Source organism: Callithrix jacchus, chromosome 3 (genome assembly GCF_049354715.1).
Source record: "Callithrix jacchus isolate 240 chromosome 3, calJac240_pri, whole genome shotgun sequence".
Taxonomy (NCBI): Eukaryota; Metazoa; Chordata; class Mammalia; order Primates; family Cebidae; genus Callithrix; species Callithrix jacchus.
In genome coordinates this window covers 170,805,872-171,062,606 of record NC_133504.1, presented here as the reverse complement: position 1 = coordinate 171,062,606, position 256,735 = coordinate 170,805,872, and the positions used below count along the sequence as shown (strand labels likewise).

The window sequence follows — 256,735 nt, the reverse complement described above, 5'->3', positions numbered from 1 at the left end:
TCTTGCTACATGCCCACCTTACTTTCTCATCCATTGCATTATTATAGAGCAATTGACTCCAGTGAAGGACATTCACTGGTAGCTCCATGAAAGCATCTTTTTCTTCTTGCAGTGTGGGCTTGTTCTTCCTTGGACTAGAGTTTCTCAAATCCTCTGCTACTTTTTCAGATCCACTCTGCCTAGAAGGTGGAGAGCTGCCTTACAGAAGAGTGGCCACCTCCCAAAGCTACTGTCTGTTGAGTGCTGATTTAAGAGCTATCCTGAATGAAGTATAATTCTGTAGTGGGCTCCATGTGCCTTTTGTGGGTTTGAGTTCCATGTCATGCAAAAGTGAAAATACTTTATTTAGCATTTGTATAGCAATGAAGATGACTCTAGCGAAATCACACTGTGTTCGTCCATTTCCTGCAAATGGCTTTCTCCCTTTTTTCCTCTCTGTAAGTGCAGTACACAGTTCTTATTACTTAAATAGACTGAGATATGATTTGGCTCTATGTACCCACACAAATCTAATCTTTAATTGTAATCTTAATTGTAATCCCCATGTGTTAGGGGAGGGACCTTGTGGGAAGTGGTTAGATCACGGGGGCAGTACCGCGTGCTGTTCTCTTGACAGTGCGTGAGTTTTCACAAGATCTGATGGTTTAATAAGGGGCTTTTTCCCCTTCTCTTTGCACTTGTCTCTCTTGCTGCCACGTGAAGAAGGACGTGTTTGCTTCCCATTCAACCATGATTGTAAGTTTCCTGAGGCCTCCCAGCCATGCCGAACTTTGAGTCAATTAAACCTCTTTCCTTTGTAAAGGACCCAGTCTTGGGTATTTCTTTATAGCAGTGTGAGAATGGAGTAATACAAACCGTGAACGGATTTGTGTGCAAGAGGAAACTAGTGAAAGGTTTGGCCGGGCATGAACATTATTTCCCCTCTGTGTTTCATTCTTTTTTTTTTAACAATAGAATGCATCCCTGAAAACCTTCCAGATTCTCTACTTCTGATCATACTGTCTATTATAATTCTGCCTGATGGCAAACTTCTTATTGACTCTAAATTACATTTAATCCTGTTAGGATCACTTCTTATTGAAAGGCATGCATTGTGATGGCATTGACGGGAATCCAGAAGCCGTGATGCCCAGCCAGAGGAAAATAAACTCTTGGAGCTTTCTAATGCTTGTCATTTTCATGCTGAGTCCAGCTGTGTAGCCTCTTGAAAAATGTAGAGGATTGGGGTGCTCAGTGCAGATAATAGTGGGCTCCCAGGCAGTGTGGAGAGCTCTCCACCACAAGGAAATAATCTTTTGAGCCCAGTGGACTAAGAACCAAAGGCCATTTTGAGCTTAGACAGTATAATTCTATTAGTGAAAAGCCCTTGCAGAGGGAAATTGCCTGTGTTAAAATCTGTGCACAAATTAAAATAACAGGGCTAAGGCGGGAAATATCTCTATAAAAGGCTTTATGACTCCAGTGGATAATAATAGCCTTGTCACATTAGGATCTGGGGACCTAAAGATATAGGAGGAGTTTTTTTTTGTTCATTGTAATTGTTGTTGTTTTCACAGCATATGAGCCTTCTTTTCTCTCCTTCAGCCTGTGAAATAAATCTATTCTTGGCTGCTTATTTTATGAATTTGGATGTTATGTCAAAGCATTGTGTTATTTCTTATCAAGAAAGTAGAAAATAAGGTCTGCATCATTGTCATTTATTGGCACCTTATAAGATTGATATTATCCAAAACTCCATTTTGGCTAATTTTTTTTCAAATGTGTTAGCTTCCTGTAATTTGTGTGGGATTTTGTAGGCACAAGTTAATATAGCTGTTTCAATATATTATATAAAATGCATTTAAATACATACCTAAGTTTAGAATAGATTCATTAGAAAGGACTGAGTAGGGGAAAAAAGCTGTCAGCACAAATGATGTTCATTATCTAGGGTGACAGAATTCAGAAGTCCCAAGGACTATAACTGTTGGGTAGCTAATGTCACATATCACAGCCCTACCCACAAAGCAGGCCTTACTCATTCACTGGATGGCAGCTGCAAGTTTGAGACTTAGGCTACATTTTCCTAATTCCATGAAAAAGACAACATGAGCAATGGGCTGTCATGTATTTGAAAATTACGCCATGTAAGTAAATAAAGATCCAGTTCACAATTCCACAAAAGGATGATGGCAACATTTATTCCAGAATTAAGCAATAACGAAACAGATGATTCTTTGAGCTCTAGCAATGAACCAGGGAGTTTAAGACCAACACATCTCTCTCCTAAACTATAGCAAAATTAAGATAGTAACCAATCTTTTTTTTTGAGACTGAATCTCACTCTATCACCCAGGCTGGGCTGGAGTGCAGTGGTGCAATCTCGGCTCACTGCTACCTCAATCTCCCGGGTTCAAGCAATTCTGCCTAGACCTCCCCAGTAGCTGGGATTACAGACACCTGCCACTGTGCCTGGCCAATTTTTGTATTTTTAGTAAAGAAGGGGTTTCCCAAGGTTGGCTGGGCTGGTCTCGAACTCCTGACATCAAGTGATCTGCCCACCTTGGCCTCCAAAGTGCTGGGATTACAGGTGTGAGCCACCGCACCCAGCCCCAACTAGTTTATTTTCTCCTGCCTTTCCTCTCTCCCTTCTTCTTTACCTTTATATCTCCTCTTTTTCTTCTCTTCTTCCTTTGTTCTCCATTACTTTATCTTTTTTACTCATTCTGTTTCTCTCCATCCACTCACCCACTCACTTAATCTTTAATCAACATTTATTTAAGAACCCATCTTGGTTCAGGCATTGTGCTGGCACTGAGAAAACATTGTGACTAAGACTGAAATAGTTGGCCAGAGGCAGTGGCTCATGACTGTAATCTCAGCACTTTGAGAGGCCAAGGTGGGCAAATCACCTGAGGTTGGGAGTTCAGAGCAGCCTGACCAACGTAGAGAAATCCTGTTTCTACTAAAAATACAAAATTAATCAGGCATTGTGACGCATACCTGTAATCCCAGTTACTCAGAAGGCTGAGGCAGGAAAATCACTTGAACCCAGGAAGCGGAGGTTGCGGCGAGCCAGGATCGCGCCATTGCACTCCAGCCTGGGCAACAAGAGTGAAACTCTGTCTCAAAAAGACTGAAATAGTTTTGGTCCTCATGAAACTTACAATTTATGTGAAAACATTGCTGTATTGTCCATTAGGAAGACCAAGCCTGTGCTTACAGTAATAGCAAAAAAGTATCCATCCTTCTCTCATATGTTAGAACTCAAGGTTAAAGATGTTAGCAAGAAGGTCCGCTAGAAGCTCCTAGAAGTGCTCTCCCTGCTCCCCTTCCCTCACTGTCAAACAAAACAACAAACGAAAACCAAAAAACTACATTTTGATCAAAATAACTTAAGGAGAGCACTGGAGAACAGCAAGGAGGTAGCACAATCCTGAAGACCACAGAAACCCAGGATGGCATGGAGAAGAGGAGGAAGCATCATGCCTCTACCACTTCTTTCCCCTAATCACAGCCAGCTCAGAACGAGGAGGAACTTCTCCCTGTAGAGAAAAGGTAAACAGGAAGACCCCAGCAGCCCCCATCACCACTGCGGACACCTGCAGTCTTTGCTGCTGGAGAACCCTACAGTCCTAAGAGACTTGGAGCCCATCTAAGAGATCTCTCTTGAGTCAACATGTAGAGCTACCCCCAGAGAAAGAGCTGAAGCTGTGCCCCACATGCTTGCAGCCCATGTTGCTGCTTCTCTACACCATCTTTCAATAGGAGCCACTGTTACAATGCATCCTGACTAAGGATGAGGACCCATTGCATCCATCCATCCACCACTGAGATGCAGCTGTTGCCTCACTACACCCACCCAAACACATCATTTCCAAGGAGAGCCACTGCTATCTCCTATCCCCTTCATTTTCCCAGGCTTCATTTTCCCATCCCAGTCACTAGTACACCCTCCTACTGGGGCCAAGCTGAAGTGGTGCCCTGCTCCCAGGGATCCAGAGCCTCAAATTATTGGAGCAGCCATGCCCCTGGTACCACAGCCAAAGTAACACCCTATTACCCCACCCCTTCAGGGCTCTGATATTCTGGCACACTGAAGCAGTTGCACCTCCTAACACCACAGCTTACATGATGCCCCCCTCCACCCCTGAAGGATCCAGAGGCTCTGCTGACCCATGTAGCTGCACTTTGTATGTCCAAACAGATGCAGTGCCTCACATCCTGGGAAATCAGAGATGGGTGAGCTGTGCCACCCTGGCCTCCAGGACAAACATTCATGTTCCTTTTCTACATGGCACCTAACTTGTCCCCTGTGGTCCAAGCCACTGAAGAAAGCCACCTGCCTGTCTGGGGATTTGAGGCATTGTTGCACTGCTTTCTGCCCCTTGGGATCCAAGCCACAGTGGGATCATGCTGTTTCAGGGTCATTGCAGCTGTTGCCCCTGACCTCACAGAACCTGGACTATTTCTGCATCCCATCATCCCAGAGCCTTGAGTCACCACTACATGGTTTATTATTCCCTGGAGCCTGAGCTGCTGCTGTGCCCTGTTGGTTTGGGGTCCTGAACTGTAGAGCTGCTGTGCTCTACTCCCTGTGGCTTGAGCCTCTGGAACACCGCTTACACCCAGGAGTCATGCCAATGATGTGTCCTGACCCCAGAGTTAGAACCACAGCTGCATTCTAGCCCCCTGGGTCTGAACTGCTGCAATGTGCCTTAGAGCAACAGACCCTAACTTAGTGGTTGAATTACACCCGTTTGTGCTTTGGAAAGCAAAACTATGCTTCAAGTCCCAGATATAACAATAGTTTCACAAGACTCTGAGCCCAGGAACCTGACTCTGCAGCTGCTCTGAGCACCTGTGCCCTGGATCCTGGTACTCATGTAGCTCCCTATGAACTTGTTTCCAGGTTCAGGGGTTAAGGGGTTCAGTGGAGCCCTTAGCTTTCGTGAGAGGATGTTTCTCCAAGGTTCTTGGTCTCCTGCTCTCTCAAGAATGAGAGAGGGGGCTATGGCAGGTGCACTCGTAAAGAAAATACCAGATTTAAAAAGTTTTTGCAGAAAAGTGATTTATTTAGGTAGAGAAAGAGAAAAGGGAGAGGAAGCGAGAAAGCTTCCACAAGAGAGAGAATGTGTGGAAGGGAACCCCAGATGGGAAATCCAGGAGAGACAAAGAAAGCTTCCAGGAAAGGAGGGTTCATGGAATGGGGTCCAAACATGGAGTCCCAAAGGGGTGTGGAAGAACAGGACTTTTAACCTGGGAGGAATTCCCTCCCTCTCCAAGTCCCTTGGCCAATGAAAGAAGTCCCTTAGAACTTCCACTGGAGTGATTGGCTTTTTGACGCATTCCTGGGCCAGCGAAAATTTAAACAAAGATAGTTAAATCTCCCGGATGGAGAGAGATGGGAGGGGGGCATGGCACTAGAAAGTTCTTGCCCTTAAAACTACGCACCCTTGTGGATCTGGAAAGAAAACACTTTCCCTCAAGCTGTGTCAGACTCAACACAAAGAGACATATATCATCAGCTAAGATGCTTCACTGTGAGGAAACAAAAACAAAAAGATACCTAAAGACCTTACCCTGATAACCTATGTAGCTACTGTCACTGCCACAGCTCCTACAGCCTAGACCACTGACACTCCCACAGTCATGACTAATGTTGATCCCAACTGAAGAAGCTGCATAGAGACTACACCACTATGCCCACATAGAACCAGAGCCACTGCACCCTGCCAGATTAGCACCCTGAGGCTCATCTTCAGGGGAGTCTTTCTCTATGAAAGCCACTTTGTAAAGTTTGAAAGAGGTGACCAGACCATCAGATGTACAGAGATTAATACAAGGACACAAGAAAAACAAAAATGTAAGGAAATATAATACCACCAAAAGAATAAAGTAATTCTCTAGTAACTAACCTCAAAAAAATGGAACTTTATGAATTGCCTGAAGAGAAATTCAAAATAATAATCTCAAAGAAACTCAGTGAGACAGAAGAGAGTATGAACAGACAATTCAGTAAAGTCAGGAAAACAATTCATGAACTGACTGAAATTCAACAAAGAAATTAATATCATAAAAAAGAAACAAGAACAAATGTTAGAGCTGAGGAATTCAATTAAATAAAAAGAGAACTTCAACACACAAGATCAAGCATATGAAAGGATCTGTGAACTTGAAGACAGGTCTTTAAAAATGATTCAGTTAGAAGATAAAAAAGAAAAAAGGAATAAAAAAGAATGAAGACACCCTACAGTACTTCTGAAACACCATTAATCAAACAAATTTTGCCTTATAATAATTTTATGAGGAAAAGTGAGAAAGTAAAAAATAGCTTATTTAGTAAAATAGTAATTGAAAACTTCTTAGGTTTGGAAACAGATATGAAGACCCAGATCCATGAAATTTGTAGGTCCACAAATAAATTCAACCCAAAGAGATCTTCTCTAAGGTACATTTTAATCAAATTGTCCAAAGTCAAAGGGAAAGAGAATTTTTAAAGAAGTAAAAGTATCAAGTTATGTATAAGGGAATCTTCATTACACTATCAGCAGATTTTTCAGTAGAAACCTTGCAGACCACTATAGAATGTGATAATATATTCAAAATACTGAAAGAAGAAAACTGCCAACCAAGAGTATTATATTCAGCAAAGCTGTGCTTCAAAAATTCAGGTGAAATAAAGTAAAAAACAACTTCAAAACAATCAATAAAATGGAATAGTAAGTCCTTATCTATCAATAATTAACCTTGAATGTAAATACATTAATTTATTTAATCAAAAGACACAGAGTGACCAAATGAACAAAGACACTAGATATAATTATATGCTGTCTACTAGAGATCCATTTAAGCTGTATGGGAACACACAGACTTAAAGTGAAGGAAAAGAAGAAGATATTCTGTGCAAATAGTAACCAAGAAAGAGTAGGACTGACTATACTTATTATCTCATGAGATAGACTTTATGTCAAAAACTTCACAAGAGACAAAGAGGGTTATTATTTGATAAGAAAGGGGTAGTGTTATCAAGAGAGAATAACCATTGTAAATATGTATGCACCCAACATTGGGGTACCAAATACATTAAGAAATACTAAGGGAATGAAGGGAGAAATAGAAAGCAATACAATAATAATAGGAGACTTAAATACTCCACTGTCAACAATGAATAGATCAACTAGATGAAATATTAATAAGAAAACACAGAACTTAAATTTCACTTTTGACCAAATGGACCTAATAGATATATAATAAATCTTTGCATTAAATAGCAGCTGAATGAATATTTTTCTCCAGTGTACATGGAATGTTCTTCAGAATATACCACATGCTAGTTCACAAAACAAGTTTTAACAAATTTAAGAAAACTGAAACCATACCTACTATTGTTTCAGACCACAATGTTATTGAAATCAATAACAGGAGAAATCATAAGTTTACAAATATGCAGAAATTAAACAACATGCTTCCAAACAATCAGTGGATTAAAAAATTAAAAGGGAAATTAAAAAATAACTTGAGACAAATAGCAATGAATAAAAACTTATATAATGCAGCAAAAAGAGTTCTAAAGGGACAGTTTATTGCAATTAATGCCTACATTAGAAAATAATAAAAATTCCAAATAAATAGTCCAACATTATGCCTCAAGAAAATATAAAAAGAAAAAAACTAAACCAAAAATTAGTTGAAGGAAGGAAATAATAAACATTAGAACAGAAACAAATCATATAATGGAAAAACCATAGAAAGAATTAATAAAATCGAGTTTTTTCTATAAAATAAATAAAACTGACAAACCTTCAGTTATCCTAAGAAAAAAAAGAGTGACCAAATAAATAAAGCAAAAATGAAAATGAAGATGTTACAGCAGACACCTGAGAAGTAAGTGGATTATTAGGGACTATTATAAATAAGTATATGCTAACAAATCAGCTAACTAAGAGAGAGTGGATAAATTCCTAGAAAAATACAGCCTACCAAGATTGAGTCAGGAATAAATAGAAAGCCTGAAGAGACCAATAACAAATAAAGAAGATTAGAGAATTAGTAAAAAATCTCCCAAAAATGAAAAGACCAGTATCAAATGGCTTCTCAGCTGAATTCTATAAAATTTTCAAAGAATTGACACCAATCCTCAAACTCTTTTGAAAAATGGAGTTCAAAGACTTTCAAACACATTTACAATGTCAGTATCACTTTGATGCCTGTATTAGTCCATTCTTGCATGGCTGTAAAGAAATACCTGAGATTGGGTAATTTGTAAACATCAGAGGTGAAAGTAGCTCATGGTTTAGTAGGCTGTACAAGAAGCATGGTGCTGGCATCTGCTCAATTTATGGTTAAGCCTTAGGGAGCTTTCAATCCTGGCAGAAGGCAAGGAGGAAACAGGCATGACTCATGGCAGAAGCAGGAGCAAGACAGAAAGAGTAGAGGGGAGGTGCCATACACTTTTAAATGACCAGATCCTGTGAGAATTCACTATCATGAAGACAGCACCAAGCCCCAAGCAATGTGCTCCCATGATACAAACACCTCCCACTAGGCCCCATGTCCAGCACTGGAGATTGTAATTCAACATGAGATTTGGGAGGGGACAAATATCTGAACTATATCAATGCTTAAGACAGACAAATATACCATTAGAAATGAAATGAAATAAGGAATGAAGTAAGAAATGAAAACTATAGGCCAATTTATTTAATGGATATTGATGCAAAATTCTCAATAAAATATTAGCAAACTGGGCTGGGTGTGGTGGCTCAAGCCTGTTATCCCAGCACTTTGGGAGGCTGAGGTGGGTGGATCACAAGGTCAAGAGATCGAGACCATCCTGGTTGACATGGTGAAACCCTGTCTCTACTAAAGATACAAAAAAATTAGCTGGGCATGGTGGCGCATGCCTGTAATCCCAGCTACTCAGGAGGCTGAGGCAGGAGAATTGCCTGAACCCAGGAGGCGGAGGTTGCGGTGAGCCAAGATTGTGCCATGGCACTCCAGCCTGGGTAACAAGAGCGAAACTCCATCTCAAAAAAAAAAAATTAGCAAACTGAATACAACAACACATTAAAAAGATTATACATCATGACCAAATGAGATTGATTCTGTTAATGTGATTCATCACATTAATAGAATTTTTAAAGTCACTTATCATTACACTCAATTCAGAAAAAGCATTAGACAAAGCCCATCACCCATTCTTGATAAAATTTCTCAACAGTTTAGGTATAGAAGAAAAGTTTCTCAATATAAGAAAGGTCATTTATGAAAAAATCCATAGCAAGTATTAAAATAAATGGGGAAAAAAATAGAAGCTTTCCACTAACATCTGGTAGAAGGGAAGTATACCCACTCTCACTATATCTAATCAACATAGTGCTGGAAGTAGACAGTTGACTTTTGAACAATGTCAAGGTTATGGGCACAAATTTCCATACAGTTGAAAATCCATGTGTAACTTTTGACTTCACACATACTTAACCAGTAATAGCTTACTGTTGACTGGAAGCTTTACAGATAATATAAATGGTTTATTAGCACGTATTTTGTATGTTTTATATATATATTATATACATAGCTAGAGAAAAGAATACATTATTGAGACAATGATAAGGAAGAAAAAGTATATTTGCTACATATTAAGTGAAATATATCACCATAAAAGTCTTTATACTTATCATCTTTCATAGAATAAGCTGAGGAGGAAGAGAAAGAGGAGAGGTTGATTTTGCTGTCTTGGGGTGGCAGAAGTGGGAAACACACATATAAGTGGATCTGTGCAGTTCAAACCTGTGTTGTTCAGGTGTCAACTATACTCACTAAAGCAATCAGACAAGAAAAAGAAATAAAAGGTATACAAATTGGAAAGGAAGAAGTGAAATTACCACTGTTTGTAGATGACAGAATTATATATGCAAAAACCCTAAATATTCCATGAAAAATTTTAGAACTGAAAAATAATTTTGTAAATAGTAGGATAAAAAATAAACATACAATAATCAATAGCATTTTAATACAGAAATACCTAACTAAAAAATAAATCATAAAAGTAATCCTATTTATGTTAGTATATAAATAAAACTCCTAGGAGTAAATTTAACCAAAGAAGTGAAAGATCTGTGCATTGAGCACAATAAAACATGGATGGAAAAAATTGAAGAAGAAACAGAAATGAAACAATATTCATGGCTTATGGATTAGAATTGGTATTTTTAAAATCTTTATACAGCCAAAGCAATATACAGATTCAATATGATCTCTATCAAAATCCAAGTAGCATTCTTCACAAAAATATAAAAAAAATTCTACATTTGTATGACTGCATAAAACACCATAAATAGCCAAAATAATCTGAGAAAGAAAAACAAAGTTGGAGTCATTACAGTTCTTAATTTAAAATCACATCACAAAGCTATAGTAATTAAAACAGAATGGTAGTGGCATAAAAACAGACACATGACTAATGGAACAGAATTGAGAACCCAAAAACAAAAATGTTAAGTAATTTTGACAAGGATACCAAATGGACACAATGGGAAAAAGATAGTGTCTCTTCAATGAGAGGTGCTGGGAAAACTGAATTTTTACAAGCAAAAAAATGAAATTGGACCTTATACCATACACAAAAATTAAATAAAAAATAAATAAAAGAGCTAAATATAAGACCAAAAACTATAACTCCTGCTCCTGGACATTGACCTTGGCAATGATATTTTGGAAGTCATTACAAAAAGCTCAGTCCACAAAAGCAAAAATAAATAAATGGGACTATATTGAACCAAAAAGCTTCTGCACAGAAAAATAAACAATTAATGAAATAAAAGATTAGCCTATGAATTGAAAAAATATATGTTTGCAAACCATGTATCTGATAAGGGGTTAACATCCAGAATTTATCAAAAACTCATAGAACCCAACCTAATAATCAATAAAGTGGATACAAAATGTGCAAAAGACCTGAACAGAATTTTCTACCAAGAAGACATGCAAATGACAAACATATATAAAAAGACGCTCCACGTCATTAATCATCAGGGAAATGGAAGTCAAAAAACACAATGAATTACAACCTCACACTAGAATGGCTATTAACAAAAAGTCAAAAGATAACAAATTTTGGTGAGAGCGTAAAGGGGAACACTTATATACTGTCCATAGGAATGTAGATTGTTATAGCCATTATGGAAAATAGCATGGACTAAAGAAATTAAAAATAGGACAACCATATGATCCAGCAATCTCTCTTCTGGGAATATACCCAAAGGAAATGAAATCACCCCTTCATAAAAATAACTCATATTTATTGTAGCGTTGTTCATAATAGCCGAGATATAGAAACAACCTACGTATCTGCCAATAGACAAATGGATAAAGAAACTGTAGTACAGGTATACATAATGGAATATCATTTAGGCCTTAAAAAATAAAATCTTGCTATTTGCCACAACATGGATAAACCTGGAGGACATTTTGCTGAGTGAACCAAGACCCGGCTGGGCGCCGTGGCTCAAGCCTGTAATCCCAGCACTTTGGAAGGCCGAGGCGGGTGGATCACGAGGTCAAGAGATCGAGACCATTCTGGTCAACATAGTGAAACCCCGTCTCTACTAAAAATACAAAAAATTAGCTGGGCACGGTAGCACGTGCCTGTAATCCCAGCTACTCAGGAGGTTGAGGCAGGAGAATTGCCTGAACCCAGGAGGCGGAGGTTGTGGTGAGCCGAGATCGCGCCATTGCACTCCAGCCTGGGTGAAAAGAGTGAAACTCCGTCTCAAAATAAATAAATAAATAAATAACCAAGATCCAGAAATAAAACTATTTCATGGTGGTCTCAAATTTATATGTGAAATCTAAAAAAAAAAAAAATACTAGGAGTTGGGGATGAGGAGAAGGGAAGAAATGGAGAGATGAAGGTCAGAGGATACAAAGCAGCTGGCACATGGCATGAAGAAGTCTAGAAATCAAATATGCAGCATGGGACCACAGGTAATAAAATTGTATCGCATATGGGATTCACACCAAATGAGTAGGTTTTAGCTGCTCTTTGCCATGAAATTTTTAAAAATGGGTAACTGTGAGATGATGGATATGTTAACCTCCTTCATGATAGTAACCTTTTTACTATCTATACATAGCTCATGACATAATATAATATGTCTTAATTATACACATTAAAATTTATTTTAAAAATTAAAATGAAGTTTAACATATGATATTTGGAGCAAAGCAGAGAAACCCTCACGATGGGTAAAACTGAAACCTTACTGGATTTCTTAAACTCATTCTAAAGTTTTGATTTTTAAAAAAATTTCAAAATCCATCTGGTGTTGGGAGAGACACACCATTATCTTGTCAGAGCTTAGGGCATCTAAAGTCTTAACAGAGAACACGTGGGGAACAAGCAATTAGACGGTGACATGAAACAAGTAATTGGAAGTGTGATGAGTACTGTAAAGGAGAAGTGCTATGGGACATATGACAAGGGGACCCTAACATTCCTTTCCTTTTCTGTATGAAGTCCAAGACCTACACATTTTCAGCTGTAGTGCAAGAAAGCTCTTGAAAGAGTTGGTGTTCAGAAGCCTGATATGTGTGGAGGGTTGGGGGTGGGAATCACCCCATCTGGCTGCCCATGAACTGAACAAAAAATGGAAAGACCTTGAAACAGGACTTGGATATGGTAAAGATGTTTTACTCTTTGAAAAATTGAAGACAAAATTGAAGAGTTGGACATCTTGATTTTAAGAAGGAAAAATTATTTCCTTTCCCTTCCATTGTTAGGAATATAGGGAAGAGAAGCTGCAAGCAATGGCCACTTCACATTGTATGGATAAGCTTGAAACGTTTTACTCCTCGTGACTTTGAGGTCTTGGGAGGCTTGATTATAGGAACTATTTCTATGATAGATTCATGGTACCAAAGCAGGAAGATATTAGAGGGTCCTCAAATTGTATGTCAATCATAGTCTGATCTAAGCTACTGCATTTAGCATGTGCCATGGTCTTCAGTTTCAGTGGGAATCAGTGTCGCTTGGAGGGCTTGTTAAAACACGAATCACTGTGCCCCACCTGGAGTTTTTGATTCATGAGGGCTGGAGTGGGGCCTGAGGATTTGCATTTCTAATCAGTTCTCAGGTGCTGCTGCTGCTGTTTCTGCCCACTTGAGAGTCCTTGGTGTATGCCAATGAGTCAAGTAACCCTAATCATGAGAGGTGAAGAGGATTGCCCTAAAAATCAGAAGACCTGAGTAGAGATTTAAGCTCCACTGTATAAATGTCTTGACAATCTTAATCTTAATCTTGTCATTAAATTTCTCCAAATGTCTTCCCTCAACTGTAGGATGCATGTTTTCTAAGAACTTGTCATTATACAAGTTACATATTTAAGGGCTAAATTATACAACATATCTGAAATCGTTTTATAAACTAAAAAAAAAAAACCTACGAGATTAAAACCTTTTTCTTAGCTTTCATCATGATCATATGTTTGGATAGTGTCTGTCATGAACAATTGTTCAAAAATTGGGGGTGTCTTAGAGGGCTGCAAAAGCAAATCTCTGATCTCCAACAGGCATGGTAGCAGGAAGATTGCAGTGACTGTTAATATGCTACGAATTAGACATTCCTGAAAAATTTACTTGTGACCAATTCTGTGGTGCTTCTGGAAGCTCTGTCATTGTTGCCTTTGGAAATACGTCAGTTTTTTTTTTTTTTCAGAAATCAGAGCTGTCTGATCCAATTTTAGGTGAATGGATAAAGCCTCCTGGCCAAGCCAAGTATGATTGAACATCCCACAAGCACGATAGGGTATTAACAAAGAATGGAATCGTTTAAGTGTTAAGTGATGTATAACAAAAACAAGAACAAAAACAAATAACAAGTTATTTTGGCTCTGTGAAACAACTCACTTTTATTGATGAGCTTTAAAAATCCCAGTTGCCATTCTTATTTTCCGGTCTATTTATCTACTGTGCAGTTACTTTTATCCAAATGTATTTGGGTTTTGTAAAACAATTAAACTGTACACCAAGAATCTTTCTATTATCATCAGCTCAAATCAAGGTCCCATATTTTATTGACTAACAACTATCTAAGGTGTTTTATCTCTAGTTTCAGCTGGGCCCTCGCGGACTTGAGCTGTGCTGGGAGAAATGGGCAACTCTGAACCTTGGTGAAAATGGAAACATCAATGTGTCCTCGAAGCAAATCTGTGAAATGTCCTGGGAGAACTGCAAAATTGAGAATCCCTCCCATGGAGTATCTTGAAATCCTTTATTTGGCCATTAAACTGCTCATAACACTTATCATTTCAAGTGGTGACAGAAAATCATTGAGAGAGGTTTCTGCCGTCCAGCAATGACAAGGAAAACATCCCTGCATATTGGTTATCTTGGTCATGTTTGTTCTGAGCCCTGGGTGCATGCCAAATGGCTTGCCAGGCAGTCCTCAAGGTTTGACTTGAAATATGGTTTTTCCCTTAAGCTTTGTGGGTACATGCTTTCTTGTGTTTTCATAATTATAGCTGGAAGATTTCCCGTAGGAGGCTGAATTGTTGTTCAATAGCAGATAGATGAAGGAAGAAAACATATTTAAAAGGGTACAGAACTGAAGGATTAACAGGAGATCCTTGAGAGCGGTCTCCAGGTCTTAGAAGAGAGACCCATCAGCAACTGTAAGATGCAAGTCTAAATCAATAGCTGGGACTCTAGAGTCAGACCGACGGGGCTGAATGCTTTGGTCTATCACTCTCTAGTTCTCTGACCATGAGTAAATAACCTTTCAGAGCCTAGTTTCCTCCTTTACTAAATTAGCTTAAAATATTTCCTTCCTCACATATGTATGATGAAGATTCTGTTAGTTTCAAATAGATTGTTCCTTTAAAGAAGAGAAGAAGGTCTTTGTCCATTTATTAATACATACTGTTTGAAAAAGTTACAATGTGCTGGAGACTAGAGCTATCTGCCTCCAACTACCTATGCCACCCCAGTATGAAGAGTTCCACGGTCAGCATGCAGGCAGTGCTTACATCTACTTGATTAATTAATTGCATAAACACTTCTGATTTAGCTTCTTTAAAATAAAGTGGTACAGTGTGGATCAACTCCTTTATTCACTTCTCATCCTCCCCTAAAATATATTATGCAACCTTTAATTTAGACTCCCTTGGATTTAAAAAATAAAATGGCAGAATTTCTTCACAGGCCTTCCACGTCTTAGTATTTCCTGGGGACATACTTGATTAAAAGTTGACTTGAGCAAAGTTTGTTATTTTATACAGGGTAAAATAAATGCAAAGGACCATGGCTATGTCACTATCATAGTTTATATTCTTGAAGTTTGGATCTAATTTTTTATTTAGGCAATTTGCCCCCAATGAAATATTATACATTATCATGTAGCTGTTAATAAGATCTGATACCGTGACTTTAAATTGAATTTCATTAAAAAATAAGAGCGTAAAATGTCTTCCTAATAGTCTTAATTAGGGAAAATAGAAAACCATAGTGTTTCTATATTAATACACTAAGATAATTGGGGTAATATGAAATACATAGAAAAATAGGAAGTCTGGAAGCCAAAGGAAAAATAACCCACTGTTTTCCAGTTCTTACTATTTTTGTTTCTGGACTGAGGAGGCTCAGCACATGTCAGGCATAACGTCTTTAAGGAATTATTCTCTTTCAGGTGTTCAAGTCAGTATTGTCTTGTTTTGCAGCCACTGTAGCCCTTGTTTTGTGGTGACTACTTTCCTGGGAAAGGCATTGTTCTGAATCTTATGGCTTCATAACAACTACCACTTGTCCTCCTGATTAGGGCATTGTATGAAAACAGTGCATTCATTGCTGGGTTCTCACTAATCTCTCTCCTTTCATCCAGTGCCTCCCAGTTTCTCAGAGAGCTCTGCCTTTGCATTTTTAATTGAATGCTCCTAAAAGTTTATATTCATGTATTCTGCTTGCCAGAAATCTCTGTTCATACCTCACTATGAAGGTCTTATCTTTCTCTTTTATATTTCAGTCTGGTCGGGGAGTGAAATTAAGCTTGATTCCCTAATTGGGAGCCACATGGGGCATCCGCGTGATGGTAACTGTACCAGAACTCAATAGCTACCCAGCACTCTGAAACAGAAGGTCGCCATTTTGTAAAACCAGAGAAAGTGCTACTGGGCATTTTGCAGAATTGTCAATCAGGACAGAATGGACACTAATTGCTTCTCCCACAGCTGTTAACATTTCTCTTCAGTAGCCAAGCAACCCTTAAAACAGAAAGAAACTCTCTAAGACATCTGAAAATTTTCTGCAGACCTAAGTATAGGCTTCCAAGGTGACATCTGTGGTAAGTTGTTCATTGATTAATGTAAATGAAGAGCTAACACTTCCAAACAAATAAAATATTTCAGATAAAGAGATCTGACTCTATTGGAAGGCTATAGTCATCAGATGAATAAGATTATCCTATGTTTACAATTTTTGTGAATGTTGATATTGTTATAATTTTATATGTTTCTCTGTCACAGTGTTCTCCATAGTAAAATGTGGTTACATCCGGGGATGGACAAAGCAATTTAGTGGGTATGAGAACAAGTTATGAAAACATCTCTCTATATTCATTTTTATCTAATAATTAAGAAAATAGTAAGTAACTTATGCAACTCAATAGCAGAAAAAAATCTAATTAAAATATGGGAAAATAACTTGAACAGACTTTTTAAAAATGAAGATATGCAAATGCCCAACAGGTATATGAAAAAGTGCTCAACATCACTAATCATGAGTGAATTGCAGTTGAAAACCACAATGAGACATCACCTCATACCTGTTAGAATGCCTGTTATCAAAAAGACAAGAGACAGCAAGTGTTGGTGAGGATGTGGAGAAAAAGGAACCCTTGTCCACTGCTGATGAGAATGCAAATTGGTACAGACATTATGTCTAAATGTATGGCAGTTCCTCAAAATATTAAACATATGACTGCCATATAATACAGCAATCCCACTTGTGGGTATATATATATATATATCTCCAAAGGAAACAAGACAGAAATCCTGCCATTTACAATGAGGATGAACCTTGAGGACATTATGCTAAGTGAAGTGACATAGACTGAGAAAGACAAATACTTCACAATAAATGATTACATGTGGAATATAAGAAAGTGAAACTCACAGAAACTACATAGAATGGTAGTTGCCAGGGGATGGGGGTTGGAGGAAATGGGTACAAATTTACAGTTACAAGACTGAAAGAGTTCTGAGGATCTAATGCACAGCATCAATAACTGTAGTCACAATACTCTATTATGTGCTTGAAATATGCTAAAAGAGTAGATCTGAAATGTTCTCAATGCACACAAACACAATGGTAATTAAATTAAGTAATATATGTGCTAATTTTATTGTAGCAATCTTTTCACAATATGTACATATATCTAATCATCGCATTGTACACTTTAAATCTATACAATTTTATTTTCCAAATGTACCTTAACAGAGCTGAACAAAACAAGAGTAAGAAAAGATGCAAGTTTTACTAATATTTAGTTTGCATATTTAGCACATATTTAATTCACAAACATATATATAAAGAGAGACAGAAAGAATGAAGGAGGGAGAATGAATGCTCCAAAAATTTTGACTGTTGGGAATATGTATCAGTTATCTATTGCTGTGTAACAATTACTGCCCCACCGCCCCCTGACTCCACATAGCAGCTTACAACAGCCCGTATTACCTCACAGTTTCTACTGCTCGGGACTCTGAATTCAGTTTAGTTGGCTGCCTCCAGCTCAGTGCTTCTCATAAAATCCTGGCCAGGGCTGTGGTCACACTGAAGGCTCAATCAGGGAAGATCTGTTTCAAGTTCAGCCACCTGGTTGTTGATGATAGACTGAGAACTTCGGTTCTTCACTGGTATTGGCTGGAGGCCTTCCTTCTTTCCTTGCCTTTTTATAGGGCAGCTCACAATATGGCAGCTGGCTTCCCTCAGAGTGGGTGAGTAAAAGAGAGAGAGAGAGAGAGAGAGAGAGAGAGAGAGAGAGAGAGAGAGAGAGAGAGAGAGAGAGAGAGAGAGAGAATGAGAGCATGCATCCAACTCATAAGCTGAAGTCTTTTAATAACTAATCTTAGAAGAGGCATACATCACTTTTGCCATATTCTATTCAGCAGAATCAAATAGAAGCAATTTGAATAGAAATAGGATAAGATGGGATGGGATGGGATGAGTTGGGATGGGATGGAATAGAATACATGTGTCACTAAACCCAGCCCATACTCAAAGGAAGTGGATTATATAAGGGTGTGAATAAAAGGATGGATTCATCTTTTTTTTTCGGTTTCACTCTGTCACCTAGCCTGGAGTGCAGTGGTACAATCTCAGCTTACTGCAACCTCCACCTCCTGGTTTCAAGTGATTCTCATGCCTCAGCCTCCTGAGTATCTTGGACCACAGGTGCTCACCACTATACCCAGCTAATTTTTGTATTTTTTGTAAACACATTTAGTATTTTTGCCATGTTGGCCAGGCTGGTCTCGAATTCCTGACCTCAAGTGATCTTCCCACCTCGGCTTCCCAAAGTGCTGGGATTATAGGAGTGAGTCACCACACCAGGCCTCATCTTTGTATTGATAAGTATTTCAGAGGCTGCTCACCACACAGCAAGTAATCAAAAAGTCTGGAAACGCCTTCCCTAGGGGATAAATTGGCCCCCTCTTTTCTGTAAAAGTCCACATTATAAATATTTAGGCTTTATGGGCCACATGTGGTCTCTGTCGAATATTTTTTAACAGCCTGTATAAACCATAAAATTATTCTAAGCTTGAAAGCCAAACAAAAATAGGGAACAGGCCAGATTTTATCCAGAGACCATAGTTTGGCAATACCTGTTCTAGTGGACTGTGAGGCAAATTTTAGCTCAGAATTCCAAAGAACTCTAACAATTAAGGCTATCCAATGATAGAACTAGTTTGCCCCCAAATGATTCACTTATCCATAGGATTATTGAAGCAGACTTATCTAGTTCTCTTACACTGGATGAAGGACAGTTGGAATTCAGAGATACAGGAAGAAAAAAGGTAGCAGTTGAGTTTTTCCCAGAAAATGAGTTTCAAAAGATAGGACTCAATAAAAGTACCTTCTCGATAAACAAAGCTGAAAATGTATTTACTGTATTTCATTTTGAGAGAAACACAAATGATTAGCGCATCAAAGTCTCTGAGAAGCAAGAAAATGTGTTTAATTTTGGTTTCTCCAAACTTATCTGACCAAGGAATCTCCCATTCCCTTTGGTTTTAGTAACACCCTTACTTCTATTCCATGGACCAAAGTTAGGAAACTACAGATTAACTGATACGTAAGATTTCTTCTGACTTTTAGGGTTAATGATTCTAGACATGTAAGATGGTATGTGGTTTCATTAACTAACGGTTAATATTTTCATGTATGTCTATTTCCCTACAATGTTTAGTTGATTTTAACAGACATTTACCAAGTACATGCATTAAGCTGTGCACTCTTGCTAGGCATGGAAAGGTAAAGGTGGTATAGCTCATGTCCTCAAAAAGCATATTGATTTATCCTCGTCTCTGCACTTTAGCACAGTGCTTCTCACACAGAAAGTATTCAGGAACCATTTATTGAATGAATGAAGGCCAAGTAAAACAGAGCTGTTTGAATCTTTTGAGCCATTTGGGATTGTAGACACAGAGGAGAATTATCTCTGTCTGTCTCTGACGCTCTCTCTCTTTTTCTCATGGGGAGAGAGAATTTCCCTCTGAGTTTATAATCCCAAATATATATGAAGAGAGAGAGTGACTCAATGAATTCTGGATGAAAAGCAACAATGCAATCAGTTTTCCCAATGTTGCCATAAATCTAGATACATGTTCCTGAGCAATCAAACTAAGTTTATCACCATTATAAATTAAGGAGATTAAACTAGAATTGTGCTTCTGAAATTCAGATTTATATTAGACTCTGCCACTTTAAAAATAACCCTTGTGGATTCAAGTTGACGTCTTTCCACTAGATGATTTGATATGACTGTGGCTTTCATCTTTGAATAATAGAGTATTATCTGGTTACAACACATAATTCAATTAACATTATCCTTTAAATTTCTCCATCCTTTGTTGAAATGCTTAAATTTATTCCTCTTTTATCCTCGCCTCTCCTTTTTCAATCTTGGAGACTACTGTCATTAATCTATATCTTTTGAGGTTATCATTTCACTTTAGCTAGGAAGCATTTCATTCTTATCAGCATCCACAGTGCTTCATCTGGGCTGTTCTTCTCTATATTGTGTATTGCCATCAATATTCCATTCTTATATATTTTTAATCTCAGCCAAGAATGTTGTATCATCTTCATTTCTGGTCAGATAAAATAAATGTTTCATTGGATATGTAAATGATCCTGTAAGCTAGATGAATTTAGAAGGTTTTGCTTTCAGTATTGAAATAAGATCTTTATCCTTAAATCAGACAGTATGGAAACAAATGAAATGTTACATGCTGATATATTTTTAAATGCTATTTTTTTAACCTTCCCATGAAGGAAAAAATGACATCTGCGACTTAGGATTTGCTTTGGAAAATGAAGTCTTTTCATTTATTTACAAAAAAAGGAGGATCAAGATCACTTAGGGAAGCTTTAATTCTTTGTCTATTGCTCCAGCTGTCAAGTCATAATAGCATTGGCCTCTGCTTGCCTGGGCTGGAAGCAAATGATGCCCGCAAAGCAACCTGGGAAATAAAATCCAGAATACTTCAACTGGAAGGAACCTAAAATGATATCTGGCCCGACTCTTCTGCTTTCATAGTTGAAGCTACTAGGACTTAAAGACATTAAATAAAATTAAAAGCTACATGGCTCTCAATACTTGTTAGAGGCTAGATTTCCTGACTCCCTACTGAGTGCTCTTTCCAACTCATCACATCATGGTACCTCTTCTTTCTTAAGTTTTCCTGAGTAGTTAAGTGAGAACTTTGTGAACGGATCACAGTTCTTAGTAATTGCCCATTAGGAACCCCAGTAGGAATATGAAAGCAAACAAGACCTTAAAATCACAAAATAAATATAATTTTGACCCACAACTTGTATGTAGGTCTGCATTAGTAAAGTCAGAGATATGAGCGTGGGAGTTAATGATGACTCAGTCCCCCATGGTGTTGACACGAGTGGTGGCATGAAGACACAAAAAGGTCCACAGAAAGGGAAAGCATGAATAAGAGGTGGGATGTTGAAAGGTTTTCAACCCTTGGATGCTCCTGTTCAGAAGTCTAATCTATAATTAGTTAATTAATTTAGAGATGGAGTCTCACTCTGTTGCCTAGGCTGGAGTGCCATGGCACTATCTTGGCTCACTGCAACCTCCACCTCCCAGGTTCAAGCAATTCTCCTGCCTCAGCCTCCTGAGTAGCTGGAAATACCAGCGCCTAACACCACACCCGACTAGTTTTTGTATGGAAATTTCACTTTTTCACAGTCTGGTTCCTATCAGGCTCACCTGTCTTCTCTCTTGTTCTTCTCCTAGATGTATGTACTATTTGCTTAGGAATTTGTACAGTTCTTTGACATTTTTTCTCCTTTCTTTTAAAATAGTTTTTTCTCTATGTTGAATACCTTCCTGCTTCCTTTCTGCTTGGCTAATTATTTCTTGTTTCAGCTTGGGAAATAGATGAAAAATTTGTATATCTCTTACCAATTTTCCAGTTTCCAGCAGTCCCCAAACCAATTGTATGCAGCACCATGAGCCTACAAAATTACCTTAAAGTACAGCAAATGATTGCATTAAAATATCACCTTTTAGCCCTAGGAGGAGACTGTGCAAATATTCAAAAGCAATGGTTTGCAGTTAGTAGGCAATATAGTGCAGGCCAGCTCTTGTTTTTCAATGTTATGCCCAGAAGAGATCTTTGAAATTTTATAAACAGATGGATTCTTTTTGCTTGATTCACTAATGTTTTACAATTAACTAATTAACAGGTTTATTGCCAAAATTAGCAATAAAAAGTGTTCAGGAGCTTCGACCAAAGCAGTCTTTTGCAATTACATAGTTACCAAAACAATCTGCATGATAGTTTGAGGCTAAACGTTGCTCAAATCAGAATTTCACCTGCTGTTTTCAAATAAAAGTTGACAAATACAAAAACGAACCCTGTAGATTTTCAGACTCCTTTCATATACACGAGCCTCTGCCTTAATTAATAATAATTACAGGTAACACAAACTATAGTTGGAAGGCTTAAATGTACCCAGATTGCTTTCAAGTGTGCAAAACTGCTTAGCAAACACAGTTCTGAAGGACAATCAGGAACCGTTTTTATGTAAAGTCCATCTGCTGTCCTCTAGCTAGCATGACCTTAAATGACCTATTCAACCTGATTTCCTACTGTTCCCTCATACAAGCCAGGTCAGTCCCCTGTCTTGGGAGATATCATTAGAATGCCCCTCTGATGTTACCCCTCATCCCTCTCCAACACATTCCAAGTTTCTGCTATAGGCAAATCCTTGCAGTTTCTTGAAGACACCACACTCTGGATCCTGCTTTGGCATAAGCTATTTTTCTGTCTGGAATACTTTCTAAGCTCCTTCAGGATTTAGCTTGGGCATTACATCTTTTGGGATGTATTCCCTGATCGACCCCTATTTCTGCCTCCAGAAGGTAGAATAAGACTTAAGAGGGGAAGGAAGGTTTCCCTTTGGTGTTCTTTCACTCAACTGCAAGCACTTCCAGGGAAGAAATTATGTTTCGATTTTTTAAAAAAATGTCTAAGCTCAGCGAATATCAATTGGAAGGAAAGAAGGAATAAAAGGAGGAGAAAAAGAGAAACCATGCTTTTGCTTGTGTCATTATCTTCAGTACAGACTGTTCTCTCTGCCCAAAACCCTTTGGCTTACCTTTCTAGGTTTGTTTCTCAGAACCCCATGGAAGTTTAAGTTCGTACCAACCCACCTATTCCTGCTGTTTTTGAGTCTTGCTTTAGTCCTTTATTTTTTTTCTGGCATGAAAAATCTGCTTCAACAATTAAGCTAAAAGCTTCTTGAGTTGGAAGGTATCAGCACTCAAAGGGGCTTAGAGATATATCACCCATTCTAACCATTTTCCCATTGTGGGAATTCCACCTGCCACAGTTCAGGCACTTCTGTCAATTCTCTTGAAGTTTCTTTGGTGTCCAGACCTTGATAAGCACTTTCTGTGCATGACTAACAATTAAGCATTTCTGTGTTTAACAAGATTAAATACTGTTCTTGTGATGTTAATGATGTATTAAATTAATTATTCTTGTATTTATACCCTGCTATATTCCAAAAAATACATGCAGTTGAATACAATTCAGTTATGATCTCTTAAACCCGTGATGTGGCTGGAGTATAAAGTCAAGTCCATCATATATGGCTTTATTTAAGTTCCAAGATGCAGTTTAGTTGACATTTTCTCCTGGAAGCCCTCTGCAACTTCTCCATTATAAGGTAGGTGTTCCTCCAATGCATGTTCTCACTCATAGGTGGGTGTGGAACAACGAGAACACATGGATACAAGGAGGGAAGCATCACACACTGGGGTCTGTTGCGGGAGGCTAGCGGAGGGACGGGAGGGGTGGGGAGGGATAAAGTGGGGAGAAATGCCAGGTATAGGTGATGGGGAGACGGAGGCAGCAAACCACCTTGCCATATATGTACCTACGCAACAATCCTGCATGATCTGCACATGTACCCCAGAACCTATAGTAAAAAAAATGATTTTAACAACAACAAAAAAGAAGAAGGTAGGTGTTTCTCATCTGTAGTTCCAAAGCACCACTGTGCATACCTTTATCATAACACTTGTTATACACAATTTTTTTTTGTCCTCTGATTTTACCTGCTTCTTCTACTACGCTGTAAGTACCTAGAAAGGCAATGACAGTGTCTTTTCCTTCTTGGTATGGCTACAAACACAGGGCCTAGGATGTGGTACCCTTCTCCCAATTTATCCTCCAGGCTGCCACATGAGCTCTCCTCCTGATAGAAACAAACCTGCAAAAAAAAAAAAAAAAAAAAAGAAAAAGAAACAAACCTGCATCAAGTACATCCCTGCAAAAAATCCCCTGAAGCATCAGGTTCTTCTGTTGAAGAAAATGCAAGCTCTTCATTCTGGAATAGATATCTTCCGTAATACGTCTCAATCTACCTCCACGTCTGATCTCCACCCTCATTGCAAGCACTCAGAACTTCTCAGGATTTACGTATCCATAACTCATGTGTTGGCTTAAATTTTCAGTGGAGAAAGCAATCTTTCTCTTCTTTCATCCCAGTTAGATAAATATTTCTCCACTTGGAAATGCCCTCATTTTTCCTTCAATATTTAGCTCAGATATTACCTACTCCTTGGTGTTTCAAAAAATACTTGGACCTATCAACCTCATAGTCATCATTCAACTAAAATTTCATTATGCAAGTAATATGAGACAGACTGAGAGACAAGGACTCACTGTATAAACATAGAACCTCTTTACTTACTTCCTTCACTCATCCAGCTGAGCAGGAATCCTGGTCATTTTGTTCTTGTATTTCTCATTGGCCCAGTAAAGTGTCTGGCAAGTTGTGATCATTTGCATGAATACGTTTTTGGACATCTCTTACTTGTTGATTTGTCATCAAGCTAAAGACAAAATTCCATTTTAAAAACTGGTCATTTTACATGTCACTCATGAAAATGCAAATGACCATAGGTAGAATTTCTGTGAATGAAAATTTTCAGATCTCTACAGTAGAGAACTCTGTATTAATTCCAGAAGCTGACAATATTTGATTGCTTGCTACTGTCTTTCAAATCTGTTCTTGTAGAATTCCATTCTTTCACTTTTTCAATTTCCTGTAGTTAATTTTTTTTATTAACACTGTCTTTGACATTGTATTACACATAATGCTTTAATTTTTTTCCATAATGTGTGAAGAATTAGGTATACAACTTCCCTACTGATAATGGTAATACTGATAATAGCAATTTTAATGTTTTAACTCCTTGCATATTTTATTAAACAGTATACCTTTTTTTTTAATCCTACTTTCTTCAGGGAGCTGAGCAGACACTATTCAGGAAACATTCAAATAAATGCAAGCCTTATTAACTATCATCTTTTTGTTAAAAAGTAACCTGTTGCTTTGCTTTTCATGGTGGAAAATGCTGTATGGGAAGAGATATAGCCCTTAAAGAATGAAATTTTGTGTGCCCACAAGTACTAAGGCAGTTAACACATACACTCTTAACAATGCAAGCATTGCTGTCAGACAAATCCGTATCCAAGATCCAGAGCAGCCTATAAGAACTCAAACCAGGAGCACTCAATTCTACGAGGTCTTCTCTTCTCTCCTCTCCTCCTCAGAGAGAACACATCCAGATAGATGCATATACTGTGAAAGGAAAATAAATCATGGGGCTCCCAAATCACTAAACTAAATGGAAAAGTCAAGCTAGGAACTGTTTATGGCCAACCTGCCTCCCGTTCTATTCAAAGTCACCCCTCTGCTCACTGAGATAAATGCATATCTGATTGCCTCCTTTGAAGAGGATTTGATTTCCAATTTCATTCCACTGTGGTCGGAGAGAGTACTTGATATAATTTTGATTTTCTTAAATTTGCTGAGACTTACTTTGTGGCCTATCATATGGTCTTTCTTCTTCTTCATCCTTCTTCCTCCCAGGGCCCAGTTCTCCTCTAGGTAGGCGGAGGCCTATGACAATATTTTTAAAAATACGATTTGTTCAAGAAAGATAGGATTACCTTCAAAGCACAATAAAAGGGAATATAGAGGTTCTAGAAACTCATAACCTTGCAGAATTGGGAAAGCCAAAGGATCTAAAAGGAGCAACGAGCAAAGCCTGCCAATAGATAAAATGACTCAGGATAAAAATCACATTAATGTGTGGCCACCACATTCATTGTTCCAGATAATATTAAAGTGTCTACCATTAAACTGAGAGAGAGAGACACGTGGGGGGCAAGAAAAAAAGAAGTAAATTATATCTAAAAGCAAAGTTTCTCAGAGTACTTATGATATCATTATTGGCACAAGTAAATGACTAGATGCAAATAAATAAGAAATTTATTAAATGTATAGGAAACTTTCATTGGCAAAGAAAATATGAATCTGGATTTAAAAAAATATATGCTTCTAGCGTTTAAAACAATGCTTGGATTTCAACTTTCTATAAGCTCTTTGAGGAAACCAGAATGGAAATTAATGCTGCATTACCAGTATTGTTTATGTAAGAGAGATGACAAGGAAGTCAACTTGAGAGACTTAATCTGAAGAGAAGACATGGATTCAAATCCAAAGATTTGTAGCTACTAATATCTTAGGTATGTATGCATCACTTTTATAATTACTCAATAAAACACATTTTTCAGTGAACTGGTCCTGACTGTGGAAAAAGAGATCTTCTAATCACCTTCAATCTATGTGTACCTTTTAGTTAACTTACAGTAGACTACATACATAGAATATTTTTTAAAGTTGTCAATTTTGTGGTAGTTTAGGAGAAAAAGGCAGGGTTATATCTCAGCATTGTCCAGCATATAACTTTTAAGTGGCCTTTTTACATGTTTCATTCTTGAAAAATTTGGGTAATTTCTCCTTAGTCGACCCTTTTTAATTCTGTTTCTACTTCTTACCTTCTTCATTGTTTGTGTCTTCTGCAGCCTTTCCCCCATTTTTTAGACTCTGGATTTAGGTCTATTTTCTTATACTAAATATGGCATTGATCTATTTTTTTATTATACTTTATGTTCTGGGATATTATATTTTAAGCTCATCCTCTCCAGCATCTGTTGTCTCCTGATGTGCAGAATGTTCAGGTTTGATATGTAGGTATATACGTGCCATAGTGGTTTGTTACATCCATCCCCTCATCATATACATTAGGTATTTCTCCTAATGTTAGCCCTCCCCAATCCCCCCACCCCCTAGTGGTGGTGGTATACATATACATTAGGTATTTCTCCTAATGCTGTCCCTCCCCTAGCCCCCAAACCTCCCATCAGCCCCAGTGTGTGATGTTCCCTTCCCTGTGTCCATGTGTTCTCGTTTTCAACACGCACTTATGAGTGAGAACATATGGTGTTTGATTTTCTGTTTCTGTGTCAGTTTGCTGAAAATGATGGTTTCCAGCTTCATCCATGTCCCTGCAAAGGACATGAAATCATCTTTTTTTTATGGATCATAGTATTCCCTGGTGTATATGTGCCACATTTTCTTTATCCAGTCTATCTTTGATGGGCATTTGGGTTGGTTCCAAGTCTTTGCTAATGTGAACAGTGCCGCAGTAAACATACATGTGCATGTGTTTGGTGTTGAATGTTTTATAATCCTTTGGGTATACACCCAGTAATGGGATTGCTGGGTCAAATGATATTTCTAGTTCTAGATCCTTGAGGAATCACCACACTGTCTTCCACAATGGTTGAACTAATTTACACTCCCACCAACAGTGTAAAAGTGTTCCTGGCTGGGCATGGTGGCTCAAGCCTGTAATCCCAGCACTTTGGGAGGCCGAGGCGGGTGGATCACGAGGTCAAGAGATCGAGACCATCCTGGTCAACATGGTGAAACCCCGTCTCTACTAAAAATATATAAAAAAAAATTAGCTGGTCATGGTGGTGTGTGCCTGTAATCCCAGCTACTCTGGAGACCGAGGCAGGAGAATTGCCTGAACCCAGGAGGCGGAGGTTGCCATGAGCCGAGGTCGTGCCATTGCACTCCAGCCTGGGTTACAAGAGCAAAACTCCGTCTCAAAAAAAAAAAGTGTTCCTATTTCTTGACCCATCCTCTCCAGTATCTATTGTCTCCTGGTTTTTTCAATGATCACCATTCTAACTGGCGTTAGATAATATCTCAATGTGGTTTTGATTTGCATTTCTCTAATGGCCAGTGATGATGGGCTTTTGTTCATAGGTTTGTTGGCTGCATAAATATCTTCTTTTGAGAAGTGTCTGTTCGTATCCTTTGCCCACTTTTTGATGGGTTTTTTTTTCTTGTAAATTTGTTTAAGTTCTTTTTAGATTCTAGATATTAGCCCTTTGTCAGATGGGCAGATTGGAAAAAATTTTTCCCATTCTGTTGGTTGTCAGTTCACTCTAATGATAGGGTTTTTTTTTTTTTCTGTTCAGAAGCTCTTAGTTTAATTAGATCTCATTTGTCTATTTTGGTTTTCGTTGCCATTGCTTTTGATATTTTAGTCATGAAATCCTTGCCTATGCCTATTTCCTGAATGGTATTGCCTAGGTTTTCTTCTAGGGTTTTCTATGGTGTTAGGTCTTATGTGTAAACCTTTAATCCATCTGGAGTTAATTTTTGTATACGGTGTAAGGAAGGGATCCAGTTTCAGCTTTCTGCATATGGCTAGCCAGTTTCCTGGCAGTCCATAATCTTAGGAGGAATATTTTGTCTTTGATTCAAAAAATTAACCGTTTTTCTTAATGGCTTTTATTCGTTATTTTGTGACATAATTTGCCAGTCTTTTCCACATACTATCTTATTTAAAGTCTCATAACAACCTTGGCAGGAAGGTATTATAATTTTCATTTCACAGATAAGAAAACTGGAGACTAGAGAAATTAACTTGCCCAAGGCCATAAGCTAGAAGTGGTTAAATTTCACCTTGAAACCAGAACTGCCTGACGCCTATGCTCATGCTTTCCTATTAAAATATCACATTGCCGTCTACCCTTTTTGTTATCACTGGAGCTTCAGTTATACCCAGCTCTAAACCACCAACATTATCTAATTTCTTCCAATGCTAAACTAAATGGAAACGGAAAATCCACTTTTTCTAATCAACTAGGATTGGGGGGCAGATTGTGGACTAGTTTTTCCCCTATCCAGTCAAACCAAATATAATGAAAGTTCCTCTGTAATTTTCCTCTAAAATGATTTCAATTCAGACATTCAGTTCTCTCTTCGGCATGATCATTAGACTATTAGCTTCAAAATGACAGTTTTGTGCATTTTTCATCTGTGGATCTCTAACATCTCCCAATATGCTCAGCATGTAGTAGGCATCCACATTTATTATTACATTGAAGAGCTCTTTTCTCATTTTTGTTGCAACCTACAACTTCCCTCAAATTTCCTCTCCAACCCTCAGTTACTCTGATGGTCATCTGTTAGGTGACATGGCTCAAGTCATAGAGTATATGTAAATCCAAGTCTCACAAATTTCTAAAAGTATTGTTTTTTGAGACGAGACAACAGAATTACTAAGTGAGAAATAATAGAAATAAAAACAATGAAAATTAAAATAAAGATTATTTCTATCTCCCACTTTATCAAAAATAAATTTGAGGCAATACTCGGTCCTGGCAAGGGTGCAATGAAAGAAACAGGCTTCTTTTTGCTACTGAGACCATAAAGTGGGACAGTCTTTGTTCAAAAGTAATTTGTCAATTTGATCAAAAGCTGAAAAAGCATTCTTACTGCTGACTTACTTTTCTAAATGAAGAAAAGTCTTTACATATGAAGATGATCATCACAGCTTTATTTTTAAGAAGGCATCAACCACCTACATGTCCAGAAATATTAAAATATGATTACACAGATTATAGTAATTGGTATTAGTAGAATACTATACATCCATCTAAATTATGCTTAGAATAACTTATCATAATATGTAAAATGCTGTTTTTCTTAGGCTGGTCCTTTTGGAAGGAGAATCTGAGATGAAGGCTTGTGTGCAGGTCTTTTTTTTAGGGTGAGATTCCATGGTGCAGGTATGGTGAACACAAGGGAATGACAGAGAAATAGCCAACAAAAGGATGTGTTTTTGTGTTGTTCATGGCTGACTGGAGTTCAAACCCAGCAGGACCTTCAGAGGGCTCTTATAAAACAGAGGTCACAAGTATCTTTCTCAGTAACAAAATGGGGAGATCCTGCCTCTCTTTGGTCAAGAGTGGCCTCTCGTGCACAACTTCAGGTTGTATATAGGGTCCCCATGAGTGCCCCTGTTTGTAGAATCAGAGAAGCCTTCAGGCTGGAAGCAAAAGTCTGCATGAGACCCTCTCCAACTATGCCTGCCTGAAGCCCATCGAAACCTGTATGCAACTGCCCACTCTTGCAGTGCTTGGAGTTAGTGGTGAGATTGATGGGATAGTGGACTGATGTAGATTCTCCGTTAATTCCAAGATGCACTCATTATATTGTTACAATGTTGTGAGGGAAAGCTAAGAGCTAAAGTTACATGCTCAATGGTATCTCAGTTAATTCTTACATTCAGTAATCTATTGAGTGCCAGATATGTTCCTGGTTCTGTGAAATCAAGGAATAGGACTAAACTCTTTTCCTCTTGGGAGTGTACATTCCAGTGAGGGAAGAGGGTTTTGGGACAGGGCTAGGTAACAGACAACCAACAAATAAATAAGCAAAGTAATTAATGGTTATTATTAGAGCTAGGCTAGAAATGAACAGCTGTAAAACAATTTAACAATGCAGCAACACTTAGGAAAGTGACCCGTTAAAGATAAATCAGAATGTGATTGGGGGAGTTTCTGGGTAGCAGAACTTACTTTATAATATTTCTGTATTTTCAAAATTTCCTATAGTCAGTGTAATAATCAGAAAAATTTCTTAATAATCAGAAAAATCACATTAAATTATTATTAAAAATTAGGCCAGGTGCAGTGGCTCACGCCTGTAATACCAGCACTTTGGGAGGCCAAGGCGGGTGGATCACGAGGTCAAGAGATCAAGACCATCCTGGTCAGCATGGTGAAACCCCGTCTCTACTAAAAATACAAAAATTAGCTGGGCATGGTGGCGCATGCCTGTAATCCCAGCTACTCAGGAGACTGAGGTAGGAGAATTGCTTGAACCCAGGAGGCAGAGGTTGTGGTGAGCCGAGATCGCACCATTGCACTCCAGCCTGGGTAACAAGAGCAAAACTCCGTCTCAAAAAAAAAAAAAAAAAAAAAAATTACTAAAAGAAAAAGAAGTCATTCCTTACTACATGGGTAGCCCCTGGAAATGATGCATCTATACCCCACTCTGTACTTGGTCTTTCTGTGTGGCTTTGAGCTTTTCACAGCCTTTCAGAAATTTCACACAGGGAAAACAGATGTATGGGTCGCGCGCGTGTGTATGAGTGTGTGTGTGTGTGTGAATAAAAAGGAAATCCCTGACTTAACACAGAACTTGGTAAGCCAGTGGTTCTGAAATATAACTTATCCCATTTTCTACTTGCTAACAAGGCCAGCGATCCATGAAGTTGATTCTTTTTTTGGGTTCTGGTGCCTGAGCATTTAAATTAATGGTTTGAGAGAGAGTAAAGTCTATTACTGTATACAGCATAGCTAGCAATTGTTTAAATTCAGAATAAACTATGGCTAAACTTACACTTTCAGTTTTCAAGGTGCCTAACAAGCATTGTGATTGGCATTGCTTTCCTGTTCCGCATTACAAGGTGTCGCCAGAAACACAAATCTATAAGGGACTCTGCCGCTTACCATCTGCTTGATACTCAGGGTCTCCAAATGGCCCCAAAAGGTGGTGGCTGTTTGCAGTGCTTGGACTTTTGAATTGCATTAAGTACCAATCTGAATTTTCTATTTGGCTGACCTCTAAAGAATGACAGAGGAGACCAATGCAGACATCAAGTGCCCAGCAAAGCAACCTTTCGGGACAATAGTTGCTCCCGTCCCGGATGCCAGTGTGACCAATTCAGCAATTGTGTCTTTCCCAGGGATAAAATGAAAATTGTGTCAGTGTAGCTAGAATCATAGAGTGACGATCTGAGAATCAGTGAGAAGGAAGACACTGACCTTGGAGAGGTTTAAGAATGCCTTACGAATAGCTATCCAGAACATAATTAAAGGCATTTTAACATCATAAGCCTTGAAGAATGCAAACCATCACTGCTGCACACTGGGGAGGAAAAGATATTGCTTTTATAGCTGCAGAGCTTATGGTCAGAAGTGATATGAAATATTAGAAATGTGACAGTTTTATAATAATTTTATTCTTGCTCATTGTGATAATTTTCATTTGCAGCTTTTTACCTTTGAATATCTTGAATTGCATTAAGCCTTTCTCACTCCATCTTTTTCCTGTAACGTTAGAGGCTGTTGTTTTAATCTGAGGAATTCCAGCAAACGGTACAGGCACAAGCAAACAGATAATGGTGTTTATGATGCTCTTATTATTTGAAGAATTAAAAGTTTTGAGTGAATTTGTCTCCCTGTTAATAAAAGTAATAGAGCCCTAAATGAAATATGGCCTCTTCTTTTTATATTGTCGCTAACTCTTCCTATATCCCATTCCCTCTCTTAGTTGCTGTGCATTTTGGCTGTGGAAAAGGAGGCAGGATCGTTTCTGTCAATTAATCTAATCTGCTCTGGATTTTTCTTACCTGTATTCTTCTCCCAAGTACCATACGTATTGTCTTTTTTGAACAACCCAAGTTAGAATTAGCAACAGAGTTCATCTAGTTTAAATATTTTCATTTCTAAGATGAGGTAAAATGCAGTCACAAGGCACCATATCAGCGGAACCAGGACTAGAGTCTAAACCCAACACCAAGAAAACAGTAGCTGACACTGAGCATTTGTTAGGTGACAGACAGAAGCTCTACACACTTCGAATGCACGGACACTCTTAAGCCTCAGAGTGTCTGTACGAGAGAGGTCTTGCTATTCTTGTCACCCCCATTTCATAGTAGAGTAAATTGAGGCACAGAAATTCACAGAAACGGAATAAACATAATAAACTGAGGCACAGAGAGTCTAGGGTACGTCGCTAGGTACCCAAAGCGATGTACTTCCTGGGTGCTTCTAGCTGAGTAAACCGGGTTGTTGGATCTGAACCTGCACATTCTGCTGCATTCAAGTGCCCGAGGATCTTCTCAAGGTTTGTTCCTTCCCTTTTTCCAAAATGCTTTCTCAGAAGTATTGGCCACTCAACATTGCTTTCCTGTTCCTTATGACAAGGTGTTTCTAGAAACACAGATTTGTAAGAGACTCTGCTGCTTACCTGATGCTCACGGTCTCCAAATGGCCCCAAAAGGTGGTGGCTATTTGCAGCACTCAGACTTGTGAATTGCATTAAGGATCAATCTGAATTTTCAGGACTATTGAAATGTGTTAAATACCAATCTGTTTGCATTCACATGTAGGGTCACACGCACATGCATGTGCTGTGGGCTTGTTTTGATGCTGATTTGTTAACTGATTTTCTGTCCAGGGCTGACAATGTTGTTTAACACAGGGCTTGGTCTTTTCAGGGGTTTATAAAAGAAACAGGGAATGTGATGCTTAGCATTGAAAATAATAAAATGTGGTTGTAGAGTCAAAGCAGTTAAAATCAAATTAAATGTACTGAGTAATTATTATATGGTGTTCAGGGTACTAAATATTCATTAACTTGTGATTCAATCAGGATTCAAAAGGCTAGTTATTAGTTTGTTTATTGAAAAGTCCTGAAATACTGAGGTCAGGGGTAGTGGCTCATGCCTGTAATCCCAACAGTTTGGGAGGCTGAGGTGGTGGGATCTCTTGAGGCGAGGAGGTCAAGATCAGCCTGGCCAACATGGCAAAACGTTGTCCCTATTAAAAATACAAAACGTAGTCAGGCATGGTGGCATGTGCCTGCAGCCCTAGCTACTTAGAAGGCTGTGGCCCCAGAATCACTTGAACCTGAGAGGCAGACGTTGCAGTGAAGTAGATTGCACTACTGTGCTCCAGCCTCGGGGCGGGGGGGGGGGTGGGTGACAAAGGGAGATGCTGTCTTAGAAATAAATAAATGAAAATTTAAGAAAATTAAATTAAAATGTTTTGGAATACTTTACAAGCAATCTTTATGAGCCAATTAATATAAAGATAAGTCTTGGAAAAGAACTGTGACTATTTGAAATTTCTGATTTTTAATCCTCTGAGACATTTTCTAAATATTCTTTCTTTTTCATTTTTTAAAATCACAAGGAAGTTGTAATGTGATACTTTAGATATGCTATTATTTAATAAGAGACTCGATTGTCACATCTCAGGAGTCCACACCCAAAGAGCTGTGGTTGGTTGGTGAATTCCTTCACTTTTCATAAGAACCTTTCTGACTATGAAAGTTTGTAAATTGAATGTTCATAAGAAAGGAAGTGTCTAAATTATACATTATGAGTGACACAAAGATGACCAAAATATTCAAAGGACAGTTGCCGTGTTTGAGAAACAGAGACTTCGGTTAAGAGACAAGACATAATAACATATCTAAGATCCTCTTCTGATTGTCCTGTGAATTCATACAAGAGTTAGATTACTTTGACAGAAGTGTAATGCTCAAAATCTGTCCCATGGTGAGCTGGCAAATGAGTGGCATAGATGTGTGCCACAAAATCAGGCTGGAAAAAAGTGTGTGAACATGTCAGGCAGGAGAAGGGGTTTGAACTGAACCTTAAAAGACGGATAAGCTTTAGAATGGTGAATAGAGGTAAAGAAAGAGATGGGACATTCCTTCTCAATGTCAAAACCAATTATCAAGAAAACCATAACAGGAACAAACTTGCACTTCTCTTCCACTTTCCAATTCTTTTGAACTTGCTGCCAATAAACAGGCGCTGATAAGACTGTTCAGATTCTAAAGTTCTCCTTGGGCCATACTGTTATAGGCATGGCTAATGTCCTTAAAGGTGGAAATGGCATCTGCCCCTCTCCCCTGTGACTTCTCTTTATATACTAAGTAGATTTATTATAGGAAGAGCCTACCATCCCAAATAATTAGGTTCCTTATTTTTCAATTTGCCCTAGACTATGGTGTGACTATTTCAGGTCAGGCCCTACTCTCCATTTTACCACTCACTCATTTTCTTTTTTCTCTTTTCTCTCTTCTCTGTATCCTCCTCTCTGTCTTCCATCTCTTCCTCCCTCCCTCCTTTTATGCATTTAGCAAATATAATTGTCTCAACATTTTGATTTACAGGAAGGGAGCTGAATGTCCAGTTTAGGTCTACAGACAAAAGCACACTTGTTCCAGTTCTGTCATGTAACAGAGTGAAATGGAATGAGGCTCTCATGCTGCCATTAACTTAGTGGTTCTTTTATTCCAAGCACCCTCCTCCTCTATTTTCCATGTATCTTTCTTGGAAATCTTGCAATATGTAAGCATTCTTAAGTCCTTGGCTATTCAACATTTACGCTAACATTAATATAAAATGTTCTGGAAGAGGGTACCTTCAGTTTATCTTTGCTACACCAGTAGGTAAAGAACTATTAGGGGGCTTGATTGTAGATGTTTGGGGTGGTATTAAGATAGGTATAATTTTCTTTAAACTATGTCTCTTCTACACTGGATAATTCATTTGCTAAGTGATGAAGCTGAAATTTTTCTTAAAGCCTGATATGGTTTGGCTGTGTCCCCACCCAAAACTCAACTTGAATTGTATCTCCCAGAACTCCCACATGTGGGAGGGATCCATGGGGAGGTAATTGAATGCTATTCTCATGATAGTGAATAAATCTCATGAGATCTGATGGGTTTATCAGTGGTTTCTACTTTTGCTTCTTCTTCATTTTCTCTTGCTGCCACCACAGAAGAAGTGCCTTTTGCCTCCCACCGTGATTCTGAGGGTTCCTCAGCCATGTGAAACTGTCACACCAATTAAACCTCTTTTTCTTCCCAGTCTCGGGTATGTCTTTAATTATCAATGTGCATATGGACAAATACAAAGCTTCTGCCTATGGTAGGTCACCTGGCTGGTGTGTGTGTATGTGTATATACAAACCTCATGCCGGTCAACATGGTAATGTCACCTTCATTTATCTGATTTTTAACTATTGCATAACTTAGCCTCTTTATCCTCAGTTTTAAAGGAGTCCTCTTTTAGGCCAAATTCATAATTACTTGCAAAGACAAAATTTTATAACTTAAAGTTGCAAAGCAAATGTCAAGCAAGCAGCATCTAGGCCAATGTTCCTCAAATTGTGGTTTGTGGTCTATCTACTTCAAAAGTACATGGAGATGGGTTAAAAATGTAGGTTTGTTTACTTTAACATGGATTGATTGAATAGACATTTTGAAAAAAATTACACTATATTTTTCACAGGCTCCTTATGTTATTTATTTGGCCACCCAAGTTCGATAACAAATGATGCTATAGTCTGTTGAGCCTATACATCTAGAAGCACAGATGTCGCCAAGAATTGAGAAATCCTGCACAATTGGTTAAAGAACAGACCTGACTCCATCTCTGCCATGTGTGTGATGTGGCATCTGTCTAGTTTCACTGGACAATTCTTTCAATAACTTTCTTTTTTTCTTTTATTTTTTGAGACGGAGTTTCGCTGTTGTTACCCAGACTCGAGTGCAATGGCGCGATCTTGGCTCACCACAACCCCTGCCTCCTGGGTTCAAGCAATTCTCCTGCCTCAGCCTCCTGAGTAGCTGGAACTACTGGCACTTGCCACCATGGCCAGCTAATTTTTGTATTTTTTAGTAGAGACGGGGTTTCACCATGTTGACCAGGATGGTCTCAATCTCTCGACCTCATGATCCACCCGCCTCGGCCTCCCAAATAGGATTATAGGCATGAGCCACCGCACGCCACCTCAATAACTTTCTTTACTACATCCACAGTAGCTTCTATTGTATCTGTAGTCTGGACACTTGCTTGAGGGTGGTGGCAGTTTTAGTAAAGTTTCCAAACATTAATTCCGTAAGCTCAGCAGATTTACAGGCAAGCCCACGTTCCAAAGTAGAAAGTACAGCAATTTAAGCATTGCAGATAACTGGCAGAGTGCACAACTTCTGCAGCAAATATGTAAGCAAATGAGAAGAAGTTGGAGAGATTTCGATAAGTCTTGGAATAGTCCTGGTGAATTTATCTAAATTCTTGACCAATGTTTCATTTCCCAAGGAGTGTTTGCTTCATTTGACAGGAAAATGCCAGATATGTTTTAGTTTTCCATTGTGTTTTCTGTCACCATTATCAGAATCGATCTGAAGACATAGCTAAAAGCTAAGCCAACACTTTATGTAGTTTGGCCAAGATAATAAGATGTCTGCTTTCTGTAATGTTGATTCTTGAGCATATTGAAAATTGATTCACAGTGGCTTCTATCATCCAGCTTTATTTTTATTCATACTAAAATGCAGTGCTTTGGAAGGTAACGAGACGATCATCAGCAATTTTCAGAAACAATGCTTTATTAAATAGTATAATGTATATCAAGTACTCAACACAGAACCTGACACTTGGTAGAATTTAAATAGCAGTTACAACTATGTTTTCTAAAAAAATAATTAACCTTATCCTACTACCTCTGTAATGCAAAGTGACAATTCAACAGGAAGTCAGGAGTTAAATACGTATGTTTGGAGAAGAATTTCAGCACTAACCTCACCACATGAAAGTACAGAAAGTGAAGGAGGGTTCCTGAAAAGACTGAAGCCTACCCAACAGCATCGCCAGCCTCCTTCCTGTCCTGTACGGCCGCCCTTCCAAAGCCTACAGAGGCTGAAATGCCAGTTCCTTGCTTGTCTGGCCTCCCTTGCTGCCACGGCGTTGGCTTGTATTAAAATCCTGACCGGTAGCACTTAAGACCAAACCAGTTGACAATGTTGGCAAAGACTTTCCATCATCATATAAAAGAAAGACAAACAGGAAACACAGCTTTTTCCATTTTCCCTGCTTTTTATATATTTTTGTGTGTGTAAGGGTGTATTAGGCTCTTCTCACATTGTAATAAAAAACTACCTGAGGGCCGGGCATGGTGGCTCATGCCTGTAATCCCAGCACTTTGGGTGGCTGAGGCAGGTGGATCACCTGAGGTCAGGAGTTCGAGACCAGCCTGACCAACATGGAGAAACCCCATGTCTATCTACTAACAATACATAATTAGTGGGGCATGGTGGCACATGCCTGTAATCCCAGCTACTCAGGAGACTGAGGCAGCAGAATCACTTGAACCAGGCAACAGAGGTTACGGTGAGCCGAGGCCATTCCATCGCACTCCAGCCTGGGCAACAAGAGTGAAACTCCATCTCAAAAAAAGAAAGAACTACCTGAGACTGAGTGATTTCTACCTGAGACTGGGTAATTTATGAAGAAATTTAATTGGCTCATGGTTCTGCCTACTGTACCAAAAGCATGGCTGGGGAGGCCTCAGGAAATCTACAATCATGGCAGAATGAGAGACATGGCATGGTGGTAAGCAAAGTATGTCTTTCATGGTGGCAGGAGAGAGAGTGAAGGGGAAACTGCCAGACACTTGTAAACCATCAGATCTCATGAGAACTCATTCACTACCGCAAGAACAGCATAAGGGAAATCCACCCTGTGATAGTTAATATTGAGTGTCAACATGATTGCATTGAAGGATGCAAAGTATTGTTCCTGGGTATGTCTGTGAGGGTGTTGCCAAAGAAGATTTTTTAAATTTTATTTTACTGTAAGTACCCAGGTACACGTGCAGATTTTGCAGGACTGTTGCAAAGGTACACACATGCCGTGATGGTTTGCTGTCTCCATCCCTGTCACCTACATCATGCATTTCTCCCAATGTTATCCCTCTCCAACCTCCCCACCCCCTGCAATTCCAGCCCTAGCCCCCCATCTCCCAACAGACCCCAGTGTATGATGTTCCCCTCCTTGTGCCCATGGGTTCTCATTGTTCAACACCTGCCTATGAGTGAGAACATGCAGTGTTTGGTTTTCTGTTCTTTTGTCAGTTTGCTGAGAATGATGGTTTCCAGATTCATCCATGTCCCTACAAAGGACATGAACTTATCCTTTTTTAATGGCTGCATAGTATTCCATGGTGTATATGTGCCACATTTTCTTTGTCCAGTCTATCATCAATGAGCATTTGTGTTGGTTCCAGGTCTTTGCTATTGTTAAGAGTGCCACAATGAACATACATGTGCATATGTCTTTATAATAGAAAAATTTATAATCCTTTGGGTATATACCCAGTAAGGGGTTTGCTGGGTCAAATGGAATTTCTATTTCTAGATCCCTGAGGAATCATCACACCATCTTCCACAATGGTTGAACTAATTTACACTCCCACCAACAGTGTAAAAGTGTTCCTATTTCTCCACATCCTCTCCAGCATCTGTTGTCTCCAGATTTTTTAATGATCACCATTCTAACTGGTGTGAGATGGTATCTCAATGTGGTTTTGATAATGACCAATGATGATGAGCATTTTTTCATATGCTTGTTGGCCTCATAAATGTCTTCTTTTGAAAAGTATCTTCACATCTTTCACCCACTTTTGAATGGGTTTGTTTGTTTTTTTCCTTGTAAATCTGTTTTAGTTCAGTGTACAATCTGGATATTAGGCCTTTATAAGATGGGTAGGTTGCAAAATTTTTTTCCCTTTCTTTTGGTTGCCAGTTCACTCTGCTGATTGTTTCTTTTTCTGTGCAGAAACTCTTAAGTTTAATTTGATCCCATTTGTCTATTTTGGCTTTTGTTGCCATTGCTTTTGGTGTTTTAGTCATGAAGTCCTTGCTATGTCCTGAATGGTTTTGCCAAGGTTTTCTTCTAGGGTTTTTATAGTGTTAGGTTTTATATTTAAATTTTTAATACATCTGGAGTCAATTTTAGTGTAAGGTGTCAGGAAAGGGTCCAGTTTCTGCTTTCTGCACATTACTAGCCAGTTTTTTCAACACGATTTATTAAACAGGGAATCCTTTCCCCATTGCTTGTTTTTGTCAGGTTTGTCAAAGATCAGATGATGGTTGTAGATGTGTGATGTTACTTCCAAGGTCTCTGTTCTGTTTCATTGGTCTGTATCTCTGTTTTGGTACAAGTACCATGCTGTTTTGATTACTGTAGCCTTGTAGTATAGTTTGAAGTCAGGTAGCTTGATGCCTCTAGCTTTGTTCTTTTTGCTTAGGATTGTCCTGGCTATCTGGGCTCTCTTTTGGTTCTACATGAAGTTTAAGGTGTTTTTTTCCAGTTCTGTGAAGAAGGTCAGTGGTAGCTTAATGGGGATAGTGTTGAATCTATAAATTACTTAGGACAGTATGGCCATTTTCATGATATTGATTCTTCCTAACCATGAGCATGGGATGTTTTTCCATCTGTTTGTGTCTTCTCTTATTTCCTTGAGCAGTGGTTTATAGTTCGCCTTGAAGAGGTCTTTCATATCCTTTGTTAGTTGTATTTCTAAGTATTTTATTCTCTTTGTAGCAATTGTGAATGGGAGTTTGCTCATGATTTGGCTCTCTTATGTAGTCTGGTATTGGTGTATAGGAATGCTTGTGGTATCTGCACATTGATTTTGTAGCTTGAGACTTTGTTGAAGTTGCTTATCAGTTTAAGGAGATTTTGGGCTGAGATGATGGGGACTTCTAAATACACTATCATGTCATCTGCAAATAGAAACAATTTGACTTGCTCTTTTCCTAATTGAATACCCTTTATTTGTTTTTCTTGCCTGATTGCTCTGGCTAGAACTTCCAATACTATATTGAATAGGAATGGTGAGAGAGGGCATCCTTGTCTAGTGCCAGATTTCAAAGGGAATGCTTCCAGTTTTTGCCCATTCAGTATGATATTGGCTGTGGGTTTGCCATAAAAAGCTTTAATTATTTTGAGATACATTCCATAGATACTTAGTTTATTGAGAGTTTTTAGCATAAAGGGCTGTTGAATTTTGTTGAAGGCCTTTTCTGTATCTATTGAGAGGATCATGTGATTTTTGTCTTTAGTTTTGTTTATGTGATGGATTATGTTTATAGATTTGTGTACCTTGAACCAGGCTTGTGTCCCCGGAATGAAGCCTACTTTGTCATGATGGATAAGCTTTTTGATGTGCTTTTGCATTCGGTTTGCCAGTATTTTGTTGAAGATTTTTGCAATGATGTTCATCATGGATATTGGCCTGAAGATTTCATTTTTAGTTGTGTCTCTGCCAGATTTTGGTATCAGGATGATGTCAGTTTCATAAAATCAGTTAGGGAGGATTCCCTCTTTTTATATTGTTTGGAATTGTTTCAGAAGAAATGGTACTAGCTCCTCTTTGTACATCTGGTAGAATTTAGCTGTAACCCATCTGGACCTGGACTTCTTTTGGTTGGTAGGCTATTAATTGCTGCCTCAACTTCAGCCCTTGTTACTGGACTATTCAGGGTTTCAATTTCTTCCTGGTTTAGTATTGAGAGGATGTAAGTGTCCAGGAGTTTATCCATTTCTTCCAGGTTTACTGGTTTATGTGCATAGAGTTGTTTGCAGTAATCTCTGATGGTAGTTCATAATTCTGTGGAATCGATGATGATATCCCCTTCATCACTTTTTCTTGCATATATCTGATTCTTCTCTTTTTTTATTAGTCTGGCTAGCATTCTGTCTATTTTGTTGATTTAAAAAAAAAAATCAGCTCCTGTATTTGTTGACTTTTTAAAGGGGTTTTTTTTGTGTCTCTATCACCTTCATTTCTGCTCTGATCTTAGTTATTTCTTGTCTTCTAGCTTTTGAGTTTGTTTGATTTTGCTCCTCTAGTTCTTTCAATTTTGATGATAGGCTATCAATTTTAGCTCTTTCCTCACTTCTCATGTGGGCATTTATTGCTATAAATTTCACTCTAGACACAGCTTTAAATGTGTCCCAGAGATTCTGATACATCGTATTTTCATTCTCATTGGTTTTGAAGAACTTCTTTATTTCTGCCTTCCTTTCATTGTTTATCCAGTCATCATTCAGGAGCCAGTTGTTCAGTTTCCATGTAGTTGTGCAGTTTTGGGTGAGTTTCTTAATCCTGAGTTCTAATTTGATTGCACTGTGATCTGAGAGACTGTTATGATTTCCATTCTTTTGCATTTGCTGAGGAGTGATTTACTTCCAGTTATGTGGTCAATTTTAGATTAAGTTTGATGTGGTGTTGAGAAAAGTGTATATATTTGGATTTGGGGTGGAGAGTTCTGTAGATGTCTATTAGGTCCATTGGTCCTGATCTGTATTCAAGTCCTGGATATCCTTGTTGACTTTCTGTCTTGTTGATCTGTCTAATATTGACAGTGGGGTGTTAAAGTCTCCCACTATTATTGTGTGGGAGTCTATGTCTCTTTGTAAATCATTAAGAACTTGCTTTATGTATCTGGGTGCTCTTGTATTGGATGCATATATGTTTAGGATCATTTGCTCTTCTTGTTGCATTGGTCCTTTTACCATTATGTAGTACCCTTCTTTGTTTCTTTTGATCTTTGTTAGTTTAAAGTCTATTTTATCAGAGACTAGGATTGGAAACTCTCCTTCTTTTTGCTCTCTATTTGCTTGGTAAATCTTCCGTTTCTTTATTTTGAGTCTATGTGTATCCTTGCATGTGAGATGGGTCTCCTGAATACAGCACACAGAGATAGGTTTTGACTTTTTATCTAATTTGCCAGTCTGTGTCTTATGATCGGGGCATTTAGGTCATTTACATTTAATGTTAATATTGTTATGTGTGAATTTGATCCTGCCATTTTGTTACTGGCTGGTTGTTTTGCCTGTTAGTTGACTCAGTTTCTTTACTGCATCATTGGTCTTTACCATTTGGTACATTTTTGCAGAGGCTGATATTGGTTGTTCCATTCCATGTTTAGTGTTTCCTTTTGAACCTCTTGTAAGGCAGACCTGGTGGTGGCAAAATCTCTCAGCAATTGCTTGTCCATAAAATAGTTTTATTTCTCCTTCACTTATGAAACTTAATTTGGCTGGATATGAAATTCTGTGTTGAAAGTCCTTTTCGTTAAGGATGTTGAATATTGGCCCCTACTCCCTTCTGACTTGTAGGGTTTCTGCCAAGAGATCCACTGTGAGTCTGATGGACTTCCCTTTGTGGGTGACCTGACCTTTCCCTCTGGCTGCCCTTAGCATTTTTTCATTCATTTCAACCCTGGTGAATCTGACTATCATGTGCCTTGGGGTTGCTCTTTTGAGGAGTATCTTTGTGGTGTTCTCTGTATTTCCCAGATTTGAATGTTTGCCTTCCTTGCTAGGTTGGGGAAGTTCTCCTGAATAATATCCTGAAGAGTGTTTTCCAGCTTGAATTCATTCTCCCCCTCATATTCAGGTACACCAATCAAGCGTAGATTAGGTCTTTTCACATAATCCTATATTTCTTGGAGTCTTTGTTCATTGCTTTTCACTATTTTTTCTCTAATCTTTCATTCTTATTTTATTTCATTGAGTTCGTCTTCAATCTCTGATAGCCTTTCTTCTGCTTGATGGATTAGGCTATTGAAACTTGTGTATGCTTCATGAAGTTCTCATGCTGTGTTTTTCAGCTCCATCAAGTCATTTATGTTCTTCTCTAAGCTGGTTATTCTAGTTAGCATTTTGTTTAACCTTTTTTCAAGGTTTTTAGTTTCTTTGCATTGGGTTAGAACATGTTTCTTTAGCTCAGAGAAGTTTGTTATTACCCACCTTCTGAAGTCTGCTTCTGTTAATTTGTCAAACTCATTCTCCATCCTGTTTTGTTTTCTTGCTGGTGAGAAGTTGTGATCCCTTGAAGGAGGAGAGGCATTCTGGCTTTTGACTGTTTCATACTTTTTGCACTGGTTTCTTTCCATCTTCATAGGATTTATCTACCATTGACCTTTGAAGGTGGCAATTTTGGATGGGGTCTCTGAGTGGACATCCTTTCTGTTGATGTTGAAGTGATTTCTTTTTGTTTTATAGTTCTCCTTCTGACAGTCAGGTTCCTCTGCTGTAGGACTGCTGGAGGTCCACTCTAGACTTTGCTTCCCTGGGAATCACCTGTGGGGGTTGCAGAACAGCAAATATTGCTGCCTGATCTTTCCTCTGGTAGCTTCATCCCAGTGACAATCAGAGATCTCCTGTATGAGGTGCCCTTTTGGCTATACAGGGATCAGGGAGCTGCTTGAGGAGGCAGTCTGTCCCTTGTCTGCCTGAATAGGTGCTGCTGGGCTGTCACAGACTCCGTCCAGCTGCTGTGTAAGCTTCCTCTGGCTTTTGTTTACACAGGTAAGATCAACTATGGAAGACGTTCTTCCCCCCATCGAGTTTGATTGTCCCTGGTCCAACTCGAATTGATGTGCTGGCTGTGAAACTCTCAAGCAAGAGGGCTTCAGCTTGCTGGTATTTGTAGGGTGGGACCCACTCAGCTGTATCACCTATCTTCCTGCTTTCAGCTCCCTCTCTTTCTGGGGAGCAGATAGCTCCATCCTGCAGGCGCTCTGGGTGCCAGTCAAAATGTTCGCCCTGATCTGTGCTGACAACCCATGGTGTCTTCGGGAGCTGCCACTCAAATCTGTGTTGGTAATTCATGGCACTTTTCAGCCTGGTGGAGATCTCCTGATCTCAGTTGAAAATGCAGAGATCATTCACCTTCTGCATCTCTCTCGCTGGGAGCTGCGTGCTGGGGCTGTTCCTATTTGGCTGTCTCTGCTGGTCTTCTTTTTAACTGTACCTAAATGTGGGATTTCATGTGGTAATTTTCCAGTCTCCGGATGTTCCCACATCCTCCCTAGGGATCTCCCAGTACCTGCAGGTCACAGGATAACAGGGGCTATGATAGAGTCACCTAGGAGCTTCTGCAGCAGAGGAGACAGAACAAAGGAGACAGAAACTGAACTCAGAGCCCCGTTGCCAAGGGACAAAACTCTTCCAGATTGCCAGAGATTAACATTTGAATCAGTGGACTGGGAGTGGCAAACCCACCTTCAATCGGGTGGGCACCTTCTAATCAGCAGCCAGCACAGCTAGAATAAAGCAGGCAGGAGAACGTGGAAGAACGAACTTACTATGTCTTCCGTTCTTCATCTTTGAACAGTGCTAGATGCTTCCTGCCCTTGAACATGAGACTTCAAGTTATTTAGCTTTTGGAGTCTTGAACTTACATGGATGGTTTACCAGAGGCTCTCGGGCCTTTGACCACAGACTGAAGGTTGCACTGTTGACTTCTTGACTTTTGAGATTTTGGGACTTAGACTGATCCACCGCTGATTTCTTGCTCCTCATCTTGCAGATGACCTACTGTGGGGCTTCACCTTTGTAATTGTGTGAGTCCACTGTTCTTGATAAATTACCTTTCAGCCAGGCATAGTGGCTCATGCAATTCCAGCATTTTCGGAGGCTGAGGTGGTTGGACCGCCTGAAGTGGGAGTTTGAGACCAGCCTGGCCAACATGGTGAAACCCTGTCGCTACTAAAAATACAAAAAATTAGCTGGGTGTGGTGATAAGTACCTGTAATCCCAGATACAAGGGAGGCTGAGGCAGGTGAATTGCTTAAAACTGGGAGGTGGAGGTAGCAGTGAGCTGAGAGCACACCGTTACACTCCAGCCTGGGCAACAGGAACAAAACTCTGTCTCAAAAAATAAAAAACTAAACTCCCTTTCATATATACATATATCCTATTAGTTCTGTCCCTCTAGAGAACCCTGACTAATATATGATCTAATCACCTCCCACCAGGTCCTTCCCCAGTATCGGGGATTACAACTCAGCATGCTATTGGTGTGGGGACATAGAGCAAAACCATGTCAGAGGATGTGATGCTTGGAGTTATGGCAACAGTCATTAGACCATGAGGATGAGGACACAAGAGCATCACAGAGAAGCGGACATACAGCCTTGGTACTACTGAGCTGTTGAATGAAGCCTGCATACACCCAGCCTTTTATTTTAAAGTGAGACAAGCAAACGTTTATCTCAAAGTCTCTTCGTTTTTTTGTTAAGGTGTTTCTTGAAATCCGAAACATTCTATTGGATATATGTTTCTAGAAATTACACTTTTTTTTTTTAGAATATAAACTCCATGAGGGCAGAGATCAAGTTTAGGTCACTCCAAATTACAGTGACTTCAACATGATGGAAATTTTTTTTCATTCTGACACACAGTCTGGGCTGCTGTGATGGTGCTGTGATCTTGTTATGTGAACAGATTTCTCTTATCACATTACTCTGCCATCCATGGAGTGCTGTCCTCATCCATAAAGTCCAAGATGGCTCCCCCCAGTGTCTGCATCCCAGCCAGCAGAAAAGAAGTGGGGGAAGCAGAGGAGGCAACTGCCTTTTAAAGGCACCACCCAGAAGTTCCACACATTACTTGGCTTAATATCTTATTGGTCACAACTTGGTCACCTGGCTACAAGGACAAGGATAGCTGGGAAATAAAGTACTTTGCAGCTGTATGCCCAGATAAAAGGTCCACTATTGTGCTTGAAAGAAAAAGCAGATACTGGGGAGCAAATAAGTTTCTGCCACAGCATCATTAATAAGTATAAATAATACATATAAACAGACTTGAAATGATTTTAAAAATTTAGTATTTGTTTTCTGCAGGCATTTCACTAAGCTCTTTTACAAAATTACCTCAATCACTCATCACAATAACCTTATGACATAGAGAACATTATAATTTCCACTTCGCAGATATGGACAATAAAGCCTGAAGAGTTCAAGCAAGTTGACCAGGTGTGGTGGCTCATGCCTGTAATCCCAGCAGTTGGGAGATGGAGGCAGGTGGATTACCTGAGGTCAGGAGTTCAAGACCATCCTGGCCAACATGGTGAAACTGCATCTCTACTAAATTTTTTTAAAAAATTAGCTGGATGTGATGACAGGCACCAGTAATCCCAGCTACTCAGGATGCCGAGGCAGGAAAATCGCTTGAATCCGGGAGGCAGAGGTTGCAATGAGCCGAGGTTGCATGACATTGCATTCAAGCCTGGGCAACAAGACCAAAACTCTGCCTCAAAATAAATAAATAAAAAGGGTTGAAGCAAGTTGCCCAAGGTCATACAGTGAGTCATTAGTGGAACTTGTATTTAAGTCAAAGTCTATGCTCTTAATGTTTTACCCTTTAAGATCTGGCTCACTACCACCTACCCCCAGCACCTCAACTGCCTCACCCTGATTTTGAGGTCCGTGTTATGTTTAATCATATTTCAAATTTTGCTTGTAAATTCCAAGGACTTTCAGTTTTTTTTAAAACTACTTACCTCTCATTTCAGTTTTCTGCTTCCCTCGAGTTTTATTCTCTACCTTTTATCTTTATAGCCCTAGCTCCAACATGGTACACACCTTTATCTCTCCTTGATGATACTCTCCACCCCATGTCAGTTATTAAGTAATTTTCTCTCCACTCCAAACTGACCCTTCTCTATTCCTTTCTGTGGTGCTGGGGCTGAACCTGGACTCAGCCACCACCTTTGGCTTTGCCTGCTGCTCCCTGAGTCCTGACAAGAGGAGGTGCTAGAAAGATACTGTGAGCTATGCTGGAGAGGAAAAGGAATTCGCTTCTTCCTATTTCTTTCCTCTTTGCTTATTCAACTTCCAGTTCATGTCAGCATCACTCAGGGGATGCTTCTTCACCCCAGCAGCTGAAGGCATGTTGAAGTTTTTTCAATACTTGCAAGACCACCCTTATTCTGTACCCTCAGCCAAGTAGCACCCCCTCCTCAAAAGTCTGAGTTTCAGCTTCCCTGTATCTTTCACTGTTTTGTTTTAATGATGTCTACTTTCCCTATTAATTTTCCCAGTCCTAGAGGTAGTAGCCCCTTGGTGCCACCACCAGTTGACACTTCCATGATACTTTACAGTTATTAAGTTACACTAATCCTCTCCCCACTCTCCACTCCTTTAGAAGGCAGAAGTGGCTGTGGTCAGTTTTATATTTTTTTTAAAAACTCAATTATATGTTGGCTTGCTTTTGTTTTCCTGAACAGTTTTGTGTTTTCATTGCGAGAGAAATCAAGAAACTGCAGAAGTAATCCTTGAGTGAGGGCATGAACCCATTCTGCATCTCTGCCTGCTTCACACAGAGGTGGGCACAGTTTGGAGGGCACGGTGGAGACTTCGCAAGCACTTGCATATTCATCATTGTCCAGTTGCATTGGTTCTCAGTTGATGGACTGGATTGAATCATGCTTAGAGTCTGGTAAGCTCAGAAGCATTGCAGATCTGCAAACACCTTTACTCTCAAATTTCTGTCTGGGGAAGGAAAAGGGAACTCATGACCCTGCCCACTCAACAGAAGAGAAGACCAAGGCAGAGCAAGGAGGTTGACTAAGCTTTCAAATTAGACTGCAGCAGAGACAAGAAACAATCAGGTTCTTGGACTGCATTCTCCTAAAGCCCCTGGACACGGGAGGACAAAATTAACCTTTAAGGGCTGGATTCCTTTTGCTTTCTGACCTCTCATTGGCAAGTAGGATTCCTTTTGCTCTCTGACCTCTCTCATTGGAAAGTACAACCTTTCCACAGGCCTAAAATTCACTGCAGAGAAGGAAAATAAGAGTGAGATCAAAGGCTCACATAGCTTCACTTCTCACAGGGAGAGAAAGCCTCTGTAAGTAGCCTGCTTTTCAGGAGTTATTCACATCACCCTGCCTCCACTGTCCACAATGAGTTAGAAGCAAGGAAGATGACTTGGTGTTGCTTCCTGCAGTTACTGATAATACCAGTGGTGGCTTAGGCAGCCAAGGTAGAAAACTACTTGGAGGCTGGGTGAGGTGGCTTATGCCTGTAATTCCAGCATGTTGGGAGGCCGAGGTGGGTGGATCACTAGGTCAGGAGACAGAGACCATCCTGGATAACATGGTGAAACCTGGTTTCTACTAAAAATACAAAAGAATTGGCTGGGCATGGTGACACACGCCTGTAGTCCCAGCTACTCGGGAGGCCAAGGCAGGAGAATCCCTTGAACTCGGGAAATGGAGGTTGCGGTGAGCCAAGCTCACACCACTGTACTCCAGCCTGGGTGACAGAGAGAGACTCCATCTCAAAGCAACAACAGAACGTGGAGGGACTGAGAGATGAGGTCACCAGAGGATGGGGTGGCACACTGACGTCCTTCAGGCCTGCAGAAAACGGAGCCCTACATTCACCTGGTTTTGAGGACTTGTTTGGTTGTTGCCCGACAAACAGCCATGCTGAGCCTTTCACTAGGTGATATTTCCTTCATAGTGTCTGGCACTGTGGATACTGTGGCTCAGAAATTGACTGATTGCATCTCCAAGCCTAGTATTTAAGTCAGGCTATTTTTATTTTATTTTATGTTGTGACAATGGCAAATCCTGCCACAGGAGGGGCGAGCTGATATGATAAGTTGCTTTGAAGATTGAGTGATATTTAATATTTTGAGTGACTGCATCTTGTCGAAGCAATTGAGCTCTTCAAGGACATGCTATCCATGTTTAAAATGGTATGTCTGGGGCTGCACAGCATAATCGACTGTGAAATAAGCCCCTTGGAAAGGACAATTACTCCTGGATCCTCAAATGCAAGTCAAGTCTCCCGTGGCAGTAAGAGGGTGGGTCCCGTTGGGTTTTAGTCAGGAGTGAAAATGACTGTTACTTTGCACGGCATCAGCTAGTGTGTGCAGTGCAACCTCAATACGGCATTACAGAGATGTGAGCACAGCCCAGATCATCATCCGGCAATAGATCATAGTAAGAGTGACATTATGAACAATGCACACATCCATCAATTCATCAACCCATCCTGGCATTCATTCATTATCCAAAAAAACAGTTACTGAGAACTTACTATGTGCCAGGTAAACACATAGGTATAAGGAACAAGAAGACATAAGGTATGCTTCTTAAACATACCCTTGGGTAGAAAATGTGAAAGAAAGAGAGGAGAGAGAGAGAGAGAGAGAGAGAGAGAGAGAGAGAGAGAGAGAGAGAGAAAAGTAACATCTATTAGGACTATACCATAGGCCAGAAATTATCTCTTTTTTAAATTATCATTATTGTTTTAGAGACAGGGTCTTGCTATGTTGCACAGGCTGGTCCTGAACTCCTGGGTTTAAGCCTTCCAACTGCCTCAGCCTTCCAAAGTGTTGGGATTACAGGTGTGAGCTACTGCGCCTCGAGCCAGAAATGATATATCTTATGAAGTTCTTCCACCACTTTATCAAGTGTCCATTTCACAGACAATGAAACTGAGATTTAGAGTTGTTAAATAACCAGCTCAAGGTCACACAGCTCATAAGGAACAGAACCTGGATTTGCCTCAGTTCGAATACATACGTCCTTGTTGCCTTAATGGTACATTAGAGAGAAGCTTAGTTAGTAGCCATAAAGTGATCAAGACTTTGTTTTCTCACAGTCACAAATCTCGACAGCCTTACTAATGGCCTAATGTGGCCATTTAATTAATTAATTAATTTAGTTTTTGAGATGGAGTCTCACTCTGTCACCCAAGCTGGAATGCAGTGGTGCGATCTCGGTTCACTGTAACCTCCACCTCCCAGGTTCAAGAGATTCTCCTGCCTCAGCTTCCTGAGTAGCTGGAATTACAGGTGCATGCCACTACACCTGGCTAATTTTTGTATTTTTTAGTAGAGACGGGTTTCACCATGTTGGTCAGGCTGGTCTCAATCTCCTGACCTCATGATCTGCCCGCCTCAGCCTCCCAAAGTGCTGGGATTACAGGCATGCTATTTCTTTCTTTTAATGGAGATTTTACCCCCTAAACTAATAAGGGATTCCGAAAGCTGCGTGGGTGGTTTTAGTGTAAGGCACATACTGAAATCACATCAAATTAGATGCACAATTACAGTGACATTTTGCCAATACCCAAACCTAAGACACCATGTTGAACCAACCCCACAGAAATATAAACCACTGCTTGACCTAAAACTGCAGCTAATGTTTAAAATGCCAAATTAATTCAAGAAATCCCATGGATGGCTCCAAGATTCAGCAAGGCACAGTGTAAGATGACAACTGTGGGTAGCCCTTCTGAGCTGAGAGATCCTTTTTCCTTATCAGTATTTCATTGTTCCCTACTGATAAATGCCCTTATCAGTCATAAAGCAGTTTTCTTAAAATACACACACACACACACCCCAAAGCAGGAAAAAATATTAAAACATTTTTGGTAACTAATAAAACATTTGTTTAATATTTATTTACAATATAAATTAAACTCTTTCATTTGTTTACATTGGTTTCTCTGTTTTCAGACTCTGCTTAATTCCTTGTGTATATGACAGTCAGGTGAAAATTCCCGAACCATCACATTTATCATCTTCACTTTCATTCTATAATACAGTTTTTGTGGATATTTTGGTTTGAATAATTTAAACCTCCGCCTCCTTTCTAGTTGGAGACATTAAAAAGATGAAAACTAGCTTAAATTGTGTTTCCCAGAATTCTTTTAGATTGGGCTCTGGATTTGAATTGGCTTCCACCAGTGAGTGGTTTTGTGCAATATCTGGGAGGTGCCAATGAAGTGGAGGGCAACTTTCTGTCCTTATTCTTGCACCAAGGGCATGGATAGGTAGGTGTTTGTGCAGCTGCATCCACTGTCCACTGTCAGCTTCCTGGACATCTGGAGGCCATTATTATGGGACATCAGACATGAGCGGCTTCTTGATCCTGGCGCAGCCCCATTGCTCTCCGATACAGTAGCTCTCCTGGTGGCTCAATTCTATGCTGATCCAGCTGTTCCTGGAGGATCAGCCTGGAACCATCTCTTCAGCAGCTCCTGAAATTCTCGAGGCTCCCAATTACCTATGTTAAATATCTTCCTGAGTGAATACCTAGTGTTATTTCTCTTTCTAGATTAAACCCTGACTGGCACTGAGTTCTGGAAAGGAGGGTTGAGATCATTCTCTTGGGGTTGCCATGTGGCTCCAGCTAACTTTTGAACTTACCATCTTCTAATTTTTTCTGAATGACTCCCTACTTTCATGCATTCATTTTCTCTGCTTCGAATGCCCTTCTATTCTTCTATCTAGCCTCTGCTCAAGTGTCACTCACCCAGAGAGTTCTTTTCCTCATAGATTTAAGGAAAAGTGAGCTATTTGTATCTTAGATACATATATTTTTGGGGCTATGATTACACAATGGTCCACAGATATGGACATGAAAAACAGTCCCTGATTTTGGGGGGCTTTCAGCCAAGTGTGGGTGCTAAATGAGCAAATATATAAACTCAGAGACACACAACTACATTAACATATTCATAAATCTCTAAGAGTGCAGCACAGGGTTGGTGCTAATACATGTCTGCTAAGGTGGTTTTATGTGAGGGAAATAGTATATAGTGAAATTCACATAGCAGTGCTTGATGCCATAAAAGAGGCACTATCAGTTCCACTTTATGGATTCAAAGTCCACATTTCATTTCACCAGCTCTAGGATATTGATTTGCCTTCTGCTTTGATCCCTGGAAGCCACTATGATTTCTTGTGGAAAGAGAATATTCTGATTATTTCCTTTCTACACAAAATTCAACATTCTTTGAATTAATTTCTTTTAGATGACATCCCAAAAAGCTCCATTGGAGTATTATTTTTTTAAGTGTACCTGATTAATCCCAGGATTAGAGTCCCTCCTCTAGCTGTGGAAGAAAACTCTTAAGAAGTTGGAATTATTACCTACTGTCTCTGTTTTGTAAAATTTACTATATATTAATGAAAGGTTTAAATTGAAGTTTTATTAAAACAAACAAAAAGGAAACCAACAAAAGAAGATACTTTTAATTCTTCCACTTGTCTGCCTGGGAACGTGGCTATCTGCTGGGCTGAGCCACTGTCAAACACACAAACGATTCAGTGATGTACAGCCTAATTTCTTTAGGGCTTCCACCTGTGCTCCATTAAGAACCTTCAGAACATGAAACCTACTTTCTTGGAATCATTTCCTTTGTTTCTTGTTGGGCAACCTACTCTTTGCTGGGCAAATGAAATGTCCAGGCAGTATCCACTGTGTGTGCCAATAGCACTACCACTGCCCCCACTACTCCTAGTAGTACCAGTTTAATTTCCAGTAGTACCAGTTTAATGCCTTATTTCCCAATGCCAATGATGACTTGTTCTCTGATCTCTGCTTTCCATAGTTCTTCCACCTTGAACCTCCCATCTTGGGGCCACCAGATGGCTGCAGCTGAATTACAGGTTTTGACATAATGCTTAGCCCATCTCATCCCATCTCCTTATGATTCTATCCTTTGGATTCTTGATTTTGCCCTCTTGCCAAGACATCTCTTGAAACTTAAAACTGGTTCTTGCTCTTCTCTTTAGAAACACACCAGGGCAGTACAGATCTGAGTATCTGAATACTCCTGCCCAAAGAGAAGTGGCAAAGTCCTAACTTTGTTTCGTTTGTTTGTTTTTTGAGACAGGGTCTCACTCCGCCACCCTGGCTGGAGTGTAGTGGCACAGTCTTGGCTCACTGCAACCTCCTCCTCTCAGGCTCAGGCTATCCTCCCACCCCAGCTTCCTATGTAGCTAGGACTACAGGTGCATGCCACCATTCCTGGCTAAATTTTGTATTTTTTGTAGAGACAGGTTTTGCCATGTTACCCAGGGTGACCTTGAACTCCTGGACTTAAGTGATCTGCCTGCCTCAGCCTCCCAAAGTGCTGGAATTATAAGTGTGAGCCACTGTGCCTGGCCAATGTCCTAACCTTTGGTATTTGGTACCCTTATTTAGAAATAGGCTCTTTTTAGATGTAATCAAGTGAAGATGAGATCATTCTCAATTAGGGTGGAACCTAATCCAATATAACTGATGTCCCTATAAGAAGAGAAACCAGAGAAATAGAAAGAGGAATGTCAGGTGAAGCTACAGAGACATACAGACACACAGGAAGGTGGCCTTGGGAAGACGGAGCCGAGGCTGACATCATGCTGCTAAAAGCCAGGGAATACCTGGAATAATGGAAACCCCAAGAGGCAAGGAGGGATTCTTCCCTAGAGGATTTGGAAGAAGCTCGGTTCTGTTCCCATCTCAATATTGGGATTGTAGCTTCCAGAACTGCAAGAGAATTGTGAAATTTGTTACCATGGCTATAGGAAACTGATTTAGAAACTCAAACAGGATGAATCCCAGTTGGCCCTTATGGTTGGGCTGGGGACATCAGGAACAGCAGAAGCATCTGTTCCAGCTCTCTGTTTGGAAATACGTTCCTATATTCCAACATAATGTTGAAGTTCACAGAAGAGTTTTCATGCGCATTATCTTCACCATTCTGTGAGTTTGGTAAGAACCCCTGTATTTTACAGATGAGGTAACTGAGGCTGGTTCTTGAGTCACCTCATCAAAGTGACACACCTGGTGGGAGGGAGAGCCCAGCTCATTCTGGTTCTTTTCACTAAAAGTTCAGGGAACTTTCCACCACTCCACCCTGCCAGCCTGGCAGAGTGAAAAGAAGTCCTTGGAAGAGAATTCATTTCGAGCCTGTGTGTTGCTGTACAGGTGAACTCTGGGTTTGAAACAAGAACTTACTCAGATCAGTGAAAGTAAGCATGAGCCAAGCTGACCTTCATAGCAAAAATGGTGTATGGCTTGAATGCTGCCCACCTCTCTCTATCTCCACTGCCACCATCCTAGTCAAAGTCACCATCTTCTTTCACTGAAGCCACTGTACCAGCTCCTTTGAATGCTTCTGCTCTTTCTCTGGCCAGTTTACAAAGCAGCCTGACTGAGCATTTAAACATGTAAATCACACGACAACAGTTCCTGTCAGAACCTACAATTGCACACAAAAGAATACATACCTTGAACCGGAAAGTCCTGCGAGCCCTCTGACTTCACCTCACGTCTCATTTACTCTTTGTCCACTGTGTTACAACCTCCCTGGTTTTCTTTTTTCTTTTTTCCCTTGAATATGGCAAGACCATGTCCATTACTGGGGCTGTGTACTAGTTTTTCCTATGCTTAAGCATTCAGATGGCAGCTCAGAAATATCCTCCTTAGAAAGGCCTTCCCTGGCCAGGCGCGGTGGCTCAAGCCTGTAATCCCAGCACTTTGGGAGGCCGAGGCGGGTGGATCACGAGGTCGAGAGATCGAGACCAACCTGGTCAACATGGTGAAACCCCGTCTCTACTAAAATACAAAAAATTAGCTGGGCATGGTGGCGCGTGCCTGTAATCCCAGCTACTCGGGAGGCTGAGGCAGGAGAATTGCCTGAACCCAGGAGGCGGAGGTTGCGGTGAGCCGAGATCGCGCCATTGCACTGCAGCCTGGGTAACAAGAGCGAAACTCCGTCTCAAAAAAAAAAAAAAAAAAGAAAGAAAGGCCTTCCCTGAATAACCTATCTAAAGTAGCAGCATCACCCCAGCCTCTCTCTACCCAATCTACTTGGTTGTATTTTCATCGGAGAAATTGTTACTATTTCAAAGTATCTGTTTACAATTTGTGTTTTCGTTTGTTTATTGTCTGTCTCCTTTATATGCCTCTAAGATTGTGAGGGCAAAACCTTGTCCATAATTTTCTTTGTGGTATTTCCAGCACATAATTCAGTGTTTACTAGATAGTAAATGCTCAGTGAAGTTCGTTGGATAAACACCAACTTCATAAGTGTTAACAGCCAAATTTTCCAGAGCTGACTATGTATCAGGTACTGATCTGATCCCTACATAAAGAATCTTATTTGCAGCAACCCTATGAATGGAAATGATTCTTCATCCGCATGTCTGAAAGGGATTGAAGGACGTGTTCAAGGTGACATAACTAATAAGTATCAGAGGTAGGACTCGAACCCAGCTATGTGAATGACAAGCTTGCTCTCTTGCTTCAGTGCTCTCAGCTCATAAATTGTGCACAAACTCTAGTGACTTCTTTCATAGCAAGCGATGACCATTTTAGAAGGCAAATGTCAGGTGTCGAGGCAATGCTCTTTTCCTATGTGTGGGGGTTGACTGGCTCAGTTCTCAGATCCAGAGCCATAGCTTAGTACACAGAGTCAGGAAAATGGTCGTACTCTTGACAGTTTCATTGGTTTTAGGGGTGCATCATTGAGTTTGGTGTTTTATGGGTCTGGGGGACATAATCCAGACAAATCAATGGATCCCCTGATAATAGAGGCTCCTTAGAAACAAAGAGGTCATGGCAGAGCATTGTCTGATGCTTCCCCTCCTTCTCATATGCCTCCTATTAATTTCCACTTTGCGTTAGCAGAACTGGCTGAGACGCAGGCTCCATTTAGCTAAACGGTGAAACACAAACGTTTATTGAGACTGTGCTTCGAATCAACAGGGTTTTCCTCAGATTGAGTTGCCGCCAATTATCCTCCATGCAATTATGGCGATCCCAGAAGCAAGCAGATGGGAAAGAGTTTTGTTTTCAAATGGAGGAGAAACCAATATGTAGGAAGAAAAGGCAGCTTGTTCATTTGAACAGGCTCCAGGTGGCTGGTCGCCAAAAGGCGAAGAGCTGGGGAGCTAGGTCTGGCCCTGCATCAGTCCGACTGCCCACAGACCAGAGACACCACGGAGACAACAGGGCTCTGCCTCCACTCATCTCTTCTGCTGTCGGCCTGATTGTCGCACCAGAGTGGAGGCCACGGGAGAGACAGACCACAGAGGCCCTCGCAGCTCAAGCTTTAGACCTTGATGGCAGTGGAACATTGAGTCCTGCTATTTTCTTGTTGTTCAACAAGGGAAGAAAATTCAGGAAAAAGCGTGCAAAGCCCAAACCATATGGCAGATCTCCTTGGACAGACTTGATTATTTGGCGTTTCACAAAACCTAAAAGCTATTTCCCTTTCCTTAAGGATTGTATTGTCCCGAACTTCTTGTTGGACCCTGATTCTTGAGGTTACCATTCACAAGAGAACAGAGGATGCTGTTGAATGATTACCATAACTATTTCTGTCTAAGTTCGTATATATAATTCTCAGTGCACCTAAGACTCCATAAAAAAAATAGTCACTAATGCCAGTTCTAGGGAATTCAGTGCTTACAGGGGATTTGTTCCCCTTTTGACAAGAAGGGAACATTATCAGATTTAAATAAATCCAAGGCACATGCAGTGTGGAAATGATATTTACATTTACTTGGTGAATTAATCGAGGTAAGAAAGGCATAATTAAACGAGGAAAATTGCCATGCAAAAATCAGCCTAACTCATAAGCTCAATGAAGGTGTTCGAATTTTAGTTCATCACCCACATAGCAAGTAATGATCTGCATTCTTCTCTCAAAAAGTGTAGCCATTTCCCCTAGCTAAACAGGTGAGAATATGTGTAGATGACCTCAGTTTTAGTCTCTGTCCAGTCACATATATCCACATCCTCTTGGTTCGATCACTCATACTCTCTGAGAGTTGATCTTTTTCTCTAGATTAAGGGAGCACACTCTCAAGTTCTGCAATAAATTTCACTAATGGATCCTGACCCGTGCAATTGGTCAGAGGGAAGATATAGCCTGATAGATTTTGGGCTTCTTAAGGGACTGATTCACTCTGTACATATCTAAATGAGATTGCTAGCATGTTGATGATTTCATAATGATTTCATTTTACAACTGTTGCACACCTCTTACCTGAGTGAGTATTGTGGGAATAAACCAGGAAATGCAAAACAGACCTTGGCCATTTAACAGCATCTAGGAGATGGATGGTGTCTATTTTGATGGTAAAGGAAAAAACCCCAGGAAACCTCTTAGAGACAGGAAACAATTTTGAAAGTGCTGCAAAAGACAATGATATTGTTCTTGGTTTAATAGGTGATCTGCCCCGTGAAAGAAAGCTGCAGGGCCACGTTTGTCTTGGTTAATAATGTCAGCAGAATGAGGATGTTTAGCTGTAATAACAGTAATAACTGTGTCAGTGTAACTGCTGGGGCAGAATTTCCATCTGCAGCCTCATAATATATAACCTTTGTTATGCCTTTACCTGTTGATTTTTTCAAGGGAAAATTGGCTTGTCTGTTCTGTTCAGGGGATAGAAGCTCAAACAGTCCATTTTTCCCTGGCTAAGTCAAGGTCTTGTGGGTGGTAATCTAATCTCCCATGTATCCTTTTAAACTTGATTAAAATCGCGGTGAAAGAAGTTGGACATTGTTCGTATATTTGATACTGAATTAGGTAGGTTTAAAGTAGGACAGGTTTTTACTTCTTATCTTTCCCTTCATTACCATACTTTTATTTTTTCCCCCATAAAACAAATACTGACATCTGCATTTTCTTCCTATGACACTTTCCCTGACCTCCCCTGCTAGAGTTAACCATCCTGTACTCCTGGAATGTGTTTTTCTTATTACACTTTTCATACTGTTTTTGCAGTGCATTTGTTAACACAGCTTGTCTCCACCAGTGGCCTGTGAAGTCACTGAAGTCAGAGGCAAGGCTATGCATACTTCTACTCTTTAAACCTAATAGGGATCTTGGTTGATGTTCAATGCTTTCTATAGTACAGTGAAATATTCTACTTGATGCATTTTTAATTCAAAACGTTTTCACATAGTATATGCTCATTTTCCTCTCCCAATCATTTAATGCAGTGATCAGGAGAGGTGATTTACCAGAATAAGAAACAGATAAAGTGGGAGGTCAATTGCAGTTGGTCAAATTGCTCAGGATTTCTTGACTAATTAGTATTGAACCCAGGGTAGAGCTCTTGTTTTCTAATAATTAAACTTGAGCTTGGGCCAACCCAAGTGAGAACGGTAACCTCGTGGGGCCTTTGGCATGATGCCGTTGGCATTACTGTTCCCCTTTACCATGCCCAGGCTCATACAACACCTCACTTCCTTTCTATCCCATCCTCCATCTACCCATTTTGCTTTTTCTATTCCAACCCTCTGCTAATTTTATTTTTTACTTTCTTCTATTTTGTTTTTCACCCTCTTTTTTTCTCTTTTCTCCCGTTGGAGGCCTTAAGCCTGTCAGGGACACAACCTAAAACCTATTGCTTAGCTTTAAAAACCATGTTGAGAGTTTTTCTGGCAGCCCTCATCTGCATGATTTATGCCTACCCCTGAGGAAGTTCTTGGGAGGACTAAAAATTGCACGTAAAGGGCTACCGGACAATCATATCTGGATGCATTGTAAACACTTGATAAATTTGCCAATTATATTGGGTTCTTATCTTCTTTTGACTTTTCTCTTTTTTAGTATCTGGTAAAACCCACTCTGTCCTTCAAGACCCAGCAGAAATTTCTCCTTCACAGCTTTACTCCAGAGTCCCTCTGGAGGTCTCAGTGTCCTCTAAAATTACAGCACTGGCTCTACATACCCCTGGCTAGTCATATGCTGCCTGATGAAATCTGTTACATGTCAATTTTCATTTTTATTTATTTTTGCGCAGTTTTCTCTGCTACACATACATAAAACACATTTGAATGTCCACGATGAGCAGTACTCTGTGTTATACTCTGTGGGACTGCTGACCTCAAAGAGCTCATAACCTTGGACTCATTTCTGATTATGTTCATATTTGCTTGGTGCTTTCTAATGACTTTTCTGTGCATCTTTGCCTCATTCCTTTTCCAATATTTGTAACTCTCCTAGGTGTGCAGAGAAATATTCAGTATTCCCATTTTATAGAAGAGCAGGCTGATGCTCAGTGAAGTGAAAGAAGTTGTAGATTCCATGACAACCCACATGTAGTGACGACGATGATGATAATGATAATGATGATGACAATATTGACACATTATTTGCAGAGATACACTTATTCATGCCCTGATGTTTTTGTGGATTCTTCTTTTTTTTTGAGAAGGAGTTTCGCTGTTGTTACCCAGACTGGAGTGCAATGGCACGATCTCGGCTCACTGCAACCTCCGCCTTCTGGGTTCAAGCAATTCTCCTGCCTCAGCCTCCCGAGTAGCTGGGACTACAGGTGCACACCACCATGCCCAGCTAATTTTTGTATTTTTAGTAGAGACGGGGTTTCACCTTGTTGACCAGGATGGTCTTGATCTCTTGACCTCGTGATCCACCCACCTCGGCCTCCCAAAGTGCTGGGATTATAGGCGTGAGCCACTGCGCCTGGTCAGATTCTTTTAACCAATGAATTTCCTGGGGAAAGGCTTTGAAGAGTTCTTCTATATTTCCAGTTAGCCACCAGCCAGTGTGTTTGTTCAAGTTTCTCATTACCACCCTGATATTGTGAAAACTCCAACAGGCAGATCTGCCAGAGATTCCAGCCAAAATCGAACAGTAGCTATTTGAAAATCCAATTCTGATGCTGATTTTAACCATAAAGCAACTACAACATCATGCCCATTGCAGAGACAGAAGCAAGAAGGCCGAAGAAAGAGAATGGACAGCAGGAAACAGGGTGCAAAATAGTCGTATCTGGTGCCTTTGGCCCTCCCTTTTAATGCTGATATTGGCAGAGTTGCCTCTGTCTCAGTGTTCAGAGCTTTATACTCTTCTAAATGTAAGACATTTAAACCTTTGTTCCAATTTAGGTCAAAATCACTCAAGCAGAACTTTGAGTTAATGTGTAAATTTTTCCCTAGGGTGTCCTTCATTTAGGAATGAAAGGCTTAGTCCCTTCTTCAGAGAATTTCAGGCATAAGTGAGCAGGCTTGGGAATCTTGGGAAGTGGGGTTAACAAGAAGAACTTTCCAAATATTATTCCAAGAAATTATCATGCATATCAGTAGAATATAATCTCTTTTGTCCTTTTTGAGATTTAATTTTTTAAAATTATCTGTTATTCAATCACCTGTCTCTTAGTCTGTTATTTGTAAAAGGGGAGAATAGAATTCTGTTCTTGTAGGTCTCTTTTGGCCCCTACGTTATAAGACTCTAGGATTCCCCATTTGCTCTGACCTCCTTAGTGCTCTTTCTAAACCCCCAGCACCTTTGTTTATGTTACTATTATTTAAAAATTATTACTGATAATGGTTTGCTGTGTCCCCACCCAAATCTCATCTTAAATTATAGCTCCCATAATTCCCACATGTTGTGGGAGGGACCTGGTGGGAGGTAACTGAATCATGGGGGGCAGTTTCCCCATACTGGTCTCATGATAGTGAGTAAGTCTCATGAGATCTGATGTTTTTTTTTAGGGTGTTTCCTCTTTTGCTAGATTCTCATTCTCTCTGATCTGCCACTGTGTAAGATGTGACTTTTGCCTTCCGCCGTGAGGCCTCTGCAGTGATGTGGAACTATGAGTCCATTAACCCTTTTCTTCTGTATAAATTACCCAGTATGTTTTTATCAGCAGCATAAAAATGGACTCATACAATTACATAGTGGAGTTAAAAATAAAAAGTATAAATTTCTCTCCTTTCTCACTTCCACTCCTTGCATCTGTGGTTGCCATGTTCCGAATCATCAGTCATAAGCAATGTCTATTGATGTCCCCCCGTACACACACCTCCAGAAAGGTATGAAAATAGTTTACTTTACACACCTTCTACATTCCTCTTCCCAATTTGCAAATTAATTAGGGAGTCATCTTTAATTTGTTTATTGGTTACCTTTGTGACTTTAAATATTATGCTTAAGCTTCCATTCCTTGGTCCTTCAACTCTAATAAGATGAGAACTCTTGTTTTTGTTTTCAATTCCATTGGTGGAAAATTGTCTGTGCTGGAGTCATCTCGGTAACAGGCCAGGCCTAGTTTTTGTACCGTAGATCAGCACATCCAGGAAAACAACCTGTCACCAGATGGCCGATTAAAACTTTAGGGGCAAAGACACATTGGAAGCCAACACTATAGAAGGTTTAGTAAAGTTAAAACTGATAAACGCAGGGCAAGAAAAAAATCAACATGATAAACAGCAATTGGGAAAATCACTCACTTAAAAAAGAAACACTATCCAACAATTAGCCGAATTAACACCTCTATTGATTCTTGGAAGTATTTCCTCCCGTTTAACCTACTCAGATCAATTAGCTTGGCATCTGCCTCCAACTTCATATATCAATATAACTGTTTTCTCCCCAGCTAACTGCTACTTAGGAGATAATGGGAGGGGTGGACCATTTTACCGGACAATAACATGGTTCCTGGGGATATAACTCTGGAGACTGAAGAAATCAGATTTATTTCCAAAGAAAATGGTACATCCCTCCCATGGTGCCTAATACACCAGTGGTTAAACAATTAAGTTTATTTTTGGGTACAAAGTTAATTACTTTGAAAAGTCAGTGATGTTGCCATTGACAAATACTACCCTTAAAACCTCAGAAATAACAAGGCAGTCACTCAGAGCAGCTAAAATGGCAACATTTGACATTTGTTATTGCAGGAATTACGGTCTTCCTGCAAAGTTACCTGATCTTTCTCATCTTAATGGAAGCTTATCAGGGCAGGCTTTAGAAGTTATCTGGAGGTGGAAGCTGAGAACCCCACAATTTTCCTGGTTAGGCCCAATGAATAGTCCCCAAATGATTGTTCACCTCGATTAGCTGTCAAGCACCTTTCTCTCAATTATTAAATCCCTTGACTCTAAATTCTATTTAGGAACTAGGCTGGCCCTAAATGTCAGAGAACACCATCATAATGGCCAAAGAGTGAACTGAAACTTGGTTTGCGTTCTACAAAATTTAGATGGCTGTTAGAAGCAGTAAATTATGAACAATAGGAAAGTAATCGAGCCCATGTGTTAGACAATGTAAGATTTATATGGCCATTAAAAATAATGCCCTGAAATAATATTTAATGACAACAAAAATGCTGGCAATATATATTTAGCTGGAAAAGGGCAGGATGCAAAACTACCCGGGGAATCTAATTTCATTTAAAATAGGTGCATATGAATCATCATTAAAGAAAAATAGATTTGAAAGAAATATGCTATGTTTATCACAAGATGGTGAGTTTATGGATGATTTTTACTTTTTCTTTATGCTTTTCTGCATTTTTCCAAATGTTCATTTAACACACATCTCTTGTATAGTCTGAAGAAATAAACTATTTTTAAATAATTAAAGGAACACTGAAGGTTTAAGGTTTTAGACCCTTTTACCTCTAACTATCATAGGCAAGGAGCAGAATATCTCCACATTTCTCTTCTTTTTGTGGTTACAAAATGGCTGATACCTACTTTTTTGCCTCAGTGGGACCTAACAGAAGATGTCAGGATTATGCCTGCCGTGGTTTGAATGTGTTGTCTCCAAAAGTCAGGTGTTGCCATTGTGATGCTCTTAAGAGGTGGGGCCTTCAAGAGATGATTAGTCCATGAGGGCTATTCTCTTGTTAATGGGATTAAGGTCTTTAGAAAAGAGGCTTCCCGTAGCAATCACTCTCTCTTGCCCTTCTGCATTCTACCATGTGAGGACACAGCAAGGAGGTCCTCACAAAATGCCAGTTCCTTGATTTTGGAATTCCCAGCCTCCTGAACTGTGAAGAAACAGTTTTGCTCTCTACAGATTTCCACAGTCTGTGATACTCCATTATAACAGCACCAAATGGACTCAGACAATGCCTATAAAAGCTTTCATTTCCTTAGAGAATAAAAAGTTTATATGCTCTTCTAATATTGTATTTCCTAAGTGAATGTGGGTTAGTTAAAGACTCAACAGAAGACAAGCATATCATAAAGAGTTCTATGAAGGTGCTATTTACAAAGGCGGTGTCACACTGAAGCGCAACCAACAAGCATGGTGGAACTGGGGGAAGTGCTAGTGACAGGAGAGGACCTAATGACCATAGCCACAGTTTTTGATGTGACAGGCCACATGGAATACTGCAAAGCAAGAAAATGTAACAAACGATTGATAGACTCAACAACATAGATAAATCTCAAAATAATTATGTTGAACCAAAGAGTTCATACCCTATGATTCCATTTAGATGAAATTCTAATGAAGGTAAAAGTTATCTATAATGACAAAAATCAGATCACCTGTTGCCTGGGGCTGGGGACGTAGGGACTTATTGCAAGAAAGAAGTAGGAAACATTTTATGGGAATAGAAAGCTTTCTTTCTTGATTGTGGCAGTGGATACACAGGCATACACTTTTGTCAAAAGTCATCAAATGATACAAGTAAAAGGGATTTTACCATATGCAAATAGATTAATAACAATTAAGAAGCTGCCTCTAAGAAGTAGTTCAGCAGAATAAAGTCCAGAGGTACAAGATTCCAGTGTCCTTCCCTCCCACTCTCTGTTCTATTGCTTCTATCTCTCATGGCTACCCGACCCAGAATGTTGGAGGCAGGTTTTTAAGGTCAGCCTTTCAGAACCCAAAGCAGAATAGAGAGTAGATCCCTAGGAGCAAGTGGAGAACGTCCGTCACCCGGTTTCCGCACAGTGTGAGTTCCTTAACAAACCACTGTGAGAAAATGACTAGGTAGGAAAGTACTTGGTTAACAGACTTGCAAATAGGACAATTGATAACATAGGGCAAGTTGAAGACCTTGTCTACACTAGGAAAGTACAGTGAGATACTGTAGAAAAATCATCCGTGGTGTTTTCCTGTCTTTCCTCTCAACACACCGAGAAAGACAAATCTGGATGCTGGCTGCTTGAAACTACTTTCTCAAGTGGTTATGTACCCAACTGCAGAACCTTCTGCCTGAGAGTCCCAAGGGACATGTTGAGCTCAGCCATGCCCATCTTTCTGGATGTCAGCATCAAAGTTTAGGGTCTGCTTTACATAGCCTAGTGCCCCACGGTGACTCATTAAGTGTCTGTAATCCCTTTATAGGCATTTATTTAATATTTTCTTTGTCTGGTGCCACCAAGTTAGAAGAATTGATATTTGAATTCAGTTGATGACTAAAATGTGACATCATATATATTTCTTAAGGCCAAATAAGAACATTTTTTAAAGTTATGGAACATTTCCAAGTTTAGGGAAATAAAATGCAAAACATAATTTTAGCATCTTTGGAAAAATTCAGTTTAATAAGAATACTTACACACGCCTATAAAATAGTGACGCATATATTGATGCTATTGGGAAATACTGGTCTTCCTTTCTCTTTATCAAATGGCCTGAGATTGCTACTTTTTAAGGCTTTATTCTAATTTGTTGTCAATTATGTTCTTTCTTAAACTATTTGCCTCTCTATACTTTCAACTTTCTGACTATGTGGCCGTTTGAGACACAGCAAGAGAGGACTAGAAAATTAAATTTCCATCGTTGTTAGAATTGAGTGCAAACTGAAGGTAAATGGGTACCAAAAGACTGAAACATACAAGTTTTGATGAATAAATGTTGTAACACTGATTTTGTCTTTTACTAGAGTTTTTTAAAAAAGGTTTTCAGCAAAATTTTTTTCCCATTCTGTTGGTTGCTGATTCACTCTAATGATAGTTTCTTTGCTGTACAGAAGCTCTGGAATTTAATTAGATCCCATTTATCTATCCTGGCTTTTATTGCCATTGCTTTTGGTGTTTTAGTCATGAAGTCCTTGCCTATGCCTATGTCCTTGATGGTTTTGCCTACGTCCTTGATGGTTTTGCCTACATTTTATTCTAGAGTTTTTATGGTGTTAGGTTTTATGTTTAAATCTTTGATCCATCTGGAGTTAATTTTAGTGTGAGTTGACAGGTAGGGGTCCAGTTTCTGCTTTCTGCACATTGCTAGCCAGTTTTCCCAACACCATTTATTAAACATGGAGTCCTTTCCCCATTGCTTGTTTTTGCTGGGTTTGTCAAAGATCAGATGGTTGTAGATGTGTGCATCTTGCACTAGCTAGTATGGTGATCATTAAAAAATCGTGAGACAACAGATGCTGGAGAGGATGTGGAGAAATAGGAACACTCTTACACAGTTGGTGGGAGTGTAAATTAGTTCATCCATTGTGGAAGACAGGGTGGCGATTTCTCAAGGATCTAGAAATAGAAATTCCATTTGACCCAGCAATCCCACTGTTGTGTATATACCCAAAGAACTATAAATTGTTCTGCTATAAAGACACATGCACAGTATGTTCATTGAGCCCTGTGTATAATAGCAAAGACATGGAACCAACCCAAATGCCCATCAATGATAGACTGGGTAAAGAAAATGTGGTACATATACACCATGGAATACTATGCAGCCATAAAAAACGATGAGAACATGTCCTTTGTAGGGACTTGGATGAATCTGGAAACCATCATTCTCAGCAAACTGACCCAAGAACAGAAAGCAAAGCACCGTATGTTCTTACTCACAGGTGGGTGTTGAACAACGAGAACATGTGGACTCAGGGACAGGAGCATCACACACAGGGGACAGTTGGGGGGGTAGGGGAGAGAGAGTGGGGAGTGGGGAGGGAGGAGAGGCTGGGGAGGGATAACATGGGGAGAAATGTCAGATATAGTATGTACCTAAGGTAAAATAAATAAATAAAATTAAAATTAAAATTAAAAAAAAGGTTTTCAGCTAAGCTCTGGATTTTTAAAGCCCCTTTAGTTATACATTTCTAAATTTTCATTTTATTCCATACCACTTCTCAGGTTTGCATGTTTCTTATGTTTATTTTATGAATTAGTGTTTTAAGTTTGCATTTCTCAACTCTAAATGATTCTTTCTTCCATATGTGTTTGGGATATATGGAGAAAAATTCTGTGACCTACACATATATTGCAATTCATTTTACAGGTTTGGTTATAGTCATGCTTAGCCAGGAATTCCTGCCTGTAGACTTCCATCCTTCTACCCCAAGTCATGTACTTTTCCGTGGGATTCTTATAGTTGACCTTATCTGTGTTTTCCTATTTGATGATTCAATTTTTGCAGGCATTGCAAACGAGACCATAAATATTACTCAGTTTCTTTGTATCAGTAATTTGCAAGCTGGGATAGAAATCCTTAACAAAGAGGTATCGTGATGCCTATTTTCCTGTTGAAGAAATTAAGGACTTGAAGAGATTTACCCACTTCCTCTGGTTTCTTTGTCTGTCAGTAGAAAGCCAGGACTTACATACGGTTTTTTTTCTGGCTTGATCGTCTTTTAAAAATAATTATCGGGCTGGGTGCGGTGGCTCACACCTGTAACCCTAGCACTTTGTGGGGACCGAGGCAGGTGGATCATGAGGTCAGGAGAGTGAGATCATCCTGGCCAACATGGTGAAACCCCATCTCTACCGAAAATACAAAAAGTTAGCTGGGTGTGGTGGCGTGTGCCTGTAGTTAGAGCCACTAGGGAGGTTGAGGCAGGGGAATCGCTTGAACCAGGAGGCAGAGGTTGAAGTGAGCCGAGATTGTGCCACTGCACTCCAGCCTCCAGACAGAGCAAGACTCTGTCTCAATAATAAAGTAATAATTATCAGGTTTGAATTGTTTTATTTTACTCTGAGTTTGAAACAGGCAACGAGTCATATGGAGACAACCATGAAAATAAGAAAATGAGTGAGTGTCCTCTAGAATAAAAGCTCCGTTTTGGAGTTGGACACAGTCACATTCATTTTTTGACACGGTATCATCACAAAAAGTTATTTGAGTAAAATATCACTGACTTCTATACTTATATTTCTATAGTTTTAGATTGTAAAATAAAATCAAAGAAGTCACTTTGCTAAGTTTCTAAATTTATATGTCTTAATTATGTATAAGGAGCCAGAAGATATTTATTTGGTCACTCAAAGAATATTGATTGAGCCACTACTCAATGCTGCTGTACATCAGTTATCTATAGCTATGTTAGAAATTATCTCCAAACTTAGGGGCTTGAGAGAAGTTCATTATCTCAGGGTCTAGGAATGTATTAACAAGGCACACATGGCTCAGTGTCTCTCACATGACTGCTATTAAGGTGTCCTTCAGAGCTGCCATCTTCTTAAGGTTCAAGTCAGGAAAAATCATGTTGTGTTAACGTGCCTAGCAGGATGTTCATTAGAGACCTCAGTCCCATGTCACGTGGGCCTCTCTTTAGGGCTGCCCAACATAGCAGCTTGCCTTCCTTAGTGGAAGGGTGGAGAGGGAGAATGCGGAAGACATGAGTCACAGGGTTTTGCTGTAAACTCATGCTGGAAATGACATAACACCACTTCCTTCGCATTCCGTTTTTTAGCAGCAAGTCACTAGGTTCAGCCCACATTCAATAGGAGAAGATAACAAAAATCAGAAATATCAGGCAGTGGGGATCATTGAAGCTATCTGAGAAGCTGCTGACCACAGTCAGTCCCACTCAGCTGACAAGTATTTTATGACTGAGGACCAATAGCGTACCTAGAATTGATAATGAGATTTTTGTGTGGCAGTGATGGGTTGGCTGTACAGCAGCTGAAAGATGGTTGAGAGTTATTTTCTCTGCAAGGAGATTGCAGTGGAGTTGAGGAGATGGTCGATAACCAAGAAAAATAGTTAATATAAAGCTGTATGTAATTCTTTATTAAAAAAAAAGTGGACCTTGCCCTCAAGGAGTTTCTTATTACAGATGGAGCATGTTTCAGAATACCTATGATTTAAACTAGAAAAATCGCAAGTCTTGCAAGAAAGAGATTGTGTAGCAGTGCAGAGAAAGGAGAGATGTCTGGGAAATTAAGACACTTGTTAAAACCAAACATTTACCTAGGAAGCCAGTCATAATTTTTAGCCTTCAAAAAAAAACTCTCCTTATTACTTTCATAAATTGTAATTCACTAATTACTTACTATGCCCTACCCGCTCTTGCCATGTGTGGGACACCATGCAAAATATTACAAACAGAATCTTCTTTTATTCACATAATAACTTTAAAGTTAGTTGTTATTCCCAAACGTGCATATAAATTAACTGAGATTCAGATACGCAAACTGGTTTGCTCAACGGTACTGTTGAGTTCTAAGTTTGCAATGCCATGTTGCAAATGCAGTATCACCCATTCTTTTTTTTTCTTTAATTTATTCAGTAAATATTTACTGGGGAATAACCATGTTCCAGGTCCTAATTAAGGTCTTGGAGACACAGAGATGAACAAGGCACAAAAGGGCCTTGATGTCTTCTGGTTTATATTCCAGTGGGAGAGGAATGGGCAGACAATTAAAAAGTGAAGAAGCCAGAAAAACAGAGGGAAAAGTGATTCATCTGTTTTCTCTTATTGGAATGTAAACTTGAGAACAAAGATGGTGATGGTGTTTGTCTTTTTGCCATTATATACCCAAGTGCCTGGAAGAGTTTTCAGCACAGAGCAGGAGCTCAATCAATACTTTCAATTGACCAAAAATAAAATAGCAAGTAGCAGAAAGTATCGAGTAGAAAGTAAAATGATGATGTTATACAGGGGCGATGAATTACTTCAGATTAGGTAATCAGGGAGAGCCTCAATGAGGAGATTGACATTTGAGCCGAGGTCTGAAAGACTAGAAGAAGCCAGCCCTGCAGATATCTGGATAAATAACACCCTGGATTCAAATGAACAGCTAGTGCAAAGGTCCTGAAGTGAGAATAGGCTTGGTGGTCTTTAGCCAAAAAAAAAAAAAAAAAAAAAAAAAAAAGAGTTAGAATCCTGAAGGATGGGAATTTAGGAGGAGAAGAGATGAAGCCAAAGAAATGAACAGGGCAATGTCATGTGTGGCCTAGCAGGCCATTAGGATGAAGATGGATTTTAAATGTGATGATGAAAACCACTGGAAGGCTTTAAACAGGAAGTCAGGAAACGCACACGTCTTTTATAGTAGCTCAGGAAAAAAGTAATAGAGGCTTAAACTAAGGGGACTAACGGGTAGGTTGGAAATGGAAGGGAGGAGCCCATTACTCATTGATGGGCTACTTATTGATGGCTTAGATATGAGGAGGGGTGTGTGTGTGTGTGTGTGTGCGTTTGTAAGGGAACTGGCAAGTCAAGGATGACTCTTAACTTTCTGACTTTGGTTTTTTTGGACATAGCGGTGACATTTCCTTAGATGAGGAAGACTAATACCAAAGTCCGTATTAGCTTTCTAGAGTGATCTTAAGTAGCAAAGTAGCAAAAACTATTGGCTTAAACAGCAGAATTTATTCTCATGATTCCGGAGGCTAGAAGTCTGAGATCAAGCTGTCCATTGCCAGGATTGATGCCTGCTGAGTGCTGTGAGAGAGAATCTGTTTCACGCCTGCTATGGTTTGAATGGAACCTTTCCAAAATTGAGGTGTTGCCAATGTGACAGTATTAAGAGGTGAGGCTTTTTAGAGGCGATGAGGAGGCCACAAGGGCTTCTCCTTTGTGAATGCAATTAAGCCCCTTACAGTAGAGGCTTCACGCAGCAGTCAGTCCCATGTAACTCCTGCACATGAGCACATAGCACTCTTCCTTTCTAGAGGAGCTGTCTTCAGCAGGTGATTGAACCTGCTGGTTCCTTGATCTTGGACTTCCCAGCCTCCAGAATGGTAAGAAATAGATTTCTGTTCTTCATAATTACTGAGACTCGTATTCTGCTATAGCAGCAGAGGTGAACTAAGATGCTGCCTTTCTCCTAGGTTCTGCTGGTTGCTGGAAATCCATGGCCTCCCTTGGCATGTAGATGCATCGCCCCATTCTGCCTTCATCTCTACCTGCTGCTCTTCCCATGTAGCAGGTTGAGAGGGGAGGGAACTCGTAGTTTCCCTTTTGGTCATTAAATGAGATTTGACTATTAGGCTCAAAGCAGTGGTATCAGTTACTGTACGAGAGCAGAGAAGAAAGAGGCAGATCACAGCTGAGAAGGTTTTATGAGAAGGGCCTAAGGATAGATAGAGCTTTGGCACTATCAAATGTCAGGCTCCTCTGGAACTCCCAAATCATTTGGATGGGTAAATGGATAAGCAAATGTGTTGTAACTACAGAAAAGCATTTATTGGTTTTCCCTCCACAGAAGGGAAGATTAGCAAGAAATTATTAAATTCGTTATTCTGATCAGTAACTTTCACCATTTCCAGACAGAGCTGACAGCTACCCAGTAAGGAATGCCAAGTTAGAAATATTCCTTGTTTCCGGTAAAAAGCATTTCTCTTTCTGTCTCTGCTAAGACAGCAGGTCTCGATGGCGGTTTGTTTAGTCTTGCCCGTGCCCTGAAATATGAAATGAAGATAATGGGGAAAACAAAATCACTTGATTGGAGATGACTCTTGCCTCTACCTTGGCATGATTAGATATGATTTTAGGAATCTGCAAAACATTCTGGTCTGGTCGTGTAACTTCCTTGATTAAAGACCTTTGCTTGCTTCCCACTGCTTTTAGGCATGAGACTCCGATCCTAAAGTTTGCTAAGAAGAGCCTGCATGTGCTGACCTGGCCTTATTCTCTCTTCTCTGCATTTCAGTCTCGGCGGCCTTCCTTTATTCCTCATCCGACTTCCTAACACAACTTGCTCCTTTTTGACTTAAGAATGTTGTATGTATGACAAGCACCTCCCCTGTAAGCTCTTCAATCTTGTTTTTTTTTTTTTAATTCAGCTTCCAGGTAACTGAAGTGCCTAAGCTTTTAGGGAGCATCAAAACCTATTTCATCTTTGGCACTTGGTATTCCCCACTCCTCTGCTCCTTCACTTAATGGTGACTCATTTGTAACCCTCTAAATTTTAGGATATTCTCTGCATCACCACTAGGGGGAAGGCTGCCCAAGTTTTAAGCTTCAGCGCTTTGGTTACAGCTTACTTGATGGAACCAAGTCCAAAAGAAGAAAGTTAAAGACAGCTGCCCAGCCACAGTGGAGAAGCCGGAAGGGAAGGCAGTATTAGTGCTGGAGCATTCAATACATAAAATAACACGGGACAAAAAATGAGAGGGATGGTCACTGGTGATTACAGGTGTTAGAAATGTAGCATTAGTTCTTTAAAAGTGGATAATGCACTTGAGAGAAGATATCTCTGCAAAGGGTACTACTGCTAGAAGCTTTGAGTGGGGGCTCTTTATTCACTATTTCTTGTTGCCTCTCTGCCCCAATAGAGGCAATTGCAGAGAATCAAGTAGAAAGTTCAACTGGAAATTATATAAGACTTTTAACATAATTGATTTTTGGAGAAGGTCGAGGGCGGAGAACATAACAGAGCCTGGACTAAGGTCAAGAGTTCGAGACCAGCCTGGCCAACATGGTGAAACCCCGTCTCTACTAAAAATACAAAAATTAGCTGGGCATGGTGGCACACACCTGTAATTCCAGCTACCCAGGATGCTGAAACAGGAGAGTCACTGGAACCCAGTAGGCAGAGGCTACAGTGAGCTGAGATTGTGCCACTGCACTCTGCGGTGACAGAGCAAGACTCTGTCTCAAAAAAAAAAAAAAAAAGCTTGTACTATAGTGCTGGAATCTGTGTATTTGACTCCCAGCTCTATTATCAATTAGTTGGGTTACCTTGGACAAGTTACATTACTTCTCTGTACCTTAGTTTTCTAATCTCTAAATTGAAAAATAATATTAGTCCTTAGAGGGTTATTGAGAGACATCATAACAGCTGAACACATTATGCTTATTATGAATGAGACATTATTCTAAGCACTTTATATCTGAATCCTTCAGTCCTCACAGCAACCGTATGAAACAGGGATTATTGTTGTTATTATTATTTCTATCTTACAGCTGAAGAAAAGGCAGCTACGATCACACAGCTAGATGTCCCAGAGCCAGGATTCGAGCCCATCAGGTGCTTAGTGCCTGATTTAACTTAGGTACTCAACACATATTAGACATTATTCTGCAATTTCCTGTGTAACCGCTGCCTAGCCATCATTGCTGGTTCAGCAGCCAGGCATCTATTTTTCATCATTTCATTCTGTGTAAGAGGAGGTAGGGAGGGATGAAGGCTGGCAGAGGAGAAACCACCCAGTGCTTGGTAGACGCAGCTTCATGGCTGCTTTGTCTTATTTGTGAGAGGATTCTGGAATGTTTGGGATGTGAGTGTTGCTAGTTCACTTGTATGGCCAGCCCGAGGAAAGTGAGGCTTCCTATTTTTGTGTAAAACATAACATTATTTTTCCACTTCCATGAGGTCTGAGGGGATCACAGTGCTGTCTTGACATCCCCAGCCCCTCAGCTCACAGTTTGGGGAGGATGGAAGTAGGTTCCACCTTTGGATATCTTTGTTCTCACTGAGAACTCTGGAGGCAACAATGTGCAGAAGCTGTTTAGAAGAATAGGATTTCAACCAGTATGCTGAAGGGAAACAAAAAAATCCTTTATGAGAACATGTTGCCCACCTTGGGGACCTCCAGAAATAGAGAACTTAGAGTTGGTTAACCGAGAGACTGTTAACGTGCAGGTGAGATCAACAGGCATCCAACAGTAATTGTCCTCAAAGGGAAAACATTCAAACAGGCTGTCAGGCCATGGGTAACAGGAGAAACATGGATCTATTTTCTTCTAATTAAACCATTCTCGCTATTTAATGGAAGGGATATGCTTGATATATTGTATAGCATTTATTTCCTGGGACGTCCACCCCATATCCCTCAGAAATCTGTCTCCTTGCACCAAAGTTTGATTGATGTGAGAGGTAGAAGCTATAGACAGATACCAAGTTATAATTCAAGTTGAATTTATGGCTCAATCTTTACAAATATAGTAGTCAACACAGGTTTTGAAAACATATTCTCTTAGGAGAGTTCCTGATGCTGTTCTATGGGATTTACTATATAAATAAAGCAAAACAATCAATGTTTTTAAAAACCAATATTTTAGTTATTTAACTGACTGATGTGTCCATTATATAGAAGCAGAAGCATATGCTTGGAACCTACATTTATCCTCAGTATGGGCATCTGTGTTACCTTCTAGAGTGAGGACAGGTCTGTATCTGCTTATCTGGTTTTATATAATGCCCAGAGTCCCACAGGTTGTAGATGGGTGCTCTGTTGATACTCTTTGAAGATAATGAGGCCAGTGATTTCTTCCAATCATTCACAAGAGGGTACATTTGGAAAATATGTTTAACTATCCCAAGAACAAATGACCCAATGAGATGGGAAAGATTGAGATTCCTCTGCTAAAGACAAGGATCAGAAGGACACATAACCAGCTTCAGAGGTTAGAAGGATGTCAACATGTATTGCAATTGTCACAAATTAATGTTATTTCTATCAAATTTATTTTAATGTGGTTCAGGTTAATAAATGTATGGTCAATGTTTAATTGGCATACTAAAGATGTAAACAATAATTTATGTAATTTGTGTCCCCTCTTTTATATGTATATATACATATTTTATATATATATACACATACATATATATATAAAACAGTTGGTTCTGAAATGTGACAAAGATGCATCAGGATTGTATGAAACATGGTAGGAGTTAGCTGCTACAAGGAAGGTTTGTGACTATTCTATCAGATTGAGAAAACTTTACCTGTGAAGTTGCTTCCAAATCTTCACCAGTCTCTGGTTCTATGCAATGGCTCACTGCTATTGAGGGTAGATAACTGAAAATGATGCTTCCAAGTTTGAAAAGCTTTTGGAGAATTGTTAGTATATGGAGAATTATTAGTAAAGTTAAATGAGAAATGCTTGTAGTTTCATTGAGCCTTCCCAGAGCAAACATTTCCCATAACAATTTTTAAAATGAAAAAACTTGAGGCCTTAAGTAGAAACGACAATACCTAACATGTACTTAGGGCTTACATCTGTGGAAGTAGACAAGTACATCTGAGAAGTCAGTCAAACAAGTTGGCATCTGCAATAGACTAAACGTTTGTGTCCCACTCAAATTCATTAACTCTTAACCCACAAGGTAATGGTGTTAGGGGATAGGGTCTTAGGAAGTAAGTAGGATTAGTGTTCTTCTTATAAAAGGGACTGCAGAGAGTTTCCTCCTCTCTTCTGCTGTGTGAAGACCAGTGAGAAGACAGCTGTCTATGAACCAGACAGCAGGCCCTCACCAGACACTGACTCTGCTGGCACCTTGATCTTGGACTTCCAGCCCCCAGAACTATGAGAAATAAACTTTTGTTGTTTATAACTAACCCAGTCTGTGAACTGTTATAGAGCAGCCCGAACAGACTGAGATAGTATCTCTGCTGTTTTAAGTTGTACAACATTAGCAGGGTTTGCAGCTCTGATACTAAGCATTTATTCTTGCATTGGCGGCTGAACATTCAAGCATGGGAAAGAAGGCAAGTTGTTTTCTTCTGTTCTAAAGTTCTGTTCCAATTAAGCTTGACTACAGCAACATAAGTACAGTTAATACGCAGTCAAGAGACTTAAATAAACAGATTGTAATAAAGTAATAATGGAATTTTACCATAACATTTTTAATATTGCTTTTCTTTTCTTGATTTTCTAAAATTGGGCTTTGTATTTAACATAGTTTGAGCAATTTATTAAAGATAAGCAAGTCTGGGGTCTAGAATAGTATGATAAAAGTTACATTTCATTGGATCTAGACTTTAAGAAACAGATAGCAGTGTGAAAAACAAAATCAAATCAAAATCTCTCTGGGAGAAAATATCCTTCTTTGTAAAATGTAGAGAGCTAGACTAGAAGACTAGACCATCGCCAAGGTGCTGTTTAGTACTGATTTCTACAGTTTATAATGTGGAATGTATATGTATATATATATGTTAGTTAGGAATTCAGCAGAAATGGTATTATGACTATTTTGCCTGGACATCTGACATTCCTCAAATGTGACTCACAAGAAGTATCTACACGGCAGTGCTGGTCCACTGATTAATATACTAGAAGAGCAGTACTAGAAAAGGAACACACCAGACCTTAATTCACAACTGAAAGTGCAAATACAACACCATAGGCAGAGACAATTATGGTTGAGATCCTTAGAAAAACAAACAACAGTTAAAAAACAGTCTGTTAACGCACCGAAGTAGATATTGCTGGGAGAAAAAAATCATATTAGCACATACACACTGGCATCTTAAAAGAGGCTGGAGAGAAGGGAGAATAAAAGAAAAGGACATACAATAGGAGAGAGAATAGGGTGAGAAGAAAATGGGAAAGAGCAAAACTATGAAGGCAAGGAGGGTGCAGATGGACTTTATTGTGACTAAGAGAGCAGCTTTTGAATCCATAAATTTGACTCTCAGTTCTGTCGTGATATATTGCTAATTGTGTAACTTCGAGCAGTTTCTTTGTACTCTGAGCCTCAGCTTTCTCATCCATAAAATGCGTCTAATAATACCTTGTATCTATTCCTTACCTCATTGCAATGTTATAGGATAACACAGGTAGGTACTTCACTAAGCACCTGGTCAAATCTCTACAGGCTTTAGCGATTATTAGTATTGCTGCTGTTGTTGTGATGATTAAATGGAAAATGTATCTGAAATTCTTAAGCAATTTCTAGCACCTGATAAGCAGAAAATGGTAGGAAAAGCATTGAGTGATAATGTATTAAAAATAACCTCTATTTATTAAGCACTACAACCTGGCAAGGTTGGATTATGACATACACTTTATGGGTGAAAAAAAACTGAGGCATAAAAGTTAACTGACCCACAAGAATAGTGCTGGGGAAGTATGTGTTCAAAGATGTTATTCTGCATAGCTAGACATGTGAATGTTCTCTTTCCTACAACACTGCCAGGTACCACCTTTGGCCCATCAATATTTAATAGTTTATTTATTTATAGCCTATAATAACCTTGTGAGGCAAATATTCTGCTTTTTATTTATAAAACGTCCCAGAAAGAAGATTGTATTAGTCTGTTCTCACGTTGCTATAAAGAAATACCTGAGACTGGGTAATTTATAAAGAAAAGAGGTTTAATGGACTCATGGTTGCACAGGCTGTACAGAAAGGATGATGGTGGCATCCACTTGGCCTCTGGGGAGGCCCCCGGAAACTTAAACTCATGGCAGAAGGTGAAGGGGAAGTAAGCATGTCTTACATGGCCAGAGCAGTAGCAAGAGGTACGGTCAGGGGAGGTGCTACACACTTTTTTTTTTTTTTGAGACAGAGTCTCACTTTGTCACCAGGCACCAGGCTGGAGTGACATGGCACAATCTCGGCTCACTGCAACCTCCGTCTCCCGCGTTCAAGTAATTCTCCTGCCTCAGCCTCCTGAGTAGCTGGGATTACAGGCACGCGCCACCATGCCCAGCTAATTTTTTTTGTATTTTTGGTAGAGACGGGGTTTCACCATGTTGGCCAGGATGGTCTCGATCTCTTAACCTCGTGATCCACCCGTCGTGGCCTCCCAAAGTGCTGGGATTACAGGCATGAGCCACTGGGCCTGGCCCTACACACTTTTAAACAACTAGCTCTCAAAGTACCAAGGAGGAAGGGAGCTCACCCCTATCATCTAGTCACCTCCCACCAGGCCCGACTTTTTACATTGGGGATTACAATGCCGTTTGAAATTTAGGCAGGGACACAGATCCAAACCATATTGATGATCTGTCCATAATTCTGAGATTTCAATGCCTCTTGTTCACATATGCATGAGTATTACATTAACTATTAAGTATATGACCCTCTGCAGACCAGTATTATTTAATAGAAATAGAATGTGAGCCAAAAATGAGCTGTGTATGTGATTTAAACTTTTCTAGTAGCCATACTAAAAAAGTAAAAAGAAACTAGGGAAATTACTTTTAATAATGTGTTTTACTTAACCCAGTATAGCCAGAGTATTTTCAGTTAAATGTATGTTCAATATTAAAATGACTCACGAGATACTTTACATTCCTTATTTCCTTGTACTAGGCCTTGACGTTGAGGATGTGCTTCACACTTGCAGCATGTGTCAGTCTGGACTAGCCACGTTTCAAGTGCTCACTATTCACACATGGACAGTGGCACCATACTGGATTGTGTAGCTGTAGACAACTGCTTTGTCAATTCCGATGATTCTCTAGACTATGGAAGGCATTGAAGCTGGAAGCCACAGCAAGATTGTCATAGTATAACAAAAAGAAAAAATGTGATCAAAGATTTCAGGAATTAATCCTGTCAATGAAATTTTGAACTGCACATTGCTGACTTATTTTGCCCTTAAAGGAAAAAAAAAGGGCTTTATTTACTCAGGACAGGATTTTGGTTCCCTTTTTATTTTTATAAGTAGATTTAAAAAAAATGCAGTTAGGATTCCATATGGAACAGAAGTAAATATTAAGAATTCATTTACCAGATATTTAAGGAATACAAAGTAGGGAGTTGGGAGAATGAGGATTGTGGGGATGTCACCAAAGCCTTTTATCAGCAAAGCTGCCACTTTGTAGAGACGTAATCTGACAGGCACTACGTGGAGTTTGCTTTGGTGGAGAGCCTCCACTTGTAAGGTGATTTTTATGAACTCTACTCAGAAATTCATGAGAAAAGGCAAGAGACTATATCATATGCTTCTTCCTCTTTTATTTGCTGGTCACTGGAACCAGATGTCAGAACTCTTAAATTCGGAGATTTTTAAGTCCTATGATGAACTAGATAATAGTTAAAGTTGACAGTAAGGACCAAAGAGTTTCAAGAAAGTGCTAAACGCCTGTCATTCAGAAGCCACAGTTACATAATACTTTACTGGAATGTTTAATAGTCCCAGAGAGCAGCAGTGGTTACCTAAGGGCGTCCTCCAAAATACCCAACAGTGATCAACTCCATTTTTATATTCTTAGCTCAAGCAACCAAAATACGTGTTTGTTCCCGATTTCTGTTTAATAATCTTATAATTCTGTATACACATGTAAAGGTTAGTTCCTTCTTTTATATCCCTTGCTTGCCTTTTTTTCGTCAACACCATTGCTTTATCAAATTCTCCTATTTTTATTATAATTCTAGAACAATTAGAAATAGTAGTAATTAAATTGCTGAAATCTGCCTGTGTAAAGTCAAGTAAGAACATTTCAATTCTATCAGTACGGGTGTTAATTATTTTAGGCAAGCTGTCATTTAGGCTTTCTAAAGTGGATTTTGTTCTTGCAGTCAAGAACATTGCTTAGTGCAGAATTAATTAATCATTATAAATATAAAACCTGCAGTATCAGCTCCTATGTTCAGAAAGGTTTCAAGAGGCAAGGTTGAAAGAGTCAACAGGCTGCTAAAGGGAATCTTATCATATGCCCCCACCCCCAATCTGATAAAAGGACAATTAAATGATGTACTCCATCTTTTCATAGGCCCTTACTTCAAGTATTAGTTCAAAAATTGGAAGTGAGCACTTTTTACAAAACAAAGGGCTTTTTTTTTTCTTTTTTGGGAATATCTTCTTTTAAAGAAAAATTTAAAAGCAGGATTACAAGGAAATGGCTGAAAATTGAAATTTCCTTTGGCTAAAGGGAGATCTCAAAATAAAACAACAAACCAATGTTGTTCTCATAGCACTATGATGAATAGAACGTATGTTCTCAGTGCTCTCTGAATTTTCCCAAATATCCCGTAGCTGCTTAAAAACTAGCCTGCACAATGGCCATAATAATTGTATTCCCCACAATAAGACTTACAGTCATTCTGCTGCAAGAGAAAATCTCCCTTTCTTTATCACGTCCTTACCGGTTTTTAAAATAATGGCCTATGATATTGTTTCATTTCTCTGCTCTACAGTGGGAACTAAATTCTACCAAATTAAACTGGAATACATTGACCAAAACATAGAGATCATAACTATACAGGTAAAGAAACACATTGGCATGGTGATCTAGATAGCAATAATACCAACTAACATTTAATTAACTGACTCTATGATAGCCACTCTGAATGCTTACATATTATTGCTTATGATAAGTGCTTTGTATGTGATTATCTCATTTTTCTTTACCACTCAGAGGCAAAGGGTGCCCCTCAATATAGAAACATTAGCATAATTTGCTTATTACATTGCTAATATTTCAAAATGTTAAAACTGTCTGTTCAGGCCTGACTCAGTGGCTCACACCTGTAACCCCAGCAGTTTTGGGAGTTGAGGTGAGAGGATTGCTTGAGTTCAAGAACTCTAGACAAGCCTGGGCAAGATAACAAGATGCTGTCTGTACAAAAATAAAATATGATCTGGGCATGGTGGAGCACATCTGTCATCCTAGCTACTTGGGAAGCTGAGGCAGGAGGATTGCTTGAGCTCAGGAGTTTGAAGCTACAGAGAGCTACGATTGCATCACTGCACTCCAGCCAGGAAGAGAGAGTGAGACCCTTTTCAAAAACAACAATCCAACCAAACAAAACAAAACAAATTTTTTTTAAGTATGTTTATTTACAGATATGTGAGAACTTGTTCTTCACAAGTTACTCTCCTAAGAACAAGACAACATACACTGTATCTCAAACTTGAATGTATGCATAATAGCTCCATCATCCTGTCACACTGCAGATTCTGACTCAGTGGGTCCACATGGGGCCTGAGATTCTGTGTTTCTAACAGCCTCCCCAGTGATATCCACGCAGCTGGCTTGAGTACTACACTTTGAAAACAAGGGCAGAGTCTATAGCTTGAGCAATTTTGATAATAAAGGTCAAAGGACCATGCCATGATTGTTCTGGAAAGCTAATTAGTCACTGCAGCTTTGGGAAACAGGGCAAAGAGTAGCAGCTGAGTTGGGCCTTGAATAATGAATAAAAAAAAAGTGTGTGGCTGAGAGTCACTTGGTATGTTCTTACTTGTTAATGTGTTCGTAGAAAAGATGGAGAACATGTTCATGTTTTAAACCACATTGGGATATCTATGGGGTGTTTGGCTCTCTCAGAAGAGAATCACCAGGGATCTCTTTGTTTTACTAGCATCCACACCTGCATCTGAGGTGGACTTCCAGTTGTTCCTTCTTCAGTAACGATAAGGGAAGCATCTACCTACATCTGGGCGGGTGGTGACTGAAAAGGGCAATGCCATCTGTACCATACAAATCCTGAACTATGCAAGCACCCACTATTTTTTAGTTTATTTAAAAATATATTATTTTAAGTTTAGCAGCACTACCATTATATACCTAATAAGATTTTAATAGATTTGGCATCCAATATTTAAAAACCTATTTTTTCCTCTCTCTTTTTTAAAATTATACTTTAAGTTTTGGGGTACGTGTGCAGAACGTGCAGGTTTGTTACTTAGGTATACACGTGCCATGGTGGTTTGCTGCATCCATCTGCCTGTCACCTACATTAGGTATTTCTCTTAGCGTTACCCCTCCCCAATGCACCCACCCCTGCTATCCCTCCCCTAGCCCCACCACTCCCTGACAGGCCCCAGTGTGTGATGTTCCCCTCCCTGTGTCTATGTGTTTTCATTGTTCCACACCCATTTATGAGTGAGAACATGCGGTGTAAAACCTATTTTTAAAGAACATCTCAGCTGAAGTCAAGCCAGGCTGGCACACTGTAACTCATTGGAGCCCAACTTGAATATATTTTGATGCAATAAACTAGGGGGAATCTGTGAGTGACCTGTATCTAATAGTCTTTTAGAAATTCATTTGATGAGTTTTATCCTTCTTCAAGACTATGCCTAGGGTCTAATGATATAAATAACCATTTTTACTAGAGAGAGTTCTATGGTCTTCGGGTTAAAGTTACTCGTTCTGGTTTTGCAAAAGAGGCATTTTTCTAGGGTGAAGTGCCCCTTTGTTCACATACTGCATCTGTAAATTATGATTTTTTTCGCCCAAAGTCGCATTTCTTCTGAACTCCTACGAAGGATAGTTTCAGGTAGTTGCATTTTTTCCTAGCCTTGGTTCAGTGACATTTACTCAAACTCAAATGCCTTAATGGTTCCTCCTTGTCCACTGAATATGATCTACAATCGAGGGTCTTCACAGTATGGTCTCAGCTTAAACTTAAATCCAGCTCTGACATTTGCTATCTTGTCTCTTCTGCCCCATATACTGTGTACCCATTGATGTTGCTCTTGTTCTTTTTGCCTTGAATAAGTCCTTTAATGGTCTGGTCTGACTTGAAGACATTTTGAAAGACCATTCCAGAGTCACCTTGAAGCATGTGATGACTGGGAACAGGAAGGGAGGGGACTGGTGACTTTTAGAGCCTGCAGAGAAGCGGCATGGAAGAAGCAAGTAACCCCTTCATCGTCATCTCATTGACTTTAGGTACAGGTAGCTCAAAAGAGACGCAGAGTTCTAGAGATTTAGGCAGCAAATGCAACATCAATTTCTTTTTGTTGTTGTTGTTGAGGTGGGATTTCACTCTTGTTGCCCAGGCTGGAGTGCAATGGCACAATCTCAGCTCACCGTGACCTCTGCCTACTGGTTTCAAGTGATTCTCCTGCCTCAGTCTCCCGAGTAGCTGAGATTACAGGCATGCACCACCACGCCCCAGTAGTTTTGTATTTCTTGTACAGATGGGGATTTCACCATGTTGGTCCAGCTTGTCTTGACATCCTGACCTCAGGTGATCTGCCCATCTTGGCCTCCCAAAGTGGTGGGATTACAGGCGTGAACCAGGGCGCCTGGTCACATCAATTTCTTATGCCCATTACTAACAGTTTAACAGTTAAACCTCAAATGGAAGTGGTGTGTTACCTGGAGGAAGTCTTGTTTTAACTTTTAAGTTCAGGGGTACAAGTGCAAATTTTTCACATAGGTAAACTTGTGTCATGGGGGTTTGTTGTACTAGTTATTTCATCACCACATATTAATCCTAGTACCTATTAGTTGTCCTTCCCAATCCTCTCTCTCCTCCCACGCTTCTTCCTTTGAAAGGCCCCAGTGTGTATTGTTTCCCTCTATGTGTCCATGTATTCTTATCATCTAGCTCCCAATTATAAGTGAGAACATGAGGTATTTGGTTTTCTGTTCCTGTGTTAGTTTGCTAAGGATCCAACTATGTCCCTGCAAAGAACATGTTCTCATTCTTTTTTATGGCTGTACAGTATTCCATGGTATATTTGTACCACATTTTCTTTATTAAGTCTATCATTGGTGGGCATTTAGGTTGTTTCCATGTCTTTACTATTGCGAATAGTGCTATAATCACCACATGCTTCGAGTTGGCTTTGGACTGGTCTTTCAAAATGTCTTCAAGTCAGACCAGACCATTAACCTACACATGCATGTGCCTTTATAACAGAATGATTTATATTCCTTTGATTATATACCCAGTTATTGGATTGCTGGGTTGAATGGTATTTCTATTCTTTATATTTTAAAGTCCTGGCCATAAGTACTACCTAAGCAGCACAAGAAAGGTGACTATTCATTTACCAGTGTTCAAAACGTCAACATACTGAAGCTCTACCCATTTTGAGATGAGTCATAACTGGAATTAAAATGCATTTTTCGTATACCTAATTTTCATCTCAGCTGAGCCTGTTAGATCAGTCATCCATGGAAACCCACGTAATTTCAAGCCTCCTAAACTCTTCACATCCCAAACAGCCATACAACTATAAATGCTTTGTTTGTTCTCCCAGTCCTTCCTGCCACCAATGAAGGTCAATATTTCCAGAAGCCTGGTTATACTAGAGAGAAAATGACTTTTGCTTCTGTTTCCAAAGATGGGTTTTACCATAGAATGAGGCGAACTCATCTGTCAAAGGTCAGGGAAGGTGTAGCTTGTACAGAAGGCACGTTGTAACACATGACCTTGGGGAAGTTTTTTTAGCCAGGAAGAACAGTGAAGCCCTCTAAGCTTCAAGGTTGTTCAGACCAGAGAGAGAAAGAGGAAGAAAAAGAGAGGAGGAGGGGCTGGGGAAAGATGGGAGAGGAAAAGATGGTGGGGAGAGGAGGAAAGAGAAGGAAGGGGAGAGGAGGAAAGAGAAGGAAGGAGAGAGGAGAGGAGGAAGGGGGGAGAGGAGGGGAGGAAGTAGAGGTAGGAAAAAAGGAAGAGAAAGAAATAAGCAGGGGAGGGGACACAAAGAAAGAGGATTGCAGACATGAGTTCACAATGTATGTTTTGGCTCCCTGCTTGCAGCTAGTACCGTGGTTGTGGCTTAGGAAAAGGTTTAAGACAAAAGACTTAAGGCAGCCTCATACGGCCCCTCAAATTTCAGTGAGATCTGGAGGCAGCAACATACAATGCTTAGGCCTCCTTAGGTTGTTGGGAAATGCTGAGAAGACCTGTTGATTTGGAGGGATTTGGTCTGGGGATGAAGACACCACAGAGTGGACATTCTGAGTATCAGCCACAAAGGGGCCATGGGTCAGGGCGCATGTTGTTGCCGTACCCAATGGATCCAGGCATATCTGACCACAGCTCAGGGGATTCTGGTAAAAGACCTCATATGACCTGGTGAAGTATACCATAATGGAGTCCAGTAAGGCCCGAGGGGAAACATACCTGATAACTGCTCCCCCTGCTTATACCAGGAGGCAGGCAAGGTCCCCCTGGGATTTCAGATCAGGTTTAAGGGGAGAAAGAACAACAACAAAAAAAGAGTGGGCAGAGGTGCTGAAAACAGAGAAATCAACGAACAACAGAACAAAACACACTGAAAATGTATTAAAACAAAAAAAATAGAAAAACTGTAAGAGATTAAGGTTAAATAAAAACAATGATGAAACAACCTTGAAATGGCATAATTGAGTCTGTTGACCCCTGAAAGGCAGGAATTAAAGCTCATGAACAATTTGAGTTGAACTGCTCAACTCAACTATTTTTATACAAAAATAGTTACACGAGTCAAAGTGTGTAGACTTCAACCCATCCCTGCCATAATTCAAATGTCACTTCCTCCCTGAAACCTTTTCCATTGCTTCACTGGAATGTTTTCTCTTACTCATATATAACTTTCCTGTGTAACCTACTTTTGATTGTCTTGGTTTACAGAAATTGCTAACTTACAGACTCATAGAGGCACAGAATAAAGAAGGACAGAATGGATCATCATTCAGAAACTGTTCTCTATCCCAAAAGATAATATAATATTTGAGGGCAGACATAATCCTTCACTATTTTTTTTATAGCCCAAGGTAGCATGGTAAGTCTTTGCTCATCCTAGGTATAATCTACATATGTGTTCAGCATAGGAGGTAAAGTCCTGTGGTTTTCTCACTTGTGAAATAAATGTAGTAATGCCATCTTGTAGATAGACAACATTAACCCTTCCTTCAACTAATCTTAAATATTCTGAATGGATTTAACCCCTTTCAGTGACTGTAGTAACCAGAGAAAATAATAAGCAAAGGTTTTCCATTGTGTAGCTTTATAATTGCTGCTTTGTTGTTTAAACTCACATGGGCTATTCAGAGCCTCATCAAGATGAAATTGAATTAATGGACTTCTAAAGCTGACTTTGACCTCATAGGCTTAATTGAGACAGCAACTAGATTTTAAGAAAAGGAGTATTTTTATTTCCAGTTGAGTCTTGTTTCAAAGTAAGCAGAGCTGCAGGATACTGAGTTTCTAACCTGTCAATATGTGCAATAATATCTTTATTGTTGTTTGCTTTTATTGTGTTTTCACCTAGGATTTCAGAATAGAATTTGAAAATGCAGAGAGTGAGTAAGTTCCACTGGAACACAGAAAAACTTGTATTTTAGATGTGAAATTTCAATTATCTTCCACTTATAAAGAACTACAGATTGGCTCGCTCCCGAATTATTATTATTACCATAATTATTCCTTTTCTTTCTCTTCCTCTCCTTCCACTTTCTCTCTGTTCTTTCCATCCTCCCCACTTTTCTCTCCTTCCCCCTCTCTCTTTTCATTTTTTGAGAAACACGTGTAGAGAGGGTTAACAATAGGAATCTGGAAGAGCCAACCTCTTGGTTCCATGTGACTTGTTCAGAGTCCTAGAGTCATTAATTCTCTCCTCCTTCCTCCTCCTGCTTCATTTGGTTTTTTGATTTTTTCATTATGGGGTTTCTGACAATGGTTTTATATTTCAAATGCCTGGACACTGGCTTCAATCATGAATGAGTAATGGGTTTTATCAATAAACAGAGAATATTGTTTCTTGATATGTTGGAAAGTGTTCTGGATAGTGTTCTTGATATGTTGGAAAAGCTCCTTTGAATAATGGAGGAGAAAAAGTTGCATGAGATTATCACAAACCCACAGGCCAGAAATTTACCAGTATAACCTGTACCTGAATGCCTTCTCTCAGAAAGCAAGTAATCATGGTTTTAGCGCATAGACATGGCAGAGCAGACAATTCAATGTTTCAGATGAACATGAGAGCAGAACTCAGGAAATGGGTTTAGTTCTAAAAAGAGCAGAAAGAAAGCTGAGGCAGAATTTTTTTTAAAAAAGTAAAAATAAGTAGAGGAAACAACTGAGAAGAGCTCTATGATCAAAGCCTTTAGGAGAAAAATGGGTCCTACAGGTGTAATTTCTCTTAAAAATATCATGAGAAAAGGAACACAGAAGAATTCAAGAATTCTGAATTTTAATTTGACTTCCAGATTGTATTCTTATCCAAGTAGGAAAATAGAACATATTTTATTTCACAGTCATTAACTTTTTTATTTTGTATTTTTTACATCTTATTCTTTTTTTTTACTTATTAGGTTAAAATATTTTGATAAAAATGCATCTCCCGATGTACTATTTCGTTACTCTGTCATATTTTACATATAAGAAAAGCTAGATAAATGAAAAAATGTATTGCGAAGTTTATAACATACACAAAAATTAAATACAGGAAAACAATTACAAAAAGAAGGGGAAGGAGGAAATTTTCAAACTGACCCTTAATCATTATGCAATTGCTCTTCATTCCCTGTAACAGTCCTTTTCCAAAGGCTTCTTTGTCTGATAGCATAACTACTTCAGCTTTCTTATGCTTATTGTTTATGTGGTATAACTTTATCCATCAGCTTACTTCTAATGTATCTATATATTTAAAACAAGTTTATTGTAGATAGAATATAGTCAATTCTTGCTTTTTAAAAGCAAACCTGACAATCTTTTTTTAAAAAATTATGGTGTTTAGAGCACATACACATACATTTTAAAGAGACAGAGTCTCATTGTCATTCAGTCTAGAATACAGTAGCACAATCACAGCTCACTGTAACCCCAAATTCCTAGGCTCATTGGATCCACTGGCCTCAGCCTCCTGAGTATCTACGACTTTAGGTGCCTACCACCACACATAGCTAATTTTTAAACTTTTTTTTTAGAGGTGGGCCTCACTATGTTCCCCAGGCTGGTCTTGAAGACCTGGCCTCAAGTGATCTTTTAAGTCTTTGGACAAAGGTATGAGGGCCTCCATTTAGATTGTTGTCCCAGGGCTTACAATGTTAGAGTGAGCTTGCTGGTAAATATCAAGACTAGAAGTAACCAGTTTACCATCTCTTGAACATCACCCCTTCCCTTGGATGTCACTGAGTCTGAGTTGCACTGAGTTCTGGGTTAGGGGAGTATAATTTTGCTCTTGGGACAGGGGACTGGCCTGTTCTCTATATTTTGTGGCTGTGGAAGTATTGCTTTGCTAATCTTTGTATCCTATTGACTTTTTGGATATCTGAGAAAAAGAGGTACAAAGGAGAATTTGTACTTAAGTAATTCCTGAATAATCACCTCCATTCCAGGGTATTCAGCTCCTGGAGGAAAGCATTAGAGATAAATGCATCTGGCTGAGATGCAGAAGAATGAAACACTGGAAAGAACAAATTTAGAACCTTAATTTCAGAATTAATTTAGACTGTAATGTAATGGAATACTAACTTAAAAAGAAAAGATTTAAACTTTGTACTTTAATTTTTCTCTAGGAATGTAAAAGTTTAATTGTTTAAGTTTATAAATCTGGAGCATAAATTCAGGTACTAATGTTGCATTGCTTTAGTACCTTTGTGACGTTACAGTTTGTGGTATAGATGGAACACACGGACTCTGTGTTATGGGTTGAATTGTTCTCCCCCACTCCCAAACATATGTTGAATATATTTTGTCTCAGTTTTTATCTGAGAATGTGATCTAATTTACAAATAGAGCAGAGGTAATTAACTAAGATATGAGGAAGTCATTACGTAGTAAAATTGGCCTTTAGCCTAATATGACTGGTGTCCTTAAAAGAACAACAAAGTTAGAAAGAATGACTAACAGCATCACCATTTGAAGACACAGACACAGACACAGATGTAGATGCAGACATAGGCACATGAAGGGAGAAGACAGCCATGTGACTATGAAGCAGATTGGAGTGATGCCTCAATAAGCAAGAAACTTCATGAATTGCCAGCAAACGCCAGAAGTTAGAAGCGAGAGAGGATTCTTTTCTATAGGTTTCACAGGGAGCATGGGCCTGCCAATATCTTAATTTCAGATTCCTATCTTCCAGACAATAAATTCCTGTTGTGTTAAGCTAGCAGTTTGGGGTAATTTGTTACGGTATCCCTCAGAAAAGCATACATCTGTATACCTCTGGTAAGCCATTTGGGATACTTTAGTGGAGAAAAAATTGGATAGGAAATAGACCAGGAGATAAATTTGCAACCTTGGATAGAACGTGGCTTTGGCTCTATTTTGATCGATTTCAGGGCTTCTGTAGGAAAAAGCTCAGTTGCTCTCCAGCTCTTCCAAAGAGACAGTGGGATGGGAGAACCACCCATGCAAGTGGGAGTAAGATTGCCCCAAATAAAATGCTAATCTTTCACTCCTCACCTAACTCTATCCAGGAAGGCACCTACATTCTGGTTGACATAGTTGAAAAGTATTAGCCCCAATTTTCACTCTATAAATTGCTGTGATTAGCCAGGTTCATGAGGGTGTGCTAGAGGATGGGGTTCCACTACACTTTCCAGAGTAGAAATTTTGGAAGTTCTCCAACACTCACTCACTTCTCTTCCTTTGGAAAATGTGCTTTTCTAATTGATGTTATTGGAAAGAGAATACCAAACATGCCTGGATAAATCCATTTCAGTTTCTCCTTTGGATCTAGTTGCCTGCAGCATAGATTTTTTTGCTTTGATCTTCCATATTTAACACGTGTGTCAGTGTCTAACCTTGGTTTCTAAAAATAGGTAGAAATTTGGCGTTTTTATGCTAATAAAGTAAAAAAAAATGTGGCTCAAAGTTTTGAGTAATGATGTCTGATCACCCTCGGTTTGGTCTTCCCAAGGTGTACCTCTGGGGCTACTATTGCCCTAATATGCCTGCACCTTGAAGCTGGTTTCTCTCTTCCACTTTTACCTTTAATAAGAGGGATACTTTGCCTTCTACCTATTTTTTTTGTCCATTTCTCAAGAGATATGTATAGAAGACGGTGTGATTGTTCACCGTCCTAAACTCAAACATACAAGAAAGAGCTTATCCAGTGTAAAGCATGATAAAAATGCAGCGGAACCATTTATATAGCGAGAAACAGCATCAAGCTTGAAGTTGGCTCTGGATTCAAATCCTAGTTTCTTGATTAACTGCTTATTGATCCAATTACTTAATCTACCTGAGCCTCTTCTGTGAAATATTTGTAACAAGACCCATCTCACAGGGTTTTAAAGATTAAATAGATAAAACATATACAACTGACTTCATTATCTCCCTGTATTACCTAGCGGGGCATATAGTAGAACTCGACTGTGAGTTATTTTCCTCATTTCTCTTCTCTTCAACAAGTGGCATTTATTTATCTCCCCACTCTGCTCTCACGCATACATGTTCTATGCACATTTGCAGCCCTTATTTCACTTCATCATAATCACTTGACCTATTTTGAGAGAGGAACGTGTTTTGTTGGGAATGCAAACGATTCAGTGCAACGTCTATCATATATACACTCAGTGAAAATTAGGCTGATTTTTTTTCCTTACCAACACAGCCCCCTTGGAACTCTAACTTTTGCCTTATGATATACCTGCATTTTAGAGTGTGATAAAATTACCCTGAGAAAACATCAGTCTCCTCATTTGCAAAGTTATGAGACTGTATCATAAGATTGGGAAGAAACCTTTCTGTTATAAAATTCTATGATTATATAAAACACCATAGTGTTATTACCCTTGAAATGATTTTGTTTGCAGGTTTGCTTCACATAATTTCCCTAATAATTAGCCAAATCTTATGTTTATAGTGCTTTTATACTGTTCTTTTATTCTGTAGAACAGTGAAGAAAAAATAGAATTCTTCTCCTTTATCATTGAAACCACAACAAGTATGATGTCAGTTGGTGCTTTGTTACATTGAAGCACATGAAAGCTAATTTTAACGTGTCATTGTCATAGGTTCAGCCTGTATGGATCAATTATTTTATCCAGTTCACATTAACTGAGCTCAACTCTGCCAAGCCCTGTGGGTACTCAGGCCATCAAGGTGAATGAGATTTGTTCCCTGCCCTTAAGATGCTCCTGATCAAAGCTGTGGGGGTGGGGGGCAACGTGCTGGTGGTAGTCACATATAGTAAACATATTATCACTGCATCAGTCAGGGTCCAACCATAGAAGCAGAACCACTGGGAGACACATATTAAGAAATTTATTAAGGAATTGGCTTGTACCATTGTGAGGACTGTAGAGGCAAGTCTCATAGCTATAGGGCTGGTCATCAGCAAGGGCTGGCTGAAGTTCGTGGACTCAAGCGGAAGCTACTGTTTCACAGATGAGTTTTTTTTTTTCATTAAGCCTCAGCTGCTCTGAAGACCTTTCAGTGGATTGACTCATGCTCACCTAGATTATCTAGGATCAGTTCTCTTACTTAAGTCAACTGATCCTGGACTTTCAGCCCATCTACAAAATACTTTCAGAGCAACACCCAAATTAGTGTTTGATTGGATAATGAGGGGCTACAGCCTAAGCTGATTGACCCAAAAAACTGACAACCACAATCATTACTTTCAAAATCCTTATGAATCAGAGATTGAATGTAGAGCTCTCCTAAAATTGCAGACGATATCTGGTGAGCAAATATTGTGAGAATCTTTTTTTTTTTTTTACCTAAATTGCTAACAATTTCACCTGGAAAATACAATTACTAGTTTTACCATGTCTTCAAAGATTCAATACTCTTGCCGCTGTTATGTCTTTAGAGAGGAGTCAGGGGGAGAAATGAGATTTATATTACTCCCTCTAATCCATGTGTGTGCGGAGGGGAAAAAATACAAGTATATCATGGTACAAAAAAATGTAAATGGCTACTTCTTATAAAACATCCACCTTTTATTAGACTCACTGAATGCAGTGGTTAGCCTTTCCTAAAGTGGGTTCCACAGAACACCTGTCTCTTGAGATAAAATGCCTATTTGCAATATTCATCTATCTATTTATCTGCATTTAAGTACAAAACATGTGTTTTATAATATATGTAAATATATGTGTGTACACTGATATGTAAGCATATTTTATAAATTTATACTTGAAGTAAGTGTGCATATATATTTATATATAGAAAGTTTCTGTAATAAAATTAGAAAAATGTTGAAACACATTTACAAAGATTTCTTTGCTACTGGATATTTCAGAGCTGTTAACATGTTGACATTATTGTCATCTCTAAAGGAGAAATTTGAAATTTAGCTTTAGTCAATCTCATTTGACCATTGGACACCTTTATTCATGGGCTAACTCTTTGGATCATTATTCACTGGAATGGACTTTTAAGAATTGTTTGATAAAGTATTGTTTATAGGGTAGGGGGTGAAAAGGATTAACAACTAAACAGCAATACAAATTCAACCAAAAATTGTGTCATGATGTATCAGGGTAGAAGAGAGTATAAAAGGTTGTCAAGCCCAAGCACTTGTCCAATGGATAATACTTTTATTTTTCTACCATCACAGTGCTGGTCAATACTTCATATACAAAAGAAACTGCAGAGTCTGACAACATGATCCATCACATTGTCTTCATCATGATTTTGTTTCTGTCATTTGTCTTTGTTGAATATTTCCAACAAAAATATTTCTTAAAAGAAAATGGACAGACTAGAAGAGGAAGCAACACCATGCAGTGTGGTCTGCAGTGTTTATTGAGTGCCTGTTATATGCAGTGCACGTGGTAGTGCACCACCCTCTCATGGAGGAGATAAACATGCCCCCCTGGCTAGGCATGGTGGCTCACGCCTGTAAACCCAGCACTTTGGGAGGCCGATATGGGCGGAGGTCAGGAGTTTGAGACCAGCCTGACCAACATGGAGAAATCCCGTCTCTACTGAAAATACAAAAAATTAGCCGAGTGTGGTGGTGCATGCCTGTAATCCCAGCTATTCAGGAGGCTAAGGCAGGAGAATCGCTTGAATCTTGGAGGCAGAGGTTGTGGTGAGCTGAGATTGAGCCATTGCACTCCAGCCTAGGAAACAAGAGCAAAACTCCATCTCAAAAAAAAAAAAAAAAAAGCAAAACAACAAAAAATGTCCCCAACTAATGAATGCACCATAAGTCTTTTTTAGTTGTAATCACATTTTTACAAAAACGCAAGTGGGTCAGGCCATTTTTTCCAGTTCTTGAATTAACATATCCTTTACCTCACATAGATACCTTTGTGTGTGTGTGTGTGTGTGTGTGTGTGTGTGTGTGTGGTGAGAATCCATATTTACTCTGTTAGCACATCTTAAGTATATAGTACATTATTATTAACTACAGTCACCATGCTGTAAATGAGGTCTCCAGAACTTCTTCATCTTATAATTACAAGTTTGTATATTTTGACCAACGTCTCCACATTCCCTCCAAGTCACAGCCTCTGGCAAACAGCATTTTACTCTGTCTCTGTGAGTTCAATTTTTTTTAACTTTGATTTTTATTTCATGGGCACATGTGCATGTTTGTTTCATAGGTAAACTTGTGTCATGGAGGTTTGTTGTATTTCATCACCCAGCTATTAAGCCTAGTATCCATTAGTTATTTTCCCTGATCCTCTCCCTCCTCCCACCTTCTACTCTCCAGTAAGCCCCAGTGTTTGTTGTTCCCCTCTATGTGTCAATGTGTTCTCATCATTTAACTCCCACTTACAAGTGAGAACATATGATATTTGATTTTCTGTTCCTGTGTTAGTTTGCTAAGGGTAACGGCCTCCAGCTCCTCTCATGTCCCTGCAAAGGACATGATCTCTGTTTGTTTTAAAGCTACGTAGTATTCCACAATATATGTGTACCACATTTTCTTTATCCAGTCTATCACTGATGGGCATTTGAGTTGATACCATGCCTTAGCTATTGTGAATAGTGCTGCAATAAGCATATGCATGCATGTGTCTTTTTTTTGAGATGGAGTCTTGCTCTGTCACCAAGGCTGGAGTGCAGTGGTGTGACTTCATCTCAATGCAATCTCTGCCACCTGGGTTCAAGCAATTCTCCTGCCTCAGCCTCTTGAGTAGCTGGAATTATAGGCATGCACCACCATGTCCGGCTAATTTTTGTAATTTAGTAGAGATGGGGTTTTGCAATGTTGGCCAGACTAGTCTTGAATTGCTGACCTCAGTAGATCTACCCACTCTGGCCTCCTAAAGTGCTGGGATTACAGGTGTGAGCCACCACGACAAGTCACATGTGTCTTTATAATACCATTTATATTCCTTTGGGTATATACCCAGTAATGGGATTCCTGGGTCAAATGGTAGTTCTGTCTTTAGGTCTTTGAAGAATCACCACACCATCTTTCACAATGGTTGAACTAATTTATATTCCCATAAACGCTGTATAAGCATTCATTTTTCTCCCCAACCTTGCCAAGACCTGTTATTTCTTGATTTTTAATAATAGCAATTCTGTCTGGTGTGAGATGGTATCTCACTATACTTTTGATTTGCATTTTTCTAATTATTAGTGGTGTTGAGCTTTTTTTCATATGATTGTTGGTCACATGTATGTCTTCTTTGAGAAATGTCTGTTTGTGAGATCATACAACATTTGTCTTTCTCTGCCTAACTTATTTCACATAGTATAATAACCTTAAGATTCATTAATGTTGTCACAAATGGCAGGATTTCCCTTCTTTTTTAAGGCTGAATACTATTCCATTGTGTTGGTGCCACATTTTCTTTATCCATTCTACTGTTGACAGATACTGAGCACGTTTCTCTATTTTGGCTATTGTGAGTCATGCTGCAATGAACATGGGAATGCAGATATCTTTTTGAGACAGTGACTGGCTTCCTTTGTGATCTATAAACACTACACACAATGAGCTTTTTCTCCAGCCAGGCCTTTTGCATTTGTAAACCCTACTGCCTGGAAGATCCCTTGTAGGCTTATTTCTATCCTTCCTGTATTATTGCCCATATCAGTTTTTCAGAGGGTTGCTACATTTCCCCAACATTTCAGGGTAGGTCCTTTGAAACTACCCTGTTGATTTTCCCTGAAAGCACGCCCCATTCCCTGTAACTACCATATTTCGTTTGTTTGCTGTCAGCCTTTCTCCTTCAACTCCCAGACCTCATCTATAATGCAAAGTCTAGGAGTGTAGGGACCGTGCCCACCTCCTTAAACTGCTTCTTCTTAGAGTCTAGCACAGTCTCTAGCGCTTAATAGATGCTCCCCAAATGGCGGCTAAATAAATGAATGAAGTAGTACATTTGAACAAGTATATTTTTGCAATTTTCTAAGAGTTGAAACTGCTTCAGTGTGTTATGTCATTTCACTTTCACACTAAAGGAATGATATTTTTGGTTAATATATTTGCTATTAAAGATATTTCTATCAATTTTTAGAAAAGCTATTTAAATGTTGGAGGCTATAACAACACATAGCAATGATTTACAAAAAAGGTGAGGTTTTGATTTCAGATTTTCTCAGAGAAAATAATTTAAACCATATATAACTTTAAAAAGTGCATAAAAATCTGCACGAGACAGTATCTGTTATTTACACCGAATTCTTTGGCTCTGTGAGTCTGTGATGTGCGTTAGGTATACAACAGTGGATGAGGCAGCCTCGACCTTTGGGTAGCTTAAACATTTAGACACCTGATGGCAATCTTTCACTAAACTTGGTGAAGCAGCAGCCTCTCTGGCAGGTAGGAGAGAACACAATTTGTTTTTCTTCAGCAATCTTCTTACCAAATATCTGAAAATGTTTCCCAGTGACAGACAGAACTGAGAGCTTAATGTCTTTCTAGATGAGCATGGTGGCTTTCATTGAGGGAAAATGCTGTGAGTGGATGAGCTCAATGAAAAAGCAAAGAAAAGGAGAAGGGAAATGAAGTTTATGAGTGGTCCAGGTGCATTTAAGGACTCAGGCAGACTACTTAGAGAGAGAGACAGAGGGAGAGGGAGAGGGAGAAAGAGAGGGAGAGGGAGAGAGACAGAGAGAGAGGGAGAGGGAGAAAGACAGAGAGAGAGGGAGAGAGAGAGGGAGAGGGAGAGAGAGAGAGGAGAGACTGAGAGGGGGAGAGAGAGACAGGGAGAGGGAGAGAGAGAGACAGAGAGAGAGAGGGAGAGGGAGAGAGACAGAGAGAGAGAGAGAGAAAGACAGAGAGAGAGAGAAAGACAGAGAGAGAGGGAGAGGGAGAGAGACAGAGAGAGAGAAAGAGAGAGAGAGAAAAAGACAGAGAGAGAGGGAGAGGGAGAGGGAGAGAGACAGTGAGAGAGAGAGGGAGAGGGAGAGAGACAGAGAGAGAGAGAGGAGAGAGAGACGGAGAGGGAAAGAGACAGAGAGAGAGAGGAGAGAGACGGAGAGGGAGAGAGAGAGAGGGAGAGAGAGAGACAGAGAGAGAGAAAGACAGAGAGAGAGAGAAAGAGGGAGAGGGAGAGAGACAGAGAGAGAGAAAGACAGAGAGAGAGGGAGAGGGAGAGAGACAGAGAGATAGAGAGAGAGAGAGAGCAGGATGTGAACTAATAGGCAGGAAACAAGTTCAGTGGAATTTTATGTTAAAATGCAGTATCATCTGGTGGGCCACTGTTCCCTCCCTTCTTCCTCCTTCCTTATCTCTCACCACTGCTCCTGCTTTGTCTGAGGCTGGGAATGAAAGACACAGTTTTGGGCAGAAGGGTGGATATTTCTTCTCAGCATGAATGTAGAGGGCAGGATTGAATGAGGGTGTGAAATAGCAAACTTTTTTATGTCTCCATGCTCATTCACTGGGCCATTTTCTGAGACCTTGATAATATAGTACTATGAGCTAAAAGCTACCTTTTATCAATCACCTGCTATGTGCTAAAATCGTGCAATGTACTTTACTTGGATTGTCTTCATATAACGAAGGACTTAAGTGAGAGAGGATTTGGTAACTTCCCCCAAGTGATTTTGGCAGGTAGAGGGAAGAATATGGATTTGACTCTGAGATCTAGGCACTCTCCCTTTGGATGTACTCGATATGGTTTGGCTGTGCCCCCAACCAAATCTCATCTCGAATTGTAGCTCCCCATAATTCCTGCATGTCATGGGAGGGACCCAGCGAGAGGTAACTGAACCATGCAGGCGGGTGCTTCCCGTGCTGTTCATGTGATAATGAGTAAGTCTCACGGGATCTGATGGTTTAATAAGGAGGAGTTCCCCCACACAGGCTCCCTCTTGCCTGTCGCCGTGTAAGACGTCCCTGTGCTCTTCCTCCGTCTTCCACCATGATTGTGAGGCCTCCCCAGCCATGTGAAACTGTGAGTTCATTAAAACTCTTTCCTTTAAAATTACCCAGTCTCAGGTTTGTCTTTATTAGTAGCACGAGAATGGACTAATACAGGACTGCCTTCCTCTGTGCTCAGTGCCAGCTTATCTCACTCCTATGACATGGAATGCCATCTGCAGCTGACAATTCCCTACTGAATTCTCCAGCCTAAGTCTTTCTTCTGAACGAGATCCATCACTCAGCTACTAAAAGCCATCTCCTCTTAGGTATCTTCTGGGCATTATAATTTAACCCAAGATTAAACTCTCTCATCTCACTTCACCTTACCCAAATCCTTCTATCACAAAGAAGAATGCTGTGTCTACCCAGTACTTATGCCAAATGCAAGGGAGTCATCCTTGACATCTCCTCCACCCCCACACAAAACCCACATGTAAATAATCACTAAGACCTGTCACTCTGTCTTCAAAATAAATGACAAATATGCTCCCATGTCTTAGTCTTCATTGGCTTAGACCAAGCCACCATCACCTGAACCAGGTGATGAACCAAAAAACAAATTATTGTGAAATAAAATAAAAATTACACATATATACATAATCTGTTATATATAATATAATCTATCTAGAGAACATAAATCTATTGTTTAAAGAATAGTAATAAAATTACAGTCCTTTATCCATCAATAAGTTAAAGGTTTAGAACATTACCATTATATTTAAAGAGTTAGTGATTTCATCTCCCCCCGCCACTCTCCCTGGAAAGTCCCCATATTATACTGCATTTTGCTAATTATTCCCTTGCTTTCTCTGCAGTTCTATGATGCATGTTCGTATCTCTACATCATATTATAATATTTTATAGTTTTGCTTGGTTTTGAAAGGTAATCATTTCAAAATGCAATCATAATTCCATTTAATGTTAAAGTAACACATAATGTCATAGCTTGCTCTTTTTCTCAGTACAGTCACATGTCATTTAACAATGGGGATACATTCTGAGAAATGTGTCATTGACAATTTTGTCATCGTGTGGACATCATGGAGTATACAGTACACATGCAAATTTGGTTGGTATAGCTCACTACACCCCTAGGCTAGATGGTGCAGCCTATTGCTCCCAGGCTACAAACCTGTAAAACATGGGCCTGTATTGAATACTGTAGGCAATTAGAACACAAATCGCTAGATGATAGGGATTTTTCCGCTTCATTATAATCCTATAGAACCACTGTTTTGTATGTGGTTTGCCAATGACCAAAATGTTGCTATGCAGTGCGTGATTGCATTAATATTTTTTATAATTCCTAGCTATAACAGGGGTTGGCAAACCACAGCCCATAGGACAAATCAAATCCACTATCTGTTTATATAAAGTTTTATTATAATGTATTGTCTATAGCAGCTTTTGTGCTACAATGGCGGAGTTGAACAATTGTAACAACACCATATTTGCCTGCAAAGCCAAAGAGTCAAATCCGTCTCTTTACAGAAAATGTTTGCCAACCCCTGCTGTAAAGAAATCTTGCCCATGAACACTTAGAGACATGTATAAGAGTGTTCACAATAGCATTGCTTTTAAGAGCAAAAACCTTGAAATCACTCAAATGGTGATCAACAGGAGAAAGATAACTACACTGTAGTATATTTATTCAACAAAATATAATACAACTATGAAAATGAAGTAGCTACCTAAATCAGCATGAATCCAGCTGAACTGTAATGCTATGCTTTTAATAGCTCCAAAGAGCATATTATGACTCTATTTGTTCACAAACCAAGCAAAACTATAATAAATTATGTAAAGATGCACACATATGTGATTCAACTATAAGGAAAAGCAAGGAAATAATTAACACATATTACAAGATAGTCATTTTTTGGAGGCCTGGCAGATCAAGAGTTCCTATGTGTATCTTACCCTAGTTTGTGATTTGTCTTTCTCTCTCTTTGAGGGTTCTTCTGATGAACTAACATTTATACTTTGAATAGTCAGATTTATCATTTCTTTTTTCCATAGATTCTCACATTGTGAATCATTTAAAAAGCCTTTTCTGAAAAACAAGAATTCCTTTGTGTATAGCTTTTGAAGTCTTAAATATTGCCTGCCACTTCAATTTTTGTATATGGTATGAGTTACACATTTATTTTTTTCTCCATAGAAATAACTAATTGTCCCAGCACCATTTATTGAATAGTTCCTCCTTTTCTTACTGATATACAACATCCACTCAGTCATTTATCAGATTTTCTCAGACCCAATGGATCTGACTGTAGGCTGTCACTCTGCTCCACGGATTTGAGCAGCCTTTTAACTGGTCTCCCTAGTTCTACTCATTTCCCATTCAAACCATTTTCCACCCAGCAGCCAGAGTGATCTTTAAAGCATTTCTCTGTGTGTGTACACGTATGTATGTATATGTGTGTGCAAACCTTTCAGTTACTCAAATGTTCTTTTGAATAACTTATTTCTTTACTTGTTATTTCTCAGAGCTTATAAAATTTTCTTATATACATATTGTCATTTTCTTTTCCCATCATACCTAACTACAAAGAAATTGAAGCTTAGAAAAGGTAAAGGAGCTTCTCCTCACACAGTGAAAAACGAGCAGAATCTGCATTCCCAGCTGCTGTGTGCTCCAGAATCCTGTGGCACTTCTCTACTTTCAGCTCCTCAGACTCTTTCTCCTCCCATGATCTCGATTCTTTGGCTATTTTTCTCTGAATGTATCATTTCTTCTGCATTTAGGTTTTTTTCTTTTAACGAAATATTATTAGCCCTTTCTCAGAATGACCCACGTAATTAATTCTTCCTTTCCTTAGCCACTGTCCTCAGCAAACTAACCCAGGAACAGAAAACCAAACACCATATATACTCACTTAAAAGAGGGAGCTGAGCAATGAGAACACATGGACACAGGGAGGAGAACAACACACATGGAGGCCTGTCAGGGTGGCAGGGAGCAGGGTGAGGGGGAGCATCAGGATAAATAGCTAATGCATGCTGGGCTTAATACATAGGTGATGGGTTGATAGGTGCAGCAAATCACCATAGTATACATTTACCTGTGTTACAGACCTGCACGTCCTGCACATGTATCCTGAAACTTACTAAGATAAAGTAAAAAAAAAAAAAAAATCCTTCTTCTTTTCTGGACATTTTGCACAACATTGGCTTTCCAAGGCCTGTGTCTTCTGTCTCCTTCATTATTAAAGAGCCAGCATGCTCCTCCCTTGTGCATCTTTCACGTTTTTCTTCCAAGCATCCTCTCCCTGTGCTCCATTGCCCAGCAAAGCCAATAATGCATCTTTTTATTTCTTTCTTCATCTCTCATGAAGTCTTGCAACATTCACTCTTCGGAGATAAATTAAGACCTTCAGAGACTTTACAGTACATCAGGTCTTCAAAGAATGTCATTTTGTTCAATGTCCTTGCATTATAATGTTGATGAGGAAAAAAAAATCAGTTCCCTCCTGAGGCCACGCTGTGTGGAATTTACACCTTCTCTCCATGTCTGCATGAGTTTCTTCCCACATCCCAGAGTCGTGCACATTCAGTGACTTGGCGTGCCTACATTATCGCAGTCAGGGAGAGTGGGGGTGTCTGAGTGTGTCCTGTTCAGGGCTGGCTCCTGCCTCGTGCCCTCATCTGTCTGGACAGACTTCGGCCATCGAGACCCTGACGCAGAATAATTGGGGTAATTACTTTACCTGTTTTTATTCACCTTTCTTAAATGCATGTACAGCTCACATTTGTTTAAAATTTAGAATTTGGTGATGTTTTTGTGACCAGAAATATGCTGTAGAAACCTCTTATTTTTGTCAATTAACCTATACTAAAATTGTTTTCCTTTAAATTGCCATTTTGCTTAAAGCCACAGTTTCCAAGAACTGTTGACAATTCTACACCTAGCCCTGGGTACTTATAATTTAAAATAAAAGGCTTATTAACAAGACTTATTGACAAATAAAAAATATATTTCAAAATGACACCAAATATAAATATATCCTTCCCTTAAAACATACTCTTTGTAGACTTTCTAACTCTCTTTTTCTTTCTGTCTGTGATCGCCATTTCTCTATTGCTGTCTTCTGCTTAGTGGAGAACCTGGCCCTCTCTGTATCCCCAGGGGCCCATCTTCAATTCCTGTGGATAGTCTTTCCCTGGGAGCGCCATCTCTCCCACCCTGCACTGTGTGTTCTTTCTTTTCTTGTACCTTTCTCCTGGAAGAAACCCTTCCTTTGCTATATCAAGGATTATATTATCTAGCCCGTTGCAGAAAAAAAAAAAAATGGAGAATTTTTTTTTTTTTTGTCATGAAGCTCCAAACATTTCTTACTTGAGCTGTTACAGAACACCAGAAGTTGAGTCTAGGTCTCATTGCTCACTTAAGAGAAAGCCAATCACTGAAATACTGAGCATTGTCAGGGACGAAGGTTTATTATTTTACAGGTGACATCAACCAGAGAGACGAGAGCGAAACCTCAAATCCATCCCCCACTCCAGATTAAAGCCAGTGGTTTATATAGCTGGGAAGAAGAAAAGGAGGGGCAAGGAAGAGGACTCGGTTACCAGACAGCAGGTGGTTGAATGAGGAGTTCCCATAAACATACGCAGGAAAATGGGAATTAGGAATTGGTAAAGAGGAGGAGTTGGTCAACATGCAGCAAGTGCATCTCATGTAAGTTTCTCAAGCATCAGTTTTATGGGCATCTACCTTGCTGGAAAATTGGGCTGGTTTTAATATCACATTTTCTTCATGGCACCTTAAAATCCATTTTCCATAGCAACCAGGGTACTTTTAAACATGCAAACAGAGATAAGCCTCCCTTGACACTTAACAAGAAAATTCAGCTCCAAGCCCCAGTTTACAAGCCATGTATGGACCAGCCCTACCTACCTCTCCTGCTTTACCTTGCCGCACTCCTTTTGTCAGTCACTTTTGTTGGCTAAATGAGATAAGCGTGTTTCTGCTACACGATCTTTGAACTGGCTGTTCCCTTTCCCTAGAACGTTCTCTCTCTCTTGTTCAGCAAAGGTCACCAGCTCCTCTTATTATTTCGATCTTAACTCACCTCTCTATCAGAGAGGCCTTCTCTTTCTACTGCCCCTAAAGGACTCATCCTTTTCCTTTCTGACGTATCCATTTATCAGAATGCTCTGAAGAATCTTCATCATTATCAGCATTTTTCCTGTTTGTTTATTTATGTTTTATGTTTGTTTATTATATTTTTCCCCAAGAATATTAGCTTCCTAAGGACAAAGACCTTTTTCTCTTCTTCACTGTTGTAACACAGGGGCCTACAATAGTACCTTTTACATGAATGACTACAAGGACTTGAAACATTCTTTCCTTGACATTTATTTCATTAATTATAGTTTTACACATTTATTTTCTAGATCCCATAATAATTTCTATAAAGTCGTGTGTCTGTCTTATAATGAAATCTGTGAATCTACATGATAATATGTAAATATCTTAGAGTCTCCTCTATGTCATTTTAATTTCTGAAAAGGACAATTACTTTAACTTCAATTTTCTTCTAGTTTTTCCACCTTAAATGTGGTACTGCCTTCACCCAGTTGGATAAATCAGAATAATATAATTATCCTCAATTTCTCTTTATTCATCAATCCCCACATTAAGTCAGTCACCAAGTTCTATTGATTTTACCTCCCAAGTAAGTTTCATATTCATGTATTCTTTCCCAAGGCTAAAATCTCAGCCCAATCTCTGGTTATTTTTTGCCTCGGTTTCCGCAGTTAACCACTTACTGGTTCTACTAGTAACACTTTTCTTTTCTGCAAACTTTATCCACACTACAATCTAAGAAATACTTCTAATATGCAAACAGAGTGCCCTGCAGTGCTTTTCCATTACATTAGGATAAAGTCCCAGGTCCTTGAAATGAAGTAAAAGGCCCTGACTTCTTTGGTCACTGCAACATCTGTTGCTGCTGCTTCAATTTAAATGGTGATGTTGTGTCCCTTCCCAGCAGGTGCTATTCTTGCAATGATGTTAAGAACAACCCAGTGTGAATGCTAACAATGCTATTCTGTTTCATAGACGGGAAAAGGAAGGACTGTGGCATGAACAGTTTGGGCCAAGGTCACATAACTGGGAATGATCCTTAATTTCTCTTTCTCAATCTCTGCATTCAGACAGTCATCAAATTCTAGTGGTTTTACAGCAATACCTCACACAGTTAAAAAGCAACAGCTCTAGGAATCAAATCTCCTGATTCTTAGACCATGTTTAATTTTCCATATCACTATAACAAGTTTTGTTTCCTCTCCCATCATGTCCGATCCAGGACACCCAAAGGTCACTGGTGCTAATCAGGTTCTGGTTTATTTGCAGATTAAATAAATTCCAAAATATTTCTAAAATATTTATTTAGTGTTAAAAGGTGATGAGAAAACTTTGAGGAAATGTCCAGTTATCTGCAGGCTGAGGGTCTTACTCATGACTAACCATATTCATCGACTTCTTGCATTGTACCAGGCACTGTCCTAAGAGGATAAAATACAGTGAATAATAGCTTTAAGGTAGTATTTATTGAGGATTTTCAATGTGACAAGCCTAGTTTTATGGATTTTCTGGATTTTATTCAATCCTCTCAGCAACTCCATAATGTGAGTACTATTATCATCCCATATTATAGATGGAGAAACTGAAGCACAGAGAGGTTAAGAAATTTGCTCAAAATCTCACAAGAAATGGCAGAACTCTGGTATTAACTCAGCCAGTTTATCTCTAGAGCCCACGATTTTACTTCTAAGATTGTGGAGCTCTCCACTGGAATTCCTTTTTATAAGAGTTTTACAGTTGGTGTGGAAGAGAGGCCCATAAATATAAGATGGTGTGATTAGTGCTATGATCTATTCAACATCTCTTGCTGGTGACTGCTATATTGTAGATATTTTGTGATGTGCTTCCACTTCCATCGTGTAGAGCAAAGGATATGAATTCAGAAGTTCCTGCTTTATTAATTGTATTACTTTGGAAGAGTTATTTGACCTTTCCCAACCACAGTTTTCTCATAAATAAACATGATACCAATATCTATTTCAAAGTTTTACCATTAGTATTAAATATGTGATGTATATAAAGTAGGCTGCACGTAGTAGGCCAGTCTGAACACTTACATGAGTTATAGGAATGTTGACGAAATAGCTACGTATAAAGTGTCAGGTGGGAATAAAGGAAGAAATTATTAACTTTGCCTAAAGACTGGGGAATGTTCCCCATAGTCAGTGGAACACTTGAGTTGAAACATGTCTAAGGATTATATAGACTGAAAGATTTCTATCAGGATCCAGATTTTTCTCTGGGGAACACTTTTTCCTCCAGATGTGTGCGCTCCATCCCGCATAGACCTCATTGCTACTGACGTTCATCCTGTTACCTCTAGATGAGCCACCCAGATTCTGAAATTGCAGAAGGCAAAGGAAAGAGATGGCAAGAAGGTGGGCCCTTGATAATACTAAGAAGCCACTGGTTCAACCAGATATGAATCCTGTGAACCTCAACTTTCCAATCCATGAGCCAATATATATGCCTCACTGTGGAAGTCCATTTGAGCTGAGCTTTTGTTGCTCGCCATTGACCCCCTTCTAACGGCAGAGAATTCTTTAGGAAGGCTGCATGTACAAAGGCTTGCAGAAAGATAGGAGGGAGTGTGATGGGTTTCGAAACATTACATTGAGAAATGAGGCCAGAAGGTGGGTCAGTGCCAGATTTTCAAGGGCATTGACTTCCATTTTAATGAGCTTGGACTCTAGCCTGTAGGCAGTGGGGAGCAACAGTTTTTGAGCAGGGAAGTGACATGATCAGATTTGCATTTTAGAAATATGACTCTGGCTGTGAAGTTGAGTTTGGATAGGAGAGCAGCAGGCTGAAAGCAGAGAAAAGAGTTAAGAGATAACTACAATGGCGCGGAGTAAGGGGTTGCTGAACTTGGACAATGGCAGTGGGGAGGTAAGGACCTGGTCTCATTTCCTTTGGACAAACCTTGTTATTATGTACTCACTGTTATGGATTCTCCTCAGCTCTTAGTTCTGGGTTCACAGATGCTTCGGCAGTCACAGCTGCAGACTGGCAGACAGGAGACTCTTGCTCTGCAGGTGCACTCACTGCAGAGCCTTCAAAATCCAGAATGCAAGGCACAGGAGCCTTCCAATGTTCCGTATTCCCTGGCTGTTCTTATTTCTGCTTCATGGCAATATTCTTCCACTAGACATTAACAAGTGGTACCAGACTTTGTGGTCATCTCAGAGCACAGTTCAGAAAGCTGCCTCAAATATTCTTCTCAATTCGTAGATGATACCCCCAGCTCCTTCCCTTGCAGAAGAAGATGGCCAAGAAGGGAATATCAAAATATTCTTATGAAATTCATGTTTACTGCCTCTTGTTCCTGTAACAGAAAACCTCCAACCGGTCACTGTGGAATTAATTTTGCCTTCTACTTTTCTGAGATCTTTTCAATAAAGGGGATGTTGGAATTGTATGGGACAGAGATCTACAAGTGGTTGTGAATTTAGTTTTTAAGTATATACTTAAAGAGAAAAAAATCAGGCCTTCATGTCCAGTCTTTCTGGCAATGTAATCTTATTTGCTGTATGCAGTTTGGTGCGAATTGGAATAGACAGTTAAACATCTGCTAATAGGACCAGGGAAGAATTATAACTTCACAGTTCTATGTGTACATACCATCCGTGTTGTGCTAGTCTTCTGCTCAATTACAAAGCCATAGCTAGAACCACATGGGGGGTTATGAATCCAGGCCAGGCAAACTCAATTCCATTTGTTGGCCACCTCTGCCACTACCACCACCACCACCACCACCACCACCACCACAAATCAAACTCTTTCCTTTTTTTTACCATGAATGGATGGGACAATGATATTTAAAATTTTTGAATTATAATGTGGGAAAGAACCTTAGAAAGCATCTACTGTAAAATGACTAGTTCTTGATAATAAAAACTGTTCCAAAGTGTGGAGCTAACAGCCACCACAAAGAAGACACATCAGTTCCCTATTTGTAAGATTTGAAAATGATTATAGTATCTACCTCTAATGGCTGTTTGAGATTAAATAATATATGTAAAGCACTTCAAATGCCGCTGGCACACAGTAAATATCAAATTGCTTGTTACTATGCTATGGTTGTTTGGAGATTCAGGTTTGCTGTCAACATGCAGCATGGGTGTGCTGGCTGGCTGCCTGGATGCTCAACTGGTACATCCAAGCCAAGTTTCCTGCTTTGGGAAACAGGCACTTACGCATTTGTCAGGGCAAGGGAGTGGTGAATATGTCCTATGAATCCACGTGGCTTCACAGAAGACAGATTTTCATTGAAGTATCTTAAGTCTTGTGCACAAGAGGTGAGCAGATCCTAGTAGAGAAAAGTTAGAGGTACTACTGGATTCCTAGAAACTGAGGCAAGGAATAAGGAAGTCAGCTGAAATAGACATTTACCCTGTAAAAGGAACTGCAGGTGAAATTCCTAATGATAGAAGGATAAAAGGACAAAAGCATCCAAGTTGCGTATTTCGGCTGACTTTCTTACTCCTTTCCATCATAATAGCTACAAAATTAGCAGATACTCACTAAGTGTTGCTACATGCCAGACACTGTTCTGTTGCTGAAATGTAGTAAAGGACAAAAACAAATCTCTGCTTTCCTGGGGATTTGGATTCTACAGGGAAAAATAGATGGAAAATTAATTAAAAAGTGATTACATAAATAACAGGTGTGCTTTGGCATTATTAAGTGCTAGTAGAAAACGGGAACATAAGAAGAAAGGAGAAAGAAGGGAGGAAATGTGGTGGAGGGGGCATGAGGAACTTCTGATTGCTTCTATTTTCTCAGACATCCCATGATGTCTTGGAAGTGACATCATGGAAGTGGGTAAGGAGGAGGCAGGGACTGCTGCAGTTTTAAAGAGAAGGTATAAAATTTTCGCCTAGAATCATGAGAGAGAAAACAGAAGCGAGATTTGTAGTAGGATTGCCAGCTCAGCTTTGGGGACCCTCTTGAGAGCTGAGGTTATGATTACAGAGTGACATGAATGAGCATGTGTATATGTGTTGCTATAGGTGAGTTAAATTATCTTGGTACAGGTATACAGAAAATGGAGAATTAAATTTATTCAGGGTTGGGATTTCCCAGGGGATCATGAAGGAGGAAGAGAGGGGAAAGGACTTCAACCTGTTTACAAAGAACCATGGGACCTAAATTGGATAAAAAAAAGGGAATCAGGATGAGAGAAGAGCGAATGCTAGGATCAATGCTTGACTGGCCCCGTGGGGTTTGTTATCTGTTTGAGTCACACAGAGTGAGTGAGTTACACAAAGAGGAATGGGGGATGAACAGAGGATACTTGAAGATTATAGCAATAACAAAGTCTAGGAAATATCTTGAGAATTGAGTGCCTAAATTTGGGTGGACAACATTATGAGAAAAAGAGGTCATGAAATCTCTAATCTATAGGCTAGAGCAATAAAAGAACTATTTGTGTATTGAAAGGCGCCAAAAATCATGACAGGATTAATTCCAGAGACTAATAAGGATCATGGTATTAGAAACAGTGAGGAAAGGTCAGATTATAATGGAAAGTAGTAGTAGTAGTAGTATAGACTAATGGAATTAAATTTGAAACTGGGGGTTTCAGTGAGAGGGAAGAGTAATGGTCTAGAAGTGGCTGGGAGGTGCAAGGATGACTCCTTACTTCTTGGTTCATTGATATAAGAGATATGGGGAAGAAAGGGGCCACTACTTAAGAAATCTATGGGAAATACAATGTCTTTAGCATAAAGTAAGGTTTCAGTTAGTGTAAGTCAGACAAACAGAGGAGAATAAAGGTAACAGGTGGGGGAAGTTGCTGAAGATGGACTGTGAGTTCTACAAGACTTGTGAGGAGGAGTGGGAGATGGGGTCAGATTAGAGGATGTAAAGAATTTTAGGGTGATAAAATATACCTAGGAGATGGGGCTTCTAATATTGACTGACATAAATATGGTAGCAGAATAAGGTTAGGTTAGTCTTGATATCATGATTTAGGCTGACTATGGTAGTGAGGTTGCTGGGAAGGAAGCAATAGAGGTCCTACTGGAAGAATTTACAGTCTTCTAAGTACCATGGTCAAAATAACATGATGATTTAATTATACAAGGCTGGGCTTCACTGGACTGGACCCTTGCACATCTGAAGCAAATAAGTTTCATTATACATACACCCAATACAATCAGTTAAAATAACTGCTTAGTGTCTGTATTACTCTGTTTTCATGCTGCTGATAAAGACATACCTGAGACTGGGGGGAAAAGGAGATTTAATTGGTCTTACAGTTCCACATGGCTAGGGAGGCCTCAGAATCATGGCGGGAGGTGAAAGTTACTTCTTACATGGAGGTAGGCAAGAGAAAATGAAGAGGAAGGAAAAGCAGAAACCCTTTATAAATGCATCAGATCTCATGAGACTTATTCACTATCATGAGAATAGCATGGAAAAAACTGCCTCCATGATTCAATTATCCTCCCCCTGGATCCCTCCCACAACACGTGGGAATTCTGGGAGATACAAATCAAGTTGAGATTTGAGTGGGGACACAGGCAAACCAAAGCAGTGACTTAGGGTGAGAAAGGGCTGAAATGGATTCATGAGATCAAAATGGACACAGGAAGAAGAGTGATTTGTATGCCTCAGGAGGAACACCTCTTATTTTCAAATTTTAAAAATATAGGTACAGAAAGGTAAGTGGTTTGCTCAAAATCATACTGTTTAGTGAGAGGATCAGAACCATTCCATCAGGGAATACAGAAAAACCCCATTTAGATAGTTCTCACTATCAGATAAATGCAATTTTGTATCCATGTTCAGTTGGTGACAGTTAGTAATATAGATTCTGAGTTTTGGCTTTGCCAGCCATTAGCTGTGTTTTTTCTGGGCATTTATTTGACTGCATGTTGGTGTAGTTTCCCCATGATGAGATGAGATATATGCTAGAGATTTATTTGAGGGAATTGCTTTTGATTAATAAAGTGGTGAGCAGCAGGAGGAGGTAGGGGAGCAAATGCAAGCCTGACATTTGTGAAAGAAGAGAGGGAAGGAAGAGAGTTGAGTGGAAGGAACCTCAGATTGCGGTGCAGCTCTAAGTGAAGATGACCTTCAGATGAGTCCTGCACTGGGCAGGAGTGGTCTTGCTCTAGGACCCCTGCTGTGCTCAGTCACCGACTAGGAGCAACCAGGGAAACCATGGGTTTGGGGCATAAATATCCCCACGTGTTTGGAGGATCTGAGAGCTTAGCAGCTGGAAGCCATCAGCTAACCACTTGTAGCAGAGCCTCTTAGAGGAAGACACAAGCAGTGCACTCCATGGTCAGCATGCGTCTAAGCCATTTAAAATGTTAAATTTAAAATTATTTTAAAAATTTGGTAAAATTTAATGCCAAAATTAATTATTAAGCATTTAAAAATATATACTTTGAGGAATTTCATACATTTACAGTGTTGTACAACCATCACCTCTACCTAATTTTAGGATATTTTGATCATCTTCAAGAGAGACCTTTTAGCCCAAAAATGTGAATCCATAAAAACAGAATGTGACAAAACTAATCTACATTTTCTCTTTAGGGATTCACATATTTTGGAAATTCATGTAAATGTAATCACACCATGTGCTGTTTTGTATCTAGCTTCTTTAGCTTAGCATATTGTTGAAGTTCATGCATGTTACAGCATATGTCTGTACTTTGTCCCTTTTTATTGCTGAATAGTATTCTATTATAAGGATATACCACATTTTGTTTATCCATTCACCCACTGATGGAAATTTGGGTTATAGACATAACTTTTTTTGTTTTGTTTTGTTTTGTTTTTGAGACAGAGTCTCACTCTGTCACCCAGGCAGGAGGCCAGTGGCATGATCTAGACTCACTGCAACCTCCACCTCCCAGATTCAAGCAATTTTCCCACATCAGCTGCCCAAGTAGCTGGGACTACAGACAGGAACCACCATGCCCTACTAATTTTTGTATTTTTAGTAGAGACGGGGTCTCACCATGTTGGCGAGGCTTGTCTCAGGACTCCTGACCTCAGGTGATCTGCTTGCCTCAGCCTTCCAAAGCGCTGGTATTACAGATGTGAGCCACCATGCCCGGCAAAGACCCTTTACTCTTAAAGAGAAATGGACCACACTTCACCTTGGCTTACTGTGGTATGAGAAAGCAAAGAACCCTTGGGACAGGATTAAAAGTATAATCACTACTTGCATCTATGGATTTCTAACAGCGATGTCTTTGTGGCCCTTCTCTCACTGGTAACTGTGCTTCCTGCAAACAACTCCCTCCTAGCAGAGCTGTCCTTGAAATACAATTTCCGATTTGTAATGCTGGTCACCGCCTTTCACATCTCACCAAATTTGGTCAGGTTCTCATAGACTCTCACTTTGATACCTTTATTTTTTCTTTCTTTCTTTCCTTTTTTTTGTTGGTGGAGGGGGCTGGGGAAGGAGGATCATTTGGGCCCTCAGAGAGGGAAGGAAAGAGAACAAAGGCTTAATATGTCCATAAGCAATTTGGAAGAGTGAGGGGGATAGAGTCATGGACAGTGGGTTGTCTCAGAGACTGGTGTGAATTACTAGGGAATGTTTTTTAATTTCCTTGCCTGTAGATATTTAAAACACTAAAAAAACATCTATCTCCCTTTGTCCCCAGCATAAAACCTTTGCTTTAGCTGAAGCAATGGCTTCTACTATGGCAATATACTTTGTGGCCATTTTGGTGGGCAGTTTTCCTTGCTACCTCTCTACTTTTGCTTATTTGTTTATTGTCTTATAGAGATGTTTGTATCTCAGACAATGCCTGGCATACAGAAGGAGGAGCTCCATGAAGAGGTTTTGAACAAACTTCTCATTGATGGCTGCCATTGTCCCTCCTCAGCATCCTTTGGTAATTGGAGGTTGTCTAGAGCAGTAATGGAGTAGCAGGTTCCGGTATTAGACTAACTGGGTTTGGATGCTGGCACCACCACTCAGGCTCTGTATGATTTTAGGCAATTTACTTATGGTACAAATAACGACAATATTATTAAGTATCTCAAGACACTGATGTGAGGAATACATAAGATATTTCCTGTGACATGCTTAGAAAATGCGTGACACATAATACGGTGGGTTGGTAGATGTTAGCTACTAGCAATATTGACTGTCTGGTCTTGTTTTTTATTCATTCTAGTCTTATCTCTCCTAGTAGATATTTATGATTCTTGAAAGCAAAGACTGTGTTTTAGATATATTTAGTACTTACACAGCAAGCACATACACATATGAACGAGTAAATGTTCGTTCATATCAATAGAGAGATGGATGGATTTAGTGCTTCAAATGTGTCATATAAAGTAGTGTTATGTAAATCCAGGTTTTCAATAACCCAATACGTTTGGCAAGACATGCCAAATAGAGATGAAAATAAAAAGCCTTTGAACAAAGAGCAGTAGTGTTTCATTAAAATGTAATCTCCGTGAGGGCAAGACTGTGTTCTCTAATATTAAGAATGGGCACAGAGTAGGCATTTCATAAATACTAATGGAATGGATGATTAACAAAACTAGCACTAGGAACTACCAGAAATTTGCCTATGTCTATTAACTTAACTCTTACCACACTGTGAGACGTAGTTGTCTCTGTGTTAGTTGAGAACTCAGGTTGGCTGTGAGTTGAGACTAACTGTAACAATGTAAACAATAAGCTTATTTTTACAGCTCAGTGTGATGAGGAGTCTAAGTTTCACTGGCTATGGTGCAGTGGTTCATTGCTCAGAACCAGTCTCTGAAATTCTTTCCATTTTTCCTTATGGTCCTAAGGTGGTTGCTGCAGCTCCAGTTAGCACACTCCTGTTATACATTCAGAAGCAAAAAGAGAAGAGCACCGTTCCCGCCAGGGGCAGTCCCCTTAAGTAGGTTTCCTTGAAAACCTTGTTTGTGAGCACTTCTATTCATATCCAATTGGCTACACTTATTTGCAAATGGAAAAGATAGAGAGCTTCTCTTTTTCCTCCTCCTCCCTATTCTTCCCCTCCTCCTCCTCCTTCTTCTTGCCTGGTCACAGTGTTACTCCCAACAAAAACATGATTCTGTCATTAAAGAGGAAGAGACTGGTTATTGAGTAGGTACCAGTAGTCTCTGTCATCTTCTCCATTTTAGAGATGTAGGAAACTGAGGCTCAGCCCCATAGAGCTCCTTAAGGGTTTTGCTGTGGCTTGAGGATTTGGTTTATCATAACACAGTGTTTTGCAGAACAAAACTCTCTTGGTAGTGATTCTCTAAGTATTCAGCAGCTTGTTGGAGCTGTAGATGGTGCAAGTAGTTTTGTGTCTGTCTTTAATTATACCCACTGCTAAGAAGTCCCAGAAAGTGAGGATGTCTGCATGACAACCATTGGAGAATATTCTGCTATGACTTTATTTTTCTTTTCCAAAATTTCCCTGCTATCCTACATGCATTTTTTTTCTTTTGGAGACAGGGTCTTGTTCTCTTGGCCAGGCTAGAGTGCAGTGGTGCGATCTTGGCTCACAGCAACCTCCACCTCCTGGATTCAAGACATTCTCAGGCCTCAGCCTCCCAGGTAGCTGGGATTATAGGTATGCACCACCATGCCTGGCTAATTTTTGTATTTTTTTAGTAGAGGTGGGGTTTTGCCATGTTGTTCAGGCTGGTCTCGAGCTCCTGACCTTAGGTGATTCACCCTGGTTGGCCTCCTAATGCATTGGAATTACCGCACTTGACCCTACATGCATTTCTTCCAGGCATTTCTTCAAGGTACCTGAAACTCTCATGAAAACAAAAAGGTGGTAAGTGGGTAATAACACACATACACATGCACACACACAAATCCACTCAATATATAAGTGCATAAAATGTAGGCTCTGAGACTTTATGTAATTAGATTACATTTATGGGCAGTTAGAGATGGTCAGGAGTCTACCCCATCTCCCTGACTCCAAAATCTGTCCTTTCCCCTCTCCAGTACAGGTTCTCAACCCTGGCTGCACATCAGAATCAGCCAATCAGTCAAGAGCTTTAGAAAACTTCCATGCTCAGGTCAAGTCCCAGACACATTATAAATCAGAATCTCTGGGAGCTGAGCTCTAGCATCAGTATTTAAAAAAAAATCTCCCCCAGATAATTCTAATGCACATCCAAGGTTGAGGACCACTACTCTTCAGATATGCTTAAGCAAAAGAAATGAAGCATGGTGTTCTATAAAGAGAGTACTTCTAAAAAATTATTGTAACCTATCCCACTGGTTTTGTTACCTGCTTTATTTTCTCCTAGTGGAACCAGCAATATGCAAAACAGATTCAAGCAGAGCTTTCATAGTTGGGGGAGCACCTGGCTCTATTTCTTTATCACCCCTCAACTCACCCCATCTCTTGCAGATGGCCTTTGTGGCCACCCACAGGACAGGAAGCAACCTACTTCAAGGCATCCCATTGGATAGACGGTTTAACAATTCAACAGACATTCTGATGACCAAACTAACATGCATAACTTGGGAAAAGTCTCAGTCTTGTGGGTGATTGTGGTGTTTGTTGTCTTTCCTTTTGCTGATGAGCCTCCAATTTCCAACTCTATCTGTGGTTATTCAGAAGACAAGATGTTAAGAAAAGCCCCAGAATCAATAACAGAAACACACAGATATTGTCAGGGTTACGCTTTCTCTCAGCTCGCCTGGCTGTGCATATGTGTTTTACCCCCACACCCTCCAGAGTGCAGTTAATCATGTGGACCTGTAATGCTCAATGCTCAAACTCAAATGTCTGCAGAGGCCGGGCAGAAAGACAATATGTGAAGTTTCCATGTTTTGGTAGATGCTATGGGGAATTGAGTGTCTATGTCCTTCCTAAAAACATTTGTATTTTTAAAAATATTTGAAGCTTTGTCTCGGCAAACAGACACACACACACATACCTTCGGGGCATAAGATATTTTAGTGAGGTGCCTAGTGAGGTAAAATTTATTTTATTTTATTTTACATTTTAGCTGCCGAGGCTGTCAGTTGCTTTGTTAGGTGGACCTAGCTGGTGAGTTTAGGGCAGTGTTCTATTTCCAGAGAAGAGTTACTCAGTTTTTTGATTGCACAGTGAGTGTATGTGCATGAGTATGGAACTGTACATTTTGAGCCTTGACCAAACCTTCTCCCTCCAAAGCTACGTGGCTTATGGTTGATAAGATAACTGTAAGGGCAGGAAATTTTGCATAGAGGGCAAAGTGTCACCTAGAAGAATAGGATGCAACTAGAATCTCTTTGATGGATTGAGTTGGTCCCAACTGACTCAGAGGAAAAACCCAGAAGTCCTTAAAGAGAGTAGTTTTCCCACAAGGGAAGAGAATTCATGAGTGATGGAAATCATTGCAGCTTACACGTTATGGTGTGATCACTGGCCAGATTCTCCATTTCTCTCTTTTGCTGACATTCGGAAGCAGAACTGGACCATTTATTTTGTTATTTTTATTTCCATGGGTTTTTAGGGAACATATTTTGTTACACGAGTAAGTTCTTTAGCGGTGGTTTGTGAGATTTTGGTGCATGCACCCCCCATGCAGTATACACTGTACCCAATTAGTAGTCTTTTATTCCTTGCTCTTTTCCTCAAGTCCCCAAAGACAACTGGACCCATTTAGAGAAGTACATCTTTCTAAACTGAACCAAGTGGTAGATGAGACAACAGATTTACTGCTAATATAAGCGTAGAGATATTTTAATAGCTGTTTGGAATTGTGATGGTATTTGTACCTGGAAGTAAAGCAGGACAGGCTGGTGACTTCCTTTTGTTAGGTTGTGTACCTAAGACTCCACCAGACATTTCTGGATCTGCAAAGAAGATTAAGTCCTATTACTGCAGAGCTTCATGTTCTGTCATGTGGAAGAGGGGAAGAAGCTGGAGCAGGTGGCTCAGTGATGTGAGGGTGGCGTTTAGCATGGCAAATCAAACAAATACTCAAGTAACTGTAATTTAAGGAGAAAAGGTACAGAGCCACATTTATGAGATGTCATGGATGCTTGGTGAATGAAGAAAGCCCATGTGGTTGGACACAATTCCTCAGCATTTAGAACAGCCTAAAGTAATTTCGTAATGGAAACCTGGCAGAGAGAGTCTCAGAGTTAAGCAAATAAAAAGCAGTGTGAAACAATCTTGATGGATGGTGCAGAAGGGAATCGGCAGAAAAGGGACTGTCTGTGTGTCTAATGAATTACACCTGATGTTTACCTTCCTAAGCTTGGAGCCAACTGAGAAGTAGATGCAGGAGTTAGACAAATCGGGAGCAAGGATCAGCTTTGTTACTAATAAAGCTGATTGAAAGTGCAACGTGGGGCTGGGCGTGGTGGCTCATGTCTATAATCCCAGCATTCTGGGAGGCTAAGGCCAACAGATCACCTAAGGTCAGGAGTTAGAGACCAGCCTAGCCAATGTGGCGAAACCCCGTCACTACTAAAAATACAAAAATTAACTGGGCATGGCAGTGGGAGCCTGTAATGCTAGCTACTATGGAGACTGAGGCAGGAGAATCCTGGAAGCAGAGGTTGCACTGAGCCAAGATTGTGCCATTGCACTATAAGCTGGGTGACAAGAGCAAAACTTCATAAAAAAAAAATTGCAGCGTGACTGTCTGTTCCTCAGTTGAGTTCCTTAAGACTTGCTTTTACAGAGTTAAACATCCCCACTACATTGAAGGCAAAGGCAGCTGCTGCTGTCTTTCAGTTTCTGTCCTTCTCTTATGTTCTGTCCTGCCCTTATCAGGATTAGGTTTCTTACGGAGAAGGAGAGATACATTCTGAAGAGAGATGGTTATGAAAAAAGGGCTAAATCACATTTGCTTAGTTTCTTTAGAAGATTTTTAAAAATCTCCTGTTTTTCCTCTTTTTCAGGAGGAACCATAAAAATGGGGATCAGAGGCCAATTATTTTCATGGAAATAGAAAAATTGGAAGATGGAGGTTCTTTCAATCCTTCTACAAACTTTTCACTCAAAAGCAAAGGAGCAATTAGTGTTTCATTGCTCTCTCATGCTCAAAGAGCTCTCTCTCTGTGTTTTCTGTTTCTCTCCATCTAATTTTTACTAATGCAGGCCTTTGCCATTTATCTGTGACCTACGATGGCATCTTCTAAAACATATGTAGTTTCTGCATTGTCAATATTTGAAAAGATGACTTGTTTCTCTTAAATTCCATGCCTGTTGGTGTTTTCCTGTGTTTAGAAGGACAAGGCAAGTTATCTGCCTTTTTCATCTCACACTAAAGTTTTATCTCTCACTTGAGGATCGTTTTCCTCAAAGAAGCAAAGATTTTATCACTCACTAGAGTAACTATGTACACAAGATGAATAGAGAACAACAAACCCATGTTGAGATGCTGATGTTGAGCAGTTAGCTCGACAACTGAACTGAGCAATACAGATGTCTGTAAGAAAGGCAATTCAGCTCATTCCCGAATACATGAAACTTAGTTAAGTCTGTGACTTCCTGGGGATCCATGCCATAGCATTTATCTCTCTGTATCAACAGTGAGTGTTCATGTCTTTTTCTCTTTAACCATATCTTGAGTCCCATGTCTTCTTTAAAGAAGTAAAGTCCCAAATATAGTAGCCCATTACAGAAACTAAGTAAATATTTGTTGAATGAATGAATGAAGAGTTATTTATCAGAGAAGTGTAGTATTCATTCCGAGCACATCTCATATAACAATTTTTGGACCAGGTCATTTTAAAGAAATGTCCATGAGGCGGAGCACATCCTAACTCTAAGCAGGTGTATATTTATTCTTTGTCTGCAGAATATAGAGGAAATGCATCTAGAAGTTTGTGGATAGGCACAATCCTGCCATCTTTGTTTTCAGGTAAAGAAGTTGGTCATGTTGTACATACTGGATCAACATGACTGGGTTATTGGGTTTCTCTAGGGCATCTCGTACTCAGGAGCCCTAACCTCTGGAGTCCTGTGCTATTATATACAGAAATAGAAAGGGTTATGATGAGAAAACGATGCCTTACTGTTTTCCTTCTCAGGGTCTTAGGAAAAACTAAGTGTCTTCTATAGAGATCTCCACCAAATCCTCCTACTTCCTGTTCCAGGTCTGGCTAGAATTCTGTTCTGAGGCCTGCATCAGAGGAAGATTATCTCATTAAGACTGGGAGATGTCAGAACCTGAGTTAGTAAAATAAGGGTCTGTAGTAGTAGCTTCCTACAAGTTCCGCAATAGAGTACCACTAACTGGAAGGCTAAAAGCAACAGGAATTCATTCTTTTGTAGTTCTGAACATCCGAAGTCTGAGATTAAGGCATCTGCAGGCTTGGTTCCTTCTGGAGGTTTACAGGGACAATCTGTTCCAAGCCTCTCTACTAGCTTCTGGTGCCTACTGGAAATTCTGGCTTCCCTTGGCTTGTAGACACATCACTCCAGTCTCAGTGTGCACCAGCACGTGGAGGTTCTCCCGGAATGTGCATGCCCAAGTTTCCCTCTTTTTGTAAGGATTTTCCAACTATTCATTGGATAAGGGCCTACCCTAATCTGGTATTAGCTCATTTTTATTTGATTACATCTGCAAAAACGTATTTCAAAAAACTTTCATGTTCTGATGTTCTGGGTAGATGTGAATGTTTTGGAAGATACTATTCAACCCAGTACAGTGTCCAAGACGCTAGAGGAGAATTCCATCAAACCAATTGGAGTCCAGGTTCAGGGTACTGGACCTGCCATAAGAAACCAGGAAGCCCCAGCCGAGGAGAAGAGAGCAAATGTAAACATTTCCATATTAAGGGATGGGTAGGGATTAGGCATAGATCCTGTGATGAATATATTGGATCAGATTTTCTTGCTGGGCCTGGCCTGCATCGCATGGGCAAAAATGTAAAATTAAGCATGATTTTATTTTCCAGACATGTCCACTTACATAGAATTATCAGTGAGCAATGTAGACTTTACTGAAGCTGTTATAGAGGAGGCCTTTTTACACTGTAGTCCACAGCAGACAATTTAAAATTCATAACACATGTTTTATTATTTTTCCTTCTAAAATGTCACTGACAGTTTATCTTTCTTGCCTTCTACTCTTTCCAGAGTCTATCTAGAGTTCTTCCTCTGTTACACAAAACAATTGAATTTTCCCTCTGGCTCTTACTGCAAATGTGTACAAACTCATCCAATGCTCTCTAGAACAAAAGCTCTGCTATTATCATTATTTAACCTTATCAGAAGACAATCAGGATTAGTGAGTGCAATACGTATTTTTCATTGTACCCCTAAACTGGATTGTTAGCTATTTTGATAGCTGGGGAAATTACTTTCATCTCATGTGCACTGCAGCACCAAGCATGGTCATTCTCACATGTAAGGAACTTAATAAACATTGGTTAGTAACAATACTGCTGATGTACAAGTCTGTATTTTTGGTTTCCATTAAAATTTGTGGTGCTGTAGAGATATCAAACCTTGCCTTTTTGAAGTGCCAAGTTTCTAAAGAAGTTGTTGGAAGGGTGGGAAATAATTTTCAAAACATCACTTATTTCTCCTCATGAGCTAGTTTCTAAATATATTTACATGCATTCTAAAAGAGAGTCATTCAATCAAAAATATTTATTAAATGACAACTTTGTGATTATTAGAAGATTCAAAGATGTATAAGATAGTTTCTTCAACAGGTTTACATTCTAATTGCTATGATTTTTGTGTATGTAGGTGGAATATACATCTTGTGGTTTGCTGTGATAGACTGGTGATTCAAATTCTCACTCTACCCGTCAATAGCTAATTGACTCTGGGCATATTTTAACCTTTCTAAGACTCTGTTTCCTCATTTATAAAATAGAGAAAATAAGAGTATACAATAGGATTTTGGGGAGGATAAAGTAAGATGTTTCTTATTCATCAACATAGTGTATATGTAATGAGTGCTAGTTATTATTGTGATTACTATTTGATATTAATTTTGACAAGTAGCACGAGTTTTTTTTGGAGGCAGATTATTTTCTATCTAAAAAGATGAGAAAAGGTTGCAGAGAAGATCAGATTTTTGAGATAGTCTTGTAAGAATGGGTAGGGTTATCAAAGGTTGAAGTAAGATATTCTTGTGGGGAAAACTGAATAAATGCAAAGGTATAGAAAATACTTGAAGTGGGCTGGGATCAAACTGGATAGACTAAAGTATTAAAGAAACAGTAGCCATCCTAAAATGTTGAGAGCAAAGTTTTGTGACCACACAATTGTATCTCACTTTTGCTCTGTCCATCTTTCAGGCCAGACTACAGCTGATGGTGATATATTATACTTTACCTTCTACCATCTCTAGGTGTAAGCTCCTAGAATCATAGAGCTAAAAACTAGTTGAACTCATCCAATTAAATAATCTTAGAGCTTCACATGCTTCCCGTGAGCTGTCGTAAGCACACACTTGACTCCTTTCTGAAAGTTCAGATTAAAAGGAAGCACACTTCTAAAATTAGAATTGCAATTAAAATTTGACTTTGATCACTAGCAGCTGAGAGGGTCATTAAGAGCCATGAATGTGCTGACACAGGGGGTTGTTGGGTGAATGAAGCGAGGAGGGGAGCTGGGAGATTGGAAACAAATAAAAAATTGTTAAAAAGCATTATCAAATTGCAAATATCAATTATTATGGGTCTATGAATGAGGGATTATAATATTAAAAACATTCTTGGCGGGTAGCCCATATGAGTGTAGATAGCTGCGGCTTCATCAGAGCTTGGCTTTGATTTGATTTTTGCAAACATGTTTTGGTTTCTTTTTTTTGATTGATTTCAGAGAACACTGGACAACAGCTGGGTAGAAACTGCATCTTAACCTCTGTGAAACTTATCAAAAGATGTTTTCTGTCTCCTGCGAAGCTTGGAGTACACCATCTCAGAAGGAGATGTGTGAGGGAGAGAGAAGGGAAAGTAGCAGGGGATGGATGGGTTCCCGCTCTGGGTGCAGAAAGTGGTAAGGCTGAGCGCTGCCTTGTCCAGAACCAAGGAGCAGTGATCAAGAAAGGAGAGACGAAGGAGCTGTGGGCTTGCTTTTGTTTCTATGATAAGGAATAATTCCTTGCTGACATGAACAGTAAGGGTCAATGTGGCAAAACAATGTAAGAAAGATAGTAGTTTTAGCTCTCTGTGACACAGCTGTGTGTTGTGACTGCCAAAAAGACTAATATGATTATAGGTTCCAATTACAGAGAATAGAACAAAATGATCATTCCCCTTTCTCAGCACCCGGGGAGTAACATATTACTTTTAAGTGCCTGAAATGCCCCCTTGTCTTCCTGGTTTAGCCCTAGTCATTTTTCCAAAGCTAGCTCAGTTCACCTCTTAACACCTTTCCTGACCATATGTTCACCAGGCAGATTTAATCATTGCCATGTCATGCTGGCTCAATTATACTAGTATGCTTATCACTTTTCATTGCCATATTTCTTATATCACCATCTACCCTGCAGGGCAGGGTCCATGTCCAGTCAGATTTTCTACCCATAGGCTCTGGCACTGAGTAGGTACTCGGTAGGTATTTATGGAATTAAATAGAACAGACTAGCTGGAGCTTGTTTCGAGATCAAGTCGAAAGGTGGATGAACCTAAAATCATTTTGAAACCCATCTGGAATCAGGTCATGCTTCAGTTAGCGAATTGACTAGTAGCAGGTGTCTTCACAGCTGATGGGGAGGGGCTCATGCTCCTATAGGAAGAGCCACAGGACAGGTGTGCAGAGTGACTGAAAAGAGACACTCCAAGGGAAGGCAGAAGTGACTCTACCATGTACCAAAAGCAGAAACGAGAGCGTTATATGCAAAGGGAGAATAGAATTGTGTCGTGCAAATAAAGGACTTATGAATTTTCTTTCTTCTTTTCCTTTATTTAGCAAAATGTGTTCATATATTTTCAAAGGAATTCAGGCAGCCAAATACATGACTGGATTTATGCCAGGAATGTAAGCATTTTCTGTGGATCTCAGAAAGTAATGCCAACGACTGAGGTCCCCAGGATAATGGACACCAGAAACACCATATCGTAAGCAACGGAACTTATGGTGTAAGCCAAATCGAGAAGACTTGAAATATCTCTGTCACCAGGAGTGAAAGGATGTGCAGAAGAGTTAAATTTTGTGGCATGGGGAATTTCAGCTTCTACTCACCATATGTCAACGTATTGGTTATTATATATGTATTTTTACAGTTCTTTCTGCACAACCTTTACAAACCATTTTATAAAAGTGCTAGAATAAAAATTGAACAAGTATTTCCTATTCTGTATTTCAGATGCAGTCATGCCTTGCTTAACAACAGGAATACGTTCTGAAAAACGCATTGTTAGACAATTTTGTCATTGTGCAAACATCATAGCGTATGCATAAACAAACCTGGATGACATAGCCTGCTGCAAATGTAGGCTATATGGTACAGCCTATTGCTCCTAGGCTAAAAACCTGTACAGCCTCTTACTGTACTGAATAGTATATGTAATTGTAACATGGTGGAAATATTTGTATCTCTAAACATAAAAAAGGAACAGTACAAGGATGGTATTATAATATTATGGGACTGCTGCATTGTAGCATGTAATCTGCAGTTGACTGAAGCTTTGTTATGTGGTACATGACTATTCTTAGGATAGCTGCCTAAGAGGGAGGAAAAGGGAATAAAGACAGAAAAGAAAACATTTGACACAAAGCAGAAATTATGAAAGATGAGTTTGCCTCTTAAAAAGTCATATTAGGAAATGAGGAATGATTTTGAAGATGGACGTGCATATTTATGTTACAGAATATCCAGGCAACTGGAGAGACCAGTGAAACAAGAGGATTTTAGTAAGGTGGCCACCAGCTCAGAGGATTAGCATCCCAAGGCTGAGCCTTGGAGAAAGAAAATGGTGTACTTTCTATACATCCAGGATGATGTAGCAGCAAACAAGTGTACAGAAGCTAGAACAAAGAACAGTTAATTAATATGTAACATGTCTTGTGATGTATGTTACATTTGAGAAATAGCATTTGGAGAAACACATTGTACATTTTTTGGGTGTTATCTTGCCCTGTGACCTTGCAGCTGGTCAGCAAGAAAAACAGGAGTCTTGAGATGCCTGGGAATGTTGCTGAGAATGTGGGGAAATAGATAAGGTAGGTTTTACAGAGAGTTAGTTAATTTTAAGCAGAGCTGGGGCTTAGGTTTTATATTAAACAGCATGCAACACAGCAAAGTTATTATATAGGAACTACAAACTAAAGTTTTGTTTTTACTATTATTGCTATTATTTAATTCCCATCTTCATTTACACATATGAAGGACTATAATACTAAACAAGAATTATGCCTTGTTATTTAAATTTAAATTTCCCCAGAGGGATAAATACAAAACATGTGGGGTATTAGAACTTTTTAATTGTAATTAATATTAATTGGCATTGCTTAATTTTAGGCAAAACTCAAATTTATGAAAGTGTTGGGTGTTCACAGATCTGAAATTTAAGTTGAAAAATCTGGTCTTTCAGGAAAGTAGAATCTTCAAGGTACTGCCATTGGGATACATTTGTTCCAGCATTTTACCTTCTTACCTCCTTACACTCAGAATGTAAAGCTCTGGAAGATACATTTGGATTGTCACAGCTTGGATCACGTGAGCACTCTTTGGCTAACAGAGAAGGGGACACCTCGACTGATAATCCCATTAAAACAGCATATAATGGGGAAGAACAATTCCCCAAAGAAAATCAAAGCTCCTGCTTCAGAAGAAAAGGAATGCAATATGCAGAGCTATTTGTCATCTGCTGCAAATGCATAGACTGTTCCAGAAATTCCCTTTGACTCAAGGCACTCAGATGGGGGTTGAGTGACTATTTGTCAAACACATTGTAGGCAAGATTCAATAATTGAGTGAGTAATTGGACTACATAACCTTCTCTCTAACCCTGAAATTTTAAGTCTCTGTGATTTTAGAAAAAGAATCAAATCACAAGACTCTCTCCAGGAGGAATAATGAAGCTGTCTTTATTATTCCTATTCATATGTTTATTTGAAAATATCTAGGATCAACCTGTATATACACAAACAAAAATACATCAATACACAACCCACAGTGTCAACAGCTTGTAATTAAAGAACCAGACTAATGCAACATTTTCCCACTTACAACCCTTCCCCATTGCTAGCATTCTTCAAGCCTTCTGTTATCAGGCAATTTAGTTATACACAATAAATACATACACATGTGTGAGGAGATTTAAATGTATTTTTCTAAATGTAAATTAAGGATCTTTATACAACTGCTCTGGTTTTTGAGCCTAGTTTATATTGGCTACAAATTGAAGCTGAAAATAATTCTCCGGATAAGGTTATTTATTCTCATTTGAGGAGTACTGGAAGGGCTATGACAGGATTCTTTTAAATTTTGAAATATTTGAATTCTGTTACATGGCAGATATTAATGACAGTTTCTTATCCTGATTATATTACGAGATCATAGAATTCTAAAGGTGGAAGACATGTTGAGATGTCCCCCAGTACGTGTCCCTGGGACACCAAGGAAATTACTCTAGATGGACTGGAGAGACATGTAAAATTTAGAGGCTTGGGTTCTATTGAGGGAAAGGTAGAGAGTGTATCAAAAGAATGGTCTGAAACCTTTATCTACTATGTCTGAATGTGAGGAGCAGTCTTAGATATGTAACCAGGGCTCTGAAGCATTAAAGCTTCAGAGTCAGTTCACTGATTCAGGTATAAAAGTAGCTCTCAACATACCTGCAAAACTTACCTGAGGGATATTTTAAATGACTCTCAATAACAGCAATCTACGAAGGTAGTGATTCTCAAAAGTGGGGAAGAGAAACACTAGGGGACATCAGAAACTTCGAGCTGTGCTATACAGCCCCATGTGACCTCCCTCACTGTACCTCCCTCACCTCCAAGTTGAGAGTCCATGACTTAGAGGGAAAATGATAGATATTTCAAATTGAGTTGGTCCCCCAAACCTATAGTGCATGGGGGGGGGGGAAATGATAGAGATTTGAAATCAGGGTAGTCCCCAAAACCTGTAGCATATGGTGATCCTAAGTGTGCTATTGGCTTATAACTAGGGAATAAAAATCAAATATGACATATTTGTCATCTTCTACAAGTTTTTGGAGGTTTTTAGAGCTAACGTTTATAATATATATAGCACAATAACAAGAACAGAGTAGGTACACAGTAAATGGTATCATTTTCCTTTATGCCTGGCATTAACTCTGTTTCCGTAGGTGTCTCTGGATGCCTCTCATTGTTAAATGCACTTATATATAAATTAGGTTAAACCTGGATTTCTACTAAGAAATTTTCCATCTAGTCTATGCATTTGGAGTCCTTGACCATACAGTTCCATTGCTATACTTTTATGGAGATCTAAGTCTTTCTTCTCTGTTGCCATGATGACTTTAGCCATAGCTGGATGCCACTTAAAAGGTCTGACTGGCTGGCACAACTATTTTAATGCATCATGACTGTCTGCTTCTGAAAGGAAAATGTTTTCTTGGAGAGCAATATAAGTTTAGGAATATCAAATACAGTCAGATACTCAGCATAATTATAGGTTAGGTTTGTAGACCAGATATTTAAATTGTTTTCCTTTCATTGGAGGAGTGTCTGGTTGATTAAAACATTTGAGGTAGCATCTGATACAAACATTCCAGAGAGCATGTCAAAGAGATCTGGTACCAAAAACAAAACAAAAAAAAAACAGCTCTCTGAAGCCAGGAAGTCAACTCCATCCAAATAAACAGCACCAGAGAGGGAAAGATGGTTCAGACGTAATGCCCATGTGTATGGATGACTAATTTTTTAGGACACTTGTTTCCAGTTCATGACTCTGAAGCAATTGCTAGATTTAGGACAGCATTTCCTTGCCCCTCCACCACCTGGAAATACATGAGTGATGATGTTCAAAGACAGTGGCATTGATAGTATTATTAGAACTTCTTTGGTGTTAACTGCAACCTAATCCCTTTCCCTCTCACTCAAAAAACATATCCATGTGCAAACAAGCTAGGACTGGCATTTTTCATAGGGCCATAAAGGCATAGGACATTTTCCATACAGCATTTTCTTTAGGGTTCTATAAAGAGTGGTTTTAGGTAGTTCATACACAGAAATCAAATCCCATTGACACACATAGTCACTTTGTCCTATGTAAATTCTCTTTTAATTCTTTAGATTACATCAAGACGACCCAGTTTGCTGCTAGTATTTCCTTAAAACACCTCAACTCTTCCTCTCTCCCTCTCGAACAGAGCAAAGGCCAGCTCTGACTCAGAATTCTCGGCTGGCAACAGTGTCTACCTGCAACTTAACAGCATTGGTGATTTTATGTATTTTTAAACTTAACTTCTATTTTGGCAAGTGATACTGGCTTTCCATTTATAGTAATGATATAAAGTTTCCTTAATAAATGCATTTATTTAAGTCAAGGATTGAGTTCATTTAAATAAAAATATTTAAGGAAATAATAGTAAAGATATGTCCCATAGTACATAATAATGAAGATATGCTATAATAGTTATACAGATAGGAAAATACTCTGACAGTGCTATTCGAATGGTAGAAGCTTAGGAAACACTGTTGTACATATTATCTTGAATATGCTGCAATAATATGATATAAAAATAATACAGTAAGAAAATATTCTGATAGTACTAGTTGAATGTTGGAAGTTTAGGAGGTACTGTTGTAGGAATAATGTTGAATTGGCCCTAAGTTTTCAAAAAAATAATTTTCAACTTTTACTTTGATGATATTACTAGCAAATTTCTTCTATTTCACAAATGTTTAGGATGTTTTAGCACTTTGTTCTGCTCTGGTTTCGAACTGCTGATCTATGTAAACTTATTACACAGAAAACATACAGAATGTAGAACTATATCTATTTTAATTTTTTGGAACATGTTCCCTGTTTATAATCTGTGCCTGTGCTCTTTTTTAAAAACAGTAATAGCAAATGGTTCTAAAGGGCTTTTGTTGGGGAGATGGCTAGTTTTCTATATAATACTTTCTTTGTTATTTCCATTGTAATACCATTTTAGCTGGATGTGGATATTATCAGTAGATTATATGTTTTCTCTTTCTCTTTTTTTTTTTTTGAGATGGAGCCTCACTCCGTCACTCAGGTTGCAGTGTGGGATCTTGGTTCATTGCAACCTCTGCCTCTGGATTCTAGTATTGTTTCTGCCTCAGCCTCCCAGTTAGCTGGGACTATAGGCACCTGCTGCCACACCTAGCTAAGTTTTGTATTTTTAGTAATGGGGTTTCACCAGTTTGGCCAGGCTGGTTTTGAACTCCTGACCACAGGTGATCCTCCCATCTCAGCCCCCCAAAGTGCTAGGGTTACAGAATTATATGTATCTTTTCGTGTGACAAAGTTCTTGCCCTTGGAATGTGAGCACACCTCTTCTCTGTTCTCCATCTGTTCCTGTTGGCTGGTAACTGGATATGGTAGGAATTCAGCTTCAGCCATACAGATGACATCATGCCTAAGGAAAGGTGGAGCAGCAAGATGGAAAGAGCCTGAGTGTGGGAACGCCCAAGTGGAGCAGAGCAGCTTAGGGCCCCACATGGCACACACTGGAACCATTATGTAACAGAAAAATAAAGTCCGTTTTCTTTTAAGCTTCCGTATTGCTCTAAGTTCCTTTGTTACGGAGCTTAGTTTTTACCTTAATATGATAAATATGATACTTTTCCACGTCCCCAAACACTCTTTGTTAATATTAAATATAATTAGTTGGCATAATGAGAAAAGTTGAAAAGAAGGTGTGTCACCTTGTGCCTTTGTAAATAAATTACACTTGACTCCTTCTACTGCAGTCTCTCCAACCCCATAAGACTCAAAATGAGTTTGGGAAAAGAGCGTTGTGGAGCAGCTATTTAAATACACACAGTAAAAAACTAAGCAATAGCAAATCTGTTGATTTACACTTTATGTCAGAGACTAATTCTAGGAATGTTAAAGAAAATAAGTAATTCATAAGAAGGACTTGAGAAAGTTTATATAACCATGGGGGGAAAAGAAGGAAGATGAGGTTTCATTAAGGAGGTAGATTACAGCTCAGGGATGGGGTGGGGTTTAAGTCTGGATAACAAGAATTCTTAGGAATTCCCCCCCACCAAACATTTGTTTTTTATTTATGCTCTAGTCAAGATTCAGATTCTTAGGAGAAAGAATATATTTGACCAGTCTTTGTCTTTTTCTTCTTTTTTTTTTTTTGATGGAGTATCGCTCTGTTGCCCAGGCTGGAGTGCAGTGGCATGATCTTGGCTCACTGCAACCTCCACCTCCCAGGTTCAAGTGATTCTCCTGCTTCAGCTTCCTGAGTAGCTGGAATTACAGGCACTTGCTACCACACCCACCTAATTTTTGTATTTTTAGTAGAGATGGCATTTTACCATGTTGGTCAGGCTGGTCTCAAACTCATGATCTCGTGATCCACCCACCTCAGCCTCCTAAAGTGCTGAGATCACAGGTATGAGCCACCACACCCAGCCCAGCCTGATCAGTTTTTGTTTCTTATGATTTCTCATTTTCAGACAAAAGTGGGAGAATTTCATTGTTAGGTCCACCATGCGACAGAAGATGAACAGTCTTCAAAGGATGTTTGAAGCTCTACTACTCAGCACTCAGTGGTGCACTGGAACCAGCCTGCAGTAGCTCATGAGAGCCAATGGTGAGTATCTCTTTTCAACCCTTTCTTCAGTAACATCTCCCTAGGGGCTTGAAAGTGGCCATGCTGGATGTGTCAACACCTTGAAAGTAGACAAATGGTACAAATCAGACCCTTTTCTTGAAAGAGCTAGTTGTTAAGCACTTACCAGCATACCATTACTTATATACTCTATTTCCTTTTTTCACCTGGTGTTTTCTGTAGAATCTCATTAAATAGGCTGGCTTTGCATTAGACTTAAGAGTAATGAAACTTTTTCACTGACTTAGGGAAAACACCTAAAGAAAACGAAAAGTTTTATTTTGTAAACATGCTCCCAAATCAAGCTATAGTATTACTTGATTTGAACATTAAATTTTATCCATGTAGAACATGTATCTAATAAAATGAGTTTCTAGGGTAGCATTTCAGCTTGTCCAGTTCTGAGAGACAGGTTCCAAAAAGGCATTCTGTTTCTGTTGGGGAACAAAAACAGCCCTTCTTTAGTATCTGAGTAGCTCTCATCATACATTCTTTGACTATTTCATAGGTAGAAGTATTGCCTTAGAGATGAATTGATATTAATTTTTATATTACAATAATGAGAATTTTTCATTCTTTTTTACATAGTTTTTATTTTATTTAATACATTTATATTGAGCACCTAAAAGGTATTTGGTTTTTAAATTTTATATTGAGGATAGAGTAAATAAAAATATATCTCTAATCAGAAACTTGAGACCATGGTAATTTTTTGAAAGTTTAATTTTGATTTCAAATCCCTAAGAAGTTAGATTTTAAAAAATCTCCAAAATAGAAAAAAAATAATCAACCTGCCAGGTGTGGTGGCTCACACCTATAATCCCAGCACTTTGGGAGGCTGAGGCAGGAGGATCACCTGAGGTCAGGAGTTTGAAACCATCCTGGCCGACATGGCAAAACCCTGTCTCTACTAAAAGTACAAAACCTAGCTGAGCTCAGTGGTGGGCATCTGTAGTCCCAGCTACTTGGGAGGCTGAGGCAGGAGAATCATTTGAATCTGGGAGGTGTAGGTTGCAGTGAGCCAAAATCATGTCATTGCACTCCATCCTGGATAACAGAGCGAGACTCTGTCTCAAAAAAGAAAAGAAAAGAAAAGAATCAACCTATGTCAAGTGAACAGTTCAAGTTGAAGGTATCTTTCTAAATGCAGAACAATTGTTTCAACATAATTATTGAGGAAACACATATATGCCACTTATGTCAAATACTGCCCTAAGAGGTTTACAAAAGTCAACTCAACAAATTCTATTATCCTAATTTTACAGATATGGAACAAAAGACATAGAAAAGGTAAGTAATTTGTTATGGGTTATTTAGATAGTAATGGAGGCATCCAGGACTCAAACCCAGGTGGTCTAGTTTCAGAGTCTATGCTCTTAACCTCTCGCTGTGCTGCTCCCTGAGATGGCCATAGGATCTATAAGTATAGAGGTGGGGCTGATGGGAGGGGGGGATAGTGGCCAGGTAGTGATAATATGGCAGCTCAACTGACTGTGGAAAGTCAGTTGTCCAGCAATTTCTTCAAAATGCATTTGTAAGAATGTTCTAAGCGGCATTATTCAAAATAGCCTCAGATTTTTTTTTAAAATGTCATGCCTATCAGCAGTAAAATTAATTTAAAGAATGACAGTGAAGTACTGTATAACAATGAAAATTAACAGCCTACTGCTGTCAACAACCACATAAAAAAGCATCACAAACCTAATATTGAGCAAAAAGCTGAGACTCAAAATTTACTCAATATCAGGCTCATGATACTGTTACTCCATTTGCATAAAAATTGGCAAACTATATAAATGTAAGACTAATCTATGAGGTAAGAAATCATAGATGTGGTTACTTTTAAGGAAGAGGAAGAGATTAATGTTGGAAAGGGATCTGGGGACTTCTGCTGTGTTGGGAATCTACTCTTTCTTCATCTGGGTGGTAGCCACATGGGTGCACTCACTGAGTGATGAATCACTGAGCTCTAGAGTTATGACTTTTGTCTCTTTGTGTGTGATATTTCAACAGTAAAGTTAAGAAACACTGATGAGAGGAACAATAGGAAAAGTGGTATAATTCAGGCCAGAGAGAGGCCTGAATTGGAGTTGAGAAGAAAAATCATTTATATATGATGTATTTATGAATTCAATCAAGTAATCTTGATTGATTGATTTAGTTATTGAAGGTCATCTAATTTTACTGTAAAGGGCCAGATAATATATATTTTAGGCCTTGCAGACCACGGATGGTCTATGTCACATATTCTTATTAGTTTTTTTTTTTTTTATTAACAACTCTTTAAAAATGTAAAGACCATTATGAGCTCTCTGGTGTGAAAAAAAACAAAACCAAAATAGGCCACAGAACATACTTGGCCTAGGGGTAGTACTAGAGGAGTACCTCAGTCAGCTACTGGTGATGCCAAATGATAAAAATGTTTTGTGCCCTCCGCATTTGATACATACATTCATTTGACTTTACCGAATACCTTCTATGTGCTTTAGGTGGGTAAGATAGATGTACAAACCTGTGATCTACAGTGCAGTATGATGAGGACCCTAACAGTGGTATCAAAGTGCTTGAAAAAAACAAGAACATGGGACGCTCTCCTTTTGATGTCACCTTTTAATTTTTCTGAAGTAGGTGGAAACTTACCATGAAGAGAAGAAGGGAGAGCATCCTGCATAGGGAATATACGTCATTAGTAAATCCACACAGGCATAAAAGAATATCATAAATTCATATGTTGTTTATTATGTTATGTAAGTCTGTGCAACTGGAACATGTATACGGTGACAGAAGACAAGTCTAAAGCAGTGTTTCCCAAACGTTTCATGTCATTGCACGTATAGAAAATGAAAATATCCTCTTTGCTTGGAGCACTAGATTACACAGATAAAGCCACTTGTGGCTGGAAGCCATGGGCCCAGGAACTCACTGACTGGAGGGAGGGAAGGTGGCAGCTCAACTGAGTGTGGAAAGTGGCCAGAGGTGTGGCTTGACTTCCCCAAGCCCTACTAGGATGCCCTGAGACCTGAGTACATTACTCTGCCCATTTAACCCCCTTGGCAATCCAGTTGGGAAGTTCTGAAGCAATTAGAGAAGCCTTGATCGAGCAGGTAAAAACATAGAGCAAGAGGACCTTTTGTGGCTTTTCACAACCAGAGGCTTAGGCTCAAGTTCTCATTCTATCACTTACTTGTTGGATGACTAAAGAAAGTTATTTCAAATTTTTTTTTGCTTCCATTTCCTCCTTTATGTAAAACGTTACCTGCAGGATCCTGCAAGGCATCTTGTTAGGCTTAGAATCAGATATACTGTGTACAAACCTTTCCCTGCACAGTCAGTTCTCGACAGGTTATTTATTTCTTCTTCACATCCTCCCAATCTCCCTAACTGCAATTTAAAAATATATGAAATATATATTTATCATGTATTATATATAATATGTATTATTATATGCAATGAAGCATTCTTTAACAAAGGCACCTCTTATCATTTCTCAAGAACAAAATATCCAAACAAAGTATATTTTCAGTTTATTCTTTGAATCCTTTAAATAGTATGGGACTTTGAACTCTGAATTTCCACAATCCAATTCATTTTCATTATCATGCCCTATATTCAGCTTATATAGAGTTATTGATGAATTATACATAATACTTATATATAATATATAGTAAAAATATATGTATTTTATTTTTATAAATAATATATATTAATCTATAAGTGTATATTTTATTTTAGTATTATATAATATATGTATATAATATACACATATAATCTTGAGAAGATAACCCATGCCCTTTCTGATCTCTACATCCACTATCTGGGGATGGCAGTAGGGTTTTTCTGGCATGGAGAAAAGAATGATAAGTGAAAAGAAACCATAAAAAAATGAGCAAACATATTCCTGTTACATCAAATGATGACATTTTCTTTCTTTTAGAAAGAGAAAGGTCATCAATTCTTGGAACGCTTACATATAGGTTGTACTGTCAGTGTTAGGAAACCTCTTCGTTCTCTCTCTTTCTTTCATAAGCCAAGGGTGCTGGGGCTCAGTGGGCTTTGCCCTGGAGGTGAATTGAGGACTCTGGTTAAACATGGCTGTGTTGGAAACGTATCACCTGACTTCAACAGAAACATCTGTGACTTCGTATTGGCTGAGTCCCTAGAGATTCTTTCACTGCTGAACACGCTACTTCCCAACTGTTCAAGATAGTGGCTCAGAGCTGTGCACATATTTTGAGATGCATTCTGCTGAATGAATTATTTTTAAAGCTTATTTCTTATTTAAAGTATTTCCTTTAATTGCTTTTTTTTTTGAACGGATGCTAGGTCTCAGTGAGGTTGTTCCAAGTCTAGGTTCACAGAATGTCACTCTCCAAATTGGAAGTAGCCACCCCATCACTTTTCAAATGAGGAACTTGAGGCCCATGGGAGAAAAACCTTCCTTGAGTCACACAGATATTTTGTTTTTCTCTTTCTTTCCCTCTCATCCCCTTCCTCCTTTATTTATTGAATAGCTTCCAGATGCCATGCTTTATTTTCAGTGCTAGTGATGCAAAAAGACACATGACATAAACTACTAAACACCTAGTCTAGTGCAGCAGCAGTGATGTAAGCCCCTTATTAGTCTACGTGTGAGAAATGACGACATAATGGGGCACACAGAATTCCAAGACAAACCAGAAGAGGGGCAATGAAATGAGACTTGGGGAGTGGAGGGAATTGACCTGAGTGGAATCTCAAAGTGGAAGATTAAGGGAGTGAGGTGTCAGAATAGAGATAAGAGAAACGATCTTCTAGGCAAAGGGAAGAGTACAATGTGACAGCATTAAATATACACTTTGTTTTTCTGAATCCATATATTTGTGGAGAGACAGAGGAGTGAGAGACAGAGGAGGTAAGATAGAAAATTAGAGATAAAGAGAACACAATTCAACAGTAAGGGTTATTCTGCCTGCTCTTCTAGTCTGTGACTGTATGGTGTAGCCATCCACCCAGCCCATGAGGATTATAGTGGAGTCTCACACTCATGGATCCTCACAGTCATCAGTACTTCTCAGGTTGTGTGTGCATCTCACCAAGCCAGGATGACTCAGAGCTGTTTTGATGACATGTGATTGTATATGCTACGTATAGCAATAAAATTCCTCTAAGATGTTCTTCCACTCATAAAGGCATTCCTACTATGTACTTATGCATCAGGGTTTTTGTTAAGGAGAACTGATTTCCTGAATTGGCTTTAGGAAATGCAATCCTTTCTATTGATTCAACCAAGAAAAATTTGTGACTGCCATGCACCGTCTTTTCTGACCTTTTTTATTGGAGGTGTTGTTGTTGTTGAAAGAACTGTGGAGTCAATAAACAAAGTTAACTAAGTGCACAACTTGTACTTTCCCAGCTCTGGAGGCAGTGTGCTTCTGAGATACAGCCTCCCCATAGGTTATGCCCAGGGGTTTCCATTATCTTTAAGCAGCACACACTCCAGAGTGTCTTATTAATGATATTTAATTACATTGAAATTAATGATGTTTTTCATCTGATCCTGGGCTGATTTTACAGCTTGGAGATAAGCTGGGGTGACTTTGGCTTCTCTGCCTCTCCATCTCAGCAGTCAAGTGCCCCCTTTTATCTTTGTTGACTCTGCTCTTTTCTAGGTGCCCATTTGCTCCACCTGCACTTATTCTCAATACTGCCCCTCTCGTTTTCAGCAAGAATTAGCTATCCCAAGTCACAGAAATAATCTATTTCCATAAGAGGACTTCCAGTGATGTGGACAATGAACTTTTTTCTCAATAAAATTTAATTTGCATATATCCTGGCCACAACTTCCTTAGGTTTTGGAACACAGAGATTGTCATATGAGCACTATCTTAACAATACAGTAGTTTTAGCAGACGCTAATCTCATCAAGGTTTACTTGAATGCTCTGGGTTTTGCTGGTGAAAATCTTTTCAGAAGTGAAATGGAGTATTCAATTCTCAGGTTCAGGAATGGTTATTATTTACCAGTGAAAATAATGGGGATTGTAGATAGGATTTACTGAACTCGAACTGTATTGATGGGTTTTGTTTTGTTGGAGCACAAACAGGTGTTTGGGGGAATTAAACATTTCTGTTGTGAACGGAAATACAATAGTATTGCGAATGAAGTGTTTAAAAACAGTATAGGGCACGATGATGAAAATGAATTGGATTGTGGAAATTTGGAGTTCAAAGTCTTAAGCTATTTAAAAGATTCAAAGAGTAAACTGGAAATATACTTTGTTTGGATGTTTTGTTCTTGGGAAATGGTAAGAAATGCATTTGTTAAAGAATGCTTCATTGTATGGACAACTTGACTGTTGATTTATCAGGGTGGAAAATAGCAGCATTACGTCAAATAATATTCCTATTTATTTCTTTCTCTTCTCATCTCGAGCTCTTTCTTAATCTCGCCTCAGGCTCCCAAGAATAAACAAACCCAAACAACAACCAAACTGTATCACAATAACACTAACAACCACATGTAAACAGCACCATATAAAATAAAATATCTCACTTCATCCATTCAGGCAAGTTTCAACATATTAGACAATTTAAAATTGTCTAATGATCTCTATATTTCTACTTATCTCTTCATCCCACTCTCTTGGCTCACTTATGTGTCTATTCACTCATTGAGCATATATTTATAGACATTTTGTATATAGCAGATATTATTATACTTTAGGCACTGGAGAAATAGGGTGGCCAGCTATGGTCTCTGCCCTTATGTATAATATTATCCAGTGGAGGCTAACAATTTATAAATCACACAAATAGAAATGTAAAATTATAACCAGGAGAAATGCCAAGAAGAAGACATCTACGGTTCTAGGAGAGATTATAAAAGTGAGATATGATCTAACTTGAAGACAAGAAAAAGACTTTTCTGAAAAAACCACTATAGATGGGAGACCTGAAAGAACAATAGGTATTTGTATATTTACGGCCAAGAGGAGATAGTGAAGGTGAGTGTTTCCCAAATGGATGATTTCACATGTGCGACAATCCTTAGTGGGAGGAGGCATGGTACAACGACAGCGCAACTCAGGATTCTTTTGGGTAATTCTAATCATCAGCTTGACTCTAGTTAAAAGTCTTAGTACAGTCCAACAGACAAACAAGAGTCAAACAGAGCTGTTGTTTGCCAACACGAAGTTAAATCACTCACTGATACAATTCAGGTCCTCAAAGACTTCACCTGAAATACAGATAAGTAAAGCAAAGGGTCATCTATATTTCCAACAAAGAATTTATCAGGATAGATCTCCGGCAGATCTGAAGCCAATCAACAAGTTTGAAGATATTCTGGACTTGAGTGTTTTGTCATTGAAGGAGCTGAAAAAGAGGGGATGTCTAGAGTTTATTCTATCTCAAATATTTCATGCTAAATATTCCTTTAATCATTATTGAGAGGTGTTTGAGTCCAGCAAGCCTGAATTCTCATCCTGGCCCTGTTATTCATTGGCCATGTGACTTTAAGCAAATAACCTAGACTCTCTAACTCTATTCTCCCTTTTGTAAAACAACGGTATAATACTTCATAGGATTTCTGTAAAGATAAGGGGACATACATATGAAATACATTTATGTGAATCTCTTGTACATATTAAGCACTAAATAAGTGTTAATGCCCTTCCTTTTTATTTCCATTTTCACTTAAGTTTATGTGAGTATATTTGATCTATAAGAGCTTATGTGCTTTAACTGGCCTCATGTGAAAACTTCTTGAGGGGAACGAGGAACCACCAAATTCTGCACTGTTTAAAGACAATAATCATTTATAATATAAAATGCTTGAATTTCTTCAACACTCTGAAAGTGAAATACATCTCCATTACTTGCAATTATTTCACTTGTAATAATTAGGTATCAATCTTATGACTCATGATATTGCCTTATATTGAATTATAAGGAAGAAAAATGCTTAGGAAGGTAAGGGGAAAATGAGTGTGAGATATTAAAAAGTCCCCTATTCATTTTGGAAATAAATTTAGTGTTCTTGTTTTTGAAAGAATCACTGCTTTAGGGGAGAAAAGGGAAAATCAATTAAACAGAAAACAGTTTCTAAAGAAGTTGAGAGGTTCTTTTTATTTTCTTAAACAAATTCTTACTGCCAAGCACTGGCTCTTGGAAAATACGGTTAGCCAGCTATAAAGTTGTAATAGAAAATAGTAAAAGCAATGAAATGTACAATTAAGGATCACACACCCCAGATATCTTCTAGTTCATTAGTTATCCTCCTATCTCGGCCCGGGAGATTTCTCAATCTCTGCACTTTACTCCTAGGCTCAACTGCAGTGAAACAGATGATAAGGGTCACTCTTTTTTATAGTGTTTCCTTGCACAAAGCAATGATCTCTTAAAGATGAAGTTTAATGCTCCCTCAGGAAATGCTGTCTGTTTTAGACGTTTTTTTCTGCTTGATAGCCTTCTCTTTTTCTCAGTGAATGTTGTAAACTGTGTTAGTAGTTGTGGGGATTTTACTGGATTCACCAGCAGAGGGAGTTCAAACCAAGTAGTGTAAAATTTGGGGGAAGGGATTGTTCTAGAATTTTTTGGGGTGCTGGATATCGTGGGCTGAATTCAGGGAACTGCAGGAATTGGTAATCAAATGCGGATGGAACATTCGATTCTTTCAGCAAACACTGAACACTGGAGAGCCAAAAAAAAAAAAAAAAAAAAAGAAAAAGAAAAAGAGACAATGTGTAGTGTATCCCTCTCAAAGGGTATAGTTTGGTAGAAGTGGGTCTATGTAAACACATTAACTATAATGTTCTGTTCTTGGTGTAATATAGGGATGCAGACAATCTGTGAGAACCACAAATGTATCCAGATTGGTGGAAGAAGATCATGTGTTTGCTGTAGGTCCTAGAGTGACGAGCAATCACCCTTCTCTCCCCAAGGTTCTTACTAAGTCAGAAAAGTGATGCCATGAATTCCATAAGCCAGGAAATAGATATTTAGCAGACACATTAGAGATCTCAGGGACTTCTAACCCCTTTTCTTCTGTTGAGTGGCTCTGTGACCTTGACCATTCCCTTAATTACTGAAGTCCTAGTTTTTCCCACTAGATATGAAGTGGAATTGGTGCTTAAGTACTTGAGGTTCCCTTCCATAAGGGATGCATAGAAGCATAACAAGGACAGGTGTGAGTAGAGGGACAGGAAACTCTGGCCTGTAATAACTTGACTGGTGGAGTCACCTCCTTTATGTCTTTTGGTGACCTTCTCAAGTCCTGTTCAGCATTGTGATCCTCTGAAACCAGTATCTCCTCAAATCACTGTTCCTTATTGACCACTTGAGGTATTAAGATTGTTCTTCATAAACATAAATTAGAAATATCACATTCCCAATATTTTCAGATGGAACAGATTCATTCTGGTTTGAGGAACTTTCCTTTGTGTTTTCACAGGTGCCTATGCTTACCTCTATTATTAAAACAAACAACTGTGTTTTGTTGATGGTTTAATTGTTGAGCCAGCTTTTTGAAGAAAGAAAGTAATCTTAGTAATCTCTCCAGCACTCAACAGAGAACTAGGCACATGGTAAATGCTTAGTGTCTGCTGGATGAATGAATGAATCGATGGGTGAATAAATTCACATTTTGCTAAATGTCTGATGGTTATAGATAGTCTCCAGTTTCAACCAGATTATGATAATATTAAGCATGCCCGTAAGGTTAAGGTCCAGGCATACCAATGATTTTTATTTCAAATGCAAATAGCCTTCATTTAGGAGAATATTGTAGAAAAGTTTAGTATTATAAAGCCTTTCTTCTGAGATTGAGTCATCCGCCAAATCTGTATGTGTGCCAAAATGCCAGAAATGAAATTAGAAAGAAAAGGCAGTGAAAATTAGTCAGGGTGGGCAAGGAGAGGGGGTCAGAGCAAGACTTTCACAATGATTAGAATATTTTACATCTAATAACCTTATAAGTTCCTTGTAAGACTGTGTTAATTGACTCTTAGGTGAAGAGGCAAATCTTACCACTTTAAGTTAGATCCTTCTTCTTGCCTACCTTGAATAATTTTTAATGCCTTTCCCCACTTTTAATCCTTTCTAACTTGCATTATGTTCTGACTCAGGACACTTGCTGCGAAATTCACTCACGCTGCATGATTTGTTATACAAATAACTTTAGCACTAATAATAAAAATGACTGATATGTTTGATTGCAAGGCTAAGTGCGTTCGCTTATGTTATCACACTGAAGTTCTACATGCTTTCAAAGAAGATATTATTGCCCCTAATTTTTAAAGATTGGAAAAATAGAGGTGGTTGACCTGCCCAGGATTTTCCAGTGTGTGTCAGAGTTAGAATTTATATCAAGATCTGACTAACTTCATTATGTGTAGTCTTTCCCCTATTTCATATTGTCTCTCATGATATTAAACTTCTGACAGATTGAATAGATTCAGCCTAATAATCAGAAAATCTAATGAAATAAACAGACAATTGTAAATGGTCAGTTCATAGAAAAATCAATTCATTGCCTGAATTTCTGGCTTTTGAATATCTTGTGAGGTAGTATATCTCCAGATACTCATCTGTCCCACAAAATTAGAAATTCTAGGAATTTAAGAACTCGTTTATTCAGATAACATTTATTACGCACCTAATGTGAGCCAGCTTTTGGGAGCTTTGGGCATAACATAACTTAACAAAATCCATGTTTTCAAGACCTTGCAATATATTAATGAACAACACAGACAAAAATCCATGTCTGTATGGAGATCTTCTTCCTATTTTTGTATCAAGACAATTCAGATGGAATGAAATGACCCCAAATTATGTGGATAATTGCCTCTGCATTCTAATTCATTGCTTCTGTGGACCTGACCAGCCAAAACACCCATTGGGATCCCATATAAACGTTCTTTTGAAAAAAGAACTTTGGAGAGTTGAACATAATGCAGAATATTTTAAGTTAGTTTTTGGTCCTGCTCTGTTTCTCTGTGATCTATATGAAAGAAACAGAATTTCTACCTTGGTGAAATGGTAATAAGCCTATCTGCCCCGGAATTATGTAGGAATTAGGAGGTAGTTGACAATAATTATGTCTCAAAAGTCTGTAAATTATTTTGTGAACTGAAGATGTGTATTTGCTTCATTAACTCACTCAGACTGCACAGGTGTAAACAATGCCCCCAGACGTCATTGATGTGGACAAGCTGAGCCCCTGTGGACCTGGTAGATAGTAATTCACCAAGATACTCCATGGCTTTCTTCATTAGAGAAGCAGCTTTTTTTCAAAGAGAAAATTGGTCACCTAAGCATTCCATATTCATTAGCTAATTGCTTCTTCCTTACATGCCTCTAGGTACTGGTAGATGAGTTATTCCAAGGAGAGTGCAATTTTTAAAAAATCTTTGAACCTAAGAATGGCCTCTATCATCATGTAGCACCCCTTGGTAGAAAGAATACTTGAATAGACCCAGTTATTGGAACTAACAGCATATTTTAGGCATGTAGTCCATTAGCTACAAACTTTGGGATTTCTGGGATTTAAGATTTGACATTTTGGGTGAGATCCGGAACATCCCTGACATGTAGCAATAGCTCTTTTTTTGTTCAGGTGTAAATTCAAATTAGCTCTAACTGAAGGCAAATGTGTAGGGTCATGGAGGCATTTAGGGCAGTGCTTCCCATTTCCTGGGAACACACGTCACTCAAGGACCTCACTGAAATTAACATGCTGATTCAATAGGTCTGGGCAGGGGCTGAGAGTGCTCATTTTTCTCCAGGGGTTCTGATGTTGTTGGTTCTTAGAGAACATTTGAGATGGCGAGGATTAGTGTGTGAGTGAACCTATGGACTATCCATTAATCACAGCTCAAGGCAGCTTTGTTGTTTTCTTTTTATTGTTGCACGCCCAATAATTTTAATTAAGGGTTTAAAGAAGAAACTTAAAATTTATAGCTGCATTTTCAGGCATTTTATGAAGAAAATACATGCTACAGTGCTGTTCACAATTTGGGATTAAGAAACTCTCACTTGAAATATAACCCTCATAGATGTAAGGGGTTCATTGTGTACCTTTGTGGAACTCCTTCACATGCATTATCTTATTTGGACCTTAACATCTCTGTGAGGTAAGTCATCCCAGTATGGTTAACACACTTTTATATGTAATTAAAGTGAGAATATAGTAGTGATAAACCCCTACCTCTAAATATGCACACCCTAAACTGAAATCATACACAGCATTGTACCAAAGCAAGGGTCTGAACCCAAGAAGCCCAGTTCTCAGTCTGGTAGCAGATCCATCTTACAAAATGGTTTTCACTGTAACCTTCTCTAAAACCACAGAGATTCATTGCCTTGCTTCACCTAATCTATGTTCAACATAAAATCATAATATATACCTATTTCCAACTTCATTACCATTATTACCAGTAAGCCATGGCAATGTGTCTGAGAGCACGTATGATGTCTGTGGAATATTTTATATGTGTGCACATATCGAGATCAAGTTTTGCCCCTCAAATACCGTACAAATGGCTTTAATCACAGCATAAGTGAGGAATTTTGAAATATCAGATTATAAATAATAAATTAAAAGAGTTAATACAATTTTTTAGATGCTTAGTACCCAACAAATGCTCAAATCATGTTACTGTCAAACAACCATCTTAATAAATGCTATAGAACATTGAAGCATCTAGTGGTCAAGGAAAGCTCGATAAATGAGGCAAGATTTGCAGTGGTCCTTGGGAAGAAGTAAACTTTCACAGTGGATAATAGATGGGCTCTGGAATCTGGCTGCCTGGATTTGAACTACAGCCTAATCATTTCTAAGCTATGTGAATGGGAGTTAAGTAATTAATTGACTCAGTTAACTTGGAGCCTGACTCTGATAAGCAACTCTGAGTCTTAGTTTTCTCATCAGTAAACTGGAGAGAAAATAATTGGTTCTACTTCAAAGGCTATTCAGAGAATTAAATAAGACAAGCAAAACACTTAGTATACTGTTTAGTATATGGTAAATGCTCTGGAACTAGAACTAATTTTATCAAGCATTTTCTACATTCTTAGCACTACTGATGTGTCAACTCATTTTACCCTCACAGCGACCCTAGGAGTAGTGCATTATTATTCCTATCTTAAAGGTGAAGATCCTGAGGTCCAGAGAGGTTAAACAATTTGCTTTAGTTCACACAATCCTGGAATTGTGGTATCTGTGATTAAAACCCAGGCATTCGGCTCCAAGTGCATGCTCTTTACTAAACTGTACCAACTGTACAAACATCAGACCTACTGCTACTACTACTGCTAATACTACTCCTATTACCACTTGGTGGTGTTATTGTTATTATTATTACATGTCATTACCACTTTCAGAAAGTTGACAAACGTAAGATGAAGAGGAGTACATTCTAGCGTTAGCAAAGATAGAAAGGTAGCGATCCATCTGACCCGATATAGTCCCTGGGCCAGTTTGATTGAAGCAGGAGGCTTGTGGAAGAAAGAGTAGGAAACTTGGTTAGAAAGCAAGGTCGCAGACACCCTGCATATTTTCAGTATCACACTAGTCAGATAGGGCTTTGTTATCAGGATAATGGGGGGATTTAGAATCTTTTTGGTAAGAGAAGGATTAACTTGCATCCCTGTTTAAAATAAAGTGGGCAAGGAGAGCAGGTAGATGTATATATAGATGTTGGTTCATTCATTCATTCATTCATTCATTCATTCCCTATCCATGTGTTTCACTCATCATAATACACATTAAGAGCACAAATAAAAAGGTGTATTTCTGTCTTCAGGACAACAAATACAGTTACATATCCACAAACCTATGCTCTGCACACTAAGAAATACACATCAACATAAAATCTGAAGCTAATTGCACAAGACTCTTTCTTGTATGAAATCTGTCTTATAACTTTATAGCCTTAGCTCATGTATAAAAATTATATCAAAATGTAAAAGCTAAGGAATTAATCACATTCCTTAGAAATTATTATTCTATGTGACTCACTTAGTGAGTATGTGATGGAAGGAACTTTTATAGTGGGGAAATTCCTATCAGTCACAGCTTGTATAACTGCCTATTGATGATATACACAGCACCATAATGGCAGTGCTAAAATTGGCTTTTACTTCCTTAAACCATCATTGTATTGAACCATGTAACCAGAAAATCACAGTGTGGTGATCTTTCTCTACACTAATCCTCCCCTGAGCACTTAATGACTTGTCTGTTCATCTTGTAGATAATAAACCTAGCATTGAAGCAATAGCTGTCTTGGTGATTTTGCATAAATCATTATTTGTAAAAGTGAAGGAAAACCTATAGATAGGAGCCAAAGACTGGGATTGCTCAACTTTCAAGAATTAGCTCTGATAATTGCTGTGACTGCATTCGGAATGCACTGAGCAAATAGATGCAAACTGAAAAGTAAATATTATCTCTCCAAGTTATCAATATAACAACTTCCAAGACAGGAAGGGCAGTTATGAAATATCTTAGCAAGATTTGTCTAAGCAAAAATAACATGATAATGAAATACTTGCTAGGGGAGAAGATGGTAAACAAGCAAAGAACTGAAGAAATATGGAGAATTTACTCTTCCACAGCTAGAAATCAAGGTGATGTGTTGTAAGAAAGTAGACATGGAAAACAGTTGTTGTTAATACAGTACAATTTACAATTTTAAACCAAGTTACTTGCAATAATTTTTTAAAAGATGACTGCAATGAAAATAGTTTCTGAAGGCTGAAAACCTATTGGTTTCTCAAATGATTTTTATACTATTCTGTTTTGTTCAGCTTTTCTCTTCTTACCTTGAATCACTGTTGAAATCATTCTGTTTCTCAGCATCCTCCTAAGCTAAGAGAACACGAACATTTTATTGAAGCAAATACAAATAGAATTTCTCCCTCAACATAGATTCACAAGAAAACAAGGCAAAGACAAACTATACCGCTATATCCAGTCCAGTTGCCTGATTTCCATTAGCCTTACCCTAATTTCTTTTAGGCTCTTGTCCCAGAAGCCAATTTTGTTGTTCAAAAAGCATATAGGCTACAGATGGGTGGTTCCGCCAGCAGAATGTACTCACAGATTAATGAAAAGGAAGCTAGGTTAGTAGCTGCTAACCCCAGAGAGGAAAGCATGATTACACTGATGAGTTTGAAGCTGATAGAATATCATCCTAATGGATGGGCAACTGGTTCAGAGTTTAACAGGGAGTTCTGTTTTTATTTTTCATTCCCTAATGTCTCCTCTTCACACTCTCTTGCTTTCTCCCCATGCCTTCTCCTCTACTCTGATTCCTTTCTCTTTTGCTTGCTTTCTTTTTCAATCTTTCAATTTATTCCTCCTAGCTTGATTGTTGCAATGGTCTTCTAAATTGTTTTTTTGATGCCACGCTTGCTCCTACAGTCAGTTCTTAGTACTGTAACTAGGGAGACCATTATATGGTATAGTTCAAGTCACACCCCTCCTCTGCTCAACACCCTGCCCTAGCTTCTCATTTCAAAGCTAAATCCTATGCCAGGGTCTTTAACATCCAACCAGGTCCAGCCCTCTGCTCAGTTGCTGAGCTCATATTTTTTACTTTCTCAGGCAAGACAAGCCCACTCCCCAGTATCTGCATAACTGACCCTTACCTCTTTGAAGTCTGCTTAAAAATCACCCTCTCAATGACCACTGCCCTCCCTATTTAAAACTAAAATCAACCTTCCCTTCTCTTTCTTGACCATGGTATTCTTGATTTCTTTTAGCCAATTACTAATAACATGTAATGCAATTTACTTATTTATTTATGTTAATTGTTTATTGTCTGGGACCTTTCCCTGCTAGAGCATAAGCTCCATTAGAATGGGATTTCTGCTTGTTCAATGTCTTATTCTATGAGCCTAAAACAGTGCCTGAGAGAAACTGGCCTCCAATAAATGCATTTGTTGAATAAACAAAAGTAATCTAACTTCCAGGAGGAAGACAGACAAGGTAATAAAATATCCTACAACTGGTAAGTGTGATGATGGAGGTCTATAGCATGATACTTTACCATTTTTTAATTGATACATAACATTTTTGGTCATTGTAGGGTACCTGTGATATTTTGTTGCATGCACAGAATCTGTACTTATCAATTATCAAGTGCTCATCCCCCTGAGTATTTATCATTTCTATATATTGGAAACAATTGAAGTCCTCTCTTCTAGATACTTAGATATATAAAATACATTGCTAACTATAATGACTTCTTACTTAGAAATGTAAAATATATTATTAGCTATAGTCACTCTACTCTGCTGTTAAACAATAGAACTTACTATGCTTTTTAGTAGCTGCGACTTATGCCTTCTACATAGCTGTATTTTTGCAACTGTTAATCTACCTCTTTATCTTCTCTCTTCTGCATGCTTCCAAGCCTTTACTATCTATCATTCTACTGTCTACCTTTATAAGATCAACGTTTTTAACTCCTCCATATGAGTGAGAACAAGCAATATTCGTCTTTAAGTGCCTGGGTTAATTCACTTCATATAATGAACACTAGTTCCATCCATATTGCTGAAAATGAAATGATTTTATTCTTTTTTATGGCAAAATAATATTCCATTGTGTATATATACCACATTTTCTTTATCCATTCATCTATTGATGAACACTTAGGTTGATTTCATCTTTGCTATTGTGAATAGAGCTGTGATAAACAGGCAGGCAATATACTGATTTCTTATCCTTTGGCTAGATACTCATTAGGGAAATTGCTGGATTATATGGTAGCTTTGTTTTTAGTTTCCTGAGAAATCTACATATGATTTTTCACAGTAGTTGTAACAATTTACATTTTCATCAACAGGGTACAAAATTTTCTTTTTTCTACATTCTTGCTAGAATTTATTTTCATCTTTCCATTACTAGCCATTTTAACTAAGCTAAGATAATACCTCCTTGTAGTTTTGATTTGCATTTTTCTGATTACTAGGGATGCTGAGCTTTCTTCCATATACTCATTGGCCATTTGTATATCTTCTTTTGAAATTTGTTTGTCATGTCTTTTTCCCACTTGTTAATGGTATTTTTGATGTTGAGTTACTTTGTGTATTCTGGATATTAGACCTTTGTTGGATGAGTAAATTGCAACTCTTTTTACCCATTCAACAGGTCATTTCTTCATTCTATTCATTGTTTCCTTTGCTCTGTGGAATATTTTTAGTTATTATAGCCCCATTTATCTATTTTTTGTTTTAGTTGTCTGTGCTTTTAAGGTATTAGCCATAAAACCTTTGTCTAGATCAATGTTCTGAAGTGTTTTCCTTATGTTTTCTTGAGTAGTTTTGGGTCTTATAGTTAAGCTTTTAATCCATCTTCAGTTGATTTTTATAGAGGGTGAGAGATAGGCATCCAGTGTTATTCTGCTTATGGATATCTAACCTTACCAGACCATTTGTTAAAGAATGTGTTCTTTCCCCAGTGTATGTTCTTGGTGACATTGCCAAGTCAAATGATTGTAAAAACATGAATTTATTTTTGAGATCTCTATGGCATTTCATTTTTCTTTATGTCTGTTTTTATGCCAATACCATGCTGTTTTTGTTATTATAGCCTTATAATATATTTTAAAGTCAGGTAGTGTGATGACTCCACCTTTGTTCTTTTTGTTCAGGATTGCTTTGGCTATTTGGGCTCTTTTTCAGTTTCAAGCAAATTTTAGGATTATTTTTGCTATTTCGGTAAAATAAATTGGTATTTTGTTAGGGAATTGAACTAAATCTATACATTGTTTTGTGATGTATGATCCATGAGTATGGGATGACTTTTCATTTGTTTATGTCTTCTTAAATTTCTTTCATTGATGTTTTATAGTTTTCCTTGTAAAAATCTCTCAGTTCTTTAATTAAATTTATTCCTAGGTATTTCTTTTTATTTTATTTTTATAGCTATTATAAATAGGATTGCTTTCTTGATTTCTGTTTCAGTTATTTAATTATTGGTATATAGAAACAGACTGATTTTTTGTATGTTGATTCTATATCCTGAAAATTCACTGAATTTGCCTATCAGCTCTAAGAGTTTATTGGTTGAGTATTTTTTTCTAAATATGAGATTATGTCATCTGTAAAGAATGACAATTTGGCTTTCTCTGTTCCAAATTGGATGTCTTTTCTTTCTTTTCTTTTTTTTTTTTTATCTGATTTCTCTGGCTGGAACTTCCAGTAATATGTTGAATGGAAGTATAAAAGTAGGCATTCTTGACTTGTTCCAGTTCTTAGAGGAAAGGCATTCATCTATTTCTTATTCAGTATGATGCTAGCTGTGGTTTTCTTACACTAACATCATATCTTTCAATATGGCCTTTACTATTTTGAGGTACATTCCTTCTATGCCTAGTTTATTGAGAATTTCTATCATGAAAGGATGTTGAATTTTATCAAATGCTTTTTTGCGTCTACCAAGATGATCATACGATTTTAGTTCTTAATTCTGTTGGTATGGTGTATCACATTTATTGATTTACATTAACCATCCTTGCATCCCTGGTATAAATCACAGTTGATCATGTTCTATTATCTTTCTGATGTGTTACTAAATTTGGTTTGCTAGTATTTTGTCAGATTATTTTATCTATGTTCTTCAGGGATATTGACCTGTAGTTTTTTTCCTTTGTTTTGTCCTTGTCTGCTTTTGATATCAAGGTAATGCTGGACTTATAGGATGAATTAGGATTAATTTTCTGTTCTTTTTTTTTTGCAATAGTTTTGAGAGAATTGATATCAATTTGTAATATATATGGTATAAATTGGCAGTGAATCTATCTAGTTCTGGGCTTTTCTTTGTTGGGAGACATTTTATGACTGATTTAATCTCACTACTCATTATTGGTCTGTTCAGGTTTTATATTTCTTTCTGATTCAATCTTGTACATTATATGTTTTCAAGAATTTATCTCTTTCCTCTAGGTTTTCCAGTTTGTTAGTATATAGTTATTCATAATAGTATCTGATCTGATGATCTTTTGTATTTCATGGTATCTCTTGTAAACTCTCCAGTTTCATTTCTGATTTTTTATTTTTATTTTTTTCTCTTCTCTTCTTGGTTATTCTAGGTAGTGGTTTATCAATGTTGTTTATCTTTTCAAAGAAACAACTTTTAGTCTTGCTTTTGTTTGGCATCTGTATGTCTTTATTTTGTTTAGTTCTGCTCTAATTGTTATTATTTCTTTTCTTCTATTAATTTTGAGTTTTGTTTGTTCTTACTTTTCTAGTTATTTGACATACATCATTAGATTGTTTATTTGAAATATTTCTACCATTTTGATGTAGGCATTTATGGCTATAACCACCACTCATACTACTGATTTTGCTTTACCCACAGGTTTTCGTATGCTACATTTTCATTTATATTTGTTTCAAGAAATTGTTTGATTTCTATCTTAATTTATTCATTGTCCCAGTGGTCATTTAGGAACATGTTGCTTTATTGTCATGTGTAGTTTCCAAAGTTCCTCTTGGTATTAACTTCTCATAGTCTTAGAAAATTCTTGATAAGGTTTTGATATTTGAAAACTTGTTGAACCTTTTTTTGAGGCTTAACATATGGCATATCCTAAAGAACATTCCCTGTGCTGATGAGAAGAATGTACATACTGTAGTTATTGAATAAATGTTCTGTAAACGCGTTAGGTCCATTTGGTCTAACAGTCAGCTGAAATCCAATATTTCTTTTTTGATTTTCTGTCATAGTGATTGAACGCTGGGAGTGGGGTGTTGGAATCCACCATTATTATTGCATTAGTCTACCTTTCCTTAGCTCTAGTAATATTTACATTATGAATCTGTGTGCTCCAGTGTTGAGTGCATACATAGAGTTGTTGAATTCTATTGCTGGATTGATACCTTTATCATTACCTAATGACCATCTTTGGCTGTTTTTACTGTTTTATTAGCTCTTGTTTGTTTTGGGTTTCTATTTGAATGGAAGATATTTTTTCATTCTTTTACTTTCAGTCTATATGTGTCTTTACAAGTAAAGTATGTTCCTGGTAGGCAGCATAGAGTTGGATCATGCTTTTTTAAAATTCATTCAGTTACTCTATATTTTTTAATTGGAGAATTTAATCCATTTACATTTAAAGTTAAGTTATATTGATACGTGAGGTTTTGTTCCTGTCATATAGTTAATTGTTTTTTGATTGTTTGGAATACCCTTTATTCCTTTTTTCTCTTGTTGCTTGTCATTGTGGTTTGCTGGTTTTATTTAGTGGTACCATTTGAGCCTTTCTCTTCCTCATTTGTGTGTTTGCTTTACCACTGAGATTTATACTTTTGTGTGTTATCATGGTGGCAAATGTCGTTTTTGCACTTCTGGGCTTATGACTCCCTTCAGCATTTCTTGTAGGACTAGTTTAAAGAACACAAGGAGGGGAGCATCACACACTGGAGTCTGTTGGTAGGGGCTACAGAACGGTTAGTGGGAGGGAGGGTGTGGGAGGGATAACATGGGGAGAAATGTCAGATATAGGTGATGGGGGTATGGTGGCAACAAAACACCTTGCCATGAATGTACCAATGCAACAATCTTTCATGATCTGCACATGTACCCCAGATCCAAAGTACAATAAAATAAACCTTCCAAAAGAAAACAAAAAACTGAAAAGAACAATTTAAACTCAGTGGTGATGAATTCCTTTGGCTTTTCCTTGCCTAAAAAGACTTTATTTCTTCCTAATTTGTGAAGGATAATTTTTATGGATATACTATCCTAGGCTGGAAGTTTTTTCTTTCAGCAGTGTAAATATATCATCTTAGTCTCTGTTGACCTGTAACATTTCTGCTGTGACATCTGCTGTCAGTCTGATGGGGGTTCCTTTAAAGGCAGCTAGATATTTTTCTCTATTTTTAGAAAATTCTCTTGGTCTTTGGTTTTAGACAGTTTGACTGTAATGTGTTGTAAAGACCTTTTAGTATTGTATCTCTTTGGGGATCTCATAACTTCATGTATCTAGGTGTGAAAATCACTTGCTATAGGTGGTGTTCTTATCTATAATTTTTTAAAATAGATTTTCCAGTCATCTTATTTTTTTTTTGTCTTCTGAGACCCCAATAATTCAAACATTTTACGGGTCTCATATGTTCTGATGGCTTTGGTAATTCCTTTTTATTATTTGCTATAATTTTTGTCTTACAAAATTATTTTAAAATATATCTCCAATTTCTGAGATTCTTCCACAGGCAACCCTTGAGAGTCTCTCAGTTACATTTTTTCCCCCTGTATTGGGAAGTCTCTGTCAGCCCTTAGATGACCTCAGCCAAGCAGGCTGTCTCGCTTCCTTTCCTTCTTGCTTTAGGTATTTCCTGTCACTTTTCTGTTGAACTCCAGTGTTCTCTCTTGGATTATCTATTCAGAGTGTGATTATCTACTCACCGTTTTGGTTTTTCTTGGGGAGGAGGAGAGTTTGAAATGTCTTTAGTCATCCATCTTGAATCTCCTTTCTCACAATGTTTTTTTAAAAGCGAAAGTAGAAATTTCCCTTTTTTGTTGGCGTGAAGTAGGGAGGGGCACACTTGGGAAAATATTCGGAGAAATGGTAACATCGGGTTAAAATCTGTAAGCCTGAGTACAAGTTAACACACCAGGAAGACTCGAATATACAGTAGGAGAAAGGGTATTTCAGGAAGAAAAAAATGATGTATGAAAAGAGTCACTTTTATATTAGGGAGTGGAGGTCCAAGAAAGCTGCCTAGCTGTGTTACAAGGAACCTACAGGGAAGTGGTTGGAAATGAAGTTGTATGTGTGAAATAATGGAAAGGAGCCAGATGATGATGGATCTTATCTGCAAAGCTAAAGAAGTTAGAACTTTCTGGAAGACAATAGAGATTCATCAAAGTACTTTAAGCAGAGGAGAAATGATTACATTTTGTTTTTTTAATATAGTGATGGCCTTGGAAAATTATGAGAGAAGAGTGCCTATGGAGGCTAAGAAGGGCATTTGAAGGATGCAGGTGGAAACATCAATTAAGATACTGGAATCTGAGACAAGAGGGGTCATATATGAGGAAAACTTAAAAGTAAGACTTTGCACAAATCAGTGACTGATGGCATATGAGATATAAGGAAGAAGAGTGCATCTAAGATAATTTTGACATCTTTAGTCTAAGTGACCTGTTGATTGTGGTTCTATTCACTATAAATAAAAACTTAAAAGATGAGTATGCTTGAGGAAATAATGTTTTATACAGAAATATTGAGTTTTTGATGTTAGAGAACTCCCAAGAGAAATTATGAGGTAATTAAAAATAAATGAATTAAGTGGGTGAAACTTAGGATAGAGGTTTAGGATACCAGTGATCGAGATTTTGGCAGTGTTTTTTTTCTTTCCAAGATGGCAGATTCGAGGTAGTGCTAGCATGCCTCTCCCACTTAGAAAAACAAAGTAATGAGTAGACATTCACACTGTGAACTTCTTTCCAAGAAGCAAGGCGGAAATGTAACAGGAAACTGAAAGAAACTGCAGACTCTTTGAAAAAAATGGCAAGCCATAGCCTACACTGTGATCCAGGAGATAAACTGTAAGTCCCCAAAGAATGAGATGGGGAGAAGCTGCCTTCAGGATATACAGTCCCACTGGGGAAACTGGCAGTCCAGGCCACTGGGAAAGGCCTTAATCCTATCCAGTGCTAGAACTAATTTAGGGAGTGTGGAAAATATGCAAGTAGAAGGAGCAGAGGGAAGAGTCTTGTGTGCATTTCCAGTCTCCATCACAGACCAAGAGAAACCATTCCTAATTCTACACCATAGGGGACCTCCAAGAAGTCTGCTTGTCAACACAAGTTGTGGTTGCAGGTTGAGGGAAGCTTCCAACTGAAGTGTGTGATATAATACTGAGTGGTAAAAAAAAATTCCATTGGCCAAAACCAGGCGGCGGGTGGAAAGTGCGCTGACCTGAAAGCTGTGGTTACTGTCTCTATGAGGAAGACTTACGGTCTGGGAGAGTTTTGAGCTCTTGTCTTGTTGGAGATATAAATATCTAAATACCTAAGCTCAAAGAACTCTGGGAATATTTATTGCAAAAAGGACATCACTAAAGCATATAGTCATCAAGCTATCTAAAGTCAATGTGAAGGAAAGAATTCTAAGGGCAGTAAGACAAAAGCATCAGGTAACCTATAAAGGAAAACTTGTCACACTGACAGCAGACTTCTCAGCAGAAACCTTACAGGCCAGAAGGGACTGTGGTTTTATCATTAGTTTCCTTACATAAAATAGTTGTCAGACAATAATTTTTTTTTTATCCAAAAAAACTAAATAAATGAAGGAGAAATAAAGTCATTTTCAGACAAACAAATGCTGAGGGAATTTGTCATTAACAGACCTTCCCTACAGGAAATGCTAAAAATAGACCTAAATCTTGAAACAAAAGTTTGATATGCACCAGAATAGAACTTCTTGAAATAGTAAAACTCACAGGGCCCATAATACAATAAGGCAATGAAGAAAACAAGGAAAGCATAATGACTGGATCAGTACCTCACATCTCAATCTCAAGTTGAATGTAAATGCCCTAAATGCTTCACTTAAAAGATGCAGATTGGCAGAATGGATAAAAAACAAAACAAAACAAAACAAGTATCTGCTATCTTCAGGAGATGCACTAACATGTAAGATTCATTTAAGCTCGATGCAAAAGAGCAGAAATAAATGCTTTGTGAAAATGAAAACCAAAAGCAAGCAAGAGTGGCTATTCTTATACCTGATGAAATAGACTTTAAAGGAACAACAGAAAAAAAAAAGATTATTATATAATGATAATAAAAAGGCCAACTCAACAAGGAATATTGCATTCCTAAATTTATATGTACCTAGCACTGGAGCTTCCAGATTCATGCAACAATTGCCACTAGGCCTAAGAAATGAGATAGACAGCAACACAATAATCGTAGGGAACTTCAACACTGGACTTATGGGACTAGACAGATAATCGTGATGCAAAGTCAACAGTGAAATAATGGACTTAAACTACACTCTAGAATAAATGGACCTAACAGATATATACGAAATATTCTACCCAGAAACTACAGAATTTACATTATTCTCATCAGCACATGGAACATTCTCCAAGATAGATCATATGAAAGGCCATAAAACAAGTCTAGTGAAATTTTTAAAAACTGAAATTGTATCAGCTATCTTCTCAGACCAGAGTGGAATGAAACTAGAAATCAACTACAAAAAGGAACCCTTAAAACTATACAAATATATAAAAATTAAACAATCTCCTCCTGAAAAATTTTTGAGTTAACAGTGAAATCAAGATAAAAATTTCAATAATTATTTGAAATAAATAATAATAGTGACACAAACATCAAAACCTCTGGGATATGGCAAAAGCAGTGCTAAGGGGAAAGTTAATAGCACAAAATGTCTACATCAAAAAGTCCGAAAGGTTACAAATTGAAAACATAATGTCACACTTCAAGGAACTAGAGAAACAAAAACAAACTAAACCCAAAGCCAGCAGAAGAAAAGAAATAATGATCAGATCAGAGCTAAATAAATTCGAAAAAAAAAAATACAAAAGATCAATGTAACTTTTGAAATTAAAAAACTGATTCTTTGAAAAGATAAACAAAATGAATAGACTGTCAGCCAGATTAACCAAGAAAAGAAAAGATTCAGATAAGCTCAATTAGAAATGAAACTAGTAACATTACAACTGACACCACAGAAATACAAAAGATCATTTGTGACTACTATGAACACCTTTATGCACACAAACTAGCAATCTAAAGGAAAATGCATAAATTCCTGAAAATATACAACTCTCCTAGACTAAATCAGGAAACAGAAACTCTAAACAGACCAGTAATAAGCAGTGAGATTGAATCAGTAATTTAAAAATTGCCAAAAAAAAGCCCAGAACCAGATGGAGTCACAGCTGAATTCTACCAGATATTCAAAGAATTGGTACCAATCCTACTGAAACTATTCCAAAAGATTTAGATAGAGAGAATTCACCCTTACTTATTCCATAAAGCCAGTATCACCCTGATACCCAAACCAGGAAAGAACATAACAACAACAAAGGAAAACTGAAGACCAATATCCCTGATGAACAGAGATGCAGAAATCCTCAACAAAATACTAGCTTACCAAATCCTACAGTACATCTAAAAGTTAATACACCATGGTTAAGTGCATTTCATCAGGGATGCAGGCATGGTTTAACACACTCAAGTCAACAAATGTGATATATCAAGTAAACAGAATTAAAAACAAAACCCATATGATTATCTTAATAAATGCAAAGAAAGTCTTCAAAGTCTAGCATCACTTTATGATAAAAACTCTCAACAAACCAGGCATAGAAGGGACATCTCTTTTACAATGGCTACAAAAATAAAATACAATACCTAGGAAAATGCTTAACCAACGAGGTGGAGGATCTCTATAAGGAGAACTCCAAAACTGCTGAAATAAATGATAGATGACACAGGCAAATGGAAACACATCCCATGCTCATAGATTGGAAGAACCAATATCATAAAAATGACTATATTGCCCAAAGCAATCTACATGTTCAGTGCAATTTCTATCAAAATACCAACATCATTTTTCACAGAATTAGAAAAAATAATCCTAAAATGTATTGTAACTGAAAAGGAACCCAAATAGCCAAAACAATCCTAAGCAAAAATAAAATCTGGAGCCATCACATTAACCAACCTTAAATTATACTACAAGGTACCAAAACAGGATGATACTGATATAAAAATAGACACATAGACTAATGGAACAGAATAGAGAACCTGCAAATAAAGCCAAATACTTACAATCAACTGATCTTTGACTAAGCATACCAAAAACAGAAATTGGGGAAAGGGCATTCTATTTAATAAATGGTTCAGGAAAAACTGGATAGCCACATGTTGAAGAATAAAACTTGATCCCTATCTCTCACCTTATACAAAAATCCACTCACAACGGATCCATTTGAATCTAAAACCTGAAACCATAAAAATTCTATAAAATAACCCAGGAAAAATTCGTCTGGAATTTGGCCTAAACAAAGAATTCATGAATAAGACTTGCTTTTGAAAGCAAGTGCAACAAAAACAAAAATAAATAAATGGGACCTAATTAAATTAAAAAGCTTCTGTATAGCCAAAGTATTAATCATTAAAGAGACAACTCATAGAATGAGAAAAATTATTTGCAAACTATGTATCTGACAAAGGACTAAATATCCAGAATTCTCAAGGAACTCAAACAAATCAGCCAAAACAAAACAAACAAACAAACAAAACAAATAATCTCATCAAAAAGTTGACAAATGAAGGGAATCTTTACCCATTTATTCTAAGTGAAGTAACTCAGGCATGGAAAATTTCTGAGTTTGAGGAAATTGTTCCTTCTGTTTATTATTTGGGAAGTATAATTCTTGTTATGTTTGAAGGAGTTACACAAAGGGGTAGGAGGGTTAAGGAATACAGAAAGTATCTTTAATGGCCACTGTAAGGAATTAAGGGACACGTGAAATAATTATTGAAAGGGATTGAAATTCAGCTGAGAACAGAGAACATATATTTGCAGTGGTGTGATTTCCTCCAGAAGGGTTCAGCAAGTATTACATAGGAGGTATATGTTTTAATTTATACTAGTTGGGGACTTTCATACGAACTGAAGTTCTAGAGAAAGAACGGTTGAAATAATACAGCATGAGATCTAGACCTGTGTTTCAGTTATCTATTGCTGCATAACAAACAACTGGTCAACTTAGTGGCTTAATGCAACAATATTTATTTTTTTCTCATGCCTAGGAATTCAGGAAAGGCTCAGCTGAACAGTTCTTCTCTGAGTAATGTGCCTGGGATTACTCACTCAGCTGCACTCAGTTGAGCCTAGATTGGGCTGGAAGGTGTATAAGAAATTCATTCTCTTTTCTGACATCTCAGTGCTCCCTAACACAGCCTTTCCCTGTCTTTTTCTCTCCCTTTCTCTCTTTCCTTTGCCTTCCCATCTCTCTTTCTCCACATTGTGTTTCACCATTTAATAGTTAGAGCTAGCTTCTCTTTATAGCGTAGAGGCTGGCTTCCCTAGAGAATAATGTCCCTTCTTCACTTTCCATTAATTATAATTTTAGCCCAGCTTCAAAGAGAATTATAGAAATAGGATTCACCACTTGATCAGAGGATTGACCTACATATACAGGGAAGAGGAAAATCGGTGACAGCCATATCTGGAGACTACCCACCACAACAGGATGAGGAGAATAAAAGAAATGTAGCTAGGTTCCAGATATGCAATGAAAAATCCTGGGATCTTATTTGTCCACAGAGGAAGTAAAGGGCTGGAGTTTATTTTACGAGTAAAGTTATTGTATCTCTAGAGGGAACTGTAATATCTCTGCTAGTAGTCAGAGTTATCTTTCATTGTAGTACCACACATTTTCTAGCCAAAGTTTGAGGGCTTATAGAAAAATAAAAAACAAAACCTTTCTTCCTTCCTTCCTCCCTCCCTCCCTCCCTCCCTCCCTCCCTTCCTTCCTTCCCTCCCTCCCTCCCTCCCTTCTCTCTCTCTTTCCTTCCTTCCTTCCTTCCTTCCTTCCTTCCTTCCTTCCTTCCTTCCTTCCTTCCTTCCTTCCTTCCTACCTTCCTTCCTGCCTTCCTTCCTTTTTTGAGATTTCACCATGTTAGCTAGGATGGTCGTTTAAAAAAAATTATTTATTATATTTTAAGTTCTGGGGTACATGTGCAGATCATGCAGGTTATTTACATAGTTATACATATGCCATGGTGGTGGTTTGCTGCATCCATTGCCCTATCATCTACATTAGGTATTTCTCCTAACATTATCCCTCCATAATCCCCCCACTTCCGTGATTTCTCCCCTAGCCCCCCACCCCACAGGCCCCAGTATGTAATGTTCCCATCACTGTGTCCATGTATTCTCATTTTCCAACACCCAATTATGAGTGAGAACATGTGGTGTTTGGTTTTCTGTTCTTGTGTTAGTTTGCTGAGAATGATTGTTTCCAGCTTCATCCATATCCCTGCAAAGGACATGAACTCACCCTTTTTAATTGCTGCATAGTGTTCCATGGTGTATATGTGCCACATTTTCTTTATCCAGTCTATCATTGATGGGATTTGGGTTGGTTCCAAGTCTTTGCTATTGTGAACAGTGCCACAGTAAACATACATGTGCATGTGTCTTTATAATAGAATAATTTGTAGTCCTTTGGATATATATCCAGTAATGGGATTGCTAGGTCAAATTGTATTTCTATTAGCATTTTTTATTTGAAATTTCATTTTGATGTTAAGAATCAGTTCACTTTGAGGGGGGAAAAAGTAGGTTGGACATGAAAATATCACTTTAAAGTAGGTTCTCCTTGGCCTACAGGGAGACAAAGGTAAGGAAGGAATATTTAGGAAATATGTGAAGTCAGTATAGTAGATGTAGGATACACTCTTCCTTTGGGGATTTATTCCATTTATGGCAGCATTCAGTTCCCTTTTGAACCCAGGGGTATTCATTATCTAGGGCTTGCCATTCCTGGGTTTAAATATTCTTAGGAGCACCTGTCCTGGGATTTCTGTATCAGAGTTTCTCTTTCACTTTGACCCTCTATACAGTTTCTCTGCCTGTCCTTTAGGGCTTAAGATTCTGGAGTGAATGTGAGTCTACCTATCTATCTCTCTTCTTTCTCAGGCTTGCAATTTTAGACCAACTACCTTTTTGGCCTATGTGAAATTGAACTACATCTTCTTGGAGCTTCCCTTTATTACTTTTCTGAGGCTGTGCCATAGTCCTGGAGTCATTACGAAGTACCATGGACTGGTGATGAGAGTTCCTGGCTGATGATAGTCGAAATCTTAAGCTCTTTTAGAAGAGTGGGGTTTGAAATAAGAGGGATACACAAAAACAAAAAAAGATTTTCCTGGATGGGTGAAAGTTGCTAGGAAAAAAGAAATTGGCTATAATTATCCAGGAAATCCTATCACAAACCTTTCGTTATTTGAGTTTGTTTTCTGCTTTCATGGGGGCAAAGAACATGGAAAAGACAGAGAGAGAACATACATTCGTAACGCAAATATTTTCCTGCCACATTTTCCCACCACTCCCAATCAATGATAATTTGTCTATATGTCTACCTCCTAAAGGGAACACTAAATAGTCTTTTAGGTCGGTCCATCTGAGTGAATATCATGATTCAAAAGAGTGAGGGAAACCTACTGAGCTCCTACAATCCTCATTCCTGTTATATGTATCCACTTCAAAAGTGGTCTTTTGGAGAAAATTCCTGTTTTTCTAGTCATTCAAAGAAATGTGTTTAGTGATATGAATTTCAATGTAGGTAGAATCAAAGGAAAATTATAAGGCAGATGAGGGTGAGTGGAATGGTGTAAGATTATTTAGTTATAATACTTAACTAGTGGATTACTCACCTCTTGTAGAATAGGGTCTGTCAATGTGTGCACATTGGTGAGAATCATAACAATGCTGACGTGAATATTGCTTTACAATATCTGGAGCAGTTTTCTATCTACAATTGCATTTGAACCTGGATTCTACTCACAGAATGTTGCCATGAAAAAAAAATCACTTATTTTCTCTTCCTTTACAATATAGGATTCCTAATTAAAAATGTAATGAGCAGATGAAATTACTTGTCTCCGAAACATTCAAGAAACAGAGAGTTCATTGCTTCACGATGCCAAGTGTTTCAAATGTACAGCTCTAACTGTTCAAAAGAATTTATGTTTTTAACAGAGCTGATAGGTATCATCCATAAATTTCATTCACTAGCCTCGATGTGGAGCTTAGACGAAAAGAGCAACTCTTTGGAGTTAGGTGCATGTGGATCAAAATACTAACTTAACCACTTATTGCATATGATTCTTGAGAAGTGGCACGAACTCTCCAAGTAACACTGGGTGATCTGTAAAATGCTGGTGATCGTACTGGCCATAGAGGATTTTTCTGAGTATTAAAAAGTGGTGAACCATCAGCCTTTATGATACTAGTTTACTTAATTCTCTCCCAATAGAGGGAAATTTATGATGAACATCACCCATTGCTGTATATTGTATTATGCATTTTCCATTCAGGCTCCAAGTCACTGCTTTCACTGTGAGTGTGTCTGTTGCAGTTAGCATTCTCTCTACTCATGTACTGTTTTGGACCTGCTAAAACCATGCAACAGGTAATCCCACACCTTATAGCTGAAGGTTGATTAAAAGGCAACATGCTCTGAATGAGGATCTAGCCAAAGTCCATGTATAGTTCAGATTTAAGTTTTGTGGACGTTCTTTCCCTGGCCCAGAGTTCCTTCACTTTTATTTCTGAGCTCCATTAGGTTTTAAATTATTGGTCTTATTAAATGCTTGATAGTTTCCTCCACAACCTGTTCCTCCTTCTTCATACACCATCACTATGCATAGCATCAATATCTTTCCAGTTACTTGTGCCAGAAACAGGGAATCATACTCACATTCACGCTCAGTCTAAATGTCACGATCAGAGTAGGTTCTGTCAACACCACCTCTGAAATATATTTTATATCCATCCCCTTCTCTCTGTCCCCACGGCCACCCTGGTCTAGATTGGGATCATCCCTCCTTGGAACTATTGCAGAGCTTCCCAAATGGATGATGTCAAGTTAACTAAAGAAATTATAAAATGAAATGATAACCTATTTAAGAAAACTGGGGTCTCCGTAATGTATGTAGGAAGGCCTCTATACCGCTGCTGTCTGTCTTTCTTTTGATTATTAAAGTAGTAAGTTTCAAGTTACCTGGAAAATTCAGTAATGTGGAACCTCTCATTTCTTAACTGTGATAAACAAAAAAGAGGACGAATATAGTGCGTTTATTCAAGATTGATTTTTGCAAATGATTGTTCCAGTATGTAGTTTGTACTTCTGACTCATGGAGCCTCTCTTTTTGTTCTGGCTGCTTTGAAAAGCCAAGCAAGAGTTCCTTCAAGTCCAGCGGTTAATTGTCACAATGATGTCTGTTTGATGACTCCATATTTATTTTAAGAGGAACTGCGTCCCGTTGGGCCTGCCAGGATGAGTTAGCTGCGAAATGCATTCCTAAATAGCTAAATGATTCAGCACAGAAACCCATATATAAAATTGACTTTGTAATGCAGCTACATGTCTCTCTGTTGGAAAGTCTATCTATTCCAGTTCTGTGCTTTATTTTATAATTCAATATTGCATATGAATAGGTAATGGAGGGAAGCTTTCCTGCCTCACAAAACCCATGTTACAACCAGTATGTCGTTAAGACTTCACCCAGGTACTTGGAAGCTTCTTTTGACGAGGAGGTATATGGGGGTAAATGTATCCGAAAATATTCACAATTGCACACTGCAGTTTGCAAATAACAATGAGGATGCTCTTGAACCGAGAAACCCCCAAGAGGGTACTTACCTCCTTTGCATCAATAAAGTAAAACAGCTTCTTATCAGAGGCTGACTTTCGCTTACAGCTAGAAATCTGGCTAAACCCAGTTTCTAACCACTTAGAGACTTGAAATAATTCCCAAATTATACCTTCCTTCAAAGGGAATATGCTTTAAATCAAGTGTTTAATGTTAGAAAATAATAATTCACATACTTGCACACCTTAGCAGCCTGTTTTAATTTAGAAACAAAGAGAACAGAGAACAGCACAGATTGTGCTTTGGTCCCAGCCTCCCCACTTCCCCCAAAAGTACTCAGGAAATATGCTTCTTTTTAAAGAATAAGGACTTAATCAGCACTGACTGAACCCCACAGTGACTCAACTGGGCATTTTCCTCAACAAACAGTATATTAAGGGTAAAAACGTGGTGTTTTTCTGATACAGAATGAGGTCTAGTGATGTAAAGTTGCTGTTTACAAGGGCCAGAGTACCAACTTGGTTTTCAGAAAATTCTGTGTGTGTGATGGTTAATTTTAAGTGCCAACATGACTGGAGAAACCTCAATTAATACAGCATATTTCATTCAATTACCAGCAAAGCAACCAAAGACTATTGATAGACTGTGTATTTATATCCATGGTTTCCTGCATTCTGTGGACCCTCTGATAATTCTGAGGGGAAAATAATTGCTGCATTGACAAAATGTGTGATGTGGGTGGAAAGAGAGGTGCAGCGTGCTTCCAAGGACGGCCCATCTTAATAGAATTGTGGGAGAGAACAAGGTGAGTATTCCAGATGTTCAGGTAATCAGGTATACAGGAACCCACTTTCTCTCCTATGTGTCTTGACAGACATTCAAATTATTTTTTCTGCATTCTGTGGCTTAGATAAGAAACCAAGATAAAAAAGTGATGGTTGAGAATCATGATGCACCATTTCGAGTGTTGTCTTGTCACAAAGTCACAAAATTGTGAGAAACCCAATTAATTACATTTAGTATAATTTTCTTTATCTGTGAAACACATAAGAAGAGATGGTTGATTTCTGAGATTCCCTTAGTGCTCAAAGAATCTAAGGTGAGTGAGAAGGGTGGAGGAATGCAGAGGGATTATTCATACTGACAATATACTCAGGAGTTTTGTACTTCCACTTTTTTTGCATATACATTTGCACTGGAGTATTTTTTTTTTTCCTAGATCAAAGTAAGACAAAGAAAGTGTCATAGACCCTAGTTCAGTCTTGTGGTCAACATTTGAATTTCTTCTAAAGTACTTTTACTAAATAACCATATATTCCATACTTGAATGCGTCTGGTTACAGAATACTTATAATCAGCAAATTTATTCACTCCGTTTTTGAGGCATTCTAACCATTCTGCCTTAGGAGATATGTTATTTTTTTAGCCCTACAAAAGTACTACAAAATGAGGTTACTTTTTTTAATATAAAATAATCTCTCCAAAGTTGGTCTAGTTACTGGAAACTTACCCTTTTCAGTGCTTTCATTTCTTTCTCCTGACAGTGTCTCATGTGGACTTCAGACAATCTTTGGAATCTTCTTTGTCAACAGATTCAACCCACCATGGTGCAAGTTGCCATGTTTTCTGGGAGAGAGCGAAGCTAATGCCTGGCTTCCACATGAGAAGCCTAGTACCAGGGTCATACATGGTGCCCCTGGAAAGAAAATGCTATTTGCAACTATAACCCATTTGCACCAATTGTGAACCATATCAGTAGGGGCACATAGTCTGGCAGTGCCTACAACATGAGTCCTTGGATTACTAATAGGCATTAAAGTTCCCAGTTCAACGTGGACAAAGGGAGGGGAGCATTACACACTGGCGTCTGTTGGGGGGAAATAGAGGAGGGACAGCGGGGGGTGGGGAATTGGGGGAGATAGCACAGGGAGAAATGCCAGATATAGGTGAAGGGGAGGAAGGCAGCAAATCACACTGCCACGTGTGTACTTACGCAACAATCTTGCATGTTCTTCATATGTAACCCAAATCCTAAAATGCAATAAAAAATAAATAAACAATAAAGTTTCCAGTTTATTTTAAATAACTAAGTCTAGTTCTTTATCATCTTTATCATTAACCTGAGAATAGTTAATCCAATTTGTTCTGTTTGTCCACACCGTCGGCTGGGTGATATTCATCCACTCCATGAAATTACTGTGCAACTGCTTTGGTAATGGAGAGGGGATGACATCTGGAGCTGCTGGTGGGTGTGATGAGTGGGAAGCTTGGGAGTATAGGATCTGGGACCCTCTTCTGCTGTTTCTGATAAACTTCTCAGTAAAGTTAAGGTGAGTGGTGGTCAAATTGCGCCAAGAGCTCTCTGGTAGACCAAGCAGTTATTTAATCTACTTGCAATACTTTGACAGAGCTGTAGCAGAGTGTTTTCTTTAATGGTTTCTATACAGGGTGTTTTCTTCCTACAAGAAAGACAGATCATTAATGTCCCCCCTCTTTTTTTTTTTGAGACGGAGTTTCGCTCTTGTTACCCATGCTGGAGTGCAATGGTGCTATCTCGGCTCGCTGAAACCTCCACCTCCTGGGTTCAGGCAATTCTCCTGCCTTAGCCTCCTGAGTAGCTGGGATTACAGGCACGCACCACCATGCCCAGCTAATATTTTGTATTTTTAGTAGAGACGGGGTTTCACCATGTTGACCGGGGTGGTCTTGATCTCTTGACCTCGTAATCCACCCGCCTCAGCCTCCCAAAGTGCTGTCACCCCCTCTCTTATGTACCTCCAAGGGTTTCAGTTGCTGAGCACTGTGGTTGTTACTGTCTCTCCATTGATGCAAAATTCGTGTGTCCATTCCACAAGCTGTAGCTTCACCTTTTTCCCAATCATCCCCTATTCACACAGCAACTTTTTGTTAGAAACAATCTATTTAAAAAGGGGAACACTTTTATAAAATATAGAGACACTAATTATGTACTCCACTTTGTCTTACATGGGTCACCATCGAGGGACTCAGTGAGACATGTATTTATTATCTTTATGATCTAGGGCCATGCCAATACAAGAGAATCCAGGTAGATGAACTAGAATGAGCTCCAAATACTTTAGGTGTCCTTTTGATAAGGTACCTCAAAGATATACCAACTAGATTTTGTTAGAGTTGCTGTTAAGGGAAAGAAAAAATTGTCAAGCTTAGGAATTGTCAGGGTGGAATCCCGAATTTTCAAAGTATGTCTATATAATACACACCGCTTTCTTCCTCACAGTTATTGACAGTTACCCAAAAGGAGCTAAAAGGAGATAATCCCTTTCCATGGAAAGGCTATATTCAGTGGCCAAACTATCTTTCTAAGATGTATGGATTTGGAGTCAGAAAGCTTTTTGAGTCTATTTTGGAGGCTGTTCCCAACATTGTGCACTGATGTTAGATTGCAAATGGCACAGAAAGCTGAAAACAAGACATGGATTAATTTTACAAGTCACAGGGGCATGACCAACGTTGGCTAATTGGGTGCAGCTACTCATAATCTGAAAAAGTATTGACAGTGATGAGGCATCATTAATAGTCTTGCAAGGGGTTAAAGTTCTGACACACTCAATCTACAGAGAAGAGATGGGGACCACCCCCTGTGACATGTGGTCTTTCCAACTGCAAGACTAACTGGTTAACTTTGGGTGGGACTCGTATCTGGTGTGCAGTAGTGGCCTGTGCCTCAGAAACAAGGGATGCTTGACTTTGTGTCAGTCTATGATGGTGGATGCATTGTCACGTCCAGTACTATGATAGATCCAGGCAGCACTCGTGACAATCTGGGCTTAGTTAGCAGCTTGATTCTAATTGGTTTCATCATAGAGCTATCCCTTAGCAGGGTCATCTACATCAGTGACTTACATGGTTTGATTAGCAGCTGTGATTTGTCTGCAGTTCGTAGCCCAAACAAGGTATATCTTTCATCTTCCAACCTATAGTTTTCCAAGTGGCAGGTGAATAGCCAGGTTATTGTAAACAAGAACCACTAGCTCAAGGATTAGTAGGAGCTGAGAATGGCCTTGAGTTTTGCCCAGGGAGCCAACTGACCACTTCTACTTTCTGTTCTATAGGGCTGGAGCTGAGGTTTGACAGCTGCAGTAGCCAGTGAACATAATTGGGTTTTAGTGTAGATGAACTATTAGTGAACCAGGCTCAGGCATTTAAGGGAACTTTAATGTACTGAGGGCCCTATTGAACCAGCAGCTTTGTGGAGTATAATGTTTCTCCTGAAGGGATAACTTTTACTTTTTAATGAAAGATTGAGATGCTGCTTGGGCCAGACTGATTTCAGTACTGAATATACGATTTCAATTTCATAAGCAAATGTGTTGGGCCTTTTCTACCATGTTGGCCATTTAGTTAACATGGACTCACTCTAAAATGGCAATACCAGCCTGGAAAGTAACAGGATCCCATGGGTCAGGAGGTCATTTATGTCAAGAGCCCAAGAGCAAGTTGAAAGACACTTCACAAAAGGAGTCTACTTGGTAGCCTTCAGAGGCAATGAGTTCAAACCCTAAGAAACTTCTCTGGGTTGAGGCTCCCACGGTTTGCCTGAGGCTCCACTTGGCAAAAATCATCAGTCACAGAGATCTTTAGTATTAAAGGGATTATTAAGACTATGTGTCCCCAAAGATATTACCACTTCTTTACATGCAGTTCTTCTCAATCAGGAGAATCTCCTCTGGCACATATGGAATGAGGAAGTATAAACATAGAGTACAATACTTTCTCTTACATGTTCAGATGCAGAAGCAAGAGAAACATTAAATTGGCCCAAAGGAATTATCCACAAGGTCACATTCACTTTCTTTCTTCACTCTTAACCCAACTCAAACCCAACCATTTGAATCCAGGTAGGCCCTCTTGTCATGGGACTGGAGTGGATGGTGAATTTGGCTCCTTTATCCAGAAAAGCTGTGAAAGTTTGTGACTGTCTTCTCACCGAAGTTTTACTACGTACTCAATGGGTATGACTTTGAGTTTCCTCTGGGAACAGGGAGCACTTTGATCTACCCCTAATAATCTTTATCCTTAAAGTCGTTAAGATCAGGGTAGACGGGGATGGAGGGTTAGGGGGTCCGTGGAGAGGGAATACTTCTGTGCCAGCTAACAAGGCTTTGCATTGCTTTCTTTTTTTTTTAGATGGAGTCTCACTTTGTTACCCAGGCTGGAGTGCAATGGCGCGATCTCGGCTCACTGCAACCTCCACCTCCCATGTTCAAGCGATTCTCCTGCCTCAGCCTCCTGAGTAGCTGGGATTACAGGCACATGCCATCATGCCCAGCTAATTTTTGTATTTTTAGTAGAGACATGGTTTCAACATCTTGGCCAGGCTGGTTTCGAACTCCTGACCTTGTGATCCACCCACTTCAGCCTCCCAAAGTGCTGGGATTACAGGCGTGAGCCACCATGCCCGGCCTCACATTACTTTCAGTTTTGAGTGACAAAGCAGTAGCTCTTGTTTCAAACAAATTTCCAATATTTCCAGCCCACATAGTACTTCAGGTGACGAGGTCAACATTATTAACATCATCTACTTCAGCTTTGGTGACGACTTTTCTCAGCAGCCACAACCACATGCTTTCTCAATAGATCCACCAGGTTTGCATGCTGTGGCTGACCTGGGCTTGACTTCCACCACCTTTTCTCTTTTTAAGGAATTCTCTTTAATCTGAGACATTTACTAACCCATTATCAAGATAACATCTTGTAAGTTCTTGCCCAGTTTCAACATAAGAACTACAGGAGCTTTCTAGGACAGTGGCGCTAACTGGAAGAATGTAATTTATGTTTTGTGGGGTCAGTTTCTCATTTTTCAATGGACCATATTTATCAGCATTGTAACCCCAATCTGATCAATAAGAGCCCTATGATTACTGCTTCATCTACGGTTTTTCACAGGACTTTGTCTGTCTCATGGAAATCTGCCTGAGAGGAACTAATGTCTCTTATACAAGCCAGGATCCATTAAAAGAAATTCTGAGCATTTTTACTATCAGCTCTGATGGATCTTAGATGGCATGAAGATAAATTGCATCAGGCAATGAACTATAATACTGCCTATCTGTTACCACCCTTCCTTGTCAAGCACTGCGTACTCTATTCCCTTTTCTCCCAAGACAAGCAGCCAAAGTTCTCATGAAATGCCAGTTTTCTGCCCAGGGTGGTCAAGAACTCCCCTCTTTTCCCCCTCACTGTAAGTACATGTCTCTGTAACCCTTGTTTAAAAGGGCACAGAACTTTCTTCCTAGGTAGTGCAAACCCTAGACTGGTTGCTACAATGTTGTTACAATAAGGTGGACCTGACCCTGACCACGAGATTGGCCCCCTTCAAGCCAAGAGGATGGATGGCAACAACCAAGGCACTTTACAAGAGGTTCCAGGGTTTTTATTCGTTCATTCATTCATTTACAAACACTTGGCATGTATCTACTATTGCTAGGCACTTTTCTATGTGCTAGGAATTTAGCAGTAAACAATTTAGATAAAAATCTATTTGCAGAATAAAAGTTCAAAATAAGTAAATTACAACACATATTGGGAGGTGGCAGAGGCTGTGAAGAAAGAGAAGGAGGAAAGAAATGGAGGGGGAAGAAGAAGGGGAAGGAGAAGAACAAGAGGAGAAAGAGTAGGGAGGAGAGAATGAGATGGAAGAAGAGAAGAAGAAAGAGAAGAGAAAGAGTGGGAAGAGGAGCGAAAATGAGAATAGTGTTCTAGAATTCAGGTGTGGAGTGGGGATCAGGACATGATGTGGTGAGAGCAGGGTGTAGTTTAATTTAGGTCTGGACAGCTTACTGACAAGGCAAGAATTCAGTCAAGACCTGGAGGATTGGTAGTTAGGCAAACTAACTTGTATGGAAAGAATATTTTATTTCCTATCATCTACCCACCACCTAGAACCGCGCCTGATTCACAGAAGCTCAATGAAAACTCGCTGAATGAATGGAAGTTCAGGTACCATCTATTGAGTCCTGTTCTTTGTTCACAGACTGACGTGAAAATTCCACATTTTATCTCTGTTCAATTTCCAACTCTCTTGTGAGCAAATCAATAAACACGAACACATAAACCCAATGATCAAATACTTTTTAGTGGTAAGCAGAACATTTAATGGTTCAATCTGGAATATTTTAACCGATCTGGTTTCCCTTAGGAACAGCGAGCTGTTTCTTGTCTTGCACCTACATTACTAAAGGAACTCACTAGAGGAATCTCTCCCTAAACAAAAGGCGGATCTGTTCCAAAGACAAATTTCATTTTCTAACACAGAATGCAAAAATTGCTGGCAGACCCAAATTGCGGATCTTTAATTTCAGAAAATGTGATTGAGGCTTTATCTACTATTACGTGAAGCCAACACATGTCTCCCTAAATTTTGCCCGTGGTCCCAATCCTACTTTTGGGGCCATAAAAATGAGTAGAATCCCTCTTTTATATATTGATGCTGAAATGTTTGAGGCAGACTGATATCTTCCCTGTGTTTTCTTTCCTCCTGGAATAAGTAATCTTATCTTTTCTTTTTTAAGAAAAATAATTTCATTTAAGACATTGGAATTTCTCCACTATCTTATAAAATGTCCTCTAAAAGTGTTCTAATTTGCTTTAAATTGTGCCATTTCATTTGCTCAAGGTATATTTTTGTTCATGGAGCTTAAGATCACAGTAGCTCTTTTAGGGTAGTTTCATCTCTGCATAGGTAATTACCGAACTATTTCCTGCTAAAACAATTGTTATTTTCACCTGTGCTCTGCTAAGCCAAGTTGTCCCTGTGTTCTACTTGCACAAGTTGTTTATAAGAGAACCCCATTAGCAACTTTGCACTATTTCCTATTAAATTTTAACTCACTGTATTTAATTACAATGCTTTCTTCTGTCAAAATATTTTTCATTTTGGTTTTATCCCATAATTTCTTTGTTATTTTATCCAAGTTTCATCTTATTGTCATATTAGATGAGTTGGTCTTTCTAATTATTATTCAAGGTAGTGAATTTAAAATTTACATGAACCAAAAGCTTTTTGAAGTAAACTGTTACACAGGGTTCTAATATATAAAGATGGAACTTGTCCGTAGAATTTTATTTTGCAAGTTAAATTAATATTTATTTATTATGAAGTCCTTCGTATTAGCTAAATGATGCAGTTATTGTTGAACACAAAACTTTCAAATCAGTGTTTATGAATGACAGCTGGTCAGATCAATCTCATTATCTAATGTACTCGAATATTTTATTTCCATTCTGAGTATTGTGAATATTGTGACTGAAACTGAAGTAGTTGCACTAGTCTGGTTGGTTGTTTGCTTTTTAACCCCATTGTTTTTGTAATCTCAAGATACCTTTTTGTGAAATAAATAAGATGTTTGTGAGAAGAGTAGTAGAATTTTTTTTTTTATGTTTAAAGCAAAGCACTGTTCTCAATAATTTATTCAACAAATATTTCTTGAGAATCTCCTATATGATCAGCACTATTTTACCTGCTGTGGGTAGAGTGATGTATAATAGAAAAAAGTAATTGGCTCTTGGAGCCTACATCCTAATGATGTGAGACAGAAAACAAAACAGACACATATAGATATATGGGTACATGTGCATACAGATTGATACAGTTCAGTGTGTGTGTATATATGCATATGGTACGTGTATGTATAGGTGTGATATATTATAAAACCCAAAACTGCATCTGTGCCGTAAAATAGGACTGGAGAAAAAATACACAGTTTATGGATTCTTCTCACTTTGTATTCATATACTAACTTGAACAGGACTACTCAGTGGTTATACCACATTCCCCCAGTCCACTCTTCTCTTTTCATGAAGACTATTTTGCACCTTCTTTTCTTTTCTCAATCCTGAATGTTTTCCTCAGTTGCACCTGCAGCCAATAACTGTGCTTTCTATATTCTCTGAAAAAATAGAAGTTATCATATGAGAGTATTTGTAGTGTGCCAACATCTACTCATCTTTCAATTTTTGTTTTCACTATAGCCTGCCTATTTCATAGATCAAAGAGCCAGCTCATCTACTTGTGCCCTAGATTCCATCCCCTTTTGCCTATTCAAATACCTGTTTTCAGCATTTCTCCTTTATTTCTCCTGCATTTGCTTTCTACTGGATTAATTTCTCCCATCAATCCTCCTTTCGATATCACTTCCTTAAACAGCTACTGTTTTATTTCTTTGCTCTCCTTTGAAACAGAATTCCTCAAAACTGTTTTCTATTCTCATAATCTCTAGTTCTTCTTCTTCAATTTTTTTTTTTTTTTTTTTTTTTTTGAGATGGAGTCTCGCTCTGTCACCAAGCTGGAGTGCAGTGACATGATCTCAGCTTACTGCCACCTCTGACTCCCTGGTTCAAGCAATTCTCCTGCCTCAGCCTCCTGAGGAGCTGGGACTACAGGTACACACCACCACGCCCAGATAATTTTTGTAGTTTTAGTAAAGATAGTGTTTCACCATGTTGGCCAGGATGATCTCGATCTCCCGACCTCATGATCCGCCCGCCTCATCCTCCCAAAGTGCTGGATTATAGGCATGAGCCACTACATCCAGCCTTCTCCTTCAATTTTTTGATCGCTTGATATCTTAGTATTTTTCTAATGACTTCAGATTGTTTTTATTATAAAATATAACACAGGCAAAAAATTACCTAAAATATGAGTTGATATTAATAGCTTAGTAAATTACTAAAAACACATATGAAAACTACCAAAATCAACAAATTGGATATTTCCAGCATCTCAAAAGCCCTTCACTGGCTTCTTCCAAATTACTACCTACCTTATCTCTTCCAATAGGTAATCATTCTCTTGATCTTTTATATCATCCCTTCATTGTGTAGATGATAAACTGGTTAGTTACCTGATCTGGTTTGTCCATGTCCTCACCCAAATTTCATCTTGAATTGTAGTTCCCATAATCGTCATGTGTTGTGGGAGGGACACAGTGGGAGATAACTGAATCATGGGGGTAGGTTTTTCCTGTGCTGTTCTTGTAATAGTGAGCAAGCCTCGTGAGATCTGATGGTTTTTTAAAGGGCAGTTCCCCTGCATACACTCTCTTGCCTGTGGCCATGTAACAAGTGCCTTTGCTCCTTCTTCACCTTCCACCACGATTGTGAGGCTTCCCTGGCCATGTGGCACTGTGAGTCCATAGTTCATTGAAACTCCTTTCCTTTACATATTATCATTACTTGGGTATTTCTTCATAGCAGTATGATAATGGACTAATACAGTCTCTTTAAGCAGTTTAGTTTTATCTGCTTCTGAACTTTGTTTAAATGGAATTATGCAGTCTTTGTGTCTGTGCATACTTTGTTTCTGGCTTCTTTTACCCCATGTAATGTTTGAGAGATTACCTGTATGCTGTGTGTACTAGTAGTTTGTTCATTTTCATTGCTGTGCATGGTATAAATGTACTACAGTTTATTTTTCCATTCTATCATTGATGGTATTTGGTTTGCCTTTATATTTTATTTTGAAAAAATGCTATTATGAATATTCTTGGACATATCTCTTGATTTTTATGTATACACAGCTTAATGGCATATATGATTAAAAGAAAAATTGCTGAGTCATAGGGACACATATTTTCAGCTGTAATAATGTCACATTATTTTTCAAAGTGTATTAATTTACAGTCTCACCATCAGTACCTGAGAATTCCAGTTGTTTCACATGCTTGAAAAATTCTTAGTATTTTTAACTTTTTCAATTTTTTTCATTCTGGTGGGCCTGGGGTTGTAGTTCATTCATTTGAAATTTACATTTATATTAGGATAATTAAGGATAAATACAACATCTGTTTATATGGCAACTGGCTATTGGGACGCCTCTTTTGTGTCTTGCCATTTTTTTCTATTTGGTTGTCACTATTTCTTGTTTTATGGAAGTTCTTTATACATTATTCTGGATATTAGTTCTGTGTCAGTTATATGGATGAAAATATCTTTTTCCAACTCATGCTGTCTTTTAAATTTCTTATTGATAATTTTCATGAACAAAATATAGTCAAATTTATCAATACTTCCTTTACAAATAGAGCTTTTATATCTTATTAAAAACCTCCCAACTCAATTTTATGAAGTTATTCTCCTATATTATTTTCTAAAAGCATTATTTATTTTGCATTTTGTATTTAGATCTTTATCCAAAAATGTATATTTGTTGATAATGTGAGGCATAGGCTACTTTATATTTTGTTTCCCACAAAGGCATTCAATTATCTTTCCCCAGATATCCACCTGGCTAACTTTGTCTCTTGTTTCAAGTCCCTGCTCTCATGTCATCTTATCAATAAGTCCTACCCTGACCACCCTAATCAAAATTGCAGCCTACATACACCCTTCAAACACTGCTCCAGTCTCTGGCACTATATTCTCTTATGATAAATCGTACAATTTGCGTATTGTCTCTTTGTTCATTAGAATGTAAGTTCCATCAAGGAAAAAAAACTCTGTGTGTATTTTGTTCACTGATTTATGTCAAGTACCTAGATGGTGCCTGGACCAGAAAAGGTGCTTAGCTGCTGTTTGAACTATATGAGTGAATAAAGCAATGCACAAAAATAGGCAAAAATACTTTGTTCAAGTCAGTGCCTATACTTGTTCATGTAACTGTATGATTTATTGTATTGATGGTATCCAATATGTGAAATTTTGAAATATGGTGCATTTGAGCATGTGCACTATTTTTCTTAAAGCTTTAAAAATAATTAAATATTTTAAATAAATGTTTAATAAAATATTTTGGAAACTCTAAAACTGTTCTGTGGACATCTAGGTTCCTGTGAAATGTCCATTCATTCAACAGAAATTCATGGAGCACCCACTCAGTGCCAGGAAATGTATGAAAGTCTGGGGAACAAGACTGAAGTTATCCTTGCCTTCAAGCAACTTGCAATTTCCTAAGAACACAGTTTAAAACCACAAACCTATTTAAATGTAATTCCAATCTTTGTGATTCAGGTTAAGTGACTCCAGCAATGTAAGGTTAGTTCCAGAGAAGTTAAATAAATAATCAGTGGAAGTTATTTTGAGCATGAGATGAGGCCCTGGAGCAGGTCAAGATCCACCCAGGACTTGATCTAGTGTCTAGGTAAGCCTGTGACCTATATGGCTTTGAGTAAGTTTCCTGCGGGTGGATTTCACAGGACTTAAATGTTTCACGGGTAACTTTTAAGAGAAGGTAATAGAAGGAGCCTAGACATGGAAGCAAAGACTTACTTTGAGTTTTAATTCACTCAATTGTTATATTATTCATTCATTCACCAAATATGTATTGCATCTGCATCTTTTCAGGGTGAGTTATTATTATTCTCATCAGTACTCAGAGATGTTTAAAAAAAACTTGCCCAAAGCTACAGCATTTTTAGGTGGCAGACCTGGGCTTTATTTTTTGGCACTCTGGCCAAAGACCAAAATCTTGGCCCTTCCTTTATTCATTAACTCATTAACTGATTGATTTATTTGCCTAGCAACTATTTATTGAGTGCCTACTATCTTTCAGGAATTACATTAATTGCTGGGATAATGGGTGAACAGGGCAAAGGCTGTTTTGATCTTTCATGAGCTGATTACCCACATGCCATGAGGTTAAAATTATTTCTGCACTTTCTTTATCAGAGGATTATTTTAAACATCTAAACTACATACAAATTTGGGAGCATTTTTGTAAGCCACAAAATTCTCTACAGTCAGAAGTTTATTATAATTGTTATTCATTCAAGGGTTATATGATTCAATAATAATATTTAAAAACATTATTCTTACAACTTGACATTCCCTCTATAATTTTTTTTTGCTCTCTTCCTTTCCCCTGTATGCAAGTAAAAACATCTACAAGGTAACAGAATTTAAATGAGCCCTATTTATAGGAATTTGAATTTCTAAAATTTATTTAGAAAAGCAAATTAAACAATAGTTCTCTTAGTTCATTTAAAACATCATTTAATGTGTAAAAGTATTGGATTTGCTCATACATTTTCAAGGGTATACCATATACGTTTGCACTAACTGGTTGGGATGCTTAAACTAAAGCCATTTTTAAAAGATGAAACAATAGACAAAAATACCACTTCATCTATCCCAAAAGAGTCAGGCATCTCTGTCCAGAGTTTTTATTTCTTGATTGCTGCCATATTAAGAAATAATTAGGAATTTGTATTCTAGTAAATGATGCATCAAGTACATAAAATCTGGAAACAAATGGAAAGGCTTAGTTAGCTATATCACCTTTGGTGGATGATTCATCTTCCCTGTTGTTTATTTTCCTTATCTGTAAAGTGGGAATGATCATAATAAACTATTTCTCAGTGTTGTTGTGAAGCTCAAGTGAGTCAATATAAATCAACTGCTTATAACTGTGTCTGGTGCCTAGCAGCTTGTTATTTCTATTTCTGTTTAAAAGAAACCTTAAATCCTTTTACAAAAGAAAGAAAGGAGAGAAGGAACAAAGGAAGGAAGGAAGGAGAGAGGGGTAGAGGAGGAGGGGAAAGGAGGGAAGGAGGGGGAAGGAGGGGAAAAGGGGGGAAGGAGGGAGGAGGAAAGAAGGAAAGGAGGAAGAAAAGAATCATTATTAGATTTAGAAAACCTGACTGTAGTCAATTCTTTTCTCAGTTTTGATTGTTGAATGTCATTTCTGTTGTCAGAAATAGAGAGAGCGAGCAAGAGAAAGAATAGCTACATGTGATTATCCAAAGCTGAAAGCCAAGCACAAGTTAGATAGCAGCTATGAATGCAATGCCCAGTTTTGAAGAGGAGCTTAAAACATAAGTCAGTGTCTGGACACATTTGTTAAATTGTCCTCAGCATTTCCATGTAGATCCTATTATTTCTACAAATTCCTTCATAATATTGCACTTTTTGTCATGATGAACACAACCTCTCTTATCTCAGAAGTGGGGGTTTCCAGCTGTTGGACTGAGGAAGCTCTATTCTTAGGAGTTTCATATGGAAGCAGTGATAAGAAAGACAACACTGTGGTATTTTAACTAGCTGCTCTGATGAAAAGCTTCCATTGTCAGGGGTGTAACACCAATTGTTAATTTTAATCAAAGAGAATCTAATAGCTTAATGAAATCCTTGACATTAGATGTTCCTGGCCCTCCAGAAAACTGCTGACCACATTATGGAAGTTTATTTTTCACACATTAAAGTAATTATGCTGCAGAACCCAGCAAACTTATTTATCAAATTGTTTGTTTTGTATTAAAGGGACCCTTAATTCCTTTTTCATCATGCCCTATGTAGCTGCTTTGTAGGTGAGAGAAATACCATGTTTTTAGCCTCTCAATTGATGCAAATCTTTGGCAAAATTCTGTGCTTATACTGTTCCCTGAATTTTCCAGTTTCCCATGAGGGGACAACATGTAATTTTGTTTCCTAATATTTAGATATTTTTGAGGGTTCTTGATCAAACCACCTTTTGATTTACATGTTAATTATATAAAATTATTGGTTATTGATGGAGCACTCTATCAGCTCTCATCCTCTGTGGCGTCTTCCAAACCACTCCTAGTTTAGTTACTTTAACCTTCAAATGTCAAGTGGTTACTAATGAGCCAGAGACGTTCTAGTAGTCAAACAATAGATTTTCAATTCTCCTGTAAGAATTAAAGACTATAAAGTGTAATTTTAAAACATAATTTAAAACATAGTATTTGTATCCATCTGCATATACATATATCATAATTTTTAGTTACAGGAAATTGTGGGCAGCTGATCAACTATTATCAATCATAGCTATTTCTTGAACCAGATAATTTAGCCTTTGTCAATAGCATGTAGTATATTGGTCCCTGAGTTAATTAATGATACATTTTGAGTGACAAATATATGAAAGGAAATGTGTTTGATTTATTTGTGTTATTATCTTTCCAATAAAATTGTGAGGGCTTTGTAACTGGAAAAATGCCATATTTTATTTTTACATTCCTCCTTTCTAAGAACTACATACTTATGAAAGCCCTGATTGTATTAGTTATTTATTGATGTGTAGCAACTTACCTCAAAACTCAGTACCTTAAAACAACTATAATTGTTTACTACGTCTGTAGTTCAGGGATTCAGGAATGGTTTCACTGGTGTCTCTAGCTCAGGATTCTCACAAGTTTGCAGTTACAAGTAGGCAGGGGTTTCAGTCTGAAGGCTTGACTGGGACTAGAATCTGCTTCCAAGGTGGGTTAATCACATGACTGATAAGTTAACACTGGGTTAGTGGCAGGACTCAGTTCTTCATGTGAGGTAGTTCATAGAGATGTTTAAGTCTTCATGGTGATGGTAAAGAGTGCCAGGAGACTGAAGGGGAAGCTTCTATGTCTTTTATGACCTAGCCTTGGAAATCACATGCTGTCATTTCTGCAATTGGTCATGATCAGTCCTGACTCCATGATGGAGGAGAATACATAAGGACACAGGTACCAGAAGGTAAGGATTACCGGGGCTTCCCTGGAAGGATGGTTCCCATATGGATTGATAGAATTGTCTGTGCCACTCAGATGTCAGCAATCTGTATTTGCTAATTCTTACCTGACATCAATTACCATAAAATTGATTCAGATAAAGGTTTCAGAAACACTGATTATTTTAACATAGATGACTTAAGGTTTTGCAACACTCAACCATATTTATTGTCTCTAAGAGAAAATTCAAATTATAGTGGCTTAAACAAAGAGGGAAGTTGTTGATTTACAAAATGCAAAGGACTAGGAATGAAGTGGACTTAATCTAGGTGCTCAACAATGCCATGAAGCACCTACTACATGTTTTGTCTCTTTCTTACACCTTCATCCTAAAATGGACTCTTTTCATGGTAGCCAAGTGACTGCCAAATACTGGTAGTTTCATTTGTATCCATGTTCATTAGTTCAACAGTAGTCTCCTGATTGAACCATCCTTATGGCCAAGGCGAATGAACTATCCTTAATGCACACGTCATTTGAGACCCACCCAAAGAACAAGGCTGCTACAAGATAGGGAAAGGATGAAAAAAAAATTGTTGGAACTACAATGTCTTCTACAGGGAAGCTATTCATATTTATTAAAATTGGTAGCCCCGATTAAGCTAACCAGATACATACACTCTGCCAAAATAAGCATATTTTATACTGCTCTTCTCTTCTTTCTGTAAAAACAAAGCAAATTTTTCAGAATCTGATGTCTCTCCTAAATATCTCCTAAAGGTTACATTGTTCTGTTTAGTCACTTTATTGAAATTCAGATATAACTTTATACATGTGCAATGCTAATACCTCACTTTCAAAGTAAGCCACCACTTAAATAAGGTTTCAGTTATTTGAGATTTGCATATTTGGGCAGCAATGATTTTGGTGACTTGCCAAGAAACAAGAAAGTTGGAAAATAGACTCAATATTTGGGCTATAATTATAATTAATGAATTCAAGTGTCTTTCTCTACCAATAGACTGTAAGCATCTTCAAGTTCTGTGCTACACCTTTGATTTTTCTCTTCCCAGTATCTGTTGTGTGCCTGGAACATAGACAAAAATCAGTAAATAATTGAAGAGTAGATGAGTGAAATCTGAAGGTACATTAATACTATTCTAGCACTCAGTCCAGTGTGTGATGCTTCAGGTAGTCAATAAATGATGTCCATCTGCTTTAGAGAATTTCATACACATCACATTAAAGACCAACAATTGCAATTTCAACCTGGATCATTTTTCATTTTCTAGGCCAGATGTGAATCTCTGTCAACAGTTTGCAAATTTCTCTGCGAATTCCGTAAGTTAGAATAAAATGGACCTGAGGTCAAATCCTTATTTTGCTCCTTAGTAGCTGTATGACTTTTTAACTAATTTGCTAACCTTCATAATTCAGAGGTTTTTCTAGAACAGAGAATGATTGTAGTGTCTACCTCACAGAAGTGCCAAAAAGTTAAATGTGATAATGGACTGTGTTAGTCTGTTTTTACATTTCTGTAAAGAAATACCTGACACAGTAATTTATAAAGAAAACAGATATAATTGGTTCATGGTTCCACAGGCTGTACAGGAAGCAAGATGCTGGCCATCTGCTCAGCTTCTGGGGAGGCCTCAGGAAGCTTTCAATCATGGCAGAAGGCAAAGGGGACACAGGCCTGCCTTACTTGGCAAGAGCAGGAGGAAGAGAGAAAGGGGAGAGGTGCTACCTACTTTTAAACAACCAGATCTCATGAGAACACTATTACTAGAACAACACTAGCGGGATGGTTCTAAACCATTAGAAACTGCCCCTATGATCCAATCACCTCTCTCTAGGCCCTACCTCCAGCATTGAGAATGGCAGTTCAATATGTGATTTGGGTAGAGACATAGATTCAAACCATATTTTGGACACAAATCTCCAAGAGCAGAGTTCCTCACATGTAGTATGCTTAATTAAGTATCAGCTATTACAATTCATATGTAGAGATTTTGCCTCTATCTCCCATAAAAGACAAGCAGATTTCACATCAAAACTCAAAGTTTTGTGAACCTAGGGTTGCATTGGAAACCTTCTTGGCATCACCAGTATTTTACTGATGGGAAATTAGGTACTGCAGAGCAGAGGATTGGAATGTAGTATAAAATGTTAGTAAAGAGCAAAGCACTTTGAATTCAAATAGGTCTGATTCGGTTACTGATGTTGCCACTTCTTACCTGTGTGACCTTAAGCAACTTAACTTACCTCTTGTGTTATCTATTATCACATAAAAAATTAACAAATTTAGTGGCTTAAAACAACATACATTTATTATCTCAGTTTCCATGGGTCAAGGAGATGGGGCATGTTTTTACTCAGTCCTCTGCCCAGTGTCTCACAAAGCTGCAACTAACATTTAAATCAAGCCTGGGTTCTCATGAGAAGCTCAGCTTGGAAACACTCCATTTCCAAGCTCCCTCAGGTTGTTGGCAAAATTAATTTTCTCATGCTTATAGTATTTATGGCAACTTGCTTCTACAAAGCCACCAGTAGAGAATTGAGTTTGTTAGCAAGATGGAGCATTATGTAATAAATTGTAATCAAGGGAGTGATTCATCACCTTTGACATATTCTGTTGGTTAGAAACAGGTCACAAGTCTCACTCACATTGAAGAGGAGGAGATTATACAAGATACAGGCACGGAAGCAGGGAAGGAACATGAGGCTCACCCTAAAGTCTATCCACCACTCCCTAAGCTTTCATTTCTTCTTTTGTATAATGAGTAAAAATAGTGCCAACCATGAACAGTAATCCATACAAAGTGCGTACATTCTGCTTGGCACTTGATGACAGCTTACATATTGGTAACATCATTAATTGCTTATTTGGTAAGAGTAAAAATGAATAATTAGCCAGAGTGAGCTACTGAAAATCAGAACTACTTGCAGGTAATGCATCCTCACTGATCCTACCAGTATCTGTTTCTGTTATGTGACACTTCCCAACACTGCTGATATTTTTGATGCTACAAAGTCCTTTTTTTCACACTTCAGTGATACAGGCTTGACTTGCTTCCTCAGAATCAGATTTCCTTGGCTAATAACTATATTGATCAATTAATTTTTGATAATGGGTAAAAGCCAGAGAAAATAGTTTTCCTGTCCTCTATTTTTTCTCCATCCCTCGTCCTCAAATATAAAGCATACTTTAAACAGTGCCTTATATGAAACACACACTTTTCAGGTAGCATTTCACAATCACAAATTGCTCTAGTGTGCTTCACTGAGCTTGTGAGAAGCTACGTAGTCTTCTCTCTCTTCTACAACTGCACTATTTTAACAATTATTTGGAGATTCTCAAAAACATAAGCCAAATTAAATTTTAACTAATGTCTATTTCAGAGTTTGTCCCTATGTTAACTTTAACATTTAAAGAAATTAGTATAATAAGAACTTTAAAGGAAGGGGAATAATACCAAGAAGTTCCATTTATTACAGTTGAGTAAAAGACTATTTAGAGATAACCATTTGGGCTAATTCAAATCATACTGAGTAGGTAGAATCAAACACGAACTTAGGAGTTTAGCCTGGTTTGGGTTACGAAGGAGGTTCTTAGCCTTATTCACAATCATGACTCATCTACATTGGAATTTATTTACTTAAAAAGCCAGATTAAAAATATAATGAAGTACTAGGCTAAACCATTACACCGTAATCAACCACAGACAATAATAAAACTGAATAAAATATTTAAATTATTGGGTTTGGGGCTTTGTACCACAGGAAACACAAGACAATGATCCCCGAACAATAAAAATGTATAAAGGATACCACATGATAGCTCTCGTTATTTGCCTGAAACAAATCCCCAATAATGGTATGAGGAGAGAGAATCCAAGAAAAGAAGAATGATTTCTGCTGAGCTAAAGAGGCTGTGGTCTAAACATAGGAACCCTCCCTGAAGCAGCTGAAGTCTGAAAGAAAAGACTTTGAGGGGGAAGAGGCTCTTCATGGTAAACAAAACTCTGTGAAGGCAGGGTCTCCCCAGGAATTCCTGATTGAGTTTTATTTGCACATACACAGAATAAAAGTACCCAGGTCTACAAGAGAGCAGCTGCTATAGATTTTTATAGCTAAACAGAGAGACAAAAGTTTAAATAGTGCTAAGGAACATTAGCGTTCTGGCCTACGTAGAGTAGAAAAATCTCATGAACACTTTTGAGTTTAACTGAGATACCAAAGTAAGGTCCCTCAGGAGAGACTTCCCCTCAAAAGTAAAGTCCATACCTTAGAGTTAGTTCTGATCTGTAGCAGCCTTAACCAAGCCCAAACTAAGTCCTGATGACAACTTTAGAATTGAGAGTTTGGAGGTGGAATCTAATACTGGACTGAATAAATGTCTTTAGTTTTCTACAGATCCATCTAAAAACACACAAAAGCAAGCCTACATAGTTTAAAGGGGGTAAAAAAGCCTAAACAATTTCACCCTGTCATTGAAATGTTTATTAAAACAAAACAAAAATAAATACCCTTCAGAGGAAATAAAATCCAGAATCTCTACAATATTGCTGACAATGTCCAGTATGCATTAAAAATAACTAGACATGCAAAGAAAGAGAAAAATGCAGCCCAGCTTTAAGTAAGGAAAAACAAACAGATACTAGAAACCTAATTCAAGATGTCTTGATATTGGAGTTAGCAGACAAATACTGTAAAGCAGCTAATATATTTTTAAGAAATTAATGAAATATGTTCAAATAAATAATAGAAAATATATCTGAATGCATAAATATATAGGCAATCTTAGCAGAGAATGGACACTACACTAAAAACAAAATTGAAATTCTAGAACAAAAAAATACACTGAAGTGAAAAAAAAATAACAGGATGGGTTTGATAGCAAATTGGATATGGAACAATACACAGTCAATTAATTTGGAGACAAAAATGGAAGTTATTTAATTTGGAAAAGAAAGGGGAAATTTTGAAGAAAGTTGGAAGATGTAAAAGGATCTGATGGACAATATTAATCGGAGAGTCAAGCATATTTTCTAAATATGATGAAAGGCCTCATGAAGACACATCAGATTTACTAAAATCTAAAGATAAAGAAAAAAATTGAAATCAGCTAGAGAGTAAAGACATATAACATGCAGGGGAACAATTACAGAAATAATTGTTTGCTTGTCATAGGAAACAACAGACTAGAAGACAATGAATGACATATTTAAAATGTTAAACACAAACAAAAAATGCAAAAAAGACTCTTAATGTAGAATGAATTGGCAAAAATACACTTCAAAAATTAGGATAAAATAAAGACATTTCAGATAAAAAAAAGAACAAAAAACCAGACTGTGTATCACCAGCAGACTACTACTACAAGAAATGCTATGGAATATTCTTCAGGGAGAAGAAAATACTATCAAATGCAAAAATTAGATCTAGAGGTAAGGAAGAGAACCAAAATGGGAAATTATAAAAGAAAATATTGTTTTCCCCATCTTAAGTTAATGTAAAAATAATAATATTAAAGGCAGGTTTAAAATGTACATCAAGGTAAATAACTGACAGCAATGGCACAAGGAAGCAAACTGTGTAGTGTAAGTAGAAACTGTGAAGTATAAAATGTAAAATGGGGAGTTTATTAGTTATTGATAGTAATTAGTTATTAGTGATGTAATAAATGAAAGATGCGAAGTATCGTGGGGAGTGTGAGGTGTGAAGTCATAAAATATTACCTCTACATACATTTTGATATGTAAAGAATGGATACTATAAATACATTACCTAAAAATAAAAGAATTGTAGCTAATAATCCAAAGAGGTCATAAACCTATCCAAATAATCCAAAAGAAGACGCACAGAAAAAAAACAGAAACAAGGCTCTGGTGAGAGAAACAGAAAAATAATGGTAAGAATATACACTTAAACCTAACCATATATATTACTACACTGAATACAAATTATTTAAATATTCTACTTAAAAGCAAAGTTTATCAGAGGGGATATAAAATAAGTCTCAGCTGGAGTTTATCTGTAAGAAATGTACTTTAAATGTGAAGAGTACATAGATTGAAAATCAAAAGACAGAAAAATACATACTTTGGAAACACAAATCAAAAGAAACTCTGCTGTGTATATTAACATTAGACAATATAGACTTAAGGACAATAAATCTTATTAGAGATAAAGAGGGACATTTTACTTTAATAAAAGGCACAGTGCATTAGGAAGACATAATAATCCTAAAGATGTATATGCTGAATAATAGAATTTAAAATTAATGAAACAAAGATTGACAGAAGCAAATGGAAAAGTAAGAAATGCATAATAATAGTCAGAAATTTAAACAACTCTCTCTCATTTTGATGAAGCAAGTAGAAAAAGTTTTGGAAGAATATAGAAAAACTGAGCAACACTGTTCACCAAATTAATTGATATTTACTGAACACTATACGCATAACTGGAGAATAAATATTTATACATTACTAAAGAGGAAAAGTACACATTAATATCACTCATGAACATAGACACAAATATTCACAACAAAATGTTATCAAATTGAAAACAGCAATCTAGTAAAAAAGGATAATTCATCATGACCAAGTAGATGCAAGATTGGTTTAAACATGAAAAAGAATGTCAATCAATGCAATTCCCCATCTTAACAGATAACTACTATATATATCTATGTGTGTATATATAGATATGTGTGTGTGTGTATATGTATATATGTGTGTGTGTATATATATAATTATGTCACGTGTATATGTTATATAAATGCAGATATATAAATGTATAATTATAACAGATGCAAAAATAATGGTTAATAAAATTCAACATCTATTCAAGTTTAAATATATCAGTCAACTAAGGATAGAAGAAAATTTCCTGAATTAATAAGAAACACTTCAAAATTCTAAAACTGCCTCATGTGAAGGGTACAAGACAAAAATATGTCTCCCTACAAATGAGAACAAGGCAAGAATGTCTGCTCCATTCAATATAATCATGGAAGTCCTTGCCATTATAACAAGAAAAAGCTAAAGTGACATACATGTAACAGTTTGGAAGAGAAAACATAAAAGTGTCTTTATTTACAGACTACAAAAGCTAAAGACAATATTAGGGAATCTTAAGCAATCTACAAAAGAATTTTTTAAATTGATAAATGAATTTAGCAAGGTTTAGGATTCAAAATTTATATTAAAATCAGTTAAATGTCTATTATATTAAAAAAATAACATAACAACAGTAACAACAGCATGAAAAAACCTAGAAATGAATGTAACAAAAGCCTGGAAAGACTGTAACATTGAAACTGACAGACAAAGAAATTATAGAACGGAGAGGGACATCACATTAATGATTTGGAATAGTCTGTATTTTTAAGCTGTCTGTTCTTCCCAAATTGAACTCTAGATTGAATGCAATTCCCATCAACATCCCAGAAAAAATATTTTAAGATAGGCATTGTTAGGTAGACTCTAAAATTTATTTCAAGAGGTCAAATGATAAGACTTCTAGAAGAAAATATAGAAAAGAATCTTCATAATCTTGGGATAGGCAAAGATTTCTTGGATAGTAAATAAAAAACTCTGACTACAAAACATGTTACATTATGCTTAATCTAAAGTAAAACTTGTTTTTAAAATACAATATTAAGAATAAAAGTTAAGCTACAGACAGGGAGAATAATTAAAATGAATAATTCTGACATAAACTTTTATCAAGTATATATAAAAACCTTTTACAACTTATTAATAAGAAGCAAGCAAATTAATTAAAAATGAGTAAATGACTTGAATAAACTTTTGATATAAACTCTTTGTATACCTTTGTATACAAAGGTATTGGCTATTTGCATACAATATACTTATTGTATACAAAGCTATACAAACAGCCAAGAAGTCATGAAAAGTTGCTCAGTATTACTAGGCATCATAAATCACAAATTAAACCATTATAAGAGAACTTTTCACTTACTAGAGTGGCTAAAATTCAAATGAACATGAATATCAAGTATTGGCAAGAATGTGAAATAAATGGAATTCTCAATCCTTGTTGATTAGATTGTAACATATTATTGGAAAATCATTTTTCAGTTTTTATAAGACAAAGCAAACATTACCTTGTGACCTAGCTGTTCCATTCTTAGGTGCTTATTTTTGAAAACCTAAGTCCACAAAAAGACTTGTATCCCAATGGTCACAGTAATTGTATTCATAGTTATCAAAACTGGAAAGTAATATTCATTAATGGGTAAATGTGTTCTATAAACAAGTTGTGGTATATGAATAAAATGAAATATTACTGAGACATATAGAGGAACAGGTTACAGGTATAACAAATCTGAGAAATGACACACCACCATTTCTCTCCTGTTTCACTGGTCACAGAGATTGAACTTGTTATGTGTAAGCAAACTATGAATGAACGTACGAAGGCTGTGAATACTGGGAAGTTGGGATCACTTTGGTGGTTGGCTGCCATAGGCATTTTTCAGAGGCAGTTATCTGATGAATAGCTGGTGCTGAATCAGAATATGGGGTGTCTGGAGTGAGTTAGACAGGAAACTTGACAAGTATGTGACAGAAATTAAACTATCATTTTATCCAAAATAAATTGTAAAGTGATTCATCTGCAGCAATGAGACTTCAAATAATGTTGGATAAAACTCCTTCAAAAGGACTTAGTTTTGGAATCAAAACTAGGAAATATATGGCCCTCCTGTGTCCAGAGGTATCCAATTGGCTTTACTCATTGCTGTATGTCTGTTGATGTTGATAGATAATTTGCAAATTGTGTTGTCAACACAACATTTAATCTGCTCTGAGCAGCTCATAAACAACACTTTGATTAATTCTTTCAGTCTGTGTCTTCTGGACAAGATTTACAGAGCTCTGCTTTTTCGAATGAAAAATAGAGAAAGACAAGTTGTCAGTAGAAGAGGTAGGGGCAAATGGGAAGATTTCCTTTTCTCTTTTTTGATCGAAGTTTAAAAGTGTTTTAAAATCATGATTCTTTAAATGTTTCCTTCTAGAAATGAAGGATTTCAAAGTGAAACTCAGCAATTGGCATGAGACAAGGCTCAATGTCAAGGTGGAAAAAGTTAGCTACAGACAGAGGGAGGTTGGCTGTGGAATATTGTAGAGAGGGAAGAATAAGTCAATTGTAAGGCAGGAGATGATTTCTGAATTACCCAATTGATTCCAGAAAACTGTTGGAGGATTGTAACTCAGAGAGCTTGCCATACATGCTCTCCATGGAATACCAAAGTATTGTGATGAATAGAAGTATGTTCAACAAGCACATTTTGGAAAAAATAGAATTAAAAAGAGACTATCAATCAGAGACATGAATATAAAGGTAAATATGTATTATTAGTAGTATTAAACAGTAAGGGGGGAGAGAGAGAGAGAGAGAGAGAGAGATTGAGTCTGTTGTTTTTTCTTGTATTATTAGATGCAAGTTTTGTTCCTAAGTCTCCAAATCTGTTTAGTTGAGTGGTTTCTATTAATTTTGGCTTTGAAATAATTTTCCACTGAAGCATGGATTTTAATCAGCACCTCTCTACCTGCCTTGATGTATCCTAGCCAAGATAAGTGAATAGAGTTCTAAACAACTGTTCGTGAATACCCTTATATCACTTTGAAACATGATGATCATCTAGGAGCTTAGGCATAAAAACCTGGAAATGAATGTCATTTGGAATAAGGTCCTTTCGTAGCAATTATGACACAAGATGTACAGACAGTCTGTGGCTGATAGGGATAAAAGATCCAAGAAAATAGCTATCTAGTAATTTCAGGACTGTTAGAAATGTAAATAACCCAACACCACAATTCCTCCTTGTATTTGTCCCCTTTTATGTCTGTCTCCTCTCAAAGGGATAAATACGATTTTTATGAGCTGCATTTTGGAATGCACACATTTGCAGTGATCATGCCAAGTATTTCTTTTGTTGTTCACATCTGCATCTTTCGATATGATGAAGAGTCAACAAGAAAGGAGATTTGGTTTTGTTCCTTTGACAAATAAAGTTCACTTTGGGACACCATTGGAGACAAGGGAGAGAAAACATCTAGCCCAGAAAATCCAAAGCTGAATTTTCTATTAGTGGCATTTATTAGTTGTAACTTATATGTGAGGTCTTTGGAAATATTAACCCAGATTCAGAAATGAGTAATTATATTGACCTTGACATCTGTCCTCATTACCTTGTTCCCAACTCACACAATTAGTTTAGCTGAGAATGTCATCAAAACCCGGCATTTTAGATCTATTTCTAGTAAGAAACTCCTTCAAATCATTGCCCTATGAAAATTACAATATTAAGGACACAAAGGTATATGTGCATCTAATTGCAGTAATTGTGTTGAGAAAGAATTCACATAAATCTCCTTTAGGGGCTTCGTTCTGTTTGATGGACTTCATGTACTCTCTTAAAACCGAAATGATTTCAAAGCATTGTTCCACAAAAGATTATCAGCAATTATTGTATATGAAAAGAAAAAGGGCAAGAGAGAACACTTTTGAGAGATTCACATTGTGAAATAAACTTCAGGCTTTTAACTTGCGGACGGCAGAGGCTGACTATACCCTGTAATTCTGGAATTCTGTGTTTTCTGCGCTCACGCCCACTCCCAGCCCTCAGACCACAATTTGTTGGGAGCATTGTTTTTGTACAAGCAATATGCTGACAGAGTCTAAATGTAACACTACCCTCCTGAAAAATGAGGGAACCATGTACTCATACAAAGAAGAAAAGACCCAGTGATTTTCAATCTTCTGAAAATAGTAATAATAGTCTATGGGGTTTATTTCATGATTATAAAAGCCTAATAATCTATGATAGCTGAAAGCCAGTGTGATTTATTAGGGTCTCTCACAGACAGAAGATAAACCCATAATGTGCAGGCAAACATTTTTTTTTAAAGGAGAGTGCTAAAAAGAAAATAGACAACAGCTTGCTTACTCTGTAGCTCCGGAAAGTGATGATTTGAGGCTCCGAAATATCAGAGTTGATGAATGGTAGAAGCAAAATTATAACTGTTGTTCCATGGTGAGATAAACTTTCACCTCCGTGAAGAAAATATAGATTACTGAAACTGATTGCAAGCAATCAGCACTGTATATTCTTCTTCCCTAACTGAGCAATGTTTGAATTTGTGCCTTCCAGACAAATGCATTAATAACATTTAGCCACTAGGTCTTTGTGGAAGAAATTGGAAATTGTTTTTAATTTGTTGGTTTGGTGAAGCGATAATACATTGAACCATAAGGGAGGGGGTAAAAAAAAAAAAAAACCTATTGGTATTTGATTTCTATTTGCATATGTAAATATATTAATGTAAACAAAGCCATGTTGTTCTTATAAACTCTCCCACGCAAAGAAAAGGGTTAATAGGGAGGTTTTTTGTTTTTTTTAATGCATGGCCATGTTGTGAAATATGAATTTAACACATAACATTGGAGGTTCCAATGAGTTATGGGCCTCATTTACTGCATATTACAGACATTGTTTTCATATTCCTTTTCAACAAGGGTGACGGTTCAAATTAGTTTCGTCTTGGATTTTCTAGGATCTTTTGTGGACTATACTCCGCAACAAACTGTAATACTCTTGCTCTTTAATTCTATAGTAAGAGGCTGTTAAGTGCAGTTCCTTAATTACCATGTAAGGCAGTGCCTCGGGAACATACTCTGTAATAGCCACAAGCAGAGTAAGAGTTTAAATTCCAAATTGTTACTCAGTTGATGGACTTAAAGAAGCTGCACATTCTTTATGAATGCAGGTGAATGGGTAAAAGGTCAGCGTTAGTTAGGGGGTAGCAGTAGGGGCCGTTTGGGATGGAGGTGTTCAGATCCACCTTCTGTTGAACTGGGCAAGGAGACTGTGATAGGTAACAACATCCTGAAGGGTTAAGAATATAAAGGACCCCATTTCCCATAACTTAGCTCATAAATCATATTTTCAGGTACTTTACATGATTTATGAGAGGCTGGCTGTCTGCATGATTAGTAAGTTGCATTAAAATGGCAATTGGTGCTTCCAAAACAGAGACTTACGATAAGAATCCAAATCTCAGAGAAGGCAAATCTCAACAGAGAAATTGTCTGAAAACTGGAGTAAAAAGGAAGCATCTACCCTTCACCCTCCATGTCTAGCACTCAGAATGTAAAATCAAAATATTAAGTGGGAGAAACACTGACTGAAATGATGATGCTTGGTTTTCTTATTTTTTTCCTCACTGTGACCTTAGTCATTTATTTTCTTTGGATCTCAATTGTTTCTTTAGCAAAATAAAGGATTGAGGACACTCATATCTCTGAATATGCATGCATTGCATATTTCTTTCTTTTTGGGGTGTATGTTTATATCTTGTTTATTATCTATGTGCATATTACATGTTGTGTGATATGTATGTTTGTATGCATATATACATTATGTATAGGATGGTGTTTCCTTAAAAATATGTGAAAAAAGCTAGAGTGAACATACACATCTTTACATATACATACATATATAAGAATTCTATATATGCATGCATTCATAGGCGTATATGAATAAATTATATATTATATAATAATATATATATATATTATACATAAGAAAACCGGTCACTATTCAGCACTATCAGCTTAAGGGTCTTGTTACCTAATATTACATATTATTCTAAAAATAATAAATGCTGATTCCTAAAAATATAAAATTTATGAATGGAATTATAAAATATAATCAAGTGCTCTATGCAATATTGTAGTTAGATAAAGACAGTATGTTGTATCCTTTAGAAATAAAAACTTATAGGAAATTGCTATTTGACACTGATAGTAGGTAAATGAAAGATCAAAATAGGAGTTTATAACGGATGTCTTGTCACTTTATGTTAGTGAGAATAAATTCCATTTCAAGGGTGAATGAAAGTTCGTAGCTTTGTTATTAGACCTTTATTTGAATGCAACTCATCCATATTTGGATGTTATAATGGAGGACTGGTACATCTTTTGAAGCTTTCTTAACAGGATCAAAGTCAGTATATATCGATTTCTTTGCAAAAGACATTTTATCCTATTAGGTTATCTGGAAGTTTTATTTTCAAACACACCAGCCATGAGTAAGGCTCAACAGGTCACTGAGAAGCCAATAAGTAAAATATGTCTGAGTTCAGAATAATTTGACGTATTGAATCAGTTCAGAGCTATGAAACCTAAAGTTTTCATTATTAACAGGAATTTAGATAAAGGGTTTTTTTCCTAATAAACTATCTATAGTCATTTTACTCAAAAAAGCCACTAACCTCTGGTGTTTGCGCTCACTACCTAAAGCCATGAACTTTACCTCAAGCTCTTAATCAGCCACATGAGAGATCAACAGTCCTTCCGATTTGGTCATTTGGGCTGCTGGCCCCTTCTTCAGGGAGACAGATTCTACTGTTCCAGTCAGTTTCCCGTCTAGTTAGTTTCCCATGGCTTCCTTCCCCACTGCTCTTGGATCCAGTCGTTTTCACTTAAGAATCCTCAGTGTGCTTTGGACCAAGGATCCTGTTGGCCGTAGTGCTAATCTTTGAGTCTTTGACTCAAAACATGCTTAACATCGCTTTCTTCCCTTGAAGCCTAGACAACACATTTGGGAGCCAAATTCGAGTTTTCTACATGAAACCAGCAGCTTTTAACATTAAAATTTTGGAAGTATTTTGGAAAAAGTTTGCTTATTTGATTATCATCTTTCTCTTCCGGTAAAATTGAGACTCTGCTAGGTCAACAGTTATTTTGTTCACTATTGTATTTTAAGAGGCTTGAACAGAGACCAGCACATAGTAACCATTCAATAAATATTTCTGAATAAATTAAAATCAGGATGCCCAAGAGTTCTTTGATTTAATTTCAGTGATTTGCAAATAAAGCTTTATAGAAATAATATGTGAAAATATTTTTAAAATAACAATTTTGGATGTCATCCCCGAAGATGATAAATCAGGTTTAGGTAGGGCCCAAGAATTTAGCTGTACATATACATACATACAAGCATGCATACATGTAAATGTATATGAGAGATTTTGTAATATTGAACAAAAATTAAAGGTATTAGCATTTGAAATATATTAGTATTTCTGTAGAATAGCTCTTAGAAAGTGAATTGCTGACTAAAAGGTAATGCATTTCATGTATTTGCAAAATAAGGTATTTTCAAATTTCCCTCCAAAAGAATCCTATACTAATGGGAATCTTTATTCTCCATACTCTAACATACACTGAATATTAACAATTAATTTTTGTGTCATGTTGTTCTAATTATTCTAGAATTCAGCTTTTTCTGTTTTCTGACCATGTATATTTCCTGTTCTATAATTTTTTATCTAAATATTTTGCTCATTTTTCTATTGAAGGACTTGAGTTTATTTTAAAGATATAGTCTGTAAACTTATTTCAACATTATTTATTTAATAATGTTGTCCACTGATTTTGAAGTATATCAGGTTTAACACATAGCACATTCACATATGTACATGAGTTTGTTTCTCTAGACTATTTAAACTTTCCCTCTGTCTACTGAGGTATTGTATTGGCCCATACCAATACCGTATTATTTTAATTTCTGTAAGTGTATATTTTGTTATCTGGTAAAGCAAGTCCCCATCATTTTTCTGCCTTTATAAAATTATCCTGGTGAGTCTTGCATATTTTCTTTTATAGAAATAGTTAAGATTACCTTATTAAGTTATATGAAAAAAATCTTGTTGGGATTTTGATAGGTATTTAACCACCAGAATTCCAGATTAATGTTGGAGAAATGAGTATCTTTTTTTTTTTTTTTTTTTTTTTTAGACAAGGTCTAGCTCTGTCACCCAACCTGGAATGTCGTGGCATAATTATGGTTTATTGCAACCTCTGCTTTCCTGGCTTAAGTGAGTCTCCATCCTCAGACTCCTAAATTACAGGTGTGCACCACCATGGCCAGCTATTTTTTTTTTTTTAAAGAAAAGAGTATCTTTACAATATTATGTCTTTTTTTTGAGAAACATGGTGTATCTTTGCCTTTATTCAAATATTGTATGTCTCATCTAGTACTTGAAGATACAGTGACAACTGGATCCAACTTGATTTTGATTTACTGAAATAAGGAATGTCTACATTCTTATCTTGTTATTTGCAAACTGCTTGCAAAAAGCAACTTGGTATACTTATATCTTATCATATGTCAGAAAACATAAACACATTAAAAAATAAATCAGTCGTTTCTTTAACATGTAGTTTTTAAAGATTTCAAATTATAAGTGCCAAAAAGTTTTTTGTCTTATGTTTTGATGGTATGAGTCATAGTTAAATTTTACTCTATATTTTAATATCCATTAGTTCTACAAACAAAAACCAATGTATGTCATTTTTGAATTTATTTGTTAACAATTCATGCTTTTATTATGTAATTAATTTAAAGTAAATGAAACCATATGCATCACTTGTTAAATGGGAAAAGTAAAAATTGGTCTTTATATTGTATGAATTATATTAATGGTTCTATTAGCATCTTTATAATATGACATTTAATAATATATGAATTCAAAACCACTTTTATCTTAAATCACTTATTATACCCACAGAAAATGATTAAATGATACAAAATAAGAAGGGGGGCTCTCAAGTTCCTATGTAAGGAATGAGTGTTTTTAAAGAAAAGCAAGATTGTGGTATATTTCAGGGTATGTGATATGGTTTGGCTGTGTCCCCATCCAAATCTCATCTTGAATTCTCATGTATTGTGGGAGGGATCTGGTGGGAGGTAATTGAATCATGGGGGCAGGTCTTTCCCATGCTGTTCTTGTGGTAGTGAGTAAGTCTCAGGAGATCTGATGGTTTTAAAAAGAGGAGATTCCCTGCACAAGCCCTCTCTCTTGTCTGCTGCCATGTGAGACAAGCTTTTTACTTTCTGCCTTGATTTTGAAGCCTCCCCAGCCACCTGGAACTGTAGAAGCATTAAACCTCTTTCTTTCATAAATGGCCCACTCTCCAGTATGTCTTTATCTGCAGTGTGAAAACGAACTAATACAATATATTTCTAAGAATGTGGTTCCTATTCCCTGATTTGGAGTAAGTGCCCAGTGTGCTTTGTTTCTGCCCTGGTATGACTTTACTTTTCATCCGAGATCTCCAATCATAACCAGACCGCTGAGACAGTGAACAGGGGCTGCAGAGAAGTTGAGGAACATAGCAATCAAATACTTGCTCTTTATTTTACGATCATTGTCATTTTTCTTTCAGAGCTTAAAACTATCAAGCTAAACTTAATAATAACTTGGGCTACTTTGCATTCTGCTCTAGTGACAATTTGAGTAACATTAATATTTTATCAGGAAATCAGCATTTTTCTTTTAAATACGTTCTTTAAAAGGTTTATTGTACCCTAAGGTATGATTTATGATATCTTGAGGCTCAGATATTTTCTATTGGAATGCTCTTCCCACTCATTCACAAAAGTCAACTGGCCAATGGAATTCAATCTACAGAACTTGCTTTTAGAGGTATTTGGGTCACTGTTGCCGTTTAGAGATTCAGAAATTACTCCCCAAATACAACTGTATGAACAACCACTTGTTTCCATGAAACCTTCCTTATTTTATTTTTTGAGACAGAATCTTGCTGTGTTGCCCAGGCTGGAGTACAGTGGTATGATTATGGCTCATTGCAGCCTTCACTTCTGGGGCTTAAGCAATCCTCCCACCTCAGCCTCTTGAGTAGCTGGGACCACAGGCACATGCGGCCATGCCTGGCTAATTTTTTAATTTTTTGTAGAGATAAGGTCTAGTTATATTTCCTAGGCTGGTCTCGAACTCCTGGGCTCAAGCAATCCTCCTGCCTTAGCTTCCCAAAGTGCTGGGATTATAGGCATGAGCCCCTGGCCCTGAAACATCCCTTATTATTCTGTGTTAGGGCACAAAGAAGTCTTGATTTGAGGTCTTTAAGTTTCACACAGAAATTTTAGTGAGTAGCTTAAACATGTTTATTTAATATCCAACAAGAATTTGAGGTATTTTTCAAAGAAAAATCAGAAAACACTTACAGGAGGGTGGGCTGAGGTTTAATATATTAATTATTTTTCTTTCATTATTTTCCCCTCTGCACTCCCCTTCCCCTGCTACCAATCCCACATTATAGCAGCTAGTAGGCTCTGTGTTAAAGTCCAGCAGGAAGAATGTGGTAAATCAGAAAAAGTAGAAACCTGCAAGACTTCCTGGTTTTTAGTTCTAAAAGACTAAGTACATTAAAACAAACAGTGCTAGGTCCAGTCTAGAAACTGACTTCCCGTGGCTGCAAGATACATGGGTCCCATGGCAGTATTGCCTTGAGAATGTGAGATAACCAGTAGCTGGTATCTTAGTCCTAGGGCTCCCAGCCTTTCCAGATTCTTGAACCATAGAAGTAGCAGGGTAGCATCATAGTGACAAACTTGAAAAGAATGCATTAGCAGGGCTGATAAGCATTTCATCGATGACCACTGTATGCCAATGATGAAGAATGCAATGGCCTTCCCACCACCTGCCACTGCAGTTGACCCTAGAATCTCATGGTAACACTGAGGAAGCCAGAAGAATAACTAACATGTTCCCACCGGAAGAGGGTTGGCCTCTTCCCTGCTCTCTCTCTTTTTCTTATCCTCTTTCTCTGTCTCATAAGTTCTTTCTGCTTTTTCATCTCAGTTGCAGAATCCCTCCAACATGTTTTCACTGTAAGTGATGCAGCTGACCAAAAGAATGTCAGCTCCAAATTTTTAGGAGATAAACTTGATGGGACAGGAGATGTTTCTGAGTCTAGCACTTATGAGGACTTATGTTTTTCTTCTCATAATCCTGAGTTCATACAAACAGAATACCAGCGACCTAGCTTTTTATCCTTTTTGACATGACCCGAAGTGCCTAATTAACTGTCCATATTTACCTAAGGCTGTTACATAAGTATCCATATTACATACAAGTAAAACCTTTGTGGCAGAACATACACCTATGAAAATCACATAAAATTGCACATGCAAAAAGCATATGAAGTAGTCAGTGATAACATATTATGGACATAGAACACAGTCTTTTTTTTTAAATTTCTCTTCCTTTTACAAATTTTCTTCTATTTAGTACTTTATGCCATGCCTTAACTTTATTTTTTCTTCTTTTTTCTTCAAAACTAATTCCCAAACATATTTCCTCCTAGTTCCTTTCTTCAAAAAGTATTATATTTTCCTTGCAATTTCACTTTGCAAAATTTCTGAAATGTTTTATTCCAACAGGGTGATGTAATGATGGTGATGTAAATTTTGACTGCTTTCCTCTGTCTTCTCAGAACTCTTCACGATGCACAGGAGGCCAGGGGAGTCTTATTTGCTAGATTACTGCTTCATTAATCTCATTCCTTTACCCAAAATTTCAGCCCCTTAACAATTTTAAATGGATCCTGAGTTTTTCACTTCCAACTGATTTGCATTTTTCTGGGTTGTGTGCTGTTGAACAGCTGCTGCTTCCTCCCCAGAGTGGGTGGGGGATGGTTTCCATGGAGATGGTGGTGACTCTGCTGGATGTGGACACCTCCAATATTCCCACTGCATTTGTAATTTCTAGCATCCACTCCATGTGGAGTATCTAAGTCGTTTCATTTCCTTGTGGCAATAAGCCCCTTGGAATTAGAACTCCAGAACTCTTTACTTGGCCCTGGTTTGTGACTCCAAATTTATTTAATTGACATCTAGATGTATTTATTTATCATTAAGTCCTTAAGTAGTTCTGTGCTACAGAAGGCAATTAAAACAGGTACCATGCGTTTTATAAATAGGACGCCTTGCTGTAGTGCTGAAGTCATAGTGGACATAGAACAAATGCTTATCGATTGGTTTGTGGCAATATCAAGGAAACGTTAAGTCTCTTATGTTACTGCAGGAGGAAAAAGGAGAGGCTAAATTTAAATCAGTTCAAAAGAAATGTTACCAAATTCATTTTAGTCATCTTTAGTGTTATAAAATGCCAATTTTAGGGATAATCTTGCCTAAGCTCATCGTAAAAAATAATTCAATAACTTAGGCAATATAGCTGGCATTGTAGGGCAATGTTGAGTCAGGGGAGGGCAGATTGTTGAAGCACTGATTGTTTAAAGCAGGAAAAAAAATTAGAAAGTAAAAAAGAAAAATCTAAGGCCTCAATACAATTATTCATTTATTCTTTCCTTTATTCATCCAGCAAATGTTTATTGAGGACTACTATGTGCCAGCTACTGCTAAGCAGTACAAATAAAATTCTGAGCAAAATATATTCTTTTCCTTACAGAACTTAGAATTTAATAGAGAATATAAATATTAAGCTAATAATCTCAGAAATATATAATTACAAGCAGTAATACTATTTCTTCCAGCAAGGTACAGAATGGTATAAAAGCACTTTGTAACAAGAAAATAGAATCTAGACTGAGGTGCATGTGGCCAGAAGAAATCCAAAATTTGAGTGGGAAGTAACTGGACATGGTCAGGGTGGAGTTTTAAGCAGCACTGACATTCTAAGCAGTGTTTAACAACTGCTAAATTTGTTGTTCAATTAGGATAATTGAGTCACATATCTAAGCACCTTACCATGAGCCTGATTTTATTATTGCTTCTATATATGAAAAAATGAAATGTAAAGAAATTAAGTCTAAGGTAAGAGAAAGGCAAGGCCAGGATTGAGGCCAGGCAGTCTGAAACCAGGACACACACACACACCTGATCATAACTGTATATTTTCTTATGTGGTGAGCAGAAACAATAATAGAAGTTTTTGTTCAAGTAATCTAGTGATTTTATAAGACCGCAAATATTAGATCAGGGTCTAACCCCCCAAGTCTTATCATATTAGTTAGGCATAAAATGGGCTGAATCTATTTATGACTGTACACAATATACATACTAAAAATCATGAGCCTGGGACCTAGAAGTCTATGCAAAGTGTTGTTCTCACACCATAATTTCCAAATGTCTTATGTCTTGCTCTCTTTCTGCCCTTCCTTAATAATTGATACAGACAATAATATATTTTAGCTATAGTCCTCTATATGTAAGGACTGGCAATCAGAAATATATACCAATTTCTAGCAATCAGAAATATATATCATTTTTCTTTCTGTCACTAAGGAAAAGATTCCTGAAATCATCAAAAACCAGAAAACACTAACAATTGTTTTGCTTAGTTTTGTTTTCCCCAGAAGTCAAGATGGTAGAATGGGATGTTGCAGTTTAAATTTGAGGTCACCTATACTAGGAGTTACCAATAAGTCGTTTTTAAACTTTAATACAAATAAGATATATAAGTGAAATAGTATAATGTGGTAATTTCTTATTACATATAAACTGAGTTTTTGTTGCAAAATAAAACAAAGCAAAGTAAAAATATGGAAGCTGAGTTTATTCAGGCACGTGGAGAAATAATAATATTTACACAGATTTCACTGGAAAGAATCAATTTGGAAAACTCACGTCCTTTCATCTTTTTTTTTTTTCTGTTTCCACAGTTGTTTTAGGCCTTTATATACTAAATATCTGGATGTTTGCCGATACTCCCCACTCATTTGGCCTGAGAATAGACATAGCCTAAAGTTGCTATTGGTCTCTTTTGAATACACTAATAGTTTAATTGTGATTTAAAATGACGGCTAATGCCCAAAGTCTCCATAAGTGAATTTTTAAAGTCTAGAAAATAAATACAGGTCTTCATTGTAGCAGGGAGAGGTTCTCCTTCCTAACACTGCTGTGTCAGAGGGCTGCTAAGAAGCCTAATCATTTAATGTTTTTGAAGTACTTTAAAAAACATTGACTACAGACCAAAAGAAACAGATAATAGCACCTATTTTAAAAAATATTATCTCCTTTTGAACATCATGCCAAATATATAATTAGGTATGTTTTTACGTTAAAAATATTGAGAAAGTAATTTAAATTGACATTTGGTAAACTGCTAACATCTTGCCTTTCCTTTTTTACAACATAGAGCTTTTACACATTATAAAGATTTTAAATGTGAATCTCATACTACTCCTGTGAAAAAGTCAAGATCAGTAATGTTAATTCATCAATCAGTGAGGAACAAAGTTCAGAATAAGAGAATGAGTTCTATAAAGGATGCAGCTACAAAGTTGAAGGTCTTAGTGCTCTTTCCACCACAAAACAAAAAGTTACAACTAACTTGTAAAACTTTGTATTGTATCAATTCTCTACAATTATCAACTTGAACACCACAAAGAATTATCTAGGAATAAGGGATTGAATCTCTAGCTAATGTACCAAATTAGAACCATGTCTTTTGGGTAACAAATAAATAAGCACAAAATTAAATATTCATATAACTTTGGTGCAACTCTGTTTTATTGGTTGTAAGTTGTAGAAATCTAATCCAGACTAACTTAAGCAGAAAGACAATTGACTTGCTACCGTATCTAGTTATTACAAAGGATGGGGTTGATTTTGGTCTTGGTTGAATTCACAGATTCATAGCGTGCTATTAGGACTCTCTCATCTACTCTTGGTTCAGGCTTTAAATCTGGCTTTATTTTCAGGCTGGCTGTCTCTATATGACGGCTAACTATTGGCTAATCTAAGGCTTTCATTATTTTCTTAGCTTGCCATTCCAGAAGAAAGTAGCACATATTTGGAAGACTCAGAGGGGCTCAGCTTGAGTCATATGATTACCCAATGAGCCAATCAATGTGGCTAGGGAGATAGAGTGCTCTAATTGGACACGTTTGGGATATGAGATGATTCCAGGAGAAAGATATCGTGGGCTCAACCCCACATGGTCCTAATGAGATTACTAAAGACTGTGGCAAACAAAGCTAGTCTACTTTTGTCTTTTCAATTTGTTGAAAGTCTTTAGGTGTTTTTGAAGAAAGGGTTCTATAGCCTCAACAAATTATAAACCACAGCTTTAGTAGAATGTTGATTAAAACTAAGGAAACTGCAATTCTTCTGGTGATTTGATTATATTGAAGATACTGATGATATGGAGTTGAACGACCTGGGTATGATTTCTGGGTTTTCCATTTAGTAACCATGTGCCTTTGTGCAGAAAACCTGAGCCTTGGTTTCTCCACTGGTTAAATGGCCTAAACATAAAACCTATTATGTTTTAAACAACATGTGTGAAAGTGTTTTATAAAGGTTAGTCGCTGCTGTTCCAGTTGTTATTGGTTTTATTTTTTAATTTGCATGTAAGTTCGGGTACTGACGGAAAATAGATGGTACAAAGAAAAAGACACCCTGAGACTAGCAACCATGAAAAACCACTATGGCCTCCATGACTGAGTGAAAAAAGAGAGGAAGAGTTGCCAGAATAACACGTGAGCTAGAGCTCTAGGAAGGGCTACCAGGAAGAATCTGTGTCTTTATGAAGAGAAACATAGCCCACTGGCAAACCACAACTCTGCAAAAAGGGATGAAGTGATAAAGACCCCTGCCTCTCTTTACCCTTTCCCTTGAGTCTCCTGCTGATGCTTCCCATTTTCCAAATACGACTGGAGTCTGGAGCTCAAGGGACCCTGGTAGTGATGCACTCTTTCCTTATGGTGTCAACTCTTGGGTCATAGAGCTCGGTAGGGAAGATGGAGAGGGGGCTGGAGGGATAAATAAGGAACATCATGGGCTGAATGCACTGGCTCCCAGAACTTTGGGAGGCAGAGGTGGGTGGATCGCTTGAGGTCAGGAGTTCAAGACCAGCCTGGCCAACTTGATGAAACCCTGTCTCTACCAACAATACAAAAAACCAGCCAGGCATGGTGGCTATGCCTGTAATCCCAGTTGCTTGGGAAGCTGAGGCGCGAGAATGGCTTGAACCCAGTAGGCAGAGGTTGCAGGAAGCAGAGATCATGCCACTGCACTCCAGCCTGGGTGACTTTTCACTTTAATTAGTTTTATCTTTTTAAGAACATCAATTCTTTTCACTATTTCATTTTGTTTAGTTTTTAGCTCAGAATTCAATGATTGTTAAAACACATTTAAATGTGGGCTTAATAAGAAATGTTGCGTGCTTTATCATTTGTTTTATTTTATGATCTGTACATATGGACTTAGATAGTACCCTAAACATCCTTCAATGTCATATGAAATTCTATCTCAGATTGCAAGGCATCTCTCATTTTGCTAGTGAAAGCAATGCACAGGGGCCATGTAAATTTTCTATAGCAGTATTTTCAGTTGTGCTTTAAATTGAGTATTTCAAATAAGGATTTAATTTAGGTTTAATGAGGGAGTTATTATATGTTAATTAAATATCAGCTGATTATTATGAATATCTATTGGGGCATAACAACCTTTTTTATTAAGATGAATATCTCTTAAGCAGCTGAAGCTTCGTAAATATGCTACAAATAATTAGCTTTAAACTAACATTCAGTAGAAAGAATACAGCTAAATGTACTACCTTGAATATAATGTGGTTATTACCTATTAAATATCAATAGATTATTAAGAATATGGTTATCGAGTTTCAACTCATACATCTTAATAAACTGCTAGTTGCACCTAAATAAACAACCATAAGTCAGCTAGTATTTAATTAGCAGAAATATTTATAGCATCACATTTATATTAGCATATTTATAATCAAATAAATAATATAATAACTCTTTTATTAAATCTAAATTAAATCCTTGCCAGAGGCTTTTAAAGAGCTATGAAACTACATTGCCTATGTGGTCTTTAATATTTAACTCATTACATGATTTTTAAACTTTACTAATATGTTAAACAATAATATATATTCTAGGGATATTATGAAATTGCACATAATATATTTAGAACTTAAAATATTTAGGTTAAACTGGACAAGAAAATTCTTGAGTTATTTTTTATTTCCTTCCTAGAACTAGGCACGAATATGGAGCATGAGTTAAATATGTCATTATAATTGGCTGTATTTATTGTTGCTAAAGAGATTTAACCAACATAAGTGGTGGACAGGGTTGACACTGTGCCATTTGAGGTGGCCACAAAAGCGTTTATAAGCAGGAGTTTGGTTGCCAATTTGCACCATAAAAAGAGAAGCCCTGAGGAGGCCCTGCATATAGTTCGTTATATCTTTATAAAAATAGCCCTACTTATCACTCCGCAGATGAATCAGCAGTTGTCTTGCACAGTTAAAAATGGAGCATAATTTCCTTTCAAGAGTGAGGACTAAAATCCAAACTAATTTTATTTCAATATTGAAATGTCATAATTAAGTTTCTTTTCACACAAAGCAGCCGAGAATGCAAAGAAAGCATGTGAGTTTAGATCCATCTCTTCTGAGGAGCCTAGTTAACTATTTCCTCATCCTTGCTCCAGGTAGAGAGCTTACTTCAGTAAACCTGTTCATGTTCTGTTGGAAGAGAAAAGACAGACAAGACAAAACACCTTTTACTCTGCAGACATTAATTTCGATATCAACACTAGAAAATAACTCTGTGAGGAAGCTAACAATGTGAGCTAACTTGTGTATACATGTTTACATTGGCAAAGGAAATCAAGGAAAGGCTACGACTAAGTGGGCCCAGAGCATGAGTGAAGAATTCCACACTGTCTTTAGTGCTAGTGAAATTTTCAGCATCTTTTGCATAGATTGTTGTCAAATGAAGGAGACATGGATGTTGATAATGGTAATGGTGGTTTACATTTATGGAGTGCTAGGCAGACTTGCCTTGTGCTAGGCAATGCTCTAATTGTCTCTGTGTGGATTATTTTATTTAATGCCTGTGTCTCCTTGGGTATGATACTGAGGATATCTCTTAATTTCTCTCCGTGACCAGTGAGAGAAATCTGTGGCCATCAGGTGATTCTTTGCAAATCACTATGACTTTCCTAACTTTATCGAAGTTATTCCACTTGGACAAAATGCAGAGAGGATCCATTAGGGCAAGTCTTGTCCTAAAATTCTGCTGCTCTGGGGTGGGTGCAGTAGCTCATGCCTGTAATCCCAGCAGTTTGGGAGGCCGAGGCGGGCAGATCACAAGGTCAGGAGTTCAAGACTAGCCTGGCCAATATGGTGAAACCCCATCTCTACTAAAAATACAAAAATTAGGTGGGCATGGTGGGGGTTGCCTGTCATCACAGCTCCACTGGAGGTGGAGGCAGAAGAATTCTTGAACCTGGGAGGCAGAGGTTGCAGTGAGCCGAGATTGTGCCATTGCACTCTAGCCTGGGCGACAGAGCTAGACCCTGTCTCAAAGAAAAATAAAAATCTGTGTTTTGATTGCTACTTTCCCTTCTGTAGCTAACTAGCTATGATTTTACCAGGTTTTTCCTATATGAAATAAGGGGTTTAGACTTGAGGATCTCAAATCCCTTCTAGCACTAGGCTTTAACCCTTGTAGAAATTAAGAATTCAGGGGATCACACATATTGAAATAATTTGCAAATAAAATACCTTTGTTTTAGTGTTAGTGTAACAACACATCGTCATTTTGATGGGAGCTGGTTATATTAGTCTCAAAATTAAAACTTAATCTTTACGCATATCTTAAAGAGAGAACTAAAGATGATAATTATTGAATCTGTACACTGACTGTCTCAGAGGGGTTTAATTACTTTTCATTCCATGGATACCAAAGGGAAAACTTATAAAAAAGAAGACTCTGTATTTTGAAGGAGGCTTAAATGTAGCAATTCTTCTACTCTATTTTTATATCATATTTCTCAGATATTCTGATAGAATCTTTCAAAATTTAGCTCCTGTAGAAATAGAAGTTTTAATTCTTTGATCCAGCATTTTAGATACAAAATTTTTCACTTAATTTTGCCCCCGCTAATGATTTGCTAAACCTGGTTCTTTAAAAATGCTGGGAACCAATGGTGCCTTTCTAAGTAGTTAAACTACCTGGATCAAATTTCCTAATGTCAATACTGACTTCCTTAGATAGAAAGTAAGAGATGACAGTGAATAGAAAGCCCTGAGTTCCTCACTACCCAGAAACTGGAAGTTTCCATTCCAGACGACAGGGCTAAGGAGATTAGCAGAGAAAGAGAGAGCTTAGTTGGGGTCTAATTGGGAAAAAGAGAAAGCAGACTGGAATCAAAGTTTCTTCTTTGAAATTTGGTTTTTGTATTTGTATTTCTTTCCATATCTCTTGAATAACTTCTTTAAGGGACTCTTTGAGTATTGCTATTTTTTGAATTCTGATTTCATTGAGTGGTATACAAATAATATTATCAATTTTGATATCTTATTTAGAAGCCAGATTAGGCAGCCACACCTACATTAATTATACTAGTACCTTTCTCTGGCTGCTTCTTTTTCTAGTACAAATTAGATATGGTTCTCCAACATTACAAATCATGGATGAGGTTGATTTTGCTGTTTATATCCAATTTTATGGCATGGTGCTTTTTTTTTAAGTTTAGTTAAGTTTTGCCAGAACCATTGAACAAACAAATCTAAGGTATAATATCAATTTTAAAGTATATTGTACGTGAATACAATGTTTCTGCAGCTTCCATCTTAGTTATAAAAAAACCTAAAATCAACTTGCTGCTTTTAAGAAAATAAATTGCTTAGCTTGGATCTCTTTGTAACTACTGTGATTTAAATGTATGTGCAATTTTTACATGTTATTTTTCAAGATGCACATTTGTTTTTGTTGATTGCATGGAATCTGCTGAAACATGCTTGAAAGTACAACTAAAGACAGGTGTAAAAACCACCTTTCCATTGAAATCCCCCAAAAAACAGGACATTGCATTTTTTTTAGAGGTCCGTCAACAACTGCATACTCATTTCAAGCACAAAGCTCTGCTTGATCTCAACAACTCATATTGCCTGTGTCCCAAATATGTGGTATTAAATGACTTGATCAAACAGCTTGTCTGGCCAAAAGCAGATAAACCACTCTTTAAGTGGTGAAGATGAACCTACTTTGAAAACACATTTAGAAATCAACTCACAAGATCAAGGTTATTCCAATGTAGCTCGAGTATAGGAAACAGATAAAGAGAGACTTGAGGAAGGGAGACAAGAAAGCTCTTGGAGTGATTGAGAAGAAAATTAAAACGCCTAAAGTAAAGTACAATCTTACGTTACATGACTTTGCCTTTGTTACAAAGGCCTTTTCTTAAAACTATTGCATCTAGGTTTCTTTATTTTTTACAACATGCTCTTTCTGGTGTGTGTGTGTGTGTGTGTGTGTGTATGTGTGTGTGTGTATTTTTTTTTCTTTTTTCTTTTCCATAGCTTTTGTATTTCTCCTGAGGCTCTCAATTATTTGACACTTCCTTTTCTTTTCTGGAGTGAGAACACACTTTGGTTAACCTCTCTTAACCCATTTAGATCTTGTCTCTTCTGTATGTTACTATGATTTAATTCTTGTTGTCTCTGTCTACCTGGATTACAGACACTTTCCTCCATTTGCTGTAAACCAGTCCTTCTATTTTACATCTATGAATCATTCACATGCAAGGTTGAGAACAGATTTATAAGACCTTAATGCAATAATTCAAAAGGCATATTGCTATCAGACATCTGATTTTCAAAAGAATAACAAAGAAGTTCCCCTCATTTTAAAATAAAAGGATAAATGTAGGTTTAATTATGATTTTAAGCTCTTTGTTTCATTGTCAGTTTCACAATTATTTTAAGATTAGTTCAATGGTCATTTGAGTTTAGAGAGTGGATTTGGGTATCTTATGTTTATATCAATATTTGACTTTAATTATGCAACTTGCCAAATGTATAGCATTTATTTATTTTTCAAGGATAAATGGGATTAGCCCCAGACTCAATTTCTCTGTATCATTTTTTTCTAATACATTTTAGCTGGATTCACTGAACTGAAATATCTGGACTGAAGCAGGTAGAATATAAAGAGTTCAATACCCTTAATGTGGAGCTTAGAATTTAGCTACTCATCCAGACAGACCTAGGGTAGCGTGACCCCTACAGAGACACCATGCCCTCCCAATTCTTTATGCTACTTTCCTGCAAGTGGTCATTAACCAGTTTCTCATTTTCTCCATACCTATTGCCAGACTTAGCCCAAATTACCATCTCTTGACCTATTGTCACTCTTCTTTTTCATATTTTTATTGTCCAGTCCATTATTTGAGTGTTTAGCTTTGAGACTGCTAGGACTCAGTATGTCTCTGTTTTCCACTGTATCTGCAGTGCCTAGAACAATGCTACCATTTCAGATTCCCAACTCCATCACTCTGCCTTTTCTAGACATTCTAGACATTGTAGACATTAACTGCTGAAGCAATATCTGGACAAACATATTTACTCTTCCTTCTTTCTGTAACATTTTTCATCCTCTTCCTATTCTTTTTTTAATTTAATTGAAAAAAATCTTTATTTTTTAAATTTTAAAATAATTTTAAATTCTATTTTAGATTCAGGGATACATATGCATATTTGTTACATGGATATACTGCATGATGCTGAAGTTTGGGTTGCATTAATGCTGTCACCCAGGTAGTAAGAATAGTATCCAATAGTTTTTCAACCCTTCCTCCCCTTTCTTTCTACCACTTCAAGTAATACCCAGTGTCTATGCTTGCAGTCTTTATGTACATGAGTACCCAATGATTAGCTCCCACTTGTAAGTGAAACAATGCAGGATTTGGTTTTTGGTTCCTGTGTTAATTCACTTAGGATAATGGCCTTCAGATGCATTCATGTTGCTGCAGAGGACATAACTTCATTCTTTTTATGGCTGCATAATATTCCTTGGTATATATGTAACATATTTTCTTTATGTGGTCCACCGTTGATGGGAACCTTGGTTGATTCCATGTTTTTGCTATTGTGAATAGTGAGGAAATAGCATCCAAGTTCATTTTTTTTTTTTTTTTGGTAAAATCATCAATTTTCTTTTGGGTATCCCAGTAATGGAATTGCTGGGTCTAATGGTAGTTCTGTTTTAAGTTATTTGAGAAATCACCAAACTGCTTCCCACAGTGGCTGAACTAGTTTGCATTAGCATCAACGGTGTATAAGCGTCCCCTTTTTTCCTCAACCTTGCTAGCATCTGTTGTTCTTTGACTTTCTAATTATAGCCATTCTGACTGCTGTGGGATAGCATCTCCTTGTGGTTTTCATTTGCATTTCTCAGATGAATAGTGATGCGGAGCATTTTCTTGTATGCTTGTTGGCTCCTTGTATGTCTTCTTTTGAGAAGTATCTGTTCATGTCTTTTGCCCTCTTTTTGCAGGATTTGTTTCTGCTTGTTGTATTGTTTAAGTTGCTCATTGATTTTTGATGTAAGACCTTTTTGAGAAGCATAATTTTTAATATCTTCTCTCATTTTATGGGCTGTCTCTTTTCTCTGTTGATAGTTTCTTTTGCTATGCAGAAGCTCGCTAGTTCGATTAGGTTTCACTTGTCAAGTTCTGTTTCTGTTGCAATTGCTTTTGAGTACTTAGTAGTAAATTATTTCCCAAGGTGCAGAATGGTGTTTCTTTGTTTTCTTCTAGGATTGTTATAATTTCAGGTCTTACATTTAAATATCTAATGGATTGTGGGCTAATTTTTATGTATGATGAAAGGTAGGTAATTTTTATATATGGTGAAAAGTAGGTAAGTTTCATTATTCTCCATAATGCTAGCCAGCTATCCCAGAAAGATTAAATAATTAAATTTTCACCATTGCTTGTTTTCATCAACTTAGTTGAAGATCAGATGGCTGGAGTTGTGAGGCTGTATTTCTGCTGTCTCTATTCTGTTTCATTGTTCTATGTATCTGGTTTTGTACCAGTACCATGCTTTTTTGGTTACTATAGCCTTATAGCATAGTTTGAAGTGCAATAATGTGGTTCTTCTAGATTTGTACTTTTTGCTTAGAATTGCTTTGGCTATTTGGGCTCTTTTTGGTATCATATAAATTTTATAATAGTTTTTTTCTAACTGTGAAAAATAATGTTGGTAGTTTGATAGGAATGGCATTGAATCTGTAGATTGCTTTGGACAATATGGCCATTTAAAAAACATTAATTCTTCCAATCCATGATCGTGAGCTTTTTTATTTCTATCTTTGTCATCTATAATTATTTTTCAGCAATGTTTTATAGTTCTCCTGGTAGAGATCTTTTCACTATCTTGGTTAAATCTATTCCTAGGTGCTTATTTTTGTTTGTCATTCTTGTAAATACAATTGCATTCTTGACTTGCCTCTCAGCTTGAACATTATTGTTGTATAGAAATGTTACTGATTTTTGTACATTGATGTTGTATTCTGTAACCTTACCAAAATTCTCTTCAGTTTCAGGAGGCTTTTGGTAGAGTAGGTAGGGTTTTCGAGGTATACAATCACATGGTTAGTGAAGAGAGATAGGTAGTTTAACTTCTTCTTTTCCTACTTGAATGTGTTTTGTTTCTTTATCTTGCCCGATTTTCTAGCTAGGATTTTCCAGTACATTGTTGAATATGAATAGCTGGAGTAGGCATCCTTTTCTAGTTATAATTCTCAAGGGAAATTCTTTCAGCTGCTACCTGTTCAGTATGTTGTTGTCTGTGAATTTGTCCTGGATGGCTCTTATTATTTTGATGTATATTCCTTCAATGCCTACTTTGTTGAACATTTTTTATCATGAAGGAATTTTAGATTTTATTGAAAGTTTTTTCCATGCCTATTGAGATAATTGCATGGTTTTTGGTTTTATTTCTGTTTATATGGTGAAATGCAATTTATTAATTTGTGTAGGTTGAACCAACCACACATCCCAGGAATGAAGCCTGACCAATCATAGTGAAATAAGTTTTTGATGTGCTACTGGATTCAGCCTGCTAGTATTTTGTTGAGGATGTCTGCATCCATGTTCATCAGGAATTTTGGCCTCCAGTTTTCTTTATTTGCTGTGTCTCTTTTAAGTTTCGGTATCAAGGTGATGCTGGCTTCTTCATAGAGTGAGTTAGGGGAGAGTCCCCTCCTTGATTTTTTGGTTCAGTAAAATTGATAGCACTTCTTCTTTGTGTATCTGGTAGAACCTGTCTATGAACCAGTCTGGTCCAGCACTTTTTCTGGTTGGTAGGTTTTTATTACTGATTCAATCTTAGAACTTAATATTTATCCATTCAATATTTCATTTTTTTCTTGATTCCATCTTGGGAGATCCTGTGTTTCTAATAATTTATCTATTTTCTCTAGATTTTCTAGATTGTGTACATAGAGGTGTTAATTATAGTCACTGAGGATGATTTATATTTCTGTGGGATCTGTTCTAATGTCATCTTTACTGTTACTGATTGTGCTTATGCAAATCTTTCTTTTTGGGTAGTCTAGCTAGTGATCTATCAATCTTATCTTTTCAAAACACCAATCTTTGATTTTGTTGACTCTTTGTATGGATTTTTTAGGGGGTCTTAATTTGGTTCAGTTCTGCTCTGATTTTAGTTATTTTCTACTGCTACACTTGGGGTTAGTTTTTTCTTGTTTGTCTAGTTTCTGTAGGTGTGACGTTAGGCTGTTAATTTGAGATCTAACTTTTTGAAGTAGGCATTTATTGCCATAGACTTTCCTCTTAGCCCTACTTTTGTTGCATCCCAGAGGTTGTGGTACATTGTGTCTCTGTTTTATTTATTTCAAAAAATTTTCTTTTTTATTTCTATCTTTATTTTTTTTTCTCTGAATGTCATTCAGGAGCCAGTTATATAATGTTTATGTAATTTGTGGCTTTGAGAAATCTTCTTGTTATTCATTTCTATTTTTATTCCACTGTGGTCTGAGACTATGGTACATATAATTTTAATCCTTTTTGAATTTGTAAAGGTTTGCTTGTGGCCGAGCATATGGTCAATCTTAGAATATGTTCCATGCACAGTTGAGAAGAATGTATATTCTGTAGTCAGTGAGTGAGGTATTCTGTAGATGTCTATTAGATCCAATTGGTTAAATGTGAAATTTAAGTCTAGAATTTTTGGTGACATTTCTCCCCAATAATTTCCTACCACTGTCAGTAGGATGTTGAAGTTTTCTACTATTAATGATGCCTTTGTCTAACTCTTTTCACAGGTCTAGAAGCACCTTTTGAAAGAATATGAGTGCTCCAATGTTGAATGCATATATATTTAGTATAGTTAGGTCTTCTTGTTGAATTGAATTCTTCCTCATTATTCAGTGCTCTTCTTTGTTCTTTATTACTGTTGTTCATTTAATGTTTGTTTTATCTAATAATAGTGACTTCTGCTCATATTTTATCGTCTATTTGAATGATAGATCTTTCTCCAATCCTTTACTCTAAACCTGTGAGTGTTTTTATGTGTGAGATAGATCTCTTGAAGACATTAGATGGTTAGGTCTTGTTTTTGTATCCAATTTGCTGCTCTGTACCTTTTAACTGAGGCATATAAGCTGATTACATTCAAAGTTAGTATTGACATGTGAGGTTTTGACCCTATTGTAAAGTTGCTAGCTGGTTGCTATGCAGTTTCTATTGTGTGGTTGCTTTATAATGGCTGTGGGCTATGTACTTAGCTGCGTTTTTGTGGTAGCAGGTATCATTCTTTCTTTCCCATGTTCAGAACTCATTTAAGGATGCTTTGTAAAGCTGGTCTAGTGGTAACAAATTCCCTTAGTGCTTGCTTGTCTGGAAAAAAAATTATTTTTCCTTTGTTTATGAATCTTAGTTTGGTGGGGTATAAATTCTTTCTTTTTTTTTTTTTTTTTTTTTTTTTTTTTTTTTTTTTTTTTTTAGTGAAAGCAAGTTTATTAAGATAGCAAAAGAATAAAGGAATGGCTACTCCATAGGCAGAGCAGCCTGGATATAAATTACAGATTGAAATTTCTTTTCTTTAAGAATGCTGAAATTAGCATCCCAATTTCTCCTGGCTTGTAAAGTTTCTGCTGAGAAGTCTTCTATTAGTCTAATGGGGTTTCCTTGGTATGTAATCTGACCTTTCTTCTCTACCTGACTTTAAGATATTTTTCTTTAGCTTTGACCTTGGACAGTTTGCTGACTATATGCTGGTGATGTTTGTTTTGTAAAATATCCCACAGATTTTCTCTAGATTTCTTGTATTTTGATTATTTCTTCCTTGCCAAAATTAAGACAAAATATCTTGAATGACCCTTTTAAATATATTTTCCAGGCTTTTTCTTCTTCTCTCTCAAAAATGCAAGTAACATATATATTTGGTTGTGCTTGACATAATCCCATCTTTCTTGAGACTTTACTCATTTTTAAAATTTTTTAATCTTTATTTTTTGTATGACTGGATTAGTTTGTTAAACTAATCTTCAAGCTATAAAATCTTCTTTTTTGGCTTGACTTTGTCTATTGATAACATTTTCAATTATATTTTGATATTCCTTGAGTTTTTTAATTTCATAAATTTAAAATTTTTCTATGATGTTTCTTGCTTCATTTCTTGGATTGCTTTAGAAGTCTCCTTGTGTCGATTTTCAACCTTGTTTTGGATCTTGTTGAGCTTCCTTGCAGTCCATTCTTTGAATTCTTTATCTGTCATTTCTCAGCTTCACTTTGGTTAGGGATTGTTGTTGGAAAATTAATGTAAACTGTTCATAGTGTCACTACATTTAGATTTTTCATGGTACTATATTTTGTGCTAGTTTTTTTTTTTTTTAATCTGGAAAAGCTGGCTCTTCTAATTTTTGTAATTATTTAATGTGGGTAGGATATCTTTTCTTTATTTTCTATATATGTTTTTTCTTTTCCTTTCCCTTTTGCCTTTCTAGAAATTGTGACTATAGAGGATGTTGAGCAGAGTCTCTGGGCTTTACTTTTATAGTCCTATGCACCTCTGTTGGCAGGTTTTATATTATGCTGTGCAATTCAGCCTACAAGCCACCAGATGGAAGTTATGGGAAAGAGCTGGCTGTGGCCCAGACAGCTGGGTATGTACTTGATTCTTGTTTATTGGGAGAAACTCTCTGTTGCCTCAGGCAATAGGCTGGTCTGTAAAGTACACAGTGTTTTTACCTCCCTTCTCAGCCCTGATAAAGTTTGGGGGCAAGATGTGTCAGGATGAACCAAGCAGGCTTATCTACATGCCCCCTTATGGCAAACCTATTGATCCTCTTCCTCAAGCACCAGCATTGAGGAAGAATCTAGTGGGTGTCCACCAACCATGAACGGGTGTGCCAAGACAAGGAGCTGGGAAACTTCTTTGGCACCAAGTTCTCTGCACAGGGAGGGGGTGTGGCCTAAATTTCTAATACAAGAGCGTGTGCTCCAGATGTCTGGAGATCTGCCTGAGTATGAAATAGGGAGAAACTCACTTCACCACAATGTCCACAGGAGGGTGGATTGGCTCAGGCTGCTAATCCACTTGTGAAGGTTTCAACTCTCTAGAGATATGCCTGGGTGTGGGCGGCCAGGACCTTGCTTCACCACAGTCTCTGTATAGGAAAAGTGGGCTGGTTCAGGCTACTGATTTAGGTGAACAAATGCTTCAAATGCCTGAAAATCTGCCTTGGCTAGAGCAGAGAGGGCCCTCATACAATCAGATCTCTGCACAGGAAGGGTGGAGCAACTCAGGCTGCTAGTCTGTGTGAGCAGGTGCTCTGAATGCCTGGAGATAAATGTATAGAGTTCTGCCTGGGGGTGGAGCAGAGAGTGCACTACTGTACCATGATCTCAGGAGAACACTTGTAGACTCATTCCAGGTCACCAAGAGGGCCCTGACTGCAAGCCTTGTCACCCAGGAGAAATCACAGCTGTAGCAGCTCTCCTCCCATCTCAAGTCTGTGAAAAGGGAGAGTGCAATGCCATCACCTACTACTGTAGCACTTACTACCACTCTGGCTGTGGAGCCCCCTACTCCACCGCAGAGCAAATGCTCCACTCTTTGGCCTTAGACTAACATGCCTGCATGGCCACACTACTGGGTCACCAAAGAATGACTGATTTTGTACATGCTTGGATTAAAGATGGCATCCTGTTATTGTCCTGGGTCTGAGAAAATGCCTGCAACTTATCCCATTTTCTTTCCCTCTCAGTGTCCCCAAGTCTCTTCCCAAGTTAGCTCCCTGGCTTGGAGAAACCAATTGTTTTATCTTTGCTTGGGTTGCCAGGATCCCCACTGGAAAGGTGAGACACTAATGGAGGCTCCCCTTTTTCTTTATGTACTGGGGCTTCACTCTTATCAGCTAGCCACCATCATGAAGGCTGTTTGCTTACATTCCCCTCCCTAAGATCTGGGGTGTCCTTCACAATTCTGGTGGATTCCAATTTTCCATCTTGAATTAAAGCAAACAGAGCTGATCTTTATTCACTGTCTTGTTATTTCCAAGTTACTGAGACACACTAAAAGCCTCTAATCCACCACCTTGAAACAAAACAAGCAAACAAAAATCCAACTTAAATGTTTGTAAGCTTTTACTCATCTTTCAGGTTTTAGCTTGGAGCTAACTTCCATCATCTCATTACTGAGTTAGACATTCTTTCAAGAGTAGCAACCCTATTCTTTTGTACTGTAATGTATTATAATGTTTAGTGTATTTCTCTATCACACTTTAGTGTAAGTTTCTTGAGGGCAGAAACCATATTAGGTCCATTGGTATGCCTCCAGGCCCTAGTAGATGCTCAGCAAATATCTGTGGAAGGTGGAATAAATGTTCTCAGATTTACCTTTATCCTCTATATCAAATTGGATCAGTGCATTGAGCCAAGTTTTTTCCTTAATCTAGCCAAGTTTTTTCCTTAATCTATGTTTCTAGATTTGGCCTATTCAGCTTTGTACTTATCAGCATTCTTTTTGGAGACCTTGTGTCATACCCAGAAGAATACTTAGGTACCTGTTCCCTGAGGGTAGATTTTTAGGCTAGGAAAAAAATATATCTGCTTGATCTTTGTGCTCTATCCAATTAATCAGAGATTCCTGTGCTAAAGTCTTTTTATAATTGCACCTAAGGCTGATAAGATTCTTATTCTAACTATGCAAAACTTGTGGCTGTAACTCAATCATTCTGGAAGTTTGCTCAAGTCCTAGATAACAACATATAGCAGAAAGGAATCTTTACAGGTGATACTACTCAAGAGTTTTCAAACATGGCTGTGCAGTTGAATCAACTGGGGAATGTTTGAAATTTACAAATTCTGGTTCTTCTACAGTACCAGAGAATAACAATTTTCTAAGGGTAGGGCCCAGGAATTTTGAGTTTTAAAAATATTCCCTGGTGATTTTTATATATAGCTACTTTAGAAACTACTGTTTTTTAATTTTCATATTCTGTCTGAAGGACCAGTACTATGAATCCTGAACTTGGAAAATGTATTTGTTAGGTTTTTTTAGGCTGACTGACTGTGCCATGGATTGCATGGTAACCTCTGTGACCTGCATGTGCATCTCCAGATGAGTTCCTGGAACTACAACATCTAAAGTAACTGGAAAACCACTAAAAGGAGAAGATTGATCAATCCCTGCAGCACCTAATGAACTTGGAGACATTCTTCTATTGTTCCTTATTCCTGCCTCAGTTGATAAGGCAACTGGACTTCATAACTGACCTTGCTCAACTGATAGGCTACCTCATGACTCCTGACCCTATGACCCCTTCCCAGCTTGCAAAAACTGCCCTGAACTGTAACTTCTGTAAATTCCACTGCCTACACCAAACCTGTAAAACCAACTCTTATCCCACCACCCTCCACTGACTCTCTTTTAGGACTCAGCCCACTCACACCCAGGTGAATAAACAACCTTGTTGCTCACACAAAGCCTGTTTAGGGGGTCTCTTCATTCAGAATGCATGTTTAACAACATTTCTTCATAAAGTAAGGAAAAGGATAGATGAAAATAGTATCAAATAACCACCTAATTTTTCTTTGGAAAGTGAGATAAACGTATTTATCAGACAAAGTTAAATGAAGATATCACAGAAACTGAACCAAAATTCAACAGCTAAGATAAAAGAATACCTTTCATTTTTTTTCTAAAGACAAATACCAAAGTTTCCAGTGACTTCCTCATTTCACCTCATTTGTTTATTATATCACTAACATTTATTCAGGGCCTGTTATTGAGCAGACATTGTTCTAGATGTTAAGAATGTAAGAATGAGCAAAATTTGATCAAGTATTGCACTTACAGGGCTTAATTTTAGTAAGAACAAAAGAACAATAAATGAATAAACATAAATGATGAGTTCATCTTAAAATATTAGGTTCTATGGATAAGAATAAAGCAAAATGAAAGCACAGAGTATCACTGTTGTATCTAGAGTGATCTGAGAAGGCCTCTTAAAGAAGGCGGCAAGTGAGCAGAGAGACCCGAGCAAAGTGCGCAGGAGACTTGCAGGCCACTTAGAGAACTGTAAACTCTCAGGGACTGAGGCAGCAGTGCATGCTTTTATGAGACAGCAACGTTTGGTCAGTCATTTACCCCTTTTTAACCTCAATTTCCTTGTTTGTCAAATGGAATGATAATTCTGCTTTGTCTAGCTTTAAGAGGAAGGCTGTGTGTATTGAATTAAGTAATCAATGTACGTAAATATTCTTAGTAAAAGCAAAAGCACCATACAAAGGGAATCTGTCAAGTATTAATATGCTAATGCTGATCAATGTCATTTTCACCCAGAATAAAAAGCACAATTTTAGATATACTTGAGCTGAAAGGAACCTCAGAAAACCTTCTTACCTGCTTTAGGCTTTGAAGTTGGAGTGATATTATTAACCTACTTTTCAGGTCACACCATTTCATCCCAGAAAAATTTAGTGACTTGCCCAAGGTGACTTGGCTAGTTAGGACTGGAAGGGTCCTAACTCAGTATTCTGCTTTCTGAGGTAGTGTTTTTTTCTGCAAGAGACTTTTTTGGGGTATCATCTTATTCAGTCATTTTGGCTCTCCAAGTCCCTCTAATGTGTTTAAACATCAAGCACTGGTGAAGAAAATGCAATCCAGTCTCTTCCATAGGCACTGTCCAGACTCAGAAGTGGGGACAGAGAGCCTTCTGGTCCCATTGTTAAGGTCATAAATATCTCTCTTGCTGAATTAGCGCTGGGGCTGCAATCCTTGACTCTAGAAAATGGCTTCTGTGGCTGAGCCTTCCATCACTGTTAAGTGATATGCATCATCATTTTCTATGGATTGACCAACATAAAAAAGCTCCTGTGTGCACAAATATTGAGTCATTTTACTGAGAAATGGGATTTGAGAAATTGCCCAGTGTCATCCTTCCTCCAGCCCCTCCCTGAGAAATGGATACACATGACTTGATATGAGAGTGATATGGTTTAGGAAAACTCCATTGGCCTGGAACTAAGAGAGCAGACTTCATGATTGGGGGGTAATTAAATCTGGCATTGAATTCCCTGCAGGTACAAGTCCTTGAGGGCAGATACCATGTTGGTTTATCCTGCATAGAGCCTTGGTGAGCAAATTACATAGAAAGGGTAGCATAATAATGCAATCTCTTTGTGCAAGAACTGGTCAATTTGGAAAGCTGCCTTAACTCATGCTTAACTCAACACTTTGGGAACTTTGAGTAAATTATTGCCTCTCTGGGAGAAGCTGGCTCATTAGGCTGCCACATATATAGCAACGATGGCTTTATATTTCCATTCCTAGGAATGTTTGATAGATATTAATGGACTCTATTAAAGACTAGAGGCAGGAAGGACATCTATTAGGAAGATAGCCCTCCATTCTATTTTACTGGCTGTGCTTTCAATCTCTCAACTCTCAGGGGGAAAAGACATGTTCATTGAATGCCTACTATGTGTCAGTTGCTTTCCATAGGATTTTACTCACTGACTGTTACTGACAATCTCTATTTTCTAAATTAGAGTACTAGTGCTCTCTGTACTAATCAGGGTTCTTTAGAGAAACAGAAACAGGAGGTCAATATCTGTATCTATATCATCTATCTATATCTATATCTAGCTATTATAAGGAATTGTGTTTATGGAGCTTAGCAAGTTCCAAGATCTGTAGTCCAGAGACCCAAGAGAGCCCATGGCGTAGCTCTAATCCAAGTCTGAGGCATGAGTACCAGGATAGTCGATGGCTTAAGTTCCAGTTTAAACGTGGACAGACTGGAGACCCAAGAAGAGTCCATGTTTCAGTTTGAGCTTGAAGGCCAGCAAAGACCAATGTCTCAGCTCAGCAGCCAGGCAGAAAGAGTATTCCCTCCTACTCAGCCTTTTTTTCTCTTCTGTTCAGGTTTTCAATTGATTGCATGAGGCCTACCCATATTAGGGAGGGCAATCTGCTGTACTCAGTCTGCTGATTCAAATGTTAATCTCATCTAGAAACACCCTGAGAGGCACACCCAGAATAATGTTTGACTAAATGTCTAGGCATCTCATGGCCTAGTAAAATTGACACATAAAATTAACCATTACAGACTCAGAGAAAAAAAGAACTTGCTCAATGTCACACAGATCTGGATGACCATGTTTCTGTGCCTCAAAGCTTGAATCTTTCTCTCGTACCTCACTGCCCCTAACCGCTTCCTGTCTTATTTCTCTGTGTGGAACAGTAAGTATTTTAATAATGTGACTTTTGTTTTCTAATGACTTCAGAAACTATTATTACAACGTTATGTTTCACTGTTCTCCAACATTAAAATTCCAACTCATTCAAACTCATGTCATCTTCCATGATCTATTTATGATGGATTGTGTACATGTGACTATAACTTATATTGTATCAACATGCTATAGCAACTCCTTTCCTGCTTCTGGGCCTCTCATCCTCTGTTCATTACTTGACTGTTTTTAAGCACTTACCAAATGCTGGAAATTGTGCTGAATACTAATAACATAGAAATAATACACATACTAGTAATAGTTATTATGTATTGGGTATTACTCTGAGCCAGACATGTTTTAACTATTAGTTCATGATGGTCCTTATAAGAGCTATCATTCTGCTGTTTGTTCCAGGAGACTAACCAGCATGGGCTACATCAAAAAGTGGCCATCTACCTTCTGCTGGGTAGGGGCACCATACAGACTTGTCAGAAACCAGAAGGAAGGTAGAATGTGAAATCTGAGTGTTAATACCCTGGCTCCATCGAAGGACACTTGTCTTCACAGGGAAACAGGCAACATGATTCTCCTTTCGGGCTTCAGTAAAAACCCCCTCCTTTCATCCCTTAGTCCAGAAATGGTAAGAGGTCAGCAGCTAAGAATTCAGGTTCTTTGTGGTTTGCTCATATACATGCCTTTGATGATGGCCTCTTTGGAAATAAATTCTCCTAGACTTTTTTTTAGGATGATTGGGTCATTAGTTTTTCCCCTGGAATCCTGAGTCTTTACATCAACCCTATCTGAAATGTACCATATTGCCACATTTTACAATAGAGGAAGAGAGATGGCTTATATAATTTGATGAAGATTACACATTTTGTAAGAAGAGCTGGGATTGGAACCCTAGTTTTCTAGCTTTTGAGATCATGCTCTGAATCACCACAATAAGTGTCAATAATCACTACAATAAGTATCATTATAGCATAACGACACGCTACCTAAAGCAAGAGCTTAGTTCAAGTCATCTTTTCCTATAAAACTTTCCCATTTATTTGACTATTATTGTTTTGTAGACCCTACCCCTCAAGTTTATTGAGGGTCATACTTGGAAGTTTCTATGCTTATGTTCTTTCTTAGAATTCACAGAAAGAGTGTACCTATCCAGGGGCCAGAGATCCCAGGTTCAGTTTTTTAACCCTCAGTGAGTAGTCCTGTCCTGAGAACATGGCACAAATTTGATAAATGTTTGCTGATTTATTCAAAAGTTTACTTGGACTTTATGAGTAGCTCAGCAAGGAATATCTTCTTGAATATGTCAGGAATATGGAAAGAATTAGGTTGCCATAGTTGAGTGGAAAATCCTGGGTCTGGCAGCAACTCCATCTACACACAGCACTTTTTTTTTCCTTAGCTGTGTGACCTTGGATGAGTCACTTAACTTCTCTGGAAATCTCAAGCTTCAGAATCTCCATTCTAACAATGTGAAGGAACCGCCATCGAGCTAGAGCAATATTGTTTTGTTTCATTAGTAATACTATTTTATTTCAGTGTATTCATTTACATTATCTCCAAAAATTTATGGCAAATTCAACTAATTTTCCATTATAATAGAATGCATACTTTTCCCTTTAAAATATATTAAGTAAAAACTGTAAATCAATTTATAGGAATAAGGTATTAGTGGTTGGTATGACATACAGAAAGTGGTGAGTGAACTACTGAGTTTGGAAAAAATTGGAGAGAAGGTCAGACACAGTGGCTGACACCTGTAATCTCAGCATTTTGGGAAGCTGAGCTTAGAGGATTGCCTGGACCCAGGAGTTTAAGTTCGGCATGGGCAACACAAGGAGATTCCTGTTTCTACAAAAAATGTAAAAATTAGCATGGTGTGATAGGTTGTGCCTGTGATCCCAGCTACTCAGGAGGCTGAGGTGGAAGGACAACTTGAGCCCAGGAGCTCAAGACTGCAGTGAGCTGTGATTGTGCCACTATATTCCAGCCTGGGTGACAGAGTGAGACCCTGTCTCAAACAAACAAACAAACAAACAAACAAACAAACAAACAACTGGAGAGAGTAATCTTGAAAATCTCTTGAATCTCTAGAATTTGATATTCTATGTCAACCGGTATCTATTATCTCACACTCATAGCTGTGTACAATATTTGGGATAGAAAATATTTTAAAATCCGAAGATCAGAGAGAAAGATGTCCTTGTTGAGAACACTAAAATCTTTACAGTTATTTTCTTGTAGCTATTCTCAGCCCCAAAACAGATCTAAGAGCAAGGCGTTGGCAGAGAGTCAGGTGGGAAATGCTGTGTAGTGCCTCAAGAGAGCTGCGACACTGGGATCACAGAACTACAAACCAAGGGGAAGGTTGATCCTAATAGCATCAATGGATAGCTTCAAAATATTCATAAAAATGAAAATATAAAGCAAATAATTGTGACAAGCATATTGTCTAATTAAGATAAATGGGACATGGCTCTCACGCATTTTAATCTGTTAAATAAACAGCATATTAATAAGGCTTAATTATATCACCACACACTTAAAGTGACTTTCTAAAATAAAGTTTATTTTGATTTAACATATGCTTTTTTTGTATGTTGTTGTAGCGCTTTTACAAGCGCATAAATAACATCTTGAAATAAATCTCTTGGATGTGATCCCCATCTTGATCGAATTTTTTTCTTTTAATTTATTGGATAATTCCGGATATATAAAGCAACTTTTTATTTTTGTGATATGAGTTCTTTCAGCCCTTATGTTTGAATATTGGAGAAATGACCCTCTTACCTTCGATAGTGTTTCTCCAGGATTCTATTTGTTCTTAACCATTCCATTTTTAGATGGTTAACATATACTTCTTATTCCATCTTAGAAATAGCTCCCAAATCTGCCCCCATCTGCCCTTTACATAGAAGAATAGCTACAGATTCTTTGACCCTCCCGCCTCAAGAGTTACGGTTAATTTCTTCTTCCTTTGCATTTAGGTTGGCTTGTGACCACATTTTTGACCAACTGAGTATAATGACCTTCAGGGGGCTGTGACCTTCAGAAGACTGACAATTTCTACCTTGATGTCTTGAAGCCCTGAGCACCAATAAGGTCTGACCACTACTCACTCTGCTGGAGGAACCACATGGAGAGACTCTGAGACTATAGGAAGAGGGAGAGAAGCTCAGCTGAATCAAGCCTCTGGGCCATTTCCGCTAAGCAACCTGGCAAGTGAATAAAGCCACTTGTTTACTCCAAACTAGCTCTTTGTGAGCACCTGAGATTCATGAGCATAAGAAATTTTTAAGCCACTATTTCAGGAAATATGCTAATATAATAGATAATCAGGATGACAGATTTTTCAAAAAAAATGTCTGATCTTCACCATAAGAAATTTATAGCTCCCTCCCCTATTGAAGTCTGATTTTGCCACGATTTCTGGCATTCCTGCTGCCGGGAGAATTACACTTCCTTATCTCATGACATCAGACTTGGCCATGTGATTCGTTTTAGCCAATAAAATGTGAGCTGAAATGACATGCCACCATGGCATGGAAGTTTTAAAAGCCATCATGTTGTTCTGTCTCCAGTCTTTGCCCTCTACTGAGAGAATAGGAATGCCCCAAATGAGGGGCATTCATTTGGCCCTGGCTACTAGAATGAGGAGACAAGGAGTAAAGGTGCAGTTGACCCACAGCTAGCATGTAACGCAGTGAGAAATATTCCCTTCTTGCCGAAAGCCACCGAGATTTTAGGGTCTTCTACAGAGACACCACGGTCCTCATCCTAAAAAAGAAATTCTGTTACTCACCTACATAAAAGACACCACATCCATCCAGTTTCTTACCATTTTGTTGCATCTTATCTCTTCAGTCTCACACATGTACGTCACAATTCAGCAGGGCTTGTCCTGATTCTTTGCTTTCGGATGTGTGTGGTCCACTCTGTTTGGCACATACTTTTCAATTTCTTCACCTGCAAAGCTGATACATATTCTTTGAGACTCACTTTGGATGCCATTTGCTTTGTGAAGCTTTTTGTATTTTTCCTGGACAAGATTAGTTCCTGCACTTTCACTGTTTCCATAGCAATGATGATGAAGAATGGGAGGAGGTTAGTGAAGAGGATGTATGTACCAGAAATTGTTTTAGGTAGTTTGAATTTTCAGTTTGTGTAATCCTTGCAATAACCGCAGAAGGCAATGGTAGCATCTCTATTTTATAACACAGCACACTGAAGCACTGAAATGTTAGGTAATTCAACTTAGTATCATACAGCTATTAATTACTGGAGCCAGAATTTGAACTCAGATGGTCTAGCTTCTGACTCAGTGCTCTTTAATGCTATACTTCACTGTATTTACAGGTCACATTTTTAAGGCAGTATTTTTAAGTTGTAATAAAGTTGTCTGTTTTCATGTTTGCCCCAGTAGACTCTGAGTTTCTGCAGGGCAGTGACGATGTTAGCTGTGTTTACGCTCTTGCATATAACACAAAGTCAGGCATATAGACATTCAATAAATAATTTTTAATAACTAAGTAAGGGCTTGAATTTAAATCCTGAAACTTTAAGTCCAGTTTTTTATTTTCTATCACATTAGTCACCTTCATTTTATGTGGTTTTTCATCTTACTATTATAAATGAGTTCTGGAAATGCATCTGTTCTATTAGTTGAAATAGTATCCAAGACATTTATTGAAGAAGACTACTATTTCATTTCAATTATTTCCTTTAATGTTACAATAATTATGATTCAAAAAGGAATGCTAATTTTATGAGATCTTGTTGTGCATGTTAAAATGTAGTCTAATCTCATAGAATCCTTTTCAAGGTCTCACTTTTCTTTTCTGGAATGTTCACCACTCTTCCATCCTAACTTATTTTTTCAATTATAAATGATCTGTAATTTTTTGGGTCAAAGTTTTTGCTAACTACATTGGTAGGAAGGCCCTTGTTTTTCATTAATACTCCCTTTTTTATCACTGAGGGCTTACTGATCCTGCTTCTTCCTTAGTGACACATTTCTATGGAAGTACAAACTCTCTTGATACCAATGCCACTCATGACCACCATGACTGTGATTATAATCATGATCATCATCCTTGTCCTCATTCGAATATCAGCTGGGGCTGGCCGTCTTACCCATATTATCTCAGATGGTTAGGTTCAGACCTGAATCCAAGGTAAATGTAACACATACCCTAAGATTTTCATGTTCTAAGTTATTGCAAGTTCTCCTGTGGTTTTGAGGTCCTACTTTCTCTGAATTATTTCAGTTTAGAGATTATCTTATCTTGTTTCTGGACATTATTATCTTTTTGCTAGAATGCATGGACTGAGACACAGAACTCAGCCATCTTCCACAATTTCCACTCACATCAGGATTTTGTTTGTGAAGCAGACTTTCTAATAATATGTAGGTGTGAAGGACTTATATTCAAGTCGAAGTGAGAAGTACACATTTAGTTGAGGCTTCTGACATTCATCGTGCTGTTTGGCCATACTTCTTTTATTATTTTTCTTCCATTTTCAACTTGACCCTCCCCAGAGTTGACATTTTTGTTCAGGTCTGATTTAGCTCACAGCATTCTAGCTACCTTTTTTTGTTGCCTTGGTTTGTCCAAACATATGCCTGCCTATCCTCCTCCAATATGTTTTTCTGGGCATGTTTTTCTGACTATGTATATTTTGCTTCTGCCTTACAGACATTTGTGTTCTATTATGCTATTTGTTTTGCTTTCCATAATAACAGTGTTTTCTTTTATAGGGTATATTTTATAGATCTTTAAAGTACTTTGTTTTTTTTAAATATTTTTCTCAGAATAGACCTATCAGATAGGAGAGGACCAGATACCTTAAACCTATTAATCAAGTAACATAGTTGAAGCATGTAGTCCCATGTTTCAAACATGAAGTTTATATTATATAAGGCTAAAACTCTATTCCATGTATGTGTGTGTATGTGTGTGTGTGTGTGTGTGTGTGTATGTGTGTGTGAGACTTAAAGTTGAAAGAGAATTCAGGGACTGTTTAATTTTAGAAAGATAAGAAATTACCATTTCTGCTTTACAGATGAGATCCATGATGTCCAGAGAGTGTCAGTGATTTGCTAACAGTGAGGAGAAATGGTGGGATGCAGTCACAGAACCCGCTCTCTTCTTCTTCTTGAGCAATGATCCTCATTTCTCCAGGAAGTGTCTCCTTCAGTGAAAGGCTGTGAAAAGTGGGGAGTGAGATAGTATGGGAGCAGCAGGGCTTGCATATGGTTTCCAAATACAGGTCACTGGGGAAGGGGATGCATTGCAAAAGGTTTGGAAATAATACCAAGGAAGCGAATTGCTCACTTAAGTGTAGATTCAGCTTAGCAAGAGTCTATGAGAATAAAGATTTGTAGATGTATATTATTAATGTTTTTATTCAACGTCCTACTCTTTGCATCATTGCTAGAATCTTGGATGGTTAAAGTTTCATCAGAGAGAAAATTATGCTCTCGTATTAAGATATTAGCCCTTATAGATATGAAAAGATACTGTTCAAAAGAAGACATTTATGAAGCCAATAAACATGAAAAAATGCTCATTATCACTGGTCATTAGAGAAATACAAATCAAAACCAAATTGAGATACCATCTCATCCCAGTTAGAATGGCAACCATTGAAAATCTGGAGACAACAGATGCTGGAGACGATGCAGAGAAATAGGAACACTTTTCCTTTTGGTAAATTAGTTCAATCTTTGTGGAAGATAGTGTGGCGATTCCTCAGGAATCTAGAAATAAAATAGAAATACCATTTAACCCAGTAATCCCGTTACTGGGTATATACCCAAAGGATTATAAATTGTTCTATTATAAAGACACATGCACACATATGTTCACTGTGACACTGTTTACAATAGCAAAGACCTGGAACCAACCCAAATGCCCATCGATGATAGACTGGACACAGAAAATGTGGCACATGCACACCCTGGAATACTATGCAGCTATAAAAATGGATGAGTTCATGTACTTTGTAGGGACACAGATGAATCTGGAAACCATCATTCTCAGCAAACTGACACAAGAACAGAAAACCAAACACTGCATGTTCTCACTCATAGGTGGGTGTTGAACAATGACAACACATGGGCATAGGGAGGGAAACATTACACACTGGGGTGTGTTGAGCAGTGGGGGTTTGGGGAGGGACAGCAGGGGGTGGGGAGGTTGGGGAAGGTTAACACTGGGAGAAGTGTCTTATTTAGGTGATGTGGGGAAGGAGACAGCAAACCACTATGGCATGTGTGTACCTATGCAATAGTCCTGCAAGATCTGCACATGTACCCCAGAACCTAAAGTACAATAAAAAATAGATAAATAAAAATAAATATTAATCATAAAAAATAAAAAGTATAGAAAAATAAAATGATTTTAAATTTTAAAAATGATATTAGCCCTTATAAAGACAGGCAGCTACTTATTTCACCAAGAAGTATAATCACCTCCAACAACATATATTTATACATTGATTTTTTAAAAAAAATTTCTGCAGAGGACTAGGTCAACAAGTTTAGTTTATCAAAGGGAATTTCATTTCCTCATTGACTTTAAACAATGAAGCCCTTGAAACCTTCAGTCAATACACATCTCAAGGAAGAACAAAGGCAGCATCTGAAAGGAGGATTAGTAAATTACCTGCCTTCAAAACTGAAATAAACTGCACAAAAGCAGTTCTGTATTTCTGCTGGTAATTCAACAAAGAAAGTCAAATGAAGCCTATAGATCCTGGTTACGTAGAAATGTTCAGCTACTCAAGGTTGTGATGAAAAGATGTTCAAATAAAGATCATTCTAATGAATACAATTACTAGAAGGCTGATATACAAAATGAAAAATTTTAAAAAAACATTGTTGTTTCTGAATGGTTGACACATAATTGCAACATCACACAACTTGGCATTATAGAAAAATAATTGAACTGAATCTTTTATGGGAGTGTACCAAAGTTGGGGGGGGTGCTTAAAATTTACTCAGCATTTACTATGCTATTAATGTATTTAGAAATAATATTACTTTTGTTTGTTTGCTTTTTGAGACACAGTCTTGATGTGTCACCCAGGCTGGAGTGCAGTGCTGTCATATCAGCTTACTGCAACCTCTGCCTCCTGGGTTCAAGTGATTCTCCTGCCTCAGCCTCCCTAGTAGCTGGGATTATAGGCGTGTGCCATCATGCCCAGCTAATTTTTGTAATTTTAGTAGAGACAGGGTTTTGTTTAAGCTTTTAGTTTGAGACCACACCAGGCTAGTCTCAAACTCCTGACCTCAGGTTATCTGCCCACCTTGGTCTCCTGAAGTGCTGGGATTACAGGTGTGAGCCATGGTGCCTGGTCATTATTATTTTTAATCCTTAGCTAACTTGAGAACAACAAAAATCAGGAAATTTTGACTTAGTGGCTAATGAGAAAGCTTCCTACAGGTCTGCACTCTGCTTTTCTATATTACTTTCTGTTTTGTGCTTTATTAGCACAACATTTAACAATTAGAGAACCTCTAATTGAAAAGGCAGTGATAGCAGCAGGAATAGTAAGTAGAAGAGAAGAAAGCTGGTTATTTTCTTTCTCCTTTTCTTGCCCCTCTAGAGTAATAGAGACTGTTAGAACAATGATCTTCAGGGGATACTGCTTAAACAGAAATAAATATCTAAAGAGCAGAGACAAACTTCAGTTTAGAAGACAAACGCCTTTATGAAAATCATACAGGGTTTCTGTTGAGGTAAGAAATTACTGAAGAAAAAACCAAAAGATTATAAGAGGAGTATGGAAATAGATTTGAATCATAAAGTTAATTTTGGAATAGAAAGCGAATCATGGGAAACTCTGTCCAGTTGACCTTTCTCTGGCTTAGTCACTGTGTTTTTTAGAAGGCAATTCTTTACCATTTCTCTTAGGATAAGCAGGTTCTTGGATACTTGATGATACATAAATTACATTTCCCTTTCTATATTATCATAGTTTCTAGAAATAGAAAGTAATGAATTGCAGGGTTGTCTTGATTTTATTAAATATATAAAGATATTATTAGGTTATAAATAATATAATTGGGACAACTTATAATATGGCTTTGAAAGAGTTGACTTTAAGAATTAAAAAAAGACATAGAGGTGCAAAGTGAGCAAACAAAGTAGTCAGCAGAAGGTTAGAAGAGAAAGAAGGATCAAGACTAGGGACAGGTAGAGGATACTGATGCGTTGTAGGGTAGGTAAGCTGGCCTGATACAGATTGGTCCAACCTAGGTGCTTGAAAGGAAGGGATATAATGAGAGTGTGGGGTGAGAAGAGAGAGTGCCAATCTATGTTCACCATGACAGCATTTTTTTGGGATGGCAAGTAGACTGGCTGAATAAGAAACAAGAGTCAGTCTAATTACAATGAACAGGTTAAGTTATAGTCCAGGCAGTCTACCATTACTGAAGCAGACCACAATTACTGAGGCAGTTCTAACTATACCTCTGTAAATAAAACTCAAAGGAAGTTCAAACAGCAGCTGGGCAGAGCCCACAGCAGCTCAGCAATGCCTTTGCTGGCAGACTGTGACTAGGCTACCTCCTTGCTGGGCAGGGCATCTCTGAAAAAAGGCAGCAGCCCATCAGGAATTTGTAAATAAAGTGCCACGTTCCCAGGACAGAGCACCTGGGAAAAAAGACAGTTATGAGTTCCATTGCCGCAGACTTAAATGTACCTACCCAGTAGCTCTGAAGGAAACAACTGAGCTCACAGCTCAGAACTTGAGCTCCTATAAGGGACAGACTGTCTCCTCAAGCAGCTCCCTGACTCCTGTGTATCCAAAGAGATACCTCATAAAGGAGAGCTCAGGCTGACATCTGGCAGCTATCCTTCTGGGACGAAGATAACAGAAGAAGAAACTGGCAGCAACCCTTACTGTTCTGTAGCCTCTGCAGGTGATCCCCAGACAAGCAGGGTCTGAAGTGGACCTCCAGCAGTTCTATAGCAGACTGGCCTGACTGTTAGAAGGAAAACTAAAAAACAGAAAGAAGTAACTTCAACATAAACAAAAAGGATGTCCACTCAGAGACCTTATATGAAAGTCACCAACTACAAAGACCACAGGCAGATAAACCCACAAAGATGGGAAGAAACCAGTGCAAAAAGAATGAAAGCACCCAAAACCAGAACGCCTCTCCTCCTCCAAGGGATCACAACTCCTCACCAGCAAGGGAACAAAGCTGGATGAAGAATAAGACTGATGAATTGACAGAAACAGGCTTCAGAAGGTGGGTAATAACAAATTTCTCTGAGCTAAAAGAACATGTTCTAACCCAATGCAAAGAAACTAAGAACCTTGAAAAAAAATCAATGAAATGCTAATGTGAATAAAAAGCTTAGGGAAGTATATAAACAACTTAATGTAGCTGAAAACCACAACAGGAAAAGTTCGTGAAGCATACATGTTTCAACAGCTGAATAGATCAAGCAGAAGAAAGGATATCAGAGATTGAAGATCAACTCAATGAAATAAAATGAGAAGGCAAGATTAGAGAAAAAAAAAGTGAAAAGAAATGAACAAAGCCTCCAAGAAATATGGGATTATGTGAAAAGACTTAACTACATTTGATAAGTGGAACTGAATGTGACAGAAAGAATGAATCCAAGCTGAAAAATACTTTTTAGGATATTATCCAGGAGAACTTCCCCAACCTAGCAAGGTGGGCCAATATTCATGTCCAGGAAATACAGAGAACACCACAAAGATATTCCTCAAGCAGAGCAACCCCAAAGCACATAATCATCAGATTCCCCATCGTTGAAATGAAGGAAAAAATGCTGAGGGCAGCCAGAGAGAAAGGTCAGGTTACCCACAAAGGGAAGTCCATCAGACTCACAATGGATCTCTTGGCAGAAATCTTACAAGCCAGAAGAGAGTGGGGGCCAATATTCAACATCCTTAAAGAAAAGAACTTTCAAACTGGAATTTCATATCCAGCCAAACTAAGCTTCATAAGCGAAAGAGAAATAAAAACCTTTACAAACAAGCAATTGCTGAGAGATTTTGTCACCACCAGGCCTGCGTTACAAGAGCTCCTGAAAGAAGCGCTAAACATAGAAAGGAACAACCAGTACCAGCCAATCCAAAAATGTACCAAATGATAAAGAGCATCAACACAATGAAGAAACTGCATCAACTAATGGTCAAAACAACCAGCTAGTATCAAAATGGCAGGATCGAACTAACATACAATATTAAGCTTAAATGTAAATGGGCTAAATGCCCCAATCAAAAGACACAGACTGGCAAGTTGGATAAAAAGTCAAAACACATCTGTGTGCTATATCCAGGAAACCCATCTCATGTACAAGAACACAGATAGGCACAAAATAAAGGGATGAAGGAAGATTTATCAAGCAAATGGAGAGTAAAAAAAGCAGGATTTGCAACCCTAGTCTCTGATAAAACAGACTTTAAACCAACAAAGAACAAAAGAGACAAAGGCATTACCTAATGATAAAAAAATAAGTGCAACAAGAAGAGCTAATGATCCTAAATATATATGCACCCAATACAGGGCACCCAGACACATAAAGCAAGTTCTTAATGACCTACAGAGAGACATAAACTCCAACACAATAGTAGTGGAAGACTTTAACACTCCACTGTCAATATTAGACAGATCAAGAAGACAGAAAATTAACAAGGATATCCAGGACTTGAACTCAGATCTGGACTAAGCAAACCTAATAGATATCTACAGAACTTTCCACCCCAAATCCACAGACTATACATTCTTCTCAGCACCATATCACACCTACTCTAAAATTGACCACGTAATTGGAAGTAAATCACTCCTCAGCAAATGCAGAAGAATGGAAATCATAACAAACACTCTTTCAGACCACAGTACAATCAAATTAGAACTCAGTATTAAGAAGCTAACTCAGAACCACACAACTTCATGGAAACTGTACAACTGGCTCTTGAATGTAGACTGTATAAACAATTAACTGAAGGCAGAAATAAAGATGTTCTTCAAAACCAACGAGAATGAATACATCACATACCAGAATTTCTAGGACACATTTGAAGCAGTGTCTAGAGGGAAATTTACAGCAATAAATTCCCACATGAGAAGCAAGGAAAGATCTAAAATTGACACCCTATCATCAAAATTGAAAGAGCTATAAGAGTAAGATAAAAAAAAACCTCAAAAACTAGCAGAAGACAAGAAATAACTAAGATCAGAGCAGAACTAAAGGAGATAGAGAAACAAAAAACCCTTCAAAAAATCAATAAATCCAGGAGCTTTTTTTTAATGAAAAGATCAACAAAATAGACTTCTAGCCAGATTAATAAAAAAGAAAAGAGAGAAGAATCAAATAGATGCAATAAAACAAGATAAAGGGGATATCATCATTGATTCCACATAAATACAAACTACCATCACAGATTTCTACAAACAACTCTACGCACATAAACCAGTAAATCTGGAAGAAATTGATAAATTCCTGGACACTTGCATCCTCCTAAGCCTAAACCAGGAAGAAGTCAAAACCCTGAATAGACCAATAACAAGGGCTGAAGTTGAGGCAGCAATTAATAGCCTACCAACCAAAAAAAGCCCAGGTCCAGATGGGTTCACAGCTGAATTCTACCAGACATACAAAGAGGAGCTGATACCATTCCTTCTGAAACTATTCCAAACAATACAAAAAGAGGGAATCCTTTCCAAATCATTATGAAACCAACATCATCCTGATACTAATACCTGGCAGAGACTCAACACAAAAGAAAACTTCAGGCCAATATACATGATGAACATAGATGCAAACATCTTCAATAAAATACTGGCAAACTGATTGCAACAGCACATCAAAAAGCTTATCTATCATGATCAAGTTGGCTTCATCCCAGTGATACAAGTCTGGTTCAACATATGCTAGTCTATAAATGTAATCTACCACATAAACAGAACCGAAGGCAAAAACCACATGATTATCTCAAAAGATATGGGGATGGCCTTCAACAAAATTCAACAGCCTTTTATGCTAAAAATTCTTAAGAAACTAGGTATCAACAGAACATATCTCAAAATAATAAAAGCTATTTAGGACAAACCCACAGCCAATATCTTACTGAATGGGCAAAATCTAGAAGCATTCCCTTTGAAATCTGGCACTAGACAAGGATGCCCTCTCTCACCACTCCTATTCAATACAGTATTGGAAGTTCTAGCCAGAGCAATCAGGCAAGAAAAAGAAATAAAATGTATTCAGTTAGGAAAGGAGAAAGTCAAATTGTCTCTATTTGCAGATGACATGATTGTATACTTAGAAAACCCTATTGTGTCAGCCCAAAATCTCCTTAAACTGATAAGCAACTTCAGCAAAGTCTGAGGATACAAATCAATGTGCAGAAATCACCAGCATTCCTATACACCAATAACAGATTTAGAGAGAACCAAATCAAGAATGAACTGTCATTCACAATTGCTACAAAGAGAATAAAATACCTAGGAATACAAGTAACAGGCTGTAAAAGACTTCTTTAAGTAGAACTACAAATCACTGCTCAACAAAATAAGAGAGGACACAAATGGATGGAAAAACATTCCATGCTCATGGTTAGAAGGAATTAATATCATGAAAATGGCCATACTGCCCAAAGTAATTTATAGATTCAACACTATCCCCATCAAGCTACCTATGACCCTCTTCACAGAACTGGGAAAAACCACTTTAAACTTCATATGGAACCAAAAATGAGCCTGAATAGCCAAGACAACTCTAAGCAAAAAGAACAAAGCTGGAGGCATCAAACTACCTGACTTCAAACTATACTACAAGACTACAGTAATTAAAACAGCATGGTACTGCTACCAAAACAGAGATATAGACCTATGGAAAAGAACAGGGGTCTCAGAGGCAACACCACACAGCTACAACCATCTTATCTTTGACAAACCTGACAAAAACAAGCAATGGGGAAAGGATTCCCTGTTTAGTAAATGGTCTTGGGAAAACTGGCTAGCAGTGTGCAGAAGGCATAAACTGGACCCCTTCCTGACACCTTACACTAAAATTAACTCCAGATGGATTAAAGATTTAAACATAAGACCTAACACCATAAAAAACCAAAAGAAAACCTAGGCAAAGCCATTCAGGACATAGGCATAGACAAGGATTTCATGATTAAAACAACAAAAGCATTGGCAACAAGAGCCAAAATAGGCAAATGGGATCTAATTAAACTCCAGAGTTCCTGTACAGCAAAGGAAACAATCATTAGAGTGAACTGGCAACCAACAGAATGGGAAAAAATTTTTTGCAATCTATCTATCTGACAAAGGGCTAATATCCAGAATCTACAAAGAACTAAAACAGATTTACAAGAAAAAACAAACAAATCCATTTAAAAGTGGGTGAAGCACAAGAACAGACACTTTTCAAAAGTAGACATGTATGAGGCCAACAAAAATGAAACAATGCTCATCATCACTGGTCATTCGATAAATGCGAATCAAAACCACATTGAGATACCATCTCACACCAGTTAGAATGGCAATTATTAAAAAATCTGGAGACAACAGATGCTGGAAAGGATGTTGAGAAATAAAAATGACTTTAAACTGTTGGTGGGAGTGTAAATTAATTCAACCATTGTGGAAGACAGTATAGCAATTCCTCAAAGACCTAGAAATAGAAATTCCATTTGACCCAGTAATCCCATCACTGGGTATATACCTAAAGGATTATAAATCGTTCTATTATGAAGATGCAGGAACACATATGTTCATTGAGGCTCTGTTTACAATAGCAAAGACCTGGAACCAACCCAAATGCACATTGATAATAGACTGTTCAAGGAAAATGTGGCACATATACACCATGGACTATGCAACCATAAAAAATGATGAGTTCATGTCCTTTGTAGGGACATGGATGAATCCGAAAACCATCATTCTCAGCAAACTGACACAGGAACAGAAAACCAAACACCACATGTTCTCATTTATAGGTGGGTGTTGAACAATGAGAACACATGGACACAGGGAGGGGAGCATCACACACTAGGGTCTGTTGGTGGAGGAATGGGGAGGGACAGCGGTAGGGTAGGGAGGTTGCAGAGGGATAACATGGGGAGAAATTCCAGATGTAGGTGATGGGGGGATGGAGGCAGCAAACCACATTGCCATGTATATACCTATGCAACAATCCTGCATATTCTGCACATGTGCCCCAGATCCTAAAGTGCAATTTTATATATATATGAAAGGTGTAATCCAGAATCCAGAGCCATGTTCCAAGCCCATATAGTAGCCACCTGCTTATTCACTCCAAAACCATAGCAAGGTAATAATGTTGTTTAAACAGTGGACACTCAAGTTTGTATTAGATTCAATAAAAAAGAATCCTATTGAACTTTTTTTTTTTGATACGGAGTTTCACTCTTGTTACCCAGGCTGGAGTGCAATGGCACCATCTTGGCTCACCACAACCTCTGCCTCCTGGGTTCAAGCAATTCTCCTCCCTCAGCCTCCCGAGTAGCTGGGATTACAGGCACGCGCCACCATGCCCAGCTAATTTTTTGTATTTTTAGTAGAGACGGGGTTTCACCATGTTGACCAGGATGGTCTGAATCTCTTGACCTTGTTGATCCACCCGCCTCGGCCTCCCAAAGTGCTGGGATTACAGGCTTGAGCCACCGCGCCTGGCTCTGCACTTTTATTTTATTTTATTTTGTTTTGAGATGGAGTCTTGCTGTGTCACCCAGGCTGGAGTGCAGTGGTGTGATCTTGGCTCAGTGCAACCACTTTCTCCTAGATTCAAGTGATTTCCTTGTCTCAGCCTCCCACATAGCTGGGACTATAGGCATGTGCCAACATATCTGGCTAATTTTTGCATTTTAAGTAGAGACAGGGTTTCACCATGTTGGCCAGGCTGACCTCAGGTGATCCTCTTGCCTCGGCCTCCCAAAGTGCTGAGATTACAGGCATGAGCCACCGCACCTGGCCCCCATTGCATTTTTAAAAGACAAAGAATCTATTAATATGTGCTTTAAGTTGGACTTATCCACTATAATTTCCTTCTTAATAAAGCAACTGCCACCTAAGAGAAACTAATCCTACTCAACCCTTCCTTTTCTGAATTGCTCTCAAAGGTGTAGTACACAGGAAACTCTCCCCCCCCCCCCCCGGATTCAAGCAATTCTCCTGCCTCAGCCTCCCGAGTAGCTGGGACTATAGGCGTACACCACCACACTCAACTAATTTTTGTATTTTTAGTAAAGACAGGGTTTCACTATGTTGGCCAGGCTGGTCTTGAACTTCTGAACAGTTTCCAGACAGGAAACTGTTTTTATCTCCAAGAATCACTTTCACAATCTGAAATGTCTCTTGAATTGGATATTTCCAGCCAAAGCTTTGATTCTCATCATTTGTTATCTGTCTTATATTTCAATGACCACCAAATGGATATCCCACCTATTATCTATGTTGTTACCAAAGTATCTTGCTAAAAAGTGTATCTGATAATGTCATTTTCCTGTTTAGAAACTGTCACTGGTTTATTTTCTTCTGAGTTGCCGTTTATTTGCCCTTAATATATCTCCAAACACTCTTCCTACTTTCCAGGCTGCATACCTGACTCTCCAGCCCTGATGAAGGTTTCACCAATGCCCCAGAATGTTGTGTTCTACGGCGATTGTGTCTTTGCAGATGTGTGTATTTTCTGTCCCATTGACTTATAAACTCTTAAGCATATTTCAAACTTTACGTCTTCAAAGAAGACACTTCCACCTATGGGTAACATTTCCCCCCTGGTATACCCAGGTGATTTTAAGACTAATATAAACTCTTGACACTCTTTCTTTTGGAGACCACCACCTCATATTATATCAAACATATAAAAATGCATCTAAATCCCCTAAGAAATACATTTTCCTATTAAGATTTTTGTGGGAATTTTTATAGTGGACTTTTAAATTGTCTGGCTGCATGTAATTTATTTGAAGTGGTTATGATTTCTCAGCAGTCATTGTGCATATGCAATAATTTTTGTAAACTAAGAGAATCTATCCTTCAGATTGTTTTCAAGTGTAATGAAATGTTTATGAGTGTTGAATTTGACAATGAATGGAATTGACATAATATGTTTATAGACATCTAATTGAACCTTTGTACATTTCGACTCAGCAGTTTTCATTTAGTAATTTACAACCAGTAATCAGATTTTTTTGGTCACAACTCAGATATTTTCTTGGGCTTTCAAAAAGTTCATTAGCCTCAGTCACTGTGTTTGTAATAATGAGAGAGTTTCTTATCTCATATTGCTAAGTATTGTATGTCATTATCTGCCTGTTCAACTAGATTGAGTTTCTCAACAGTTTAGATTACCAGCACCATTACCTGACACAGAAGTTGTTGAATATATCTACATATATATGTTAATGAATATAGATGCCTTAGACATGGATATAGACATATGATGTAGATATAGATGGAGACATGTATGTCTTGTTTGAAAACAATTCACTGAAGCTAACCAGTTTAGTCGATTTGTGTCTATTGGATCTCAGAGGTTACCAATTGCCAGTTCCTGATCTAGAGCCTAAAAAGTTCATTTTCCATTTATTAAAGAAGTCTTCATTTGCTGCTCATGTTATATAGATAATTTGTACAATGTCAATTGGAACGTTTTTTTGATCAGTGATTTGGTACTTTGTATCAGGCAGTGAACTCTGCAGATTGGAATGAATTGTCTTTTCACATATTATTCACTCAAAGACTTTACGAGAAGGCATACATTGGTGTGTTATGATGCTTGGCGAATGATATATTCTTTTCATCTTATCGTCTTCATACTTTGAAAACATTTCCAAGAAATACTTCTTTAGGTACCATATGAAACTGAGACATAACATAAGCATTATCAAATATATTTACCTTATTGCAGTGATTCCATATCACCACACTATAAGCTTTTCAGCAACTAGTGAAGTATCAAAGCTTTTACTATTAAGTGGTTAGTTTACTAACCATTAGATTTTACCATTAGGTGGCTACTTTATATGGAGTTACATAAAAATTTTATCAAATAGCCCCTGCTATTAATGAATTCTTAATGGCATAGCTCATACTTTGACATCATTTTTGGCAATGAAAATGAATTGCAGGTTGTTGGGCATAGGGACTAATTGAGGTACTACTTTTTCCCCTATCATTTAATTATGATGTTTACAGTTTTTATTTGGTTCACTGATATATATTTGTCTACTATCATGCAGTGGGCTTTGAAAACTTAAATTTATTTTAATTGAGCCATTCTAAACATATTTCCAAGGTTGTATACTAACCCAATGAAAGGATCAGGTGAAAATTTGAGGGGAGTAGAAAATTCAGTGTACATCTTGCTTTAATTTTAGAATAAGTTGTGGACAGCTGAACAATAACTTCTGTTAATAATATTGAGAATTGGCTGGGTGCAGTGGCTCACGCCTATAATCCCAGCACTTTGGGAGGCCAAGGAGGGTGGATCACGAGGTCAAGATATTGAGAACATCCTGGTCATCATGGTGAAACCCCATCTCTACTAAAAATACAAAAAACTAGCTGGGCATGGTGGCACATGCCTGTAATCCCAGCTACTCAGGAGGCTGAGGCAGGAGAATTGCCTGAACCCAGGAGGCGGAGGTTGTGGTGAGCCGAGATCGCGCCATTGCACTCCAGCCTGGGTAACAAGAGCGAAACTCCATCTCAAAAAAAATAATAATAAATAAATAAATAATAATATTGAGAATTGAACATCTAAATTTCTATAATCAGTAATAAAATAATGTCAGACTTGCCTAGAGTATATTACTTAAGAGTTAGCAAGCAGGGATGCCTTATTTTCCAGCACCTCAAATTAGTCCATTATAGGCAGGCTTTGGCATGTTATTGACTGCTTTTATTACACTTATCGGAACACTCATATCCATTAAGTGCAAAAAACAAAGGTTAAATAGCATTGAGTTTCTGACACAAATGAACAACAGAAATTTGAGATGCAAGCCAATGGCCTCTCTCTCTCTCTCTCTTTTAAATTTGCTAGCATAGGCAGAGAATGAATGAATGAGAAGGTATCTAGAATTAAGATAGAATTCTACTTTCACTTAATATTTTTGCTATGCATTATTGTTCTTTTCAAGGTGAAAATTAGATGCGTAAATTCCATTTTTCTTATTAAACATGTTTGAGAGTTGAGGCTTTGGACAATTTCCTATAGAAATATGACTATGCATGTGTAGACCCCTCAAGATCCATGAGCACAGGAGGTGGGTCTGACTTAGGTGCCACTCTATCCCCAGCACCTAGTACATAGTAGATGCTCAGTAAGTATTGGTGGATTTATAAATAAGTCTATAAACATATTCTTAGTCACAACTTAACTACTAAAACACATATTTGGGCATGAAATGCACAGCATTAAGCATTAGATCTGGGAAATGCAGTGGCATACCTTATTCAAAGAATAATTATTTTTGCCCTTCTCTGGTTTACAATCTAGTGAGGTAAGTAGTCAGAAATTAAACAAATAATCAAATGTTGTGTAGTTAGAAGTTGTGAGCAGTGTGCTGCAGGAAATACATCAAAACCTTCAGAGATGATTCCAAGCGGTCTTTATCTTTATTGATGAATCAAAAAAGATGTCCCTGAGAAAGCTCAGTTGTCCTTTGACAACTAGGAATTCACTCATTGAAAGGCAGAGATAAGAACATTCCCAGTGTAGGAAAAAGCATGTGTAGTGTTCTGTGGCTGGCAAGAACATGGCACCTTCAAGGCATTGAAGGAAAGCAAGGTATTGTGTGTAGACCAGAGATAGGAAGGGTGGTAAGAATTGAAGAGGGAAGGGAGGGAAAATGTGTCGGACTTGAGTGTCATGCTAAAGCTTTGGGATTGGATTTTAAGGTTTATGAGTAAATATTGAGTGACTTTATGCACATACATATTAGTTATGTGACCTATTTTGGATTTTATAGGGAGCCATATAACAGCTTTGTGAAGATGGAACGGAGGGAGGCTAGAGTGGAAATGAGAGATCATGGAGGAAGCACTCAAGGAAACAGACGATGGTGGCTTGGACCATGAGTGCGATCTTGGAGGTAGAGATAAGTTGGCAGACTTGAGTCACAGTTAGAAAATAGAACCAATAAAACTTTGTTATTGATAGAGAAATATTGGAGGAGAGGAAAGTATTAAGGACAACTCCTGGATTTACATGAACATCTGAGTGAAAAGAAATGTTTTATTTAGCGAGAGGTAAGAGGATTATATCAGGCGCGGGGGACATATGAAGTTTGAGACTGTTGTGAGTTTTTTTTCCCCAAGTGTATATATCAGGCAGGCAATGGAAGTTAGAAGGAAAGTCTAAGTTGGAGATAAAAATCTGGGAAGCCGACATTGGAAACATGGGATTGGTAAAATTTCTCAGAGAAAGACTTGCATAAAAGATAAGGAATCTCAGAATTGTGTACTGACATAATTCAGGTTAACAGAGAAAGAGGAAATTTGAAAAAATGATTGCCAAAAATGTGTATGCCTTCATGGGATGAATGAAACTTAGAAACCCCAATTCAATGACTCTTAACCTGGGGCTCATGGTATTGTAGAGGATGTCCTCAAATAGGATTCAGGGAGTCTTAACCACGTGACAGTCATATGAAAAATTCAGTCAATTTGTACTTGGATCTTTCCTAATACTAATACTAACCCATGAAAACTCTCTAGGTTTCTGTGGCCTCGAGTTCCTTGATTTCTTCTATTTTTCCAAATCTTAACTTAAACTGTTGCATCCTTCAGAATAGAGGGCTCTCAATTTTATGTATTCCTGTCTAGAGAGATAATTTGCAAAACACACTTGTGAATAAACAAATATATTTCTACGCAAGTGATGGACTGTTAATTTGTTAAGAAAACCACCCAGACTCCAGGGTTTCCGCATTTGAGAAAATTACTGAACTGTATTACTGATGCAATTTTATAAACACCATTTTAAAAAACTCCCAGAACAGTTTCCATCACAGATTGAAGCATATCAAATACTTAGAATATATGCTTTACATGCTGTGGAAAGACATATAAAGCTTTATGTGTTTCTATAAGTATATTACATTCTAAGTATGTGATATGTTTCTAACTATGTGACTTATACATACTTAGAATGTAATGATGATGACTGATGTGTGTGTGTATGTGTGCGTGTGTGTGTAAAAGGATGCAGATATATATTTCTCCATCCAATTTTTCTTTGCAGAAACTTCTAAATGCTGTTGTATTTTCACCAAGCTCCAGTTGATATGCCAAATTGGACAACTCCTGTGTGCCAGGACAATGTGCTAGGCTTGCTTTAAAATGAGGCACACACATTAGATAAAGCAAAGATTCAGCTTTAACACTCAGTAAAACATAATGTGGCCGGGCGCGGTGGCTCAAGCCTGTAATCCCAGCACTTTGGGAGGCCGAGGCGGGTGGATCACGAGGTCAAGAGATCGAGACCATCCTGGTCTACATGGTGAAACCCTGTCTCTACTAAAAATACAAAAAATTAACTGGGCATGGTGGCGCGTGCCTGTAATCCCAGCTACTCAGGAGGCTGAGGCAGGAGAATTGCCTGAACCCAGGAGGTGGAGGTTGCAATGAGCCGAGATTGCGCCATTGCACTCCAGCCTGAACAAGAGCGAAACTCCATCTCAAAAAAAACAAAAACAAAAACAAAAACAAAAAATAATGTGTTTCTTAATAATAAACATTTGTGCATAAATACATCCTATTTTAAGAAAAGGATACCTTACCTTTGTTGTTTGTAAGTTATGGTTCCTTATAAATTCCATTTTCTTAGCAACTCTCTCTAGTTTCAGATATGTCTTTCTACTTCCCCTTTGTCTCTCATGGTAAATAGCAATAAATCAGCTTCATGCTATTGCCATGATGATAAATCTGCACGAGTATAAAGGGATTGAGGACATGTACATTAGAGGACTGTATTGATACATAATTTTTAAAACTTTTATTTATTTATTTATTTGAGCCAGAGTCTCACTCTGTCTCCCAGGCTGGAGTGCAGTGGCATGATATTGACTTACTACAACCTCTGCCTCCTGGGTTCAAGTGATTCTCCTTCTTCAGCTTCCTAAGTAGCTTGGATTGCAGGCATCCACTACCATGCCCGGCTAATTTTTGTATTTTCAGTAGAGATAGGGTTTCACTGCTTTGGTTAGGCTGGTCTTGAACATCTGATCTCAGGTCATTCACCCACCTCAGCCTCCCAAAGTGCTACTATTACAGGGATAAGCCACCGTGCAGGCCCTGATAAGTATATTTTATTAACATGCTCATTTATTAAAAAATCATTATTGAGTACCTAGTAGGTGCTTATCATCTACACATTAGATAAAGCAAAGATTCAGCTTTAACACTCAGTAAAACACAATGTGTTTCTTAATAATATGAACAGCACCTGCCATTCTCACTTCTAATCATGTGGGAAATGCAGACAATAAACAATAATACAAAATTTATATTTAACATATAAATATAAAAATTATTGTATGTTTAAGTGCATATAATGTATCAGTTTGTGAGTGTTGACTTTGACAGTGAATGAAATTGACATGTTTATAGATATATAATTGAACCTTTGTAAATTTTGATTTAATATTTTACAGCAGCAATTAGATTTTTTTATCACAGCTCAGACATTTTTTGGAGCTTTCAAAAACTTCATTGGCCTCAACCACTGTGTTTGTAACAATGAGAGAGCTTCTTATCTCATATTGCTGGGTGTTGTATGACATTATCTGCCTATTCAACTGGATTGAGTTTCTCAACATTTTTATTATTATTATATTTACATAATCTATTAATATACCAAGAGCACCAGACCTGTGAGAAAGGCCATCCTAGATCAGACAGGTCCAGTCCAGCTGTCCCAGACCAGACAACCAACCCTAAGAATTATGAGAAATAGTAAATATTTGTCCCTTTCTGTTTTTTTTCTTTTTTGAGATGAAGTCTCGTTCTTGTCCCCCAGGCTGGAGTGCAATGGCACAATCTCAGCTTACTGCAACCTCCGCCTCCCAGGTTTCAGCCATTCTCTTGCCTCAGCCACCCTAGAAGCTGGTATTACAGGCCTCTGCCACCACACATGGCTAATTTTTGCATTTTCAGTAGAGATGGGTTTTCACCACGTTGACCAGGCTGGTCTTTGACTCCTGATGTCAGGTGATCCACCCATCTCGGCCTCCCAAAGTGCTGGGATTACAGGCGTAAGCCATCACATTCAGCCAGTATTTGTTTTTTAAAGACCCTAAGTTTTGGTATAATTTGTTACATACTAACCTTTATAGCAGACCTTATTTCAGATATTGGTTTTCTGTCCCCGTTAGCTTGCCTTGGCTTCCTAGACAGTTGTCATATTTCTTATCAAAGAATAGACAAATAACATCATTTATGTATTTCTGATGATGGTGACTAAAGGGAAAAAGAGTAAAATGTTTCCCTCACTTTATTCCTATATCTACTCAAATTTTACTCTCTCCAAGAACCTATCCTAAAAAAAAAAAAAAAATGCTTAGTCCACCATCACTATCTAACTCTTATCTCTCATTTTTTTTAAGGCGTCTATCACTACCTACTATAATTAAGATGCAAATTCCACTACAACATATACACACACACACACATATACATACCATATATATATGATATGTGGTGTTTAATTTTATGTGTCAACATGGCTATGCTATGGTGCTCAGTTGTCATTGTATTAATCCTTGCCAACTCTCGAGCTCTTTCTTACTGTGGCAAAGCTGATTGATGAATAAATTTGCACTGGGAGTAAAGTGCTGCTATGTCAACATCAACAGTAACAACTTAAATTACGTGACATTGACTTTACGGTTGGGCTGCAGAAGTCCAGGAGATTGTTACTGTAGGCTAGAAAAATGGTAGCCTATATTGTGAAGATGCAAAACATTTAGTATAACTGTCATTTGTTATAACATGGCAGGCAAGTCATCAGCCCACTGACTTTGTGACTTTTGGAAAAGATGCTTAAAGACAAAATACGCAAGTTTATTTGGATGTAGTTAGCTGGATTTGACAATTATTGCAAGAAAGTTGATTCAGAAAATGATTATCTGTTTTCAACAGGAGTGAAAAGGAAAAGAAGACTTTAGGAGCTAAAGGATGCAGTGTCTCTCACTTTCAACCAGTAAAAGGGAAAATTGGAAAATGATTTGAACAAAGGCAAATCAACCTTGCCCCTTCCAGGAGCAATGATTGAATCAAGAGTATGGCTGCTATGCTTCTGTTAAAACCTCTGAATCAGTTAAGGGGTAAGTGAGCAAGCCCTTTCAAGGCACAAAATGACTCAGGAAGAGAGAAACTAAGGGCATCATCACATGGAGACTTGATTAGCTCTCTACAGAGAGGAAGGTCTGAAATAGAATTAGAAGTGTGGCTACTGACATATGAAGATGGCTGGAGTCAAAGAAACAAAACCAACCTAAGCAAAGCTTTTCAGAAAGTTGCATTGTCAAAAACACTGGCAGCTTGAATGCAGTCTTTGAACAGATTGTTGCTGTTTAAAATGTAAAATGACCTTTCAGTCCTTGCTTCTCTACAGGGTGGAGTGAGGGTTGAGGGTGTATTCGTATTCATCTATGCCCAGGGAGGATAATACAACAAGAAGGACCTCCCAGACTTCAGAATTGCTTTGGACCAGTGTGATGCATGGCTCAAATTTTCCCCCCTCCAAAAGGGAGTAATTTTTGTTTATGGTCTCTCTTTTTGACAAATATGCATCAGGTATATGGTGAACAACCTGTTTGTTTTTCGTTTTTAGTTAACAGACCACTGAATTAAGTGGACTGTATTAGCTCGTTGTCACAATGCTGTGAAGAAATATCCCAGACAGTAATTTATAAAGAAAAGAGATTTGGCTGGGTATGGTGGCTTATGTCTGTAATCCCAGCACTTTGGAAGGCTGAGGTGGGTGGATCACGAGGTCACGAGATCAAAACCAACCTGGGCAAGGTGGTGAAACCCCGTCTCTACTAAAAATGCAAAAATTAGCTGGATGCGGTGGTGGGTGCCTGTAATTCCAGCTACTCAGGAGGCTGAGGCAGAAGAAGCACTAGAACACATATTGCAGAGGTTGCAGTGAGCCAAAATCATATCACTTCACTCTAGCCTGGGTGACAGAGCAAGACTCTATCTCAAAAAAAAAAAGAGGTTTAATTGACTCACAGTTCTGCATGGCTTGGGAGGCCTCAATAAACTTGCAATCATGAGGGAAGGGGAAGCAAACGTTCTTCTTCACAAGGCAGTAGGAGAGAGAATAGCCAAGCAAAGGGGGAAAAGCCCCTTATAAAACCATCAGATCTCCTGTAAACTTACCATCACAAAAACAGCATTGGCGTAACCTCCCCCATGATTCAGTTACCTCACACTGTGTCCCTCCCATGACACATGGGGATTATGGGAACTATAATTCAAAATAAGATTTGGGTGGGGACACACCAAACCATATTATGGAGCCACAGCTGTTCATGTTATAAATCAGGAGATCCAAGAATTCATCCAAGTGCTGACTGGTGACTTTTAGAGTGTATTCCATGGATGGAGGTTAAGTGAATTTTGCTTCTGTTAAGGGTGCTGGTATTTGTGACTGTGTCAGTAGACTGCAATAGATTGTTTTATTGCTCCCAGTGATGCGCTCCTGCACTCCCTGAAAAGTGATTATACATCCTCAGCATTGCTGTTTCTGTGGGACAGTGCACATCCTCCCCCACTGGTATTGGGATCGATCATGGGATGTATTTTGGCCAGTCAGTATATGCAAGCTTAACTTAGGCCACTTCCTAGCAGAAGTTTTAGAAATATCATAAATTTCCTCCAATTCTCTTTCTTACTCTTTTCCCTTTGCCATAAGAAATGTGTCTCTACAACGGCCTGATTATCCGCTTAGGCAATGGAATCCAGGAGCACAGGCCACAGAAGCACAGTAGCTGACCCACAGCCACTGACATGAAAAGTGAGTGAGTAAATATTATTATAAGCTACTGAAGTTTGGTGTGGCATGTTACTCTCTAAAGTTGATACTGTGGGAATGAATTATTTTTAGAGAACCAGGATTCAGGACAACCATTTTGAGCCTGAAAAACCCTACATGTATTTTAAATAATAATAATAATAATAATTTTTCCCCAGGACAAATACTATTTTTTCTCTGTATGCTTTTTCAATCTTGGTTTTGTTTCCCAGATAAAAGGTTTTATTTATTTATTTATTTTTGTTTCTCTCCTGACACATTTGTTTCCCCAGCTTCCTATGTAAGCTGTCTCATTTTCTTTGAAGCCATTTGCCTGTATTACAATATTATGTGGAAGAAATATTTGAAGGATTTAGACAAATATGCCAGAAGCACATCAGCAGGGTCACCAAGATGACAATGAAGCCCCCACCCACCATCCCAAAGGCAGTTTCACAGCAAAAGGTGATTGCCTAGTATATATAATTGCTATTCTTTTTTCTCTAGGGAACACTTTGTATGCTTTGCAATCTGTGTAAATGTTTAAGCATATCTCAAACTCCCTACTTTCCTATTATTGGCCTCATTATGAATATTATATAAAGAATAGTTCAAAACTTTTTTTCTGCCTAAAATAACTTTTAAAAGAGTATCTCTTCACCTCCATTCTCAGTGTGCAGATCTGATCGGTTTTGAAAGCCTTAAAAAGTTTCAAAGCGTTCATCCGTTTTGAGGACTTCCTTTGGACAGATGGAGGTAAGTAGAACATTTCCTATCTCTGCATTGTTCAACCTACCTGCTTTCATTTATCACAGTCTGCTGGAGAGGCTCTATCGTTATATACACATCTTGTCACTGTTGTTTTCATCAGTCCACTTTCATGATAAGAAATAGTGTAGTGGTGGCTTCTAGCTATTTGGTGGATTTGGTTCTTGAATTTAGAGTCCTTTTATTTCTTCCTGATGAAAGCTTTTGTTCTGGGGTAAATCTTAGTCTATTGAGTCCTTGTATCCATGTTTCTTTCTCTTTTCTTGCTTGCTTTATTAGCTCTGGAGTCCTCATGACTCATTCCTGTCAATATACTCAGAAGATTTCTGGTGAGATGCCCAGTGTCTCAGTACCAATGCCTCTTTCTACTGTGAGGCAGTGGGAAAAAGTATAGTAGCTTCCTAGTAGGATTTTTCATTTTAACTCTGAGACTACCACTCTGCTTCGTTCAACAAGTCACTTCCCTTTCTCAGTCTGTTTTGTCTTTGGTACCATAGGTGAATCCCAGGAATTTATGAGACTGCAAAAACAATAATTTTCTAATAGTTTACTTAAGTATGTAATTATACACACACACACACACACACACATACACACACACAGGTTTATATTTTGACTTAGTTAATGACTGTTTCTTTTTTTTTTTTTTCCTTAATGAGAAAATCATGTAATGGATTGGTCCCCGTTCCCTTGGCCTGTTTAAGAATGACTTAGATTATATTTTCATGTATCGTATTTCAGCTATTTCTTTAGCAGAGATAGACATAAAGAAAGAGAGACATGCAGATAAATAGACAAAGATGGATAAATCTCCTTCATCAATAGAAGCAATAGTAATATACTTCAATACTTGACTGTTGGACTTCTTGAGAGATGATATATTGGCCACTTCCTAAAGAAAGTTCAAGAGTAGATTTTAACCTTGTGAAATGTTTACCTGCTCAGTGCAGGCCCCAATCCTATACAGGATGTAGGTCGTCTGCACTGCATTTGGCACTGGTTCAGTCCTGGGCACATGTGCATCCTTTATGTCTCCACTCAGGCTGCCCGTAACATGTTTTGCAAGACTGACCTTTGTGGAATGTCTGCTAGGTAACACGCACTTTATATGTACATCATTGCCTGCTCTGTAATGTATATTTTACTTGTCTAATTTCCCCCAGTGAAATCAGAGATACTTAGTCACATGCTCAGGGTCAAACACAGCAAAATTATTGCTCAAATAATGTTTCAAACCCACATATGATTATTTTCCAGTCCAACAGGACAAAGTCCAAGTTCATCAGCATGGCATGCAAAATATTTTGTGATCTCACCATTTCATGCCCCTCCTCTTGCTATGCTTTGCTGCACTGGTGCTGAGAAATGCTGACCTCTGCTCCAACACCATGCTGTCCTCCTCATCTGTGTTTTGTGTCTATGCTATCCTCTCTGTGCAGAAACATGCCTCACTTTGCTGAGTAACTGTCACATGTCTTTTAAGATTTAAGACACTGAAGATACAATTATGTGATTAAGAATGTAGCCATGTAGCTCTCTGTCACTTTCTAGTTACATGCCTTTGGGCAGGTTATTTAATTTTCCCATGCCTCAGCTTCCCTATTTGTACAATAGCCATAAAAGTACCTCACAGGGGGATCCCAAGATGGCCAAATAATAGGCAGCTCCAGAAAGCAGCTCCCATCAAGAGAGATGCAGAAGCCGAGTGGTCTCCACAATTCCAAATGAGGTACCAGGTTCATTTTGTGGGTCTGGTCCAACAGTGGGTATAAACCAAATAGGACAAGTTGTGGCAAAGTGGGGCACTGCCCCACCCAGGAGGAGTGTGTAACTGACTGGAGGACTGGGGGATCTCCCCCTCTGGGACTTCGGTTCAGAAACAGTGCTCTACTCAAGCCCTCTACAATCCAGAGAACAGGAGATCTTTGCCAAGCTGAAAATCCTTAGTGAGCTGCCTGAACAGGGCAAAGCAGCAACTTTGGCCCTAGGGCTGCCAGCATAGATCTAGGCAGAAGCATTGGCTGACATCCAAGAAAGGCAAAGAGCCGGTGGGATGGAGCTATCCACCCCCCATTAAGAAGGGAAATGGAACACAGAGAAACAGCGCAAATGGCAGGACGGGTCCCCCTGCTGCTGCACAAAGACCAGCAGGTCAAAAAATTCTCACTCCAGAGTTAGACACCAAGAACATCAGTTGGAGCGCAACCAGGAATGCTCCAGGTCACCTGGCAGAAGGGAAGCTGCCATTACAGAAACTGGCCTAATTTTCCTGAGTAAATAAAAGACGCAGCAGCTCTACTGACAGGCAGACAAAGGAAACAATGTCATCCCCAAGCCGCTACCTGAGATCAAAACTATATAAATCCAAGAGTTGGGGAGAAACCAGCACAAGAAGAATGAAACCATCAAAAATCAGAATGTCTCTCCCCAACCACGAGTTCACAACTCCTCACCAGCAAGGGAACAAAGCAGGACAGAGAACGAATTTGACAAATTGACAGCAGCAGGCTTCAGAAGGTGGGTAATAACAAACTTCTCTGAGTTAAAGGAACATGTTTTATCCCAAAGCAAAGAAACTAAAAACTTTGAAAAAAGGTTAGATTAAATGCTAACTAGAATAACCAGCTTAGAGAAGAACATAAACGACTTGATGGAGCTGAAAAACACAGCACGAGAACTTCATGAAGCATACACAAGTTTCATTAACTGAATAGATCAAGCAGAAGAAAGGATATCAGAGACTGAAGATCAAATCAATGAAATAAAATGAGAAGGCAAGAAAAGAGAACAAAGAATGAAAAGAAATGAACAAAGCCTTCAGGAAATATGGGATTACGTGAAAAGACCTAATCTATGCCTGATCGGTATACTGAAAGATGATGAGGAGAATGAATCCAAACTGGAAAACAATCTTCAGGATATTATTCAGGAGAACTTCCCCAACCTAGTGAGGCAGGTCAACGTTCAAATATAGGAAATACAGAGAAAACCACAACAATACTCCTCTAGAAGAGCAACGCCAAGACACATAATTGTCAGGTTCACCAGGGTTGAAACGAAGGAAAAAATACTAAGGGCAGCCAGAGAGAAAGGTTGGGTCACCCACAAAGGGAGGCACATCAGACTCACAGTGGATCTCTTGACAGAAACCCTACAAACCAGAAAAGAGTGGGGGCCAATATTCAACATCCTTAAAGAAAAGAACTTTCAACCTGGAATTTCATATCCAGCCAAACTAAGTTTCATAAGTGAAAGAGAAATGAAATCCTTTATGGACAATCAGTTGCTGAGGGATTTTATCACTACTAGACCTGTGCTGTAAGAGCCCCTGAAGGAAGCACTAAACATAGAAAGGAAAAACCAGTAACAGCCACAGCAAAAAAGAGCCAAATGGTAAAGACCAATGATGCAATGAAGAAATTACACCAACCAAAGGGCACAACAAACAACCCGTAATAAAATGGGAGGATCTAACACATAACTATATTAACATTAAATGTAAATGGACTAAACACCCCAATCAAAAGACACAGACTTGTAAATTAGATAAAAAGCCAAGAACCATTGGTGTGCTGTATTCAGGAAACCCATCTCATGTGCAAAGACACACATAGACTCAAAATAAAAGGACAGAAGAAGATTTACCAAGCAAATTTAGAGCAAAAACAAAGAAGCGTTGTCAATCCTAATCTCTGAAAAAAAAATGACTTTAAACAAACAAAAATCAAAAGAGACAAAGAAGGGCATTACATAATGGTAAAAAGATCAATATAAATATAGATGCACCCAATACAGGAGCACCTAGATACATAAGGCAAGTCCTTAATGACCTACAAAGAGACTTAGTCTCCCACACAATAATAGTGGGAGAATTTAACACTCCACTGTCAACATTAGACATATCAAGAAGACAGAAAATCAACAAGGAAATCCAGGGCTTGAATGCAGATCTTGACCAAGTGAACTTAATAGACATTTACACAACTCTTAACCCCAAATCCACAGAATATACATTCTTCTCAGCACCACATAGCACTTCATCTAAAATCGACCACATAATTGGAAGTAAATCACTCCTCAGCAAATGCAAAAGAATGGAAGTCATAACAAACAGTCTCTCAGACCACAGTGCAATGAAATTAGAACTCAGGATTAAGAAACTAACTCAAAACCAGACAACTTCATGGAAAATGAACAACTTGCTCCTGAATGATGACTGGATAAACAATGAAATGAAGGCAAAAATAAAGACATTCTTCAAAACCAATGATAATGAAGACACAACATACCAGAATCTCTGGGACACATTTAAAGAAGTGTCAGAAGAGAATTTATAGCAATGAATGCCCACATGAGGAGCAAGAAAAGGTCTAAAATTGACACTTTATCATCAAAGTTGAAAGAGTTAGAGGAGCAAGATCAAAAAAACTCAAAAGCTAGCAGAAGACAAGAAACAACTAAGATCAGAGCAGAACTGAAGGAGATAGAGACACAAAAGAACCCTTCAAAAAATCAACAAATCCAGGAGTTGGTTTTTTGAAAAGATCAATAAAATAGATAGACCACCAGCCAGACTAATAAAAAATAGATGCAATAAAGTATGATAAAGGGGACATCACCACCAATTCCACATAAATACAAACTACCGTCAGAGATTACTACAAACAACTCTATGCACATAAACCAGTAAATCTGGAAGAAATGGACAAATTCTTGGACACTTGCACTCTCCCAAGACTAAACCAGGAAGAAGCTGAATCCCTGAATAGACCAATAACAAGGGCTGAAGTTCAGGCAGCAACTAATAGCCTACCAACCAAAAAAAGCCCAGGTCCAGATGGGTTTACAGCCAAACTCTACCAGATGTACAAAGAGGAGCTGGTACCATTCCTTTTGGAACTATTCCAAACAATACAAAGAGAGGGAATCCTCCCCAACTCTTTTTTTGAAAACAACATCATTCTAATACCCAAACTGGGCAGAGACACAACTAAAAAAGAAAACCTCAGGCCAATATCTATGGTGAATATCAATGCAAAAATCTTTAATAAAATACTGGCAAACAGAATGCAACAACAAATCAAAAAACTTATTCATCATGATCAAGTAGGCTTCATCCCTGGGATGCAAGGCTGGTTCAACATATGCAAGTCTATAAATGTAATCAATCAGATAAACAGAAGCAAAGACAAAAACCAATGATTATCTCCATAGATGCAGAAAAGGCCTTCAACAAAATTCAACAGCACTTTATGCTAAAAACCCTTAATAAACTGGGCATTGATGGTACATATCACAAAACAATAAAACCTATTTTGGACAAACCCACAGACAGTATCTTGCTGAATGTGCAAAAACTGGAAGCGTTCCCTTTGAAGTCTGGCACTAGACAAGGATGCCCTCTCACCACTCCTATTCAATATAGTATTGGAAGTTCTAGCCAGGGCAATCAGGCAAGAGAAAGAAATAAAGTGTATTCAAATAGGAAGAGAGGAAGTCAAATTGTCTCTATTCACAGATGACATGATTATATATTTAGAAGACCCCATCATCTCAGCCCAAAATCTCCTTAAACTGATAAGCAACTTCAGCAAAGTCTGAGGATACAAAATCAATGTGCAGAAATCACAAGCACAGGCATTTCTATACACCAATAACTGACAAACAGAAGGCCAAATCAAAAGTGATCTCCCATTCACAATTTCTACAAAGAGAATAAAATACCTAGGAATACAACTAACAAAGGATATAAAGGACCTCTTCAAGGAGAACTACAAACCACTGCTCAATGAAATGAGAGGACACAAACAGATGGAAAAACATCCCATGCTCATGGTTGGGAAAAATCACCATCATGTAAATGGCCATACTGCCCAAAGTAATTTATATTCAGTGCTATCCCCATCAAGCTACAAATGGCCTTCTTCACAGAACTGAAAAAAACCACTTCAAACTTCATATGGAAGAAAAAGAGAGCCCACATAGCCAAAATAATCCTAAGCAAAAAGAACAAATCTGGAGGCATAATGCTGCCTGACTTCAAACTATATTATAAGGCCACAATAATCAAAACAGCATGGTACTACTACCAACAGATAAATAGACCAATGGAACAGAACAGAGGCCTCAGAAGCAACACCACACATCTACAATTATCTGGTCTTTGACAAACCTGAGAAAAACAAGCAATGGGGAAAGGATTCCCTGTTTAATAAATAGTGTTGGAAGAACTGGCTAGCCATGTTCAGAAAGCAGACACTGGACCCCTTCCTGACACATTACATTAAAACTAACTCCAGATAGGTTAAAGATCTAAATGTAAGATCAAACATGATAAAAACCTTAGAAGAAAACCTAGGCAAAACCATTCAGGACATAGGCATAGGCAAGGACTTCATGGCTAATACACCAAAAGCAATGGCTACAAAAGCCCAAATAGACAAATGGCATCTAATCAAACTCCAGAGCTTCTGTAGAGCAAAGGAAACAATCATTAGAGTGAACTGGCAACCAACAGAATGGGAAAACATTTTTGCAATCTACGCATCTGACAAAGGCCTAATATCCAGAATCTACAAAGAACTAAAACAGATTTACAAGAAAAAACACAGAAGCCTATTGAAAAGTGGGTGAAGGATATGAACAGACACTTTACAAAAGAAGACATTGATGAGGCCAACAAACATGAAAAAAAGCTCATCATCACTGGTGATTTGAGAAATGCAAATCAAAACCACATTGAGAAACCATCTCACACCAGTTAGAATGGTGATCATTAAAAAATCTGAAGACAACAGATGCTGGAGAGGATGTGGAGAAATTGGAACACTTTTACACTGTTGGTGGGAGTGTAAATTAGTTCAACCATTGTGAAATACGGTGTGGCGATTCCTCAAGGACCTAGAAATAGAAATACCATTTGACCCAGCAATTCCATTACTGGGTATATACCCAAAGAATTATAAATTGTTCATTATAAAAACACATGAACATGTATGTTCATTGTGGCACTATTTACAATAGCAAAGACCTGGAACCAACCTAAGTGTCGATCATCAATAGACTGGATAAAGAAAATGTGGCACATATACACCATGGAACACTACGCAGCCATTAAAAAACGATGAGTTTGTGTCCTTCATAGGGACATGGATGAATCTGGAAACCATCATTCTCAGCAAACTGACACAAGAACGGAAAACCAAACATATGTTATTACTCATAGGCAGGTATTGAACAATTAGAACACGTGGACACAGGGAGGGGAACATCACACACTGTGTTCAGTAGCACAGGCTAGGGGAGGGACAGCAGGTGTGGGGAGGGTGGAGAGGGATAATGAGGGGAGAAATACCAGATATAGGTGACGGGGGGATGAAGGCAGCAAACCACCTTGCCATGTGTGTACCTATGCAACAATCCTGCATGATCTGCACGTGTACCCTGGAACCTAAATTACAATTAAAGAAAAAGTACATCACAGTATTGTCGAAAGATGTAGATAAATTAAGTTATGCATATATCAGGCACAGGATAAAACATGACATGCTAGTGTTTGCTCCTTAGATTTGCCTCAAAAATCGCCTCCTCCAGGAAGCTTTCCTTGATTCTGACTCTCCTTTCTACCAAACAGGGTTGAGTATTCTCTTTTTATAATCATCTACAATATTAATTTCTTTTAGTATTATCTGTTTAGATGTTACTCTTTGCTACTATACAGGTTTCTCCCAAAAATCTCATATAAAATATAGACAGATGTCTAAACACATAATGCAAAAACAAATTTATTTTTTAATACCTAAAAGCTAGCTCATTGGAGGATACATAGCAGAACTCAAAAATAATTGCCAAATGAATGGATGAAATAGTTACTTTATTATTGTTATTATTGTATTGTTGTTCTAACTAACCTTTACTGGTTACTTATTATGTGCTAGGTACTGTTTTATGCACTTGGCATGCATTCTGTAATTTAACTTTTATGCAAGCCATAAGGTAGGTATGATTAGCCTCATTTGACAGATGAAGAAACAGAGGTACAGAGAGATTAAATAACATGGCTAGGATCAATCACTAGTATATATGTGAATATGACTTTAAACCAAGTAGTCTGATCCAAGAGTTCACCTAATAGCTACTTTCTGTGGCAGCCTCCAAATGGATTTAAAGGGAAATTAAGATAAAAGGAAGGGAGGGAACAAGAATAAGTGAGAGAAATGGTGGAATAAGATGACTGGAGTACCAGTCTTGATTGGCATCATCTGAAGTCTTATGGGATTGCCTTCACTGGCTTCTGGATTTATTTTAAATCTTTGAATTTTTACAAAAGTCACTGTGAAAAACAGCCATGTGGAATTTCCTTCTTCATTTTCTGTAAAAAATTACTAGTGAACATTGCCCATTATATTATTTGATTACTCATATTACCCCCACCACCCGCGTGCACACACACACACACACACACACACACACCCCTCACCACACACATATAGAATCACACACAGAGTTTGTTCCTTGTAAAACTGTTGTGTCCCTGAATGCACCGGCCTGCTGCCTTCTATCTGATCACTACAGTTGCACACTTAATGGAATCACTTTGCACTGGCTGCTGTGAAACACAGAGCCCGGCTTCATGCTGGTCCCAGAAATTGTACTGCCTTCTTATTGGAATGTTAGTTTTTCTCTTTTGACCATCTTTCCATTCTAAACGTTTATTCCTATATAATTGTTTGATACTAGTATTTCTCTCTCCTGTCAGCCAATTATAAATTTTTTTAAAAGCGGTGGATATCAACATATACATCAAGTTGACAATCTGTACGGGGTAACCTCCACCTTTAGTGATTAATGTCACTCTAGAATGGTGTATTCAACCAACTCATAGTAATCATTTTAAATAATAATAATTTAATGATGATAATGTTTTATAAATAAGATTCAGAGGGGTTAGAACCTTGTCCCAAATCACAAAACTCATTAATGGCAAAGTCCAGGGACAAACAGAAAATTTTGAGCTCTGTGTTGGTGCCCATTTTTTTTATATAATGGCCATCAATATTGGTCTTTGAGATAATATCAAAATAAGTGACAATGCCTCCTAAAACTTATTAAAATATCAGCTGTTGGAGATGAAGTGTCAGGTTTGACAGAATGGTATTATAACTTATTGAAAAATTTAGGCTGTTGTAGAAGCTATAAGTATTTTTATCCCATTTATCTCCCATTTTAAGCTTTAAAAAATAAATTTGTATTTCCTTCATCATAAATGTTATTAATATCAATTATAGAAAATGTAGAAATCCAATACATTAGAAAGAATCGAGAAAAAATTACTCAAAGCCTATTACTCAGATTAAGCCACTTAACATTTACATGTATTTTAAGTCATTTTCCTTTGTATAATTTTTTTTAAACTTTTCATAATTGTAATAATACTATTTTATGCTCTCATTTTTTACTTAAGGTACCATAGGTATTTCTCCATGTTATTATCAGCACTTAGCAACAGAATTTTAAATAGCTGTAAACTAATTAGAAAAGTGTAATTCCTGATAATTCCCTTAACCTTTTCTCTCTTATTGGACTTTGAACTTATCCTTGATATTATTCACAATGTTTCAATAAATGTCATGAGGCATGTAGCCTGTTTGTATTCAAATTACTGTGTTAGGTCATATTAGCAAAGATCTAATTGCTTGCCCAAAGCTTACGTGATGGAGCGTGGTGGACAAAAGCACAGGCTCTGGTGCTAGAGAAACCTGGACTGGAATCTTGTTGCTGCTTCCCACCATCTCTATGGCTTGGAGGAAATAGCCTCACAGATCCTTTGGGTCTTCTTTTATGAAATGGTGACATTCAGATCTGTTTCATATGGTTGTTGCACATTAAATTAGATATTGTATGTAAGCTCAGCAGTAATGTTTTAAGATTTGGATGCCTTTTGCCAAATTATATTCCTGATAGTTGCTCCAAGTTACTTTCTCATATTCAAGCAATGTATGAAAAGTTTCCATTTTATCACAATCTTCCCAGCATTTTTTGACAACTTAATAGGTAGTAGGAGTGTGTGATTTTTCAAATCCCACTATGTACTTTGTTTCTCGGGGAGAATGAGCATGTTTACATGAACTGGTTACCAGGGGTTCTGTATCTTTTGTGATTTGTTGATTTTCTTTTCTTATGTGTTGATTGGGGTCAGTTACTGACTTAAGAGAATTTTTTTCTTCCTCAGAAAATAAATTTTATGCATGAAATGATTATTCCTTATTTATCATATTTTTTACTGTCAGGTTTAAAATGTCTATTTCTTAATATTCTCCATAGTCTTTTCTTCTTGTCTTCTCTTAAAGCCTTGTGATTACAGGATAACTCAAGGAACTGGTTCTCTCATACACATGAGGCATGTCATGTCTAGTCTTATTTACAGGTGAGAGCTAATGAAATCTTACCTGCATGAGTAGAATCTTGTTGGTTTACTAAGAGTCATTCACTATATACAAGTAATTCTTTTTAATACTTTAGTTTTATATATATGTATAGTTCTTTTGTTTATATTTACTTCAGCTTAGCAAACATTTATTGAGTGAATATTATTTCCCAGACATCAAGTGAGACTACAAAGCATATGCACCCCAGATGCCTTGTGGGTATAAACCAGTGTGATGTGTGAACTTGGCTATGAAAAATTTATCTGTTTTTTATTAATCTCTTACTAACTGATCATTAGTTCTCTCAATTGCAAATGTAAAGCAGCAAATTCCAGCAGTACTAGCCATATCTGTGTTGTCAATAGGAATCAGAGATCTTCTGTTTTCAAATGATAGTTATTGCTGATATCTAGAAATATTGTCATGCATTTCAAAATTATGTAAGTTATTAGTATTACTATTAGCACTTATTTTGTAATGTATTACTAAAAAAGACATACATTACTATGTCATACATTTGTTTTGTTTTCTGACAGTTTTATATGTAAATATGCAAATACTTCTATAATTGTTTTCATATATAGTTCTATGAATGTTATTTATGTATTTAAAAGCCCTTTTCTGGGAATATGCTATTCTGTACAGGTTACATCAGCTTGACAAAGGCAAGATACAGAAATGTTTTAAAACCTCATCAAATGAATTAACAATTCATAAAAGTAAGGTTCTCACAGTTCTTCAGTTCTTTGGATTTTTCACATGTGCCCCTTTGGTATTCTTTACTTCTTCTTATATGACTTAAAATAATGCATGTGGATCAAACTCTTACCATGTGCACCAGATACTTCATGTTGCCTGGATTATCTCATTTAATTCCTCAGAACACCTTATGATCATTTCTCTCATTTACCAGGTAATGAAATTGAGGCTTGGAGAAATTACATAACTCAATCCTATTCTTAGTGCCCTTTAGTGGAGGAAACTGAGCTGGTTCCAAGACCCACGATTGCAATTGTGGCCCTATTAAACAGGAGTCACTTGACATAATTAATTTTCACAAAAAAAGCACTGAATAACATAACCCATATCCTATTACCATAAGAATTCCAAGAACTAATAGTTGAATGGCATGCTTCCTTTCTCCAGCATGTAGAGTTTCTGTACTGTTCATTATTTATTTTCCCTCCAGTTACACTCTTTGTCCTTCTCATCCTGCACTCTGCCTCAGAAGTCTAGTCTTAAAAATTATATTACTCGGGCTCCACTTTTTCTCTCACTTTTACTTAGGTTCTGTGAATGGGAGGTACTTGCAAGAGATTGAAGAAAGGAAGGGGAGGGCTATCGTTGTTTCTTTCTCTCTTGTTTCCTGTTAGGCCTGGTTTTGGCAGTGACTTTGTTTTCTGCCACAGCTCCTGGGCACAGCTCCTGGGCGGTGGTTCCTCTTCTTTTGCTACCACGTTTTCTGAGTAGCAGTATCATTATTCTCGTCTCTGCCCCTTCAGGCCTAGGTTGATAACATCCTTGCACTGTTGCTATTCCCTGGGTACCTCACTATCTTTTGTTGGTAGACTTAATTTTCTTTTGCTCTGTGTAAATAATGCTTTCGTTGAGCTTTCTTCAATTAACCCACTGAGTAGTCCATCTGATTCTTATCAGCACCGCAACTGACACCGTCTTCCTTTCACAGATGGAATGGTCAATGCTTGACCATAGTTCAAGAATATCAAAAGTGGTTTCTGTTCACTAGATGTTTGCATTTCTCTGCCTTAAGATTTCCATATTTGATCAAAGTACGTTTTGATGGATAAGAAATTGAGCAGAAGAGAGGAATAAGTGGGAAGAATACTAAGTCAAGAAACTTAGGTCTTGCTTTTCATCTGTCACATCTTACTGAAGTAAACGCAGGCAAATTCTAGAGTCTTGGTGAAACTTGTTTTCTTCACCATGGCAACGAAGATAAGGATGCCTGTGAGGAAGCTGTTGTGAGGAACTAATGAGATGATTCAGCAAAAAGACTATTCTATAAAGATACATATGAAGTGACATATTCTAAACCTGAAAGATTGCTCACATGCTATGTTTACTTACAAATGGGGAATAGATATGGAAGCACTGCAATAATTAGACATCTATAAAGGTTATTCAATTCTTTTTTTGAGATGGAGTCTTGCTCTTTGACAGATTGGAGTGCAGTGGCACAATCTTGGCTCACTGAAATCTCCCTCTCCTGTGTTCAAGTGATTCTCCTGCCTCCTCTGAGTAGATGCGACTACAGGCACACACCACCACACCCACCTAATTTTTGTATTTTTAATAGAGACAGGATTTCACTATGTTGATCAGGATGGTCTTGATCTCTTGGCCTCGTGATCTGCCCACCTCGGCCTCCCAAAGTGCTGGGATTGTAGGCATGAACTAACACGCCCAGCCTTAATTCTTTGTATTGTATATTCCAAAAATCTAGGAGCTGTTTGTAGTGTTCTAACAAAATATTTGAATTGGGGAACTTATTTAAAAAACAGAAATATATATATATTTTTTTCATAGCTCTTGAGGCTGAGAAGTCCAAGATTATGGGGCTAATAGGTTGGATTGCCTGGCAAGGGCTGCTCTCTGCTTCCAAGATGGCACCCATTGCTACACCCTCAAAGGAGAAGAATGCTGTGTCCTCACATAGAGGAAGGTGGTAGAGTAAGCTAGCCAAATGCTGCATGAATCCTTTATCAAAAGGACCTTAATACCATTCACGGAAGAGAAGCCCTCATGGCCTAATCACCTCTTAAAGGCCTTAGCTCTTAATATCATCACATTAACCAGTATGTTTCAATACTTGAATATTGGAGGAGGTACAATGAAACCATCAGAAATGGCAAATGGGAAATGGTCTGATATGACTCTTACAGAAGTTGGCTCTGAGAGAGAGGTGATAGAAATGGTGCAAGCTCAGGTGAAGATAGTAGGGTGAAAAATAGGGACATAGATGCAAAATAGGCTTCTAGTCTAAGATGGAAATTTTGTTTGACTAAATGTAAGGAGGAAGCAGAAGGAATAATCAAGATTAGATTCAAAGGTTCTGACTTGGATGACTGCCTGGATAGCGGCACTCAACTGATAATAAAAAGAAACTTTGTGTGTGAACGTAACTAGAGTTCAGATGTGTAACGGAAAGAACCAGTGGGATATATAAACAGAGATGTCTAACAAATGTTTTTAAATTTGGGTGTAGGATTTAAAAGCCAGGTCAGAGATGCAGAAATATGACACGAGATTTTATGAATGCCGCAAAGAATGAGTCATTTTTAGGAGGAAAATTTTTTGAATAGTAAGGGGTTATGACTTTAAACACTAAAACTTAAAAAAAATCATTTGGAGGAAGATCTTTCTAAAATTTTATTGCATATTTTTCTACCATCTTAAATGATGCATCTGGAATCAAATTCATTTTTTCTTGATGTCTCAGGGTCATCATTATAATCATCTGTTATGATAGCATGCTGTAATTCAAAGATGTTCTTGGAATAATTGAGATGCATAGAGCTGTTTCCCTTTATTAAGCAACTTTAGATCATTGTGTTTTTGTGTTTGAGTTTCATTTTTCTCATTTCTATGATTTCCATTTGCTGTCAGCTGCCACTTCCTGCAGCTATTAATGTGTCACCCTGAACTGATATACTGTGTCTTTTAAATCATTTGCTCCTCAACAAATACTAGTTGGAAAACCAGATAATCCAACATATGGTAGCTATGCACAAACAGTTTCGGAAGAAGGAACAGAGCATCTCTCTTAATAGGCAACTATATTAGCTTAAATGATATACTTTGGCAATACCTCTTTGGACTCTTCAAAGGATTTTGGTGTTTTTATTTTAGGTTTCAGCTGTGTTTCACAAAGTTGCATGTCTGAAACTTGAGTTCTGGATTAGTAAAAAGTTATTACTGTGTGCTTGCCTCAAAAGGACAAAATAAAACAACAGTTTAGGAAAGTATGGTTTAATGTGTGTTTTTAAATTCTTAGAGATAGAATAGGCTACGATTTTCATCAGTTATAAAAGATTAAATTTTCAGACGATTTTTTTCAGTACTTTTGCTGTAAGAATAAAGAAAATATTCTATCTGACTAGCAGGTCTTTAGTGTGAAGATTGTGCAAGGTCAGTATTCTATCTTAATTTTTTTCAGGATGACGAGATTGAACCAGGTCGATTGAACACACCAGTGTTTCTGCAGGACAAGCTTTGATTTTTTTTCAGTCCATGTGTCCTTGCATTGTTTTCCAGGCAGGTCTTACTGATACGTTTTCTTGTTTGGCCTATGATAATACCCTGAAATGTGTTGTGGTCTCTTTCCCTAGTTGAAGTTGTCCTTCACCATTTGTCACCGTTCGTCACCACAAATGCTGCTTTGAAGCTCTTTTTCTCTTCCATGTGCACATTTATTAGCAGTTTCTGGGTAGCATCTACTGGGTTATTTGTCTCTGAAGAATATCATTTTCGGTTTATTTTCTCTGATATTCATTTAATGACTTGTCACTGCAGCTCAAGCCGTAATTTCCTGTCAATTATGTTGTAAATTTCTCATGCATCTGTCAGCATGTCTCCTGGTATTCTTCTTGTTATGTCTTGTCTTCAGAAATTGTCTTTCTTCTATGACCTTTGACTTTCTGAGGGTTCCATCTTTCCCTTCCTCTACCTTAGGAATGTATTTCCTATTTTTACTGCAGCAGCTTTCTGGAAGATAGTAGGAAACATGCATATAAGACAGCTCCCTCTTCTCATATTCTTGTAACTTTCATTATCTAGGCAGACATGCACATGATAAGGGAGAATGCCATGCTCTGATTGGAGTTATGCAGTCACAAGCCAAGGAGCTTCCAAAAATTAAGAGAGAGACCTGGAACAGACCTCTCCCAGAGCCTTCAGGGGCGGCATGGCCTCACTGACACCTTGATCTCAGGCTTCTACCCTCTAGAAACATGTGACAATGAATTTCTGTTGCACGAACCACTCAGTTCACGATATTTTGTTTTGGGATCCTTGGAAAACTAATCTAGTTCCCACAATTTGTCTCTTTTATAAACAAAGGCAGGCTCGTCCAAATATATCCTTTATAGAATCTGCATTGCACACCTCAGGGAGACTCTGGGGTTTCTGTATTGAAAAGCACAAGAAAACTTTCTGCTCAAGCTTAAAAAGCAACTTTTCAAGACAGTGTTTCCCAAATCTGGTTTTACCAGAAACACTTGGATAAACTTTTTTTAGAAATGCAGATGTCTAAGTTTAACTCTCTGGAGATTCAAATTCAATCTGTTTGAGAAAGAACTTAGTTATCTATTTTCAATGATTTGTTTACATAATTATTACAATTGGCTCAGTGTGGGGAGCCCTTACCTAAAGGTTTGAGTAATGAAGGAGAGATTTTGATAATTGTGGCATGTCATTCTTGGAAAAAAAAAGATAATCTAATAAAACTTTGACTTCCTTGCCTCCATTTTCATTGATCTTAAGATGGAATGAACTAACTGGAAAACCTCTGCCCTGAATTTTATTTTTATAAAGCAGAAACGATGGGGACCTTGAAAGAAAGTGAATTAATAAACTTCTAAGAACTTTAACAGGCAATGAATAAAATGTTGGGTAAGGTTGGGTGTTGCAGGAAATCAAATTCCATTCACTATTCATTCAACAGAGTGGCAAAGGACCTGTAATGCACTGGTTAATACAGACACGAGCAAAGAAGAGATGTACTCCTATGACCAGAGTTTCTAAAAGAAGAGATGACTCAAGAAGAAATGACAGAAAGCTTGAAAATGTACTTCTGGAAATATGACCTCAGATGTTACAGAAACCACCATGGCTGCACGGGGAGCCCTCTCATGACTCCAGATTGTCAAAATTAGGTGCAAAAGACTGAAGAAGAGACACGTAGAAAAAACTACCAAAGAAGAACATGAAGCTAAGAAAAATAGTACAGAAAAAGCTAAACCCTTTGCAGTAGCAGAGCAGGGATTATAGTTTTTATTCACAGATGGGTAAACTGAAAACTAAGAAAGATGAAGAAACTTGATTGTATCTCATACCAGGCCAGATAGTACCATGTCCTCCTTTTACATTTTTCCCACTACCCTGCTGCCCAAAGCCAACATTTCTATTCTCTGTGGCACAAAACTAAATGAGTTGCATGTTTTCCTGGAAAAAATAAACCAAGAATTCCAACATTCCTTTATATTCATATAGACCTCCTATACACAAAGGAAAAGGAAATACTCATTAGTCTTCAAAATATTCTTTTTACTGAGAGTTAGAATAAGATAATCCCTGAGAAGGAAGGGATATCAATATACTTTTTCCTGATATCAAAAATTTAGGATCCATCAAAATTGTTTTCTAAGACAGTTTTATAACCTTCCACATGTTTTGAATCATTGCAGTCAGCAGCCCTGATTTTAAAAACTTGTTTGAGTTCCAGGACTTTGGGAGACCAAGGTTGGTGGATCACCTGAGGTCAGGAGTTCAAGAGCAACCTGGCCAACATGGTGAAACCCCATCTCTACTACTAAAAACACAAAAATTAGCTGGGTGAAGTGGAGGGGCACCTGTAATCCCAAATACTAGGGAGGCTGAGGCAGAAGAATTGCTTGAGCCCAGGAGGTGAAGGTTGCAGTGACCCGAGATCATGCCACTGCACTTCAGCCTGAGCAACTTCAGCCTGGGCAACAGAGCTCCCCCCAAAAAGAGCTGTTTAAATGACTCTTAGTCCTGGTGAGAATGTAGAGATTGATCTCTTTTCATGACTAACTTATGGCATCCCCTTATGTCCATATATGGTTATAATTTTGGCTTTTATTAAGCGAACTGTTTTAGTTTTGAAGAAAATCAGTAAAATTTCCCACTA

The 256,735-nt window shown here is 38.0% G+C and overlaps 2 long non-coding RNA genes across 2 annotated transcripts; both read right to left on the bottom strand.

Annotated features, from left to right (window-relative positions):
• Positions 1 to 21,339: 21,339 nt before the first annotated feature.
• LOC118152341 (uncharacterized) lies at positions 21,340 to 216,620 on the bottom strand. The gene is made up of 3 exons (XR_004741023.3): positions 216,439 to 216,620; positions 24,478 to 24,619; positions 21,340 to 23,994 (listed from the first exon to the last, which is right to left on the bottom strand). It is a non-coding gene; the product is annotated as an uncharacterized LOC118152341 (long non-coding RNA).
• LOC118152343 (uncharacterized) lies at positions 154,316 to 160,358 on the bottom strand. The gene is made up of 3 exons (XR_004741024.3): positions 159,896 to 160,358; positions 159,769 to 159,806; positions 154,316 to 159,471 (listed from the first exon to the last, which is right to left on the bottom strand). It is a non-coding gene; the product is annotated as an uncharacterized LOC118152343 (long non-coding RNA).
• Positions 216,621 to 256,735: the final 40,115 nt, after the last annotated feature.